General features: G+C 49.4%; 7 protein-coding genes and 1 long non-coding RNA gene across 14 annotated transcripts in view; 3 read left to right on the top strand and 5 right to left on the bottom strand.

Moving 5' to 3' along the window:
* SKIL (SKI like proto-oncogene) overlaps positions 1-11190 on the top strand; it is a 22350-nt gene extending 11160 nt beyond the window's left edge. For all 3 annotated transcript variants that reach the window (XM_083847922.1, XM_083847923.1, XM_083847921.1), the window contains 4 exons: positions 1249-1487; positions 1716-1954; positions 3049-3273; positions 6397-11190. In XM_083847922.1, the coding sequence (XP_083704048.1) occupies positions 1249-1487; positions 1716-1954; positions 3049-3273; positions 6397-6558 (865 nt within the window). In that variant the 3' untranslated portion in view covers positions 6559-11190. The remainder of the gene's footprint in view (positions 1-1248; positions 1488-1715; positions 1955-3048; positions 3274-6396) is intronic.
* A 2600-nt stretch (positions 11191-13790) lies between these two features.
* CLDN11 (claudin 11) lies at positions 13791-24352 on the top strand. The gene is made up of 3 exons (XM_083847943.1): positions 13791-14270; positions 16769-16933; positions 23162-24352. The coding sequence occupies exons 1-3, from the start codon at positions 14045-14047 to the stop codon at positions 23392-23394; spliced, it is 624 nt and encodes a 207-aa protein (XP_083704069.1). The 5' UTR covers positions 13791-14044; the 3' UTR covers positions 23395-24352.
* Positions 24107-51099, bottom strand: SLC7A14 (solute carrier family 7 member 14). The gene is made up of 8 exons (XM_083847920.1): positions 50973-51099; positions 40376-40784; positions 36633-36869; positions 35703-35920; positions 33527-33673; positions 33140-33348; positions 31727-32604; positions 24107-29804 (listed from the first exon to the last, which is right to left on the bottom strand). The coding sequence occupies exons 2-8, from the start codon at positions 40677-40679 to the stop codon at positions 29482-29484; spliced, it is 2316 nt and encodes a 771-aa protein (XP_083704046.1). The 5' UTR covers positions 40680-40784; positions 50973-51099; the 3' UTR covers positions 24107-29481.
* Positions 51100-65753: 14654 nt separating this feature from the next.
* Positions 65754-70578, top strand: LOC310903896. The gene is made up of 3 exons (XR_014587907.1): positions 65754-66182; positions 66309-66412; positions 69337-70578. It is a non-coding gene; the product is annotated as an uncharacterized lncRNA (long non-coding RNA).
* Positions 70579-89985: 19407 nt separating this feature from the next.
* Positions 89986-91876, bottom strand: RPL22L1 (ribosomal protein L22 like 1). Its single transcript, XM_083847912.1, has 4 exons — positions 91813-91876; positions 91633-91725; positions 91176-91297; positions 89986-90238 (listed from the first exon to the last, which is right to left on the bottom strand). The coding sequence occupies exons 1-4, from the start codon at positions 91819-91821 to the stop codon at positions 90094-90096; spliced, it is 369 nt and encodes a 122-aa protein (XP_083704038.1). The 5' UTR covers positions 91822-91876; the 3' UTR covers positions 89986-90093.
* A 470-nt stretch (positions 91877-92346) lies between these two features.
* EIF5A2 (eukaryotic translation initiation factor 5A2) lies at positions 92347-100408 on the bottom strand. Its single transcript, XM_083847913.1, has 5 exons — positions 100255-100408; positions 99724-99897; positions 98540-98644; positions 96892-97023; positions 92347-96265 (listed from the first exon to the last, which is right to left on the bottom strand). The coding sequence occupies exons 2-5, from the start codon at positions 99886-99888 to the stop codon at positions 96206-96208; spliced, it is 462 nt and encodes a 153-aa protein (XP_083704039.1). The 5' UTR covers positions 99889-99897; positions 100255-100408; the 3' UTR covers positions 92347-96205.
* Positions 100409-106199: 5791 nt separating this feature from the next.
* On the bottom strand, positions 106200-115006 carry SLC2A2 (solute carrier family 2 member 2). The gene is made up of 11 exons (XM_083847911.1): positions 114847-115006; positions 114224-114319; positions 113793-114097; positions 112885-113009; positions 112047-112162; positions 111286-111448; positions 110789-110976; positions 110210-110314; positions 108526-108627; positions 107955-108158; positions 106200-107767 (listed from the first exon to the last, which is right to left on the bottom strand). The coding sequence occupies exons 1-11, from the start codon at positions 114877-114879 to the stop codon at positions 107576-107578; spliced, it is 1629 nt and encodes a 542-aa protein (XP_083704037.1). The 5' UTR covers positions 114880-115006; the 3' UTR covers positions 106200-107575.
* Positions 115007-117978: 2972 nt separating this feature from the next.
* TNIK (TRAF2 and NCK interacting kinase) lies at positions 117979-275096 on the bottom strand. Of its 5 annotated transcripts, XM_083847906.1 has the most exons (32): positions 274725-275096; positions 249291-249356; positions 194858-194914; positions 192438-192563; positions 184295-184405; positions 181982-182072; positions 180480-180610; positions 174642-174696; positions 174066-174144; positions 169999-170174; positions 168355-168421; positions 166606-166810; positions 158765-158875; positions 158164-158250; positions 156392-156592; positions 151849-152013; positions 149758-149997; positions 147416-147522; positions 144303-144466; positions 142873-142970; positions 137658-137842; positions 134354-134480; positions 131761-131925; positions 128529-128643; positions 127797-127967; positions 127443-127586; positions 126728-126862; positions 126089-126189; positions 124291-124440; positions 122894-123053; positions 122197-122336; positions 117979-120186 (listed from the first exon to the last, which is right to left on the bottom strand). In XM_083847906.1, the coding sequence occupies exons 1-32, from the start codon at positions 274779-274781 to the stop codon at positions 120103-120105; spliced, it is 4071 nt and encodes a 1356-aa protein (XP_083704032.1). In that variant the 5' UTR covers positions 274782-275096; the 3' UTR covers positions 117979-120102. The 5 variants fall into 5 exon arrangements, with proteins under 5 accessions (XP_083704032.1, XP_083704034.1, XP_083704036.1 ...); XM_083847908.1 differs by lacking the exon at positions 131761-131925; XM_083847910.1 differs by lacking the exon at positions 149758-149997.
* Positions 275097-284477: the final 9381 nt, after the last annotated feature.

Here is a 284477-nt window from a genome sequence, read left to right as displayed (position 1 = left end):
TTCTTAGTGTAAATATTAATGAACTGCTTATGAGTGAATTATTGGTACGGGACTCAAGTTGTGATGTATGAGTGTTCTTCAGTAGGAAATAAAATTGAAATGTAATTACAGTTTCCCTTCTCAGAGTAGAAATGGCAGAAGCTAATTTTTAATCTTTCCTATTATAATGTAACTCATGTCTGTGAAAAACCGCATAGGGCCTATTTACCATGAGTGCAACTTAATTTTCTTTCAAAAAAAACTTGCAAAAAACGTCTGAAGACTTTATCCCACCCTGAAACAATGACTGCAGCTGAATTGTTGGTTGATTAGTTTCCTGGTTTTAGAAACCAAGTGCACGTCCTTCACATAGTGCGCACTTTGTATTCTGCATCAACCACAGAAACAGTCTTTGTTGAAGTACCTCTTACCCTGCATCCCTGCGGGGCAATGCATTTAGTTTGTATGGGTGAGATCAGGCTCTTTTGACTAGCAGCATGCATCAAAGCAACACAAATACACACTAGTTCCATGCAGACACGGGAATGGCAGAACATTTCAGATGGTCCCTGTTTTCTGTTTCTGCCGGTGCCCCCTTCAGAACCAGGAGGAAGGAAAGTGGTGAAGGCAGCAGTGTTGACTCCAACGTCGTGACAGTAATTATCTTGGCACTGCCCTTAACAGATCTGGCAATTTTTCCTTCTGTACTAGACGAAAGCTGAGTGGCTAGGTTAGGGAAATAGAGACAAATTCTCCCAGAAGTCAGGAGCTGTGAAAATCCAGACAGATTTGTAAACTCACGTGGGGAAAAAAGGTCGTCTGATGCTGGTCTCGGGTCCGCCCCAGCACAGCCAGCACACAGCTTTGCTGTTTAAAGAGCAGTTTGCTCATTCCCACTACACTGATCCCTTCCGCCATTCTCCGTTGCTAATACGAGGATTATGAAAATGCTAGAGTCTGGATCTGGTGCCATTCTAATTTCACTCTTTGCATTTAAATGAAGACTTCAAATGATTTTTATATGATTTTTTTAATCTGTCATGTTTGAAAAATCTGTTTTTTGATGGCCGTAAAACTGTATCTAGATAATCTAGTCAGTAAAGATGAAGTAGGTCATTATTTCCTTTTGCGTAGGAAAAATTTTGAAAGGATATGCTTATTTTTCATTGGAACTTTTACTGTTTGAAATCAGATTAAATTAAACTTACTGCTCTCATTCATCATTCATTACACATTTTCATGCTTGGTTGTACTGTTCTACCGTTGCAGTTACTACCTTTATATGTGTGATAAAGTGGTTGCCCCAAATGTATCCCTTGCATCACAATACAAGGACGTTGCGAAAACAGCAGTCAAAGCTTCAGAAGTAATTAAATCTTCACCTGGACAGTCAGAGAAAAAGCTCAGTAGCGGAAAGCACAAAAAAGTTGCCTCCTATCCAGAGCTTTCTCTTGAAGAACAGGAAAAAATTGACTTGAAAGCTGGCATGGAACAGCATAAACGATTAGGTGAGTAGATAAACTGTAAAGAAAATTATGTTGAATTCTCTTCAATTTTTATAGCATGTAATTTTGGAAAGTTCAACACCAACCGAGTATTTTCTGATCATTTCCATGTCACTTCAGTTTTCCAAAAATTCTTTTGACCTTTTCTTAATCTTCAGTTCCCTTTGCATTTTTTTCACTCTAAGCTTAGTTTCGTGTGATTTTTATGCTGTGTTCTTCTTTTATCTATAGATCCACCTGTGTCAACTCATTCTGCAAGAGGTGGAAAATCCGAGCGCATTTCTACCAAAAGCACTAGAGACTCTAAACGTGTTGAAGTAGGTAGCATGAGAACCTTGTCCCCCACTCTCATGAAAGACATCAGCTGTGAAGATGACAAGGGAAGGATCATGGAAGAAGTAATGAAAACCTACATCAAACAGCAAGAAAAACTAAATACTATTTTGCGGAGGAAACAGCAGCTTCAAATGGTACAGTGCCAGTCTGAATACCTTTAATTTTTGTCTACAGAAAACTAATGTTAGATTTTTGGTTCTAGAATCAATCTCACAGGTGACTTTCATGTAGAAACACCAGAACACACAGATAGTTTTCCCCCAGCTTGAATCCAGACACGAAATATTTAATGTCCTATGTGTTTATTAGGTTAGAGTTTACTAATAATTGATGTGTGTTCAGTTTGTAAGTACTGTGTTTGAACTTCTTTTATTTTATCCACAAGAAAACTACCTTAAAATATTTTCCGAACATATAAGTATTTTGGCAAATACAGTTTTAAGTCCTCTAAAAATTTCTCAATTTTTAGGATTTTAAAGATGGAGACATCAATATCCTGGGAACGATGTTATCATTGGCATGTGTAACAAGAATACCACCTTCCTATTTCTATTTGATAAACCTTGTTTTTAGGAGATTTTATTGATCTTTTTAGTAATGGATGGCATTAGAAATCGGTGTTCATTTGTGATTTTGCCTCATTTCTATTTTCTGTACTAACTTAGGTAAATACTGTCTTGGCTGCTTACATTCATAACCCAGACCTATTTTTTTTTTAACATTAAGCTCAGAATTGGTCAGCTCAGATAGGGTCTCAGGGCTGCTACTTTTAAGGTGTTCTGCTTTTGGAGGTAAAGCTTAGAGAGAAGTTTATATATATATATATGTATATTTTGATATTTTTCAAAAGGTCTTAATGTTAACAGAAAAAGAAACCAAACACACTTCTTTTTTCTGATGATGCACCTCTTCCTCTTTAGAGTATGTTTTAGTAAACTAGTGCTACTGCTTTCTGAGGTTCACTGCTGGATGTTGTGGATCTGTTTCGGGAAGCTCCGTGTACTTGAAAGTATAAATGATGTCGTTATATTGAATTAAGTGCTTGCTACAAAATTCCATGCCAGCACTGATAAGTAGATAATTACCATTACCAGGCTATTGTTACCTTAACATAAATATGCTCTTTTTGGCCTCGTTGTTTCTAGATACACATTTAAATTACAAGGCTAGTGTTTTACTTCCCTGGTGTTAGAACCAAGGTGTATGTAATCCTGATCTGTCTCCACAGGAAGTGGAAATGTTAAGCAACTCTAAAGCTATGAAGGAGCTAACTGAAGAACAGCAGAATTTACAAAAAGAACTTGAATCTTTGCAAACTGAGCATGCTCAAAGAATGGAAGAATTTTATTTTGAGCAGAGGGACTTGGAGAAGAAACTGGACCAAGTGATGAAGCAAAAGTGTACCTGTGACACCAATTTAGAAAAAGACAAAGAAGCGGAATATGCTGCACAGGTGAGAAGTGTATCAGTAAATTGCAAAGTTATTGCTCATCCGTTGTAAGATTTCGTCTTCTCCATATCTTCTGATGCCATAGACTAACTCCAAAATAAGCAACAATGACAGCATGTTTATTTCCCTTTCCCTGGACTGAAACTGAGGGAGAATGCAACTTACAGAAACACTTCACCTGTCAGGTGCTGCATGGTTCCCATTTCAGATATTTGTATGATATTGCTGATGAAATAATTAATCTTAAACATGAGGTCTGTAATACTCTCATTTAAAACAAGTCATGTTTTTAATGTATGTAGGCTTGTCCATGTTACAGGATTAAACATTATCATTTTAGTTATAGAAATAAGCTGTTAATCTTTTTCTTCTTTTTACTGGGGGGGGAGGGAGGGGGAAGTACCAAACCTCTCGACTGCCTTTGTGTCAGGTTAGTAGCATACCTTGCTGCTCTGTGTGTTCCTTGGTGGTACCATCTTCTGCACCATCTGATGAAACCCCTTCTGTGCTCTATCAAAGTATTTGATCAAGAATTCTCTTTTGGACATTTTTTGGGGATTTTTGTTTCTCCCTATTCCTGCCTCTTGGGTTCAAATATCATAACTTATGGAGGTATTTTTTTCTTTCACCTTCTTTTTGACTATTATTATTGCTTCTTTATGATGGAGGTCATTCCAATAGGAAAAATCCATTAAACGCCCAAGACAGACTTGGAAGGGCCCTTTTCAAAATTCATTGCTGTTATGATTAAATGTGTATTGAAGTTCTTTGTACTGTCACAGAAAACATAGTCTTTTAAACAAACAAAATCTAAAACTTAAGCTCAGTAAAACTTTGTGGTCATTTGATCATAGTTTTATCTGTTCTTATTGTCTCAAAATAAGAAACAGGCTGTACTTGAGTGACTGGTTTTGGTATTTTTAGGGAGTAGGGCAGTGACTAGCATCATAAATCCTTCTCATGAATTTAATTTCATGACATCCCGCTCCACAGATTCCTAGCCTTTGCTGCCAGAACTAATCCTCTCTGACTAAGGTCTGATTTACCAAACATCTGGTACAAGCCCTATTACTGCAAGTAACAACATGTTCTAATTTATGAAGATAATCGTGCATAGTGTGTTTTGTATGGCTTGTGTAGTTTACGTTCTTTAGAGGATAAAAAACATAGATTGTTCCCCAAGGAGATACATCGATTGTTTCTTTTGATGTTAGAATACTAAATACGTTCTGTCCATGAAAGTATACTTGGTTATTAGTTGTATAACTATCTGGAACATATCATTTGACTCTTTTTTTCCATTTATCACATCTATATTTTGGACCCCAGGTTCCAAGCAATTGTCAGAAGCGTCTGAGTTAAACAGAGGTCCTGGCAATGGTTAATTTCCCAGAGCTGTCTTACACAGCATTGAAAACAGCTTTAAGCTGATGTCTTCTTGAAGCCAGTTGCGCTGTCTCTCTCTGAGAACTGTGGACTGAGAAGAACCCTCTTTGTACTTTAAATGAAATTAATGAAAATAGGGGGGTTGGAATTTGGGTAAATGTTTGCTCTTCTATCTAGCCCTGCCTGAAGATGTGCTAAGTGTTTTCTCCTCCTTTTTTTTACTCCTTTGTTGACTTGTCTAGTTTAATTGCTGCTTTACCCTGTCAATCACAACAGGGCAGTATAACCAGTACTGAAGCCTCTCCTTACAGCTGGAAACCAAAGCTCAGCCAGAGGACCTGCTTATGTAGTACGTGCTGTGACATGCAGGCAGTGGGCTTTACCGTGCTGCACCAGTCCACATAATCAAAGCAGTGGAGTCAGAAGACTTGTGTTAGTAGGCTAGTGCTGTCTAAGAATTACTTATATATTTCTGATTATATTAAGAACCGTTTACATGGTTCTGATCATACAAGTGAAGGTTAATGTCCATTGAGCAGTAGGTTCCTCTAAAATCAGCACAGCAGTTTCTTTGCCCAGGATGTTGTACAGCAATTGGCAAACACCAGTGTTCCTGTATGCTCCTCCTTTTTTCATTCTCATGAGCTGTTTTTTTTTTTTTCAGTGAGATGTACATGTAGCGATTATTTAGATAGATACACATCATCATTAATGCAGATGGAGTTTTTAGATTCAGTGAGGTCTTTTCATAAGAAACACGTAAATCAGTGGAAGAGAAGATAACTGGTTTCTAGTCTCCCTGTTTTAACTGAGGGTAGTATACATGTAAGCAACTTGACATGAACTTTGTCACAGTTGAAAAATTCCTCAGACTTTTCCAGATCTCACTGTAAAGAAGTTTTGATGGGAAAGAACCGACCCCAATAAATTCAAAATAGTTTTTTAATTATTTAAATCTAGGTGCAATATTTATTCGTATATAAACAAAATGTGGTTAATTTTTTAAAATTACTCTGTTTCATATATATATAACAGAAATGCCCTTTTCATCAGTGGCTGGTATCATTTGGTCTACTTAAGCCTTTCTGACAGTCTGGCAAGTTTCACATTTACGGTACTCCAAAGATTAAAAACATATTTAATTTTCTGCATTGAAACACAAAATATTTCACAAGAAATCCTGGATAGACTCGTGTTTATATTTGAACACACATAAATGCGGTTATATTCAGGATTTTCTGCATCTCATTTCTCCTTCATTTATGCTAAAGAATATCAAAAGCAGTGTTGGTAGTTTTCGTGTGTTCTAGAAATGCATTAAGTCTTTGAAAAAAATAGTAATATTTTGTCAGGTAAGAGAAGTTAACATGGAAAGTGGAAAAGTGCTATTTATTTGGGGATTTGTGAAACATCTGATGCAGACATCATCACAGTCTTCCTAACATTATTGATATGGGCTGATGTGGCAGTTCATCTAACTAGAATTTATATGTATTTAAAAATCAACGTCTTCCATTTTTTTGATTATAATATGATGTTTGTGGAACTTTCCTTATTGGTGTCATTTGCTATTGGTGTAGTAGGTGTAGCATAATTCTTGATAACTGTAGAAAATGAGCTGATAAATAATGGTGAAAAATATTTTTATCTGATTCACAGGGTGGTCATCGGTGGGGTCTTGAATAGTTTATGTTTACAAATACGTTTGCTAAAATTAAATGTCTGTCTTCTCTTTTACAGCTAGCAGAATTGAGACAGAGATTGGATCATGCAGAGGCAGATAGACAAGAGCTTCAAGATGAACTGAGGCAAGAACGAGAGGCAAGGGAAAAGTTAGAGATGATGATAAAAGAATTGAAGCTACAGATTTTGAAATCTTCAAAAAATGGAAAAGGAAAATAGAAATTCAAAGAGGAAGCATGACTGTGTCTTTCAAACAGGGTGTTTTGTTTTTTATCGAATTGTAAGCTGTTTCTGTGTGATAAGAGAAAGTATTCTCTACAGATTTCTATTTGCCAGACAAGTCCAGATGAAGATATACATATATATAAATAAATAGATAGGTATACATTTTTAGATTTTCCTAACTAATGAAAATCTGCATTTATTTGTACTGCTGTTTCTCAAACTATGAAAAAAAAGAAACGATTCAGAGTGACCAGTTTCTGTTTATTTCTAATGCAGTCTTGAGGACCCTATACCTTCTAACATTGTCTGTTAAAATATATTTGGTGATCTTTATTTTAGCATCAGTTATAAAAAATAAAAAATTTAAAAATTCTGATTTCTTCAAGGCCAAGAATAGTTTGGGTTTCAGTGAGAATTTTGTGTTTTCTAATTGGAGAAAGTAAAGGCAGCTTTTCATCTGTAAGGTAATACCCAAAATCACCGTGACAATAGATGGATGATTATCAGAGGTGATTTGCCAGCATGAGTTTTTCCCATAATTTTGTTACGTGAAATCAAGCTGATCTTTTCAGTATGTGCTATTTAACAATTCATTCACTCTAAAGCATTTTACAGTAATCATGTGGTTACCATGCTAGAAGAAGAAAACAACAGGCTTTTTTTCGTAAATTAAAAAAATAGAATCAAAAATGAAATCTTCTAAAATATAAAAATCACATTTTCTTTTATTGTTTTCTGTACTGCAGGTAAAGCAGACTGTTTACGAGGGCTTGTAGTGACAAGAGAAAGGGCAATGGTTTAAAACCAAGAGAAAGTAGATTTAGATAGGATATAAGAAAAAAAAAATTTAATGATGAGACACTGGAACACGTTGCCCAGAGAAGTTGTGGGTGTCCCATCATTAGAAACATTCAAAGTTAGGTTAGACGGGGCTTTGGGCAACCTCAGCTAGTGGAAGATGTCCCGGTCCATGGCAGGGGAGTTGGACTAGATGATCTTTGAATGTCCCTTCCAGCCTGAACTTCCATGATTCAGTGGCTTACCTGGTTTTCAGATACTAGTGCTTTCAAGAAAAATAATATTTATATAAAAAAAAAAAAGTATTTATTTTTTTGGTACCCCAAGCCTCCATACTTTGAGCTTCTTGCTAGCTAGTGGATTTTTCTTTCATCACATAAAACAGGCCTTAACTGACATGATGATAATTGCTTAGAAAAATCAAATTTTAAGATATGGCACTTTGAAAATCATTTTGATAGTTTCTACATTTGAATGGCATGGTAATGTTACCATGAATTAAGAAATACAGCATGTTTGTTGAGCTATAACATTTAAAAATGTGTAATTGTACAGAATTTCTGTTTTATGTATATATAACATTTACTTGAGTACTTCAGAAGTCTGATTCCTGGTAGATTCAATGCATGACTACAGATTAAGATGAAGTACTTCTTTGCACTTCTTTCCAAAAAGTTTGATATAGCTGACAGGTGTTAGCTGATTATGTCGATGACTAGAAATGTCTTAGCAGTTTTGTTACTTCACTACATAATTTCAAACTGTGCTTTAGCTCCTGTTACATTTTTAAGGTACTTAGGTTTATAACTCTCTTAATAATTCAGTTAGTACTGGTGAAACCACTAGTGAAAGCCTACTAGCATCGATTTTTATTCTGAACTAGTAAAACTGAAAACTTCTAGTTCTTCCTTATCTCTCTGTTAGTGGTATAATAGGATTGAATATCGTAGAGACAGATAAAATTGCACAAATCTTTAAATTGAATGAAAAATTAGGTGATAAATGTCATGGAGTCATAGAATGATTTTTTTATAGCTGTATATAATTTTGTCTATGGACTCTATGTCACATTTACACTGATAATTAAGGCAGGTTAGGTGAAAAAATATGGAACACTTTTCTTTGACGATGTTAATCAGAAAAGAGGATCCAGATTACATTTTTCCCTTCTTCCTCAGCTCCATCTCCAAATTATTACTTAAAGAAAAAAAAGAAAAGACTGTCTTTACAGCAGAGTGATGGTTTGGAACAAAATGATTATAAATTATTCTTCTTGTATGTTCACCACTTGCTTTAAGATCACTTGAATGTTTTATTTTAATAACCACCAAGAACATGGCTGTAGGGGGAGTGGGCAAGAATGTCGGTAAAAGTGTGATTATTATTAGGCACTGCAGCTTGAAGCTGGATTAGCTAAGTTGATAAATAAGGAAACACCGTCCTGGGGAACCACAAAGTTTCTTCTGGGTGTTATCAGAGGATCAAAAGAGACCGTTTGGAGCTGCTTTTCAGTATCAGTGTTTTGAACCAAACTTGTTCACTTGTCAGTGTAGAGAAGGCCACACGGTAGGGCTGGAGTACGGGATTTACCGCAGTGTTTATAGCTTAGCTGGCGAATGTATGGCATCCTCACGGGATTATTATACCAGAGTACTGTATATTCACTTTTCATTCAGGTCTTGTCTACGTTACGTGACTTCCGCTCCAGTTTCCCATTTTGCCACTGGTTGCAGTGGGGGACCGGTACAGCCGGGGTCCGTGCCTCGGGCAGCGCTTCCACCGCGCGCCAACCAGGCTTGCTGGCTCCTGCTACAGACCAATAAAATGCTGGTGGCCGTAATTTGTACTAATATTTTCACTGCTGCAAAAACTCCAGCAGCTTATAGCAGTTTTAGCAATTCCAGCTGCAGGTAAGGCCTCCTAATACTTCTAAAACATCTGGCTGAAAAAGCTAATTGAGCATTTATTAAAATGACTTAAAAAGTAGCTTTGTAAATATTCCATTTAGTCAATATGAAGTTAGGATGCATTTTAAATTATTGTAATCCTCTTAAAATTCTTAAATATTACTTTCAGGTTCTTTACATAACATAAATAATTTTCATATGTGTAGACTTAATTTTATACTGATTTTAAGTAATAATGTATACATAAATGTGCCATAGATTTTGTGTGTTCAGTCTTTGAAAGATAGTTTTTTAGTAAATTGTAAATAATATGATGCAAGTTCCAGAACAAATATATGTTGACCTTTTTTCACTACCTTATGCTAGTTAATATTGAGTGGTTTATTTTACAACCCAATGTAGGAACTTGGAATCAGAGCTTAAGGGCCTTCACTTAAGTGCACACCTAACGGTAGAAACTAATTCTGTCACTAGGTACTTGCTTTTAGCCATGGCATGCTCATTTTATGTATTATTGTTTGTTCTACCTTCAGGTTTTGGTTGCCAACAATTTAGGCAGGAAGTTGTTTCCTCAGATAGTTGTGACATTAAGTCTTTAGGAAAAAAAAATCCTAGAATTGTTCACAATTTTAAGTCTTGATTATTAAACACCTAGATTGAAATCAAAGTTGCTTAGTGCACCTTTTGGAACAAAGTAGGATTCAGGCTGAAATACCTAAATTGCTCCTAGACTTTTTGAAAAGAACTTTCACAAGCTTTGTGTACTCTAATGAGCAAGAGAATATAAGAATTGAGAGAAATTTTGCAAGTCTGAGAGAACCCTCGTTCACAGAGTAGCCATGTGTCCCTAGACGAAAGAGATTTTATCCAAAATCTCCAAACTTGAGTCCGTCTGTGTTTAGTTTTTGTAAAGCATATCGTTTAGCTTGAGAACTTAGGTGAATGTAGTTAAGTTTCACATCCTTCAACTAATTTTATTCTATATTTAATATATTAATAGCTTAGGTGTAAAACCGTTTGTATATAGTGAAGGCATAATGCAATTAGTGAAGTAGGAAAAGTGGAGGGGGAGCATAAAGCTACCAGTGGCCTGAAAAAATACGGCTTGGTCCATATTTTAGAAGTCACGACTGTTTATTCATACATTCTTGATTTATACTGGGGGTTGGATAGCTATAATGTGTTAAGAAATTTTTGGAAAACTTTCCTAGCATTAGTTGTGAAGTTGGCCTTGAAATGCTGTCACGGTCAGCTTCCTAGAATTCACTTGTTTGTAGAGTATATATTTTGACTGTCAGCAAAGATAACAACTTTGTATTTTTTCTGCACTTAATTCATGTAATTGATCCACACAACAGAGTTTTCTATAATATGGTGAAGTCAACAAACGACGTAATTACACCTACCTGTTAATCTGTGCTTGAACTATATCAGTAGTTTTATTTAAGCTGTCAGCAGCAAGCAGCAAGAAGCTGCAATTTTTGATCTTTTTGCTCATTTGTAGTGGGAGAAGTGTTCATCAGTGTTTTCATTACAGAAAGCTTGTAGAATTTTCTATGTGTTGCAAATCTATTTCAAAAATATCCTTTTTTTTTTTTTAGCTTTTGTGAAAGCACTCATTGCTTACAAATTGCATGACAAGTTCACTGTGTGTCTCTATTATTTAGATTTTTCCATTATTTAGCTTTCTTTTTTTTTTTCCAGAGTTGGTGGTTCAGTTGGGAAATGCTTGAAAAATGAGTTTTAAGCACTTCATCAAGCACAGCAAATGGTTAAAATTTTGTTTTTGGAAAATTGAATATATGTAACAATATCAATTGATATTTTTTTTCTTCGAATATAGATACCTCACTTAAAGGAAAGCACAGTTATACTGTATTTAAAATAATTCTAGGAAATAATAAAAAGTTGGTCTAAAATATTTTGTTGCAGTTACGTTGCTTTCTGTGATGGACAAAATCTGTTTTTGTGTTTTCGTACTTGCTCTCAAAAGTATTTATTGATGTTGACATGCCAATACGATTATCTTAAATTCCAGAAAGTAGTTGCAAAACACCAGCCTGTTTAGCTCAAGGCAACAGGTTGGATGACTATTCCGAAACCATAGTAAAAGCCTGTGAAAACGATCAGTGCATTCAAGGATTTTTAATACTTTGCCAATGATGTACAGTCTTACTGCTAGCGTTGCTGTGGTTGCATTACATGACACACAAAACTGTCCTCTACCTCACGTGAGATTAACGGATATTTTATATGGTTTTAGTAAACAAGAGGCTTCTATCTGGTCACTTAGTTTACAAATTTTGAATTATATTTATTGAAACATGACATACTGTGCTCTTAGCTTATACCTCAATTGTATTTTGTGCTGTTATCCATTTTCATGCCGTGTAAATACATGTACAGATTGTGGACTCAAAAACAAATAAAAAACTGTAATGTCACAACACTTGTCTTTGCAGTGTTTTGTACAAGGAAACACAAATGTGACTTTCTGAAGGTGTTTAACAATGGTGCTGGTTTAGAGAAGACAGTCTGCCTTGCTTTGATTACAATAAATTAAGACCTGATTACACTGAAGCTTTGTTAGCAGAACTCCCACAGCCTGCAGCAGCTCCCTACTTTTATAAAGGGCGTTTTTGGCAAAATCTACAAGATCCCCCTCACAGTGAGTCCATTTCCTAGGCCTCGTAGGGCTCCATGAAGATATCGACAGCAAGATTTCTCTGTATTTCGACACAGAGTTGGTGTTTGTATGTGTAAATATAACCACTTGTGTATTTGGCATGTTCTCCGGTGCACAGCTTTTGTTGCTATTTAACTACTCCAGCAATGTTTGAGTCGTTCACACCTCTCCTTATTAGATTAGTAATGAAGAAAATAACACACATCACCATACAAAATGCTGTGATGTATAACCATTTAAAATCAGAAATGGTAATTATACTTTATGTGCTGAAAAATATTTTTATTTACTGCTGATGGAAGCTCTGCCCTACAGTGACTCTAAGGAGTTCCCAGGTTTTGTAAAACCCACGGGATTATGTGGTTTCAAATCAGGAGATGATGCTGTGATCTGCTGAACACAATCGTGCCTTCCAAGAAGTGGAACAATACTAGTTTCACTCGAGAGATGACGTTTATCTCCTGAATAACAAATGAGCAAATGTATTTTGAGGGAAAGATTAAATCCACCTAGAACCAACCCCTAGACAATGTGGAGATGGCACTCGGACATAAATAACAGCAGTGAGCATCAAGGAAGTCAATGGCAAGACAGCAGGCAGCGTGGCTTCACAAAAATACGGTTAGCCAGGCATAGAAATGAAATGACGAGGAGTGTAGGCAATGATATAATGCAAAAGCAACCATTAAATTTGTGTTTATTATAAAAGCTCCTCTTCAAAGGTGATTTTCAGCCCTGTAGGACTGTTTAGGCAGTAACTGCAGTGTTCAGATGAGGCTGTGATAAAACAAAAGCTGTGGCCTTGTGTCCCTGAATTGTGACGCTCAGGAATGTGAAAAATAAGGCTCTGCATCGTGTTGTTCGTGGTTTTTACTTTGTTTGCTAAGGAACAGGAAAAATACTGTTGGATTGAGAGCAGGATATATTTAATTCACGATTTACTAATCTTGGAGTGTGGCTTCCAATATTTCTGTTTCATTAACAGCCACGGGAATGAATTAAAGTCACTGTTCTGTATTTTTCATGATTTTTCCCCTGCCCGATGCAGTGCTGGAGGCACTCCGCTAGTGGTCTCCCCAGGCACGTTTTTTTTCCGTGTAAACCCAAGCCCTCTGCAAAATCAGAAGCTGTGGTGGACGCACACTGATGAAATGTCACTAGGGATGTGTTGGCGTCCAGTATCATAAATGTGTTTGCAAAAATACGAGTAAAAACGGGAAAAGAGCATGACTGCCTGTTTCTGCAGATACAGAATTGTCTGTGAACTTCTCCTTTTGACATTTGGAAACGGGCTGTTCTTTGTTCCATGAAATAGGCTGAAAGTTACACCCATAATGAGTCTGAGTAAAAAGCCACTTATTCTAAACGTTAGCATTTAAAAATGGAAATAAGGTGCTGCCGAAAGCAAACTTAAGACTCTGAGAGTGTTAATTAAGACTTCTGAAACCTCAGGCACGAGAGAACGCAGAGATGGGTCTTTTATGTTTTGCAGTTACTGAAAAGATCAGAAAAGAAACAGGACCGATTGTGTGCATTTACTGCAGGAGCGCTGGTGGCTTTGGGGAGACGATCAGTTCCATCTCTCGGGTAGCTCTGTCCACCACGTTCCTTGCCTTATTTTTCCGTGAAGAGACAGGAGTGTGATCGTTTGTCTTCAGCTCAAAAACACTGCTTCGGTTTTTATCTCGAGCCTGAATTTTCAGCAGCCAGGCTGCTTGCACGTGAAGAAAGTCGCCTGTTTTGTCGCCTGAGCACCGTCGGAGGCGATTCTGCATCCCCTGTCCGCATCCTCCTCCTCCTCCTCCAGCTCCCTGCGATGAGCTGGCAGAAGTTGGGGCTCCCCCCTCGCTCCTCCCATGCGCCGTGGGGCTGGAGGCAGCTCTGACCCCTCCCAGGGAGGGAGCTGGGCAGAGGCAGATGTGTGTGCTGGGGGACCTCTTCCCACCAAAGTCCAGTCCCTCCCGCTCCCAGCTGGCGGCAGGTCCCAGCAGCACGCATCCTGCCCTGCCCCGCAGAGCTCCGCAGCCGGCTCTGCCAAAGCTTTGCCTCTGCTCTCGGGTCCAGCTCGTGAGACCAGGGCGTCGTCGACATGGTGGCCACCTGCCTGCACCTGGCTGGATTTGTCTGCAGTTTCATAGGGTGGATCGGGGTGGTGGTGGCGACCGCCACCAACGACTGGGTGGTGACGTGCGGCTACACCATTACCACCTGCAGGAAAATGGACGAGCTGGGGTCCAAGGGGCTGTGGGCAGACTGCGTCATGGCGACAGGCCTCTATCACTGCAAGCCCCTCGTGGACATCCTCATCCTGCCAGGTACGTGTCCCCATCCGTGCCCTCGTCCCTCCTGCCCCGAGGCGTTGCTCCGTGCGGTCCTGCCGTGGGGTGAAATGCTGGCGAAGCTCCTTCTACTTCACCAGCCCGGGAGACGGTCCATTAAGTATGCTAAGGAATTTGAGTGATAGCCCTTAACATGATACCCATTAAGTTCTACCTGGTTTTAATCGTGCCTAGGTATGATGTGTTATCTCTGGCTATTCAAATCCACTTAATGCTATCAATCATTGCCCTTAATAAACACTTGCTGTTCCTTTCACGTCTCATTTCCAAGTTGTATCACAAAACATGTATAGTATATTGAGATCTAAGAGAGTATTTTGAGTTTCGCTTTGAGATGATGATGAACTGTTACAAATGTTAAGGATCTATTCCTTGAAATGATTTTGAGTATAATGAATCTTTTGACATCTATTATTAATGCTGCTATGGCTTTTAATCTTCTGAAAGGTTGTCATTGGTCTTGACGGTCTTGTCCTTTGGGTATCTTCTAACACAAGACAGAGCTTTTACACAGTAGAGATATAACTACACTTAATTTGTCATGATACTTTCTAATCATATAGTAATTTTCATCTAGTTTACTGCAAAGCAAGCATTAAGCAAGGTGTTTCATCAGTGTTACTACATCTTTTGAGCTAACTAAACCCGTCTTTGTGTGATCTTGTCCCTGTAAGTTCAGTTAATTATTTTACCTAATGATTTTACCTATTTAAATTACTGTTAACTCTGTGGTGTTTCTTTGTTCTGCTACATTTTAGATTACACCTCATCAAGAATTTCAGAGGTGCCCCTTCCAAATCTGACAAGGCAGAAATAACCATTCCTTGTAGCTTGCATTCATTTTTCCTTATTTATTTGTTTAAACTGTTGTGGAAATAATTTCACAGCTGTTAGAAAAATTATTTCTGAAATACTCTCTGATACAATGCCTAGTCAGTATTACACTGTGTTCAGCAATTCTAAATCTCTCAGACCAGCTCCTATTCTTCCTTTCCGTGCATGCATACTTATATTTTAGTAGATTTACTTTCCTTATAGCTACTATTGTTCTGCATGATACAGCACAGAATAGAGAGAAAAAGCTTGCCCAGAAGAAACAGTATTGAATGAAATTTAATAAATAAGTGAATAAGTCTTTCATCAACAGAAAGCAATGTTTCTTTTCAGCAGAAACAGATCACAAAGCAAGATTCTTCTGCTTGTAACTCATCTGAGACCCATAGCTGTCCACGAGAGGAATTCATCCTTGCTCTGCCTGCTCCCTGAATTGTATTTAGAGTCTTTCATTGACTGAGCCAAGTCCTTAAACTGGTGTGTTTGTGTGCATGTTTGATAGAGATCGATTACACAGAAACCACACTGGGCATTGCCATCTTCTTTGTTTTCTCATTTTCTGCCCTTAACCCCTCAGAGAACCTTTTCTGTTCAGTTTCCTGCGGAAAAATCAATGAAATGTTTGTTATACCTGGGCTCTGCCTTTTCAGGAAGAGTGAAATCCTCATTGCCGCTCTCTTATCCATATGTTGGTGGGATTTGCTTGAGGCCCTCGTTTGCTGCTATTCTTTGAGGCATCACAAAACACCGTGTCTGCGTGTGGCAGCTTCATCTTGTTAACAGGAGGGGAAAGAGAGCCAGCACTGTCACTCTGTGGGGGCTGTCCCGAGAGCTGTATGTACTCAGAACTCAGTATGTTCTGACACAGTCCCTTACAGACCAGTAGAAATAGCCTGCCCTGAACAGCCCCTGTTGTCCCTCACGGCCTTGTGCCGTCTGCTGCTGCTGCAGGGGACAGGAAGGGCGCAGTGGTGACTGACGGAAGGCCAGGGGAACCCGCGATGTCCAGAGGGGCCCAGATGAATAGCTTGGCTTTGGCTGTGAGAGCTCAAATAACTCTGCAAAGTGCAGTTATTTCTCTTCCTCTGTCTGTGCCGGTGGTCAGCTGGACTCCCGGTGCGTGACCCTGGTTGCTGTCCCTCCTTTTCCCCGGTCCTCAGCAACCCCTGGTGGCAGTATCTGACAGACCTGCGTGTTTCAGTGCAGGGTCTTCAGCTCTGCAGCCCTCCTCTGCCTGACTGCGGACCTCGTCTGGTGGTAGGAAGCTGATCTCCGAGTCTTTAAATTCTAGTTATTTAATCAAGGCTGAAGAGATTCAGGAAAACTCCTTCCTCCCTGTTTCCTTTGCTGTCCCTTCCCCTATTTCCCAGCTCCATGATGTCTCCACATCTTGCTGGGAAGGCTTTGTGTTTTCTGGGCAGTGCTCCTTACGCCATGGAAAATTTTGAGCATGACCACCCTGTTCGTGCACTAACCACGGTACTGCGGTCTCACTGTCAATATTTATTCACACAATGGCTTGAACCTGTCTCCAACGCTCCATGCACGTGTTCTGAGCTCATCAGGCGGGAACCTTCACCCAAAGTTTTCTTCCTCTTGAGCCGAATAATCAAAATCCCATTTCCTTGCCTCACCAACAGGGTACGTCCAAGCGTGTCGAGCACTGATGATCGCCGCCTCCGTCCTGGGCCTTCCTGCCATCTTCCTGCTGATAACGGTCTTGCCCTGCATCCGCATGGGCCACGAGCCCGGAGCCGCCAAGTACCGCCGCTCCCAGCTGGGAGGAATCCTCATCATCCTCCTGGGTAAGGCGCGCGTGGTGCTGCGTGGTGCCGCCTCCAAGCCTCCAAGCGGGCCGGGTTAGGCCGGGCTGGGCCTCAAGTGCTCCGACCAAAGGCATGAGCAAGGGGAGCACCGGGCAAAGTTGGCTGAGCCTTGTGGGAGGAGAAGCCCACGAGTCAGGGGGTGCTTTTCTGTGGGGACATCAGGGGGGAGAGCACGGAGGTGTCCCCCTGCCTCCTGCCAGCCTTGCCCCCGACCTCCGAGTTCCCCAGGGAATTTCTTCCCGTCCTCGGGGCCCGCGGAGGACATTGTTTTGAGCAGCTCAGACTGTGGAGCTCATTGTCCTCCACGCAACACCTGCATGTTCTTGAGGCCTCGTCATCTCAGCAACAGGCTGCGGTGCCTTGTTTTTACCCGTTTGTTTGGCAGAGGAGGAGGGGAGAGGGAAAGTGGCCTCTTTGTGCGGCTCTGCTGCTCGCTGGCAGCCAGCGCTGACATCATCCTCGTCTTTTCTTCTTCTTCTCCTTATTTTTTTCAAGTGGGCACCGCATATAGCTGCCATGAAAGAGGTATTCGGTGCTGCAGCTTGGGGAGCTGCTGCCTGCATGTACCCGGCTGGGGAAGAGCCCATGAGGCAGGCAGTGGTGGGAAGCATTTAGGACGAGTCAGTATGTCTGAAACCTAAGGGAAAGCACAGTGAGAGTGAAACCAATGTGCCATTTCACTTGCCACAGTTGGAAATCCTACCACCAGCTCGACAGGGCCTGTTCAGGACATCCCGGTCAGGAGCAGCCACGCAGGAGAGCTGTGGGAGCATGGCCCTGATCGTTGGCCTGAAACGTTGAGTCACAGATTTGGTCTTGGCAGAGAAATAAAGTGTTTTTTCTTGTTGTGGATGAAATTTTAGAGATGGAGGAGTCTGCTCTGCCTGATATCTTAGTCCTGGGAAGTGGGGGAGTGCCAGCAGAGCTGCATTTTGTAGCAGACAACTGCGAATTTTTGGTTTCGGTCAAGGAGAACTGTGCTGTAGATCAGCCCCATTTAGCATGGCTGCAGATGTGGAGCTGAGAGCATTGCCCCAAAATCTGCTTTGCTGAAGGGCAGCAACAGGGTTACAGCAGAAGGGCAACAGGTTTACAGGACCAGCAGATGTGGCAAACAAATTGCTGTGCCAATATTGAGTTATACAGGAACGAGTGGTGGTGGACCAGGGGTTTTGGGATCTGGTGTGCCACCTCCTGCCCTGCTCCTGCTGTGGTGTAATGCCGGTGGGGAGAACAGATGTAAGAGCATGAAAGAGAGGAGCTGCAGTGCCCCACAAGCTGGAGGAGCAGAAGTGAGGCCACCAGCACGCCAGGCTCAGCCGCACGGCTCCTCTCCGCCTCAGAACGGGCTTTCCCACTAAGCAGATCCTGTGAGAATGGCAAGTGGGTATTTACAGAGACCCTGGCAGACAGATGCCCTTTGGGTCAGATTTGGTCTTCTCACTGTTTTCACCCCTGTGAGTTGTGGAGCATCTGCAGCAGAAGGGATTTGCTCACACCACTGGTGTCCTGCGTGAGCTGGGCAGGGGCAGCCCCAGGTCCTGGGAGCTGGGCACCACACCACCCTAACTGCACCACCCAAAGGTGTTTTAGTCACAGTTACAGTAATGCTCTCTTTGTCAGATTACAGATAAAGAATTAATGTGTTCCTTTTGCTCTTAAACTTTTCAGAAAATATAACCAGCCCAAACCCATATTTATTTTTACAAACACTTATTTTTTTTCCAGTCTGATTAGCGAGACTGTGTCTTTGGAAGGAGAGTAATGTAGAGAGCTCGGGGGACTTTGACATTATTTAAGCTGATCAATGATCTGTTGTTTGAAAAATGAGGTGTTACCATTCCAGAGCATTTAATAAGTATGAGTATCAGGCCTCAAAATGCAGAATACTGACTTAAAAGTCACTAAGTCCTAGACTGTTCTTATTTATTCTCTGGCCACTGAACCCTCACTTGTGGTTTTCAGTGTTTGCTATCCAACCTGAAGGGCTCCATCCTCCTCCTCTAAGTCAAACCCAGATCCCAGAGGTCTGGCTAAAAGAAATCAAATCCTAAAACACTCACAAACATAGCAGATATATTGAGAGTGGGGATGTGACCGTGGAAGTTGGCCCCACGGTAAAACACCGCTTGTTGCTCAGGGAGGGGATGGCAGTTTATCACTGTAACCATTAAAAAGGAAAGAAGGGGTTGAAACACAGCGTGGAACCAAAAAAAAAAAAAAATAGTTGAAAACTTGCCAGGAAAACAATGGGCTCAGATATTCCATTGATTTTTCTGTCCACTGATAATAGCAGGCTGCAGAGTGCAACATGTGTGCACACCCTCCTATCCTGCCTGCTGATGTATTTATGTCTTTGCTTGATCCTATCTGACCAAGAGAATTGATTTATTGCTGAAAACAACCATCAGCAGTGGTTTGCTCTGAGCTGGTATGAAAACATTTCGTACGCTAGTGTTGATGGAAAAACCCGGGCCCATCCTGTGTTGTTGATACTAATTCAGGGGACCCCTTGCTGGTACCCAAGCGGTGATTTTCCTAGGGGAAGTGAGGGACCTGAGAGACTGAAAACCAGATGGAAAATATGTGAGTTATTGGGAATTACCACAACAAAGTGACCATATTAACTATTGTGTACTAAATAAATGATATTAATAGTGGTTTTTGTTTTTTTTTTTTTTTTTCTGGAAATGGCTTTCTCTCAGAGAACTCTACCCCAGGAAAGCCAAGGTTTGAAAGTGTTTTTTTTTTTTCTTTTTTTTTTTTTTTTTGTCTTTTGGGAAGCTTAAAAGACCTTTGTAAACCACATTGTTCCCCCTAGAAGAAATCACAGAATCATTGAACCACTTAGGCTGGAAAAGACCTTCAAGATCATCAAGTCCTACCAATAAATCGCTTTACACTGCAACACGCAAACAGTGGCTTGAGCCTCAAAACGTACTGCGTTCCCAGGTGGGCAGGCGGCTCAGGTAGAAGCGAAAGCCGGCATCAGAGCAAATACATAGACCTGCATGTGGTCCACTGAACAACTGCTGTGCTGTGCACAGGGCTTTGCGCTTTTGGAGGCCAGACCATGAACTCCAACACTCTCAGTGGATACCGTGCTGTTCTGTGATGTTATTTAGCTGGAATGACTTCATGAGATTTATTTGTACAACCATAGATATCAAGATAAAAAGCCTGCCTTTAAAAGAGAAACAAAAAGTTGCATATCCGTTATTTCATTCTGCAAGACCAACTGCTTTGAAAAAGAAATCTTGACTTCGAGTTGGCAACTCAGGATAATTAAATTCAGCCATGAAAGAGAAGCATTCTTTCTTCTGCAGATAACTTGTAACTTACTGTCAGGGAATTTGGCAGGGACTCACAGTCCCTTGAGCCGGGGCTCTAGTGCTCTATCCTCCCCACCTTCTGTCCATGTGTGCTTCCACCGGCTAATTAAACCATGCCTATAATGCCCGATATTAAGAGATTCAGCTCAATGGATTGAGCAAGAGCATTGCCAAAAAGGACTCGGGCCTGCTGATGGCCCCGTGGGCTGATGGCGATGGGTGACCCCAGTAGGTAGAGGCTTTCATGAGGCTCGAGCTCCAAAAAGCAGGCGAGCTTTCCAGTATGCACGTGCCCCAACACATGCCTCTTTTTCCAGCTAACCTAGCTGGCCTAATAAGAAGCATTTCTTCTGCTTGCAGGCCTTCTCTTATTTTCTGCTGGACTGTGTTGACAACAACAGCTGTGCTATCTGTACTCCTTCTCTTTTAGGGAGAGGCAGAGGCTCTCAGCATTAGCACAAAAGAGAAGTAGCAACAGCTCCTACTCAAACAGCTCCTCCTTGTAGGGAGCCTATCATAAAATGCACTGGAACATGCCCTATTCTTTTGGGTTCCTTGGCAAAACAGCTTTTCTTCAGTTTTTCTCTGTGATGCTAGTCCGAAATTTGTGCGCAGCACCTGAATGAAATATCGCAGTTCCAGACCATCCTTTGCACACCTCGGAGGAGGATTTACCGTGCCCAATCCACGCGGAGCGATGAAACCCAGCGCTGTCTCGGGGCAATCCTCCTCCTGGCAACTGGGACTGCTGGTAACTGACAGCAGCTGGTAGCCTCCAGAGGCAGAGAGGCCAAACCCACCCCTGCAGAGCCCTTGGCTGGTGTTTCAGCTTCCTACTATTGTCAGCATTAAAATAACGTGCTTTCACATGTGGCTGATCCATATGCACAAGAGCTGCTATTGTCCGAGCATCCCTGAGAGCTCTTCTCAGCCCAGCGCAAGTGTTTTCTTCGGTCCCGTCTCGGGGGGAGGGCTGGAAAAGATAAGGCTCTTTGGACGTAAATATATATATATATTTACTGCTGACAGAGAAAGAAAAGATGATTGTGTCGTTTTGGACAACAAAGGCGCTTTTTGTCTGGAGCCCATCAGAATGCTTTGCAGATTCTCATCTGATACATTTTTGTTTTAAAGCACTGGAGGCTCACGAGCTGGGAGCAGGACTGATCCCCACGCAGAACGGCTCTTCTCCCCTCCCTGCCTTCTCCAAAAATTCCTTCCAAAGCCACAGGGTCCTTGCTTTGAGAAGGCCCAAAATTATTGCTGGCTTTATTAGCATCCTCCAATGTTCTCCTCTTTTCCATAAGAAAATATTTTTTCTCATAATAACTGCAGCTATTGGGGATGGGTTATCTGCTATACCGGCCAGGAGCTATGGTTTATTCTCTGCTCTAACTAAACAATTTTATTTTTTCTCTCACCCCTTTTTTTTCCCCTCTTGCAACCTTAACTTTTTGACACCGCCCCCAGCTATCTTTTAACGCGGTCGGTGGAAATCTGTACCGCTGCCACAGTCCTGTTATTGTTTTGCTCTGATTCTCTGATAGCCACAAGGATGGAGTCCTGCACAGCTTGTCCCGGAGGCAAGTAAATATTGACGGATTAATTCTTGTCAGATGTACCGGCCATAAAGGAGTATTGTTTTAAGACCTGCTCCTGTGAGCTGGTTGACACAGCCGCTCCTGTTGCACGCGGGGGCTTTGCAGGATGGAGGAAGGACCCTCGCTGAGGGCGAGGAGCGGAGTGACACGAGCAGGATGCAGGGCACGTATTTTCTCTGTGCTCTGAGCACACCACGCACGGAAAGCGCTGTGCTCTCCGGCCTGGCTGCCTGCGAAGTCCTGAATTCGAGCACTTCACTGTCCGGAGGGCATCTACCTCACACGCCACCTGCCCAGCAGCCTTCCTGCTTCTCACGGAAAAATCTGAGCAAAACTTGAAGTCCTCAGTCATTTTTTGACCTGCTTTGTAGACTGTGGGTTGAATACCATGTTCCCTCCGGATAAGGCCCCATTTCTATTCATTTCAACAGGTTTCTGGGAAGCCTTGCTGGGTTTGTCAGACCACTTGACAAGAGAAATTCTCCATAGGGAAGAGGAATTTGCTTTCCAGATTTGGGAGATGTTTCCTACTCCATAAAACAAGCCAGCACCCTGCACTGATGCTCCTTTTACTCCTGCCCATTTTCTGCCTGTATTTTGTGAACCCTGCTCTGTCTTGCTAAGCACTGGGATATTTCGTAAATGTTTGTGGCCATTCAGTTAGAACAACTGCAGCGATGCTGACTGACGTGGGCTGAAGCTGTAGCACGTGAGCTCATGCAGAAATAGTGATTTAGAGGAGTTAACTCTGAGACCCACGTTTTACTCTCTTATCGGTGTGTTTGGCTTTTTGTGGTCCTAAATCTGCAGCTCTCCAGAGCGTCCCCGTCAGGGCTGACTTTCACTCCTCACCCTGTTCCCTTGTTCTAGGGAAGAAATCCATTTCCCGTGTAAGGTACCAGGTTGTGTCAAGCAGCAGTGGTTTTTCTTGTTTGTTGGTGTCGGGGGGAGACTGCTGTTCCCTCTCGACCTCTGCCCAGCTCAGGCCTCCCCACGCCGCCTCCTGCTCTGGGAGCACCCAAACCAGGAGCGATGCTGAGTCCCACCGTGGGGACTGCGCAGGCCCGGGGACAGGCTTCCTCTCTGTGCTCTGGGGCCAAAACGAGCTGCAGGAGGTTAAAGCCAAGCTGCACACAGTTATCAGAGCAACAGCTGCACCTTGTGGGTCTGTCTCGGGATGCCAGGGGCCGACGGATGCTTTCTGGGCGCCCCTGGTGTGCCCGCGGTCAGCGTGGGGCCGGGCCTGCGGTGACTCTCCCCTCCTGTCTCCCCAGCCATGTGCGGCGTCGTTGCCACCATCTGGTTCCCCGTCTGCGCCCACCGCGAGACCACCATCATGAGCTTCGGCTACTCGCTGTACACGGGCTGGATCGGCTCTGCCCTCTGCCTCTTCGGTGGCTGCGTCATCGTCTGCTGCTCGGGGGACGCCCAGACCTTCGGCGAAAACCGCTTCTACTACGCCTCGGGCTCCAGCTCCCCGACCCACGCTAAGAGCGCCCACGTGTGAGGGTCCCCGGCACCTCCACGGCCGCCGCCGGGCGCGTTGGCTGCTGGCACTGCACGCACTGCGCTCGCTTCTCCTGGCAGGCGCCGCTGCCAGGCCCCCGGGGGAAGACCTTAGAAAAGCAGCCCCACTGCCCGGCGGTTCCAAGCGTTCCCGTCCCCACCTGCGTTGTCCCAGCCCTTCTCTAGAAAGGACGCCCCGGCCAGCCCAACCCCTCCCTCCTGCCTGTTTCGTCCTCGCCACCTGCCCCATCTTCCCGCAGCCGGCATGGCTCGGATGGTTCGGGGCCTTCAGGTGGGGTTTAGGGGTTTTCTTTTACTGCCTAGCTCACCTGGTTATAGGAGAGTTTAAAGCAACAAAACAGACACGAGAGAGACGCTTCCCTGCTGTTGAGAGGCCTCCAGCAGCTCTTTGCTTTCCCCTGTTCAAGGTCACTGCAATTTGGCAAGGTGCGGGTGGGAGGGCAGGGAGGAAGGCTGCAACCCTCCAACCAGGCAAATGTTTCTCTTTCGGAAGAGTAGGGAAGTTTTTCTGCCTTTCTCTGTAAATACTTTTGTACGGATTTGATCATTTTAGTAACAGTATTTCCTGCGCTCCCCCGGTCATCAGTATGAAGGAAGCAGAACCCAAAGTCCTAACCACACGGTAAATAACAGTGCCTCTGTACATAGTTTCAAATGACTTTGAGGGCTCTAATCTCTGCATTCTCATGGTGTTTTGTTTTTTTTTTTCCTTCTCTTTTTTCTTTCCTTTGTACAGATCACTTACTAAAAAGGTATTTTTACATTTTTAAAAAATCTTTGCTTTTCTCCCACAAGTTTATGTTCTGTCCTGCATCATTAAAGTAGCACGTTTTTAACTCAACGTAATGCACCTGTTACAGCACAATTCTGGTGAGTACTGATGATGCCTTTGTACTTTAAGTGAAATACTGTACAATAAATAACAGAGTATCTGCAAACGCTGCCTTCTCTTTTTCCTTCCTTCCTGTGTGTTTCCATAGCTGGCTTTTCCATGACAAAGATTTCCCAATGATTTTGAAGTGTTTTTTTTTTTTTTTTTTAAAGCAATTCAGGACAAGAGATTTTGCTGTGGAGTTCAGTGTGCCTCTTGTTTTGGGGGAACATTTAAAACCCGAGTAAACTCCTGTATGGTTCTTTCAATGTTCCTGATTGTGGCTTGCACCAGGGTAGGGGTTCATGGTACTCCCTACATCTGGGAGAGTTAGAAACCCACTGGGACAGTGGAAGTACAGCCCCAGCACTGCCTGGGCGTGCTGAAGTCCACAAGGCATCATGCTCTGAGCTAAAAAAAGAGTCTGATCTGTGGTCGTCACTCTCTTTGATTAAAACTATAAGATGGAGATCTAGCTCTGTCCTTACTAGAGGCTGTAGCAATTTAATTACGTTGATACCGAATCCCATCTGTTCCCAGGGACGTTAGCTCAGTTCAGATAACTGGTGTGAGCTGGGCTTCAGGCCCAGGGAAAGAGCAATGGCCAGGGGCTGCTGCGTGGAGCGGGAGAGGAGGAGAGCTCCGACCTAGCGCTTTGGGGTGGTGGGGAAGAATTTGAAAACAAGGCTGCAGGTCAAGTTGTGGTGGGTTGGGGTCTGTCTGCTCGTCTCGGTCTGCTTCTGTTGGACAATCCCACCACTGCCAAGGATGCTGTAGCTCCACGCCTCACCGTGCCAGGACGGGAGCATTTAAAAGGAGAGGAGGAGGAGGACAGCCATGGAAGCATCTGCCTTTGAGCCTGGGCAGCCCTGAGCACGGCTTCTCCTGCCCGCCGTGCCCTGCAGCACACACAATGTGTGTGCCAGCCGTGGGACACTTGTGGCCATTACATCAGGGGCAGGGCACAGTCGGTTGTTGTGTGCGCCGCGGGGACGCCGTCAGTGCTGCCATTGATGTGCGGGTGCCGCGGGCCGGGGCAGCGCGGGGACGTGCCAGCTTGTGCAGGCGGCCGGGATTGTGGATTGTGCGCCCGTTAACCCCGGGGCTGGCGGCGAGGGAGCCCTCGGAGCAGGATCCCGCTGCGACACTGCCCTGCAAATGGAGGGGAAGGCTCGGAAAACACTGTCAGTGCAGCAGGAGGAGGGAGGATGGCCTGAGTGGTGTCAGAGGGCTTGTTTTCCAGCACGGTGTTGGTGCTGCGATGAAGCTGTGCTGGTGCAGGACTCTAAGGGGAGTGAGCCCTTCCAGGCATCACTTGTTTGTTTGTTTTTTTTGCTGTTTTGGGCTGCAGCTTGGCACCTTTAGGCATGCAGGGCTGGGGATGCACTGCCATGCAGAAGGGACTCAGTGGGGCTGGAAGTGGCACTCGTCTCCCTGCCCTCCCCGTGCTCTGCCCAGGGTCACTGGGTACCCGCTGCTGACCCCAGATCCGGTCCCTGAAGGGCTCCAGGCAAGCTGCTCGGAGGAAGGAAGATGCTTTATTTCAGGGAGGGGAGGAAAAAAAGCAAAGCAAAACAATCCCAGAGCAGCCGCAGCGAAGACGTAAAATTGCAACCCGCAGTGTGCGGAGAGAGGAGGTGCCAAGTGTGGGACTGGATCGGTGCTGGCGTGGCAGAGGGGAGATTTTGGAGTAAGCACAAAGAACACTAAACTCCTCAGGTTTTTAAAGGATCATGGCTGGGATACCTGCTTCCACCCTTCTGAAATACCCCGCTGCCCCAGGGTCTCTCCAGATCACAAGTGGGACTGGGCTGGGCTGGCTGCAGCACGGCTGTCTCCCTATGGCTTTGGGTGCTCGTTGCACCCAAGAGCCCAAATCGAGTCAGATATCACCCGAATTCGGAGACCTGCTCCGTGCCATGCCCTGTGGTCACCCTGGCTCGGGGCTGGTGCTCCCCGAGCTCCCAGTGGAGCCCTCCCTGGGTCAGCACCCACCGCCTCCACCAGGGCCGGGGCGAGTCCCCGTCACCGTCTGGGCAGCACCGTCCCCAAATATCAGGATGGAGCCCACGGGGGACGCTGTGCACCCAGGGGTGAGGTGGCCGTGCCCCTGGGGCCATGCAGGGGTGGCAGTGGTGCCGTGATGTCCTGGGGTCCCCGGGTGAAGGCGAGTGCCGGCGGCACTGCGAGCAGTTGGGATAATGCTGGTGCTCCCGGGCCGAAGGAGCCCCGTGGGGTTTCGCGCTGCTGTAGTCAACCTGTGGTCATTGGCTCTCAGTTTTTTTCTTTTTTGTGTTTTTTTTTCTTTTTTTTTTTTATTGTGTAAACGAATAACCATTATTTTCTTTCACAACAGTGCAAGTAAATACCAAAGTCAGCCCGTTGAAGTGGATTTTCTACAAAGGAAATTTTGAAGCATTTAAGGCAAGATTTGTTCACCTATAATTTCAATTTAGCATTGAGAATATATTGGACCCTCAGATGCTGATCAGCTTAACAAAATTTATAAGGGAAAATTCCTTTTTTTTTTTTTGGTTTAGTCTTTCATTTAAAAGATTTACATTACTACGGAAGTTGATACTAAGATACATTTGCCTCTGACTTCCTTTAAAAATCCATTAGTTCATCTTTGTTTGTTTTAATGTAAAGGCACACAATAAAGCTTTATGCATTTATTAAAATATACAGATCTTGGTAAATTTAGATTTTTTTCTTAGTATCTCGATAATATATATATATATATAATATGTATATTTGTCAACAACACAATCATCTGAAAATAAAAATCACTCCATAACATATCTGCATATTTTTTTTCTTTCTCATGACACATTACAAGACCCCATTGTACAGTGCACCAATGGGCTGCTGGAAACCACAAAAATAAATAAATAAATAAAAAATAACAAACTCCTTTAACAAATACACCGATTTTATACCAGAACTGCGGAGAACTGTTACACCAGAAAGTACCATCTGCAAGAAAGCAAGATCTACACCAGAAAGACCGAACAAAAACGAGAGGAGTGAGGACCATTTACAAGCCGGATCCGTGATGCCCGAGCGGGCTCGGGGCGTGATTCCTCTGCGGCGCGGAGGCTGCTGGCGTGCTGGGCCGCGGCGTGAGAAGGTCTCTGGTGGGACCGAGGGGCTGACCAGCCGGTGTGGGAGGCGTGAGGTATTTCTGCTCCACCTGCCCCAGGCCCCAGGCAGGGCGGCCGGGTGCTGAGCGGGGCCGTGGCGGTGCTGGCGCTGCTCTGCCCGTGCTTTCCTACTGCGTATACACCCCCTGGGTGCCCACCCGCGCCTCGGGCACCACGCGTCCTTTCCTGGTGGTCCTGGGGATGCGGTGCAGCCGTCCTGCCCAGCTTCCCAGGGAGGGATGGGGACATGGAAGGGGTGGGGAAGGGTGAAGGGCTGCAGAAGGACTCCAGCAGCCCCCCTCAACGCGTTGATCCAATGGAGAGGTGCCTACAGACACCAGGAGCAAGGATCAGGCCCTTGCCAAATGACACCCGGGGAGACACGACGACAGACACTGGTACTGGAAACTGCTCTGTAGCAGGAGATTAAGGCTGCAAAAGGAACAAGAGGCTTTGACTCGACAGGGTACTTGGGCACGTGTTTGTGGGCCGGCAGATGCCTAAATGCCGTGGGGAAGCGGGGCGAGGACAACCACCCCAGGGTTTGGTAGGAGAGCTGGTAGGAAATTAGCATCAGTCGTTCTCCCAGCAGAGATAAAGCCAGACCTGTGAGGGGCTGTCCCCCTTGGGCATCTCTAAGGCATCCTTGAGGAGAGCAGCGGAGCACAAGCGACCTTTGTGAGGGCTCAGCACCGACAGGGACTGAGCACAGGGCAGTTTCCCAAGAGGGTTAGCAGAGCTTACGTGCATCACGACAGCTTTCGGGTGGGAGCCGCTTGGGGTTTCTGCTTGTAGAAGCCTGGCAGGGGCGGGCAGCGGCAGGGGATGCCAGAACAATGCTTACAGGTCCTTTACCAAATCCTTGCTCCCATCCTGAAGCCCTCCCGTGGTTACAAACTTCAGAAGTGGAGGTTGTTCCTCACTGGGAAAGGGGCTATGGCTGGCAGCCACCTGGGACGGGAGCTGCAGGTGGGAAACTTTTACATCCACAGCCAGAGCCTCTCCTGGCAGCGCCGCAGGGGGGCAGGAGCAGGATGGGGCCATGCTGTGGCTGTACCGGGGGGTTTAATGGTGAGAAATGTCCGTCTGCTGAGCGCCTCTGCCCCGCGGGCCACCGCCTCCTTCTGTTTTGTGGGGCAGGAGCAGCCGTGGGGCATGGACGTGCCCTGAAGCCCAGGGCCAGAATGAGTGTTGAGTGGTGCCCAGCACTGATAGGGAAGGGAACGACGGGTCGGTCATTTTGTGAAAGACACCAAGTGGTGGGCACAGCGTCCAGCCTCGGTGACACGGCCTGTGGGGCTCGATGACCGCTTGCACAAGGTGGGCTAAGGCAGGAGCGGGTCACAGCCCGCGGTGCGACCAGAAATAGGACCAAGCTCAGACATGGGATGTTGGGCCCTGCTGGGATTTCAAGATTTGTTGGAGGCTGTCTAGAGAGGAGCAAGATATGGATTAACTTTGAATCCCAGTATTTGGGACCTTTGGGTTCGGGGTCTGGGGATGGACACAGGGGCAGCCCTGCTGCATGCACTGAGCGCCTTAGCTCCAGCACGGGCCATGTGTTGGGGGCGACATCTCGCTCCAAGCTACCCCTTGGGAGAGGCTTGTCCGTCTCTGCTTCCCAGCCGCCTGCCCCTCTAGCTAAGCTATCACTGCTGGGCGGTTCAAGGAAAAAAAGGAAAACCACACGTGCGAAGAAAGTGCCAAATACGCAAGAGCAGCATCGCATTGCTGCGGCTGTAGGGTGAGTGTTCCCTGGGGAAAACCCCATCTCGTCCCCCCGCGCGGCTCCTTCCACCCCTCAGAGCCCTCCCGGTTTGGCACATCTCCCCTCAGCACCGCCCGGGGCTCGGTGGGTACCGGGGCTCCCGCGTTCCCCGGAGCACGGCCCGGGACACCCTTGGGTGGGCTTGGTTCGGGGTCGGCGGCGGTCGCAGAGCGTGTCCCGAGGACCGGAGGTGACGGGGCAGCGGCGGGGGACGGGATGGGGCAGGGGAGCCGCGGGGCCCCTTCCTGGCCGGCCGGGCGGCGCGGCGTGCCCCTGCCCGTCCCACTACTCGGGCGAGTAGTCCAGCTCGTCGTTAGCGATCAGGGCCTCCGAGGGCGGTTTGTGCCTGCCTTTGCTTTTCGATTTGCTATTGGTCCGATGGCTTTCCTTTGCTCCCGCCATTTGCTGGTACGAGAAGCCCTTGTCCTCGGCGGGGCCCCAGCCCGGGTAGCTCTCGCCCTCGGCGGCGTAGGAGAAGCCGTCGTCCGCGGAGAAGGGGTCGACGTCCACGTCGTAGCGCTGGTAGGTGCTCTGGTGCAGGGCCTCCTCGCGGGCGCTGATCTCCAGCGTGCTGTTCCACATCCCGTAGCCGAAGTAAATGAGCAGACCTGGGGTGGGCGAGAGCGAGAGGCTGGAGGGGAGGCTGGCCCCATGCCGTGCCCTCGCTCCTCTCCCAGCCCAGGCCCCACAAAGCTGCTCCTGACCCCAAAGCCCATGCCAGAGTCCAGCCCCACTCACCACAAGCCTAGCACCAGGTTGGCTCCAGCCGACGAGAGCTAAACCTAAGTAAATGCTCCTGTATTCTTAAGCTTGTGTGTGTTTTCATGGATGTCTGGTCTTTGAAACCACGGAGCGTGTGTTGTCCTGCTCTCAGCTGTGACCGGAGAGCTGTGTGCTTTAAACATCAGCTGGGACGGCTGCTTCGCCATGTGCTCGTGCCATCTGCAGCCTTGGTGGGAAAGCAGCTCCCGGCAGGCTTGCCCCAGCCTCCTGCGTGCTGAAAGCCAGCGTTTCCCTCCTGTCATCCTCCGGACCGTCCTTTTCCCTGTGGATTTTTGCTATGCTCTCAGTCTCTCTCCTGGTGGTACCTGCAGCACCGCGTGCCCCAGGGTGGTCGGGCTCAGAACATCTGGTACTCAAACAGCTCCAAAATCCTGTCCTCCCCTTCCCAGAGTCATTTCACATTATCCCTCTGGCCCTGCCTCGTCTCACCTTCCTGCTTCCTACAGGAAGGCTGGCGGGGTCCTTCACGCGTCAGCCGTGTGGCTTAATTGACTCGCTGCCACCGCTGACAGCTGGAGAGGTGTTGGATGTGCCCACAGGGGAAGGGATTAATCACAGCGGATTAACTCGATGCTTTGAAGTGAAAGGGACAGGCGGAAGGGCTTTCCCTTGCTCTGCAGCTTCACCTATTGCCTGGGAGGGCCAAAAAAGCACTGAGTGTGTCCAGCCCAAAGGCTGCTTGTGGCAGCTACTGCCTGCGGCTCAGCTTGGGGCCAGGGGTTGCTCAGAGATGGAGCTTCGCTGTGGGACCTCAGGAAGGAGGCCGCCTGCCTTCCCTGTCCTCCTTCTGCAGCAAAAGGCGGAATGGCAAAGTGGAGGAAAAAAGGGGGTAGCAACCTCCCCCCGAAGGGTGGGAACCCTGAGACTGCTCTAAACTCTCTGAGATCCACAGGGAGGTCCAAGGCCTGTTCATGTTATTGTCTGGCGATCCCTGCCTTTATGGGAGACAGCAGCTGCCTCCGACCTCAGTGGGTGCTCATACGGCTACTATTTCTCCCTAAAAAGCCTTCGACTTTGATATTTCCTCCTTGCTTCAGTTCTCTGTAGTCCAGACGTGAGAGCCTTCAGGAGAAGCTATGAGAGCCGCTCTTTTTCTCATGGGTTTTTGGAGGATGTGAATTGAAATGTAAAGCAAAGGAAGCTATGGACATGCCAGGCTGCTGGCTACCTGCCAGGAAGCCTAAATTTGTCCAAAAAGGTCCACAAGAAAGCCTTGCATGTCCTGAGAGCCCCCTGCCACAAAGTGAGGGGCTCAGACCAAGCCCAGGAGCTGGAGCCCACCATCTTGTGGCCCTGCCATTCCCAGGGCTGTTGGGGTTGGGCGGCTCTGGGTTTTGGAAACACAATGCTGAGATTTTAGTGTGGGCTGCTGAAAGAGCTCAAGTGGGTGAAATAACAAGAAAGCAGGCAGATTTCTGTAGGAAACCTGCCTGGGAGGCAATTTCCAGAACCCACCTACTTTGCATCAGAATGCTCATCAAAATAGTCACCTTTGCATGAAGCAGTTTACTTCCATCAAACTGACATTTTTCTGGAGGTGTAATTTTCCAGTTAGCTGTAGTCTGGGGGCTTGATTAACTGAGGTTTCTAAGATCTTCAGGTGTTACATGGGGCAAACGCAAAGGACTGGGTAACCCAGCTGAAAGGCATCAGCCTAAGCACTGATTGGCAAAGTTGCTATTAACACCCTTTCAAAACAGACTCAGTTAAAAATAAACAAAATAAAATAAACAAATCTGGGACTCACCCACAAAACACCAGACGGCAAATCGGATCCATGTGACTGTGGAGAGCTTCAGCATGAGATAGATATTCACCAGCATGGCGAAGGCGGGGACAAATGGGAGGCAAGGCGCCATGTAGGGCAGCTTCTTGGGGTTTTCTGGCTGCTGCAGGATCACAAACACCAGCACGACAATGAGCAGGATCATCAGCACGACGAGGAGGACAGCCCACCAGCTCTGCTCGTAGATGTAGTCAGCCCCGAAAATGATGAAGGAGCAGAAGATGAACATCAGGACGAAAAGCAGGAGCACGCAGGTAGTGACCGTGTGGCCGGTGGCCGCCGTGGGGCGATCCATCTTCCCCGGCAGCCCCAGGTGGATCCGCATGGTGTAGTAGCGAGGGCCGATCAGCTTCTTCAGCTTGATGAGGTAGATGTTCTCAGACTCGTCTGCCTCGATCCCCGAGGTCATGTCGACCGTGCCGTAATTGGGGTGATTCACGCTGTAGGTGGATTTATCGGATTTCCCGATGAGCATCTCGTTGTCCCCCAGCGATGGAAGGTTTTTTGCCCCACACGTGTTGGTCGGTGGGCCTGCGAATTCTTCTCCTTCGCTCCCCGGGGAGCAGGCCTCCTTCTCGCAGTCGGCCAGGATGCCCTCCTTCTTCTTGGTGTGCTCCTCCGAGAGGAATTTGACGAAGCCGTCGATGTCGCTCTCGGGCTGGTATCGGAGGAGCAGGACGCAGACGGAGACCAGCGTGTAGGCGAGCAGCGTGCCGATGGACATCATTTCTATCAGGTCCCGCAGGCTGACCAGCAAGGAGAGCAGCGCCGCGAGGAACCCAGAGACGATACAAGCCACCACCGGAGTTTCTGTGTAGGAGCTGACGTGGGACAAAAACCTGGAGCACAAAAACAGTTGCAGAAGGTTAAAATTGCTTACTGTCGTGGCTCCCTGTCACAATAACCTGTACCTGGCTGGGAAGACACGGGGGTACGCTCTGAGCTGCAATCACTTCAGCTCTTTTTGGAGCTTGGACTCTGGACAGCCAAGGACTGGGAATACTGTGGAGGCTGAGGCTGGAATTAGATCTAGCTTCAACTGACCTTACAATCTGAAATTGGCACTTGCAAATGCAAATAAATGCCAAGTTTTTGTGAAAATAGGCTGCTCCCCTTTGCAAGCAACTCAAATTAAATGCTCATCCTCACATGAGCTCAATCTCTAGGCACCAACAACAAACGAGCAACTTTTGTATAGACCTCTCCTGATTTTAGTTTGGTGCATGCCCTGCTCCCCAAGCCCTGAGCCTGTGCATGCTTCTGTGCTTCCTGCGATGACAGCTCCAGGCTGTCAGGGCACAGGACAGCCCCTGTCCCCCCAGCACACCTCCCCTCCAGGTCCCACAAATAAATGCCAGTGCGGGTGTGACTGACCTGAAGAGCAGCCCATCGCCGGCCATGGCGTAAATGACTCTCGGCATCGGGAAGAGGGAGCCCAACAAGCTGACGGTCAGCCCAGCCACGGACCCGATGGCAACGATGAACTTGGCTGCATAGAAGCCACGGGCCACGAACATTTCCATCAGCGGGGACTCGGTGTCGATGGCATCGTACGGCACCATCAGCGTGAGGATGATGCTCACCTGGGGAAGGCGAGAGGAGCAGATGTCTCAGATCCCACCAAAGAAAGGGCCCTTGTTTGAGGCTTGAACGGGCACACCGACTCAAGGGGAGAGGAGCTGAGCAGGTGCTCATAGCATGTCCAGCAGGGACATGCTATGTGTGTATATACATATATATGCGCATATAGCTAGTACTTACGGACACGTATGCTGTCAAGCATGCGACGAGCGAGGCCGTGATGGCATACGGGATGGAGGTGTTGGGACTCTTTGCTTCTTCTCCTGTGGTAGCGATGATGTCGAAGCCGATGAAGGCATAGAAACATGTCGCGGCCCCTTTGAGCACCTGCGTGGAAGACCCGGGGGCTTGAGCAAAACCAATGGTTGGGCAAAACCGTTCTGTACACATTCTGCCTGTGCTGATCTGGCAAGAACTGGGGAGTGGAGTTAGGGATGTGTGAGGGCACTGAACATGCTGTGGACCACCAGGTCCTGCCACTTTCTGGGAGCCCAGAGGCCCTCTATGAAAACCAGGACTAGGATTAGCCATGGTGTCTCTTCTCAAACTGGGTGCTTTAACAAAGAAGCTTGGTTTGGGGGGTGCATACTTACAGCCGGGTGTCTCCATTGGGGGAATGACCCTGGTAGCAGCCATAACCCAGTGGTCTGATCTAGGAAATGGATTTCATTGTGTATCCCGAGTCACTTGAAGCATCTGCAGCCCACTCATAGTGCCCCACAGACTTGTGCCTGCACAGTGCCCAAATCTGCTGGGACATCCTGGCAGTGACAGGCAAGGAGACTGACCAATTCCCAATATTCCACCCAAATCCTTTTATATTAGTGGGGATTTGTACCATGTTGACATGCTCCTTCTTAGCAAGGCTCCTCATGGGGTAGCAAGATCTGCTAGCAGAGGAAGCAGAACAGAGCACGAACAGTCAGATGCGCGCTGCTCTCCAAACAACCTCTGCTTTGCTTGGAAGCTGCAGACAGGTTGGAACACTTGGATAAGGAATTATTTGTACTGTTTAGTTATTTTATTTTATTATCTTTTTTTAATGTACAGTATTAGCAAGGACATTTATAGGAAACAAAAGAAGCAGGCTAAGGACTGTGAAGCTGTAAGGAGAGAGCTACTTTACAGTTCCAAAACCCCTACATGCATCTGGCTAGCCGGATACTGTGTGCCCATCACCTCTCTATCTCAGTTGTTTAGTGATGGAGCACACAGGAAAATTCACCTCTTGCGGGGGACTACCTCTAATTAACTTTTTAAAGTATCCCTGTGCTCCTGGGGATCTCATGCTTGCACTGTGGTGGATTACCTTCTGCAACCGATTTTGGAGAGAGACAGCCACCTGAAAATCATGGGAAGACCCTATTGATTTTGATAGGGTTTTGGATGTATCTTTTAAATGAGTGTATCTTTTAAAAATATGTATTTTTGCCAGGAGATATTTGGTGTGTTGAATTAGAGCAAAACAGCTATTGTCTGTTTTCTTTTTTTGATTCCTATTGTATGGCACACAATGCCAAGCACAATCCAAAGGTAAATTCAACCTCTGCTCTCAGATGGGCCTCAGTGCTCTTCTCCTCACGGCCATGCTCTGGCAGAGAAATACTGACTTATCGAAGGGCAGTGAAGGGACTGCATGGCAGCCTGGGACCCTTTCATTAATCGAGATTCTTGGTTTACTTTATTTTCTTGCTTATTTTTCTGCACAAAACCCCAATGGAGTCGAGCAGTGTAAATCTGAGAAATTATCTTGGGCTTGGGCCAGCTGAGATATTTTCAGTCTCTGTTCATCCTTGGATAAAAACCAGTGCAAGCAAGCTAAAAAAGCCAAATATGTCCAAATTCTCAGTAAGCTCTGAGGGAACATCCATAAAATAAGCACTGGCAGGTGGCATTATGAAGTGCTCAAAACAAATGCTCAAGAACATTGTTGTTGAAAACCAGCCAACGTAAGTATCTCCCCCTCCGCAGAGGCTGGGCTAGCTCCTCCTGAGTGCCCTTCCTTGACCGGCCACCGCATCGTGCTGTAGTGAGCCTGAGGATCAGTGGCATTTCCTGGGCTACACTGTCACATGCAATTTGGGGGAAGAGCAGGGTTAATTCTAAGGGATTCTAGGAGACACGGGCAAAGCATCGCAGTGTCCCTTGGGTCTGGTGGAGTGAGGAGGGCTCCAAGCCTGCAGGGCTGGCAGCTGGAGGTCTCTGGCCGAAGCACAGGTGGGTTTAGCGGGGCCAAGACCTGGGGAGTGAGGTGGAAGCAGGGTCCGTGCACCACAAGCAACGCTGAGCATGTGGGGGGGGGGGGTAGCACCACGCAGGTGCCACGTGCCCCACCGTCTGCATGCACAGGACTTACCCCTGGCCATCCAAATGGCAGAAATTGCCCTTCAGACCAGTTGTCAGCTTTGACGAAGAAGAGTCCGGCTATCATGATGAAGATCCAGACTGCCAGGTTAATGACGTTGAGCACATTGTTCAGCCCCACCGAGTTCTTTACTCCCATGGCCACGATGATGGTGACAATGACAGCGATGACCAGAGCAAGAAGGTCAGGGTAAGACTCCTCTCCTTTCCCTGGGTAAGAGAAAAGAGGTGCGTAACTCTTCATCTGTAGCTGCAGAAAGCAACTCCAGAAAATCGGGGGGGTCTTTAGAAATGTTTTTCAGACCCTGAGGTTTTGCAGAACTCCTTGATCTCACTGCGAAGGTGGTCTCCAGGTGCCCCTGCCTCTGTGAAGTAGAGCTCTTTTATTAAGTTGATAAATCCTGATACCTCAACACACTGTTAGGAGTTTGGGGAGTGCAGCAAACAAATGATCAGGTCCCAGTTTGCACAACGTCTATCTGCCAAGTACTAATTAAAAATCGGTCAAAGACTAAATTTTCATGACAGGATTATGGGAGAGCTAGCTGTTGTTACTGGTAGGAGCTGTGGACTGTTACTGGTTGTATGGGACTGTCACAGCACCGAGCTTCTACAGATCAACTCGATTGGCACTTTCTAAGAGGCTCTGTGTGTGCTTTAACAGGATTTTTCTGGGTGTTTATTCTGCTAAATGCTGGCTCGGTTCAAAGAGGCTCAAAGCACTGGGATCACGTATCTCTGGCCCCCAAAACCCAGCCCGTGAACCAGATGTAAATGCAAAGTACCAGAGGCAGACAGATGGTAAATAATGAATGAGACCTAATATCTATGTCTGTCTTCTGACGTGCTTCCAATTACTTTTCGGGCCCTAATTAACGGAAGAAGCACGGCAAGACACGCGTGCCTCCGGCCTGGTTCTCACCCAGCCCGTTCAACGTCCCGACGCTGTTGATCATCCATCGGCTGATGGTGTGGTTGGCCAGCGAGTCGAACATGCTGCTGAGGGCACTGGCGCCCGCGGCCGTGCCGATCAGGTACTCCAGGATGAGGTTCCAGCCGATGAAGAACGCTACGAATTCGCCCACCGTCACGTAGCTGTAGGTGTAGGCAGAGCCCGTGGTCTTGGGGACCCGCACACCGAACTCAGCGTAGCAAACACCTGTTTAGAAAAAAGATATAAAATGAAGTAACATAAGGGAAACGTGATGGGGAAAAGGAAAGAGACCGATGTGTCTGGAGGTGCCGGGAGGTATCCAGGGCTGCAGTCAGCGTCAGAGCCCAGAGACATTGCAGTGCACCATGGTGACTCCCCCTCCCCAGTCTCTGGGCTTCCAGAGCATCCCATTTCCCATTAAAATTAAGTTACAGTGGATTTTTTTTGAGAACAGAGTTCAAACCACCCAAAGATTTACAGCCTGTTACAGAAGAGCCCTCTCACAGGTCCGTGCCTCATTTTTGCATCAGTGTCTGCAGTGCTCTGGGGAGAGCTTTGTCTTTTCCCCCACAGCCCTGCCTGCAGCAAGACCTCACTGCTGCATGTTCCCCCGGCACAGGCAGCTGCAGCCCCTTGCAGGCACACCGTGATGTTGGGGGAAATTCATCCCCAGGGAGCAGAACTGGGCAGTGCTGGTGGTGTTATCCTGGTGGCCCTGTTTTCATACAGTAGCTACGCTGGTGACAGACTTCTCTTCTTCCTCATCCCATCGTGGCACCGTACGATGATTTTTTTTGCCATTTTATTCCTGAGACTTTTTCCCAACAATGGGTCTTTCAGATGTATTATTTGTGGTACAAATATACCAACAAGATCCCAGCACTTGAAGCTGCAGGAGCCACCATAGCCCTGCGGCTCACGGGATAATGGAAGCTGCAGTGAGACCTGCTGGAGGATGGACTATGAGCATCTTCAGAGTAGTGCGGGGTACTTAACTGGAACAGTTTGGGAGAAGATTTCGGTGGACTTCAGTACTCACCAAACTCCTTGTGTACTTACTATGTCAGGATACTTTTCAGTAAAAACCTGACCCTGACACACTGCTGTCTTAAAACAACCAGCAAATTTTATTTAGAAGTCATGGATGGACTTAGTCAGAAATTCCCAGAATATTAGTCAGGATAAGTGCTGGGAGGGCACACCGCCTGTCCCCATCCCTGCGACCCCAGCTCAGCCTTGCTGCCCCTGCCTCCCTGCTCAGCAGTGTCACACGCCTTAACGGCTTCGGGATGTAATTATCATTGTGTAAACACGTACTAATTACTGAGTTCTCTCTCAACCACCGTTCTCTGTTCTGAAGATAATAATTGCTTCAAGTTTGCAATCAGTTCAGTAGATAAAGAGGAATGAATAATTTATAAAAAGTTTGTGAGCTCGCTGCTCTTGCTGTACGTGCAATTATTACACAGCACAGACACAAAATTATTGGATCCCTAAGCTTAATTTGGGTGTGTTTCTTATCCTGTTATTGTGGCTTTGTACATTCCATTCTCTGTTTAGCTTGCATGCACGATGCTGGCTGTGCTTTTCAATGGGACTCTTCAAAAGCTGATTTCTGTAAAGCTGGCCCAACTGCAGGAGCAACAAGATGTACTGATCAACCCGCCCCACACAGTCATTATTCAAAGCTGATTAAAAATGCATGCACTCTGCAAAGGTAAGACATTCACAGATAGCTGCAGGCCTAAATGATTTATGAAACAGGTGCTCTGATGGGGACAAGTATCTAGTTTCTTTTTTTGATGGCCTTAAAATCATATAATCTTTCTTAGTGGCAGCTCTACTTTTAGCCAATGACAAGATAAAGCCTAAAGAGGATTGTTATTGATGCAGAAAGATAGCGGCAAAGCAGAGACATTAACATGTATAAAATGTTTCAGTCTTCAATTACACTACAAGGATCCCACAATAGAAGAGTAATCTTTTTCTGTGCATTGGGTACCGCAACATGTTGGCTATATCTGCATTAGGTATCAGCATACATTAAGAAAATAAACTAATTTTTATCACAGCATGTGGTACCAGCCCAGGGGACACAAGATGCAAGCTCTGCCTTCCATCCCACTGCCACTGACCGTGCCAGCTGGCATTAATCAAACCACTTTGTGATGCTACAGGTCCTCCAGCAGAAGAGAGGTTCACAGCATTTCCCTCTCTGTGTACTGCTTAAAAAAGGAGATAATATAGTAATTTATTAGGGAGCAGATTTTATCTCAGTAATCCCTGCTCTATCTATAGTGTAATGGTGATATTAAAACTGTAATATTAAATGTGAATCCATGAGTAGGGCTGTAATGAACCTGTCCTCTACCTGAGAGAGTAAAGGGATGCAAGGGCAGAGACCAAACCCTTCCAGCGTGAGGAGCTGTGCTTGGTCCCTGCGGGAAACTGGCCTCCAAGAAAGCAGCAATTGTGCAAAGAGCCTGCAAATGCTGCCTTAAGTAACGCCATCAAATTCAGTGGCAATCCCGTTCACAAAAATGATCCCCAAATCTTCGTGGAACTGAGGCCTCGCAACACCGCTGGGAAGCTCCGAACTCCGGCTCCGAGCCCTTGCTGGGTTTCACTTGCCAAAAACACGCTGCTGTTACAAACAACAGCAGAGCCAATGATGAGGCGAGGAAGCGGCCAAGGAGACTATGAAAACACCGCATCCTTGGGAAAACACTTTCCCAGGGCTACACAAGCAAGGGGAGATGAAAGCGGAGCCGGGAGAGGCGCAGCCATGGGCTGCGGGGGCAGCAGGAGCCCCCTGCCATGGGGCAGGACCCACGGCTTGGGGGAAAAAGCCCCATTTTGGAGGGCGGTGTGTTTGCTCAGAGGATACCTGCCCAGGCTCACTGGGTTGCTCTGCTTGCACTTGGTTTGCATCACGAAATGGGTGGCGGAGGATGATAAAGGCACAACAGTCTTGAAAAGCAGAGCTGGGTCATTCCCGTCTGGTGTCCAAGTCCTCTGCCACTGACTCAGGGTTTCCTGCTCAGCCCGCGCGCAGAAGCAGGACGCCAGACTGACACAGCAGGCAGAGCCCTGCTAGCAGGGAGAGCGGGGACATCACCTCATCACGTTAGCGCTGATCTGGAAAGGACAAACGCCAGCAGGACTGGCTTCATGTGGAAACTGCAGCTCGGGCCATATGCTCAGCTGGGGTCACAGGAGGCGATGGAATTCACTGACTTTTCACTAAAATATATAATTCCTCCCTCTCTGCAAATTGCTCTGTTTGTTTGTCTTTTTGGAAATTCAAAGAGTGATCCTGAGTGAATAGGAGCCAACAAAATCAGCTCCAAAACTAGCTGAGGGGTTGTTTAAACGCCAGTAATGTCCACAACAAGAGAAGGCGGCCCCGGTGCTGCAGAAACCACCGGCGTCCTTCCCATTAAAGCAGAGCTCCCACGAGCTCCAGCCCTGTCCCGTGGCCGTGCTCTGCCCTGACCACACACAGCAAAGCTCTCTCTGGTGGCTTTAAGCGCATTAAGCGCAGGATACATCTTGCGGGGAGCCGTCAGTGGGTCATTACTCCTCTGCAGGTCGTGGGTGTCCCCAAGGTGATGAGACCCAGCATCAGCCGCCGGCCCATGGCAGCGCATGAAGGAGCCTCCGTCCCCCTGGAGCAGCCACCAGGTGCTCAGGGCAGCGCCCCACGCAGAAAACCCGCCCGCACCACTCACCTGACAAGATGGAGGCGACGGCGGCGATGATGAAGGAAACGATGACCCCGGGCCCCGCCATCTCCTTGGCCACCAGGCCGGACACCACGTACATACCGGTGCCCACGCAGCTGCCGACGCCGAGGGAGATGAGGTCGAGGGTGGTGAGGACCTTGGCCAGACGGGCTCCCTGGCCGGCAGCCGTCCCTGTGCCCTCCAGCATCGACTCCACGGGCTTGGTGCGCAGGACGCGGGCGCGCAGGGCATGGCCCGCGGCCCCCCAGGGCACCCGCCGCGGGTCCAGGCGCGAGACCAGGCCGCTCATGGCTGCAGCTGGGCCTGGGCTCGGCGCAGGTGCTCCCGGGTGGATCCGTGCTCAGGGCTGCGGCCGCATCCCAGCGCCCTGGTTCCTCCCGCTCTGGCGGCCCGGCTGCAAGAGAGAGAAAAGGCCCTCGTAATGTGGTTTTTGGCTGAAAAACCGAAGGAAGAGGGGTTGTGCCAAGGTGGGGATGGACAAAAAAGGGGCCCTGAGCCAATTGCTGACTGGGCTCCAGCCCCAGGGGAGCTTTGCGAAGAGAAGAGGTGGACTTTTGGAGTAGCAGCAAGAAGCTTTGGGGTCTTGCTTCTGCACAGCTGAAGAAAACCCAGAGAAAAGCTCAGCAGCAGCACCGCGGCCGCTGCAGTCATCTTTTAATACTTTAGCATTATGCTGCCTGAGCCCGTCTGCTCTAAGTGGCCATTATGCCTTCCAAATCATAAGATCGTCTTCTAAATCATGAATTATCTTGTGCTTTTTCATCTTCAGTCATATTCTCAAGCACTGTTCAGACACTGCCCTTTCTCTGCCCTCTCTGTCTCTTGTTTTTTAACAAACTGCATAGTTCTCAGGCAAGCAGAAATGACTTCCCAGTGACATGTGATGACTTCTTGACTTTGAGCAAAATAATCAGAATTGACATCTCTGCATACTAAAATGAGGAAAAAGGAAAAATAGTTTATTTAAGTTGAATTCTAGCCTGGCAGTTTCCTTCCTGTTGATGCAGAAATCTTTTTTTATTCTTATTACCTCAAAGACAAAACAATTATTTTTTCCATCTTTACATCCAAAACAAATTACATTGTGTCTACCGGGCAGCCTTGTCTTGCTGGAGTTTATTAAATAAAGCACAGCATTCGTTTCATGTTTTGGTTGATCACGGTTCAAATGGTGCTGATTCCTACTTCGAGTTACCACAAGCTGAAAGGGTCCATGTTCTAGCTAAGAATAATAGTAATGAAAAGTAGATACCACTCTTGGTCAAATGTGCATCTCTGGGATGAGAATAAAAAGTGGGTTTAGCTGCTTCAGGGCCATGTGCCCACCTCTGGGGCTGTATTTTAGGCATGGGGGAATGAACTCCTATAACCAGAGTGATCTCCACCTCAAATCCGTCCTTCTTTTCTCCAGAGCTGTCACACAGCATCTCTAAAGTATGGGCTGGCAAAGAGGTGTTTTTGCACTTCACTTGACCGCTTCCCACCCTTGTTTATTTCTTTTCCTTAGTGTGTCTTTATGGATGCTCCTAGCTGAATTAGAAAGACTCAGGTCACTATGCTTAGGTTTGCACCAAATGGACATGAACTAGCCGGCGAATCGGGCAAAAGTTTCTGGTTTTTGAACTGCTGCAATCCAGATGCCCTGATCTCTGTGCAATTTCCTCCTTTGTAGTTTGTATGGGAAAAAAAAACATCCTTTTCTGGCCGGGGTTGTTGGACGTGCCCCAGCTGAGACCCTGGCACATACAGGTCCTCTTGAGCCACTGGGGGAAAGACCTCAACACCAGCTGAAATGAAATCACTTCGTAATTGCAGCTACATTTGATCAAAGCGATCACTGGAATCTATTCCAGGTGTTTAAGCGAGATCAGCGTATTGCTGCTTGGGAACATCCTCTCACCCCACCTGCAGCCATAAAACACATCTCATGGATGGGCAACATTTACCTGGGGCAGAGACAGCTCATTTCTGCCCTGCCCCGCTGACACCTCGAAAGACAGAGCGAAGCAGCCAGCAGCCAGGGAGAGCTTTTTGGCGAGGCTGATGCGCGGGCGCTGCTCGGCGATTGCAGTCATCCATTCCACGGCTATGCAAATTGTGAAGCCTTGAGACTGGTTTAAATCCACAGCCAGGAGGAGAGAGCGCTTTTTCCTTGTGGCTGCCGTCTGCTCTCCTCGTCACGCGCACGGAGGCTGAGGGGAGGCCGAGGGGAGGCTGAGGGGAGGCTGCGGCAGCGCTGGCGCAGCAGCGAGGGCCGGCCTGGCTCCACTCGCACTGCTGCCACCGCGCGCTTGTTAGCAACCACTGTTTGTACCACAACACTCTTCTTCATTAGGGTAAATTAACTAAAACAGCAATCAAGTCAGAAGGAGAGGCCTTGCAGTTTACAGGCGTGCATCCTTCTCAGCGTCTGGTTCGGCGCCGAAGTTTTCCTGACCTAAACCTGCCGTCCTCATTACCCCCAGCTCATCCCTCAGGATGGTTCATCTCACCCTTCTGTTAATTAATCCCCTCTGCCCAGGGGGTCCCCAGGGTGTCCCTAAGCAAGGTCCTCTGCTAAATAATGTCAGGAATACAAGGAGCACCATGTCGATGATGATGAATTAGAAACCAGAGCTCCTGTTGGCGTATCGGTGGGGAGCCAGTCAGGGGCACTCATTAAGATGAATGTCAGAGCCAGAGCAAAGTTACCTCTTCGCCCTGGGCATGGAGGTGCCTTGGTGCTCGGTCAGACCAGGGAAAGAAATGTGGAGAGAGTCAGGAACACCCCGATGCCCCCTCCGATGACAGCGCTCCTGCCCTCGGCCCCCTGCCCACCCCATGCAGGGGCTGCGTGCTGCAGCATCACCCGCAGGGACGGCAGTGCAGGAGGCTGCTGCTGGCAGCAAACCGCTGCAACACGAGATGCAGAAGAGAAAGTGAGAGAGAAAAAGCCTTGCTATCCTCGCTTCCCTGCCCCCTTGGTTGTTTCTCTTTCTTCTTTCTTTCTTCTAATTACCAGGCTGGTATCTGTGAGGCGGAGTGGTGGGAGCAGACACGAGATGCTCGTTCCCATTTCAGCCCCTACAGCAGGGAGAGAAATGACGTCAGTGTCGGGCGGCCGCGGACCGGAGGGATGCGTCTGCCGGGCTGCTCGTCAGGCTGCTGTTTTCATCGCCAGCGCAGTCGGATTTGGAGTTTCGTGAGCTTGTTTTTACAGCCTCGGGCCCCAACCGGGCTGCCCCTGCCACAACTGGTGCAGCCGCTGCTCGCAGCCCGCTGCCATGGCCGGGGAGAGCCCAGCACGGAGCCAAGCGCTCGGGCTGCTCCCCGCCACCGCTCACATCATCCAGCTTCAGCATCTGCCCCTCTGCCTTTGCAGATAATTTGCGGTTTGTTTTGTTGTTTAACTCTCTCCGTTTTTTGCCTCTATTTGAGCAACTCAAGTGGAGCGGTGGTTATTTAAAACTAAAATTCTCACTAAATAAAAATAGCGATATATTTTAGGTTTAAGAGCAAAACTGTGTTGTACCTACTAAAAAAGAGGTTCAGTTATTTATTTATTTATTTTCTGTGTGTCTTCAGAGCGAAATGGAATTGGAGGGGTCAAACCACATTTTTCTGTGCTACTTTCATCTGTGTTATTTTAGGTGCTTTACCAAAGTTAATGTTGCTGCAAGATGGCCAAAGCCCATTATCTTCTTTTGAGAAGTAAGCGCAATAAAAGGGGAGTTATTTAACTTGGCCAAAGCCATAACGCAAGGGTGCCACACGTCCAGAAGCAGACCCAGGAGTCCTTAAATTTTGTATTCCTCTCTCCAGTACAAGTAAGAGTCAAATTAGAATAGCCTCCTTCATGGCTTGCAGCCAGCGGGTCCCACTTCCAAAGCTAATTAGCTAGTTAGGTATTTGGGCACCTATGCCGGCATTCTGGTTTTGCACTTTTCCACCCTTTTTGTACAGGTAGCAGTGACTCTGCATGGTGCAGAGCGGCGTAGGACCAAGAGCAGGACGCTTATGGCAGACACAGCCATCTGTGATGCAGTGCTGTAAGTAATGCAATATGCATGAAGGGCTCCATTTGTGTTTGCAAAAAGCTATTTAACCAACAGGAGGAAAAAAAAAAGAGAGAGAGAATTATGGAGAAAGAGGTATAATCAGTTTGCACATTTCTAAAAAGGTCTGGTTTGTCATTGTTGTCTTGAGATGGCAAAGTAAAAGCCTTAAAAAACATAATGATGCTGCTAATGCAGGGAAATGACAAATCAATAGATGGGTGAGCTGAGCAGAAGATGGGGAACCAGGAACTTCTTGGAACTACACTGGCAGGCTCCCTCTATGAGCACGATGAGACCACATGAAATAACTAAATTTGTTTCTCCCTCAGTAAAACGCAGAAAGCAGCTCCCTTCCAGAAGTGCACGAGTGGTTAATTCAGTTGGGTTTTCTAAGGAAGCTGCAGAGAAAACACACTGAAACCGACTAGTGCTCCTCTAGCCAGACCTTGTTGAAAGCAATGTTGTGTTTGTGCGTTGCATGCGCACAGGGTGATCTGCAAAAGGACGCCTGCGGTGCCATGCACATTTAAAGCCCCGTTCGCTGCGGCTGCCTGACTTTGCATTCAAAGCCCAAAAGCTCGAGGCTCTCAGACACAGCCTCCCCCATCAGAGCCAGGGGACAGTCAAAGAAATTAGACCTCTGAAGGAAGCTGTTCTTGCAGGCTGGGGGGCACAGCCTGAGGCTGTCCCACAGGGACCGACATGCTGCCTTCCAAAATTTAAGAATTAAAACTCTGCAAAGGGGGTGCCCAGGACCAGAGGCACCCATCTCTAACACCAGCACGTACTTTGCAGCCCGTTCTGGCCACAGCTGCTCCTGACGGCTGTGGGGGCGCCTTCTGGGGACCACAGCGAGCAGCCCAGTCTCGGTGCCGCAGGGATATTGCCTCGTGTTTGCAGCTCCATGCTTTCTCCTGCTTTGGGGTCATACTTTCAGTAATTACTGCCTGGGCAAGATACATGCTTTCTGTAACACATCCCACTGCCATAGAGGACCAGGGCTGCCTTTCTATCAGCGAAATGTTTAGACCTGGGTTACCAGACAGGCTTTTCTAGAACAACATTCATTTAAAAATGTCTTTGCTTTAATAACATGCAGGAGAAAGCCACTGTAATTACTTGGTTACACTTTCTTTTTCTTCCTCTGCAGATCCATACTTTTGTGCCATAGAATGAAAGTCATTAAAGTTTGCTCCAGGCCGGCCATGAGAGCTTTCTTCATTTGACATAATTCACAGACTGAGTTACTTATTAATGTGTGAGCCTCTCTAAACAAAATGGATTTTTACTGTTGCAAAGGCTGGCTGATGCATCATCATGACAACTTATTTCATTTCAGGATATCGTTTTGAATTTCAGTGGCAAAAATACAAATTTCATTTTTCACTAAAGTACTGATGTAACACTAAGGTTTGTTGTCCAAACCAGAGAAAAATAATGACCTGTATATCATATGCGGGATCTGAAAATCCACTATTTTTAAGTCTCTACTTCTATTTTGAAGATTGCTGTTTTTATAGAGATTCCTTTATTCCCTACTAAGAAACTGTTTTTTCCTCCCGACTCTCACCAGCAGTCTTCGTGGCTTTCTGCAAAGCCCTTCCATGCAATAAATCAGCAGGACTCTGAACCGGTCTTCTGTGCTGTAAACACATCAGGCTTACATGCATGGTGCAGCTCTTGCTGGCTTTCAAATGCATTTCTCTTTTGTATGTGCACAGGGTCTCATTAATTAGTTATCGTGTTCCATCTGCAGTTATACCAGTGTAATTGATTATGCCTCACTGCCCTGTTTCCATGATTTTGTCTATTAGCTAATTAATGCAGGAGAGGTTCTCAGAGAAATACATTCCTCAGAAGGAGCTGGAAAGAGGCATTCTTCAGTCCAGAGCCTCCTGAAGCCTCCAGAAGCAGCAGCAGCTGTAGTATATGCAAATCAGCAGGCTTTTTCCGTATGGAAAAGGCAGCCGAGAGCTTGCAGGGCGATTTGGGTGGTTGTAGCCCGTGTCACTAAATTCCTCAACAGAAGTGTGAGGTAGATTCAACGCACTTCTAAGGAAGTGAATAGCAGCTCCTGCTGCTTCTATTACATATTTGGCTGCTTATTATTATTATTTGCTAGGACAAAAAATCCCAGCCTTACATGAGTAATCCTCCTGCATTTCAACAGAGCTGATTACATGAGTAATGTGAACACAAGTTGATCAAAGAAGATGATTTATAAGAGATTTTCTGTGTTTAGTCATTTATCATCATAAGTCAGGCAAACGCACTGCAACACCTAAGCAGTGTGTGGTGTGAGTAATACCTTGTGCTGTAGCATGAGTGCTTTTTGACATTTCCCAACAAGTGAGTTATGAATGTGCAGCTAAGACTACATCAGCATATAGGATGTTACTTATGGAGCAGGATTAAATGAAGAATGATGTGTTCTTAAAAATGCTAATAGCTCAAAAATTAGGGTGTTATAGTACTCCTGTGTAATGCACACTAACTGCCTGGAGATGTCCTTGAGTAGCAAGGGAATCAACATGAGCAAACATGGTTATCTATAGCTTAAAATTTGGTTGCCATTGAAGCCCTGTTAGCTAACCACGTACTTTGTCTCAGCCTCCCTTAAAACTGAATTGAATAGAGTTGCTGAAATATTATTGCTGTGGTCATTAAGACCTGGTTCAATAATACTCTTGGGCACACGCTTAAAGCAAAGATTTAATCATGCTGCTGCTGGTGGAACGTGCCCAGATGTGCAAGCAGCCTCTAAACACAAGGGGGTGGCTCCAGCCTCAGGTTTAAGTGTGTGCCGAAGGACTTTGCTGAGAAAAACCCAGCCAGCACCCGGGGAGCTGGGGACTCACAGGAGGAGCTGACAAAAGCACCAACTTACATCACAGTAGCTGACAAGCGTGGGCAGCAAGAGTTGGTGGCTACTGAGGGCCAGCACCCAAACCCTGTTCACTTGTGGATCAAGCATTTTTTTTTATGTGTTTACATAAAGTTTCGACACACATCCCCCTGTAGACACTTGTGGCATAACAGCAGAAACTCTTCCAGCAATAATCCTTCTCCCTGTAAGCAGCAAACTGCTTGACCCTCTAACTCTGTATTCCCAAAATTACGATGCAGCATTTGAAAAACCTGCTCTCTGTTTGCTCACCTGCCAGGTAGGTTCAATTTGTTGTATGATGCCTTTCAGTAAATTATTGATACAGCCATCATGCAGAGGAACAGAAACAATAGAATCACGTGTGGTGTGGCTCCACCCCACTGTTTTTGTTTCCTAAGTGCCTGGGCTTCTCTCTGACAGTTTTATTGCAGGGAAAGAATAGTTTTCTCCTAGGGATGTTCCAGTGAGGTGACAGCAAGGAATCGGCTGCGGTGGCAGCCTCAGCACCAGCTGGAGCACCCAGCCCCGGCTGAGCCCCGTGACGATGACCGTGGAGTCTAGAGCTGCTATCTGACGAGCCACAGGAGACATATACAAGAAGAAAAATTGCTTAGTACTCGAAGGCAGTTTCCAGTAGACAACCATAACTTTGCTACATCTCATTGCTTTCAAATGAAAAAGAAAAAAAAAAAGTGATGAGTTTCTGTGGCTCACGGATCTAAGCTGGAATCTGCTCCAATTACATAGTGGGTGGTTTAATGACTTCAGCAGCTACCCTAGGTTGAGGCAGGACTGTGGCCAGGATTTCATCTGTAGGAATCAGCTTGAAATGCTTCCTATATTTCTTGACAGGACCCTTTTGCACCCTAGATCTAATATCTCTCACAAAAATTACAGGTTTGGGCGCAACCATATCATTATGCTTTACAGAGAGAGCCAAACAACAACGTGCTGGTTCAACATACACATTATGAGGGTCTTAATAGCTTAGGTGCTCTGAAGGCAAAGTTTTAACTATTTGGTAGCTAAGAAGTCTGAGGGACTAAGCATATCCTAGTACAGACTACTCTGTTACCATCATAACCATTTTTTCCCATGAAGAGCCTAGGACTGTATTTACTTCTCTATAAGCTCATGCCATCCCATGTTTGAAAGCTACAGGTCTTCACAGGACAGATATTAATTTACTCAGTGAAAGGTTGTCCTATTCTCATTGAATTTTCTAGAAAAACTCCTGAGTCCTTCAAGGGAAGATGGATGAAATCTTATATTATATGTACATGATCTCAGAACTGAGCAAACCGACCGTCTTGTGCTTCAAAAGGGAAGCAGTGTCAAGTTAGCCTATACATATAGCCTTTAAAATATTTTGGATTGGGCTCCTTGTTGATACGATCCCATCTGAGACTCTGAAATTTCATAAGCAATGAATTTTCATCATTTTCACATGATCCTAAAAAAATTATCTAGAGAAGACTAAGTTATGTCTTCACTTAGGAGTCATGACTGACTCCCCAAGGAAAATGATTTATGTTTTAAATTGCTTCACTTTACTGCAAAGTGCACAAAGAAAGGGATTCCCTTTAGGGAGAGTTAATTAATGAAGCAAGTTGAAAAAATAAATAAATAAATTGAAGTGTTCAAAATACAAGTTGGTCACTCATTTGTTCTGCTCTCAGTACATGGCCAAAACTCCCCCTGAGAACGTTGTGCTTGTCGAGAGGGGAGGTGGGCCACCTGGGAGCAGAGCTGTACGCCCCGTGCCTGACTGCGGGAATGAGGGATCAAAGGCACCATTAAGTCCACCGAGTTCATTTTGTCTGAATTAGCCATTAGCTTCCGTGCAATTAATCCTGCAGGGAGCCAAATGACTTGCTTTGGCTAAGTTGCATCATTTGGGAGAACGTCAAGTCTTGACATAAACAGATGGAGAGTCCAGCAGGTTTTCTGATAGCTCCTTCATCAGGTCATCAGCCCTCCACTGTTCAAAAATGTGAGCCCTCACTTAAATCAGAATGTTTTGGCTTTAGCGTCTCAGCACTAATTCATGCCGTGCCTTTCTTTGACAGATGGAGAAGTAACTCAGTGCCTGGTAATTTCTTTCTGTAAAGGTTCTTAGATTTGTGAATCAAGTCACCTCCCACCCTCTTTTTTAATGAATCAAATTGACCAGGTGCTGTAGTTCTTCCATTATAAGGCCTTTGTTTCAATCCTTTCAAGCTTTGGCTTTTCTTCCTTTTTTTTGAACTCCAATTTTAATGTCATTTTTGTTAACATGTACTGCATCCTAGCAGTCTCAATTGCCAAAGGCAGAGGTAAAATTTCCTTGCCATATCTCTCCTTGCCGAACAGCAGTTTTACGAGGCCTTTTTGGCCTCAGTTCTGCTCAACTGCTCGTACTTTTTTTTTTTTTAACTTTAACTAAATCAATATATATTGAACATATTGCCTCCTTCCTATCTTTTCAGATATTTACTGTACATTTGACTTTACTTTGAGCGGACCCAAGCTGCTTCATCTGCATCATTTACCCCTCATCACTCTCCGTTTTGCTGGCAAAGTTCAGCACCTTCGACAGGTGAAAATGGGGAACAGCGCTCGGGCCTCGCATCCCCGCAAGAACCCCTTACTTCCCTGCTGTCACACAGCACAGATTCCCCACGGAGCTTAATGTTTTAAGAACAGCCAATTAGTCGGTTTAATCTAGGTAACTGCTCGCTCTAGTATTGCTTTTGGCTTGTTTGGTTTTTTGTTTGTTTACAGCGTGTTGTTCAACTATGGTAAGTCATATGCCTGGTGTGTACCGATAAAACGAGTGTATGTAAATATCTGTAGCAATCAGACTTTCAATCTCATGACAGCTTTTGGGCAATTAAACAAACGCCTTGGCATGCTAAAATGTACTTACCTACTACTTAGGGGCTCTGGGAGGATTAATTAGTTAATATGCTAGATTAAATCAGACGCGGCCCTTTTGAGCTGAGAGTCTTCTCTGGGGTTGACAGGAGGAACGCTGCTTCCCAGCCCTCCCCAGAGCCCGTGTTGGTTTCGGAAGCCCTATATTAGGGCTCCGTATGCACGGGCTGTCGCGGGAAGGCACTAAGTCGGTCTGTCTAAACTAGCATTTAATAGGCCACAAAACCCGAGCAGGGAAGCGACTCTGAGAAGGGCGATCGGGCTTTTCCGTGAGGCGATGCACAAGCGCACCCAACGGGGGCTGTTGGGTGCCTCCAAACCCCCCTGTGCCATGGACGAGCAGCGGCCGGGGGGGTTGGGGTACGAAGGATGCCCAAGTCCAGCACCGGCCCCCGACTCGGAGCCACTTCTGCCGGCGGGGCTCCAGCACCGGGGACAGCGCCCGGTCCCCACGCCTGGCCCCGGGGCTCCGCATCCCCCCGGGCCGCCCCGGGGCTGTTCAGCCCCCTCTCTCCCTTTCTTTTCCCACCGTTCCCCACCAGCCCCATACCATCAGCCCCCCGGCCCATTGATGCCCCAGCATCTCCGGGGCGCGCTCCGCACCTCGGGGGCTCTGCGGAGGAGCCGGGACCGCAAGAGGAGCCCCCCCCGGCGGGGGGCAGCGCTTTGCCCCTTCCCTCTTTCCCCCCCCAGCACTTTCCATCCCCTATCCCTGTCTCCCCCCGGCCTTGCGGGCACTCACCGGAGGCTCCGGGGGCCGGCGGGGGCGGCTGCGCTGCTGCAGGCGGCGGGGGGGGCGCTGGGCACCGGCGGCTCCGGCTCCCGGCCGCGCACGCAGGGCGGAGGGAGGGATGGAGGAGGGATGGAGGAGGGATGGGGGGAGGAGGGTGGAATGGAGGAGGGATGGGGGGAGGAGGGAGGGATGGAGGAGGGATGGGGGGAGGAGGGAGGGATGGAGGAGGGATGCAGGAGGAGGGAGGGATGGAGGAGGGATGGAGGAGGAGGGAGGGATGGATGGAGGAGGGCGCTGCAGCTCCTCAATTATTCAGCGCTTCCCCCTCTCCGCTCTCTCCCCGCCCCGGCAATACCACCGAGGCGGGTCGAAGAGACCTTCCCCCCCCCCTTGCTGCTCCCCTGCCCAGGTGTCCCGAAGGCTGCCCTTGGCCTTCCCCGAGTGGCCCTGCTGTTGTTTTTTTACCCCCCCCGGAGGACGGGTTTTGGCACCCCGTGGGGAAGCTGCCCCTCGCTTTCCCCTGGAGCCGCACGCCGAGATTTGGGTGCTGATGCTGTCACCCCAGAACGGGCAGAATTAGGGCTGAAAGAAAATGCCTCATGCCTTGCAGCCTGCCGCGTCCAGCCCTCTGCCTGGGAGGAGTTAGCAGGTGCAGGGCATGTTTTATATCCCTGGCTGCTTTGGAGGATAGCTGCGCTTCGTGTTCACGATTATTTCCTATCTTCCCATTGCATTTTTATTTCTCGACTCTTGCTATTTGTTTCCCTCTCGAAGTGCTCCCTCTCTGCCTCCATATTCTTACTGCTCCGACATCAAATCCAAAATGTTTTTCTCTCCGGTGCTGTCTGTGGAGGATCAGATTTCAATCTCCATTACAGCGTCATGCTATAACATCTAGCGTGACCCATCCCCAGGTGCACAGTGTGCCTTGAAGCTATTCGCTCTTTTAGCACTGAAATAAATATCTGCTGGTAAAAATTAGGAGTGATCCTTCAGCTTCTGTCCAGCTTGGACCAGTGCCTGCCTAACGTGAGAGACCCTAACAGGAACCGCATCAATGTGGGGACCTTGTGGGGGCCTGCAGAGAAACACTGCACAGATAAACCTTGCCAGGACGTGCACGATCCTGGCTTCGGGCAGGATGGTGGATCATGTGTCACCTCCCATTTCCGTGGTACTTTCTGTGGCTTTCCAGACGAGTGCCATCATTTTCCCAGTTTCTTACCAGGCTCCTTCCTCTCTTCAGCTTGGCTTTGCCTCCCTTCCTGCAAAGCAGTCCTCCTGCAGCCACTCTCTTCCCCGAGGAGAGCAGAAACAAGCTGCTCCCTTGCTATCCCGGCCAGCAGGAGCTGTCACTACAGAACCACCGATGCTCTGCTCCCCTCATGCTGCTCCAGCCAGCACAGGTCAGAAAAAGCCTCGCTGGAGCCCAGTGCAGCCACCCCCGTTACCATCCTCACAACCAGCAGCTTTGAAAACCCCAGATTTGTTCTTTTCCTTCTTCTTCGATTGCCCATAAGCAACACTCGGAGCTGCAGCTGCTCTCCCCTCTGTTCCCCGTGCTTCCCATTTGGTTGTTGTCCCTCTTCTCATTCACTTGCTTCCCCCAGGTGCTTTTGCTCAGTTTGTGGGCACCAAATGCAGCCGTGGGTGTCCGACCTTAGGAGCATCCCTGCCTTCCACCTTCCCTCATGCTCTGGCAGACTTTGCTGTATATAGTCTTCCTGTCCCCGTTACAGCCCAGCCTTGGTCTATTTTTTATATGTCTGCTTCTCTTTTATCCCGTGGTACTTACAGTCAGCTACCCGAAACAACCTGCCATCACCTTGAGCAATAAAGGGACTAAATGTCTTGTCTGAGGCTCACTTAAGCTCTTTCTCATTATTCCTTGCCCTGTTCTCATGAATTTTGTAACTTCCAGTCTTGCAGGAAGATGAATTTCTACAGCTGCCTCTCTAATGGTGCTCTTCCGTTTGATTAAATGTGTCTGTCAGCTGGATAACAACTGGGGGAGGCCACAGGACCCTCCGGAGAAGCCCCACCAGTGAGAGCAACCTCCCATTTGGGTGAAATTTCCCACAACAGCCAAGCACGTGGCAATACCCCTGTGGCAGAATTTCCTCTGTCCGCAGGCACCGAGTAGTTTCTATTCCAAAAAAAAAAAAATTCTGCTCATTTTCCCCAAACAACAAGTGGCTGTCTGACCAGTCATTTAAAACCTTAACCCTATTTTAAACTTGACTCAGGCTTTGGCCCCAGTAACGCCCTATAGCAAGGACCCCCCAGCTGCTAGCTCATTATCTCAGCAGCACAAAAAGCGGCCTTTCCAATTTTGTGGGACATAACTTGCTTTTCCTGTGACTCTGAATAAACACAGGCAGAAGCCACCCTATCGATTTTCTTTCTTCCTTTTACTAAAATGTTTATTTACCTCTCTCCTAATCCCCTCATACTTGTCTCCCCCGTGGCTAATTAATTAAGTTTTTTAAATACCACATTTCCTGCAGTTTTCTGGGCTGTTTCTTTGTTTACGGATCTTTTTAACTTTTGGACAATCAACAGACTCTTGGCCTGCTGGCCTCCAAGTCCCCCCTGGGCTCTCAGCATCCTGACCTCACAGACCTGCTTTCCCTTCGTGAAACCTCCTCAGAGAGGACAGGCTCATCTCTGATCCCTTTATTTTTCTCAGTCTTCCGCGGTGTTGTTTCTGACAATATTTTGCCGTCATCACAAATGACTGATGATCTCAGGAGAGATGGCTTGGGTTCCCCTCGGGTTTACAGCGTGCGCCCAACCCGTGCGCTTGGTCACCCCGTCACATTTTGACAGTAATCTTACACCATGTCTGGAGGAAATGTTTGCCCTGGAGTGAATGCAGGTCCCGTTGGAGCCTTCTATGATGCTCAGCACATGCTGTAACCACTGCGGGTCGTGGCATGGGGTCACCTGCACGTGGCCGGGGTCTGCAGGGCGGCCTTAGGGTAGGAAGAGTGCGGGTCCTGGGTGACCTTATAGGGCCGAGCAGCTCAGTGCTGCCTTGGTTCTTTGGTCTGTCTTCAACATTGAAGTAGAAGACCCCGTCCCAGGGGTGCCCTTTGGAAGCTCCTGCTCCTTCTTTCCCTTGTCTGTAAAATGGGAATTACAGAGATGCTCCTGGAAATCTGCCTCAAAACAGTTTCTGCCGAAAAAGGCTGTTTTCACAGAACTGTTGTTTGTGGGCTCACAAAGGCCAGCTGATTTGGGTTATCCTTGCGAAGAAGAAGCTCTTTGAACTGAACTTGTAGAACTATTTTGAAATAAGATCACACGCCAATCAGAAATTGCATCTGGAATCAGTCTGAGACTTTAAAATTACGATGTATTTTCAAACGTTCACTCCTGAGCATCTCCAGGCGCTGGCTGGGTGAGGCTGCGGCTTCTTCCCCTCGACGTCCCCGTGCCCCTGGGCTCTGGCCACAGCCCCTCCGGCAGCTCGACGACGAGCAGGCTGAGGGCACGGCCTCCATCACACGCTGATCATTTAACAAAGGCAGCTGGCGAGCCTCAGCCGGCCCTCGGGGAAGGCTGATGGTCTGCAGCAAAGAGCGGCGTCTGCTTGCCAGCAGCAGGCTGCGCACCGGGACAGCCCACGGACGCGGTGCTGGGAGGTGCTGGGACCTCCACCCGCTCGCTCTGCACCCCCAGTAACTCCTGTCCGTGCTCTGCTTTGCTCTGTGGCGTGACGAGACGTCTCGCCGAGCAGCAGGACCTCCCGGGCACCCGCCGCAAGGCTCAGCTGGCGTGCCTCTGAGCGGCGACCAGATGGAGCCCTGCAGCAACGCCGGTATTTTTAGAAACGTGGCCAGGACGCTTGGCCCCTTTTTTCCCTTGCTTTCGCATCACTAGAAAACTCAACGAGTCCCCTGCAGGGGTCAAAGTGATTCGGGCATTACTGTGGGAGGATAAGAAGAGGGGATTAATCCTGCTGTCTCGTCTCCTGCGGATGGCTGGGGGTATGCGAGCAGCAGCGTGAGGAAGGGCAGTCCTGTACTAAAGCCCTGACCTGAGACTAGGAGACCTCGCTGGGGTTACTGGCCCTGCCACAGGTTTCCTGGGTGAACTTCCTCGATCCTTGCAGTCCCAAGGCTGGAAAATGACGGTGAAAATACTGCCTGGTCCCAGCTTGTGTCTTGTGTGCCCAGACGGTGATTTCTTTGGGTCGGGGACTGTCCCTGGGTGCTTGATGGTGCTGAAGCTGGTCAGATCCTGACCTCACTGGGCCCTTTCAGCTGGGCAAATGTAGGTGAGCCCCGTGGGAGCAGGCTGAGCCTGCCTCCTCCCCGACCCCACCAAGTGTCCCCCAGACACCCAGGGATGCAGGTGGACAGGGAGAGAGCACAGCACCCGCGGGGTGCTGTTCGAGTTACCCGTCTGCAGCTGGGCTGGGCAGAGGCTAGATTTCTGCTTAGAGCCGTGGAAAGTCAATCCGTCCTTCTAGGAGGCATCCTGGACAGGTTAAAAGAAAACCACAGCACGGACGTTTCTCCTACACCCGCACCCGGGTGCTTCCCCACGGCGTGGGGATGGATCTTGGTTTCACCCCGCCGAGATTTATCCCCTCCGAGTGGAGGAGATGGGCGACGCACCCACCGGACACGATACCAGTTCGGGTAGAGCTGGGGTGGCTGAGCATGAAAGAAATCACTGCCAGAGCCGTATGTGATCGTACAGCCCCAGCCCGGCCCCGGTGTTATCCGTGGCCCCTCCTGTCGCCGCAGGGTGCCGGCGGGGCGTGCAGGAGGAGCGATGCTTTCGGCTGTGCCACCACGTCCCCAGCGGTGACCCACCGGCACCCAGCGTCTCCCACCGGCACCAAAACATCTGCGTTAACCTCGGCCGTGGGGGACAAAGGCCGATGTGATGGGGGCTGCACGGGGACGGGGACAGCAGCGGGGACCTCGGGATGGGGAGCGGGAGGGAAGCGGCTCCTGGTGGCGCTCCCCTTCCCGCTGCAGATGTGCCCTGGGGAGGCTGGATAAAGCCGCCAGCGAGAGGGATTAAATGATTCAGTGTTTGCTGGCTGCTGTGCTATTTAAAGGACCACACGCTATTTTTTTTTTTTTCCTATCCAGAGAAGAAGGCTTTGAACAACAAAACCAGGCAGAAGCATCTGCTGCCCTCCAATTTCCTTCAGCCTGCGGTTTGATGCTAATGCTCCGGGCGTTGCGTAGCTGATAGCAGCACCATGTCCCGCCGGGGCACACCGTGAGGAGCTGGAGACATCACGGAGCACCGGTTCCCACTGGCCTTCAGGCACGTTTAGCTCTTCTGGATTTCAGAACTGCAGGTGATGGCAGGACTTGGTCCTAATTTTCTGATTTTTCAGATTTTTAGACTAATCAGAGCTGTCACCGTTTATAGATCTTGCATCTTATTATGTAGCCAGGACAATAATTCATTTTTGATAGCATTAATTTGGACCCTCTCCAAACAGGCCTCTCACAATCCACTCTGGATTCACTGCCTGGTCTTCTCTATGGGGGCAGCCACGCCAAGAGGCAGACAAATAGATGGTCAGCCTGGCAGCGCCTTGGGCAAGCAGTTCTACACTTTAGAAAACTGCTTTCTTGGGGTTTATTGTTTTTTTTTTGGCACTTCTGGCAGTCGAGGGCTGTCGAGAGCCCCTGTCACTCTCACCTGTGCTCCAGCTGCGGTCCACAGCATTTGTTTTGGGGTTGCACACGAGTAGCTTGCTCCCTACTGCTGGGAGTGCCAGGATACAAGCAGTGGGGTATTTTAGCATTTACCTGCCATGTTTCACCCAGAGACTGAGCCAGTTCTGCTTGAATTTAAAAAAAAAAAAAAGTGCATGCTTCCTCACAAACCGGCTGCTTGATTTATCCATCTTGTTATTAACGGCGGACAGGGTTTTGCCCACACCAGGATTTGCAGAGGCTGATGTTTGCACCAATGTTTTGCTTTGCATGCAGATGAGAGGGTTCATTGTCTGCTGTCTGTTTTGCACGAGAGGTGTAAAACCCTCGAGCAGGCAGAGAAAAGCTGCGTGCCCAGCATAGCAGCTGCTGGGGCAGGCAGGGAGGGACAGGTCCGTGGGTACCCCTCTGACTGGCACTCAGCACCATTAAATGTTCAGCAGGAGAGTGCTCAGGAGCTGGTGGCTCTGCAGGAAAGAGAGGAGTGTATTGATCTGATCGTTTGTTGTCATCGACGTTCCCATTGATCCACTTTTCCCCGATGATTTCGTACTGCTGAAGGCAAAGGGCAGTGCTCGGGAAGGGCCAGCACCGCGGGTGAACGCGTTATCCGCAGGAAACCACGGTTTTCTTTGGGCTAAGTGCAATTTCTCCAGCAGATGAAGCTCAGCCAAGGTATTTCGGATAGGTCATTCCAGGTCTGTTCCAGCTTCAGATTCTGATTTTGTAGCTCGGCTGAAGGACAATGGGCCAAAGCCTGCCCCTCTCAAATCCCCGCGGATTTAATGTCGTAATGCAGCCTTGGCTGAGCGCTGCCCCAAAGAGAAGCGAGGCACCTATTGAATTACCTGCACACATTACTCCAAATCTCCTGCTCAGGAACAGGCAGGGCCTGCTGCAGCTCAGCTTTCAGGAGAGCCTGATAAGATCGTAGCCCATGGTAGCACAGTATCAGGTTTTAATTTGGTATTCATCACATCATTGTCAGCGATCGGGGAGCCGGCTCACTTACAAGCTGCTGCCGGGATCTGGAGCCCTGCAGCTCCCCGAGCCTGGGGCAGGAGCTCCAACTGGCGACTGGAAACACTTTTCAGTCCCCTGCCAGCCCGATGCATCTATTTTCCAGATGTGTTGCTGCTGTGCCCAATCCGAGCATCTTCCTGGTGCTGCAGAGTACCTCCCCATCCCATCCCACGGGCAGGAAGGTTCATCCCGTAGGAGGTGCTGGCCCTGGGTTAGCGGGTGGCACGCTGGGGTCTGAGCTGAACCCGCATCTCGGGGGGGCATCTTTCGATGAGAGTAGCCCAAAGAGGCTTTAAAAGTCACGCAAGGTGGGCCAGATGGCTTAAAATTGGGATTGGGTTTTAGGTTAGTTTGTGTATCTTCTAGTGACTTAAAATAGCCTCCTTTTGGTGTGTAGAGGCAAATGAGACAAGACATTAATATGCGCATCGTGGAGTAAATAGGTTTCAAGCAAGCTTCTGCAGCACTGGGGGAGGATATTAGGACGGGGTGTTTTTCATCCCTGATGTGCCAGCTAGCATGCAAAAAGCTCCTGTTCTTACAATAGAGGGAAAGGGTTGGAAAACTGAGGAACAAATAACTTCTTCCATTACTGCATAGACAGAAAAAAAAGTTAATCCAGAGTGTAAACCAGATAAAAGTATTGCTCAAATTCAGTTAGATTTAATGCTAAAAATTGCACATTTGGGGTAACAGTTTTTGAAGTGACCCAAGTATAGACATGATGTAGATCTTGAACTCTTGTGGACAGTACACAAATGAAATGCTCTTTACATTGACTCATCTTGTATTTCTTTTTACTGTTATTTTCCTGGCCCTTAACTTTGCACAGTTATGAAGACTGGCTTTTAGAAATTACATTGCCTGGAAAAATCCACTGGGCTTTTCTGCAGAGGAGTTAATGGCTTTTATGAAAAGGTTTACCTAATCTGAGCTGATGTTTTCAGTCTCATGAAACCAGCGCTGAGCAGAGCTGGAAGCGAGTGTTAAAGATGCGGCCGGTGCCGTCTCCTTCCTGCAAAGCACACGGGAAAATGAGGGGTTTTACTCTGCTTCTGGGTACAGCAAAAGTAGATTTCGATTAAAAACCAGGAGTGAGTGAGTAATTTCTTAATGTGTCCAGACAGCAAGAGAGAAATGAACACCTCAGTTGGACAAGCCGGATTAATCTCAGGTGTGTCCTCACTGCTGACACGAGGCATCGTCAGCCCGACTTCTGTTCAAACATACCCTGATAAAAACTAGGCAATATCCGGTGTGTATTTACCTTCTTGATTTACAAGAACAGAGATTAAAAAGGCCCCTGAAGCAGACGATTCAACCTTTTTCCTCCCGGCTTACCCAACTGCTGGCCAGGCAGGGGAGGAGAGGGAAAGCCCCCCTCACCGGTGGGGCTGTACGCCTGCAGAAACCCCGTGCTGGAGATGGCGTTCGTGGCCTGGATCCACCTCATCTGGTCGCCCTCATCTACAGCCTTCTTGTTCAGGTGTTGCCTTTGGTGTGGCACGCAGAACATACAACATTTGAGCTGCATTTCAGCGTCCTGCAGAGCCACTGGAGGGATGGGCGAGGAGGGTCAGCTGGAGGTCCCCGAGTCTCCCGTGGGGACAACAAGGACAGCAGGCACCCCAGCCAGGCTCAGGGCACTTCTGGGGCAAACAACACATGCTGGGGGATTGGTGGGGGGCACAAAGCTAACAGTGGGCACGTTTTACCGTACAGGAGCATGAGCAAGCAAGCAAGCCGACCTAAACATCGGAGGAGTTGTGTTATACTACAAAGAGAAGGAGGAAAATCCCTCTGCTTCGTCTTTGTCAGCATCTCCACCATATGCAGCATCACGAGCAATTAAAATATGCTAATTCTTCATTATTTTCACACCAGCCTAATACAAACGGGTTTAATGCCAGTCTCTTGTTGCCGTCCTTTTGCACAGGCTGACACAGAGCCAGCGGGGGCTGCCCTGCAGCGGGGCTGTTCCGCAGCCTGCATAACCAGGGCTGTGCCACCACGTCCCCGCTCCTGGGAACCTTCCTGGTGGCAAGCATCAAGCTGAGGGGCTGGGGAAAGTGTCTTTGTGCTTCCTGGAAATGGCACAGTTAGTGGCTGACCCGTGAGCTGCTCCTGGTGTCACCCCAAGGGACAGCAGGGACCTGCCCAGCTTTTGCTGCTACCCAGTGCCCGGGGGGGGAAGATCTTGCAGGGGAGAAAGTAGCACTGATGGCAGCTGGAGGGGTTAAAAGCAACCTAATTTTGGTAGCAGATCTGTGGTTTAAGGAGAAATTAAAACTGGTTGTCCATTAACGAGTTTATCGTGCTGATACAGGATTATTTGGAGTTCAAGATCTGAATGCAGACTTGGCTGCTAATGTTAGCATTACTGGATTTCCTGGAGTATTTTTATTACACAGATAGGAGCAGGGAGAGTTGTGCATCATGCACATTTGCTGTAGGATAGCACACATCACGGTGTGTAAATTATTTAACCTCCCAGTCCTCCGTCCCAGGCAAAACCAGGACAAGCCTGGAGAAGGGGACGCAGGAGGATGCTGTGCACTGTTTCACTCCTTGCACTTTCTGCTCTGGAAATGGCTGTGTTTATCAGAGGAGTGCCCCTTTCCTGACAGGCACTGGTCTGGAGGTGCATTCTGCTTTGACACAGCTCATGAGGAGCACGGCTGGCTGCCTGTTGGTGGCTCGTCCCATGTCACTGGCATTGGCTTGACAACGTGTGTTTTCCTTTTTGTTTTCTTTCTTTTTATTTTTTTTTAAGCAAGAAGCGCCACGGTTTTGTTGATGCAGAACAAGTAACAGTTCATTCGCAGCTCCCCAGATGAAGCTAAATTACTCTGAATAAATTGAACATTAAAGCAGCGTCTGAACAAACCCAGTTTTCTGCTGGATTGCTAATTCCTGCTTGGAGACGCAGACCTTCATTGTAACAGGTTTCTTAAAGGTAACAGCATGTGGCTCCTGCCCACCCTAAAAAGGCCCCATTTATAGTGCTTATCTAAGTCAATCTTCAATTTTTTCGGGGCTTTATATGATTTATAAGGTATTATTTCCTGCTGGCAGCGAGTTGCCTGCAGGTTTGCATGGAAGATATTTGGGAAAAGCCCGTGTCCCTTCCCAAGCGGAGTAACGCCAGTCGGTCTCACAGTGCAGTGGCTCGGGTCTGAACGAATGAAAACAAACGAGCACTTAAATTGAAGGGTGATTTGTCATCGTGCAGTTAGAGGAGATGTTCTCTTATGGTAATTAATGATCTGAAGGCAGGCGGCAGGGGACGGGCAGGAGGCGCAGCGACGGCTGGGACCTCACCGGCGGCCCTGCGCAGGGGAAGAAGCGTGGATACCCCTGGGGAGGGAGGAAATTTGTACCCAACGCTAGCACAGAAAGCCAGAGCTGTACCATCCCTAGGGAAATGCATAATTGTGTCTTCTCAGCAGGGAGGGCTGCCGGGTCATATGTATCTGTCTGCGGGTGCCACGTGGCCAAGTCTGGCAGCGGAGCCGCACGCGCTTAAATCAGGGCTGGGTTTGCCCTGCTTGCTCTGCTTTATTGCTGCCCTTTTCTGACATTGCTCCCCACTGATGTTGTAATTTTCAATCTGAATGTAACTACAGGGCTGTGCATTGCAATCCCGTGTAATTGCAGCCCTCGCCCCCTCGGCCATCCCGTGCAGCCCACCTTCACACCCCCTTGCCCCTGCAGAGCGCACTGACGTGCCGTCACACGAGGCAGCTGCGAGGGGACCTCGTGCTCCTCCTGCCCATCCTCCTGCTATTATTTTTATCACTCCACCTCGAGGTCCATAGCTGCAGGGATGGCCTCTGCCCCGGCACTCCCTCCCGAGGCGGGCAGGGGGGTCCTGAGGGCCGCCCCCCTCCCACCATCGCAGCAGAAGTGACTCAGCCCTGCATTTTCGGGGCTCTTGCTGCAGGCTGGAGGAGGATGAGTCACGGGAGGCGCAGGCAGAGGCTCAGCTGGCAGCAATCACCGGACGGTTCAGCCGTGCCGAAGGTCCACGGCCTCCTACAGCAATCCCTCCCACCCGCGGCGTTGGCTGCGCTGGGTAAATGCCGCACGCGGCAGCTGAGCCGAGAGGTCCAAATTATCGTCAGGTTGATTGCGGTTGAGAATAATAAGAAAAAAAATATCTTCTTGCCTAATTAAAAGGACTGGGGAAAATGGTTCTCTGTTAACACAGCCCTTGTCAGCCTTCTGCTGCAAAGGCATGGGGGTGTTTGCAGAAAGCGCTGGGGACAGGCAAGCCCCCTGTGTCCCAGCACTCAGCCATTTCGCAAATGAAGCCGGTGAAATGGGATTTGGCCTGATCAATGCTTGTAGGAGACACTGTTTATTTATTTTTTCCCCAGCATCACTGTTGGTTCCCAGTTCATGCAGTGTACTGAGTCTACTCGCTCCTTGCTCGCTCAGCAGGGTGCTGTGCTCTCCTTCACATCCTCTTCATCACACCAGGTTGGTGGATCCCAGACATGGTGCAACTCAGTGCCAATAACCCTCTCCTGGACAGATTGCTGCTACAGAGGCCCTATCAAGCAAAAGACACCTGGGGATTGCTTTGTTTTCCTTTGTGTTTGGCTCATTGAACCTTTCTGTACGGGAGATGGGCTGTGACTCAGAAGGCAACCCCTGGATGAGCTGCCCGTAAACCATCAGTGATGAAAACCGATTTTTGTACACTAATAGAGAAGCAGAGTTGTCATCAGACTTGTATTAGGTTTATTTACAAACAGATGCTTGGCTGCTGATAGGGATTGGTGTCAGTCCTGTGCCCATGCTGAACTGAGCACCAAGGGACTCCGGTGTGGAGGAGCACAGGATGGAGCAGAATTACTGAATACCGGTGTTGTACACCTAACAGGCCCATAAAAAAAAATAGGTTACTTTGGTCCCCTGATAAACACCTGCTATGGGGTTGGGCAGGCAGAAGACATGCAGGAAAACCCTCCTTTTTCATGACAACAGTGCTGAAAGACAGGTGCCTACGTGGAAGCGATGCTGGCTGGGAGCCCGCGAGGTGGCCGAGGCGTTCTCCTGCTTTTCACCTTGGCCAACCCTAGCAAAGACCGAGAGAGAAACGCACGTGGGCTCCTGCCCCGAAGCCCTGGCTGCGGGCAGGGGGAGGAAGCCCAGGTTGTACAGGTGGATGTAAATGAACCTGGTGGGTTTTTCCCGAGCAGGATCGGGATGAGACCCCCTCACTCTGAGCTGAGGTGGGCTTCGGCTCAGAAGAGCCCAAGGGAGCATTTCCATGAACTCCGCCAGGCTTTGACTAGGGCCCCTCTTCGTGTCTCTGTTCTTGTAGCTCACAGGTAAGTGGTTCCTGTTTGTACAGCGTTCATTTCCTGCAGCTTCTTGAGCAGAAAGCCTGTTGTGCTTGTAGATATCTTCCCCGTAACATCTTTACTCCTATGGAAAAGATAGTTTTAGAAAAAACATTTTAGATGTTACTCAGGTTTTGACTGAAGACTTCGCTGTAGCCATTACAGACAGTACAAAGGAATGTTGCAAGCGTAATCACTGGCATTTTGAGCAAGGGTAAAAGTTTAAAATACATGGCAGAGAGTGAATAAAAACAAACCACAAGCAGTCCTGCTGTCAGGTGTGCGGTGTGCGCAGGACAGAGGCGAGAGCCGTGGTGGATGCAGCGTGTCGCTGGCAGCTTTCTCTTGCTGGGTCCGTAAATTCTTGTCCAAAGCCCAGAAAAATCCAGGGGCTCCTACTGAGTTCCTTGACCTTGGGATTAAACAGGATGTAAAACAGGAGGACGTGGACAGTAATAACATGTTTTGGAAAAGTTATGCAAATGATGTTAAAGTATGCAGTTTAAAATATTAGCTCTGGCAGAGGAAGACCGCTGAAGTTTCAGTCGAGCGGAACGGATACTCAATAAATTAAAAACTCAGGAGTTGGCTTTAAAGCAAGTGCTTTGTAAGCGAATGTTCCCTTTTGTGGTCCGCATGAAATGTGCTCGGGGAAGCGATACGGCTCGGCTGCGTTCTCTGGGGGTACACATTGCCATCACCAAATCCACCTGAAGAAATGGCTCACACTTGCACTTCTGTTGGCATCCAGAGGCTTGACAGAGGTTCAACAGCTCCTCCCATCCTTCTCCATATTGCAGGGATCTTCCCAGAACAGAGCTGTGACCCATTTGTAACTGTGGAAGAAAAACTGCATCGCTGCTCTCAGGTCAGAGCCCCTCAGCGCCAGCCTAGCACCCACCACGAGCGAGGGCTGACTCACATTTTGAAATTAAAAGCCTAGTCCAAGATTTATTTTTTTTTTAAAAAAAGCTTACTATTTTTTTTTTAATGCTGTAAATATGCATGTCTTTGATGCTTTCAAGGCAAAATCTAGATCACATAACACTATTTTCTGTGATGATTTCAATTATCTAGTAAATCTGCAGTGCTTTTATCCACCATGGCTTCCTTTCCCTGGGAGAAACGAGGTCACAGACTACAAGGAGGAGTTGGCAAAGAGAAGTCATTTTTTGGCAGAAGAAGTAACATCTAATGGCAAGGAGCAAATATATAAAATTAAATTAATAAATTGTGACCAGTCAGTGCTAAATTGCTTCTGGGCAGGGGAACAACTCCGATCCAGTTTTTGTTCCCCTCCCAGCTGCAGCATTTCCAGCAGCTCCCACAGCTTCATTTTTTTTTTCTTAATTTGTAATGGGTGCCATCCTTGTGCTCCCACCCCAGCACCCACTGGAGGAGCTAAGGGAAAGGTAGGTCCACAGCATGCACTAGGAATTGCCCCTAAAACTGCTCTCCTTGTATGAAACCTCCCAAAGCTTGTGGCTAGACAAAGTCTTAACTCATGTTTGCTCCAGCAGCAAAATCAACGGGCACATTGCATCAATGTCAGCGAGGAACTGATGGCCAGCACCTGGGGATACACCACTCTTCAGCCTGGACTTCGGCACCTATTTCACCATCCCTGTAACTCCCCACCCTTGTAACTAATCTCCAGCTCTGGTGCTCCCAAGGGGCTTTTGGGGTTAAACTCAATGATGCTTGTGGAGAGACTGATGCATCGGGACCCTCTGGTCTTTAAAACACCTACGAGAAAAGCAAAATGAGTGTTAAAGGTTTCGCTTTTGTTTATAAATGGTTGAAATGATGTTGGAGCAGGATGCTGGAGCCTTATATTGCTGAAGAAAACTGAATTTTGGTTCGTCCCTGCTCTGCTTTTCTTTTGGCTTGGAAAACAAAATCACACACACACAAAATAAAACCAACAACACTTCTCTTGCAGAAACAATTTATTTGCACTGCATAACAGCAGAGCACTGGGACGTGTTTTGTTCCATTTTCAGGTTTTATGTTACGAAGTACCAATTTCATGTGGCTTCTCCTTGCCTGGATCCTTAACACTCGCCTTTTTCTGTGATTTTTGCCAGCAGGGTTTTTCAGCCAGCCTTTTTGCATCAGAAAGGGGTCACCATCCTTCCGCTTCCATGGCAGAGTGACATCTCCGGCAGTGACTCTAGAGCTTTAACAGGGGGTGGACATGAACTCGTGGCTCGTCCACCACAGCTCCCCAGAGCGAAGGAAAATGATACAGAACTTCTAGAGACACTGCTGAGCTGTTAGCCCACCTCTCCTCCCCTCCTTGCAGTTACTCTTCTGTTGAGAGCTCCAACACAGAAATTGTTCCTGCCTTCCTTGTCTAGTGACACTGCTCGACCTCCCGTCCCTGCTCCGCTCTGTGCTTGATGAACCCCTGAAGGGCTGTGCCACGGCAGAACACGATTGATAAATAAAGCACTTCAGTTCCTTCAGTTTTATCTGCCACAGCCCCTGGCTGCTTGCTGCAACCCGTGGGTGTGAGCTTTGCCAAAGGCTGCGTTGGGCAGACCGCAGCGTGCGGCTGCGCGGAGAGCAAATGCAACGCGGCCAGAAGACAGCAACGTGCAGGTCCTGAGGAAGCCCATACACCACACGAGTCCCTAAACTGGCATCAGCAAGAAGCCGAATAACAGTGGTTTGAGTCCCCCGGCCTTGGCCGTCCTCTCTCTGTACAGACTCCCTGTACAGACTGAAACACGAACCTCTGCCACTGCATAAGGGACACTGAGCCGCATTAAGGAAATTGAGCGCGGCATTACTCATCCCTACCCACACGCAGGAGGCCAGTCCTGGTGCTGCTCGGCTCCAGGAGCCATCTCCCCGTGCTTTTGGGCCATGCCAGCAGCAGTCCCTGGTCTTGCAGGCATCAGCGTGGGTCAGAGACCCTGCCCCTTCGTTCTGCAGGTGGAGGGAGTTAATGGCTACGGGCACGGCTCATCCCCTGCCAGCTGGCCACCACCCAAGGAAAGAGTCCCAGGCACTTTTAATTGATTAGCAGAGAGGTAGCCTGATTGACTTGGCCGTTTGCTTACTGGGAGCTGAGACTTCTGTCAAGATCTGGTCTTTTGGAGGCGGTGAATCTTTGCCTCAGTGAGGACTTCTGGATCTGACCCAAAGTAAGTTAGTTGAGATGAGTTGAAAAGCAAAGCAAAAAGGCCCAGAGGGCCTCATACAAACCCTGAGTTGTGTATGAAGGGCTATGAAGGCAGCCTCTTTATCGTCCTTTTCTTTTGGTGTTCCAGGGGATACATTGGGCAAATACCATGGGAATAAAGGAAATACTTCTGTCAACAGAAAATCCACGGATAGTCTCCAAAGGGCAACCCTGCTAACGAATTTGTTGATGGTATGTTCTGCCTTGGGCAGAAACTGCTGAGCATTATGTACAATGCTTAAACCTGATTACTTCGTGTTGTGCAACTATAATCACTTTTGAGTGTTAATGTAGGCGAATTAGGAACAGGATTAAAATTATTTTGGGGAGTGAAATGCAGTCCTTCTGATGAGGTATAAAATTAGCTGTGTCTCAGCAAAGGCCCAGCTGAACTGTTGTTTACAGGGGCTTCTTTCAGAGCTGTGATGTTGATGGAATGAGTCCCGCTTTAATAAAAAATAAAATAAAATAAAATAAAATAAAATAAATAGAAGATATTAATGATATGTTCAGAACCTTTACGTGGTGCTTTGCTTGTGTTGCTTGCTACAAGATAGGGTTTCTTTTCCACTGCTACTTAATGTGTAACAGAGGCATGAAAGGCTACCTAAATTTTTTAGTTAGGAACTGGTGTCCCTTGTTGAGAGAGGTGAAAAATACAGGAATTGAAAGCTGATTTGAATAAGGCAGCTGATGCGCAGGCACTCCAGGAGGAGAGCACGAAGGCACACAAACCCTGGGCACGAGACGTGGGATAATGGGAATAAAGCAGTCATGTCTAACCTCGAGGGAAATGCTAAGGCAGAGCAGGAACCTCCTCGGTTTTAACTCCCTGCTTCTGACCGATGTACTTGTATGGATAAATAAGCCGGGCTTTGCTTCAGAGAAGCTGTGCGATGTCATTGCATTATCAGAAAACAAACACACACCAAATTTGTAGGAAAGTGTCAAAGCCAGTAACCATCAGGAGAAAGATGCCTGATTTCATTCAAAACGACCTTCACATTAACTTTCACCAGATAGGGTACGGCCAGAATAATGAATCGAGAGCTGAGTCACTACACACTTGTGCTTGGGTGCCTGAATCATCCCCTGAGTCATGTCTAATCCGGGGTGTTTCTGCGGGAATACCTGCAGCTCACGCCAGCGCAGGGCATTTGGCTGGGGCTGCTGAGAGGCCGTGCCTTTGGGATGTGCTGCTGTCCCCTGCCAGCCCCAGGAACCTTCCTGCGGCCACAGGCAGCCCCATGCCGCTGTGCTATGACATGAAGCCACCCTACATCCACCCCTCACCCCCCACACCGAGGGACAGGGCTGGGAGCAACAACAGGGACAAGGTGTACTGACACCCACCCTGCTGACCGAGGTGCTGCTGCAGGACCACAGGGACGTCCTCTTCCAAATACTCAGAGAATGGCACGTTTTATGTCCACCCTTCTCAGCAAGTTCCCAGCTGAGCATGTTTCTCGCCGGCAGCAGCTCTGTTAATTCCTGCTTTTGTGGCGGTGTCACAGCTTGGCGTGGGACGAGGAGGTGTAGCCTCGGAGGAACGTGTGCCAGCAGCATTAGAGCGCGCTGCTCGGCTGTTGTAGGGAACGGGTAGCTTTCATAATGGGGTTTGCAGTTTTATACTGAAGTTTAATGTCTGGAAAATGAACGGTTTGCAGTTTTAATCCAAGTATCTCCGAGCAGGTAAGGTTTGCATTGTAAATGCCGGTAAGGCTGAGCCCTGAGGTAAATAATGCTTTAGGAACAACTGGAAGAGGCTCACGAGGTACAGCTCAGAGCCTGATCGGGGTCCCTTGGTGGGGGCGGCTGCCTCCACAGCCAGGTCACCACAGCCTTGTGGGCGCATGCAGGTCCTTGCTGCTGGTTAATTTCCCCACCAGAGCAGGGATCAGATGCTTCTTGTGAGTCTGAGTGGGCCTGCCCTGTGCCCACGGGCTGTAGGAGGGTGTTCGCTTGTTTTGTGGTCGCTGCAGGTCGGAGCTACCAGGCATCAGGCTTGGGTAATGCCTTCTGTAGCAGCATGAAAAGTCGTCAGAGCCCACTCAGAGGATTTACGGATGAGCCAAAGGTCTTAGGGCAGTGAGGAACGGAACACGCAGTTCCTGGCATCCTCCTCCTCCTCCAAACACATAGCTTATCGTATTTCTTTCTGGTCATGTAGAAATGTTTTATATTCAGGTGGACATTTGATCCCGTAGGCTGCCACCTTTTCATGTGAGTCATTTGCTTTGAGGTTTAGCCTGCAGCTCAGGCTGCAGTGAGGAACAGACACCCTGACCGCCAGGAGCAAAGCCCCTGCCCTGGCAGGGGGCAGTGAGCAGCCCAGAGCCTGGCGTGCGGTCCCCCCTCATCACAGCTCACAGTAGCACCTACACCTGCTCCAAATCAGCATGTTTGTCAGATGAGAAAAGGGTGTTGGCTGCAGTTATAGCTTTGTTTTATGGATGTTGTCTTGTCTCCCAGTTCTTTGCTGGTGTTTCTTTTTTTTTTTTTAATCAAGAGATAACCAGCTAATTCAAAGGCTGAGGAAACCTGCCAGACATAGCACGGTTGGTTTGCTTTCCTTCTGTGTAATCACTTCTCTACTCCTTTTTCATTAAAATGTATTTCCATTTCATCTTCCTAAAAACAAATGCATCTCTTTAAAGATATGCCAAGAAAATGAAAAGATCACTGCAAGGCCACGGCGATGTCAGACATGGACTCCACTGGCTATTTACACTGGGACCCTGGGACAGCACTGTCCAGGGGCCGAGCTGGGCTTCCAGGGGCTGGCACGCTTTTGGTGGCACCTCACCAGCCCTATCTGTCTCCTGTGTGCCCAGGTTTTAATTGCTGTGCCACCTCACACCTAGTTGGCCACGGTGTTTAATACCAAATAATGGAGGTTAGCTCGCTGCTAACTTTAGAAAAATGTTCGCAGTTATAAAGTCTGGCAAAGAAGCTTGCAATGTGGCTCCGTGTGGTGGGTCTGCCTGGATCGAGTCTCACCTCTGAGGGGTGGGCTGCTCTGCTTGGCTGCTCCAAGGGAAACTGCTACAAAGCTCAGAGAAAAGGCTGAGCACAGCCATATCTGCATCTAAATGCTCTTTTGCTTTATCTACCAGGGGTCTATGTGGTGGTAGCTCGCCAAATGTTGGAGAATAAATGCTAAAACTGCTGCTGGAACGCTGCGTCTCAAAACAGGGATGAAGAAGTTGCCTCGTATGCAGTAAGACTGAAGTCCTCGCTCCTCCAGTCGCTAACTGTGGAGCTGACAAGAAGTGGAGCGATCAGGCACACGGTTCACAACAACATTGGATTTAATATTCCCGATATTTCCAAACAAGAACGCTTCCCCCAGCAGCCACTCAAGTTGTGCACTAATTAGAAAGAAAGATTCTAAAACGCACCAAGGCCGTATTTAATTGGAGAAGGGCTTTCCCACTCCAGTGTGTTGGAAGCCACACAAAAAAGCTGCGGTGCTGCAGCGAGCCTCACCGCGGGGCGGCCTGAAATTCAGCTGTCTGAATCACCCCGTCTTTGCTGTTACCATCACGAAGGGGAAGGGTGTTTAATCCAGCCCTCTCGCCTTGTCACGAGGAATGGTTTTTGCCCAGCACACCGGAGCAGTGCTGCCTGCAAGGCCGAGGTGACCGCCGGTGTCCGGCTGCGGTCACCTGGGAACCCTCCCCTCGGTGCCGTGCTGAGGGGGACGCCGGGGGTAAGGCTCTTACCCAGTGCATTATGTCTTCTCTTGAAAGCTGCCTCTCTAGAACACAAACCGGGCCTTTCATGCCAGCCCTCTGGCACCGGCTCTGGATGCAAATCCCAGCTTGCCCAGCTTGCCCTTCTCTGCGCTGCGTGCGCCGAACTGGGAGGCGTTGTGTGCGCGAGGCCTGCGGCCGCGGACAAGCCCCCACTTTGTGCGAGACAAACACTGACAGCTTTATTCCTTGTTTGCTCGCTCTCAGAGACCCTCAGCGTCCTGGTTTGAATCGCGTATTGTGGCTCCTCGCCGGCAGAAATGTAAATAACAGAGAAATTTCATGTATTTTAATTACCTGAAGGCGGCTGTTTTAATCTGGTGGGTCCTCTTATGTGGTAAAAGTGACGTTGCTATAGAAACTGTGTCTACAGGAGAGGTACCGCCAGCCTGCCTGCAAGCAGCCAGGGAAGGGGGGCAGCGAAGGGACTTTTCAGCCACCTGGCACAGGCCTGGGTTCCCAGTGGAAGTTTAGCCCAGCGTTGTGTTGCTCTGTGTGTGTTGTACGAGGAGATTTAACCACAAGCATCCCCTTCAAGTGCACGTAAATATTTCTTCCCTGTACTCACCCAAGTGCATCCCGCCAGCAGAAGCAGCATGTTTATATGCCCTGACTCTCTCACCAGTATTTATTAAGGTATTTATTAAGGTATTTATTAAGGGCAGCGTTGATTTTTAAGGTTTTTACTAAGGGCAGTGCTGCATCCCCGCTGGCGGGTCCCCGGCAGGACGGGCTTCCCCTGGCCTGCCCGCGGCTCTGCGCTCCCATCCCAGGGCTGTGTCGAGGAAGGGTTGATTCATTTACCAAGGGGAAGTGCTGATAAGAGCCATGTGGTAACTGGCAATAAAGCAATAACGACAATATGTTTCAATATATCAGCAAATTTTCCATTATATAAACCTTCTCCCCTTTTCCGTCCTGTAGATTAAAAGGCTATAAGGATATTTCTCATTTTAGTTTACTTAAGCACATAACGTTTGGCAGATGTCTGTTGTGTTCTAGGATGGACTTGTTTTGCAAGGGTCTGGCTGTCCTTGGAGGCACCACTCGTGCCCTGTGCATTGGTCCAGACCACTATCAAGGAAGGAGCTCCCGTTATAAGTCTCAACATGATCCTGAGCAGCTCTGAAGTCTGGGAAGCAAAGGAAGGGAAAAAGATGAAATCTTGAGTTCATTAAATGCTTCTAAATTCATTACATTCATTAAATTCATTGCATGTTAAATAGAGTCCATCGTTTGCCAAAAAAAACCTGCACAGTGATCACTGAAAAACAAGCGCATTTTGATTCATAGCTGAGAAACAGCTATTTACTCCGTGTGCTCTTCATCCACATGTTGACAAGCAGCAATAGGTAACATATCTCTGTCATATCACATGGCAAAAGTATGATTTCCATGAACAATATTTCCATGAGGAATTGTAAATTTTTGCCAACAAAATATTTTGTGTGCAAAGAAAATCCCTGCAGGGATAACCATAAGACATATGTGCTGCATAAATACATTTGTTTTACAAATTATTTCAGCCAACACTGTCAATGTGCTGACATAACTTGACTGTAATAATTCCCTTTAATATAGGGCAAGGCCTGTTATAATCGAATAGAAATGCTTGATGTTGTCCGACAAGCTTGACTGCCAGGAAGGGGACATTCAGCAAGAAACTCCAACATCCAAAGCAACACTTGAAGTTTTTTCGGAGACAATATGGAGTTCCCTGTGGGGGCACCATGTGGACCAGCCCTTATCCCAATATAACATTTCAGTGGTCTTACAGATTTCATCCAGCCTCATCCATTAGATGATCATACTGTAACAAAACGAGTCTTAAAGAATCTTAATCCAGTTCATGGAAAATAATCTCACTGTCCCGGCTACCTCAGTTTGAACCTGCCTCACTGCAAACAGCGTTAGGGATAATTAAACGCCGTCCACGCTGTGCAGGTAATTCCCAAATGCCCTTGTCTGAGACAGTGATTTAGGGAGAGGGGTGGCAGGGGAGTGCCAGCACACGGGGAGTATCTGATTCCTGGGCACAGAAATATTGCAAACCACGTCTGGGTACTGCACTATTAGGTTAAATTAAAGTCCTGTTCCTGACATAGCTTCTGCCCAGCTAGATATGAATCATTAGTCTAAAAAACAATTTCCTAATTATCTTTCCATTGCAGGATAATGCAATGAATTTTGTAAAGCTGTAATTTTATCCTGGTTGATCTCCATGTCCTCTGTTTTCTCCAGGGACGTGCTCTGCTCTCCTCTGAGGTTTTCTGTGACGTGGTCGTTGGCAGCAGGAAGGGTGGTGGTGAGCGCAGGAATTGAGGAAGCTGCTCTTCCCCCCTCACGGGGAAGTCTCACCGGGAATCTGTGAGCCTGTATGGGTGTTTGATGTCCTCTAGCGAAGCAAATAGTCTCTCTTAACGGTTGAATTGACCATTGTGGCAGATAATAGGAATGTTTTGGTAACTGACCTGCTGTATCGTAGCATACATAGTTTTGGGTGGTTTGTATTAAAGAGGTAAAACAAAAAACAAAGGATCAAGTTATGAGGAGGTTCTGTGACTGTGCCTGAAAAGTGCCTGTGTTCATAGACATTTATTTCAGTACCTCTAGATTTATTATTATTATTATTATTGTTGTTGTTTTTGTTGTTGTTATTTTTTAAATGGAATTTTTTAATTAAAGCTAAAGCAGGAAAGTGTTAAAGCAGGAAACTCTGGCACTCCTCACCCTCTGAAAGTGAGGATGTTCACAGGCACAGGGCTAAATGGATCGTGTTCAGAAACACATCCTCCGTTCAGAAAAAGGGGGAATAACCCAAACCGATGCCCTTCACGTGGTGATGGAAAGCAAGCAACATACCATCATCCTTGTCTTCCCATGTTGCCTGGCCTCAGCACCCATAACCAGGTCTCCACCGCCGTGTCCCCAAGGCTGGGAGCCTCCCGATGGCTCTGCCACTTCGTCCTGGGAGGAAAATCCATGTCGTGCACGGGAGGGGAAGCATGGCAGAGTCCCCAGCTCCACTTAGTGGGCAAAGCACAAACAACACGTCGCAGCCCTGCAACGACAGCTGAAGAGAGCTGAGCAGCACATCTACGGTGCTCGGTTGAGCCTCTTGTAGGACAAGGCTTGCTTTTGCTCCAGAAGTTTGTCCTGAAGCCCTGGCTCCCTGGAGGAGGCCACAGGAGGTGGTCAGAGCCCAGGGGAAAAGAGAAATGAGAGATTTTGAGCAACCTTCTTCTCTGCTTGAAGGTATCTCAGTAGCTCTGTCGGTGAGTTAAGGACAGTCGGTGGAGTAATGCCACTGGTTACACTGCGCACACCTCTCCTGAATCACTTGCTTCATCATCTCGTGCTCCACCTTCTGGTATTTCATCAAGGTTGGCCATTTAGGGACATGGCTTAATTAAAAGCCTCCCCCAGCCTGGCTGCAGCTCACCCCTGAAACGCTCCGCAAGCACCAGCACTGCGGTAACCATTAGCGCCCTTCCTCCCCTCTCCTGAGCACCAGGTCCAGTTAAGAAGAAAAAAACAGCAAATTAGCATCCGTCTTACAAAGATGGCACATTTCAAGGGGCCTTTTGCCAACTGCACATCTCCCTGTACCCCACAGGGGTTTGGAGCTTCTTTCAGTCTTGTTGCTGTCCCTTACATCAGAAATAAACCCCCTACAAAAAATGAGAGCATCAGATACTGTTTTTTTTTAGTTATTTGTCTCTAAGAAACAGAGTTACGGAGGAACCAGAAAAAGTGGAAGTGCCTCCCCTGCATTTGGAGAGGCTGCAAAGAGCAGATAGCGCTTGGTGCTTTGGGTGGCCCTCCATTTGGGATATCCTATTATTATATATGTGGATTACCCAATTATCCAATATATGTACTTAGATTGCATTCCCTCCTGTGAAATCCAGCCTAGAGAACCAGGTTTGCCCCCCAGGCTGTTAGTGTTTCCAACAGTGGCTGGATTTTTTTTTCCACCCTCCCCATACCCTGCTGCGGCTCCCCCCTGCCAAAATCACCCTGTGAAGCTGAAGCTGATGAGCACCGAGGTAGCTGCACAGCAGATGTTGGCTCCTCGCTATAATTTTTGGCAGTTAATTAGCAGCTCCGTTACTCGCATCAAAAAATGGAAAGCTTTAATTAAACTCGCAAAGGGACTGTGAAGAACCAGCCAGCAAGTAGCCCCTTGGAGCTCGGGCGTGCGGGCTGCCAGCAGAGCACCAGCACCGCAGCGCTCAGAAAACAGGTTTATTAGAGAAAAAGGACAGCAGGGGGGGCAGAGCTGATGCTGACCTCATCCAGGTGTCTGTAGCTGAGTGAGCTGTTTGCAGTCAGACGTGCTTTTTTTTTTTTTTTTCCCCCTTCTTTAATTTGGTGCACCGAACTGGCTCCAAATGTGGTTTGTGTGTCCCTGCTCTGTACTCACTGCCAGTGAGTGTCTGCTCTTTTTTACAAGGGATGTATCTCTCCATCCTCTCCAGTGATCTTTTCTCCTTTCATTCCCTCTCGGAATATTGACAGCTTTCAGGTTTCCTTTCTCATTTCGTGCCTGACCCGTGCGTGACTGCTTTGAAGCTCCTGCGGGGCTCTGCAAAGCTGAGTCTGTGGTGACAATCTCCCTGCAGCCCATATTAACAATTCCCCTTTGGCAAAGCGAGCTCCGTTTGCACGGTGAGGATCTAAAACGCCTTTCCTTTTTGGTACAGACAAGTTGGTTTGAGCTCAAAATGGAAATGCAGAGCACGAGGAGGAACATATTTGTAATTCTGCGAAGGCAGCCGGCTGGAGGCAGAAGTGAAACCCATCAGTCCCGCGCCGTGATGGGCCCCGTTAAATTGCAGACACCGGAGAGTGGTTGTGGGGAAGATACAGGAGGTCTCAGCAGTGGTTTGAGTAGTCTTAGGCTCTGTGCTAGTGCCAACGTCTGTTGTAGATAGGTTTTGTTCCGAGACTGGAAAAGATGTGTTGCTTTGGGAATCCAGACTAGTACGCGGCCTTATAGGCTGCATTTAAAGCATTTTAATGCTGCGCTGTATGATATAATTAGCTAACGCATTTAACATATTCAGACAACTCAGTTCTAATATTTTCAGTCTGTCTAAGACAGTTTTTCTTGCCTTAGAGCCCCAGGCAATCCTGTGGCCTTAAACCCAACGAGAGAAGCGCTGTCCCGAGGTGCCCTGGCTGGCGGGGGACCGACGGCGACCACACGTATTTATATCTCCTGCCCCCGTTACCTCCGGGCTGAACCCTCGCAGCCGGGCATTGCCAACACGTCTCAACATTTTGGAAAGCAGAGCGAAGCTGAGGAGGGGGCTGGGAGCAACCCCAGCAGCAGGATGAATTTTTTTTTTGCCTCTCGCCAAAGGTGGTAGCCTATTTTTGGATCAGTCGTTAAGAGGATTATAATTTTGTTGGCCGAAATAACCACAGAGTGCATTTGCTCACCAAATGACGGCAGCTTTCTGCCCACAATTTGGTCTCTGTCTAGGGGGGGGAACAGAAGCAGGCTGCCCTGTGGCTCTCAGCAGTCGGGTCACTACTTAAGACTGTGATGCTCCACAGTTGTTTTTTTTTTAATATTCTGCATGAAAAATAGTAATTAAAAAGAAAAAAAAAAGATGTTATTTAAAGAATAAGGGGGTAGTGGCTTTATTTCAGTGATTTTCCTCTGTTTTCTTCTCTCTGGATGCCAACCGCACCTCAGTATTGATGGGAGGTGATTGGGGGTACTGATTTTAGTGCCACTAAAGGGAAATCTGTGACTGCAGTCCTGCAGGACACACAGTGCTGGGCTCCGTGGGGGCTCCCGGCTGTTATTTTATCAGCCACGCGCCACTGCTACGCTAAAGAATCGGGTTTTGTGTAGCCTGACACGGGCTCCCACGTGGTGCCGAGGCAGCCAGCCTGGGGCAGGCCCTTCAACTCCGATTTCTCTTCCCCACGCGGGAGGGAGCCGAGGCTGGCACTGCTCAGCCCCCTCTCGCAGGACCGTGTTCCCACCTGCATAGCGGTGTGTGAGGTAGGGGAGGCTCTGGGCTCCCTGCAAATGTTCTGCAGCTACGCAGACAGGGACGTGGGAAGCCTGAGGGGTCTGGCAGGAGGCTGCAAGCCGTGAGAAGAGGCTCGTCATTGCAGTGGTGATGAGGAGATGGAAGAGAGATTGATGCAGTGGCTGCAAGGTTCCTCTGGCACGAGGACACCTGGGACGTTTGAGACCTCTGAACACCAGACTGCAGGTTGAGTGGCTCTGTGCAGTTAATGACCCGACCAGAGCACACTTTGGCTGAATAAATGCACGTAATTAGAGACATCTCCCACTTTTCTTCTGTTTTGGCTGACAGTCTCTCCTCACACGGTTCTCCAGCATATTTTGCATGAGCACATTAATTAATGCCTGCTGTAGCATGGAGAAATACAGGAGCCCATGTGGTGGTCTGTACTGCAGAGCTTTCCCCGAGGTGGAAGTCCTGCTGCAGACACTGCATGCACTGCACACCCAGCGCCTTGGGCCGGGTGGGGAGGTGAGACCGAGCAAGTATTTCTGGCACTCCTTGGGCCCTATCAAGATGCAATGCCTGGTTTTCCTCTGTCTCCCCGGTGTGCCTGCCTCCAGCCACCAGGTGCAGCCCCTGGGCCATGGCCCTGCTGTGAGGTGGCTGGAAGCTGAGACCGCTCAGAAACCGTGCAAGGATTTTGTGTCCAGAGCTAGCCCTCAGCACAGGCCAAGCTGCAAAGTTGTTCAGCAGCAGCAGCTGTGCAAGGAAAATTGAAACTCTCCTTCTCCTGGCATTTGTCCGCGGCATCTATTCGCAGCCCCTGAGCACAGACACCAGCCCTGTAGCTAAATGCTCAGGAATCACTCCATGATATCGCCGTGCTTGGCTCCTCTCTCGCCGTGCTGTCCTTGGAGCCTCAGCCCCGATAAGCCCCGCAGGAAAGCCCGGCCCCCGCAGCATCGTATCAAAGGGTCAGGGACACGGGCCACAACCAGCAGCTCCCGCAAACCCGAGCCTCCTCCCGCCAGCAGATTTCCCTGCAAAACAGAGGCACCGTGTCCGTGTTATCTCGGGCCGGAATAGCCTCTCCGAGGCACTCCGGCTTTGTCCAAAATAGACTAGACTAATTGGAGGCAAGAATTAATGTTTTTATGGAGATTTTCTCTAATGGTATGAACCTTCTTCTCATTTCCATCCTAAATTATTTATGGCCAGCTCATTCCCATTAGTTCTTCTTGGCTTAATTATTTTATTTTCCTGCTGTTATTCCTTATATACTTATAAACAGCAGGAACATCTTTCCTCAGCCTTCTACTCTTTGAGCTGAATATACACAAAGACCCGATCTGGATCCTGATCACCCACCCGGGTTCTCTCCCCTCCGTGGGTGAAACACCATTACATGGTGGCAAAGAGAGAAGCTTAAATACATAAACTGCTTTCTAAATGTGGGTTTATGTGTGTATACCCACAGCCAGCCATTAGTTAACCCACTTAATTATCTGCGTAACCGCTGCAAAGAAGAACCCTCTGCATGGCTGACATGTGAGCCTGGCATTCAGAGGTTACAGAGGTCTTCCAGGTAGTATTTCTGTTTCGTCCTCACTGATTGCATTGATTTACACTAAGCTGTAGTGCAGAAAATTGAGTGATTCTTGTGAGAGCTAGTTCTACAGCCTTTCACAGACAGCATTTCCATGTGAATAGTTGAGGGTTCTCCTTATTATCTCCATCACCAGCCCCCGTCACCCAACCTTTGCTGTGTGCTGAGATCTGCCTTCAGCGTGCTGCAAAATGCAGTGCCTGCACGTCTCTCCCTGAGGCTCAGAGCAGAGTTCTGTTGGCATCAGCAGCACGGCGGTGCTTAGGAACTGTCTCATGAAATTTCATCCAGTTTTGGATTCTCTTGATCTCTTCCCAGATTTATCACTTCACATTCGGAGCTATAAATGGATCATTTCAGAAAAGAAAATGCAACTTAAACCCCAGGAAAGCACGTGTTTGGCATCCATTCCACAATTCCATCCATCCCCAACACGCTAGGTCCATGCAAAATCAGAGGATCACAGCATCGTGGGATCATTTAGGTTGGAAAAGACCTCTGAGATCGTCGAGTCCAAGCATTAACCTAGCACAGCTGCTGCTTTTCTCTGAGGCACCGAGACAACGGCCTCATTTTCTGCAGCACCCAGCAGCACCCACTGAGTGCTTCTGAGATCTGATTTATTTTGTTCTGAAAATCCGATGGGATGCTGGAAAAACCTGGCTATGAATGGCTTTGAAAAATGATGCCAGACAGCCTTATTTGCTTTCTGAAAGCCCCAGTTGACTGGAAACTAACTGCAACCCTAGCAGAAGGATTAATTCAACTATTTTCTTAAGGAAAGATAATTACTATGAATCTTTCCAAGCTTACACAGAGTCAGCAGTAAGGCCTTCCCCCGCGCTGTCAGCTGTGACTGCGGATCTGGCTGCGATGCTGTAAAATCCATCATTCCCCTCCGGCGGGGCCAGCCAGAAGGAGGAGGCACCACCAGCCTGGCATCTGCAGGCACAAAGCTGCTGCCCAGACCTCCCCTTCGCTACCTATACGGGGGTGCAGCATCTGCTGTGGCTGCTGGCTGTGAATGTTATGAGGGAGATGGGTTTTGTTTAAAAGATGCTGGTCCTGCCCTCCTGGAGGTGCATGGTGCACGCCGGCAGGATGCCTGAGGGTGAGTTGTTGTGGGATCCCAGGCTCAGCCCTGGTGCTGGTGGTCCCTGGTGCCCTGTGATGGGGAAAAGGGAAAAAGAACAAGGGAAAGGGAAAGGGAAAGGGAAAGGGAAAGGGAAAGGGAAAGGGAAAGGGAAAGGGAAAGGGAAAGGGAAAGGGAAAGGGAAAGGGAAAGAAAGGAAAAGGAAAAGGAAAAGGACAAGGACAAGGACAAGGACAAGGACAAGGACAAGGACAAGGACAAGGGAAAGGGAAAGGGAAAGGGAAAGGGAAAGGGAAAGGGAAAGGGAAAGGGAAAGGGAAAGGGAAAGGGAAAGGGAAAGGGAAAGGAAAAGGAAAAGGAAAAGGAAAAGGAAAAGGAAAAGGAAAAGGAAAAGGAAAAGGAAAAGGAAAAGGAAAAGGAAAAGGAAAAGGAAAAGGAAAAGGAAAAGGAAAAGGAAAAGGAAAAGGAAAAGAAAAAGCCTCTCTGAAGGGCAGTTCAGAAGGGAGGGAAGGCAGCAGAGCTGGAGCAGGCAGCTGAGCACCACAGTGATGCCCATGGCCTACTCCAGCACGGGTGGGATAGCTTCTCAGCAGGAACTGACTTTCTTGAGTTGCTTTCACACTTAAAGAGATTTTTCACAGGAAAATGTCAGGTTAAAAAAAAAAAAAAAGAAAGAAAAAAAAAGTCATTTTTATTGTTTTCTGCTGTCAGCTTTTCCTTTAGGATCCCTCTTTCCTCACGGTAAGCTCTCCAGGCAGGGATTTATTTACCATTTTCAAAAGATTGGCATGAAGGTACCATGCCAGCAGAAATAAATACCCATCATGATATGAATATTCATCTTATGTTGGTATCTTCCTTTTGAAAAGAGCTGAAAAACCTTAAAAACCAAAATGCAAATTGTTTCTGGATTAACTTGAAACTTCTTTGTAATTAGTTGGCTTCAAAGATTTTTTGGAGGCAGAAGTGCTTTTTTTCTACCAAAAGACAAATTTTTCTACCCAAAGGATTTTTCATGAGACATGAAACATGGCCACATAAACTTTATCAGCTCTCCACATGGCAAAGATTTGCCAGACAAAAAGATCAAGTGAGGTGGAAGTCCCTCTTTTGCCCAGGGCAATTGCATCTTTAACAGCTTTGAAGATCTTTACGGCTTTGAAGACAAACTCACAGGTTTCTTCCTAATTTTCAGCTCATGGCTTCTTGCCTGTTGAGGGATGTTAAACACCTGGAGCTTTTTGGCCTCTAAACTTCAATCGAAATCCAGGAGAAAGGGGATTGCAGCTTGTCTTTTGGGTACCTGTGAAATGTCACTCCTCCAACCATGTTACCCCTCCAAGCTGTTGTTCAAAGCCCTTGAAAACAAATTGTTCTGCAAGTTGAAGAGTTGTGGTCTACCTGGTCCCTGGGTCGTGTGCCTTGCTCCGTCACCTCTCCCGCCCCAGGTCCCTGTGGGTCCCTGTAGGCCTCTTTGGGTCTCCATGGGTCCGGCACCCAACACCACAGCAGATTCGCTCTCCACATCTCCACTTAGAGTCTGCAAATGGAAATAAAAAGCCTCTGAAAGAAACTGTAAAAGTCGTTTCTAATGATCCTTTCCGGGACATTTTAAAAAATGAAAAAACCCTCTGCTCCGTCTAGTTAAACAAGGTGCTTTGGAGCCAGGAGACTACTGAATATTTAAAGAACAACATTATTTGCAGCAGTTCATAGCTAATGAATTCTCGATTCATATTTCACAGTAGGTGAAGAAGAAAAGAAAAATCCATTCCCATCACAGCTGCAATATATTTTCCAGCCGCTTGTGGAACAGATTGTGCTCAGCGCTGCAGCCTGAACCACTGGCACGGCTGGCACGGGCACAGAGGTGGTGAGCCTGGGCTAAAGATGCTCTCCGTCCTCTGGCACTGTCTGGCGTGCCCAGACTGTTGCATATGTTGTCTTTTTAGTATGTTTTTGTAGCTCATCTCACTCCAATAAGTGTTGGGTGGTGGTGGAGGTGCTGGAGGTATCTCCGGCATGTGGCTGGCAAGGAGGCTGCTCTGGGACCCTCTCTTCCTGGGATATTGCGGTGCAATAGGGATGGGAAGGGCCGTAGGGGTGGTTGGGAATGGTGGGGCAGCCTGGCCATGCCTTGCAGGGTGTCGGGACCCCGCTGGCTGCAGATCCACCACCACGTTCCCCTGGGGGCCACCAGTGAGCTCCACTGTGACCAGGCACAGTTTGCCGCTGGCAGCGAGGGCATGCGTCTTTGCTCTGTGCTTTTTCATGGCACACCCTGGCTGGGAGGAGAGATAAGGAGTGCAGACACCCCAGTACGTCTTTCAAAGTGTAAAAAAAAACAGAGCTGGAGTTTGGCCACATCAGGTCCCAGGTTTGTCATCCACCCCGTGCTCTAATTGCGTTAAAAATGCGCATCTCAGGGGCTGCCAGAGACTCCATTTTCGTATTGCTTTGGCTGGGTGCTCTCCCTTTTACTTCCAGTTCTGCTTTTGCTAAGTGCCTGCAAAACAAATTAGAGCAAATATTCCCTCATCAGGGCAATGCTTTTTAATTCACTGTGCCTATTTGTTTGTACATGTTAATGCTGCCACCTACGTTGTGCTGCTGGGGACCTTGAGGGAAGGCACAAGGCACAAGGGTCATTAGGAAATTTAATTTGCTGGGTTATCAGCCGTCTTTCATTCGTCCTGGTCCCTTGGATTCAGGATCAGAGGAGAGTGGCATGAACTTATGTTCAGCACAATATTTTAAATATCCCTGTTGTAAACAAGAGCTGGTGTTTACCTCTTTCCCAGCTCAAAGTAAAAGTCAATGTACAATTCCTGTGCGTTATCCTGGTGTGGTGCTTGAGGCTGGAGGAATCCTAGGATGCAGAAAGACTTGGATCAGCCTCTCCAGATCACCGGATTCCTCTTTTCTCCTCCTTGTCCAGAAGAAGCTGCTCCTGGGTCTGCTGGGCACTTAAAATTTTAGGAAAAATATTAATCTCTAACCAGTGAGACAAACTGCCCAGAGAAACAGATCTGGGAGGAAATTTCAATGGTTCGTGTAAACACTTTGTCAAAATTGGAGTTTCAGAGGAAGGTTTTCATTTTGGTTAATGAGTCAAGAAATTGCCTGTCAGCACAATTCCCCAGCTTGAGGTCCTGGAGATCCATCATTTGCTGCTGGGTTGTGCTAGCACTCTTTCCCATAAAGGCAGAATTTGGGGGCAGCTACTTCAGCAAGCAAGCTGGAGCATCCTGCTGGCTTCCGCTTCTGTAGTGAAGTAAAATCCAAGTGCAGACTCTTTAATAGGTGGGTCCTGAAGCATTTAAGCTTCAGTATTTGGGCCTCAGGGTATTGTGAATAATATCTACAGGGTGACATCAATGCCCTTCCTTAAAAATAATAGCAAAAGAGGAATTTGAACGTACAAGTGGATGTGCATGCACATACCGACACCTTCATTCTTAGAGTCAGTTAAGAAAAATACCTAGGGAAATGTAAACCAGTTATGGAAAAAGCACTCAGCTGAGAAAGTACATTGTGCACAGCTGGACCAGCGTGCACCAGCTGGGCAAGTCACGCTTTCCGTAATTGTGCATTCACCTTACCGTTTTTAATGAGTTTCCCCCCAACACTGCACAGGGACACTTGCAAGGTGTTCATCATGTTGTTCTTTGCTGGAGACCTGGATGCTTTCCCTGCCTTTTCAGCTGGCGGTGAGCAGTCCAGAGCAGTCAGTTACAAGGGATGTGTAAAAGCTGAGCGAGCTGCTGCGCCTGCAATAAGCAGAGCAGCTGGCACAGCCGTGCCACGGTGGCTGCCCAGCGAGGAGCTGGTCCCCCTCTGGCCCTTGGTCAAGTTGATCTGAGCACATTTTAGGTCCATCAGGTCCTGTTATTGTATTACTGAGACATCAAATCCACCGGTTACCTGAGAACAATGAATTTAGTTGTAGTTGCTCTGGACCAGCGCAGGGAGCTCAGTGACAACCATGCTGTTATTACGAGGGACATTTCACCGCTGGGCACACCTCTGGTTTTTGTGGTTTCGCTTACCTTGGGCTGGGCTGATCTCTGATTGAACCTGTATGTTTCAAGCCCACCTTTTTTTTTTGGCAGATCTGCTGGCAGAATGAGAGAACAACGGCTCCCAGGCGGGCCTGAGTGCCTTGATCAGCATCTCCTCTCCGTCAGAGTGTGCTGGAACAACATTTTGGCACAGCTGGATGAGGATGAGGTGTCCTGGGTTTGAGCTGCTGCTGGGACGGAGCCTGCACCACCTGCCCAGGGGAGCTGAGGATTTGGGTCATGTCCTGCCTGTGCCAGGGGGTCCTGGGCAGGGCACAGCCGTAGCTCTCTCGGGGAAGACCCGATCTCCTCCCAGTGCAGCAGGGACAGAGCTTGCTGCTTGCTTTACGTGTCAGAAGCAAGCTCTGCCTTTATCACAGCCCAACACGAGGAGTGCATCAGATACGTTGTCAACCCCCCGGGGAAGTTTTGTGAAAAATGAGTGCAGCGCTGCTTAACCCCTGCCTCCAAGCTCAGATAAACCCTCATGCTATGAATTTCAAATTCAAAGATAAACCACAGAGCTCTCCCAAATATCAGGGAAAGCCATGACTTAACTCAGTGCTCTGCCTTGCATGGATTTCCCACTGCATCTCCTTTGTGCGCTGCTCACCCATCCCATGTCAGTCTGATGCTACCCAAGGGCCAGCGTTTGCACTGGGAGGGCTCTCATTATGAGCTCTTCTGGAACAAAAGCTGTTTTTGGTGTTGTTAGTTTGTTTGGTTTTTGCTTGGCTTCTGATTTCATGGGGTTGATTGATTTTTCAGTCACCGGGAGAAGCAGGCTCCCTGCTCCAGGTGAGCACAGAAGCTGCAGCTTTACACCGCAAATTCTGCAGCTTGCTTCCTCAACAGATAATTCTGCACCTGCAAAAACATCAGCCGCTCTGTGCCTCTTTATTGTGTTTGTGGGAGGAAAAACAGATCCCCCTAGAGCTTTCCAGCGTGGGTTTTCAGAGCGGCTGATGGTGTTTTGCCATCACTTCCACAGGATTTCTTTTAGCTTCTGTGCGTCCCCTCAGTCCACAACGAGGCTCCAGACTGCTTTACTTAAAGGCACCAATATTTCAGAAAAACATAGTTATTTTTCCCCCCAGTAACAAGGATGTCAGGGCCCGACCCAGTGCTTGCTGTGCTGCCCCATGAGTGGGGTTCAAGAAGCACAGGGGTGCAGCCGGGGCCGGCCACCCTCAGGCAGATGCGATCTGCAGCAGAGCAGCACTGATCTTTCTGTGGCATAGCTGGTTAATTTGGCTCCATCTTCTGCTGGCTTTGCAGATATACGCCTGCTTTTTAAGAACTGCAAGCCTGGCAATAACTGGTGTTGGGGAAATAATTGGACATGTGTATGGTAGGAAAGGAATTTAGCATGTTAAACACACAGGTACTAACCCTGGCTTGGGGAAATCCTGAGCAGGGGCTGCTGCCAGCCCATGGGTATGGCCGATGTGCTTCCTGCTGTTCCTGACCCTGCTGAGGGGGTCCTGGGGTCAAAGACCCCGCATAAAGCCCAACGCCTTTTTTTTTTAACCATGTGTTTTGCTCAGAGCTTCAGCCCTTGGAATGACATGGTTTCCTGAAACTGCTGCCTGGGTTTAAAATCTGAATTCATTTCTCTCTCTCCTGCCAAGAAGAGTTAGGAAATACTACTCCTTAAATTGTGGAGGAGTGAAAAATATTTCAATATTCAATGGTTTTTAAGCCAATATCATGAATTTTCGTGCCCTTCCGTGGCTCTCGAGCGCTGTGCCTCAGCAGCGCAGCTCGTGAAGAGCTTTCTTGTGGCGAGCCTGGCTGAGGCGCAGAGGACAGCGTGCTGTGCCTCTGGAGGGTCAGCGGTCCCTGCTGTGCTCTACAGCAGCATCCCCATTCCTGAGACTACCCAGAGAAAAGAGGACTTGATCCCTGCCTCTGTCAATGCCTCCAATCCCATACCTCGAGGTGCAGGAAATGGTGGGGCCTGCGGCGTGCTGGTGGCAGCTCCCTCCTGCTTTGGGCGTCCCTCTGACCACCCCCTTTCGGCCAGCCCTTTCTGATCACCCACAGCTCTGCACATCGTTTCTGCCAGCCCCACACCATGCCCAAAGCCAGGTGCCATTGGGGGGCTCGTGCCCTCCCCAGGGCCCCAGCACCCCAGGCTGGGACGGGGAACGGGTGATGGGGAAAGGCCTGGAAGCTCTGCAGCTCCCGGCCCACTGCGTCAGCAAAAACCATCGCTATCTTCGAGCTCATTATCTGCCAGCAGTGTAAATATTTTCTAAACGAGCTGGAAGGAGGAGGGCTGATGAATACATTTTTGCAGGAAAATGTTACAGAGCTGGGAACAGGGACTTCTGAGCACCCCCTTATCTCTGCTGGCCGAGAGGAGCAGGCAGGGGCTGCAGGCTGGAGAAGTGCGCCTTGCCCTTCTGTACCAAAACGAAGGATTTCAGCCACCTGCTCCCGATTCCAAAATTGGCACACCTTGTATGTATTATTCAGTGCTGCCTCCTCATCCTGTCCCAAGTAATGCTGTTGTTGGCTTTGGCACCAGGAGGGGCGGCTGGTGTGCAGGGCACTGGAGCTTCTCAGTGCTCCAATGTGCGCACCATAGGACCAGGAAAAAACAAACAAACAAACAAAAAAAACCACATGATCCCGTTTAAAATCACCACCAAAACCCTAACATAAAGGCAAGAGCACTGTAACACAACCGAGACTTGTATCACACGTGGTACTTGCTGTTGTGGGGAGGGAGTGTTTAAACTGTCTTGCCAAGTTAAACTACTCAATTGAAAAAGATTTGTTAACAGAGTATTAAAGCATTTCTCTGTTAATTGCTTATTTAAATGCAGCTTGGATGGACAGCGACTACAAATCCTTCCCAGCTGGTGGCTCCTCGGTGCTTTGTGAGCTTAAGAGTCCCTGGAGCACAGGGATTCGGGTGCCAAGAGGCACTGGTGCAGATTTAAGGCTGGAGGGGGCCTGGAGGCAGCACCCTACCCTCTGCCTGGGGGTGTCACCTGCCTTGGGGCTGTTCCAGGGCACGTTTCTGACACTTTTGCCCCCTTTATCACTCCTCTCACCTCTGCTTTGTGCTCTGCAGCAGCATTTCTCTCAAGAAACGGCTCTAGCAGGTAGCTAGGGCTCAGGTATCTGCTGCGGTGCCAGCACAAACCTAGAAGTGGTTTTGTGCGAGCATCCTGCCCAAAACGTGCGTGCCCCAGGGGAAGCGTGTGCTGGGAAGCCGTATCGATAGGGACAGAGGCGATGTGGAAGCGGTTTCCAAACGCAGCAGATGCTCACCACCACCTCCCTGGCGGTCCCCAGTTCCCTCCACCACGGGATGCAGGGCGCTGTGCCTGGGCACCCCCTGGAAAACCATCCCTTCCTTGGGGCGAGCACTTCTCCAGCCCGTATTTGTGTGCTGCTGTGAGGGCAGAGCCCAGGGCTGCCAGAGGAAACCCAACGCGGCAGCGCGAGGAGGCTTTCGGCCCATCTGATCCCCGCGATGCGATATCTTCCTTTTGTTTTGGTCCTTAAAAAGAAACATTTTATCCGTGTTTTTGTCTGTATTCGGCGTAATCAGATCACCCCCTCCACCGAGGCTCATTTCCTGCTGCTGGGTACATTGAAGCTATTATTATTTGTTTTTCCATGGGCCTCTCTGTTTCTAATTACTTTTCGCTGATGTTACGTGAATATGTTGAGCCTGTGCCACCGTTAGTACCTGCCAAATGCTGGCTGTACTATACGCAGTAGTGCCCCAGCACATTTCCAGACATTTCCTGCTATTAGTTACCTCCATTTCTGACCTTACTACTTTAGGATGTATGATTAAAGATAATTTCTGATGGGCCAAAAGGGCAAGTGGGCAGAAAGCATACAGGAATGCAAGGACATCTAGAAGTAACTTTTACTAATAGTAGTTAGGTTTGGTGATTGTTTTTTTCTCCTTTTTTTTTTTGTTTAATGGAAGTCAATGAGAGTTTTGCTGCACTAGAGATAATAGTGCAGAAAAAAATTCTCTATATGTTCACATATAAATAACTTACATGGAGCTGCTACCGCTGCTCTGGCAACAGCTGCTTAGCTCTTTCTCTTAGAAATCTCCACTCCACTTTTTTATTTGCCAAACACTGAAATTTTCCACGTGCGGGAGGTCTCTCCTAAACCGGTTTTATTTGGAAGAGCCCAGCAGAAACATTTTTTGAGAAATGAAAGGGGGAAATGTTTATCTTGAAGGAACGGGGGTGAAAATTACGTATGTAACATTCGTATAATTTCATCTAAATTAAAGCCATTTAAGACTTACGGTGCAATTGCACTCCCAAGCTGCAGGCCGAGGGCTTTTCAAGCTGCTCCGGATCCTCTCCCTTTCACAACAAAGACCAGAATTGGCCATTTAGCAGCAGGGTCCAGCTGGAAACAACACCTGGCAGCTCCCCGGCCGCTGAGCCAGTGCAGCAGAGCTGCCATGCTCAGACTTGTGTGCTGTCAGGGGACAGACATTAAAATGTGGATTTTTTTTTATATTGTGTTTTTTATTTTTTTAAAGCTAGATGTGATTCTTATCTGGATTATTTTAATGAGCTTCCTTATGTGAACAACAACAGGCTCTGCTTCCTGGCCTGCCACCTGCATCATACCTGGCCTCTTCAGCTGTGAAACGGGTGAAATTATGAAAAAAAATCATCAATTTCCAGGTTTTTCTAAGGTTGTCTTCTTGTCTGTGCAATTCAGTTTTTTTTTTGTTTGTTTGTTTTGTGTTTTGTTTGTTTTTCCCCATGAAACCCCAAGGAAGAAAAGGAGTTCCCAGACTCCATCCTCACTGCAGGTAAGCTCGGTGACTAATACAACTCTCACAAGCACTTTGGCGGTTTTCCTCAAAAGCTAGCCATGAAATAAATTGCCTTGCTCCAAATCCCAGGTGTTGTTTTCCTGTCTTTTGTCTAATGATAATGTGTGTCTGTTGGGCTGCGTAACTACACACTGCTTTAAAAGGACGGAAAGATAACAAGGCAGCATGATCCTATTAGCTTTGATTTTGTTTGTGGTTGTTACATTTAATCAGAACAGTTTTGTTGTGTCAGCCCACTTTAAAGGGTGTACTGTCACATAAAAGCACAACTCTGAAAAAACAGGTGGAGATGTATTTTGAAATACAACTGTTAGTCACGGTATTTGTTGCTTAACTAACTTACTGCAGCAAAGAAAACAAACCGTGGTTGTGTTTTTTTTTTTCTCAAATATTTGCAGCTTGACTATAAAAAAAAAAAACAATGCTGCTGCTTCAGCATAGCTTCCAATCCTATAACCACTTTTAAAAAGCATTAGCAGCCTTTGGGATTTCCAGTAAAGAAAGCACATGGCCACCTTCAGGTGCTTCAAAATCAACAGAGAGGATTATGTGCCTAATGTGAAGCGGTTCACGGCTATTTGCTTTGCAGGAAGCAAAGGAGCAGTATGTATTTAAAGGGCAGTGATAAACAGTATTCTAGACTCCTCCAGTTTTAAGTCTACGTTTATTCAACACAGAAGCCTCGAGAGAACAGTGCCTGGAAGCTGGCAGTCTTCAGCCTCAGCACCTGGAACAGCCATCGGTGCTGGAAAGGTAAGCTTTGTGCTCAAAGCATCAGCAGCAACACTTCCCTCGGAGCAGCAGACACCCCAGGTGACACGCTTGCTGCTGGCTTGTGCCATTTTCTCCGAAAAGAAATTCCAAAGCAGCACTCTGGTATGATCCAGTTCCCTAGATCAGGGGCAGGACTTCAGGTGTTTTTTTCAGGTGTTTCCACTGAAGTAAAGCTCTGCATGCACGAGCAATGAAATAATTAGCACTGCAGCCAGCGGCATACCCTGCTCCCTTATTTCTGCTGGTTCTAAAACAGAAAAATGAATAGAAGAAACAACAAAATAGTGATTACCCAAGTAGCTGTGGTTCAGCTGCTGCATTCTCTTATCTCCCTTGGCCCTGCTTCAGGAACAGCTGTTCAAGCAAATTGAAAAATGACAAACGAGACCCCAAGGCCTTTGATGACATTTATCTCCCCTTCTGTACTTTTCATTTACATTTAGGTAGCACCAGAGGGTGTCGTGCGGCTGTTAATACATTGCTTTGTGCTTTGGCAACTCTCTAGTCTGCCTTAAAGGTTTGCCTGCAAAAAGAATGCTGGAATAATCAAAAATTCATGAGGAAATTAAACAATTCAGTAGGCAGGCTTCAGCTTAAACTAGCAAACTTGTTCAAGCAGAAAGTTTGGTATTACAGCCCATATGCATCCCTATCTTACACTAAACAAATGTGGCGTTACTAATTCCACAGTGAACTCTACCTAGCCCCCCCTTTTCTGCCTTTAGGTGTTTGAAAGCCCACTCTACGTGGCTGACCCAAAGGAATTGGCTGCCTCCTAACAGCCTGTGAGTAAATTCAACATTGCACTGGAACCCAATTAATCATTCTAATTACCACCACAAGAAGCCTACTCCCAGCTTCATAGAAATGAACATGCAACTGCAGGCTCACAAGCACTTTTTTTGGTAGTGAAAAATAATCAAATTTCTCTTTATGTAACATGAACCGATGAACTAGTTCCTAAAATCTGGAGTGATTTAGTTCCAGTGCAGAAGCTACTTATACTAGGATTAAACAAATAGTCCCAGAATTCAAATATAAGAACCATAAAACACGTGATCATCAAAGTAGAAATACCTATATGGATTTAATGGTGTCACTCACTGACATTAAAGAACATTTCATTGCTTCCTTTAATATTTGTTTTAGGTAGGTGCTGGTTAATGAGATTTGTCTCTTATCTCCTTACATGTCAGTTACAAGATTTGTTAGCAAGATTTGTATTTGTTTGTTATATTCCCGCTTTACTTGTGGTTAGACATAGGAATATGACAACCAATTAATGATTTAGATAAATCACATCGAAATAAAGTCTTGCTCTGTTAAAACATGCAAGTTTTTTTTAATAATTAAAAATATACTTTTATTAAATATTGCATCGACTCCACATTAAGTTTAACAAACAGCTGGTACTTTTACTCACAAAAAGCTCTAGCATGTTTTGTACAAGTATGATTAAACAACGATGTCCTACATTTTGACTGGGTGAAGGGCTCAGGTCTGCTTTTCCACCTGGACTTCCACTGATGCCATGCTGAACAGCCCTCACTTCTAGCAATAGAAATAAAACTGCAAATCAAATGATTCCCCCTGCTGTCCCGTAATTATAATTTAAGAAAAAGGCTTGAAAACTATCCACGCTCTGTCCAACAGAGTACAAAATCTTTATTCACGAATAAGTTAAGTGTTCTCATAAATAGATGTTCTATCTTTTTTGTACACTGTAGTAAGTATAAAGGTAAGCTACATCATTCCTCAGATTCTGATCCTTCTTCATCTTGACTAATTTGGAAGTAGCGTAGCTCATACGTCTCCTTGTCAGATGCAACCACACGAAGCCAGTCACGGAGGTTGTTCTTCTTGAGGTACTTCTTTGTGAGGTATTTCAGGTACCTTAGAAACATTAATTATACGTTAGAACTTTGTCATTTCGCAATCCTGACTGCAATTTGAACTCCACCCAAGACATGGTCTATCGGGGCAACAACGAAACTTTTACATGCTGAATTTTTCAGAGAGTAACTCAACACACTAATTGTATCAAGAAATCAAAAATTATCACGTGTAATAGATAATAAACCTACATCTTCATTCCTGATAATATAAAAACTTATTATTTGTTGCATTTTGACCAAATAGCTCAATGCCAGTAACTCCAGACTACTAAGAAATAGCTCTAAACCATGTTTAATGCAATAGATACTGGGGCATCGGTATCAGAAGAAAAGAAATGAGGGTGTGGGGAAGGAACTGTACCCCTAAATCAATGTAGTGATCTACTGCGTGCCCTAGCACACTAAGCAGATCAAGGCCTCATTTGACTTCAGGGGTTCTCTTGCCACAACACATACTGTGCACACATACCTTTTAGAATCGTTATGGCACAGGCAGGGCCCCCTCCCACCAGCCCGGGCTGCCCAAAGCCCATCCAACCCGAACACCTTCAGGAATGGAGCATCCACAGCTTCTCTGGGCAGCCTGGGCCAGTGTCTCACCATCCATACAACTAATTAATTAATAAACAGGCACCCATCACATGAATTCAGCTATGATTTTTAAAGCATATCTTTCCTCGTTACACTGTTAACAAGCTATATAGAGCCTCTCCATACCATTAAGTCTGTATTAGAGAAACACTGATTTGCAGTGAAGCCCTAAACTTTAAGAAACGTGTTTTAATACCTGATCTTGTAAGTCCATTGGAACCGTCTTTCACTAATACCAACGTGTGTTACAAAGATCTAAGCTAACACCTTCTCTGTACACATTAAAAATGCGTCAGATCCAACAGATCACTGTTCAAAACCCACAGACAGTAGTTGAGGCAGACCTTTTAGAAAACTGCTTCTCAGATGTCACCGTGATCTTGTTCTTCAAACGCTCAATGTGAACGGTGTTTCCCAAGTTTCCCGTTTTTCCATTGACCTTAACCTTCTCCTTTAGGAACTGTTCCTGTTTCAACAGCAGAGAAGAAACAGAACACTAGGGAATGGCACCCTAGGTATGAACTAGGGAAGGGACCCTAGCCATGGAGCAACGTTAAAAATGACCATAGTAAACGTCTATAACGCAGTAAAATTTATTTATTTATTTTGAATTGCACACTGTAAAAACACCCACATGAAGAAAGGGTTCAATTTAAAATCAATGGATAGGTTAAAAAAAAAAGTCTATAAACTAAGCTTAAGCCCAGGAACCTTTCGAAACCCGCCGATTAATTAAAGAAACGTTGATTTGCGACTCCCCAGCCCCCAGCCGCCCCGCAGGCCCAGGCCTTCGCCACTTACAAAGTTCCCGGAATCGAAGATCCCATCTTCGACAGGGTGGGTCAAGTCGAGGCAGAATTTCCACGTCGCCTTCTTAGCCTTCCTGTCCTTTTGCTAAAAAACAATAAAAAAATAAAAACTCAGTAACGACGTCAGCGAGCACGCCGCGACCCTCAGCCCCCCCCCACCCCCAGCGCTCACCGCCCCCATGCTGCCGCCGCCGCGGCCTGCCGCTGAAAGGCCGGCGCCGCTTCCGCTCCCGCCTTTTATAGCCGGCCCGACGTCGTGACGTAGCACGCAGCTCGGCACGGCGCGTCTGCGCGGCCGGGGGATGCTGGGAGGGCGGGGCTGGGCGCGGCCCCTCAGGTGGTGTCCCCGCACCCCCCCCCCCCCCCATACCCCCCTCACAGAGGAGTCAGAGGCTGAGCGCAGCGAGTCACCTCTTTATTGTCAGTAATTGTCAGTAGGAACAGGAACGACAGCGTTTCTTCCTCTCGTACAATTCTAGGCCGAGCTGCTCGAGCGTTAAAAAAAACAGTGTTCGTCACCCGGCAAGCACAGGGGCCGGCCAGCAGCGACAAGGAGGGCGCCGAGCGGGCGCCTGACAGAAAAGCTGCAAACACCACGGAACCACCACCCAAACCTCACCCAAACCAACAGACCCTGCCCAACAGACCCCATAACCATAAGCTCCCCACCTCACACACCGCCCCATAAGGGCAAGCACGGCTCAGCTCCCCCACAACACCGAGATCTTTTATTATTTCTGGAGCAAAACAGACACCGACATTTTTCACCTCGTTGGTGCGGTATAAAACAACGCATCTGCTAAAACAAACACGCGTGGAGCCGGCACCACAGGGACCAACGTTCCCTCGGGTGATGGCTCTGACAGGGCTTGGGTCCCCTGCAACCAGGGGACGCCTCCCCAGGCTCGCGCCGGGGCACGGTTACAACACACAGCACAAGGACCGAGAACAGGGGTTTCAGTGATACACAGCAAACATTTAGATCAGCTCAGCGGCTCGAAGCTCACATGGCGAGTTACTCCCAGAGCCAGACACCATAGGGCCGGACCGCAGGCGGCGAAGAGGCTCCGAGGATCCCGGCGCGCCGAGCCGCTGCACGCTCCTCCGCGCTCCACGACACCCGCAGGAGCCCGCGCCTTCGGTGGCTTCCCAGCGTGAGATGCATGACATATCCTTTACGAGGTCTTTTTATCCTGAAGTTTAATTCTACTGTAACAAACTACATTCTAATTAACCAAAAAAAGTGGGATTTTATTGAATTTTGAATTCTGTGAGACTGACCTGCAGTAACCATAAGAGTTTCAACTGTCAACAAATTTGACTTCTTTACAGATTCTGTAAAATTACCTGTATTGTGAAGCTACAGACTGTGCACCGTTTCTTGGTACATTATGGGTTAGAAAAACCTGCAAGAGGCTTGAAAGCAGTTACATTAAAACAATGAAGTTCAGCTAACTCCTTAAAAAAAAACAGCCCTGAGAACATGGCTCAACTAGCAAGAGCCTAGTTGAAAAACCACCATTATAAGCAAAAAAGTAGAAGGATCTATTGAAATCTTGAAATATTATGTGCCAACATTTGAGGCAGGAAACACTGCAGTCTTTCCAATTCTGTAAAGTAGCATGAGAAACTCAATGGATTGGAGCCATAAAAAAATGCATCATTATTTGGAGTGGAAATACTTTGCTTTGCTTCCTAGTCTTCTCAACCTTTATTTTAAGCAATTGCAGCAGCTTATAGCTTTCCGTTTTGACATAATTTGTTTTAAGATGTTAAAGACAGTACTACAAAACAAGTAGATGGATAACGTTTGTTTTAAAGTAAAGCTATGAAAGAGGAGTTTCCCTAAGCATTTGGTTAGGAATCTTACAAATACACATCTAGATGGACTACTGATCACAAGCAAACTTTGTTGCAAATTATTCTGACAGCAGACAGACACCTTGGAAAAAAAAAGTCTCAAAGATTTGTTCTAATTTAGAAGCAACGTTCAACCTTACTGAAACTTGGAGATTATACTTAAGACTCATGCTTATGTATTATTACTTATGAGAAACTTCATGCATGACAAACCAATGCTACGCACTTCCGTAGTGTTTGAAGTGCTTCACAAAAGACAACTAAGTATATAAGAACAAACCTATACTGAAGTACTGAATCATTTAAGTCTTGCAGAACTGAAGGTTGCAATAGGACATCCTTAAGTCCCAAGGAGGGCTCTTCCAGCAAGCTGGAGGTCATAAAACCTTGATCTTTAGATTGCTGCAGTACCTGAAAACTCCATTCAGACCAGAAGCCCACTTGTAGAAACAGGTTAAGAAACAGCCCAGAAAACTTACAGTCTAATTAAATACCTAGACTGTGGGCCAGTGGTATCAAATACCTGTCTTCCAAGAAGGTTTCCGGGGACTGACCGGCACCTGAAAGTGGACTAAAGCCCCACCAGAATGAGAGCAAATCCAAGTCTTGTAGACTTCAAGCATTTTTAGAAGCATTTATAGCACAGCAACAGCATTAGAGCTTGCCTTAGTATGACACAGCAACCTCTGACTTCCCGTGTGACAGCTGATCACAGAGATCAGCCTGCTATTAAGACCACAATCAATGGTTTAGTCTCCTCCAAACCATACAAAGCCTGTCCCTCAGATACCAGTATGATGGAGAGGCAGAAAGGAACATAGCGCAGACTACCTTCAACTCTTAAGCATGTCCTTAGAAACCACCATGAATTCCTTTCAATCTCTTGCTTCCACAGCTTTTTTTTAAAAAAACTCTTATCACTTCAGTCAAGGCGCTATTTGTAGAGTTCACCTGCAACGTGCATTGTGCTAGGCAAGAGCATGCGGCAGTATCCTACTTCTGCCAGGTGTCCCAGGTAACTGTGCTTTATTACCGGAGTATGTTTGTTTATTGCTGTCTTTACCTTCATTGAACTGCTCTCCCTGTCGTAAGAGGTCTATGACCTGACATGTTTTTGCCACCTATGTTAGGCTTCCGAGGCTTGCTAAGCCCTATCACACTACGTACAAGGGCTGTTCAGGACAGTTGCCATGAGCCCTTCAGGGATTAGAGTACATACTATTAAACCAAAAACATTTTAAGCGGTTAACAGCAGTGTGAAGTCTGACTCTCACCGCCAATAGAGTTTGAATCACGCAGGCTGCCCAGGGCAGCAGCAGTGTGTTTACAAGTTCTCCTCCATCTGCTAATAGCTGCTGAAGCTTAAGGCAAGTCCATGAAACGGTTTACCCACTGTGAGGGGAGGTTTGAGCCATGGGCTAAGAAGTTTCCCACTCCTGAAGAGTCAGTAAGTCTTAGAATTGAAGTCGAATGCCATAAACAGGAGTAGGCTAGTTATCCTTCCGTGACTAGTTCTGAAAAGCTTTACGTTTGCCTATTAAGCTACTAAATAGTTAGAGGCATGCATGTGTTTTAATGACTCAGCTCCTATGGATAGGAGCTTTCTAAACTATGTAGCAATTTACTTTTATAGTTAAGCCACGGTTGTTCAGTATTGTCTGTCAAGTCTATATTTTGAAAATACAATAATTCTACTCTTTTTTTTTAAAAAAGAATCACATGCGTTTAGTTTAGGCTCGATGCTACAATTTGTCCCACTTTTTGAAAAACATGTGGTCCTTGTGCTACAAAAATATGGTCTGAACCTGAAGATTAAAACCTAAAGCTGGAAGCACTGCAACAGATTCCCACGGAGTTTGTCACCCTTTTATAGTTTAAGATAAATACAATAAAGGAAAGCAATTGAACTGCATTTTTCTATTTTTTTTCAAGTCTGACAAAGGCCTCGAGTGAAAGTCTATAGCTTTAGCATCCATTCTCACCTTTGTGTCCCCTTGACCTATCTATGTCTTATCTACCCTATACTCCAACTGCCTGCCTAAACCACAGGTAGGCTTTGACACCATTTTAACATTACAATAAGCCAACGAGTTGGCAAAGAAGAATACAGAGGTAATACAGTTAAGTTGCACATGGCCACTGGGGCTTGGTCAAGCCAGCTGGCATTTTTGATCACTTGAGTTTCTTGGTCTAAAATTTGTGATTGGCACCTACAGTTCTGCAAGAGTCCCAATCCACAAAATACTTAAGCTTAAAAAAAAAATTGCTACTTTTATTGTCAGTTCTATCTAAACATGTCAAGAAAAATACTATTTGTGCTCTAGGTCACTTTATAATCCTAGATACCTACTAGCTTATCTAAAAGCCCCTGAATACTGGATTTTGTCTGTTCATACAGACAAACACTGTTTTGCTCAAGCAAATAAAAATATATCCACTAGTAACACCTGATTGGTTTCTTAGATCCATAGCCGAAACCCACAGGAATGTTAAAATAGTTACAATTAGGAAATTAAAGTCTCAGTGATTTTGAAAACTGCCAGTTAGCCTGCAACACTAATCCAGAATCCAGCACTGCTTTTTAACAATTCAAAAAAGAAATGAGGTTGCTTGTGAAGGCCAGAGCTTTGGTGACAATCAGAACCAAATTTAAAGATCTGTGGTTTGTCCAGACCTGAGCAGTTGCCCGGGGCTGGCGATCCTCTTTATTTGCAAGGCTTTATGGCTACAGCACATTCTTCATTCATTGCACTTATGACGGATATCTGGAAGAAAAAGACAAGCAGGTGAATTCCAACCCTTGACAGAAGAGCTGCTCCTAAAAGTTACAGACATTCACACTATCATCTATCCCATCTCTCATTTGAGAAGAAAGGATGCTGAAGCTGGCAAAGTTAGCAGATGAGACTATTGTAGCCTTATAATCAAAACAAAGTTGCTTTCAGCAAAAGAGCCAGCATTAAAGCTTTTGACATCTGAAGGGTACTAAACTAATTCCCTACTAATTTCCTTCCAAACAAGCTAGACCTTTCTAGTGCAAGACCTAAGCACATCAAGGCTTGTTTTTCAGCTTTAAGCTGTTTCTATAGCCCAGATTACATCGAAGCTTTATACAAGGAGTGGAAGCTCCAATTTATACTGCGTGGACAGCACTGTTAGGATTTATCTAGACATTCAAAACCCCCATATCACTTCACTGTCAACTCAGACGGGTTTCGGTGCCTTATCGACTGCTCCAACACAGAAGTCCTTCTGCATCTCAAAGGACCGATTCCCATACTTCTAACCCTCTCTTCATGAAGAGATACAAACAGTTGATATTAGAATACGAGTTCTTCATTGTACAGTCAAGTGCAATTAACCACAGCTCGTCGTCTGCTTTGTTCTCTACCTGCACATCTTCATTGGCATTGAACTTTCCTTCGATTTCTTTGCCCAGATCACCTTCTGGCAACTTTAGATCCTCACGAACTTCACCACTTTCTGTCAGCAGGGAGAGATAGCCATCCTGAATACCTATCAGCTGTGAAGAGAAGTTCATTTTTAGAAAGTTTAACATTAGTGCTCACTAGCAAGCAACAGCCAAAGATAAGCAGAAGGCACAGCTAACTGTTACAATCTCAGTACTAAAGAATTAGTATAACAGTTAAAAAAAATAATTCAAGTCAATTTAAACAACAGATTAAATCACCAGAACCCTGCTGGTTATTTCCTAGTATGTAGGGCACTGCAAAACTCTTCCTTGTGATTTACAAGATGCCTGCTTCCAGGTCACCGGATCAGCTTTTTACATTTGCGAATTAGAAGCAATAACTGGAACGGTGTTCTCTGAACAGCATTGCTTTTAGAAGGTGTAGCAAGTACCTAATTGTTGAACTGTAAACTCCAATACCTTCATTTGTACAATGAGATACTATCATTTATTTTAGAGGCTAAGGAATAAATAAGGGAACATCCCCCAGACTCCAGACCACTGTTATAATGCTGTTTTCAACCAAATTTAAAGCCTGAGCTAAAGGAAGAGCTCTTTTGACAGAGCAGGTTAGGGTACCTGTAACACATTACGGTAAATCCAAAAGGCAACCCTAACAAGTCTGAAAACCAGCAAGAATTTCAGTAGCACTAAGGGCCCAAGAACATGAGAGAAAGACCACCAAGATCACACAAACAACCCCTTGGAAGCTCTGAGCCCCAAGACAGGCTCATCGTGTTTTAACAGAATCAACTGTTCTGAAGAGCTGCTAACACTCTGAACTTTGGCTTTGTTGAGCAACTGCAGCTTTCCCACCGATCGGGATGTACCAGCTCCCGACCAGAACTACCCCACTACTCCCAAGACAATGGGAAGATGGCTGAGACATGACAACTCAACCTGAATTAAGCCGCTTTTAAGAGCGTACTGTCTGTATCACAGGAAGTGTTACAGAAGCCTGTCAAATTCCCTCCATACATATGCATTTCAGAGATTACCGAAAGTACTTGAGCTCAGCTAAAGCCAGCTCCTGCACAAGAAGCAGATAGCACCACAGCAAGTTAGTACTGGCATCAGACATGGCTTAAGAGTGTTTTGTTGATTCGCCTATGTAAGGGTGAAATTGTGAATGCTAATATATGCTTAAATTCACATTTATGTGAAATACTAGTCATCCTTTAGATAGCAATAGTACCTAATAGTAGGGGAACCTCTCTCTAAAGGACGCCAGTATCTCAAAGAATAAAAAAGTGACCTTACAATATCAACTAGAAGAAATGCTGTTCCAAATTACAGCTGTTACCTATCATTTCTAAAGACTGCTGCATGAGGCTGGTGGTACAGGGAGCAGCTCTCCCATCCAGTGAGCTCCAACAGTTCGGTAAATGCTACTGGCGCAGCAATGCCCCACTGAGACAGCCAAGTGTGCCAAACCATTAGTTCTCTATCTTCTGGCAACAGTACCTTACTAATTGACAGACAATTTGGGGGTGAAGATAGTTTACTTGTGGTATTGGGAGTTTTACGCTTTTCAACGTGTGGGAGGACACAGTGACTATTAACTCACTTGGTAATCATTCCTCTTGATGTTTGGAACATCCATGTTATGAGTCGATGGGCAAATATCTTCGTATTTCTTACCATTGAAGATATCGATACCAACCAAGTGGACCTACAAGAAAACAGAAATGAGATCGGTCACCTTTTGTCCTAGAGAAGCAAGATTGCACTGCCATCAGTACCACTTGTCCCACGCACGTTTCTTTTTTTAATTTTTATTTTTTTAAAGAGATCACATGAAACAGACAAAATTCTGCCTAAACCCGCTGCTTGCTGTATGAGAGCAGCCCAGGCCCTGAGAGAAGGCCTCTCAGATATCCCTTCGCAGCCCGTTACAGAAGATCACTCAGTGTATTATCTTGCACAGCCACGGCCTACCCAAGTCCTACGATACAAGCTAAAGTGCAGCGTGGTACAGGACTGTTAAAAGAATATTTCTTTCAGGCTCTAGCTGTTCAGAGAAACAGAACAGAGACAACGTGAGGGGTAAGGAGAACAGAAGAGGAGGCCATGCACTGAGATTAAAGCAGCTCCCACTCCCCTGGCAGTCCGCTACAGCTCGCACTTGGATTACTGGGTTATCGGCTCCTCTCCCCAGCTCCTTTCACTTTTGCAACGGTTTCAATATCTAAGAATACAGGAGAGCCTAATAAAACGAGCCAAAAAAGGCAAAGGGAGGGAGAAAGCGCAAAAAAATGGTAAGCGCTTGGTAGTGAGAGCTCCAGCTTTTGACTTTTAACAAGCCTGGTTCTTTTTGAACTCTCGATCCCCGCCACGAAGTCACGCTGCTGCACAGGCCCGCAGCCCTCACGTCCCCGCCGGGAGGGACGCGGGAGGGGGGACGTGCTCCGCGCCGAGGAAAGGGAAGCAGCGGTGGCACGGCAGGGTGGCAAAACAGGGCCGTGGAGGCCCGGCGAGGCAGCGGCTGCGTGCCTGGCGTTATGTAAGGGAGCGGGGGCACCTCCCGCGGGCGTGCTGCTCGGCTCTGCGGGCCTGCCTCCGGCACCGCGGGGCTCTGCCGGGGCTGGGGCAGAGCAGCACGACCCCGCCACGTCTCACCAGCCCGCTAACTCATTTCAGGGAGCTGGCACGGAGGGAACGAGCCCAAGCCCTATTACGCCCAACGGTGCTGCCCCGTCCCCAAAGCCCTGCGGTTTTTGGGGGGGGGGTGTGCGCCGGGGAAGCGCTCACCTTGGCGTGGCCGTGCTTGCCCGTCTTGGAGGTGGACATCTCGACGATCTTGCATGGGCGCCCCTTGAGCACCACGAAGCCGTTCTTGCGCAGCGCCGAGCACTGCATGGGGTAGGTGGACGAGGCGCCGGCGTCGCCCGTGGTGAAGTCCAGCTCGTCGGCCATGGCGGCGGGCTGCGGGGAAGGGGGGGGGGGGGGGGGGGAACGGGGGGCGTCGGCACCGAACGGGGGCACCGGGACCGCCGGGTGGGGGGGGGGCAGCGCCATGGCGGCGCCACGTGCCCCGGTGGGGCGGCGCCACGTGCCCGCACCCCCCCCCGCACCCCTCTGTACCCCCCCCCCGCACCCCCCTCGCTAACCCCCGGCACCCCCCCGTTATCCCCTCCCGGTCCTCCCCCGCCACGGCCCAACCGCCCGCCGGCCGCAGCCGTTAGCCCCGGGAGGGCGATGGGGAAGGGGACGGGCAGAGGGGGGGGGGTCATGTGGGGGGGTTATAAGGGGGGCGGGGGGGTTACAGGGGGCGTCCGTTACCTGTCGGGGCCGGGGCCGGGGCCGGGCGGGGGCAGGGCGCCGCGCACACGCGCCCGAGCACTGCGGCGGGAAGGGCGGCGGGCAGCGCGCGCACCTCGCCCCGCCCCCCCCCGCCCGCTTCCGCCCCGCTTCCGCCCCGCTTCCGCCCGCCCCGCGCCCGATGGAGGGGGCGTGGCTTCGCCCTCAGGCCCCGCCCACACGGGCGGGGCCTGAGGGCGAAGCCACGCCCCCCCCTTGCCGCCCCGGCGGCCTGACGGGGCGCTGAGGCGCCGCCGCGTGCTGCCGTGAGGCGGGTTACGGGCGGCGGTGTTAGCCGTAAACGCGGCGCTGCTTAATTAAATACATCGCTGTAACCGAACGTGATACTGGCTGAATTAAATATATCGCTGTAATTGAACGTGATACTGGCTTAATTAAACGTACCGCTGGTACCCAACGTGATGTTGGTGTGAAATGTGTTGGTATTGCGTGGGTGGTGTGGCCGTCGTGCGTTGTGTGGGGTTGCTGCTGCTCTGTGTATTGTTAATTGCATTAGGACTATTACACAGGAATAGTATAGGAAGTTGTAATATAATATAGTATCATATAATTACATTTATATAATTTAAATAATTAGCATTGTAACACATAATGTTATACACTAATAATACAGGCTGAATATAATATATACTAGTAATAAAGGCCGAATATCATAGAATCACAGAATCCCAGAACCATTAAGGTTGGAAAAGCCCTCCAAGACCCCCTGCTCCAACCGCCCCCCTCCCACCACCATCAACCACTGAACCGTGTCCCCAAGCACCACGTCCAACCTCGCCTTGAACACCCCCAGGGATGGGGACTCCCCCACCTCCCTGGGCAACCCGTCCCAACGCCTGGCTGCTCTTCCTGAGAAGAAATGGCTCCTCGTTTCCAAGCTGAACCTCCCCTGGCGCCACGTGAGGCCGTTCCCCCTGTAATGAAGGCTGCTTTCAAAATAAAACAAAACAAAACAGGTTTAAGTGCAAGGGTGTGGTACCAGGCCTAGCAGGGCCATCTGGGGGTGTTCATTCCTGTCACCCTGTATCTGATCCAGTCAGCTCAGGCTTTTCTGCCACCATCTTCCTGCTGCAGGGCTCTCGGGCAGCCCCTGGGGCACACAATGAGGCTTTAGCAAGCCAGGGAAGGAACGGGTGTTCCCAAAGTCTGCTCGAGAAATGTGTTTAACAGCCGATGCAAAGGTCATTTGTCAGTTTAACGTTTCTCCTTTACTGTCAGAAAATAATCAGAAACAAAAGCATTTTGCAAGCACTGTGTAGTCAGTCAAAAGGACTTGAAACTGTCTAAGAGCAATGATGAAAGCTTGTTTTAATTAACATAAGGCTCAGATGGCTCTGTGCAAGGTGTCCTGCCCATCATCTACAGCATTAATAGCACAGCCCTCGTTAGCCTCTGACATCAATCCTGCTCTGCTGTCAGGGGAGAGACGTTCCCAAGTACGGCGACGAACACAGCCACACAGAGACAGATGGATCCCGAGCAAAACAAGGCCAAATGGTTATTAAAAAAATTAAACACACACACACACAAACTCCAAGTCATATTCTGTAATACTTTTAGCTATTTGACTAAATTCACCCAAAGACCTTTCTGTGGAGTTGCTGTTGGAAGAGCGGTGTGGGGCCCAGTCCTGCCTGGGGCAACACGGATACCTTACTTCAAACACCACACAAACAGAACAGTGAAAAACCCAGAAAAACGGTGATATGTGTGGGTGGTAGCATTGTCAGAGCTGGTCCCTGCAGCTGGCACCGTCAGCTAGTTTGCTGCTCTGCTCTTTCTGCCACAAGATCCCGAGTTTATCCCCTCTGTTCAAATGGGACTGCAAGAGGGATGCGTTTTAACTCCACGTTTTTAACCAGTTCCTCAGCAGTTTCTGAAGTGTTTTTTATTTAATTGATGACAACCCGTGAATAGATCCCACTTCAATTTGTACGGTGTGTACCCAAGGAGATAAGTGTGACTCTTATTTACACGGGCCTCCTAGCACGTTGGGGCGCGGGCTCTCTTCTGTTACCAGGGCGGGCAGTGGATGCTGTCTCATGCAGCCTAGCTCTGGAGATGATACACATTACCCCGGGGAACTGCCCATTTTTCTTCTGTGTCAGTTGATAAGCAGTGTCTGAGCTGTTGCGTTAAGTGTTTTTACATTCACGGTGTGTGTATGCTTACCTACAAGCGTACGACTAGTTGCACGTGCTCGAGGGCATTTTATCTTGTGATAAAATACTTTATGAGAGACCTCCCAACTCTTTTGAGCCCGTTTTGGAGCAGACTGGGGCTAAGCACTAACAATAATTTATTTTCTCAACGGTTCATGGCATAAATTTGGTTGATTTTCTGCAATTTACAGATTCATTTTAGGTGATCTGAGAGATCTTCTGTACTAAGCCTAGTTTTTTTTGCTGAGGTGCAACTGTAGTTGATACATATTTTTGAGACACAAAACAAACATTCCAAGGCAGTCTTTATCAGAGATTCAGTTAAAGAAAACTGGAAATCAGATGCACCAGTCATTGCTTGCAGATATCTCTCCTTTGTTCGGATCAACAGTTATTAGAAAATAAAGAGTTTCTTGATTGTTCTAATGTGATTATCCCATTTTCCGTGCAACAATAGCAATTGGATTTCAAAGCATATTTGTAAATATCATGCCTTTCATGTTTAAACGTATTTCCTTTCCTTTTGTGCATGTGTGCTTAGAACACTGCACAGCTGGACCACATCTTTTCTTTTGAGTAGGCTCGGTATGTTACCAATCTTCGTCTCCTCTGTCCACGTCTTTATATAAATTGCACAGCAGAAATTATCAAAGAGCTTTTGGAAAGGTTAAAATGAGCGAGGTGTATCTTTTCTCAGTTATGTAAACTTCATGGTGAAGCAGCGAGAGGCTCGCTCAGCAAGACTTAGGTCATGCTGCAAGATGAGAAGTAACAGGTCGCGAGCAAAGCAATGTAAACACAACCCTACTGCAACTTTAGCAAGCGTCTCTGGTTCTGACTGCTGAGCTGTCTTACCTGGGATCGCACAGTCATGTCCTGGCTGCTGGGGATGATGATTCATGTTGGCTTCTGGGGGCAGCCGGCACTAGGAGGACAAAAAAGGGGCTGGGGACTGATGATCCTCCCCTGTAGAGGGTGATGCCAGGCTCAGCAGCCCCTCTGTGTTCCTAAATACAATCTCTCCGTGCAGCCTGAACCAGATGAAAGAGCCTCTGCAGTGACCTTGCCATAGGCATCCCGCTCTGCTCCAGGCACGGCTTTAATCCCATGTTCACCTTCTGCTTCCTACAAAGATCGAACCAGTGACTCATCCCACTTTGCATTGGCCTTGAGAACGGGATTCTGGGATGCTAGACGGTTCCTACAGCTATTAGGGGCTGCAGGCCATGGGATGCGTAAAAACTACCGCAGCAGTGCCTCTGCCCGCTCTGTGCTCGCTCCTGACTTGTGCAGCCTCCAGCGCAGCTGCACGGTGTGATCAGGCGAGGTGTGTGTGTGCAGCCGCCGGCTGAATCACCCCGGGCACGCGCTGCAGATAAGAGCCGAGCGGTGTGACAGTGCCAGGGACACCGAGCTGGCTGGAACCAGCTGTAACTTGCACCAGGAAGGGGGAAAAGGCGCTGCAAGTCCAGCTGTTCCCTCCTCCCGCGGCTGACGCAGCACTGCCACGGGATAGCCGACCCATGACCGGGGAGCCCTGCTGCATTGCGTAGTCCCCAGAGCGAGTAAAGGGGGCAATGCAAGGCACTGCACAAATGCCTGGTCTGTAGTTATGCCTACAGCCTGTAAGATTTAAAACCCGCTGAGTTACAGCCAGGATTTATTGCCATCCTGCGGGGGAGGACAGTTCTCTTCCAGCACTGCTGCTCACGGGTGCCTCTGGGCAAAACCTGCCAGCGGTGCTTTAGTGAAACTCTCGAGCACGTCACTTAAATTAAATTTCATCTCTACGTGTGCTGCTGGAGCCAGACCTCCTGTCCTGCCTCGTGGTTCCTCAGCACCGATAGGTCTCAGCAAAAGAGAAAGACACAGAGCACCTCAGAAAATACATCGGACCCTAAAGCCCGGTGCCCTGAACATGTAGCTCTTGGTTCAGCTTCATCATCCTCAGCCGTTCGGCTCAGCAGGGGGAGGGTGCCTCTGCTCAGCGGTGAAAAACAAGCTGAAGTGAGGCAGAAAAATCTGTGATAAATTAGCGTGGAAAGTGTTAATGGAGCCAAATGTCCTGAGCTTATTGGATTAAGGAAGTCAAACTAATTTTTAAATTACGCCTAGAGAGTGGGAAAGTAGATATTGTTAGCCATTTATCTGACACAACAGAAAAGTCTTAATGGCTGTCATCTTAGCACATTAGGAAAACACTGTCAAAGCTCTTGCTGACAAGATGCTTTCTCAGGGGCTATTAATTATATTTCATTATTAGCTAACTACAGGATGGGAACATACTTTGCATGTTAACTAAAGTGCAATGACCATTTAGCTAATAAGTATGACTTGGTCTTTTAAACCTTAATGATTAGCAGCTTAATAAAACTGTAACAGAGATAAAAATAATGATTGAACAAGCTGTGTCATCAGAGCAAGTTTCAGCTGGAACTCGCATGTAAGCAAGGGTAGATAAAATGCTAATTACAGCCTGATGGGACAAGACAGACGTAGACACGGCTGCAGAACTGAACAAACTCCTCTGACCCTTCCCTGCATTGCCATGCATGGTAAAAGCACAGTGTGACAGCTCAGGCCAGTGTATCAGCTTCATCCGTCCCCAGCAGCCCTGGTGAGGACAGGGATTGCCGAAGCATTTAGCAGCACCCAGCTCTGTGCACCCTCTCCCAGGCTGCTGCCTGCCCCACGGACAACACAACCATTAGCAGAATTAATTTGAAACATCCCAGGTCGAGCAAAGCATTGTCTCTAGGGGGCTATACAGGTGAATGAATGAGAACAGCAAAACGCACCAAGGCACATTGTCCAGTTGCGGCCTGAGAAGGTGAGAGAGGATGCCCTGTGGGGGTTCCAGCCTGGAAGAAGACTCGTTTCCCTTCCTCGTGGCTGAAACTCAGCACGACCGAGCGAGGGAGCGTCCCGTTAGCCTGCAGGAGGACCAGCACACCGGCAGCGGGCCATGGAAAAGCAGCTGGGCGGGAGGAACTTGCTGGCGTGTGGTGCCTGCTAGTGCTGAGGCTCCTGTGGCAAGCTACCCGGTCTGGGCTGTACCTCAGCCAAAAGCTCAGAGTGCAGGCTAAAATGAGGAGAGAAAGCCTGTATGTGCAACATAACAATAGGCAAATCAGGCTTTCTGCTGGCATTCATTTAGTGATACGCAGGAAAACGCAGCCTGCCCGGCTCAGAGCGTTGCTCAGTTAATGAGCCCACACTGCTGGGTTATTAGTTCTGAATCCAACCCATCGCTGACTGGTGCTCCTCAGGCATCAGGACAAAGCTCAGCAGAAGTGTACCAAAACATGTTTGGCCAGCCATTCTCACACCAAACTACCTGTACAGCCATGGCTTGAGCCGTTTGCCCTCTAGGAAGGCTGCTTCTACTTGTAGGGACTGGCAGGCTGAGGAGGGCTGAGCGGGGACGTTTGGGGGTGGTGGGTGCCATGTGGGGCCTTCCCTGCCGCTGCTGCCCCTTCCACCTGCCCTAATGGTGAGGCAAACACACCTCGAGCCCCATCCCTCCCACAGGCTCCCCCTGCAGAGGCACAGCACCTGCTGTGAAGCTGCCCCAGGCTCCGTGCAAGCAGAGCGGTGTTTTACAGCAGAGGGCTTGCGCAGCAATTGCTGCCTGTGGAGCAAACGCACCCTGCCAGCAAAACACCTCCCATCTGGAGCTGGACATACGGCTGGGATGTACGGACGGGAAAAAAAACAACAGCACAAGCCAACAGATGCCACAGATGTTGTTCATTGCCGCCTTTATGTAACAGACATAGAAAACTGCTGTTATTGCAGGCATCCCAGGAAAGCCTCCGGTGAAATCTCCTTGCTCCAGTATGCACACAGGGCCAGCTGCTGGGCCAGGGGAACCTCGTGCCCGCACTCCAGTTGCTCAGAAGGAACCAAAACTTGCCTTAGGGTCTTAATGCCAAGAGGGCAAGGTATACACAGGAAGGAAGTTCAGGCCCATGAACCTTCTTGCCTGAAACCAAAGCCACGGCGGCCAGCTGTGGTCCTCCTTGGCCCATCTCTTCTCACGTCTTTCTTCATCTTTGATCTTCTGTTACACCATGGCCACCGCGGCACTCGCAGTTGCTGTGAGCTCACGGTGACCCAGCAGTGCTGGTGCCTTCTCTTTAAATAAATACTGGGTGTCTGTCCTGAGGAGCTTGCTAGGAAGTAGCCGGGTATCACAACAGGGAACGTGCAAACCTTAAAAGCTCGAGCAGAGAGCAGGCTTCTACCCTGATTCCAACATATCCCCCCAAAAGGAAGGAAAATCCTCGCAGTTTGATTTTTGTCACCTAGAATTCTCTCACACAGAAGCAAAATGAGCACGAACAAGGCTACAGGAACACAGCAAGCTCCCTCTCACACGCTGTCTTTGGTGAAGCACAGCCAGCCAGCGAGACCCCGGTGGTGCCAAGCAGGGGGCACGTCAGGGGGCACCTCCCAGTTAGTGCGGCAGGAGCCATTTACCCTTCGGGGTCCCGTTAGCGGTTACGGTTGGCCTGAGCACCGTACGTTATGACAGGAAGATGGGTGCAGAGGGTGGGGAAGGAGGGCAGCGAGGGAGGGGAGGCCCAGCCCCAGGCTGCCCAGAGCAGCCATGGCTGCCCCGGCCCCACAGGGCCTGCGTCCCTCAGCACCGTGGGCACTGTGCCGCCAGCACCGCTGCCTCACAGGTGGTTTCTCAAGGCTTCAGCTCACTCGGCAGGAGGAAACGGCAAGCATGAGAAGAAAAGGTGAAGGCACGACATTTCAGCATCACCCCACCCCTCTTCCCTTCGTTCCAGCCGGGCGAGGGCCCTGCTCGATGCAGTGCTTTCCCAGTTAGTGAGGCCATCGCCTCAGCACGCGGCGGGGCGTGGGGACGCACGTGTAACGTGTTCCTCCCGTGCTTTCCCCGGCTCTTCCTGAGCCCAGCTGCGCCGATGGTTTCAGAGCAAAGCGCCAGGTTGGCACCTGTGGCTGGAGGGTGCAGGCGGCAGCAGTCAGAAGTCCCCCCGGGCTGCCGCCTGCGAGGTTTGTGTGAAATGAGACTTTTGCCCAGCGTTTCCCACTGCGCCTGAAGGAAGCCCAGGCTCCGTCCCTCCTTCCTGCCTGCGTGGCCGTGCCTACGCCACCTCGCCGCCTCGCAACTCTTCCAGCTCGGTCATGGACTTGGCCGGGAGCTTCTTGCGGCGGAACACGGCCGCGATCTCCTCAAACGACTTGCCCTTCGTCTCAGGTACTTTGAGGAAGGCAAACAGGAGGAAGACCAGAAGCAGGACGGCGAAGATGACAAACACGTACGGTCCACACAGGTCCTGCAGTGGGGCAAGTGAGAGCAGGGACACGGCCATCAGCACCATGGGTGGCTTCTTGTCACCCCACCCCAGAGGACTTGGAGACCTGGGGGACACGTGCACAACCCGCTAGCCTGCCCTTGGGCCCTCATCCAGCAGCAGACTCGTGCCCAGCATGTATTTGTACCATTTTACCGGGGTTTCTTACCGCAATGTACTGGAAGCACATCCCCACGATGAAGTTGCAGGCCCAGTTGCAGAAGCCGGCGATGGCGATGGCGGCAGGGCGCGGGCCTTGGCTGAACAGCTCGGCTACGATAAACCAGGGGATGGGCCCAGGCCCCACCTCGAAGAAGATGACGAAGAGGAAGATGGCGATCATGCTGACGTAGCTCATCCAGGCGAACTGGCTCTGCAAGAGGATGCGCTCGGTGTTAACGGCCCCAGCACGACTCTCATTAGTTATCGCTAATTTATTAACTTTATTTTTCGGAAATTTCCCCCTATTCAGACAAGCACGGGCGGGATATGTGTCATTGAGACTATAAACATTTGTGCTCCTGCTGACTGCGTGTGTGGTGGGACTGCAGGGGACAAAGTGCGATGCCCCCAGGCACTGCCCTCATCAGAGACAGCTCCAGCTATGGCCACGTTGTCCCTTCTGAGGACAAATGTCTTCCAAGCTTCTATGAGAAGAAGCTTCAAAGCTTTCCCCTTGAGGGCTGGTTTGTCTTCTCTTGTTTGCAAGCCACAGAGATAAAGTGAGGAGCGAGCCTTACCAGGAGCGCGAGTCCAACCGTCATGGCCACGGCGCTCATCAGCATGCCCATCAGGCCAGCCAGGAACAGGGAGCGCCTGCCCGCCTTCTCCACCAGGAACACCTGGAGAAACACACGCAGCCGGTCAGCCTCCAGCAGCCCTGCTCTTGGGAGCTTCCACCAGGTCCGTTAGCAGCAAACAGCCTGTTACGACCACCACCATGCAGTCCTGCTCTTTTAGCTCACGTACAGATTTTTGTGCTGGTTTCCAAGCTCCAGAACCTCTGCTGGTGGCTGGTAGGGAGCCAGACTGAGCAGTCACCCTGCCCAGGACAAGGTGAAAGCCTGTATACACACAGCTCAGGGGTTTCCACTGCGCCTACACATGTATTGCTGGCTATGGACTTGTTTTTTTCCCTGCATCTATACCCATCACTTCACCCAATGGGGAGATGCAGGTAGCTCCAAAGGACAAGGAATCTGGCCTGTCCTAAAATACCCTACATCAGGAGGCTGCCTGCTCCTTCCCCTCCACTCTGAAGGACACCTTTGGCCATTAACTCAACCTCAGACATCTCCTTTTTGGGCAGTTACAGCAGATGCTCCCAGGGGATGGTCTCACTGCCGGAGGCAGATCATCCTGCCAACTCGTGAAACTGCAGCGGGCGAGCCTCCACCTCCCTTCTTCCCTTGCCAAGACCTGCATGGCTGTCAGTGGTTCTGCCTTTTGGTCGGGGTCTGTCATTCATTGACAGATGCAGGTAATTTTTAAAGTGCTTATGGCCAAAAGAAGCAAAGAGCACATGTCCCCAGGGTGGATCTGGGACTGCAGGAGACTGCCGGAGCTGGAGGCAGCCCTTCTCCAGCTGCACAGCCTCCGTGCCTTGTTTCACCATAACCACTCATGGTTTCTCCTCTGCATGGGACCTGCAATGGACTTTCTCTAAAGAAGTTGCACCCCAATGCCGTCTGTAGGGTGGGCTAAGATCCTTTAGGACTGTATTTCTACAGTGCATCTAGTCCCACTTCACTGTGTGCAAAGGTCCTTTGCTCCGTACTGCTCTCTAGGAATACGAGGGAAATGGCGTTTCCTGCTCTTCCTATATTAATGGCCATATTAAAAAATAATTATCTCCTGATTGGAATTGTGTTAATCCTCTCAAGAGAGAGACAAGTGGAGGGAAAGGCAAAGAAAACTGGAGCCACCCTTTTATTGCTACAGAGTAGTGCCCAGAGCTGATGAGAATTGCTCTATTATTTTATTACTGTGGAATAACCTTCAGATATCAATCATGCAGATGCTGTGTGCATAGGCATGAGAAATTGAAAGAAAACAGATAAGAGAGACTGCGAGCTGCTGGCTTTACTCCAGCCCCTGCCTGCTCCTCGGGGAGATCGGGCCCGCAGAATGTGTCTCGAAGGCACTTTGGTTTTGGGGCAGCACTGAGCTACCCGAGCTTCCCCGAGCAAGGCAATGCAGCTTTCATTCACGAGGCATTCAGCAGTGCTGTTTGGCAGCAACGAGCCATGGGTCAAGGCTTGATTTTCCAGATGAGGGAATGCCCAGGGAATGAATTTTCCCATAGGGTGTGCAGGGTCGGCCCTGCAAAACTGCGACCCCCCCAGCCGCAGGATAAAATCATGTTTCAAAATCAAATTGCTGCTCACCCGTTTTTTGTAATCTAGGGCAGAAATATTTACTTACAGAGATAACAGTGAAGACTGTGTTCACCACTCCAACGCCAATGGTTGCATAAACGGGTTGGTCAACTCCGGCTCTCTCAAAAATGTTTGTGGAGTAGTAAAAGATCTATCAAAACACATTAGGACGAAGGATTAGGTAACAGGGCTGGTGGAACTTTTTGTTCTCCCGAGGGAAGAACTGTTCTTGCTTGGCTGAGATTTGAAGCAATTTAATTGCAATCAATCTTTCAAATTTTAAGGGTTCGGTGCAATAACTAAGGCTGAAACTTTCAAAGAAACATGGGGGAGTTAAAAATCCCATTGAAATTCCCCTCCTGAACTATGGCATTTGCACATTTAAAACTTTTCCTCCATGCGGTCTTGTGTTTAATCTTGAAAGCCAGATCGCCAGCACGACGTGCTGGAGGCAAACACCTTGATGGGACTGAGCTTTAAAAGGATTTTAAAAGACTCTTGCTACGTTGGAGTGACTCTGGTCTCTCCCTCCTCTCAAAGAATAAGGTGATTCCTGTCTTGTGGACGTTAAGGACGGGAGGTAAATGTGGATTTCTTTAAAGATAAATGGTTTTGGGATGCTCACCGCATTGATTCCTGAGAACTGCTGGGATATCTGGACCATCAGTGCCACGATGACAGCCTGCCGGTACTTCGAGGAGGTGAAAAGCTGCCCGATGGAGACTTTCTTCTCACTCGCCGCTTCTTGTTTTTCTTTCTCCATCTCGGCAATCTCTTTCATCGGGTCACAGTTTCCTCTGAGCCTTTTCAGACCTTAAGAGAAAAAAAAGATTAGCCATTTATTATGGACCAGCCACGGCCACGCTGCGAGATGTGTGAGCTGCTGCAGGAACCGCTCTGGGTTTGCTGTGTGATTACAGTCACGGGGATTTCCAACAGAAGTGTGGAAACAGAAAACTCTGCACCTGCTAGATGCAGCCCCTCGGGTGGAGGGGAGTAGCATGGTAAGGAGCAGCTGCACCCAGGGACACCTGTGAGTGCTCAGCCAGGCTCTCCCCTGGGTGTTTAATACCACGGACGGCGTGAAAACAGCCCCAGACAAGCCCAGAGGTTGTGTCTTACTCTTTTTGGCCTCCTCCACCTTCCCCAGTTTGATGTAAAGGTATCTGGGGCTCTCAGGGCACAGCAGGAGCAGGAAGAACTGCAGCAGGGCGGCCACGCCGGACAGCCCCAGGAGCAGGGGCCACATCTCGTCGTTGCCGAGGAGGAAGTCCAGCCCGAGCACCTGGAATAATCGAGGTGGGTTTGAGAGGAGCTGAGAGCTTCCCGAGCAAAGCCTGCACAACTTTTTCCTTCCACTATTTGCAAAGCCATTTCTGCATCCCCAGTGCAGCAGGCAGGACCTACATTGCTAGCTTTTTCACAAGGTTTTTCCAGAAAAGACTGGGAAGCCACGCTCTTCGGCTAAGTTAGCTTAGATGAGGTTTGTGGCTGTGCCGTTTTCTGGGGGTGCTGTTCCCTGGCACATTTACGTGCTGTGCTGCCACGTGGCGGGGACACCTGCCGTGGTGGTGTCCTGCTTCCCTGATAAAGCCATTTCTGAGCTCCCAAATACCAGGGATCTCGGGTTCAGGATCCAGCCTGACTCTGGGCAGATGTGTACCAAAGTTTCCTAGCAGAGGACAGATGTACTTGTTGTTTCATGAGAAGATCCGCACCTCTGGCTCGGGGCTGCAGTTTAACCCTGTTAGGGCAAACAGCTTCACTCGCCTTCAGTTTTGGGGTGAAATTATGAGAGATTTCTCAAAGGTTCCCCTGCGTATCGCTGGGGTATCCCTAACCCGTGCAATACCCTCACTGTTCCTCTGCCTTCTCCTCCTTACCTGGCTGATGAGGATACCCGTGACTATCGCCAGCTGATGCAGCGTCCCCAGCGCTCCCCGGAGGGCGGTGGGAGAGACCTCGCTAACGTACATGGGCACGAGGCCGGAGGAGAGTCCTGCAGGAAGCACACGAGGTGTCACCGCCCCGGGATGGCAGCTCCACGGTCAGCAGAAACCTCTCCCCGAACCGGGAGGGAGGACGGAGCCTGCGTCCCACAGCCCGCGTCCCACAGCCCACCTCCCGCCCTGCCTGCCTCCCGCGGGGCCAGGAGGGCTGTGCACGTGAACGCAGGCAGCCCAGCATGGAGCAGAGATCTGCTGGGAGCAGTTATTACGGAGCAAAGAGCTCTCTCCCGTCTTTCCTTGACCCGTCAGAGTGCAGGACTGCCTTTACACGCCAGCAACAGCGATAGCGAGCTGTATTTCTGAGCTAATTCCGATATAATCCCCTATTATCTGCACGATATCTTCTCCTCCCTACCCGCGGAGCTCCTGTACTAAGTGCAGCCCAGCTGTAGATAGTGCTGTTGTCCGGGGAACCTTTCAAACAGCGTGACTAACAGCACGCTGCGCGACAGCCACCACCAAGACCCAGCCTTGACATTAAGGCGCTGCTCCCAGCTCCCTTCTGGCACGAGGTACACCGAGCCGATTTTGCGACCGAGCCGACTCAGGTGCTCCTGGGGAACGTCCCGGGTTGAGGAGGACGGGCACGGGGCGAAGAGGCAAAGTGCCACCTGCCAAACCCCTCGTGAACTCAAAAAAATATTTAAAAAAAAAAAAAAAGCTACAAAAGGTGAGAAACCCTCGCGTCACAGCCTGCCCTGCGGGCACTCACCGCAGTACAGCCCCGTGATCGCTCTCCCGGCGATGATGAGGATGTGCGACGGCCCGAATTTGGCCAGCCCCATGAGGAGGTTGCCCACGATGGAGAGGACGTTCACCACCAGCATGGCCTTCACCCTGCAAGGAGGCGGCACCGCTCGTCCCTGCGCCCCCCGGCCTGCCGGCACCGCCGCAGGAAGGCAGAGCCAGCGGGACGGCCGGCGCCAACGGGGAAAGGACAACGGGAACACGCAGCAGGGGGGCGGTCGGGGTGCCTAAAGCACGCTATAGGGCCGGGGGGAAATCCTATCCAAATACCTTCCTCTTGCTTTTTGCCACAGAGAGAAGGGTGGGATTAGGCAGTCGGTAAAGGCAGCTCGTTGATTTCTGCTCTGGGCGCTAAGCGTTGCAATAAAACATCTGACCGGTAATTTAGGGTTTTAGTAAGCCAGAGCTCTGGGGTGTTTGGAGTGGTATTTTGGAGGTTTGAGGGTTTTTTTCATTGTATTAGGAAGAATAATATGAATGGTATTTCTATAAGAAGGAAACCATCTTCTGGAGAAAAACAAACAGACAAACAAAAAGGCTTCGACTCTACCTAAAGTCTGAAATTCCTAGCGAGGGGTTTGAGTGCTGCGACTTGCCTGGGGAGAGCTCGGGAGCAGGGAGGACAGGTGCCGACTTCCAGCCCCGGGCTCTGCGTTCACAGAGAGCCATAAATACCAGAGGAAACGAAGCCGGTGCCTCCCAGCCCTCCAACCCCCCCCCGGCGCCCCATGGAGACCCCCTCAGGTGCGTGGGGCAATGCTGCAGCCTCCTTTTTAGAGGGCAAACCGGAGCCTCGTGGCCGGCACGCAGGAAAAATTGGGGTTGAAAAATGCCCTTTGTGCCTCAAACCGGGGGGGGTGGGCTGCTTCTCACCTCCCCAGCCGGTCGCCGATCCAGCCCACGGTGAAGGAGGAGACCATGCCGCCGATGGCGAACACGGACACGGAGAGGGACCAGTACATGGTGAGGACATGCGGGGAGGCGGCGAGGTCCTCGGGGGGCGCGAGCGTCCCCTCGGCGCTGCCCCCAGCCTCTGTGCCTGGGACGGTGCCGGGGATGGTGCTGGGGATGGTGCTGGGGATGGTGCTGGGGATGACGCCGTCCTCCCCGGAGGTGTTGGTGGCCTGCCTGTCCAGGGGGACGATGCCCAGCACGCGCGCATAGTGGGCTTCTATCACCTGCAAAGAGGAAAAAACGCCGTCGGCTCACGTCTATAACCCCCCCCCCGGCTGTGTTTTGGGGTGTTTTCGTGACACCCTGGGGCTCCCCAGGCCCCCAGCCCTGCAGCCCGGCTCGGCGCTTACCTTCTGGGGCGCGTTGATGACGCCCAGGCTGTAGCCGTACTGGAAGAAGCCCAGCACCGCGGTGAAGACGGAGAGGACCAGCGTTCCCGTGAGGTGCTGCCGAGGGAGCAGAGAACAGCCTCAGCCCCTGCCCTGCCCCAGGACCCCCCCCCCGGGATCCCGGTGAGCCCTCGGGGTCACTCCAGCTGGCTCCCAAAGAGAAGGGAGAGCCCCGGGGGCAGGCAGGACGCGGTGCTGCCCCACATACAGCGACCCGTGCCCACCGCCCTGCTGGTCCCCGGGGGCTTTCTGGGGGCCGGCAGCAGGAAGGGGCACAGCAGCGCTGCTGGAGCAGAGCAGCTAGGAAAAAAAACAGCCAAGACTTTGTTTTTCAGCAGTCCCGTTTCAAATACCTTCTCCCTCCGTCGCGGTTGAAATTATCCCGTAAGGTGACAAAGTTCTTAAAAATAACAGAAAATAATCCCTTGGCCCCTTTGCCCCTGCTCTGTACACAAACATCACAGGCCAGATAACTAAGGGGGAAAATTTTGTTGGTTTTGGTCTTAGCGGGCAATAAATACCACCCCCGGGTGCTGGTTTCCCTCAGAAATTCCAGTGCACAGACGGTGCTGAGCCGTGGTTACCTTCTCTGCTTGCATTTTGCTTTTCTTGTCCATCCCTCGGCTCCTCCGCTGCCCTCCCGGCTCTGTCCTGGGCTGCGGAGCGGGGCGAGGGCTCGGTGCAGGAGGAGGGACAGCGGGAGCAGCAAAGCGGTTTGTGCCGCGGGAGATGGGGCTATATCACCTCCGGGGTTAATGAGAAACCCGTCTTCCCAACACTTATATCCTCCGTCTGACCAGCCCAGAGCCGTCACTGCCAATCCCCTGAAATTTTGGGGGAGGACAAAGGAAAGAACGGGACACCCCCCGAAGACAGGGGGTGAGACCTGGGAAATCCAGCCGGCAGGCTGAGTTTTGATTTCTGGCCGTCCCTGCGGCACCGGGATGTGGCGTGCGGGGGGCTTGGGGACGTGCCGCAGCCGGGCTCTGGGTGTGCTGCACCCGTCTTGGCTTCCACGGGGGATTCGTTTGCCGAACCCCCAAACTCCTCGCTGAACTTTAGCCAGAAGGAACCTTTCCAGCACGTGTGGCAAAGATGCTAGAAAACGAGTGCTTTATTTAAACATCACGTGGCACCTGCTCTGAAATAGCTTTGTGTGCGTGCATAACGTGCACACAGAGGATACGCAAACCCAGATGCGTGCGGGTCTCTCGCCGCAGGCACCGACCTGCAGCCACCGCCGTGCCCTGCTGGTGCGCAGCCGTACACCCGCAGCCCGGGCAGCTGGGGAAGGAGAGCGCCGTAGGCGTGCATGGAGACACAACACAGCAAAGCGGCCCAGAAACCATCACAACGCCATCCCTTTTCGTGCGCCGTGCTGCCGATGCTGTCGGGTATCGCCGCCCCGCCGCGGGCACTTGCCGAACTTTGCACGTCGATGCAAAAATCTGGTCTGAGCTGGTCTCGGGTGCGGGCACTGCCATCATCCGCTGGCAATGGATGCAGCATCCAGCGGAGGCACGCCAAGGCCTGACTCAGCCCTGGAGGTGATTAATTCCACTGCCTCCCAGGTGAGCTTTCGCAGCTGCCAGCCAAGGAAAGGCGAGTGAGTCACCGACGGCACTCAGGCAGCCTTCACATGGGCGCTACATGCACCTTCTACGGAGGAAGAGGAAAAAAAAAAAAAAAACGAGGAGAAAAAGACCACTAATCTTTGCTCTGGTCTCAGAGTAAAACTTTAACCCGGGGCAAAGTGTTCGCTGCATTCCTGTGCGCATTGATCGCAGCCCCACCGGCTGCAGGGGCCGAGCTTTTGTGGGACCCGGGAAACTGCAGGGCTGAGCCCCCTCCCACGTCCCTGCTTGGGGTGCCTGAGGTGAGGAAAGCGATAGGGTCACCGGTGGGGTGTGGATGACAGGAAACACCAAAAAAAAGAGAGCGGGGCGGTGCTGGGGTACCCAGCGCTGTGGTGCCCGCCGCCAGAGACTTGCCCCTGGGCAAAGCTTTAATTAAATCCATTAGCGCACGTGTTTAGCTCCTGGTGACGCTGTCACAGCCCAGCCCGTGTGTTTTTCTGAACTGGGCTCTGGATGTGGCCGTGTCGCCTTGCGCGGGTTAGCAGAGGGCAGCTCAAGGCTGGCTTGCAGGTGGGAAAGGTTGGTTGGTGTGCAAACCCAGGGCCGGTGTGTAAACCCAGGGCTGTTGTATAAATCCAGAGCTGGTGTGTAGACCCGGGGCCGGTGTGTAAAGCGCAGGGCAGCGCACAAACCCACGGGGCTGTCAGCTCAGCGCCTGCCAGCGCACAGCGCTCCCGCTACCGGCGCAAGGTGCCCAAGCCCAGCCCGCCCGTGCTGGAAGAAAGGCGGCCCCAGGAGCTGCAGGAGCAGGAGGAAAACGAGCTGCACCTCCGAGCGCTGAAGTAACGGCGTCGGCTGATGCCGGAGAACGAGGGCACTGGGCCCGCGAAATGCACAGATAAAAGCTCGTGTGTCCGCTCGCAGCACGCTGGGCACACGCAGCGTTATTTGCCAACAGCAGCACTCCCACCGCTGCTCAGCGCATTGCTTATTAATAAGGTGCAAGAACCACGTCTGATAACACGCCACTTCGTCGTCCCCGCTGCCTACTATGTCGTGCCTACTGTAATTAGTGGTGCTGCCAAACACGATGGGATGTGATAAAAGCCCTGGGTTAAAGTTTGTGTCAGGCTGAACAGCTGAGCGTGCTCTCACATCAGTGAAAGCAATTCACAGCACGGACTGCGAGGCTTTCTCTGCGGCTGGGGTGGCCGACACACCCTTGCTGTGGTCTTTGGCTTATTCCGAGGCAGCTTTCACGTGAAAAGCAAACCAAACAAAGCAGAAAAAATAAACCAGGAAGACGCAGCTCCTAAGGCTGTGGATTTCCAGATAAAAGCACGATGGGGAGAGGCGCACCGGAGGTTTGCACAAGAGCGTTATGCGCTGGAGGATTTCAGGCACATCCAGATAACATCACCTGCGGCTGTGGCAGTTTGCAAGGCGAGCGCTTGGGCTGGGTCTGGAGGTGGAGGAGTGTCAGAGCACCGCAGGGGGACGTGGGCAGCCAGCAGACACCTCCGGGATGCGGCAGCGGTGGCAGCAGCATCCTGCTCCCTGAGCAGCCACCTCATTTCTGAACCAACAAAACTCTGCCGGGTCTCGCAGTGAGGCAGCGAGTGCTGCCCGCACGGTGCCTCCTGCCGGCCTCACCATGCTCGCGCTGCCCCCGTTACGCAGCCCCGGTGCCCAAATCGCCGCACCAGCTGCATGGGGCCGAGAGGCCAGGGCTGAGCTCAAGAACTGCAGCCCCACAACCTCAGCCAGCCACCAGCCCGGCTCCAGGGGCACATTTAGGGCCACCTCGAGCGTTCCCTTTCCGTCCCCACATGCGTGATATCAACCCCCAAACCACCTCGCAATGAGAAACGTGCCTTGTGTTGTGCTCTGACACAGGTTTGGAAACGCTTTAAACCTGCAACAGGCTCAAATGCATCTCACATTACACTGACTTTATTTCTCATTATTCCAGGATGCCCCGGCCCCTGTGTACTCATCCTGCCCCAAAACGCTGCTTCCTGAGCCCCTCCAGGAAAGCAGCACCGCTGCTCAGAGCCCTGAGAAGCCACTGGAGCCCGGTGACTTGCTACCAGCTAACACCCCGCTTGTTGTTCACAGAAATCTAAAAGGCATGGCTTCGTGTTGAAGGTTCGTGCTTTATTGTAGTTGGCACCAGAAACGCTTTTGATCTGTTATGTCCATGTACACAGTGTAAACAAGACCGTGTTAATATTGGCTTCTTATGACTGTTTCAAGTGACTCCATGGTTTCAAAAAAATACATTCACCAACTACTGTATGTTTAAACACAACGATTCCTTTTTATTTCATAACTGTACTCAAAACCCCACAATTAAAAAAAAATAATTTAAAGCCGTGTATTCTGAACCAGTCACATCAAGGAGGAGAGCAAAATAAAGAGGAAAGGAGAGTTATCAGTTCGCGACATAATTTAATAAACCCCTCTGGTTTAAGGTAGCGACCACAGTGAAAATACAAAGAGCTGGTGGCAATCAGTGTCTGCGACGGGGTTAGTTCCAGCACCGCGGTATTAGGGCCGTCACTGCAGCTCGTGGGGCTGCGCTGGACCAGAGGCACGTGGCCGGCAGCAGGAGGGTGCCCGGTGCCCACGAGGCTGCCCCGGAGGCTGCCCCCGCCAGGACGACGTCCACACTGAGCCGTGCCGTGCTGCCCGCGGGGCTGCGGGCGTCCTGTCCCGTCCCGACCCGACCCGTCCCGTCCCCGCCGCTGCACCCCCCCGGCAAGCAAACGCTTTTGCCCTGGATAAAGATTCAAGTTTGACCAGGTCCTGTTGATTTAATCATTTTTTAATAAAGCCATCGTTACTGAGTACACCAAGATTGCCAGTTAAGCTCTCTATATGTCGCTGGAGGTAACAGTGCTGTGATCAACAGCAAAACAACAAAACGAAACAAAACAAAAAAACCCAACCAAAAAAAAAAAAAAGAGAACAAAACCAAAAACAAAACGAGGTAGGTTAAAAACCAGCAACACAGACCTTGTTATGCGACACCCCAATACCACAGGCGGCCATGCTTGCAGCTACTGAGAAAGAAAACCCCAGATACGCACTGAAAATGTAAATCAACTGAGCAGAGTTTATAAGGACACGATTCAACCTGAACTAAACACACACACATTTCGGCACAGATGTTGTCTTCCACTGTATGTTGGGTAATTCGTAGGGAGCGGAGGGGGCAGAAAACGAGTATAGATTCAGACCCTTGGCCGAAGAAACCACACACATATATATAGGTTTAAGCTCTTTACAAGCCCAATGCAGCGACGCGCAGGGTGGGCGGCTCGGTTCGTCCCCATCGCCTCCAGGGACGAGCACCCGCAGCTCGCGACGCCTTCGGCATCGGGTCCGGTGCCCGCGGCACCCCGGGAGCCGTCTGCGGCCGCGGCCCCCCCGCGGCGCCCGGTCCCCTCCATCCCCGTCCCGGTGCCCGCAGGCGAGCCCCCGCGGCGGGCGGCCGTCCTCTCCCGCCAGCATCCGGAGCAACAGCAAACGGCACCACTGTCCCTATCACGACACAGCACTGGGTGAAGATCCATATAGAAATATGGATTGACAGACTTGACAAAAATGGTAGCTGATTTTTATTAGTCTAAGGCTAGTAGCTTAGCCATTTAAAATCCATTTCCCAAAAGAGGGGAAAAAAAACTATTATTTTTCTCTTCTTTAAAAATCCGTTAAGCCGTTGCTGCCAAAAGCAACATGTAAATGTTGGTGAAGGCAAAAGATTTCTAAAATTACCCAGCTATACGGTTATGGCCTTCATCACAAAGATAAAAGGTACATTTATTGTGCTGTCTCTCACCAGATTTAATTGGTAACTTTACAACATACTATATATTTGATGCTAGCAGGCAGACAGAATTAAAAACAGACTTTTTGACACTTGTTTCTTTCCCCGTTCTTACAAAGTAGGGGACAAAGAAAAAGTAAAATTAAAAAAAAAAAAAAAAGAAGAAGAAAACTCATAACCCACTATAACACAGCGTAATCAGGAGACCTCGGGAGGCGGTTTCCCTATTCCAAGCGCGAGCGCCCGTCCCTGCCGCGCATGCCCGAGCCCCCCAGAGCCGCTCCCTGGGGCAGCGCTGCGCCGGCGGGGGGAGCGTGGGGAGCGGTGATCCTCAGGGCCCTCCGCATCAGCCTCTACAGTGTTAGTCCACGTGTTTAATGTCCTTTAAATTAGAAATAATGCCACGGAGGTAAGTGCCAAGTGCTCCTCTGTTACCAGTTCATCATGGAGTTTCTGTTGAGGGTCATGAAAAACACTTGGCTGCTTCCTCCGGATCTCACCGACGCGAAAAATACCTGGTTGGAGACAAAAACGCCCTGTATTAAATACTGGTAATTTTTATTAGGGTACAAAAGGAGTTTATTAATTGTCTTGTGAACAAGGAAAGCAAGAGCTGAGCCACAGCCCGTGCAGTCCGCTCCATCCAAACCCAACTCTCTGCTGTTTTCTCCAGATGACAGCAGAAACGTGGGCAGAGATGTGGGAGCTGCCGGACCCGAGGGGCGCTCGCTGTGCGTGGAGCCCAGCCCGGGGAAGCGGCTGCCAGCGAAAGCAGCGTGGCCCAGGAAGGAGCCAGCCCAGCGAGCCCAAGCAAGGCTCGGCTCAAATCCCAACTGCTTATTAGTAAACACCGCAATAAAACCTCCCTCGCTATCACCACTGCAGAGAGCAAGGTTTGGAAAGCCTTAAAAATACCAAGTTTATCACATAGCACTGCCATGGCATCATTTATTATGCAACATTAATATGACTGCTTCCAGGGCTTTATATCCTGCTAAACGTTAACCATTTGGGTCAATACTCTGCACGGTAGTTATCTGCCTGGGTTTGAAACGTTCTTCTTTGCAGAAGTTAGTTACATTACTTCAGCTACTTCTGAATGCTACGTCAGGGAAAACTCAACCTTTCCTTCAGTATTTTCAAGGCACAGAAAGCTATCAGGGCTGTCTATGAAAATATGCCTTTTGGTGCTTCTGTCTGGATCCACCAACATTTGACCACAGTGGAAGTCTTAAAAAATAAGTAATTTGCAAGTATTTTAAGGGGACACTTCTTCAGCTGCTGCAGCTAAAGTATCTGAAGACTTAGTCCTTTTTGAAAACAAAAAAATCATTCAGTCTTCGCAAGACTTTCATTATTAGCCACTTGCCCAGAAAGAGAAACGTCTGTTTTAAGCATTTCAAATGCACTAGTGATCAGCTGGTTACAGTATTTTAGAGAAATGTAGGTGCTTTTTTTTCCCCCCAGTGTTCTTAAAAAAGGAAAAAATCAATAGGAACAAAACAGAAAAAGACCAATTTAAATAACCAATATAAAACCTACAGAGTCAAGTTCTCAAAAGTTAAGGGGAAAAGAAAAAAACTAAAGATATTTGGACACGACTAAAATTCAGCTTCGTGGACAACTTTGCACGATATACTTCAATTAAAAGATAAGGATACACTTTTTCCACAGAGTTCCAATTTAACTTCACGCAACAGGTAGGCCAATTAAATAAACTAATTGCGGCCTCAAATCTTGTTTATTGCATGTTATTAAACCCTGCTCTGGCGACACAGCAATCACTTTCTTCACGTGTTCTGTGCTTGTGCTCTTTACAGAAGAATTCCCTGCTCCATGGCCCTGGTTTATCTTGGTGAAATCTTGTGACGTGAGGAAATACCACCAGCAGAAATCACTGCAGAAACCAGATCTCAGCATTCAACCACCTCTTCCACGAGATACTCTTTTTCCTTCAGGCATTTCTTCTTCCCTCATTCCCTGCACACCTTCCTCCTTCAGCAACACCCAAGCCAAGGGTAATCTGCACAACCATGCAACTTGACATGCAGCTCTGGTGCCCCTCCAGAACAATATTTATCAACGTTGTCCATACAAAAAGATGGGGGTCCATGGAGAAAATAGCTTATCATCACAGAACTAAAAATGCATCACGATGTCTCTACACCCAAGTTCAAATTAGGGTTACTTACACAACCTTAGCACTACCATTTCTCAACTTTTGCAGTTTATTTGGTGGCCTCAACAATTAATGTTCTGATGCAACACTTGAAAGAAATTCAAGCCAAGTCAACGGAGACCTCAGTTAGAGGTGGAAGAGTTCTTGTTGATTCTTGCTGATTCCCACCACAGGCTGAGATCCACATCCACTGAAGAGAATTAATTGGGACTGGGTTTATGGGTACTGTTTATTAAACAGGACCTTCAGCTTAATTACTTATTAACCCCAAGATAAACTAGACCCGAAGTCTAAAAGTAGTTGGTTGTAGCTTAAAGCACGGATACAAGCTTTGAAGTGGACTTACCTTATCATTTCTTTCACATAGAAACTTTAACCTTTGAGCTCGCTTGTGCATAAATACTCCATCCAAATGTCCTGTCTCCACTGACCGGATTTCAATAGCTTTCTCTCCCCAGCCCATTATTTGATTGGAATGAATGTAGGCTGTCAAAAGGAAGTGTTTGGCAGATGTTACAACGGGTGTTAAGCTAAATATTACACGATGGGCAGAAAAACTCTCATCAGCTGTTACTCAAAGTCTACGCAGATGAATCACAGAGCTCTGCTAAATAGCCTTTAAGTAGCACTTTTAATCCAGAAGTCGCTGAGTGCTTTAAAGAGAAGATGTTACACTTCTGCTTTCTGCAGGCGAGGAGCTGGACAGTGACCTGCCTGCACAGCCTGTGGAGCTCAGCAGTAGCACAGCCAGAAGGGCAACTCAGGCTCTCATGGCTCTGCACCCAGCACCTCTTCCAGTCAACACAGCATCCCACCAATGTAACAGCTTATACTTACAATAAAACACAGCGAAAATCTTCAAGAAGTCGCCTGCTTTTTCTGTGCAGGACCAAACTGTAGGAATTTAGCAAGTGCACCTCTTAACTGGCTGAGAGAAATCTCCTTTGATAAACAAAATCCCAAATGACTCTAACTCAGCATCCTTGACTCCGCATCTTACATCGTATGTGTTTTATGAAGGTGAAGAGGAAGGGTTGACCTACCCACAGAAGTAGGCATCTCTCCCCACTGGAGCACCACATCTTTAGTTATCCGTCCATAGGTGTTCACATACACGCCTTCATCCTCGTAGCACACAAGCATCTCCATCCCGTCTGTTTTAGGCAGGATGACAATGGCGTGAGGAGTAATATTGCCCTGAATCTGCAGTTAAAATAAACCCTACGGGTCAGAATTACATTGAATGGAGAAAGTGGTAGGGGGAAGGGAGCAGAGCCTTAGAAAAACAAAACCCAAAACCACACCAAGAACAAACCCTCACTCCGTTCAACAAACAGGCATCAGCTTTTAGAGATAAGCTTGAAGGGGAATAAACTGTCATGTTTACCCTACCATCAAAGCTGTCTTAGACATCAAGGATAAACAGGTTCAGCAATTATAGAGAGATCACAACATATACGCCCCCAAGAATGACGGCTGACACTTGGCAGTAACACAAATCAGCAACTGTTGGCTGATGAATCCATCTTCTATTCAAATTAAGGCAAATAAACCCAGAATTTTACAGGTAGCTCTAGGGAGGAAATATTCCCCTTTCCTGAGGGTAGTAACAGTAACTTTCCACCCCCATCTGACCTTCCATGGGTAAGAAAACAAAACCGTCCCAAACTGCCCCTGTATTTCTCCTAGGTTTCGTGCCAGCTCTTGCAGAAGCTCTATTGCTCTACTCAGCAGTTCCTGGATTTGATTAATAACACCATTTCTCCTAGGCCACTTTCTCATGCCGGTTGGTACAACAGCATGGATGGAGCTTAAATAAGCCAACAAGAAAATCCTTATCTACAATATCTTTTGGAGCACTGGTTCTTTCTTGAAATAGCCTAATGGGCCTGAGAGAGAACCTGTGGTGAGTCTGCGCTGCCTGGGAGTCGGGGACTTCAACCTACAATCTTATTGAGATTTGGGCTACCCTAATCCTGCAACCCTTGCTTGGGCAAACTCACTGCCTCAGCAGGAAGGAGTGCTGGTGTGCACACCTGCTACACCATGCAGGGGACAGTGCACTGCGCATCCAGTCCTTGGTGGGTCTGTGTTGTCCAGTAACCAAGAACTTGGTTTCATGGCATCTCGCCCTACAAAGAGCTCCTCTACTGCTCCACGCAGCGTAAGGATTAAGATTCTCCTTTCTGTGAGACCTGGCAACCTTACACCTGACTGCTTGGGCACAAGGACAGCAGTGGCCTGTGTGAATAATGGACATAAGTAGGTGATACCTCTGCGTCCTCTTTAAGCAAGTTATCAGTGAGGATGGCACTGGAGAACGTCATACCCACGGCAGGATGTCCCCTGACTGGTCGGCATTTCTGAGACACCGAAAGCCCGGCCAAACCTTGCTGGTGACCTGCGTTAGTCATGCAGCAGCACTCCCCCATGTACTCACGTGAGATGGTATATAGATATCATAAGAGTTCCCAGAATCTACATCAATCACATGGAAACCAGTGTGTGATCCGAAGATAACCTTGAGTCTCTGACCCTCTTCTACAGTGAGATCGACAAGCAACGGTTTGTGCTGGAGATCTGCAAAAGACTTTTATAATCCTTTCAGTGAGTATCACAGAAAACCAACAAATTCCTACAGCAGACTGGTACAGTTTTGAAATTGTATTTGTTTGAACGTGTTTCCTATTAAACATGTCATTATTTATATTCCTGCCTCTGTTCCTACGTCATACACGTCAGGGGTATTACCCACTCACTCCAGCCATCCGAGCAGGTAGGTGCTCACCCTTGCCAAGCACAGCTTTTCCCCAGGAGCACGAGGCCAGCCCAACAGTTTGGTCTCCGAAGGAAGGCGACAGAGACGCAGTTTTACATCAGCATGCAGCTCAGCCAGCAGGCAGGGACCCCCCCAGTTCTGGTGCTGCTCAGCTTAACGAGCAAAGTCTGCAAACGGCTGTGAGCACCCACCTCCCCTCTCGGTGGGTATCACCGCTCCAGTTTGGGCAGCTAGAACAAGTAAAATTAAACGTCCTTTATCCTGTTCAAGCTAACCTGCTGGGTACACGCTGGGATCAGCTCCCTGGCATGGACCAAGCTGGGACTGAGTACATCCTTCCATGGCTTAGGTCTTCAACAGGAGGGTGAAAAACCCACAGGGAGAGAAAAGGGTGAATTGCTCCCTGCACAAGTACCCCTCTGACTCCTGACAGGGAAAATTAGCGAGTGGCATTTCCTGCTGTCCCAACAGATCCCTGCCTACAAGGCAAAGTTCAGCCCCCAGACTGGAAAAGCAGCAGCAGGAGCGCTAACCAGCATCCTAGCTGCAGCCATGGAGGCTGGATCCCAGGCTGCTTAACTGCTGCTGAGCTCTTCGTATCACCGAGCCCATTTATTCTGGCTTTTGTTCAGAGAAAGCAAATGTGACCTAATACTGAATAAGCCCATTTGTGCTGGAAGGATGCAAAATGAGATTACTCAGCATGAAAGTCTCCAGAAGGCACTGCCCCTTGTGACTTGCTGCTGCACAGAGCTTAGAAGGAAAAGTGCTTTAAAGAACTAAGTACAAAATACCCGTTGGCAGGTTATGTAGGAGAAAGGTCTCACTGAAGGAAACTGAGGTAGATGAAAAGGGAGAGAAAGAGAGAGGGAGAGAAAGAGTGGGTCATTCTCCTGGAATTTCTGTCTTGAAACAGAATCCACATTGCAGGAGGGGAGAGGACCTTGCAAAATAAAAATGGAAAATAATGCCAGCCCGTTTTCACATTACACGTGGAAAATTAGTCAGAAGTTAAAGCAAGCAAACAAACACAAAAGAAAAGCAACCCAAAACCCCAACTTAATTTTACTCAAGGACATTTGGCGAGCTTTCTGCAAACTTCCCCTGTGAAGCCTCCCAGGAAAAGCTAGAATTAATGCCTAATTGTTAGCCATAAACGGTGTGTATCACATCTCTTCAGCCACGAGTTTCAGAACTCTCTGCCAGGGGAAGTACAATGATGATAACGTTTCTGAGGAGTGCTTTTGTTTGCGTCCTTGAGATCTGAAAGGCCTGGCACCTCGCAGCAAGTCTGTCAGGAATCGCTGCGGGTGCTTCTCTTCATCGGCCCTCAGGAGGCTGCACCCAGGTCCCAGGTCCCTGAGGACTACATAAGCAAGACACTTTTCTGTTCTGCATAGTACAGAAATCTCGAGTATTTGCAACTACAGAGTGTATTTTGGTAACCAGATAAACATACCTTAAATGCCATAAACTTGTGATATGGTTTAGGAGCCCAAGCATAGATCTCTACAGCATTCTTTAAGGCAATCACCAAGAACTTGATTCTTTCATATTTCACTAAAATTAAAATAAAACCAAAGTTTAAATCATTGACTTTTGCTTTGAGACTGAAGAATTTATCTCTAGAAACAGCTTCTAAGGCTCTCTCTCTGTTGGTTCCCATGTGGTAAAGTATCCACCTAACACATATAGATTAATATCAAAATTATTTGTGGCTGTGGTCTGCCCATACTTTTAAGAGGAATCATCAGATCAGATCTAAGACTATAGAATAAAATCTCCAAAGACTCCAAGTATCTTTTGCCTGTAACATACGCAGTATGTGACTGATCAGATAAACTGGAAGATTTTTAACAACAAGCCATTTTATCACATCGGCTACAACAGAAGAACTCCCAATGTCCAGTGCTGTGGAGCAGGCAACCAGCCCTCTGCAGTCCAGTTAGCATCACCCTCTCCAGACTCAGAGCTATGGACACAACGCACCATCTGAGTGCGAGAGCAAACCACCCAGATGCTTGTTTCACAGCTACAGTGGACACAGAAAATGCCTCCAGACATTTTCCCACTGAAGCCGGTGGCCCCAGCCGCTCACCAACTTTGTAGTGGATGCAGCCTTCCAGGTCCCCAACCGTGATCCAGCCCTGCTTCTTCTCAACTTCGGGGTCGTTGTGTAAAATCCTGTTTCTCAGCCAGGACAGGTAGTACACGCGCAGCTTGTTCTTCTTTCCTGTTGGCAAAGGAAACCCGGCCATAAGAGGCAGCAAGAAGTAACAGGGCGGCACGCGGCCCTGGGGACAGCCCCAGGCTCCTGCTCTCTCTGTATGCCACAATGGGTGCGCAGAACATGCTTGCACGGAAAACCTTGAGATTTCAGTGCTTATTTTCACCAATATATCTTACTAAGATAAAATTTAAGTTCTTTTCGAAAGGAAGTTGAAATAGCAATATAGTTGGTTTTGTATTTTTGCTTGTGCCTTGGTCTCCCACACTGCTGGTTGATGCGGTACGATCTGGGTGCTGTTTACTGCAGGCTGGAAACCCCAGCTTGCACAAATCGGTGCTCACAGAGAGAGAACCAGGCACTGCAGGGCCAGGAACGCAGCTCTTACACCTCAGATATGGCTACACAAAATGAACCTTTCAACTCCGGCATGGAAGGCTCTCCCTTTGGAGAGTGAAACCTGGGAACAGCGCTCTGCTCACCCAGCTCTGCCTACAGCCTCGCTGGGGAGCAGCGAATGCAGCTGAATTGTGAGTATCAACTGGGGAATATGGACGAGAAGTTAACGATGGGCTGAGAGGTGTACCTGATATTGTTACAAGGACGTTCAGGCCCTCGAGTACGTCCATCTGTTGGAACCGCCGTCTGTTGATGAGGTTGTACACCTTCCCTTGCCCGCTTCGGTCCAGCAGCATCAGGCCATTTTCTGTGCCCACCAGCAGATTTACACCTGAAACGGGGAGAGCAACGGGCACGTGGAGCCACAGCTGCTGCCCACCAGAGGACTGCACCCCCAGCTCATTCTTCACCACCACCCCATGACAATCACAACTAAGGGCAGCATTCCCACAGACGAGGAGCATCACTTTTACACCAAAGGGACTCAGGGACACATGCCCCCAGAAGCTCTGCCGAGGGCACAGTGGGACCAGGAGCTCACCCCACAAAGCAGCACAGAGTATCTCCGAGTTGAAGCGCTTCTTGTACTTCCTTATCTCTGGGGTGTCACTGTGGGGGCGGATGTTGGTAGGGTTCACGTTCACCACGGAGATCTTCCTGGCTTCGTTCAGCTTGGCCTGCTCCTGTCTGAGCAGCTCGCTGGTGAACAGTGCTGACAAGGAAACAACAAAACAAGGAGGTGTGACTGATTAGAGGAAGAAAATTCTTGTTTTATCTTCTGACGGGGAAGTTATCACTATGTTACAAGCCATTAGTTCTGAGAGGTAACATCAGTAGTTTCTCATGGGTTGGAACCAACACCAAAGCCCTAAGAGGTGATGTCCCTTGACCTCCTGCCCTGCCCACTGAGATAACCAGCCCTATCCTCTGCCTGCCTGCCCTCATCCATCCGTTTTCAATGAATTCTGAACAAGTGCAAGCTTTCTGAAGCAACTGCCACCTCCTGACTCTGCTAGGAACATTTCTGCCAGGTGCCTGGGCAGAAAGGGGTGGGTGGATTTCTGCTGTTCCCTGTCTTCTCTCTGACCTTTCTGATGGGATTTCACCGGGGAGCAAAGGAGTTGGATGGAAATTGGAGAACACGAGGGTACAAATTCAAATGATCTTTGGACAAGGGTAAGTGAAATCTGAGAGGTTCTAAGGGGTTATTCAGGCCCCACGGCCTGGTTCCCATGAGGCCCTCCCCTCTCAAACTGGTGACATTGCCTCCTACCAGTAGCAGATGACTCTTCATCCTCATCTTCATCCTCATCGGTAGGTGAGGTCTGATACACTCTAGTGTCCACAAAGGGGGTAAAAGAGGCTTTGGTGCTACTTCCCATACCATACTGCAAAACAAACAGCAGAGAGCGAGCTCAGCGCACAGAAATACCAGTAACACTGTGTGCGTGTGACTTCCTGGTGAGCGCACAGTGCCGGACCCTGCAGCGCCCCTTACGAGCTCTCTGAGCATTTGGATCCTCCTCCCCCAGAAGTGACCAGTGAAAACATGACACCAGATTTGTGAATGCCTCTGGAGCAGCAGCAACCAAGAAGTGCAGGGCACGGGGAGCAGTGCCCGGCCCCGGTGCCGCGGGCCCAGCTCGCGGGTGGAAGCACAGCACAGCCGGAGACTGGTTAGCGGGGAAGCCGCAGTGTCAGAGGCAAAAGTGAAGGCAGGTAAAACGATTTCTATGCTCGCAGCCCATTTGCCTTGAACGCCCAGGCTGGGATGTCAGGCAGGCAAGGGGTTGTTTTTCCTGTCAATGTGACCGCCCCAAAAGAGATTTGTAGGACGGCTCTGGGGAAAACCCCACTGTGCTCTTCCTCCAGCACGGGACAGGGAGCACGGATGTGGGAAGCGGCACTCCCACATGGCTCCATCCCCCCCAGCTCTGGTGTCCACCACACGTCACGTGTACGTCTTTCATGGGTTACTTGCAAACCCAATAAAGGATTTCAAATTGCCTACAACACTTGAGGTGTAACTGCAGAAAAGGCTACTTCTACGGCAGCAAAACTGACCCCGAACGTATCATAGGGGATGCCAGAGCCAATGCTTTGCTAAGGGAAGCTGGGAAGGAACAAACTCCAATGCCACACTGCTGTCTTTGCTTTTGCCATCGCTTTGTTAAGGCAGAAAACAAGGCTAAGACCTTCTCCCAAGCAAAATGAAATCCTTCTCTTGGGAGTCAAAGTGCCACGATCTCCTCCCCTCGCTGAGCAGCTTCTTTTTCTTACTGCAGTGTTTACTCAGGGTGTCCCTTGTTTTAAGGAATGTAGGAAGGACCTACATTAAGAGCTCTAACAGCAGCAAAAATCAAATCTTACTGCAGCAGCCGCAGGACTTTCACATTTTGATTCCTCAGGACATTTTCCTTCCCTAAAATACACCTTGTTCAGCTTCCAAGCCGCCAGGTCACCAGACAAGGAAGAGAGAAACCCCCCGACTCCTTGCTGAAGCGTCACAAGGGGCACACAGACAAAATAGCCCCAAACGGCCTCTCCTGGTCCTTCCCCAGCGGCACCGAGAACATTTTGGGTGAGCCAGCATCCCCGCACTGCGCCTGCCACCGCGGCGCTGCGCCTCCTGCTTCCCTCCCGATCCGCATCCCATGGCCTGGCAACAGCCCCTGTGTTGCCATGGAAACAGGACGATTTCCAAAAAGTAAATGCTAACGGAGACCCATGCAAGGAGTTAGCAGCCTGAGGCAGAGATGGCTGCAGGAACAGATACCATATTTACTTATACTGTATGGCCAAAATATTTGTATGTGCACACAAGATATACTCGCTACTCTGTGCTTCTTTCATATCCAGTAAATACACATTTTTTTCCTGTGCTGGGTATCTTTTCCATAAAACACCAACAATTCAAAGAGGGAGCAACTTCAGTGTTTGCAGGGATGCCTTCCAGCTGAGAGCTAGGTGCTTTCCAACAAATGAATTACGAAGAAATCCCTCATTCCAATGCCCCAAGAATTTTTTCTTCTTTGCTCAGACTCAGCAGCTCTTCTCCTAAGAAGCTGGCATTTTAAGAACTTCCAAGCCCGTTATTTAAATATTAAGACCTCATCTTCCTCCAGGTTCTGTTCAGCTGACTCTAAACCTCTGTCTTGGCTTACAGAAACAGCACCAAGCTGCAGGGTGCGATAGTGCTCGGTCCCTTCCACCCTCCTCAGTCCCGACACATCGCAGGCGCTCCGGCAGCGATACCCGTGAGGGTACCCCACCAGAAATGGGAACGCCCTGTACAAGCAGCACAAGGGATAACTCCCCAGCAAGACGCTTACGCTGCTGCCAGCCAGGCTGCGAGTTTTGCTCGCGGCGCCGTGAGTCACCTAAAGAACCCAATCCAAACCTCCCCACTTCCACCCACTCCTTGCTCAGACAGCCCTAAAAATGCAGTTTCAGAAATGGAAAAGATTTTCTCGGTCGGTATCCCATAAATGAGTATATTTAAACCCAGGCCCTGCAAACTGCTCGTGTTTAAGCAGTTCCAGGGTGGCTCTGGAAGGTGTCACTTCAGGACCAACTGTCTCAGCGCTGCTTTTGAAGGCAGCAAGGAAATGGGTAAAACCTGGAGGTCAAGTCAGGCACCATCTGTTCTTACACTGCATCAACGCACAGTCCCAAGCCATTCCTGTTTTTATGCTGCTAGTAAAAGTAAACCGTAAAGTGAGCACATCATCTCCGTGAAAGAGGATAAGGTGACAGAAATATTATCGTATATCCAACAAGACAAAAAGAAAAAACAAATAAAATAGCTTATTCAGCACCAACTGGATTGATTTTTCATGGGAAAACAAAGAAATATGTGCCTGTTTCCCAGAACTGGTTCTGGTAAGCAAGACACACCAATTCCCTTGTCTTATGTGAAACATCTTGTGATTTTTAGGACTTTTTAGACCTTGTACAACCTTTATCTTCAATCAAGTCCACCTAAAAAAGCTATGTGGGAAAAATACTGTGACAGGAAACAGTCACGGTAAAAATTCAAGGTGTGTCAAAGTTTTCTAGTCTGAAGAACTACATGGATTTTTTTTGGCTTTGTTTTTTGTTAACCTTTTGGATCATGTTAAGCCTCAAATATTGCCTAAGCAGAAACTGGGCCCGGGTGAAGTTAATGGCATCACTGGCTCTCCTATTTTGCTTCATTTCCATGTACCAGAAGATGAGGACTTTCACATCAGCTTGCAGCGCTCAAGCCATCGTCACCTGAACTCCAGCTGGTGGGCGTCAGGTAAGGCCTGATTTACAATCCTACCGCCAGGCACAGACCCGTATCCCAATAACCCATCAGATTCCCTTGGATTTCCACTACACTCACCCACACGGACTGGAAACAAAGAGAGAGAAGAGCAAAGAAAGCCAGGGAAGGAAGCAGGAAGGGTCCTCGATGGGACAGAGATGTTAATACTTGTTTAAAGCAGCGCAGAGGAGAAGGAGGAGCCCCCACCACCTACTTCAGGCACCGAGTCCATGTCTTGCGCATGCGTGGAGACTCGCCCCAGGGCCTCGGTCGGTGTGCCCGCAGGCGAGTGGCTTTGCTGCACCAGATCAGGGAGATTGATGTGGCCTGCAAAGCCATTGCTGGCTGCGTGGCCAGAACGCTTTTTTTCACCAGAGGTCTGCAGAGACACAAAGCATGAGGAAGAAAAGAGAAGGGGAGAAAAAAAAAGAGAAGAAGAGAAAAAAAACAAAACCGAGTTTTTTTTGCAGTCCCCCAGTTCCCTGAGCAAGCACAGGACAAGGACCCTCTCTGCTGTTTCCATCCCCATGCAATCTGGCAAGCAGCAAACCAACCCCCGCCCCAGGAGAAATAAAGACGGGATTAATCACAAAGTCAATACAGAGTAATTAGCCACATTACAGCAAAAGGAGAAGCCTGATCGTTGTCATTTCTAGGAAAGGAATGTCGGGCAGATTCCACCCATGCCACGATGGTGCAAGCCCCATGGCCAACTCCGCTCCCACGCTGCCACCAGCCACGGTGACAGCAGAATCTGACCCCTTGATCAGCAGTAGCCTTAACGGCTCTCACAGCTACACCGGCGAGTAGCCTGACTGCAAATGCCAACACAGTCCTCCTTGCATGTTTCTGTAACCCAAAACAGCAGTGAACAGCGGCAGCGTTACCCTCGCCTGCAGCAGCTGAGCTATTCACATCTTGCTCTGAGCACAAAGTTCCCCGCAGCACCAGCAGCAGTTACCTGTCTGCAGAGAAAAGCTTCCTCCAGGGGCGTTTTTGGGTGAATACTGAGTGCAGCTGCCTACACACCAAGCAAGCGCTCGGCCACGCTAACACATTCGCCCTTTCTCTCCATCCCCACCTTGTACGAGACAGGTGATAGGTAACTTCTCCCATCCCTGCCTACTGTTTTGAGGCATTTGCCATCTGATGAATCCACGTACCCAGAGCACGCCAATGAAATTGTTAGAGACTTGTCCATCTGCAGGGATTAGTGGAAAAATCCCTCTGATACAGGCCTGGCAACTCACTGAGCAGCTCTGACAACATCTATCTTTCGATCATCCGTTACCACAACCTTCAAACACCTTGTCACCCTGCCAGGGCAGCACGGCAGACGAGCCATTGCCTGAAGCCCACAGAGGTCAGTGAGTCCTTCCTCTGGCTGCTATGGCTGCGGTCAGGAACAAAGAGCAAACATCCCACACAAGGCTGCAGCTTGGGTTTCCTATCACACTCCCTCCTGCCAAAAGAGATTTCCCTGCTGTTTTTCTTTCCTGTGACTTTTAAATCCTTCTGCAACACTGTTTTATCAGAGTACTTCGCTGGTGTGGCACGTATCTTACAGCTGCAACACAATCCAAGCTCACTTCAGAAACGCCTGCCTGTTAGAACAGTGACTTGTATTCCTACTCAACCTCCTCACTGTTTCTGCTACCGGGATGTGCACAGGGCTGACCAAGTTTCAGGGGTCTCTGCTCCAAACAGGTAAAGGACAGTGAGGGAACAGGTGAGCTGTGCATGTCCCATCAGCTCCAGAAGTCACGGAGGAAGACAGCAAACACTGTGCGACTTCTTTGCTAACTTTTCTTTCTTGCAAAGTTACACTGATTTTTTTTTCCTATGTATGTATTTTATACAAATAGAATTAAGAAATAAAAAGCCAAGTAAGCCTACTTTGCAGCTGATCTAAAGGTTCCTCCTTTATGATTGCCCTCTCCAAACTCCCCTCCCTTTTTATCCTCTCCCATCCACCTCCTTTTAATGCCAGCAGAGGATGACTCCCCTGTTTTACTACCTTGCAGAGCCTCCTGCCCTTTCCAGGAGACCTGCTACATTTCCAACAGCATCACCAGCATGTTACAGGAAAAGAAAATAAGAAACACTGGGGGAGAATTTCCACTGCCAACTGAACATGCTTTCCCCTGCCTCTTTTCTTCAGTACCATTGTTCAGAAATGCCCAAGCCATGCTGCTTTGTCAGCTCTGTGCTCCCTGAGCACCTGGGAGCTGGGCAGGTTGGGACAACCTGGGGGAGATTTGGTCTCTGAGAATTTGGCAAATGCACTGGATCAAGACTTTTGACTGGAAAAGCAGCAGCAGCAGCGTCTGCAATGTCCAGGGGTCAACAGCGGCCGTACTTTGCCTCCCCGAACAGAACCAGCTGCCTGTAACCCCGGGCTTCAGGTAAAAGCCTCAAAAAGAACCACATCTGCTGAATGCCTCTGACATTTGTATGATGGTAAAGGTTGGGAAGCACTGGGGAAACTTTGGGCCAGACTCCAAATAAGTGCTCTAAACTGAAGACAACTTCTGTTGCTCGGAGCTATTTTGGGATTACAGCAGAGTCGTTTATATGAACATCCACCCCACCATGCCCCAGCATTACTATTCACTGCTGTTTGTAGTTCTGAGAAACATTTGCACTTGTCACATTTGCTCAGAGTGTAAATTGCATTACGAGAGCACTAATGAGCACAATTTACTCAGTCATTTTGTGTTCCGGATACACAGCACTGTTAGTTGTTGTGCTTACATGGGGAAAACCTCCTGAAGATGCTCCATGGAAATATTTGTTTTACAACTTACCTCCCTCACCATTAAAGTCCCTTCCCTTGAAATATTGCTAAACGTATCTGCATGGGAAGTTTCTAGACCGTGGGTTGTCACCATTCCCAGGTTGTACGGCTCATTGCTTCCAGAAATTCCTGTTGGTCTGAGGACAGAATGGAAAAGCATTAGTGACAGGCATTTCCTTAGCTGTACTAGACAAAAAATCCTCCAATACAGTATTATTTATAGACAGGGCAAGGCTTTGTATCTCACGGGAAGGAAAGCTAGAAAATATATCTACTTAAATGTATGGGGACATTATTTATGTGGCCAGAAACAAAGCATCAGGCTCAGGTTGATGCATTACCCCACTACTACCAACTCAACCCCTGAAAGACAGGCTGTGTCTGGGAGTACCCAACCCACCAGAGAACAACTCTCACAAACACAGGGTGGGTTTTTGCCACCTGCTTTGAAGACGAGATCAGAAGCTTAATGAGGGCTTGCTTTGGCTTTTCAGGTTACAGGGTCCAAATTCCACATCCCAGCTCTGTTCAGCACACAGGGGCACTACCTAGGGGTAGGGGTCCCACCCCACCAGGCATTGCCTGGGCAGAGCTGAGGGCTCCCTGGGGCACAACGCGACAGTGAAGTGGATGGAGCTTGGAGGAGGTGCGGGCAGGCATACAAATTCTGTTCTGTAGCTTTCCACCATTACGCAGGTGAAAATGTAGCCATAAAACCCATGATTTAGCCTTTAAGTAATGAGAGACAGAGAGGTAGAAAATAATTACAGGTTCCTTGTGTTAAAAAGACCCACTCGGAGAAAGAGATCATCATCCCAAGGCTGTGCCCGCTCTGGCAAGGAATGTACACTGTCATTTTCAGAGAAGATTTCGGGAAACAAGAATAATTCTTCCAGTGACAGGCAGACCTGGTTGTGGTTCTCCTAAAAATCCACTTTACAGCTGGCGATATACCAGCATTAATGAGGGTGCCTCTGTCACTCAAGCTAATACTGAGAAGCAATCAGGCTTTGGCTTTCTCCTTGCCGAATGGGTTTTTGCCTGGGGCACGTCCTGCCAGCCACCAGGGAAGCAATTCCCCATCTGTGGCTGATACTGAGTGATGCCCCTGAACCGCCTCCTCCTCCAGCCTACCCACACGTGGCCAAGCTGAACTCGGGGCAGATGTGCTCCCAGGCAGGGACACAGCCTGACCCAGCCCTGCTACGCCTTGTCAAACAGCAACCCTGTCTTCCTATAGCAACCACCAGAGAGGCTGGTTTTTACAGTAACATCACAGCAAATTGTCTGGAGAAGCAATTCACAGCGTGGGCTTGATATCAGTCCACTCGAGGGTTTAACTGGCTGTTTGATGCACACCTTCTATATGGAAACATTGCGAGTCTCCTCCCCGGGACCCAGTCCCCAGAGATACTGGAGTGCTGGGAGGTGCTGACTTTATTTCTGTGCTCATATGTCAGGAGAGAGACTGGGTTTTATTCTCAAACATATTAAATTTTAGGATTGCTTCTGAGTGCATGTCGCAAGTGGTGAGCTCCCACCATGACTTTATTATGTTACATTACGAACAGGGGAGCTGCTTAAATATAATTCAAATAAAACCAAAAGCAAATGACAAAGCACGCCTGGATTACCCGTCCTGCCTGTGTGCCAGAAAATGTTGACAGCTGTTACGAAGTTGTTGCTGACACACCTGTTTCTTTGCATTTAAGAGTCATACACACTGGTTGTTCTCCATCACTACGAATTCACTCTGTAGCACATCCTTGCCCGAATGGTCAAACATATGACCAATCGAACAACAGCACACCATACTTCTGCAGCACTTTTCATGCAATGAGCTTGCACCTCCTTCCTATCATTGGCACTTAAACACCACCAAAGAATGCGAAAGTAACATAATTATTCCAGTTTTAGAAAAAAAAAAAAAAGAAAATTGAGGAAAAAGAAGTTATTTCTGAGACCAATTCTGAGACCACACAATGAGTGAATGAACAGTTACTGCAGCCCCAAATCCTAGCGGCATGCAGTTTGCAAGTGACCCTGCAAGAAATCCCATGACATGAGCAAAAGCTGGCTTGTCTAGCCCAGAGAAAAGGGATCTTAAGGGAACCATCAGAGTCTTCAAATACAGAAAAGGTATCTGCAGAGACGAAAGGCGTAAACTGTCCCTCATTAACCACTTCTCATTAAACTCCTCTTCTGCGAGTAGCCGTAGGCCCCGTTCATGCATGTGTGACGGCTCATCTGACTGCTGCATGTTCATGACCATCTCTCTCCCTGTTGACTTTCCCTGACAAAACTCAAGAGCTCTGGTTTTTCTTCTTCTACTGGGAGGAAGCTCCAACCCTGGAGCTTGGCACTCTGCATGACATGGACCTGGATGTCTCCCTGCTGCTCCTAGCCCTACCAAGTCATGGATGAAGTCAGGTACATCCCCACTGACCAATAATCTACCTCATTTAGCACAAAGAATGGAAATTAAGTCATTAACATGCTAAAAATCCCCTAAAGCCTTCCTGCAACCCCTCTGTGAATTCAGAAGTGCAGGGAGTCAAACCCTGCTACCACACAGAGCCACGAGAAATGCCTCCAGTGAGCTGGTTCAGCAAAACACTGGGAGAGGTGCCTCAGTGAGCTCACTCTGCATGAAGATAGTTGTTTTGTGTATGTTGATGCTACGCTTCCCTCCTTCCTCATCTACTGAGATATTCAAAAGCCCAAGGTCTGATGACCTCTAACGGGGAGACAAATGCACTATTATAGTCTGCTGACTTCTTAGTTTCAACATTTTAGCCTGCACAGTGACTGAGACAAAGACAGAAAGCAATGACAAAAATTCCAGATTATTATGTGCTAAACCTGGCTCTAACAGTTGGCATGGGTCAGGTTACCAAACGCTGCACTTCATTATGGCTTGATTTGGGACAAGACCAAGCTAAAGAGCAGACAGAGCTTCAACAAACCAGCCCACGGGTCTGTGGGCAGGACCCATGGTGTGAATGAAGTCAGGTATGTCCGCTCTGGCTACAAACCCGCCTCACTTACCAGCAGGAACGGGTCCATTAACTTGGAACACAAATTCACTGAATGCGTGGTTACATAATTCAGCTTTCCTCATTACACATTTCTAATTCTGATCATGAAAAAGACACATCTGAGCAAATTATCCTGTTCAACCACGACACCATTGCCAGTGCCAGCCACTGAACAACGACATGCTTTGGACATGCCCCACACCACAGCTACTGCTCCTCCAGATAAACAAACGATACAGTTTCACGGTTTTCCCTGAAAAAAAAAGAGCTTCTTACATAAGCCTCGGGATGTCACTGACAGGCACGGTCCCATCATGCGTCTCGTTTTCCCCGTCCTCCTCCTCTTCTTCACTGCTTTCCGACTCCTCGCTGGAGGAAGAGTAGTCTGTCACCTTCTTCAGAGGGCGGTTGGTTTCTTCAATGCGCAGCTCCCTCAATTCTTTGGCTAAGGCCGTCAGATCCTAAAGGGGATGGGGGCAACAAAACAAGAAATCGATGGCTATTATATCTAAAGTGAGGAGAACGTCACACACATCTCTTCAAAAGCCAATGCTAACAGCACGAGCAACGAGAAATAGCTTTACAGAGTCATTACAAACATGAGACAAATGTAAGACAATGTTTGTAGCATGTAGCATTTATTAAACAAAACAAAACTGATTTATGCTCACTGAAAAATCAATAGCCAACCTGTTCTTTTTCTGTTTGGAATGCGTATGTGCATATATATACACACACTTATATGTATATACACGACAAAATTATATTTGTTGGAAAAGGTGAAGTTCAGTCACCATCATAGTAAACTGGAAAACAACATCATTTCAAAGATTGGCTTGGAGAATTTCTCCTGCAGGGTTTTCTCCTCTTTCAAACTTCTCAAAGAGAGCCCAGAATTGTATTTATTCTGTAATAAATGCATTTGGGAAGGAAGCAATGACAGCATCTCCCATGGAGTGGTGCAATCCCCAAGTCAAGAGCTGCTTCAGTGAGGAGTCTCCGCTGTCAGGTGGCTGCCGAGAGGCGGTGAGGAGCACCCAGGAGAGGTGCCTGGCTCACTGCAGCGCCCTGCTCAGCGAGACTTCTGAGTCATTGCTCTGAGTCAGCCACGCGATCGAAAAAATAAAATAAAAATGAAATCGTTAAAAGAAAAAAAAAAATCCCTCAGCGGGAACCATTAAGCACTTTATGTGAAATGTGACAGCCTACAAGCTAGGGGGAAAAAGCCTTGAAACAAGAAAAAGATCGGAGCAGTCCCAAAACCTAGCAATAATTTTTCAGTTTACCATGACTTTGATGAGGCCTTAGACCCGACAGTCATAGAAAATAGACACTGCTATTTAAAAACAAGGAACATTGCAGGCACCGTGTAGAAAATAGACTTTTTGTTATCTTACATGCTTTTATAGCAATGCAGGGGGAAGCAGTAGGGCAAAAAAGCATGAGAGCTCTAATTAGAATGGGTTAGAGTACTCTGTTGCACAAAACATGCACATGACGAACAAAGCATCGCAATTGTCAGTCTTACCATTTCTCCCTATATTAGTGACCGAGGTAGCCATCAGTGCATTCGGTCAGAGATAAAGGATTAGGGAGAAAGAAACTCATTGAAAAACGCTAAATTCCACAATCGTCTTATGGCCACACTCTCTCTTTACTGCACGCCACGCATTTCCAGTTTACCGTTCCAGCAGGGCGATTACGGCAACATTAATTACGGTTGCAAAGTCAGTTCTTAAAATCTATCCCGTCGACACGTGAAGAAAATGATGAAAAATGCTACTGCTGAGATGGAAACCTAGCATATTTTTAGCCATGAATCGGTAATATTTTGCAAGCAATTTGTACTGTGGTTATTGGCTAATCTCGAGGACATAACAAGCTCGTTGTGTCATTCGGATTAGACTCTAAAATGAAGCGCTTGTTGCTTCAAGTGGAGTAATCATTTATCCCCAGTTCCACACAAATCAAACAAAATACTTTATTGACATTTACATCTGCCCTCAAGCCGCACCGAGTTGGGTCTGCGGAAATGAGGAGCGCTCAGAACCGATCCGTCACATCAACGACACGGCACCGCAGGGGGGTCCCCGCTGCCGGCGCTGTGCCGGCGCTGTGCCGGAGCGCCGCACCTTCTGCTCCCAGCTCTGCCCTGACCTGCTCTGGGCACTCATGGCCACGAGGCCCCGGGAACCCAGAGCAGGTTTTGGCCGTTTTAAGAATATTAATTATAAAATTATAAAATTAAGGTGTGCTTCAAAGTCCACTGATATAGAGACTCCCATGAACGTCAGAAAGCTTTGCAATTGTGACTGCAAATATTAGCATGTGAAAAGAGGCTAGTTAAAAAATTAGGAATAACCTATGCTTCAGAGCAGATGCCCGTGAAAGATATTACATATCCCTCTCCAAATCCAAACGCTCTCTGTAACTCTAAGGAAAGGCTCTTTATCATGATTAAAGAGAGAATGTGGTGCGTACAGAGTTTATTATTATGCCAACATGTTGGGATTGAAATACAGTCAAACCTGCAGGTAGGACAACTAATTACTTTAATTAATGCTGTAGCAGTTTCTAGGATATGATTGTCTCTTTTCTTAAGTAAGAATCAGTGAAAATTTCAACAGCTTAACAGTGCTCTCTGCTTAGAGTACAAAATATGCTCTCATATATTGAGCACTTCCCTTTGATTTGGATTAAAGCCTTCACCAGTTTAAAAAGGACTTTAAGGGAAGACTGCGTAAGAGCCTCTTAAAATTGCAATTGAACCTGTGGCGTTACAGGACTAGCATAAAATCCTTCCTAGTCACAGGGATGGACCATGAAAACTACCTTGTTTTTGCACCTTCCATTGCTAACGTGTTTGAAGGCACGATGTGCATAGAGGCAGCTCTCCCTGCCCATGCAAGGGACGGTGGTGCACCCCAAAAATGTCTGCAAACCACCTCGGGCTGCTCACAAGGCCTGGGCATGGCAGAGCGTGGATTCAGGGATGTCCTCCAGATGTCTCTGCCCAATGCAGAGCTTGCCACTAAACTGAGTGAGATTGCTCGGAGAGAAAGGCTCCAATTCGGCAGCACTGTGACGACTGCAGTGCCTCACACCAAGCCTGCCACTTCTGCGGGGCTGAAAAACATGGGCGTGCTGAAATCCTGCCACCAGGGTGACGAACGACCATATCCTATCAGCCCAACTTGGTCATCGCTAGGAGATAGCCAAATATTTTAAAAATCAGCTTAATTAGTTTTTAATAACTAATTTGGAAGTTATAATAGCAACAGTACTCCCAGACGATATCATCAGATAACTCACGGCTCCTAGTTAAGGCTTTGCCGCAGGACGGTTAATGCTTTGATGCTATCATGTTCCCGGATAATGAGCACTTTGTAGGATTAAACGGCTCGACTGTGTTGCTCTTGGACCAAAAACCATCTGACAACCAGAAAGCACTATGTAGCTCCACACGTGTTTGGAATGTTGTTATTGAAGGTGGCATAATTCGTAAGTTAAAAGTATCAGTGCTCTTTAATTATGTTTAATTGCCAAGATGTCTTTAGATTTAATATTTGCTGGAATCAAGTTAGATTGGTTTCCAAAATCACATAGCTCATTTAGCTTGAATTTAGCATGCATGTTGCCTCTCTTCAGACACTGATTTACGTGCTTTTTTCTTAACAAAGCACCTCATTAAACACAAAGCATCGGTCATGTTGTATCCAAAAGAACAAGTTAACTAACCAGCACGCTGCCTCTCCCCTTTCCTATCTTCTATTTACTCTTTTTAAAGGAAAGAGCAGGCCGCTGCTACCAGTGCTTTCAAGGGCACCCCTCCACCTCCTACCAGTATTTTTAAACACAAAGAAGAGAACCTCGACATGGTAAAAATGAAGAAAATGCCCCAAACACTGCCCAGGGGCTGGCGAGCGCCCTGTGCAGGCGGTACCAGCTTGCTCTGCGTTCAGTCTCGCTGAACGTGGTGGAGGAGAGAGGAGGAGCGAGCTGAGCGAACCCGGCAGGAGCTGGTCCCAGCAAACAAGGCAGCAATTTGGGGTAGCGAAGTGTGTTGCTGTGTGCAGCCTGGGTAATTATGAATGTCCTTGCCTATCCTGTTTTTAGTAAACACATTCACCTACAGTGGCTGGATACCACCTACGCTGCAGGGAGAGATTCCCAGCCGGTATAAACCAAGGCAGCTCTGCTGGCTCTCTCGATAGAGCTGATGGTCTGCCTTGTAACAATGAATTAATCACTGTATTCACTGCTCTGTTTTCCTCTACTTGCCAAGTGCCCTAAATTGCGTTTCAAATCTAGCTCGATCTGCCCACTGAAATCAATGGGCTCCTGTGGGCTGCAGCTGGGAGCAGAATCTGATGTGCAGTTCAGTCTGTCTGGATCACCTCCGCTGACCCAAGAAAACTCTGCTCTTGGTCTTTCTCTTTAAAAACGCGGAACAACAGTAGCAGGAGTTGCTCTGCGTGTGAATGTTAATGCACATCTTGCCAGGGCCCCCACACGTGGTCTGTCAGTGGGTTTCACGCAGCCCGTGGGCAAGCCGAAGGTACCGCCAGCTCCACTTCCCTCCCCGCAGGCAGGCTCACTGTGCCGAAACACAATCTCCAATCTGACCCGGGATTGCATTATCACCTTTTTCAATGGCAGCACCAATAAAACCCAGTTTGATATTAAGCGCTAGCTAGTCAACCTCACATTGGCATGACCCGCTGAGAAAAGGTATCACTAACCTCATCTATAGCTTTCTTATAGCTCTGTGGGTAAGGGAAGATTAATCAGCATCAGAGGAAACAGATCAGGACAGGAAAAAGCCAGAGGAAGGGCAAGCAGGTTAGAAATAAAATTAGAATTGTTAGCTCAACGCTGTGGAGTGTAAAGAGAAAACAACATCAACAAAATATTAATACAGATTAAAAAAGAGAAGCAGTGGAAATTCATTTCGTTATTAGGTTGACTCTGCAGTTTTAAAGTACAAGTATCAACAACGTTAAATCAGAAAGAAACACTTCGGATGAGATTTTGTTGGGCCTTTGCTAACAGTAGTAACACAGGAGTGTACAGACACCACCACCCAGCTGGTGTGCAGGCTGTGAAGGCTCTCAGGGCTGGTCACCCAGCCTTCCCGACCAGGAGCATCCCTGCGGGCCGCTGCAGGGGCACCATGCAGTACGGAACACAACAATGTGCCACGGGCAAACACCGGGCCCAGTCTAGCAAAGCGCTTAAGCATCTGCTGTATTTGAAATCACAGGCTTAAGTGCTTTCCCCTAGACCTGGGCTCCTGATCAAACTCATGCACTCTCTTAAGCATTCAAACCTCCCACAGGCTCTTGTCATACCGCCACTTCTGAGTCTCTCAGCTGGAGGAGCAGTGGTACTAGCCTCTTTTTTGGGGTCCCCACGGCTGTGCTACTGCACCGGATGGACACCTGGCCCACCCGGCTGGCAACATTCCCGCAGGAAATAATTTAAGACTCACAGCAGGTCGGCTTGGTCGCGTCACGTCTCTGTTGTCTTCTTGCTTGATCTTAGGGGGCTCGTGGGAGAGCACGGGTGACCCTTCGGGTTTGACGTTCCCTGGGCAAAAGGGAAACAGAGAGAGGGGGAAATTAAAACTCTGTCAAGGATACGAAGGGTGTGCACCGTCCACAGCCATCTCTGCCAAGCGCGGGTTGGCTTGGGGAAGTGCCTGCTACCAGCACCGCTACCAGCACCACTCCCAGCCCCTCGTGATGGGTGGGCAGAGGGAGCTTCATCACCCTCCTGCCCGCACAAGCAATGCCCGTTACAAGCAGGAAGACCCTGGCAAAACTAGTAAAGGATGTCTAGAGCCTGCATGCCTTGCAAATTGGCACTTTGTGTCTAACTAATAAGGTTTCGCTATGTTTTGCTTCTGTTGTCTTGAAAAATCCTCCTGCTGCTCTCTGCCTGGCTGTCACTGCAACAAGTCTCCCTCCATACAGCAAGGGAAGCTACAGCCCAGCCCAGCCCAGCCTGCTCCCAGCATTCCTGCCTTTCTTCTTTCTACAAAGAAAACAAATTCACTCTGCAAAAAACAGGGCGTGTTATAAATTATAAACTCTGCAGCACCTGACATTGCTAGGACATTATTTGTCACAGGATTCCTCATTAGTAAAAGCAAAAACAAACAGAAAAAGACAATTGGTGATAAATTACTTTTCCTGACTACCTAAAGAAGTGATTATTTCAACAACAGACATGTCATCTTACAGTCAAGTCATAAAAAATTCAAAGCATGGATGCCACATTTGTTTTAATGTGTTTCAGTTCTGTGAATTTATATTCCCAAGCTGTGACAAAAATGCAGATAAACGGGCTGTCTGGGCTTTAGCAACTCCAGCTGCGATTAAACCAGGGAACAGAAAATCTTGAAGAATGGCTCTGTGATGATAGGAAACAACCCAGCTAGGAGCATAAACTCAGTGTAAACCTGGTTCCCCTTTGAAAGCATTTTTGAGAAAGCTGCTTACAGGCTAATTCATTCCTCTGCTCCCATCTTGTGCTTTGCACAAAAATGAAGATTAAAAAAAAAAAAAAACACAACAAAACCAGAAAGATACACCCACCCAGGGTGGAAGCACAATCCCAAGAAACTGGCATAGATGTCAGCTTGGGTCAGTGAAGACAGAAAGCTGGTATTCTTGTTTTTCATCCTGCAGCATAACCCCTGTCTCCTTTTGTACACATTACTTGGCACTGCAGTATTTCAGCAGAGCACAGGAGCCGACTGTGCTGCCAGGGGCATGCAGCAGAGCCTTCAGCAGGCTCCAGGCAGAAGGCAGTGCTGGCATCTCTGTTTTCCAGGGGGCAAGTCGGTCACACAAGTACATCAGAAGTGATGAATCCTTTGCTTTATAAAGGGACATCTTACAGCAAAAGCCACCTCACCTCTGACTCTGTTGCGCTCGCTGGAGCCAGCCTGGGAGCCTGGCTGGGAGCCGCCCTGGGAGCTGGGCTGGGAGCTGGGGGTGCTGGAGCTGGAGGAGCTGCCGCTGCTGGTCCTCTGCAGCGGGCTCTCGATGATGGGCTCCGTCCTCCTCAGGTCCGGGTTGCTGCGGGAGCACAAAGAGAACCACCATCAGCTGAGGCCACAGGGGCTTCAGGGCTTTCCCAACTGACGGACAGTTGCACGGTAAGAAGACACCTCTTCTGATGGGGAAGACAGGGCTGAAGTCTTCTCCTCAGAAGCCACTGATCCTGCAAGCCTTACTGAAATCCAGGGGAGCTGAGAGACTATGCAGAATTAGGCATCCAACATTTTCATGGAGCTGGACAACAGCCATGAAGAAAAGATGGCTAGAGCAATTTTATTCTCTTCTTTTGCCAGATTTGGCAAAAATGAAAAGATTCTTTGCTCGGAACTCCCTTTCAGCCTGCAGACGTACAATGCTGGAGTTATCTGAATTAACCACCAATATTCATTATAACATCAGGAAGCTGCAAATTGCTGCTAGCCAGAGAAATATTTATTGTGAAGAACGTATCTCAAATTTGCAACAAGGCTGCAGATTACTTTTGCCACTTATTCACACTTGCCAATTTTCATGGCTTCACTTCAAACTTGCATAAGTTATCCACTTCAGGCATTTTGCTCCTTGATTTCTTTCCCCCCTGTGAACACACAGAAGTCTAGAATAAAAAGCGTCCTTGATACACAAAGAGTGACTAATATCTCTCAGGGTATCAGATGCCCTTAGGAAGCTAATTCTTACTTGGCACTGAGATGACATCAGAAGACATGCTCACGCAGAGTTATGCAACTTGTTTTTCTATAGTATTTCTGTTAAGTGATCTTATAATCCAAAGTCCTGTTAAAGATGTATAGAAAATGTTCTCCAGCAAGCCTAATTAGGACCACGTGTACATAAAGATCACACTGTATTGCTGCCACAATGCATAATGCCTTTGCAATCAGAGGCACCGAACGTTAAGGACAAGGTGTGCGCTGTGTGCACAGTGCATCACTCAGACCTGTTCAGAGAATGACCAGAATGGGGCAAATTTGTGCAATGCCCCGTTGCCATTACTGGGTTGTTGGCAAAATTGTTTGGACGTTGTCTGGCATTAATATTATATAAAATCACTACCTAGTGTTATCTTCCATTGACACAGGCAGGTACTAAAATGATTAGAGCAAGGCAGTAGCGATCCGTGCCTGGAAATATCCCCCCAGTTGTTCCAATTGGGTAACATATAAAGAATATTTTTAATACATTTACATTTGTGCATGGGAGGAATTAAGCGCAAATAGAAGAGGTATTTTAAAAAGAAAATTGGAGAAATGGTACATTAGTGTGAGAGAAATGAAATGTGAAATCATTTCACCGACTACTTAGTTTAATGGAGAGGGCAGCATCCTAATCATTTTCAATTTTCATCAAACTGAAGGCTTCCAGCTCATGCTGTACAGCTGACGTGTCCTTAGCTAAATTAACTCATGAAAAAATGTATTTTAAAACTTTGGCAACTAATGTATTTACCTGTACTGACTAGGACTGGGAGATTGAGGGAAACATTAGGTGACCTTCAGCTTGAATCCCGCAGTCTCGCGCTATCCCTTTTACTTTCAATACCATTACATACTAGGACTGTGCAGGCCAGTATCACGCCACATTTTAAATTGTCCTTCAGGCTGCAGCTAATTAAAAGAACAACATTTTCAAGAATTCAAAATGCTTCAGCCTTGAGCAATAGATGATGAACAAAAATCCGTGACATGAATGTTTTTTTCTTTATTTTAAGAAAAGAACAACAAAAAAGATGCTTTCTCCTTCTGTTAGCCCTGCCAGCTACGTTAAGTTGATGCCTGCTGTACCCAAGTTTGCTGAGGCACAATGTGGGTTTTGAGCTGGAAAGAAAGACATATGCTGAGAACTGGTTACAGTGAACAGCATATGGCAACAGCCATCCCCGTGTCTGCTTCCTGACCTCACCCTAACAGGACAAGACAGGAAGAAGAAATCAAAGAGCTCCATCACGCAAGGCTACATGCAACACGTTTATCCTGAGATTCTCCTGTTTGATGTTTAGAGATTTGCCTACGCCACTTTGCAAATCACAGACAAGCTCTTGCATGACTAAGCCATGTTTTTTCGATCCCATTCTGAGCAGAGCCTCTTAACTTCCCTGCTCATTTTCAACATGTCAGGGACAGCTCTGCCACGGGCTTCCCTAACGCACAGGGAAGAGGTCAGGCTGCTGCTGCAGTGCAGCATCCTGCCTCAAACTGTGAGTGTGACCCCAGGGAATGCACTCACACACAAAAACATACCTGAGCTAAACCTGGTGATGGTAAGAGGAAGAGGGGAAGAAGCTTCAGTGTCATTACTTCTCTCTCATTCCCAGTCACATTTTAACATCACTAGCATGGGAAATGGGAAAGGCCTTGGTCCCAGGAGGCCAAAAGGAATTTAGTCCTTGATACACACCTAGGGAAGAACTGGCTCTCACCAAGCTGTACCAGTGCCTGTCCCCCTGCACACTCCTTGGAAAATTTTCCTATCTGGAAAAGGTGAGTAGGAGGAAATTTGTGGTACGTACCACTGAGATCTCCCCACTAGCTTACAACTGCACAAGTCTCTTTACAAGCAAAAGGTGATTTCTGGAGAGCCCGGACCTGCTTTCACTGAAGAGAATGGCCAAATTCCTGTTTGACCCCACAGCAACAGACACAGCATCCAGCTACAAACCCTACAACGCCTAGGAACATCTTAAGGCCAGCTCAAAGGGAGCGATATCTCTGGGACTCCAAGCACTCACAGACTCTGGTGCTGACACAAAATACTAATGAATGCAAACCCAGCTCTCCACGGCTACAACAAAAGCATTGCAGAACTCTTGTTTTACACTAGCTGGCAAAGGGAAAGCTGAAACCCAGCCATGCTGCAGGCACCCTACCAGCCCAGTGGGACCTGCTCAGGCTCCCAGCCAGGTGATGCCAGGAGGAACGCAGGCAGTTTTATGCCAGGATCACTGCTGCCCACCACACGTGGTGTTCCTACCTTGCCCGGATGGGCTGCGAGCCCAGCCTGGGTCCCAGGGCGCTGCCGTTGCCCGGGGAGTTCTTCCTCGCCAGCGCCGGGGATATGGAAGTGGTTCGTTGAGGCACCTGGAAGGAACGGAGACGTTCACCATCACCCACACATCTGAGAGACCGGCCTTTGGCAGTTCCATAAGCTCTGATTTATAACCGATTTCCCGCTGAGAGATGCAATGTTTACGGCAATTATAAAATACCAAGCTCTCGGCTTTGACAAGGCACAGGCTGAGCCAGAAGGGAGCAATGAGCACCGCAGCCCTGCTGCCCCCCGTCAACTGACTTCTCTAAATGTTGAACATACGTGTGCACATCTAACAAAACCCAGAAATGGCACTTTTAAGGTAAAACTCAGAACGAAGTGCATCTCAGAAGCCATGGTGGAGGTTTTAGAGTCTCTAGTTCAGACATGACACACACCATCAGAGAGAAAGTGTTGGCTGCTGGACAAACAAGAGGATTGGTAGCAGAAAGGTCCAAACAGAGCCACCTGAGGCTCTCATTCAAACCATGTAACCTGTTTTGAGCTGAGCCAAGCCTGCTGGTTGCCAGATGCTCCAGGCAGGACAGCTCACAGCAAATGAACCTTCCAGAAACCCAAACCACAGCCTACATTTGCTACAGCATGTAAACCCAGGCACATGGGGCCAGGCCACCAATCCCCACGCCTGGAAGCTCAGACATCGCTGCAGCACCACGTGGAAAATCAGCCAGCACCGGAGGCTGGCGTGGGAGGCACGGCAATACTCACCGTGCAACACCAGCCATCAACGAGGCCAAGGGCTCGGCAAAAAGGATTAGGCATTTTTTTGGAGGACAGACACACAGTAACGTTAGACAAGGTTAAAAGGTTTAGGGAGAGAGGAGCTTTGTATTGTGCAGCACAGCCAGCTGCAGTTGATCCCACTAAAAAGCCATCTCCCCTCTGGGCAGGTTACTCGACAGTCAGGACCCCCGCAGTTTCCGTTACCTTCCTCTGAAGCATCCAGTCCCAAACACTGGCAGAAACAAGACCCCAGACCACAGAGAAAGCTGGCCCCATCTCACACGGCAATCCTTTTGTTCCCGGTTAGAAACGCATCGACGTTGTTTCAGTCAGTAAAACGTGAAGTCAGACTCCTCGTGTGCACGACTGCCAACACGCCAGCCCTAAGCGTGAAACACCCCTCGAGGTGGTGACCTTCCCACAGCCCGTACCTTCCTCAGCTCAGGGGGAAATTCCGTGTGGTGTCAGAAACACCCTCCTCGCGAGGACCAGGTGCTGCGGCCCCACTCACTAACACATTACTTTTAATTAGAAGAGATGCCGTTCTTGGAAGACTCAGTGCAAAAGCAGCACCACACACTGCTGTTTTCGATCTAGGCAGTCTTAAACTGCAAGAGACTTTTCAAAATTAGGTTAAAGACCTCAGCCACCTTTCTGCACTACTGAGGAGCAAAGCATGCAAACAACTCCTGGAGCTGTCAGCTTGCTTCTCTGAGCTCAGCACTGATGCACCTTAACCCTTGGTGGCAGACAGAATGGGAATATCACTACCATCAAGCGACACACCACAATGGGTCCCCTGCACAGAGAGCCTTACCTGGTAGCTGGTATTTTTCTCTTAAAAAATGCAAGCCGCTTGCTTGTTAACGCACAGAAAAACTGCCTCTCAATAGCAGACAAATATTATCTGCCTCACTGTAACTAATCAATTTGTAATAATTTTTGTCTCTCGAAAAATCCTCCCAGGCTGAGAGCTGATTAACTATGAGGGGCATTTTAATGGCCAAGTTATAATTCATCCAAACTGGAGGTGTATAAACAATGCAATTGAAATACTGGTCCAGGAGAGTCTTAATTAAAGAGGTACTGCCAGATGCTGCCATAATGTCAATGAAGGTATAGAGCTGCTGGAGCCCTTGCAAGTCTTCCATCAAATATTGATTGCAACTGGAGGCACGAAACTGAACTAAAAGAACACGTCTTATTATGACAAATTTTATGTTCCTATAATTCTATTTAAACAGAAGGTTGTTTTTTTTTTTTTCCTAAGGAAAGGAGAAATTGATTTGTTTTGGCCTCTGTCCGGCCTCGAGAACCTTCTTTGCTGGAGGGCAACACTGTTTTGCAGCGCTGCGCATGCACCCAGAAGCTGCTCCCAGGGTTGGTACTCGCCATGGAGCCATGGGGACACGCTTGGCCAGAGGTGCTGAGCGCAGAGCAGGAGGAGAGAAGCAAAGAGGACTGGTGTCGGCCCCGTCCTACGGGGACCAGCTCTGGGGTTGCCTCTTTGACGTGCTGAAAGCGAGGAGCGATAGTGTTACCTTTGGTGGAATGTCTTCCTCCTGCCGTAACCAAGAACTTCGGTCAAACTTTTCAATGCGAGGGGGCAGAGGAGGGTTTTCTGATGTGGGGTCCGAGTTCTGCCTTGGCATCTCAGTGCGGTGAGAGGTCACCGTCAGAGCCTCCTGAAACCCAGCCATCCCCTTTGCAGGCTGTTCATGCAGTGACTGAGACCCAGACAAGGAGCTTCCTTGGGATTTCACAGTGACCAGATGTGGAATCTAAGCACCAAGTCAAAACAGAACTATCAGTACAAAATGGAAAAAAGTGAATCAAAAAAAATTTTAAAAATTTGATTTTTAGAAAAAAAAACTGATTAGCACTTTGGATGCATTAAAAGCCCCCTTGTTTTGAGATCAGCACTGCCTTGGTTTCAGGAACTTCTGACTTGTATCACTTCAATGCAAGATCGATTAAAAATCATGCTCACACAGCTCAGAACTTTAAAATCAAGCAATGCCGCAGTCAGAGCCATGTTTCAAGTTCTGACCATCTCTACACAGGCACTGTGATACGGCATTTACTCACAGCAACACCGAAGGAGTGAGGGCAGGGTGCCCCCTGGCCAGCTCACGCACGCACCCCGTGCACCCGAGGCTGTGCCCGCCATGCGCTCAATGTCAAGCTCCTATACCTGTAACTCTACGGTTGTGCTGATGATGTTTGGCATGGAATTTCCTTGTTAAAAATAATAATTAAAAAAAAGAAACAATAATAAATAATAATTAAAAAAAATCTTCAGCAATTCTGAGGCATAGATGGCTTAAAAAATATCTTGAAGCATGAGTTTCTACAGGTCTAGGAACCCTTAGATCAGTTCTACAGATCTAAGGCTTATGAGTGAAAGGAATGCTGACATTTCCTTTGGACAATCTGAAAAATCCACAAAATTGGAGTTCATGAAATCAGAGCTTCTTCTGAGAACCCTACAGTGACTCTCTCCTTGATACAGCAGTTGTAATTTTTACTTCAGAGAAGACATTACATTTCTACGTATATTTCTATTTATACGTGGGCGTGCATACACGTATATATTTACATGCCTGAGTTTCAAGCAGCTTTTTCATTAGTATTTTATTGTCAAACAAAAGCCTTTATAGCTGTTGACAATATAGGTCACCAAAAAGGCCGTTGAAAAAAAAAATTCAGACTTAAAAAGAACTCAGGAAATGTTTGGTCCATCAGAGACATTACTGCGATGTCTGTGAAGTGGGGTTTTATCCACTTCCCAATGGCTATGATGCACACACAGTGCACATACATTGGGAAAAAAGAGCTGTAAGGGCTCTCCAGTAGGTATTTTGTTTAAAGTTGGTGTTGTCCTGCTCACCTACAGGGGCACATACCACACGTGGATGGCACTTAATGGACACATTTTCCTATAGAAAGCCCACCTGGATGTGGAGCAAAGGCTCTGTACTTCCTGAAATGCCTGCTTGAGTCTGCAGATCTGCAGGAGCACTTCCAGTGGCTGACCCAGAGCCAGCACTGATGCTCCAAAAACATTCTGTGGAAGCCTACTTACAGACCTTGTGACTGGGGGTCACTTTTAAATAACGATTCCCCTCCTCTGTGACGGTCATGGTGATCTATGCCTTCTCCAGATGTGTTTGTGACTGATGTTAACTCAATGGAAAACCAAAACAAAACCTTGAATTAAAGTGACAAAGAAAGCAAAACCTCTTTCTGATGATCCCCAGCATCAAAGTGTCCCAGGTCTTTTGTCCCAGACACTGGGGTTTTAGTCCTTTAATAAAACAGATCCTAAGAGGAGGAGAGCGACTGCTGCACTGGACCAGACCAGCGGTTCCTCTCGGTCCTCCAGCTTGTTTCTGGCAGTAACTAGTACCTGATGCTTCAAAGGAAGGTATAAACCAGCATGATGTTTCTAACACATGGAGGTGATAGGAGGAACCCACTCATGAATGTAGATGCTACTCTTACAGATATGCTTAAGGCTGAGAAACCACGGAGCAAGACACTATTTTAATCCAATGCTTTTCCTTTTACCTGTCCAGCACCCCCAGCATCCTGGGTGCTGTGCGGACGCCTGCTGGGGGAAGCACCATTACCTGTGGGTCCACGGGTCTGAGCAGGGGTGGGGTCCGGGCTGGCTGCACGCTGCTAATACTAAAGGACTCTGATCGAGGAGGCAGGTTGGGGTCAGAAATCCTGTTGGCCACCTTGTGTGGCATCGCCGGGGAGCTCTGACGGTTGAGTCGGGAGCGCTCCTCCACCTGCGGCACGAGAGGAGGAGAGTGGGTCACCCTGCAGAGCCACCCGCCCTCGCTTCCAGGGAGAGGATGCTTTCCTGCTTATTTGCTGAATTCTGGTTTCATGGTTTATATGAAAACCCCAGCTTTGATTTGAACAGCATGGCTGTACAGGGTACTGCGAGTTTTGAACGGGCACAAGAGGGGTCCCTGCAGCCCTGCCACATTCACCAGAAGCTGAACGCAGCTCAGCTTCCAGAGACCTCTGCTGTAAGCAAACAATACCATTAGGAAACCTACAAGGAACCTCCAGCTTCTAAAGGATAAGAAAGCCCCGTAAAGAGACATTTCTAATTGAAAACCAAGGTATGCAAACATACAGGGAGCTCTTTTCTCTTCAGATGTTTCAGGGTGTTGTATGACTAGGGAATCCTCGTTACCCAGCATTGTGCAATAAATGCGTTTTAAAGACTCCAGCAGGACTACTTTTATTTTTTAAGTGCATAATTCATTTCAGAATATGAAATGGAAAAATAAAGCTCCAAGAAAAGGCAGCATGCCTCAGAGAGGTGTCTCTAGGAGATCATTTTAGAGAAGAAGCTCTTGCTTCTTCACAAATGTGTCTTTAAGCAAGGGGACCCTTTTCCCTCACCACCATAAACACCACAAGGAGTGCTTTTGTTTGATCTGAATAAAAGAATAAACATGGCAGCCAGGAAATGGCTGCCTTTGATCTAGATTTAGTGAGTCTGGCATCTTGTCATGTACAGAAGGAAAAAAACAACCCTCTATTACTGATACAGAAATAAAAACAAAGCCCACTGCCTTCAGTTAATCTTGATGGAAATTGAGTGGTTTCAGGTAGCCCAGATATACACGCAATCTGGGCACCACTGCAATTAGACTGTATGCATTGGTATTCATACAGCATACACTATGCAGAATTTTTTGATATCTCAACTAGAAATCTGACATATATTTTCATTTACATGTCATTAATGTGTTAAATACCCTTAGCAGGTCTTAGTTCTCCTAGTTACAATGTCATGCTGAAAAGCAAGCCATGAAACAAGTTAGCTTGGAAAGAATCACAGCTCATTGTTAAGTAAGTATTCATGAAACAAAAGAGCCATTATATTAATAAAAATGAATCCTCTCCTCTATCGGATGCCAAGCAGGAGCCAGAGAAAAATTTAGGTAAGAGATTTGTGTTATGGACTCTTTCTTTTCTAGCCCACTGTGACCAGCTGGGCAACTCTGTGTACCAAGAGGACTTCATAGCTTCCCCCGGGCACTGCCCACTGGCAGTCAGAGGCTGTGCAGAACTCAGTTCAGATGCCCACAGGAGTGGATGCAAGGACAAGCAGAAGATCAAGGCGGGAAGGAGAACTCCCTATGAACAAGGAAGCAGCTGCATGAACGCTAGGTTGCAGGCTCGGTCCAGTAATCTGCTTATCAGCCCAGCCTTGGCACGGACACCAACAGCCAAAGATGATGCCACTGACAAGGAGCAGGAGCTCCCTGGCAGGCTGCCAGGCCATAATGCGCGGCTGATTACGGAGGACTTCAAAGCCTGCGTCGGGGAGGCAGCAGGAGAGTAACGAAACGGGGATGTCTGCGTACTGGGAAGGAGAAAGGCACTTGGTTTTCCCACTGCCAGCATCTCCTCGCTAGCACTTGGTTTCACCAGCACAGCAGACGATGCTCTTGGGACTCTCCGGTTGTGCTTCATGGAGCTTTACCAATTTCACCATTAAGCAGAGAGGGGAAAGAGCAACACTGTGCAGCGCAGAGCTCTGTAGGAATCCATCACTCCAGCCCCAGCCATCTCGTGTATAACTCAAGATTCCCCTCAAATGGAAAACATCCCTAGCAGCTCTTGCGCAGGTCCCAGTGGAAAGCTGCTAACGTTTTAACACATAACTTCAAAGCAAAAGAATTATAAAAGCCACGGGGACTGATGAAGGAGCTCACGTGTGCTGGCTGCTGCAGGGAACAGCCAGGCCTGTGAGGCACTGCCGAGCCCCCAGAGTGCTTTCCTGTGCTGCAGGGAACGTGTCCCCCCCCTGCTCCTTTACACATGGCCATGCATGGCACATATCTGCCCCAAACTGTCCTTCAGCTGAACGAGCTGCCAGTACTTTGTCACTGAGAAGCTGGGCCTGGTTATCTGCATCACTTTGATCAGCAAATGCTGGTCCGCAACAGAAGAGGCAGTAATGGAGAGAGCTGCTAAATATAGTACCGCTTACAGTGCTAACGAGATGTCCCTGGCTGGATCATCAGAGGGTCCCAACACGACGTCTGGAATGGCACAGCTAGTCCTTCATTATGAGAAGGGATTCGTGTGGGTAAACAGACCGGACCTGGGGCAGCACTCAAGCTACACCCCAAGTTAACTTGCAGTGGGTAAGCCTTCCCACTCACAAGAAGGGACAGCAGATGAGGATGCGCATCCACACATGTTGGCGGGGACTATTTTGATCAGACTGTTTTGTGTGGCATAAAAAGAGAAACCCTAGAATGTGCTCCTGGGAAGCTCCGAATGATGACCTGCAGCCCAGCCCCTAACCCAGAGCTCTGCCTTCATTAGCAGGCCAGTCCCTTAACGAGGATATGGTGAGGCACGACGGCAACGTGAGTAGCCACAGTGTCACCTTCATGCTTCATCCCATGTCTGCAGGGTCTTGGAGTCATCAAAGCCAAGTTCAGACCCGTGAGGTCCCGTGAAGACCCGTGAGGTGGATAAATAAGTTTATAAAAGAGAAGTATGAAAAATGGAGAGGGTCAGAGCGGAAGGAGAGCTCGGATTTGGTGATCAAGCAAAGTAGCTAAATTGTGCTAAAAATGGGACCGTGTGAAGTAGATAAAGCAGGGTATGGAGGAGAGAGGAGTAGTGTGGGGGAGTTCCCAAGGGTGCTTTGTCAAGTACATCAAACTACTGCTCCCAAGAGCATAAAGATGGCACAATCATTTCTTTGAACGTTTTGTTAGAAACTGGACAGAATGGCACAGGTGAAGAATAAATGGTTTGGACAGCTAATCGGCGGAGGCTGGAGACGTTCCAGAACAACAGGAAGCCTTGTCTTTCCTAGGATTTCAGCAAAGGGTAGGAGGCTACCTTCTGACACTCTTATTTGCATTGTACAGTTCCCAACGCCCCTCTTCAAGTGGTACATCAAAAAAAGACAACTCTGCCACAGAATAAAAGAAGAGGGCCTTTGTGTTTGAAATTGAAAGCCAAACCCAGCACTTTGCTCCTTCATCCTAAATAAAGAATAAGATTCCTTTTTATAAATCTTTGTTATAGTTTCAATGACAGTGCCAGAGGTACTTCAGCAATGTTCTAGATGATTTATTTAAAACTAAGCAATGAAAGGCAGAGTTTACTCCCATTTCCCTGCCTGCTACTTACTCTTAACACTACTGCAGATACACGAGAGACCCAGTTTTACAAAAAGCCGTACAGGCACCACCCAGGTGGAAGCCTCTCCTACCAGAGGCAGCCCAGTGCTGTGTTGTGTGGCACATCTGGCCTCAGGCAGGAACATCTTGTCCACCAACCAAGCCTCTTCTTCCACATGAAAGGCTGGAGAATGATCCCGCAGCTCTGTGGAAATATGTTTGGTTGCCACCAAAAGACTCTGAAGACTAAATCAGAAGGGAATGAAGGAGGAACCAAAGGGAGAATAAAGAGGTGCTAAGAGTTTACCACCTCTGCCAGGACCAAAGGGTTCCCGACACTTGGCAGCAGAGCAGTGGTCCTGCCCAGTAAGAAGAATGGGCGGGTTATTAAATGATCTTTTGGCCCAGGAGTAGGGTTACAAAATTAAACCAACTAAACCCAAAGAACTTCAGAAAAATTAATAACAAGAGTGGGCACCAGTCTTACTGGAACCACCACAAAGAGATTAAGGACAAAGAAAGTGTTTTCAACATGATCCTGAAACTGCACTGCAGACAATGCACATCTTCATCTTTTCAAGACTATTCAGTCAGGCAATAATTAATATTCAAGATCTCACAATTGTTATAACAATTCTTTCTTTTTGTTGGGGAGAAAAAGAGAATCAGCAGTGTGGCTTGCACTCCTGAAAATCATGAAAGAAAAGCAATCCCTATAGATAAAAAGTCCTTGGCATGGGAGAAAAAGATGCCTGGTCCCTGTTTGATTATGGAAAGCTGAATTAGCACTCAGCAAGGAACCCCTGCACAACTACCTCTCCGCATTGGCAGGCAGCTGCCCCCTCTGCGGCAAGCAGAGCAAGGACAGGAATTTCCTGGGCTCCTTCTTGGCATGTCCGTAAGTACCTTGCTATGGCTGAATCTCTCCAAGAGACTTCCCCTCCTTGCAAGCCCTCATGGAAACACACGCACCACCGTGCTCCTTGCTCTTGCCTACCTCCTTGGCCCATGCTGGTTTCTCACTGGCATTTATCCCTTCTTTGTAATGGTAGAGTGGTTTCTTCTCCGCTGGCCTCTGGTCCTGCCGCTGCTGCTGCTGCTGCTGCTGCAGGGACACCAGGTAGTCCCGCTCCTGCTGGAGCTGCCGCTGCAGCCGCTCCGCTTGCCGCTGCTCCTCCAGCTGCTTGCGCTTATACTCCTACCCAGAAGAAAGCACAGTGACACGGGTGCACGGTGCCTGGCGAGCATGTAAACGCAGGACAGCAAACCGCAGGTTTATCTGCTGGGATGGAAAATTGGGCCCAAGTATCTGACAAGCTGTTTTCTGGTAAAGCTCATTAATTCTAAAGACTCTGGAGACTAAGCTGTAAAGCATCCCAGAGGAGAGGCAGCTGGGAGGACGTAGCCAACAAATTCAGAGCTTTAATCCCAGCTCTGGCACTTTGCAGCTGGTAGATTTCTGTCTCCATTTTCCACATAGGAGTGGAGGGTGGTAGCGCTGCCTCACCAGAAAAACAACTTGCTGATGGCTCAGACATCTGCACAAAAACCTGTGCAAGCCGTTGCCACAGAGCAGCCATGCAGGGGAAGAGCTCACCAAGCAGCCCAGCCTGCTCTGAGGCCTGGGGAACCTCCTGCCCTTCCTTTGTGGGAGGGTGGCAGGGACACGCTTTGCGAATGTGGCCACCGAAGTCCCTTGGTGGCTGTGGTGCTCCCCAGGAAAGGTGGGAGGCACCTTGGGGTTTTTGGCTTTTGAGAGTCTGCAGATGAGGCACGTGGAAATTTGGTCTGCAGAGGGACATCACTGCTAAGCTGCCGGGGGAGACTTCAAATCCACGTCTGAACCAGAAGGTCAGCATTGACATCCCTCGGCCAGGGCCAAACAGAAGCCAATTAGATAAAATAATGTTCTCACGGGGCTTGTAAGTTGCTATTGATTTCGCCCAGATTTTTCTGGATGAGAAGAACAAAGGATCAATGCAATGAGGTACCAAACACCATCAGTTCATGTAAAACTCAGCCAAAGCCCAGTTTGTGGAGCACTTTGTAGGGTTAATTTGTTGTTTGTGGCAACGGCTGCAGAGCAGAGCCAACTGTATGATCTCCCTGAATCCCTATGGCTCTGTGAGGTTTAATTACTAAATCACTAACACTTTTTGAAAGGGCCTTTTTAAAAAGCAAGGGCTTGTGTGAGGGTTTTGCTTTTCCCTAAATAAATTCAATAGGAAGAGAGACAAATAATAATCCCTGTGGATTAAAAGAAAACACAGTGAGAGTAACAGCTAGCAGAATTAAAAAAACGATCATTCAGAAAATAATTAAATTAAAAAAAAAAAACAACTAAATAGAAAGCATCTAGAATGCAAACAGCATAAGCATTCCTGTGAGGGAATTAAAACACAAACCTTCACGCAAACCATTAAAACCCGCATCGCGGCATGGGTTTGCCCGGCCATTGCAGCTCCATCCCACTCCAGCATGCTGCGAACAGCCACAGAAGTGGCATGGCAATGAACAGGGACGGACCGTGGCCTCTAATGGAGGCCGAAGCACACCGCTGCCGCAGGCACGGGCACACGGGGAGGCGTGCATGGCACGGGGACGCGGGGGCTTGGCATGCTGGCGGCAGGGCTGGGGTGGCAGCAGCGTCCCTGTCGCAGCCCACTGGCACACACGAGCCATCTGCCATTTGGCATGGCAGGAGGCATGCGGGGGGCACGGGCGCATGCGGGCGGGAAGCAGCAAGTGAGGACAGGGCCTCCCATTTACCAGAAGTAGCGCTTGCTCCTGCAACAACTGCTGCTGCAGGATCTCTAACTGTCTCTGCTCCTCCTCTAACTGTCGCCTGATGTACTCCTGGAGGCATGGCAGCAAGGATCAAAGGAAAAAGAGAGAGAAGGTGAAAGAGACAGTGTTTCTCAAGAGGAAGAGCCTGTCGGGGGCACGAGGTGGGCACCCAGATCCATCCCACCCGGGAGCTGGCACTGATCCATCAGCCTGGGCACCCTCCAACCCTGCCCGAAGAGCCCAGGGCGTCCACCGCTCTACAAGGGGCTTCTGAGGGAAAAGAGCTAAAACTGCTGGGAAACAGCAAACATTAACTGGGAGCAGCACGGAACCCCACCCCAGGGATGGGAGGAAGGGAAAAACCTGCATCGAGTGCCTCCAACCTGTGGGCAACAAGTGGATCCACACAGAAATCAATTAGGACAGTGGGAAGTGACACACGCAGCGCTGACAATTAAGCAATTTACTCTCAAGTGGTGAAAGCGGCAAAGAAATATAAGTGTTTATGAGAAGATGGGCCTTTTATCTTATTAGACTGAGAGGTGTGCACGTTGAGGCCGACGGCCCCGGGTCGCCGCGTTACCTGCTCGTGCTCCGCGCGCCGCCGCTCCTCCTCCCGCCGCATCTGCTCCTCGTAGTGCCGCCGCTGCTCCCGCTCCTGCTGCTTGCGCAGCTCCTTCTCTCGCCTCTGCTGCTGCAGGGGGGACAGGCACAGGTCAGCTGCCACACGGCGCCAGCAGGAGCGTCCCCTCGTCTTGCAGCCCAAAACCACCCGAGAGGCCTGAGGGGGGCTGTTGGGAGAGCTACAGCCCACGGGGACGGCAACACGTCCCTCTTTTATTTGCTGAGGCCAAAACCTAACACAGAAGACCCAAAATCCAAGGGTTTTCCCTTTTCTTGATTCTTACCTGTCAGTCATGTTATCTGCTAAGAAAAATAAGGCTCTCAGTCAAGTTGTTTGAAGATCAAACTGCTTTTTATGAGAAGGGCTCACACATTTACAGCCTCTTCCCCGGCAATCGATACAGCTTTGTAAGGACGTGCTGCTCCGATCCCCCTGCAACTCTGCTCACTGACATGGGAGAATACATGCTCGCCACGTGCCCTACTGAAAATAATGAGCTATTAACAGGCTGAGCCTCCTGTAAACACAAAACAAGCAGGATGGGGACTCCTGGTCTGCGGGCCACAGAGGTGGTGAAGGGCCTAGAGGGCACGATGCATGAGGAGCGGCTGAGTCCCTTGGTTTGTTCGGCCCAGAGCAGAGCAGGCCGAGGGGAGGCCTCATGGCGGCCTGCAGCTCCCTCACGAGGGGAGCGGAGGGGCAGGCGCTGAGCTCTGCTCTCTGGGGACAGCGACAGGACCCGAGGGAACGGCATGGAGCTGGGACAGGGGAGGGTCAGGCTGGGGGTTGGGGAAAGGTTCTGCACCCAGAGTGGTCAGGCACTGGGACAGGCTCCCCAGGGACGTGGTCAAGGCATGGAGCCTGTCAGAGCTCAAGCAGCATTTGGACAACGTGCTCAGACACATGGGCTGATTTTTGGGTGGTCCTGTGTGGAGCCAGGAGTCGGACTCGATGATCCTTGTGGGTCCCTTACAGCTCATGATATTCTATGATTTTATGTGTCCCTGCTTGCTCAGCTCTGTAATGCCTTTGTGAACAGCAGTCTGGGGTGTTTTGCGGTGGCGATCATCTACTACCTGCTCTGGGGTGACCCACGCTTCCGATGTGGATTACATGAGGGAGACAGACCTTCCTTCTTTCTTTGTGAAGATACAAAGAATGGGACTCACGATTTTTCTCCCCTGATAAGCATCTTCTCCAAGGCAGGGACCTGCAGACACCCGAAGTGCTCTGGCATCTCCTGCTTAGGAGCAGGGGTTTGGGAGCGAGCCATGGGCACTGCCCTAGGGATGAAACCCACGGGGCAGCAGGCTGCTCCGCACCGCCACAGCCGGCTCATCAGCAGAGGGCACTCAAATGCAAATATCTGCCAGCAGGGACTGCAACCGCCTAACTCATCTGGTAACTCATCCGCTGGGTGCAGTAACGCACATGCAGCACTCACTGGGAGGCAGCCCACTGAAGCATAAATCACAGCCTTTTTCCCCCCTCCCCATTTTTTTTTTTTCCATCCGGACATTTTTGCCACTGCCGACATGCCGCAGCTGAGCAGACTGCCAGGGCAAGGAAGGAACTGGAGGGATTTAAATGCCGCACGGTAGTTCGATCACACGGAGGTCTGGAACAGGCAGCTGACTACAGAGGCTCTGCCCAAGGAGCTGGCTGAGCTATCTGGAGGTGAAAACGCATGTACTTTAAACTGGTGCTGTGCAGTAAACCTGCACTGTGTACATAGATGAATTTGGTATCTGTTATCTACAGAGACATCTATCTGCAGATATGTCTCTATATAGATATGTAGCTATGTATTTATAGATAGCTATCTATACATAGATGAGTATTTTAACAAAAATGCCCCCACATTGCAATATATGAAGGAGTCACCGCCTGTCTCACACCTCTCCATCCACAGGTTACATCCACAGGGATCCTGCACAGTGTCTGGTGATTTCCTCCAGATTAACACTAGGGCTGCAGCACAGCTTTAGTGCCATCCACAGCCATATTTATCAGCGCTGCTTAACTCGCCTCAGGGAAGGAAAATCGCACTAAACCTGAAATAACCTGCCAGCTACAGACTCTGTCGTGTCCCACGCCACGCGCGCTGTCACACTACCCACGGGATGCATGTGTTACTCTGCGCGTACGCATGTCCTTGTCGAGCGCAGCAACGTATGGCTGTTTTTATGCTTTGAGCTCTATTCTAGACAGGAGATGCACCGGGACCTAACAGTGACACGGGATTTCCCAGCTTCACCAGCTCCTGCCTGACCTCCTCAGATGAATGCTGTGGAGGTCACTGCTGCCATGCGTTCAGACGGCCCCGAGGAGCACGGGTTGAATATACCCTAACCCAAGCTCACAACTGCAGTTGCATCACACTGGTTTGGCTTGGGAGGGAGGAGGGGCATTTTTTTTTGTATTTTTTATGTTTTTGCTAAAAAAGCATGCTGCTGAATAAAACGCATAATGGTTGTGTAGGTTGGGCTTGGCTGGCAGGAGGCAGGGGACTGAATGCCACAGCTATTTCTCCGATAAAAATCACCCGATTGGTCTTTATCCAGGAGGCACACAAAGCCAACTCCCTCCAAGAGAGAACAGAAAATGCCGTTCCCAGGAGGGAGCTGAGCACTGCCATCCTTCCAGCCAAACGCACACCCCGCCGCCCGGTGAGCCGGCCCCGTTTCTGGCCGCTCCTGAAAGGCACACACCTCACCGCCAGCCCCCTGCACACCTCAAAGCCTAGACAAAGCCAGGAGCTGGGAACTGAGTCCCCCAGGTGCCGCCGTCTTTTGGAGCTGGGCCAGCTGCTCCTCAGCCCCCAGCGATGCACCCACCTCCCCTCCACCCCTGTCTGCTCCTGTGCCCACCAGCAGCAGGATGACAGGGGACCCTGTCTGAAGTAGGACTTTAAATCTGCAAGATGCAGTTGAAAATTGAAATGAAAGATTCAAAGAGCTCTATTTGCCTCCTTTTCTCCCTGTTTTCTGCCCTCTCCCTCCCACTGTGAGCGCACGCTTCCCACGTTTCTCCAAGCCTGCAACTACTGTGTGTATTTACACTATCCAGATTTATTATTCATGCAAGGCAAGAGCACCAATTAATTAGGGCTGCATTTATATAACTCTGCAGGTAAAGCTATATGTAGATGCTTGTAACCAGAATGGGATCTTATTTGTGCCGCACAGGAAATGACAGGTTTTAAATATTGATGAGGGAAGACAAACGAAGGCAAAGCCCCCAGTGGGAAGGCCCTTGGGGGTCCGGCATGGAACAAGGACTTCAAAGGAGCAAGCTCTCTTTGCTGTACAGGACGCGTTTAAGGAAGAGCAGCAACGGGAGAGCTGTTCAGGGTTAAAGCCTCCCCACGAACCACGCGGGCTCTGCGAGGCACTAACACCCGCAAGATGCAGCTCTCAGAAACCTCAGTGGCTGCTCCCAAGCAGAGCATGAGGCAGCAAAGCAGTGGAAGGGGAATTCCAAGTAACAAATGCAAACAAATATTCTAGGTGGTTGTGTTGTTGTGACAGGCTCATTTATCTAAGCCACCAGGGAAAGAGTGACTGTGCCTGGAACATCATCTTCCCTGACACACCAAGCACTGGAGCACAGAGAGGTGTTTTCCACTGGTAGAAAAACTGGGTCAGAACTTCCTACCACCGCAAATGGGGATGGGATACGCTCTGAACCACTGCAGGTTTTGTTTGGGTTCATCGTGAAGGAACATGACTGAGACTGTGTGCAGGAAGAGGCTCGTGCTTCAGAAACTATGAGGTCTGCAGGCTTTATAAACAAAAAACTAAAGAAATGTAAGGCTTAGTGCACACCTGTAGTATAGGAGATGCTGTAATACAGCTTCCCTTGTATACGGGCATGCTGGCTGCTGCCAGGATCATTGCAGTGCTACCACGAACCCTGTTACTATGAGAATGTTGTCCTAATGAAAACGTTCCTACAAGCTGTACGACACCTGCATATGCACCAGAAAACAATAAACAGAATTGTAGCTAGCCTAAGTTTACCTGTAATTAATTTCTGGAAACCTTTTGCATTGCTTTGTAAGCACTTGCAGTAGATGGGTAACATCTAGCAGAGCTGCAGCAAGTTTTTATCCACTGAACCTCCAGCTCTGTAGCTGCGCTGGCTGAAATGTCACATGTAAACAGCAAGGTGCTTAGATTTGCCTTGTGCGTTCCCTGTAAAGATCTGACCTTTGTTTTCTGCCTTAAAAGGAAAAAAAAATCCACAACACGACACAAAAATGAGGTTATGAAACCTCCCCTGACAACATTTGCCCACTGTTGCTACGGGGTCTGCAGAGAGATTTGTCCCGCAGTATCCCCAGTGCTCCCGCCCAGGAGATGTGTTATTCCTCGAGCTCAGCTGGCATTTCGGTGGTAAACCTGGTGCAGCAAGGCTCGTTCTGTGCCAGCAACACCTGGAGAGTCTATTAGGGGACTATATATATACGGAAAGACTAAAATACATTCAAGCCAACTCGCCATTCTGCATTACACAAATACTGCTTTCCTGAGTGCTCTCTGATCTATCGATACTCTTCAGTTCCCTAATTTTTGTGTTCTTGCAGTTAGTTCTGATGCACAGTTTGAATTCATCACACAACAAACTTTCTGCATGAGGGATGACAGAGCTGCAATCCTACTCCCTGTGATCCAGGGAAGATGAGCCTCAGCACATCTCCCTTTTGCCTACAGCCCTGCTTGCTTTCCTTCTAGAAGGAAAGCAAGGGCCTTTGGGCCCAACACTTTGGATCAACACATTTCTGATCTAAACCGGAAAATGGCTTGGGAATTGCACCGTAATTCAGAGCAACTGCCTCTCCCCCAGTCTGCACAAGCGAGCAGCTGGGGAGCACCTGTAACCTTGGCCCTGCAGCCCCGCGGAGCCCTGCCTGCACCCTTACCACACACCCCTGGCCCCGGGGCATCCACTGACTTTCTGCCAATCTCCAGCACAAGTCAGCTCTGAGCATTTTTGAGCTTCACCTCCTTCTAAGTCAAAGCTTTTGGTACTGCACTTGGGGCCAGCTGACGCACGCAGTCAGCCTGACCACGTCCGTGGTGTTTTACTACGAGTCGGAGCTCTTCCTATAAACATGGTACCATGTCTGGCAGCATTAAACAGGCTGACCTAGGTACCCCAAAAGCCACCAGCTCCAAGTGTTTATTTGTCCCAGCTGCTTTATTGGGTTTTAAAGGTCAGCTTTTTTTTGAAAATGTAGTAATCTGAGTCTTCCACTGGTCCCTCTTCCCAGAGATCTGTGGGTACGGCGCTGCCCGTTAGAGGTATGGGCACTGACCACACCGCATCTTAGTCAGACCGTGAAGTATCACAGAAGAAACCCTGGTCCCATTAACCAGAATAAATCCAGAGCCGAGACTCAACAGCTAAAGTTAGTGCAAAGCTACTGTGAGAAGAGCCAGAGAGGCCAAAAGGAAACCGCCTGGCTGCTGCCGAAGCGTTCGGGTACCGCTGTGATGAGCCCGAGCCGGACCAGCGCTGCTCTCTGGAGCAGAAATGCAGCAAGAGAGCAGCAGTGCGCTGGGTGCCTCCGGGCACTGACCTCGATACCGAATTCGGCACAGCTGTGACAGCCACCGTCTGGTAGCCTCTGCCCGGCCACCAGGCCCACACCGCCCCGAAATGTCTGGGGAGAACATAAATACCAAACTACAACCATCGCTGGTGCCAGAATTAGCGGCAGGAGCAGTCTGACCAAGGACAGGCTGCCCTGGGACGTGAGTGCCACTGGGTGGAGGGGACGCCCACGCTGCTGGGGACACCGCAGCTGCCAGCACACAGCCCCCTGCTCCGTCCTAATCCTAACTGATCGTGCTGGTGGCTCTGTGCTGGGCCGGACAGAGGATGCCTTTCAGTTACCATCCCACTGTCCTTCCCAGTTGTCCAACACAGCAGGAGAGCAAAAATACCTTTTCTCTCGTGGCCTGCTTTGCTCCAGCTGAAATCTCCCTTTCAATTTAGATCTGAACACTGTAAGGCAGCTGGAAAGAAGGTAATGGGCAAAGAGCCCAGGGGGCTGTTAGAGTCATTGGAAACAGAGGCATTGATTTTAAATACTGGCCATGGTGGCTTTAGCTTGCAATGACATGGGGGAAAGGGCAGAGCAGGCTGGGGCTGTGCCTCGGCAGCCTGGGGCAGAGCTGCCAGCTTAGCGAGGGGATTAGTCCTCCATCAAAACCTGCCTGAGGAGCGCAGGCAAAGAGAGAGAACAATTTTCTTCTATGTGAAGAGAACATATTAATACAGGGGCAAGTATTGTATTCATTACAGGATTTCAGCTAATCTGGTGTCTGCTTTTATCCTGCTGTTGTTCCACTTCTGTACTGCTTCCAGCAAGCACACTCTGACAATAGCAGATCCAGGCTTCCTTACGATAGTCCTTAGATAAACATTTATCGGTGCAGAGGATTTCGGGGTGCGTGCATGTGCAAACCTTGTCATCTCACCAGCTTTGTGAACCGTGCAGGAAGCAAGAAAAGCCTAACTTGCAACGTATTGAACACAGAACGCTCTGCACACTGACAACATGACAGACCTACATATTTACCAGACTGAAAAACACTCAGCCTGTGCTTAGCCAGTGCTGGTTTTCGCCTCAAAGAGAGCCACAGCAGGACCACCTTGACAGAGGGCCACACATTGCTCACACATCACGTGCAGTCAGCTGCCTGAAATTCCTTCTCATCTAAGCTTCCAGCCCAGGGGCATTACCCGGCCCACAGGAACCCAGTCTAGGGAGACCCAGGGTAAACAAAACAGATGCTGTGGCTCAGTCAAACTAAGGGGGTGGGTGCTCTGTTGGCCCATTTACTGCAAGACTTTTTTCAGACATATTGGTGACCTCTTCAGAAAGCTAATTTAATCACCCTTAACACATAAAGCCTTCAATCAGATGTTTGGGACGAGCTTGTGTGAGTCAATGGGTCTCTTTGACCAAAACCACATCAATAAACTACAAGCAAAAGAAAACCCCTTATTCTTTTGTGGACTTTTACAACCCAGGAACAGTGAGTAAAGCCAAAAGCGAGCACTTCCTTACAGAGCCAGGCCGTGCCACTCACCAACACCCAGGGACACCCAGTGAAATACTGCAGCTGGATTTTAAATGGGGTGGATAATTTTATGACCAATCGTATTTGTAGCTGGTATGTTAAGACAAGGGTAATGAAATCTTATGCTTCGGGGCACAGGGATCGTTGCTCAAGTCAGGCAGGCATCTGCTCCTCCCCCAAAAGAGAAACTGTAATTGGCAGGGCTAAAAGGACCAAGGCTGAAATTAGGGATTAAATGGGACATAAGTGGTGCATGGATGTGGGGAAAGGGTGAATGGAGTTTTTCAGCTTCTTCCCAAGTACCCCGGTCCACAGCAAAAAATAAAGACAATGAATGTGACAGACATCTGTCCTGAGTTTTGCCCATGTGTACTGAGTACAGCTATCACACCGATACAGGACTAACTGTGCTCAGCAGTGCCAGGAACCCTTCTGAGGTTGGTATTTAAAGGGTTTCCTCATAGCGAACAAGCTCTGTTACCTCCACAAGGGCTGGCAACACTCGCGTGTGCTGAGGAGAGCAGCTGGAGGTAGGTACACAAAAAGCACGAACAGGGGGTTTTGTTCAGTGTAACAAAACGTCTGAGTTTACCAACCACAAAGGTTAGGAAATGATTGTCAAACAGGCTGAAAGCAGCCACCGGGACCTGCTACCAGAAACCCCGCTGCTCAGCTCCCCGTATCGGCTCAAGGCTGGCCAGTTACCTCCTCTAGCCTTCGCCTCTGCTCCTTCTGCTCCTCGATCCGCTTCTGCCGCTCGGCCAGCAGCTGCCGCTTGTGCTCCTCGTTCTCCCGCTGCTGCTGCTCCAGCTGCTGCCGCCGCAGCGCCTCCGAGCGCTCCTTGTTGGCCAGCTGCAGCCGCAGGAAGTCCCGTCTCAGCGTTGACTCTCCGGGCAGGTTTAGGATGGAGCTGCACGGGAGAAAAGCACCACAGAAGGTCCCATGCACATCCTTAAGGCTTCTTCACATGCATTCATCTGTTGCGACCCTCACTCCCATGGCTGTGCACCCCCAAAGCACCCAGGCATGCCCGGACAGCAGGAATGGAGGGAAGGGGGTGCCACAAGCATCAGGGAAGTGCAGGAGGCACTGTGCCAGGTGGAACATGAGTTTCACAACATCTCAGCACCCTCCCTTCCTTTTTTTTTTCTTTTCTTCTTAAATAGAAGCCCTGAAGAAGACAAGATGTGTGGACGTATGTCCTGGCAGGTCAGCCCAGACCACAGAGCATGCTTGCTCTACTTACAGCTCACTGACAATTTATTTGCTGAAGATTTCTTTTACAGTAAGTTTCTCACCAAAGTCCCTTGTGCTGCAGTGGCACGCACTATATTTAGCTGTTCACAAAGCACATTTAGCATGAATCATTGCCAGCTATTAAAATACTACATTATCTCAGGGAAATAATGGAATAATCTGATACTAATTACAATGAGACTGAAAAATGTCATAAAAGAAAGTTCCAGATCTATTGTGCTTGCAGCGTCACTGGGAAGGTTTCATGGTGAAAAGTTGCATGGAAACAGGGAGGCAGATACACTTGGATATAAGGAAGCACATTTTCAAGAAGCTTCTTTAATTTCACCCCACATTTTTCCACATCTAAATACCCATAGGGGCAGTTCCTTACAGCACAGTTCAGGCGAGCATACCCATCTGTGTGTGAGCAAATGATTCTGCACGTGAAAGCTGAGCTCTGCACATCCAGTTTTATATCCCACAAGCTGATGTGTGCAAGCAAGGCCTTTTGCACATGCAGCCCATGAAGAAAAAGCTGCAGGAGCCTTTCTAGACCCAGACTAGCAAATACAGGGTAAGAAAAAAGAGTGTAATTCCTCATCAATATGACTGTGCTGGCTCTGCTGAATTATGGTCAATATATTTAACGAGGTAATTTCTGCAGCAGTTGGGAAAACATCGTATGAGAAAGAAAACAGCACTACGGCAAACCAGAGTGGTACAGGACTGGTGTAAACGGGGGGCACCTGCAGTCCATGCTACGTTTCACAGCAGGAAGGGATGATGCTGATGCATCCCGGATGATCTGCATCCCATGGGCACCCTGCCCTGGTACCCACGCCATCCCACCCTGCCTGCCCATGTCACCCCTGAGAGCACAGCAGCTCTAATGGCACGGAGCAGGGCTGCCTACCAGGGCGCAGCATACCAAGGGGACCTGCCGCATTCCTGTGACAGTACCGGGCTGCACTGCAGTCCCACAGCAAATGAGGTATCCGGGTCTTCTTCCCAGGCTTTCAGCCAAGGTGATCTGCAGCATCAGCTTAATTCCCACCCACCACCTAACAGGGGGAATATACTTTGTTCTGCCAGGGAATGGGACTCAGTGATCAAACTGTCCTTTTTCCATTTCTAGTTCATATGAGCCTGTAATGCAAGCCAACTTCACACAGAGTTAAAGAGACACAAGGGTAGAAACAAAATGTTAATTTTTACCTGGGCTCTCCAGAGTCATTCTCCTCCTCCTCCTCCTCGCTTCCACTGTACTCGTACTCTGTCTCATCTAGGAACATAATTGCTTATCAGTGCCCTTCACTGGACTCATCTGTTTTTCTGATGGCTGAAAACCCCAGAGCTCTGAGGGAGAACAGAAAACTCATTTTTTCTGGCACGAAAAAGAATACCCAGCATTGTTTCTGTCCACTTGCTGATGTTAGGGGGGCTGCAAGGCCGGGAAAGCTTTATTGGTCTCCCTGGCGCCTTTCATGCTCGGCATGCCAGAAAGAGGGCTGCAGTCCTGGCTGCAGTGGGCGACAGCCTCCAGCAATCAAGAACTCAAAGCAAAGACGAAAAGTAACCATAAAATAAAGATATACCCCAATGCAGCAAAAACCCTCTTCAGAAGAGTTCTTGCAAGCGAGGTGCACCACAGGCAATGGAAGGTGGGGTTTAACTATTGCTCTGAAGGTGAGAACTTCTCTCTCCCTAAATATATGCTCTTCCTATGCAAACACGTATATTTTCCAGGCAATGAAGACATCTACATAAAAGCCCAACTGCAATGTTGTGCTACACACTGTGATTTCTATTGGGATATCATCTTTATCAGATGAAGGGGATGATAGTAAAAGAAAGGCTTGCGTTTATCCAATTACTCTCCATCTCTAGGGTACAACCTTCATTTGCCAGACTAAACACATTTAATACTTCACTAAGATCCAGCTTTATTGTTTTGATTATAGTGAAATCTATTACAAGGGGCTGGAAGGTACACATGAAAAATTAATATTGCTACCAATAAGAAGGGAAATAGCAATATATATTAATTTGTTGAATTCTACAAATGAGCTCTCAAATTAAAATTCAGCTCACAAGCAACAGAGTACTTTAACAAGTTTCTTCAGCTATCTGATCTTCCTTTCAGAGGACTTTGATAGGGCCTGGAGAGTTCACTGAAAACATTCAGTTTAATAGGTTACTGCTAGTCAATGGAATTGCTTTGGGGCAAGGGTCTTATCTGGATGTTCATTTGCACAACTCTGCTCGTCGCTGGTGCAGCAAAAATGTCACGCAGATCAACAGAGTTAAAGTAAGGGACCTGGGAAAATTCAGCTTAGCAGTTTCTCCCTCCCACACGTTTATATGTAGGTACACACACGTACATTTTATACAGACTTTTGAATGAATCAAAGCTTAAATGTTCCACGTGGAAATTACCACCTGGACAAAAAAGACACTATTTTTCGTCAGAGAAAAAAGATTTAAAAACACCAATTAGCTCTAATGACAATCACCTGTAGCCTTTATGAACATCACCTGTTTTGTTACAGATACTTATTTTCATTTCAGCTCTGGTTATGACTGAGAGGAATCAAACCAAACAAAATAATTGGACCTTACAACCGTAACAAGAGGGTTCACACAGGACGACCATGCCTACTTAACTCAACCTGTTTGGGAAGAAATTTAGCCACCTGAGTAAGGGAAACTGACACCGAGACTGCAAGCAGCCTGGTCCTTTTTTACCTTTCTCTTTCTACCACCATGCTTCTCCTGCACTGATAGACCTTGGTCTACATGAGGGATCTCCAAGGACATGCAAAAGTCAGTGACTGCCCGGAGAGAGGCTTCTCCACTAACCTTTCTCGCCTCGCTTCTTTTTAGTCCTGTCGATGTGGTCCTTGAGCTGGATGCGGACCTGCCTTTCATTGGGCTGGTCTCTGATGAAGGGGTGCTTCATCAGCTGCTCCGTGGTTGGTCTCTGGCTGTGGTTCTTCACCAGGCAGCTCTCAATGAAGGACTGAAACTTTTTAGACCTGGCCCAGGACAGAAAAGGAAGATAAGGGGAAAAAAAAAAAACAAACAACAATTAACAACATCGATTCTTGTATTACAAAGTGAGAAACCTGTGGGTATTTGAGAACACTGCTCAGATACTACGTTACTCTTGCTCAGATGCAGCCTTCTGAGAGGATTCAGGCAACTTCCCCGTTGACACTTAGCACGGTCTCAAAGCTGCACCATCACAAGTGACGTTCATCATTCTGTCCTCTCCTACTCTTCCCATGCATGCTGTTATCTACAGTTTTGCAGGTGTGATTAGGGGAAAACACCATTCTGCTGATCCTGGGAACCATCCGTATAACTGGGGAATGACCAAAGCCAAATGGCATCACTGGCAACCAACAAAATGCATGGAAATGTTCCTCCTCCCTTCCCTTTGACCTCTGAAGTGCAGATAAGAATCAAGAGACCACACATACAGACATAAATACCATTCCTTAAAGGATTGTTACTCAGACTTTTGTGGCCCTGGGCTGCATTACAAGAAACGTAACTTTCTGAAAACCAGTGGGACAAGCCAGGTTGAGCATTTTTATTTATTATTTAAGATTTGACCATTCAATATCACATCGCTTCTTAAAGCTCAGGGCCCACAGAACCTCTGAGCGATGCTGGATGAGCCCTAACGGTGTTACTGCTCCACAGTGACCCACCAACTCTTGGGGTCCACCATACCCCAGTGTCCCCAAGGCGAATGGGACGTGCCCTTCCCACAGCACGGCTCGGTGAGACCCCTCCTCACCAGCAAACAGTTAGATTCGATCTCAGCCAAAACAATTTCAGCCAAATCTTTAATAAACAAATTTCTCTTAGTCTCAAGTTTTTACATATTGAAAGTTTTGCTGGAACTAATTTCGCCACATAATAAACCCAAGAGAACAGGGATTTACAAGAGGGATGTTGACAGGCCACTACGCTGTATGTTGCTTCAGCAAATGGGAAAATGAGTGCAAATTAATGTCAGAAGCCAACAGATACTACAGAATTGCATTGAGAAATAAAACAATAAGCTTTCAGGGATTTTACTTTTAAGCTGTCAGACTAAAAGTGATTTATCTTTTAAGTGCTAATCCACACAAATTGAGATGCAAAAACAAAATACACTACTGGATCCAATTAAATCCTCCCTCCAGCTTTATTAATGAGCCAATCTTCCTTCTGCACCTTGCCTCAAGAAACCCAGTGTCTCTGTGTATTCCACAAGGGCATGTCCATGTGATGCTCTAAAAACACACCTCTAAAAAATGATTCTCCTCTCAGTCTGAACCTAGAGAGGCTCCAGTTATGGGCGCACAGCCCAGTGTGCCCTCAGATGTGGTCGAGATGAAGTAGTTTAAAAATTATCCTTCAGCAAACGATGGGTTTGTCCATCTCCTAGGGCTCCGATGCAGTATTTGCAGAGGGATGCAGGACACAGCTCTGTGCCCAGCCTGGCTCTGTCGGCAGCTGGCTAAGCCAAGAACCAACCTTGTGCCTCACCAAGCTGCTGTGACAAGTTTCCATCTGCAGCAGCTAGAATCAAACCCAACTCAGCATTACACAAAATGCCCCGGGAGCCTGCAGGTGCTCGGCACTCTTTCCCAAAAAGGCAGCAGACAAGAGGTTTCTTTCTCCCTGGCTCCGATTCAGGGTGACACCTTCACACGGCTCATCGCCTCCCCCGGCACAAGCCAGCCTATCTGCACAGCCACACGCACTGCCGCTCCTCCAGCTCCTGGGGTTTGCAAAGCTTAAATCAATGTTTGCAAAGGCTTTCCAGCTTCTTGGATGAAAAGTGCTATTGCAGTGCAAATATCACTTCATTAACAAAGAGGTTTTGTCATTTCCTATAAAGCAGGGTTAGGAAGTGTTTATGGTAATGGCATCAGTAAAGTTCACGTAGATTTTACCTGTGAAATGCAGGAAAAAGGAAATAGAGCTTCATTGCTGGCTGGTTTTAATTGGAAGAGAAAAGGATACCAAAGAGTCTTTAAATTCACAGGAGCACAGCAATGCTTTAAAAGCAAGTTCAAGGATCTAGCAAGCAATAAAAATATTTTCCTCTCTAGGATTTTCAATTGGGCAGCTCCTGTGCTGCTGCTACCTGTCAGCTGCTTTCATCGTATTATCCTCAGAGGTGCTGCAGTCCGTTAACTGTCTCTTTTACATAAAAAAGATGATCTTCCTACCTTGGGTACTCTCATGTGTTGCCGCACACAGAAGCAAAAACAAGCCCAGACCCAAAGAAAAAAGGAAGGATGCAGAAAGGAGGAGCTGGCAGGCAGGCTGTGTGATCTGAACCTTTCTCCATTTTGTTTTTCTCTTGAGATTTGTTTTTCTGAAAAACAGCCCACTGGCAGCTAGAGAGCCACTGTGAGAGCCTGGTCAAGCATCTCCTCTCCTGATGCGTCTTGCAGAGCTCTGGGCCCCAACCTGGCCAGGCCCAACACCTCTGGCTGAGAAATGAGTCAAGGACAGCACAGGAGCAAAGCCCGAGCTCAAACAGCCAACTGCTCGGGCTGCTCAGGGCTGAGCTGTGCAACCAAGGAGAAGCAAAGCTTAGGACACAGAAATCTGAGAGCGAGCCACCTGCCACACACACAGGAGGGGAAGGTGGTGTCGAGCAATACCCTGGCTGCTGCAAAACGCATCAAAGCATCTCAGGCACTTACTGAGGGGGAAATAAAACATAACGACCACCCCGGTTCAGTTTTTACCTTAAGAAGATGGGGAAAATAGTCTGCTCAAAGCCTGCTTTTGTCAGCTGCCTTCTGTCTGGAGGCTGAGAAAGCCTTTGCTGAATAAACAGCATATTTGTATGAAAAATAAACTCTGAAGTCTTACAATCCATTTTGTGCTGTAGCAGTGTAGCATAATGGAGCAGGAGACTGGTGATCTGGCAGAAAACAAGTGCCTAAGCTGTTTTCTCAGCTCTCTATCTAATGGCATACTAAAAACACTGTGCAAGGAGGGAGCACCTTCGATACCCTCTGGCAGAGGTAGCAAGGAAAGGCCCCTCTTGTCCTGGTTTTGCACTGGAATATCTGAGGATGGGGCTGACAAAACGAAGTCATCTCTTGCTAAAGCCTGGGTGAGTTTTTAGGGGTCTGACCCCAAAACTCCCCCACCATGCCTCTCCCCTCCCAGCAACAGCACACCTCCTGCTTTGGCACCAAGTCTATTCAGTTCCTGCCAACTACTCTGCTCCCTTTTTCTTTACGTTTTCGAAAAGATAACATGCATCATTTCAAGGAATAAAGCAAAACTCTCCTCGTTGATCTCAGCCTATCTGGGAGGAAGGGGCAGCGTTGTTTCTCTAACGCCTGGCAGATCCCTCCTGACAAAACTGCTGCTGAACCTGAGGCAGGCAGAGTGCAAACCAAGGATGAGTGTTTTTAAGGACTCCAGCTCCATCGGTACAGAACATACAGTAACAAAACAACATCTGCTGGGCTTCAGGAATATTTTTCCTAAGGGTTTTTATTGGCATACCCTGCTTTTTTACAAAACTGTGATGCACTTTTTCCTCCAAAATTTTAAAATAAAGCCCAAACTAAGTACAAATCTCCGCATTCCTGGGCCTTCAAGATAAACTATCGTTTTTCTGGCACGGGTACATGTTTCCACTTGCAAACGGAACCTTACTGGAAAGAAAGGGGAGCCAAGCGAGGTGTCATCTGGTTTCAGCTGTACAAAGCGCCCTGGAAAAGCCGTCTCGGTGCTGGGAAGGGCAGTGTGAGAGGCATTTCCCTCGCTACCTCCCCAGCTATCTTCTCCTCACCTCACAGCCGTGACTCGTGCAGACCAAAACACCTCTCCATGGGAGACCCAGGCCCAAACCTGCCCCCGTTTTACCACCGTTGAAGACCGAGAAAGAGACTCACCACTTCTTCGATTTCAACCTCGGGGCTGGGTTGCGGGGGATGAGGAAGAGGGCTCTCATGGGGTGCATGTCACAGAGAGCTGCAAAGAGCAAGAAGAGGCATTAAACAGGGCCTGGTGTCTCCCAGACCCTGTGGGCTTCCCAAGGAGAGAGCTGGCACTCCAAAATTACGGCAGTATGAATGGTGTGGATATGCCAGCTAAACCCAGTGTGCCACACTGGTGGCCAGTAGCATACCAGTGATGAGGAGCAGCCTTTTAACTGCTTTCCTTCACCTTCTTCATTATCTGCATTTTTCTGGGAGGAAACTGAGTCACAAAAAGCTCAGGTGACGTTGCAGGAGCCACACGGGGGTTGTGTGTCTTTGCTCACTGCTCCAATTCCCCGGGCCACGCTGACCTGGCAGCTTTCTCCTAGCATGCCTTGGACCCCGCAAACTCCATTTCACCCAGCCCAGGCTGCTCAGCAAACTCCCTGCACAGTGTTTCTCGCACAGATCCCTGTGCCGGCTGCCACTCAGCTAATGCCAGCAAGTTACGAGAGGCGTTAATTAAAGCAGAGCCTGGCATCTACTTACGGGGAGCGCCTTCCGCCATCTCGATGGCCGTTATCCCCAAAGACCACAAGTCACTCTGTAAAACAAAGCAAAGGGAAATGCGTGATGCCGTGGAGCACTGTCACGACAGTGAGCACCGAGCGAGCCCCAGAGCTCTGTCCCATTGAGCTGGGTCTCTGTTTTCTCTGCCAGATCCCAGACCCGCAGCACAGGAGCTCATCTTTTATGCTCTGCCCGTTTGTTAGGGCTTTAGAGGAGACTCCCAGCCCTGCTGTTTATCCCCAGCTTTATTTCAATGTCTTTGCAGAGTTTTTGGTGGATGCCACACCAGTTCAGGCGTGGGACGCGGCCAACCCCTGCAGCCACCTTGCTGGGCGCTGCTCCCAGTGGCCACGGTGGGGACGCTGCCTGGGGAGATGCTGGTGCCCCAAAGGTCCCAGTATGCCCTCGTGGCTGTGACACCCCAATGAATGAAACCCCAAATCCCCAGTGAACCAGCAACAAACCACCTTCCTGCTTCATGGATAGAGAGAGTGGCAAGGGGCAGGAGGGGAGACCAGCCCCAAGTGACCCTGCTTCTGAGCAGCGAGCACTGGGCATCACGGCTGCTTCTGCTGATGGCCATGGAGTGTAAGCGGTGAAACTTCTCTCCGAAGCAGCACGGGAGTACTTGGCTCAGTGTCACCTGCATGGTTTGGCATGAAATCCTTACGCTGGTTTCCTGTGTGAGGTCTTTGTTGTGTAACAGGTCAAAACCACAACTTTCAGTAAGTATTTTGGTGACAGTTTTATGTACAACTAGCCCTCAGCACCTTGCCACCATCTGGAGGTGCTTCTTGGTGCCAGAAAGGTGCCTGGATGTTTAACCCAGACTGCAGCCAGCAGTGCCCCCATGCAGACAGGGATGGGGACATCTTGCCTGCACTGACCAGGACTGCCTCCCCCTTCCCGAGAGGCTGAGCTGAAACACAGCATCCCGTGCACAAATTCCAGCTGCTTTCCTGAGCCTTTGGCAGAGCCAAGGCCGAAGCTCGGAATTTCATGCCCTGTGACCTGACCATCCAGCTACAAGGACGCAGTGCAGCGGCCAGGCTTTAATCCCCATTACAGCCATGTCCTGATCCCGGGGGTGTTTTTAGTCCACGGCATCAATCTGGGTCCTGGACAAGCGGGGCTGTCGGCTCCCTGCTCAAAGCTGGATGATACAGAAATGGATTTGTTACAGCGCCACCGAAAACAGGCTGTCGGGAATAGATTAGAAACATGAAGTATCTTGGGATACCTCAGGACACTCTCTTGAATCATGCACTGCTCGTTAAATACAAGCTTGAAAAGCAGCATTTCGCCAGTGGGAGGAGAAGCGGGCACTTTCATTTACTCTGTTCCCAGCCTTCCTCAGCCCACATGGTTGGTTGAGTCTCCTGAATGATCAGTGCACAGAGACCGCAGCTATTTGGAAAACTCCTTTGATTGCACGATTGTATCCCTTTTCCTTCGGTTTTCTCACTTGCAAACAGGAATATTTATATCCCCAGCCCCCTGCCAGAAAGCCCTGGCGAGCTCCACTCCTCACCAGGCCATGCCGTAGGAAAGCCCAGGTGAGAAAAAGAAACCCTACAGCTACACCTCTCGGTCCTGTAAGGAGCCCCGAAGGATGGCTCAGCCCTCGCAGGCAGGAGAGGAGGAAGAGACAGCGTGTGCTTGGGCAAGGGAAAACGAGAACCTTCCTTAACGGCACTGCTGCGACTTGTTTTTTGTTGGCAGAAGGTGGCTAATTCATTATTTTGGACACCATGTATAGGGCTGCCTAATGATTCATAACTCAGCACCCGATGCGTCGGGAACAGAACCCAGACTAATTTTGGTGCCTTCATCTGAAGCACAGTCCCTGACACATCTCCAGGCCTGGGGGTGGAGGAGGTGCCAGCTGGCACCACACACTCGGCTAACGCGAAGCCAAGGAGCTTTCTCCTTCCTCTCTCCCCTCTCTGCCACGGACCACGAGCACGGGGCCGCTCTCCCAGCAGGTCCGGTAGCGATGGCTTTGTCCCCAGTCCTCGCCTGGCCACAGGTCTCACCAAGCAGGTCGGCTCCCCAAAATGAGCCATGATGAAGCCACGGCTTCTCTGGGAGCCCGGTGTGAAAGCTGTAAGGCCGAAGCCGGGGTCAGTGCCGTGCTGAATGAGGCGGCTTTGCCACACCAGAACAAGACAAGATGGGACAGGGGCAATGGCCAGGGCAGAAGCTGCGGTCCCCCAGGGAAGCCCCATGCACACAGCTGATGTGGCTAAGCTTAAAGAGGTCTCTTGAAGACTGGCCAAACTACGCAGAAAAACGAGCACCCACTGAACAGGTACTTGTCCGAGTGCAGGACAGACCCTGCCCTCCACTCTCCCTCTGCTGTCTCCAGTCCTCACCTCCTGTTCTGCCTTCGCCCTGCTTCCTGCCATGTCCCTGCAGTCCCTCTTCGATCTTCTCTCCATTTCAAAAGCCGCCCTTCCCAGAGAGCCTCGAGCCTCTAATCCTGCAAATTGGTACGCCCAAGAAAGGCTGTTTTTCCCAGCACAAAGCACCGAGAGCTCAGCCAGAGCCAGAGCGACCTGCAGGGCAGGAACCCCTGGGGACCACAAGCACCTCCTCATATGCACCCTCCCAGGGAGACAACCTGGATTTGCAGTTTCAAGGCATTTTTCCTCCTTTTTGACTCAAGTTTTCCCATAGCGAACGCCGTCCCAGTAGTTCTTGCTACGCATCTTTGTACCTGCCTGAAAATTCTCTCTCCAATCTCATTTGCAGCACTTTCGCAGGACAGTCACATCCATTCTTTGTCTCTGCTCAGCTGGGATTTGTGCTGCATACTTAATTATCTCAGTCTTTCCACATGATTCAGTACGCATGACCCCTTCCTTTTGGTTGCCGCTGAACTCCTTCCAAATTCCTAGTGTGTCTTTCCATATTGAGGTGCCCAGTATTATATGCAAGATGCCAAGTGATCTTAAAACTGGAGCAGCGCAGAAAGGGATTATCACCTCTCTAAGTCTCCGAGAGAAAGCAGAAAACTCAGTGGGAAGCACGCATTTTATGCTGATCTGGAATTCAATTTTTTTTTTTCTCTTTGAGTCTGAAAAGCTTTTCAGTCCACCCAGCAAAAAGCCACAGCGCTAATATATTTGTATTGTCTTGACTTGGGAAGGGAAGCAAGTTTGTTTTTTTTTTTTGATTCTAAGCTTATTGACAAGATATCTCTAAAGAAAAAGGAAGACTGTCTGGGGCAAAAACCAACAAATAAATTCAGCAACATGGGGTTTCTATCTATTGTTTTTTAAAGTGGTTTATTTTTGTGAGGAGGCATTTACTGCATCCTTCCATAGATTACACAGGCATCTCTTTCTGGCTGAGAAAGCAGTGAGATCAGAGGCTTTTTGTCCAACAGCTTAAGCCTGTGAGGATTCCTTTTTTCACCCAATAAGTCTCATCTTTTGTATTCACTATTTTAAGCCAGTTGGCCAAATCTGAGCATCTGATTTGCATCCCTTTAAAAAAATCCCCATTTACATTTTTTTCCCCCCACTTCAAAGCAAGAGCATCAGGTGCAGGGACACGATCTGGGGAACAGACTAATGTCCAGCGGCTCCCACATTGCCGCGAGCTCCGAAAACACCCTGCAGTAAGTGTGTCGGCAGCAATCAGCCTTCTGTTTCATATCCCCAGTCAAGGAAAAAACCGTAAATGCCAACTTCAGAGACAAAAGCAGCCAGCCCACTACGAGCATTTGATCCTCAGGGACAACAGAGGCATTCTGGTCCCGGCCTTGTGCATCAGTCAATGGCATACTAAGTGCCCCCTTGTTCTGGAAAGAGGAAAAACCTCAGGGATCTGTGAGGGTAAAAAGTTGCCTATGAAGTTATCACCCTTCCTTGTAAAACAAAAGGACCACAAACCCACATCCCTCCAAACGACGGGACGTGCAGCTCTCTTTTCCACGACTGGAGCAAGGGCTTCGGCCCTGCTACAGAGCACAGCAATCAGGGGAGTTGAGGAAATGCCTGTTTTAATTGGTTAATCAAAGAAAATTAAATAATTGCAGGTTAAACTATTTCTACATGTCCTTATCATTAACAGTTTATGTAACCCTGAGTCTGAACTGACACTGGAGAGCTGCTCTCAGGAAAATCATCAGTTCAAAAGTTGACTGATACGCTGAAATGGCTGCAATGCTCCTACGAAGACAGGCTGAGAGAGTTGGGATTGTTCAGTCCAAAGAGAAAAGGATCCGGGGACACCTTACAGCGGCCTGCCAGTGCCTAAAGGGGGCCTGCAGGGAAGCTGGGGAGGGACTCGTGGTCAGGGAGTGAAGTGGCAGGACCAGGGGTAACAGCTTTAAACTAAAAGAGGGTAGGTTTAGATTAGATGTTAGGAAGAAATTCTTTATTATGAGGGTGGTGAGGCACTAGAACAGGTTTCCCAGAGAAGCTGGGGCTGCCCCATCCCCGGCAGTGCTCAAGGCCGGGCTGGGTGGGATTTGGGCAGCCTGAGCTGGTGGGAGGGGGCCCTGCCCATGGCAGGGGGTTGAGACTGGAGGAGCTTTGAGGTCCCTTGTAACCGAAACCAGTCTGGGGTTCTATGAAATACCAAAGCACCTTTTGGTTACTTTAGAATTCTCTGAGAGGCCAGTAATTGACCTCTAAATTGTACCACCATGGTGGGCTGTTGTGCTATTACACGGCAACATCCTACTGTTAAAAAGCAGCTACCTAGCCCCATACCGAACGGTCACCAAGACCTTTATAAACATTACTTTGTAAAGCGACCTCTCAGCATGTGCACAAACAGTGGTACAGCAAGCTGTATGTATCTTTCAGCTTCTCCTCCAAAAGCTCCAAAAGTTTTAGTGTTTTTCTCTACTCTCTGGGAACGTGCAATGAACCTTAGGCTGTTTGCAGTTAGAAAACCAAGTTCTGGACACTTCGAAAAAACAGGGGACAAAAATCAAGGGACATGCCTACAGATGTGTGTCCAGAAACCTGCAGTAAGGCAGAACTGGGATAAAACATAGTAAGTTTTTCTTGCTTTAAACACCAGCCTTCACTGGGGTTTGAATGGGCAGGTGGGAATCATCTCCCTCCTGCCGACCTGCTATGTGGCACATACCTCTCTGCCACGTTTGAATTCAGCAGCAATGTTGTGATGCCACTGATCCAAAAATAAACTTTAAACAGGCAACAGAGACATGTGAAAAGTAGGTCAGACCCCCGAACGTCTGATTGTGTGGCAACCTTCAGATCTCCCCGTGAATACCTGCCTGCAGGCCAAAAGATGTGATTTTGCCCTTTCTAAACCTGACCTGACTTCTCTGCAGAATAAACTGAGCAAACACAGCATGTTTGATGGTAGTATTTAAACATTCAGCACTGAAAAACAGAATAGCAGGTAGGAAGCCTCAGTCTGACACCTTTCTCAGCATGGGGAAATACTTCCTCGCAGTAAATTTTGAGACGTGAACAGCACAACAAAGATTTGCGTTGGACCTGAATTCACTTCTCAAAATCTAACAGCCAGAAAGCAGGAGGAGACTACGCTGCCTGTCAATGTACTTTGCAAAGCTGCGAGAATATACTGACTTCCTGACTGCTCTAGTTTATGGTACTAGGGCATAAAATCTGAGATCATACCAAGGTGTTTATGATCACAAACTCTAATTTCAAGCACTGCTAAGTCAGACAGCACACAGAGAAAACTCCTTCTGAGTCTCTCAGCTGCTTTAATCCCTTGAGTACCTTAGTAGCGAATGTGCTAGACTTTGCACAGACTACGTCTGTAATGATGTACAAAAGAGTACGAAGATGCTTGTTTCAGTACCTTAAAGTCGTAAGTGGCATCAGGATTTTCATCACAAGCAATGACCTCAGGGGCCATCCAGTAAGGCGTTCCAATGAAGGTGTTTCTCCTGCCCACCGTTCTGTCCAGCTGAGCGCTGACACCAAAATCCACTGTGGATCAGAAAGACAACAGGGCACCATGAGGTCAGAGACAAACCTGAGCAACGTTCTTCTGGTGAATGTAAAACATTAAAGTACATTAGTGCATAGTCAGGAGAGAAAAATATGGCTGGAGACATTCCTGTTTCATCTCTGCTGAGGTCAACAGATCAACAGAGGTCATCCAAAGATGAATCTGATCATCTGATCTCCAGGTTTCGTAAGAAACCCTATGCCTCTTCCTCCTTGCCAGGAGGCAATGAAAAGAAATCACAACTCCTCATACTAATGAGAAACAGGGTTAGAAACATGAATAAGCAGCAGCCTTTGTTCTATGCTTTTTCATTTGAATTAAAACCTGCCAAATGTTTGTAGAAGCCTCATTTTTCTACCTAAATTCTTGCTGCAAACGGCAGAAATGCACAAGGCTTAAGGAACTGAGGGCTAAGGACAAAGGCCCATAGGGAAATGTCAAGCATAGAGCTGCAAAATGAAGCAAAAACTGATGAAATCAAATCAATGAGAGAATACTCTATGGTCCACTAAGTTCACTTTGCACAACATAATGGTTGGAGATTTTCCCTGGAGAATTTCCCCTTGGAGGGGAATCTTCACCAGCATAAAGCCAAACGAGCTGGTGGTGCCATCTGTTAAGCTGGGTTTTTATTCTGCTGTGAAGAGAGAGGAGAGACATGGTAAAACAAGGTTTCCACCTCACTTTCCCAGTGTAAGAGATCTTTCATCACTAGCATAAATTAAAACGCACAAAGACAGCTTTAATAACATGGGTGCTGGACAACTGAGGATATCAGCACATCATCTGTGCTGATCTGCTGTCATCCGTATGATCTCCATGTGGATGATGGGTCGTCTCAAGGGTGACTAACACTGCATACAAAATTGGGAGTAGTTCTTGCAAATGAAGCTCTCTCCCACAGGTTGCCTTGGAAAACAAATCTGGATTATGTCACACTAAATTGATTTGATTACTGTCCTGTAGGACACTACTACAAAGCAATGGGGAAACAGGCTTTGAGACCGTCCAGGGATGCACATAGGCAAATTTTCAACCTGGGGCATGAAAAAATGGTCATGATTGCTCAACCCGTATCTGATGGCAGAGTTGCTCAAGCCACCTCTATAACAGAAATGCCACCGAAGAAAGATCTTTGCATGCAGAACTTGGTCATCAATCACTGACAGTTTATTGCATGGCACTTGATCAACACCCAAGGTCATGTTATTGAGGCTGGCACAAGAAAAAACACACAGTAGCTCTTAGGATCCATCCCATTTCTCCAAGTCATTTACAGGCTCTACCAATTTTTTGCTTCTCTCCAGCAAGCCTACTTGCAATTTCCAAGAGCTCTAACCCACTCTTACCTAGTTTAACTTCTGCATTTTCTGTCAGCAATACATTCTGTCCCTTAATGTCTCGATGAATTACTTTGTGCTGGTGTAGATGACTCAAGCCCTAGAGAATTCAGAAAAAGGTTAGAGGAATCCAAGTTCAAAGCATGTTATTTTCTGACATTCCTCCTCGACCAATTATGGTCCAGAAACGAAAGACTCACAGCTGGAGTTAAGCACCTGAGAACACTTGTTTATCATGTGTTGAAAATACTGCCCTGTGTTACACGCTGGGAGGACATCCCCAGCAAGCGCTGTGCCCACGGGCTGCCTCTGTGTGCTGCAGTGGGTGCTCTCTGTCGCAGGGGACAGGGACTGTCAGTTCTACAGGGATTAAAACCAACCTTTCAGTTTCTGCAGGAGCCCACATTAACCCAAATTCCTCCGTATTTCTAGGCGTAATTTTCCCCGTGTGCTTTCTTGCCCTAGGGAGCCATTTGAGCAGCAGAAATAATAGAATGTTTTTGTCTCCTTTCTATATTTCCGTCATCCAGAAACCAAAAAACCAATTCTCTTTGTTATATCGGTCCAATAAATGGGGCTCCAATATACAGGAAAGCTTGTACTGAAAAAGCTACCATGCAAATACAAGTATTATAACTTGCACATATCCCTAATAGAGATATAGCTCAAATTAAAAGCCCGTCTCAAAGGCTAAAGGTAAACGAGCTTTTCTGTTGTGCTTTTTTATTAGCTCATTAATTTCTTTTTGCAACCTACATTTTTATTTCATTCATTTATTATTTCAGTTTCAAAGCAACATCCACCTATATTGCCAGCTGAATAAAATATGGATTTCTTTAGAAACTAATTTGGCATTAGGTTTACATTTCACATTAAACATTCATATTTGAGGAAGAAAATAATTTCTGCTATCACTGCTGGTAGTTATAAGTCATTTTTTGCTTGTTACCTTGGGACAACACTGTGGAACAGATTAGATCTGTAGAGGAGCCCTGCTGCATTCAATTTTTAGCCACATTATACCCAGTTAGAGGCTCCTTTGTGCACTGGAGGCAAAGCAAAAATTTCACTCAATTTCAACAAATCCTTCCACAGGGCAGGACCAAGTCTCACGCATCAGAATTATGACAGACCCCCAACTTCTGAAACAAGAACGAGCCACGTGGATTGCAGCAAAGGTGGGAATCTTTTACGCCCTGAAACACTATTTTTATGATCTGAAACCCTCCACAGACCTCCCAGCCTGCAGGTCGCCAACCAACTGACTCAACGCGTGGCCACAGCGGAGCGGAGCTTGCACTTTGCGGGCCCAAATGTGAGCGGTGACACTTGATGGTGGACCTGGGACGTGACTCAGTGGTTAGGTTCTGACTCACTAACAGAGACTATTTTAAGAAGTAGGCCCACAGAGCTCATACATTTAAAATAAGCCCGTGCAACTGTGGTTTCCTGACACTGGAAGAAATGTCCGTGCAACAACTGATTAGCTACAGCGCCAGCTCCTTCTGCACATCAGACTGGTAGTGTCGGCGCTGATGGTGGCATCCAGGGTCAAAAGGGAAATGCTGCGTCACCCCTGGACAGCAGCAGGAGCCTCGGAAACCGTGTCAGAGACGGCCTGATGAGAGCTGTCAGAGCAGTCATTTCGTCTCATTTTCTTTGAATGGCTCTTCTACCGTTTTCTTCACGTGTCTGATATTTCTGTCTTCTCCTGAACAAAACCTCAGTTCGTGGAGCTCTAGATTTTAATGTCGGGGCAGCCATTACAATCACATAATCTGACCTCATTTGCAGAAAATGAAAGCAAGCCTTTGCTGAAGGTGCCACCTCCCAGTATGTGAAACTCCAGCGTGGCCCATTTTAAGACATTCCAATCAAACATTTATCTTGCAGGTATAAAAGCTGCAGCATCCTCATTAAAGCCAGAGACATGTGGATTTAATAAAGCACACGGTGCTTTTTAATCATGCAGACTCCTTCCACCGATTTTATTAGTCCTCACCTTTCCGTTAATTGAAAATATAATTCTACTGTAAATAAATCTTTGCCCTATTAATATTAAAGGAAATTATGTTTTTGTTGAAGGAGAAAAGAGGGTTAAAAGTCAGGGAACTAAGAGAGCTAAAGGGCATTAACTAGCGCTTATTCATTATGCATCATACAAGCACATGAATCATTCATGCCTACCGGCACCGAAGCAGCTCTAGTCCATGGCAGCGTGGCAGCCACGGAGCCTCAAGAGCCAAGGGCTTCACGTGTCCCCCGAGAACCAAGTGCAACACTCCACCAGCACAAGGCATTTAGCTCCCTCCGGACACATACCCGTAAAATCTCTCTGCAGATGTAGGCAATCCACTCCTCCTTCAAAGTGTTCCCCTTCGTGTTCTTGATGAGGTCGGTGACGGAGCCCGCGCCGCAGAACTCCATCACCAGCTGCCAAAAGAAGGAGAAGGGCAATTAGCACAATTAGCCTGAGAGCATCCTCTGGGCTCCTGACCCAAGGGTAAAACCCTGCCATCACAGCTGTGGGGCCGTGGCGGTGCTATGCAGAGCCACCACCACGTAATCCCGACCCTATCAACTTTTAATCCACGTGGCTTTGGTTAAGAAAGGGAACAATAGAAGGCTGGAAGGCTGGAAAGGCACGGTGCTCTCCACTAGGATGGGAACAAGAAGCAGCAGTCACTTCGATGCTGAAAAGCAGCAGAGGCGACCGGAAACCTTGAAATCTCAGCTCCTGCTCTTGCATGCCCTACTTTATACTTACGATCTATCACCAGTCTCTAGTATAAACAGCAAGACGAGCAAGACTCTGCCTCCTGCATTTAAACTTTTCAACCCTGAAAATGTGAAAGCAACGTGATATGTTTGAAAGCTTCCCGCAACCTTAAAAAACAGGTGTATTTTTCAACTTTTTCTAGCAGCAGATCTCTGCCTTTGACCACCTTTTCAGCAGGCGCCTTTCTGGAGGCAAAGCTGGCTGTGCAGGCTCCCCAGGGACAGCCGGAGGCCTACTGCATGCGCTGCTTCAGATTAGGCTGGGCACCACCATCTGTACCACTGACAAAGTTTCCTAATATCAAATACAGAAATACAAGAATCTAACCCAGGCCCAAACCTAATCTTGTCATTGAGCAACTGGGAAATAAAACATACAAAAATAGCCCGGGATGTGAGTCTGCCTTCCAAGGCCATCACAGATTCCCAGCGTGTGCAGGAGACATCACTGGGCCTGGGAACACGAGCCCAGCCCGAACATACAGCAAACCTCCTCCAAGACCTGATGATGTGCTTCTCTCAAAGTGAAACCACGTCTTCCAATCAGATCAGCTTGTCTTCTAACAGATACTTGCTCTCCTTACAAGTCATGCCTCGCCAGGTTCTTCCTTGTGCATGTTTCAGGTTTCTTATCGCATGCAGCTTACATGGTATTGAACGTTTTCCCAGCAAGTGACATCACGTCATTAAAAGCATGGGCCAAGAGAAAGGAACAACAAAAGGTTTACTCCCAACCAAATTGCTCAAACACAGCGATTAAGAAGACTGTCATAAATAAACAATCCCAAAATTCAGGCTGAGCACTGCTACAAACCTCCACTATAAACAAAACGCTTGAGCAGAAAATATCCTAGCTGGCTGAGAGACCGCTTCGACCACGCTCCTATCTTTAGTTTTGATATTAAATTTCTCTTCTCTTCCTAAAACGAGAGCTGAAAAATTCCTTGCATATCCCTGTTACGTCAGGAAACTGGCTTCAAGAAGCAGAGGCGTGACTGGCCAGGCTCTGCCCCGTGCACAGGCAAGGCGCCTGCAGCCTTCCCACCCCAGCCGTGTGAGAGCAGCAGTCAGGCTGGATCACCCGACTTGGCTTCGGTCCTGGCTTACTAATTACTCCCTGAATGGGGATTAATGGAACAACTCGTTCCAACGTCGCTTTTCCTGTCTTTTTTCCTTTTGGCTGATTGACACCCGGGGAATATCAGTACCTGCACGTGGTTCTGATTACACGAACATTTGGGATACCGCTGCGGCGAATCCTGAAAGGAAATCCCCGGATAGCTGACCCAGCCAAAAACTCCTTCCAACCCAAAAGGCTGACCTCTCCCTGCAACACCCGATGGTCCCCTACCATGGGAATTCATCCACAGGTTCTCACTGGGGCTTGCAGCAAGAGGCCTTGCTGTCTGGAAAGGACGGGGGAGGTTGGGTAAGAATTTTGTTTAAGAAGCACTGCACCTTTGTCTTCTCCCTCTGCAGCCAGACGGGCTCACTCACGTCGTACCTGCTTGTCAGAGCTAAGGAAGAGGAAGGGCATGGCACGCTGCGTATTGCAATCACAACACTTAAAGGAAGATGGAACAAACACCATTAAAGTAGCCAGTGCATCCATTAATCTGCCAGATTATCTTTATGGAGCTGGCAACTCACTCGGTCCTCCGTCCTCTCCCTCATTTCCACAGAGCTAAGATGAATTTTGCACCACGAGGTGAATAATGCAGCTGCCTGCTGATGTATCTGAAATCTGCAATTGTGAAATCTCTGAGAGATTAAAATAAGAGACAAAGGGAAAAAGAATCCCAAGGGAAGGGTTTCCAACTCAGCTTTTTAAGAGCTGCGCGGTCCCACAACGTCCCTAGGAACGCATCCAGAGCCAGCAGGCAGCGCCGGCACCTCCTGGTCCAGTCGGGCAGGGCCCAGGGGGCTCAGCACGAGTTGCTCACAGCAAGGCACTTCGGTAAGCCCTGCTCCAAGAGACAGAGCTGCAGAAAGACAATGAGGCTGTCAGCGTACTCCTGTCTGCAGCGGCAAGCTGACAGACACCGGACTGAAAAAACACCGCTTCCAGAAGTTTTGTACGGAATGAGAGGGAAGCTGGAAGCGTGCTGCTGCGGCGGTTCGTGGCAACGTGATCCCCTTGCACTGCTGGGTCACCGCTGGGGACCCACGAGCTGGACTCAATGATCCCTGTGGGCCCCTTGCAACTCAGGATGTTCTGTGATTTTATGATTCTAGAATTTCTGCTGATCATCAGAAGGACGGATGCTACTGAAGACCCAGTTATGGTTCATACTACACAGCCTCCAAAGACAGAAAATACAGAAGATGAATAAGGAGTCACACCATTAGGCAAGGTGAGACTTTGCCCACAAGAACAATAAATGTTCACTAGAGCAGATACGGACAGGACTAATAAGATGATCGGGTCATCTTCAGAATGACTTAAGAATTATTTAAGCAACAAGGCAGATAGTGGCATAGGATCATTACACAAACACCTTATGGGTGTATGCAGGTAGGAAACCCACAAACAGCCTTCCAGGAGAAAAGGGAACAAAAGTTCCAGCTCATTTTAGGACAGAGACTAGTACACACGCAGGGAAGGCTTCAAATGGTGCTTCTACTCAGGTACTGTCTCACCAGCCCCATGCCTCCAGGTGAGAGCTTTGCCCAGCAAACACTTGCATCATTGCTGATCTTCTTAAAGGATGGAGTCATGATGGGGTAAGACAATAAACTTGAAATGCAGATTGAATTTTTATTAACCATAATTAAAAATTATCATCAAGATGGGATAAAGGTAATATCATCTTCTGAAATTTAATCTGCAAGCCGTTTATGGAGGAAGTATTTTTAAACACAGTTCATTTAGCATCTACTTGGCTCTTCACATCAGAGTGACAGCAAAATTCATAGGCGAGGCAGAATCAGAAGCAGCAGCTGTAAATCTCTGTCGTATCGCTCAGGGAGCCTTCACAGCTTCGAACCCAACCACCACCATCTCCCTACTGGGAATGTCCACGAAGACCTCTGCTCCCATTGCCACTACACATCACCCCAAAGGGCTCAAACACGAGCTTCTCCAGTACATAAAGCCCAGTCCAGCTAATGTCAGACGGCTCCAGCCTCTCCAGAGGGACCCACAGAAGTCAACCCAATCCTTTGCTCTGCAAGCCCATTCCTTTTGTGTTCTTTCTCACCCCACCGACAATCTGGATTCCCTTTTTTTTTTTTTAAGTCAATGAAAAGAATCCCACAAGTCCCCCAGGCTAAACGCTGCTGGAAACCCTTCCCTCTGCTGGGTGCAGAAGCAGAAACCGGGTGCGATGCAGTCTTTTGTGCCCCAGCCACAAAAATTTCCCACCTCACCCCACAAGTAGGCTCCTCTGTAAAAGGTTCTCCTATCCCACACCTCGTGGCAATGACAGATCCAACGCCGGAGCATTAAAATGCAAAAACCCTCACCTCGTCGCTCAGCAGAAAACCCGATGCCCGTTTCGGAAACAGAGACATCGACTGAATTTGTATTTAGCGCGGATTAAAATACTCCATAGAAAAAAAACCTCCCCCGTTACGCACGCTGAACTAAGATAAGCGCAGGCTTTAATCGCCTGTGCAGGCACCGCAGCAGGAGCGGGCTGCGCACCCAGCACAGCCCCACCGTGCCGCCGTGCTCTCCCTGTGGCGGCAGCGGCTGCTCCGCGGCCGGCTCTCGCCCGTCTCCGTGTGATAACGTGCCTGGCTCGGCACCGCCCGCGCAGCCCTGCGCTTTGAGGCCGGACAAGCAAATCTCGTCCCTTGGGGAGCCGGAGGGCAGCCGGGTGTCCTGAGTCAGCTGAACGCTCCGGGATGGCAGGGAAATGAGCTGGGCTCGTAGTCTTACGGCGTTTGCAACGTCTGCACAGACTGTGAGTGCGAGTGGAAATGGGAGAGAGGCTTTCTTCTGGCCGCTGTGCTCTCAGCTGGGGTCTGGAGATGTCCCAGTCCCTTTGCCCCATGCGTTCGCTGGCTGCAGAGTTTGGAGGGACTAAAGAGAATTACAGCTCAACCAAAAACTGCCTCCTGTCAAACGTGGAATGATTTAATTCCCGTGACGCAAGGTATCATCAACGACCCCAAAATATTCTGCAGTGCCCATAAGCAGATGAAGATCAATCTCACCCAGTGGATTCGATGGACTAGCATACATGCTTGTGCCATTTAACAGCCCCCTCTGGAGCCTCACCGTCCCCAGGTTTTCTCCCCAGATCCCCAGCGTGACCCCATTCGCATCACCCCACAGCAATCCAACGGGCCCCTGCAGCTTCACACGGTGAAAAAGAGCGTTGCAACTATGCAACAGCCCTGCGTGTTGCGTGGCTGCAGTCAGGACATCCTGACTTGGTATTCAGCCCTAAATCACCCCAATTCCTTCTCCTGAGGGAGCTGCCCCAGATCAACCACTACAGAAGATGCCCTGGGAGGCTGTCCTCCTGCACGGGTGGCTGCAGGGCTCCCAGTGCCACCAGCAGCTACGCTGAAGCCTGCCCGGTAGCAGCTTTTTTTTTCCCTTTTCATGACAAATCCGCCTCCCGGTGCCAGCGAGGTTGCCATGGAAGCGACCCACCGGCAGCAGCACCGCTGGCCCTGGGGACCGCCGGGCTCTGCCCTCGGCTGCCACCAGCAGCAGCAGAGCCCGACAGGGCTGTGCACGCGTGGCAGGGCTACGGCACGCTGCGCAGGGCAAGGAGGGAGGGCAAACATCCTGCACAGCGGCACCCATTTTGCCCTGCAGATGCACGGGGTGTGTTAGCACACGGGGACGAAGCAGCTTCTGCCATCCCTAAGGAGCCTTTTTGGCCGCTGCCTCCAGGCACGTCCCTGTTGGGTGCCCTCTGGCACCGAGGGAGGAGCAGCTGGCCCCCAGGGAGGAAGGCAGGGCAAAAGAGGGAAGGTTGGGTCCTGCACAGCCTGGCAGCCGACACCTTACACATCTGAGATGAGCAAGGGCAAGGTAACAAGCTCGTCGCCATCCCCTGGGCTATTTCCTCCGTTTCTGCAGCCCACCCTCCCCTTGCACTGCCAAGCAACACCTTACCCACGATAGGAACAAGGTCTTGGGTTTGTTTTTAATGTTCCATAAAGGCTGTCCCTACGACCTTTACCTCCCCTTTTTTTTTTTTTTTTTAACTAACGTATCAGATTTGTGATACACATCTCTATTGTTGTCTGGTAAAATATGCCCTGTGCGGCTCTCTGATTTCAGGAAAACTCACTCGGTTACTGAGCTCGTCTTTCAGGGCGAGTGGCTGCTCCTGAATGGAGCAGCAGCACCAAGAGACCTGTTCATCACCAAGGCATGCGGCAGAAGCGATGACAATACTTTATGTCAGGAGCCTGCTGCGTTTCTGAGAGATCTTAATCTCCGCTGAAAGAGCGCTCTGTTTTTTATTTCCGTATCAGCCTCCTGAATGTCGATAAAAAGAATTACTTGGGCATTATCAGAAACCGTTTTATTTCAACAAAGGGCCAATGAAAAATAAACAAGCCTTTATCTGCTCCGCAAGACTGATAGAGTTCGCACAAGTCCTAATTCAATCAGATGCTGAAACAACAGCTATTTAACACAGCGACACCAGCGCTCCTCTGCTCCGCAGCCAGGGAGCTTCCTCGTGAACGCCTCCACCAGCCCAGCACCAGGCACGGGCTGAAACCTCGCATGCCAGCACTCCTCAAAGCAAGGAGAGCAGCTTTTGCAACAGTTTTCTTTGTTAGCCCCCTAAGCAAGGCTGCAGAATTTGAGCTGACAGGTAGCTGGTCGAAAAGAAAATCCGGATTCTCTCATCCGGGCAAATCATTTTAAAAAGATTATTTTTACTAACATTTGCATACGCCAAGAACTCTCTGAACCGGGGCTGAATGAAAAAACCCACTTCCCCGCTCAGGCTGCGTTAACCCCAGACCCAGGCAGCAGGAAGGCGCTGCACCGCTGCCTGCACGCAGGGGCTGAGCGCAGCCCGGGGAGTGCCTGTCTGTCTGTTCGGGCTTTTGGCACGCACTCGGCGCTTTTTTTTTCCTCCAGGCACTCCAGCAGCACAAGGGGAAATGCTGTGGGTTGGTTTTCTTTTTTTTTTTTTTTTCTTCTTTTCATTCTTTTTCTTTTTTTTTTTTTTTTTTGACACCGATTATAAAACAGCTAAAGCCAAATGGAATTTCACGGGATGAAAAGGCATTTCTCAGCTTGACAGCTTTCTCTTCGCTGAATTCCAGGCCCACTGCAAAGAACATGTTTTTCAAGAGTTCCCACAACAACAGCAAAAAAAAAAAAAAACACACAACGAACCCAAGTAATAAAAGCCCCTGCAGCCCAGGCCCCCAAGCCTCCTCAATAACCGTGTACACCAGCATGTCTCGGGTATCAAAGTGGCACCGAACCCCGCTGGTGACGTTTTTGCCCCAGGCGCCATTTTTGTCCTCCATGACCCTCCCTGGCACCCACAGCCCCCTGCCATGTGGGCGCAGGGGCAATCAACTGCAGCCACTGCACTGCAAACCTTCTCCTGTAACAAAGCCTGGGTTATATGGAAACTAATGAAAACAACAATCTGCGCTAACTCTGTCATGACGCAGAGAAAGATGTTGGGAACAGTTTCTTAAACGGATGAAAACTGAGGTTTTGGATGCTGACACTAATTCATAACTTTTTAATACACTCAACATAGGGATCGTCTCTTCAGTACGTCTGCTGCCTCCCAGCTGAACCATGGGTATCTGTTACTCCCGCAGACTTGGGCTCCAGCAGTCTTCTTTGGACACAGAAAGACTTTGGACGCCAAAATAAGCTTTCTCCTTAGGATTCCTCCTTCAAACCGAAGAGGACATTGCTGCCTTCTCAGAACCGAAGGGAAAACACGTACAGCACTGGGCAAACCTGAGAAAAGGCTGGCACCGGTTCCTCTGGCCTGAACACGCTCAGCTACAGCCAGCTCCACCACCTGCAGCACTCTGCGCAATGAAAATCCTGCACAGCGCACCTGTAACCCCTGGCAATAGATGGCAGATTTCTGCGCCGTCCTCCAAGGACTACCAATGCTGAGTTAATAACTGAGAAGCCACTAGCAAGGGAAGCAGCAGGATGAGGCAGGCAAGGATTTATGGGGAGGCAAAGCAGCTTCTATCCCTTCAGCAAGACAAGGCGATCATCTCTGAAACGGCTGAGCAGCCCCAGACCTTTCTGCCTTCCCTGCTCCATCCCCCTTCTCTTCATGTCCCTGCGCTGCCTCTGTGCAACGTGGAGCACAAGAAGCAATGCCGAGAGCTGGCAGGAATCAGGAGCGGCAGCATCCCCCCCCCAGCCTCTCAGCCTCCATCTTCCCAGCAAAGCTCCCTTCTCCTTCCAACTGTTTTTGATGCATTTGTTTATTTTCGTAAGATACAGTAGGTCTCAATTGATTATTATAACAAAGGTGCTGTTAATGACAATCCAGAACAAAAATGTTTTTAATCATCAGTCTGCAAAGACTTTACAAGCAAAACGGAGAAGCATTTTCCGGCGCAGGAACAGACTTTTCAAAGTCATGACTTCAAAAAAAAAAAAAAAAAACCACAAAATAAGGTATTTTGTGTAATACAGTTGGTGGTAAGTAGGTAACAGAGAAAATGGTTTTGCTAAAACCCAGCTATTTTCAAGGAAAAGAAAGCAACTTACCCAGAGCTGATCATCCATTCCCGGTGGGTTCTTTTTAATAAAAGCACCATAATATGTAGCGATATTTCGGTGGTGAGAATACTTCTTTAACATGTTAATTTCTTGTTTGATCTCTTCTTCTTCATCCTAGGATGGGAGTGGGGGGGGAAAGAAAAAAACAAAACAAAACAGTGACACTAAGAGACAGCACTTCACAGGCTCCAATTTCTCTTTGCTACACTGCTGAACTTCCACACACCCCATTTCTCCCATTTCTGACCATCCTCTCTCCTAAGTTTCCTTTTTTTATTTTTTTTTTTTATTTTTTTTTACAGTCACTTTTTGTAGTATGTCATTGACACCAGAGGCCTGGGAACACAAAATCTGGACTGGAGACTTTGGCCTCACAAATTACATCTTTTCAGCCCACCATTTCTAAACTGAAATTTTAATTCATGTCACAATTTACATTTGTACCACATTGCTCTGAAGCTTAACCACACTTGCATTATTCCGGTAATGCACCAGCACAACCTCTTAGACCTGTCGGGAGGCCCACGAGGACGTTTTTCTAGAAAACATTGCACAGCTGTAATTTCACAGGCTGTGGAGCAGTAGTTAGCACCTTGGTGTTGATGAGTGTTATTATAAAAGGACCGGGAGGACTGTCACTTCTTTCTCTCCATACGTCCCCTCTGTCCCCCACTTGCTTCATCCTGCCTTCAGTTTTACAAACCAGCAGATGACGAGACGACCTGGCGATCAGCTGAACGGCAGATGCAGCTCCTCTTAAAGACCAGTGCTCCCTGACCAGATGTCACACAACAAAGCCAGAAACACAGATTTCTTCCCAAATACCATGTAAAATGACTTAATGATTACAGTTCTTCAGAGAGAATTCAGGGAAGAAGAGTGAAGAGGAAGAAAAAAAAATAAAAGGAGTGGAGCTTGTATAAATGACCTCCAATTATATCCTTGACAAGAACGTGGAGACTATAAGCACCACAGAGGGTGAGGAACTGACCCAAGGGTTACAAGAAACACCTGGGGACTATTCTGAAAGAGCATTAGCACCTCTTTCCTTCAAGCACTCAAGATGTTTGTCTTCATTTGCCTGGGGAACCAGGGAATGTACTGGTTTATCAGGCCCCAGAGGTTTTCTTTTTACTGAAGTTCTTTGGTTCAGAAAAGCAACTGGATGCTCAGCCATGCTGGAGGCACTGAGGAGCTGTCAGTGCCAAAAACCACCAGCTCCCTGGGTACCACTGACCAGGTCTTCTCATCCCCCTGTGGTGTCAGTCTCTCTAGAGAAAACAGCGAGTTTTCTCCTGCAGTGGCTGGAGAACACGGCCCTAGATCTGACCTCAGCATGACAGCGATGAAGCGCAGTCAGTCCTCTAGCACGCCACAGGCTTGCTCAGTTTTCCCTGTGGTCATTGCCAGCCCTGCCCAAGCCCGGTCCTACCCTGAGCCGCTTTCTGGCAGTGACTAGGGGCTAGCGGCATTCCTTCAGAGGCCCTGGAGGTCCCACCTCTGAAGTGACAATAGTTTAAAACTACTTAACTAAGTGCTGACTCAAATTTAAGCCCCTCTTTGGCCCCAATGTAGATTCTGATTTTTCAGCTTAAATTTGTTGTAAATTCACACTTTACCTCATGGGACTCTCACAGTCATTCGTGCCAAAGCGCTATGCTTGATGGGTCTGCCTATTCCCTTATAGCTTGCTTCCTACAAAAACTAGATGAATGGTACTTCTTATTAAAATCTTATTCAAGAAAGAACATTTTCATGTGACCTTCCTATATGCATCTGTTTAGGCTTTTCGGGATCATAGCAATTCTACTTATTTTTTCTTCTGTGGCGGTAGGGAAGTGGTAAAACCATTTTTTCCCCTAAATCCTGTTATTTGTTTACTAATTTTTAAATGCTTGGTTCTCTTAATCTGATGTAAATTGCAAAAGAGATACTTTTCTGAAACCAGGCTGCTGCATTTTTTTCTCTGTATCAATAGGATACAAAAGAAGTACTTTAACTTGCATAATAAAGTTATTCAAAATAATACCTGCACATAGTTTTGGTGAATTGAAGGTTTTTGGTGAAAAACTTGGATTTCAAAAAAAAACAACACATTTTATGAATCCAGAATCGTGCGGCTACAATTTTCTTTAGATTTTATTAATCCATTCAAAAGAGCCACTGCTGGAACAGGATGCTTCATTGTTCCAGCACAAAAATACTTAATCTCAAAACTCTTCCAGATTTGTTTTCCTCTCCCACATTTATTAAAAACACAAACTCTTAATGGCACATCCCAAATCATCTCAAAGTGTATTTGCTTCCCAGGAATACAAGCCTTCCACAACCCCCCACGTTATCACATGCAGTCCCCTTTCCCCTCTTATCTGGCAATTTAACGATGCAGGAGGAGGAAGATACATTACCCCGGTGACGTCCATAACCTTAATAGCAGCAAGCTGTCCTGTTTTAACATGACGACCCTGCAAAAGAAAAGAGAAAAGTTTGTTTATTTTGCTTGCCTGGCAATGTTTCATTCACAGCAAACAATATCCTTAAACAATCTCTTGGCTCTGGCAGCTTTCACACTTTTTTTTGCCTTTTCAAGAGCATCCTCACAGCAGCCATGATGGGAAAGCAATTCCCTCCCATTCCTCCTGCCATTACAATTAATTAGTAAAGGGCCTTCATTGCTTGTTGTATTTTCCTGGCAAACAACTGCTGGAAATATCCTTCAATGCTCAGCCATGCAAACGAGCTCCAGGCCTCTCCTGAGCACAGCCCGTGACTCGGCTGTAAATGGCCTAGTGGAGTTGTGATTACAGAAATACACTGAAGTACTTCTACGACCCTGACTGCAGTCCCCTCGTGTCCTTGGCTGAGCCACAGCTCTCACAGACCTGGGGAAACACAACAGCCAGCACCCAGCTGGAGGCACGAGGGACTTCCAACCGGAGCCTGACAGCTGCGTGCACCCACAGGACAAATCCTTGAAAACCTCCAAACAGAAACAACAAGTCTTGGGAAAATCCTCCTGAATTTTCTTTCACCGACAGTATAGTTAACTGTAGAGACAGCAGCTTGGTGCTGAAGAACACCCTGTGTGTGGAGGCCTTTGGAAGGCAGACGTGGCCATGGGCGCCACCAACCATGGAGGAACCAACTGCAGGCACCACCATGGTGCCTGACCAACCCCAACACCAGGCAAGGCTCCAGGCAAGTCACCACTTCACACCAAGAGAGGACGTCAAATCATTATATACGTTGTCCATTAATATTTATTTTTGTAAATGCCTCAGTGCACAGAAGTCTTTAGGTTCAGATTTGCTCCTTTGCCACTGCAGTGACCCCAAGCATGCAGGGCCCATCTACAGGAGATGCTGGAGATCCAGCACGGAGCAGAAGCCTCGTGTGGGGACACAAAGTCTTGCTTTTTTTAAACAACTGAAAAATTGGCAAAGCATGGAAGAAACTGTTCAACTACATTAATCCTCGTGGAAAAATGACTGGAAGTGAGGTGGCAGAGTGAAGCGACCTTGTGTTCCCAGCCACTCCTCACCACAGGGGTGCCCCAAGGCCTCGCCATGTGAGACACTGCACAGAGGATGCAAGGGACAGCAACTCCTGCCCCACGACAGTTATAATTAATGCACGAAGGACACCACGGGGAGAGGACAAGCCACGGAGCTGTCCAATGGCAGAAACATCTGAGAAAAAAATGAGCATTTCCTAAATGTCAACCCTAACGGCAGGCCCCTCCGGCCAGGCTGCCCCTCACACGGGGACCCGGCCCGCCCAGCGCAGGCCCAGGCGCAGCTGCAGAACCATTTTGGGGAGCAGCACAGCGTCACTTGCTCCAGATTTATGCCTTCGCCAAGAAGTCAATTCACCCAGCAGGGCTCCTTACTCATTTAATAACGCAATTTATATGGCCTGAGCAACCGCACGTCCTAACAACAGGAGAAGAGCTTTATTTTAAAACGTGCAACATAAAACAAAATGCAGCCCAGCAGCGTATCCAGGCCTGAGCACGCCTCCTTGAGCCTCCTCACCCAGGGCCACGGCTGAAGCATCCCTTTGACACAGCTATGGGAAGGAGAGACAACACCTATTTAGACAGCGTGATCTGCAAAAACAAATCCTCCCTAAATCCGTCCTTGTTTGCTCAGCCAGGAAGCGCCCACACTTACTGAATCTTTAATTAAAGCCAACGGAGCAGCAGCAGGGGATAGGGGAACACAATCACAGAACATCGACTCCTCAATAAAATGGAGGAAGGAGAAGGTGAAGCAACTCATGGCATTTCAAGTCATGTATTCGCTAGTCACACCTGGCCTCATTTGACATACCGACACTTCATTCTGCCTATCTGTGCAGCCAGAAGAAAGAGATATTAGTGTTGCCATGATGCATCTCACAGAACCTCTTTAAGCACAGCATGTGATCATACAGTATCCCTATGCAGCAATTCATGAGACAGCGTTAAGGTCAACGGTTCTGAAATCCAGGGTTGAATTCAAATGGGTGCTACAGGGTCTTAATGGCTTCTGCATGAGCCAAACAAAGGGAAAAATCTGTATAAGGTTCAACAGTCCAAGGATTTCTTTGTTATATATTTTAAACTCAGGGCTACCTCATATCTTTGCACAAAACCAGGCTTTGTTCAAGCTGCCTGTATTCTTTTATGTTCCCAGTTAACCCTGCTTGTGCTCTTCACAATCTGCGGTGCAGCGAAAAGCGGGCTGCCGGCAGCAGGACCTGTTGCACTGGGAGCCGCAGCACAGCACTGGGGCTGCAGCTGCAAGCACTGGTTCTCCACTGGGTTTTCTCCTTCCAGGTGGAGGCTCCCTGGTGCAGGCCACCACGTGGCTCCAGCACACACCCGGGGGGTGACACTGACTGCAACTCCCTCCTGTCTGCGATGACTGACAGCACAGCATCTCTTTCCTTTCGCAGCGGGATAGCAGCAAGGTTGTAGCTATAGGGCTGACACTGCCTGCTAAACCCAAATTCAAGACGAACCAGCGTCTGCTAGTGACTTTGCAGGGTGAGTTTAAATCTTAAAAAAGAACTGGAAGTGAAGGTAAATAAAAATAACATGGAAGAGAGCAGCAGAGAAGTCACTGAAAAAGCTGCCCAGGCCATCTAGGCCCTTGCTGAAGACCCAGCAGGGGCTGACCTTACGGCACCCCCTTGGGCAGTGCGGGTGTTTTGGGTGCAGATGCTCCTCCCTGCCAGGGTACCCCAGCAGAAATCCCACCGCCGCGGGTGCCCACACCATCCTTCTCCCGGAGATCCTACACAGGCTTTTATAAACATTAATAAGCTCAGTTTTGCAAGCAGCCCTGCAAGTAGAGCAGGTGCCATCCTTTTTATTTCACAGATTGGTAAATGCTGAAGCTGTGAAACTGCGAGGCTCGAGCACACGGGGTCACCCAGCCAGTCAGCGGCAGCGCTCAGAATAGACACGGGGATGCCCCAACTCCCAGCCCCGTCCCTCTACCAACGCCCCATACACCTCCCAAATATTTACAGATGAAGGTAAGAACTTAATATTGTGCAAACATTTACTAAAACAAAATAAAACACTTTGAAATTTATGTTAATGTAAACCATGAGGGACACTTAGTCATGCAAAACTCAGGCAAAGTGGAACGCATTTAGCCTGGGAACTGGTAACAAAGATTTGCTTTTTCATGTAGTTTGTCTGCAGGGATGGGTTGTTTAGCTCCATCTCTGCAGGGCGTTTCTCGTTGCAGCTGCACATGCTGACGGTGACTCCGCGATGACCCCGCAGGAGAAGAACAGACTGCGGGGCCAGGCCTGAGCTCCTCTTCCACCTTCCCCTGCCGCATTCTGCACAGCGTGAGCACTTGTCCCTTCATTACCAATTAATCTTTGCCTTCAATTTGAAATATACGGTGTTCAGCATCGACACTTTCTTACTACATAGGATGGTTTCACTGAATTTAGAAAAACGGTTCATTTTCATACTACTGTAGGCATTCTCTGGTTTTATAATTCGGATGCAAACAGCATAGACAGGCTAGAGAGAGACGCTGAAAATGAAAGCGATAGATACAATAGGGGAATAAAATTAGCATGAGAACTGTACATATTAAAAGATTTCATGCCAGCAACAAGCCCTTTTGACAGCATTAATCACCAACCACATCCAGCGCGTTGGCCATGCAGAAGTAGGCACACGTGCCCAAAAGGCAGCAACACGAGCCCCAGCACCCCTACCCCGGCAGGATTGGGGCTTGCTGCCGCCGCGCTTTGTTTCCAAAGTAACCGGGCTGGAGCAGGCAGCTGAGCGGAGCTGCCGGGCTGCTCGTCAGCAACGCGTGCCATTGCTCCCGAAGCCAAAGGCAGGTTGAAATTCATAATTAACGTGTGGCAAGTTCTAAATTGGCCAGCGTGAACTCTGCACTGCTGTAATGAAGCTGCGAACGGGAACTGGGATAGCAAGGTTGACCAAGAAAGGCGCCAGAAAGCTTCTGTAATAATGTGGTTTTTACCTCTCCAGCCACTGATCAAAACTTACTGACGTTTTCGTTTAAAGCAATGCCGGAGCAGAGACCCCCCTTAAAAACCACCCAAGTGAGCCCAACTGCACGACACCCATGTGCTCCTGAGGTTGGCTCTGCTCCCCCAAAAGCAAGGACAGGGGTTAAAACAGCTAAGCCTGCAGATGCTGGCGTTGAAGAGAAACTCTTTCAATTTTGAAAATTTGTCCGTGATTTTGGCGCCTCCGTGCTTGGGAGCTCCCCCTGGGGACACAGGAGAGCGCGCAGCTGCCCAGAGGCACAGCCTTTAGGACAACCAGCATCCTCCTCAGCAGGGGTACCCAAACCCACCCATCACTCCGAGCACTCGGACCACACCACCTCCGACATTTTGGGGTGACAGGAGGAAATGAAGCCCAGGGAGAGGGGTTCGGCAATTGCTGCAGCCGCCTGTCCTCCCCGCTCCCTCCCCACCTCCTGCCTGCTCCATCACGTACGCTAGCGGCCCTCCGTCAGCCGTCTGCGCGCGGACGGGAGGTGATCTGCTCCTCAGCAATCTGTAACGCTTTGCTTCTTGCCTCCTTTGTCTTCCTGCATTGTTCTGGATTTTTCCGCAGCATTATCTCCTGGAATATTATTTATCGTAGGCTTTATACTCAAACGCTTCCAGATGACCCTCCCACCCCCGCTTGGTTGAAGCTTTTTAATTCTGCATACGAGTGTCTACAGTGGCTCATCACGCCTCTGGAGGGTCATCCGGAGCGGATAGATGTTGGAGCTGGTACAAAAACGCCTTTTCCTTTCTACCTTTCAAAAAAATAAAAAAGAAGAAGAAGGAACTAGCTTTTCTGGGGCTGAAAATGCAAGTTTCTCAGTGAGATACAAAGCTGAGGTTGGGATTTCCTCTGGCAGGAGAGCGAAGGAGCTGGCAGCAGCAGGGAGCACGCTGATGGAACAGGCAGCACCCGGCCGGCCCCACGGCTGTCTGTGCCCAAACCTGAGGCTGGGGACACGGTGGGGTGGCTTGTGACAATTCCCAGCAGCCACTTGCTGGTGCCAGGTGAGCTGCCCCAAGCTGCTCATACGCAGCAGAACGAGATGCAAGAGGACCGTCACCCTCCTAAAGCCCAGCATCTGAGCCGTGGCACCGCCAGCCGCGTCCTGCCGCATGGCTCAAGCTCCTGCGTGTCTTCTCCTCTGGACATCAGCACAGGCTTACCAACCTCCAACTCCTCTCACACAGGGCAGCAACTGAGCCCCCAGAAGTTCAAAAGGAGGAAGGAGAATAAATCCCAGGAGGCAGTTCCACTGCCTCATGTTGCCAGCTTACAGTAAGCACCGCTGGCACCCCAAGGTTTGAAGGACAGCTGCTGGTGCCACCCGCAGTACAGCACCCAGAGGTTCTCCCAACACCTCCCTGCTCCTTTCCCCAGAAATTCAGCACTGTGTTACACTGGGATGACTGGGATGCTGTAAAACAAATGAGAGGAAATACGAGCTACTAAAGCGTTTTTCACCTCTCTGGATTTGCTGCCAAGGTTCACTTGGGTATAAACCCACATTTCATCCTCAAGATTATTCAAGTGTGAACTTCAAAGCTGCAATGGTTTTTAATTAAAATCCATCTGAGCATAAATTCGTGCTCCTAATTGCTTTCAAAATGTTATATCAACTACCACTAACTTGATAGTGTCAAGTATTAAGACTAATTTCTGTGAACGAAGCAGGCACCAGAAGTACTTCATCAAAGGTTGTGGCCCTCACACTCCATAAAACGTAATGGACCAGCATGTTACGAGAACATTGCTAAATGCCTTTAAACACCCCTCTGATGCACTCAGGCTTCTATTTACTAACTAGCAATATTCACTTGAGAGCACTAAATCAGGCAGGGGTTGCTCCAAGCCCACGGGAGAGGTCTACCTGGGTGCGGGCAAACAGCAGAGGCCACTTCGAGTGCTGGGGCTCCAGGAGGGGCTCAGCCTCAACCCAACAGAGGAAGACCACTTGCTGTGACACAGGGGGTGGTGCCTTTTGTCCTCAAGCATTCGGGATGCCTGCACAACATGGCAGAGGCGCTCCCCAGGCCGCCTCGATGCGATAGTGCCCAACGGCGGTCTCGCACGCGCGGCAGGAGGGAGCCTCCCGAGCCAGCCCAGTTTTCCAAAGGGAAAAAAGGAGGCACCAAAGCTGCCAAGGCGGACTCAGCGGGTTAGCTCCCTGGCCTAAATAACAGCCTTTGCACGCAGTAACTGCCTATCCTGGCCCAAAATTCAAGTCCATAACTTTAAGGACAGAAAGAGGATGGTTTTTGCAGTTTGCTCGCACAAGCATGAATTTCACCTGCGGTTCCGTACCCAGAGATTTATCCCACTCTATTTATGTAACTTCTACTGTCTGCTCCTATTTGTCCAACAAAATATACGAACCTCCACCTGCTGAAACCGGTGGGACACATAGAGAATTGTCATTCTCTCGTGAAAGGCGAAGTTCCTGCTTCCTCCTGCTTGAGATGTCCTCCCTGGCTGCTTCCCCCCCCCGCCTCCAAACCCCCCACGCATGCATAATCCCCGCAGCAGGCATTTAATGGAGTAACCGTGCTGCAGGTTTAATGCTCTGAAGACAAAGACTTCCTATCCAGCCATTTTACAATGCCATTAGTCCCGTTACATGGAAACATGAAAATAAGTGGGATTAGGGTGCTCTTACGGGGCGCTTCGGAAATTCTGATGTTGACAGCCTTGCTGGGAACGGACCACGGAGTCACCCCTTGCAGCTGAGGAAGGACAACCCAGGAACACTCTGTTTTGTACAGTCTCAGCAAAATGACACTCCTACAACTGTGACGGTGTGGGACACCTGAGTTTTTGCCAGGTGAGAGACCACCAGTTAACTTTCCTACGCTCCCACGCCGTTTACCACCTGTGACAACCCTTCGTTAGCCCTGTTTCCACAGGCACACTGCGAAGGGGTTTGCTGGTACAGCCCCGCGAGGGCACTCGCAGCTTTCCAGGCTCCGTTCCTGCATTCAAGCCCTTCTGCAGAGGAGCATTCCTGTGATGGGCCAGAACTTCACAAGGGTCTCTGCTCCCACTCCTACCAATTTTTTAGTTTTCCCATAGTTCAAGGCAATTTCGGGACTCAGTCCAAGACTTTTAGCATGAAGGCCCTTTAGCACCAACACACCCAAAATTGCATGCCTTTTTTTTCGGGGAGAAGTGCTATCACAGGAAGCACGTGTACCTTAGTGACAAGCCTGGGAAGGACTAGGAGGCTGCTACCCAACAATTTTATGACCTGTTGCTACTTCTCAGGCCTCCGGCTGGCAATCGCAGCACGCACACGTACGCTGCCCTCGGGACTGAAACCTCGGTTTCGCCTCCTCCGGATGCCCAAAGATAAGCGAGGCAGACGGCGCGTGCCAGGCCCACCACGGCCTCTCTTCTGCTCCAGTTGCACGGCAATCGCGAGGAAGCGGGGAGAACCTTGCCTTCCAACAGAGATTCCTCCGGCAGCTCACGCAGATCCCGCGGGGCCGGGCGCATCACACCGTACGGCGCCCCAGCGCCGCCTGACCCTGGGCAGGGAGGCAGGGAGCAAGGCAGCAGTTTTACAGGGAACTTGCAGAGCTCCCCAGCTAAGTATAAAGGGGAAATTTAGAGAGCGGGCTCTCCGTTTATGGGATGATATCTGAAAGAATCATCGCTTCTGTTTTATAGCACTGTGGGTCTATATTCAGTAAATTCACTTAAGCGTCAGAACCGCTAAAATACACCCGTGTTGACAAACACTAGAGTATGCTTCACAATGAAATTACAAAGCGCTGGATGTGCATCCGAACTGTCATCCTGCATTAAATTAGACCATTTTATAGCACCCAGCGTGACTCGCACTTGGCTTTTACAGAGCAGAGGCACGCTTATATACTTCTCAGTTTCCCATTGAAAAGGATCTTGAGGGTGCACAGAAAAAAAAACCACCAACGACAAAAAACTCCATATAGTTTAAAGGGGTTAAAATATTTATGTATGGAAAAACGGGCTTTTCCCAGTATGAAAATTCATCACTCTCTAAAAGAAGCTGTTTTTAAAAACTATGTATTCAGCTTTGCACTTGGCTTACACATCTCTTAAAACTTATCTGAAATAAATCCACGTCTTTGAGAAAGTAATTAAAACATCAGATACTCTAAATATCAGGTCAGCGTAAGAGAAATGAGTCATCTAATAGGATGGGAAGTGTTTATTTTAACAGAAGTAAAATATCTGTTTAATTAATCAGAGCAATCACGGGCCAAACCCTATTGCTCTTGCTTGCACTTTAACCTCAGCTACTTGCAGGGGAATTTCAGGCCAGGGTGGGCTCACAACCACCCTGTGGATTTGGGAGCAGCTCTTGCACCCATGCCAGAATGCGGTTTGGTTTCACTACCTTGTGACAAAACACCCCAGGAAAACTTCTGCCATTTTCAGTGGGAGCTCGTGCTGCCCTTTTTGAGAGAAACAGCGTGACCATGACACAGGCAGCCACAATGACACTGCATTTCCCTTCGATTTCATGGATTTCCACCTCTCCATTATCGCTCAGTTTCGCAAACAGCTTTCAGAGCAACCCTGTCGACCCAAGGCATTAAAGGTCACAACTAATTCAACGCAATTCCTTTGAACGTGGGGGAAATTCAACCTCTTGAAATTGCTTTCATGAATCCGAGCTGCAGACTAGAAGTAACAAATCTCAAACATTTTGACAACAATATGGAAAAAGCATGAAAAAGATGAAAAAGTGCTTGTAACCACTATACATGTTATTTTCTGGCAAAGGGGCCTTCTAGAGCTCTTCCTCCATTGCCCAGGCACCTCCTGCAGCAAGCTGGTGGCTCGCTTGAGCATGAATCCTTCCCTCCAGCCAAGCTGCTGCCATCCCCACGGGGTGCTTTCAGAGAGCAGAAGACTTTCACTGAGCAGGACAAGCACAAGTTTTACTCATATCCGATCCTCCCTCACATTTGTCATCTTTTCCAACCTTTTAAGTAGTAAAATCCTGGAAAACGTTCAAAAAAAATCAAAGAGAAACAAAAACATCGTGGATTATTTTTTTTGTTCCCTTACGCTGGGCATTTTTATTAATACTTCAGATTGGATCGAACAACCAGAGTTTTCCCTTGGAGAGGCATAAATCCTCTCCTGGCCCAGACGTCTTTAATTGCACAAGGCCAAGCCAATGCTCTGTGTTGACCGAACAAAGCCGACCTTTGGACTGAAGTATTTCTAATCCACTGTATCAATTCAAGCTCTGATCGGGGCCGTGCAGCTGGGAGAGCTGCAATTCCATTACGGCAGTTCCACAATAGGGCTGACGTTAAGTAAAGAAGGCAGGATTATTAGATTACCGAGCTAAATTGTTAAATTAGCATATTATTCACCTCTAAAAATAACACTCTCCAGCACATAGGTGAGCAAGACGATAACGAAACACATCCCTTAGCCCAAAGTTTGCATTTGTGCCATCCCTTCTCTCCTGGTTCAAGCAAAGGAGACTGGAAACACCAGCCCCTCCTGTGGCTCAGGAAGAACTGAGACATTTCCCTCCTCCACGGATAGAGCCATGACCACAGGAGGTCCTACATCAGCTCAGAGATCCCGAATTCTTTCAGAACGGCAAGTTTCTGTAGATGGCTCTTCTAGACGTGGTTTCACCCCTTTTAATACCCACGCTGGGAAAGCAGCTGCTCAGAGCGCTCTCACTCCTTTGTGGCGCTGCAAACTGGCAAGCAGTACGGGGCTGTGTACCTGCTTCACCACCCACACAAGGGACGCCAGGCAGAAATTTTGTCCACAAGTGCTTGAAGCTGCAGGGTTTGAAGAGCTGCACTTCGTGGTCAAAGGAAACCTTGCAGCAGACCAGACTGCAGGACGTTCCTGCATCTTGCAGGGCTTTGCCAGGGCCCAGGAACAAACCCCACTCACCTAAAGGACAGCAAAGCCTGCACAAGAGCAGGTCTGGGCTGGAAGATGAGGTGCCTGAGAGTAACAGCGTGGAGCAGACGGGAGCAGAGATGATTGCTTTGAGAGAGCAGAGATGTTGCTTTGTTCAGCAACAAAGAAGCAAATACACAGAAATCAGGTTTCAGGAGTAGCCTATGGAAAACTGAGGCAATCTAGCCGACGGAGTAAGGAGAGATGTTCCTAACAAAGAGCAATACAGAAAAAAAGAGTGAAAAGAAAGCAGCCACAGAGCTGGCCCCTCGCAGGAGGCAGCAGGAGGTTTTCCAGCGAGCCCAAGGAGCATCCGGGGAACGGAGGAGGGCAGGGATGGATTCGGCTATCGCTGGAGCCCTCGCAGCCTCCCCAGGCCTTCACCTCCCCGCGCCACACAGCCTGCCCGCCCCTCGCCCCCCGCTCCTGCGCCTCTCCCCGTGCTGGGAGCACACATTTTTGCGGCTAGAAGAAGGCAGTACAGCCTGTTCCCAGCAATATTAGTTCATGACAGCCATGTTATTACCACCCTTTAACACCCCCACTGTGCTTCTGTTTCATATCACTGCCTATTCAGCGCTGCGGTATTCATAACTAAAATTAAATCTCCATTTAAGAGACCCGCAAGGCACCCTTGCGCGCAGGCCACGTCTCCGATAGCAGCACCGGATTGCTCCTTCCAGCTGGGAAATGCTGAACCATGGAAGGAAGAGGGCTTCCCACAGGGCTCCGGCGTGTGCCGGGACCACCTGGATCCCCTCAGGATCCCGAGCTCTGGAGGGCAGCCCGGGAAGGACGCGGCCTCCTCCGAAGGCCTCATGGCCTGACGAGTAGCGGGGCACCACGACATGCCCGGGCTGTAGCAAGCAGGGATGGATATCCCTGGGCAGCCGGCAGCTTTCTGTGCCCTTTCCTGTAATTAACAGGCTGCTCGTTAGTTACCCGGGGTGCCGGCAGCACAGCCCGTGCTATTCCCACCTCCTGGGAGCCACCGGAGGGAGGTATTTCCACAGGGCCCAAAAGCACCCAAGTGTCCAGAATGTTAATGCGGAAAGCAATTTAAAGCTTCAGGTAAACACACACATATATTCTTAAAAAAACATTAAACCTGCCACAGCTTATTGCAAATCCTAACGGGAGCTTCATCTTTGCTGTTTCCCGTGATGGAAACACAAGTGGATTAAAAAGGATGAGGTGTGGGTTTTTTTTGGGGCGGGTGGAGCACTGCATCCACTGGGACATCAGCAAGGTTTCTGCCACGAAACGTGCTTCAGCAACCCTGCTGCTGTTTCTTCTGCGTTTGAAGAAAAAAAAAGCAGTCCCTTCCAAACTGATGGCTCCTAACAGGCTCCCTGCTGCGGGGCAGACAGGCCTTAATTCCTGCAACAGCACACTGCTGCCTCCCAGGGCTTGCAATTCCTCCCAAACTCCGGGCACACATAGGTACCCATTAGTCTCTTCAGGCTTTTGATTTCCCATTTATCTTTACCGAGCATTTAACAGCACTGCGTTTGTTTTACCTGCTCTTTAGTCCAGGCCCCAGATCAGTAATGCTCTTGCAAACCATGGCTGAGGAAAAAAAAATGGCCCTTGCAGAGAAAACCCCACACATGCCGATGGAAATGTGGTTTCTTGAAACACCTCTTCAGTGCCATCTGCTTGGCTCCGGTTCTAGTTTCATAGTAGCAAGATCCAATTTTGGAGGTGGCATGTAAAGTGCAAGGTGGTTTGTCAACCAACAACAACGGCGGGGAGAAGCACCCCTGCGAGCCTGAGCGCTCGTGGGGACGGACAGACGGGCCTGTAGCAGGGGACACAGGGGAGCCAGGTAACGCTCAGGTATCAGCTATGAAAGCTGACTGACATCCCTACGATTTTTTATTTATTTTTTTTTAAGTTAATGATACTGCAGGCAGTGGCAATTATGTTCAGACAGACCTTCATGCACATAACTAATTCTCATGCTCCCAATTCCTCTGCATCCAACAGAGATGAGAGAGGGAAGGATGACAGCTCTCAGCAAGTAGCTGGAGGAGAGTACTGTAAAATATTCTGCCGCTGCTCCGGCTCTGCTAAAGGATGTCTCTTTGGACTGTGACCCACGAGTGATTTCACAGCTGGCCGGTGCTGACGGCTCAGCCTGGGAGGCAGAATGCCGAAAACCCATACAGAAAAGAGCCGGGCACCCTGCACACAGCGAGAGGCCCAGGCTCTCCGAGCACCAGGAGCATCTGATGTCCCCCCACGCACAGGCACCGTGACAGAGCGGTGCAGGCACCAGTGGGAAACTCCTCACACAACCCCGATCGTACCTTTTAGCTGTCCCTCTGCAAGGAAAACTGCCTCGGAAGGAAAGCCCAAACCTATTCTTGACGATTGCCCCTGACCATTTAATCCAGGAAGTTTAACTCTATGGCGGTGGATGGTTTTCCATGAAGGGCTTCCACTGCACTTCACGTTTGAGTTGCCGATGGCATAAAATGGCCGTGTCCACGTCCACGTGAATTACCCAAGCTGCCTGAGCAGCCCAGCGTGCTTTCCCACCCCCTCTGTTACTTCGTATTTCCTTTAAAACCTCACAGTAGCACAGCATAGCTGCCTGTGCTGCCCCCACAGCCCTACATTTCTCCGCAGGCACGGTGACCCAGGATGAGCTCCTGTGTCCCACCCTGGATCTCACCGGGTCTGATAGCCACGTGCCCCAGCAGGGCAGCAAGGCAGCTAAACGAGGCTCTCACCGATTTCACCCCCTCCTGCTCCACGTCTCACCCAGCCCGCACAGCTCACCTTTTGCTTTGAAAGGTGCCTGAGCTCGTACCCATCACGTTCTCCTGTGCACCAACACTAACAGCCCAAAGCCGGGAGAAATTGGGGACGAATTTCTGAGGTCCAGTCCCATTGTTGGTACAGGCTAATTGCGCACGGCAGAAGCCGAGACACTAGCTGCTACCTCACACGAAGCTCTAGTCAAGCCATTGACTAGAAAAATTTGAGTCTCTCCAGTCCCAGTAGCACTTGGATCAGCTACGGTCTCATCGCCTTGATTCCTGGCCACGTGGCAAGGCTGACTGGCTTCTAAACCGATTCGTACACGAAGGCTTCGTACATTCGTTAATCATAAGCACGGCTCCAAGTCCCTGTCTGGGAGTGCCCAGTGCCAGAGGTGAGCAGCAGAAATAACGGGAGCGAGTTGGTAAAGGTACTTCGGTTTCATAGGGCTTAGGGTAAAATGCCCCAGCTGCCAGGAGCTTTCATGTATCTCTCTTGGGGTGACTTTAGATCTCAGCGTTACGAAAATATGTGGAAGAATGACAGAAGGAACCCACATCTACTGCTGTCAAGGGCCGAGGTGCTCTCCTAATCCCAAGGACTCTGTAACCCAAGATGCTGCAGACCCCATGTTGCACATTTCTCTCCGTGTCAGCTCAAATATCAATTTTAGACCTCAAACACTTAAAGGCAGATGGGCATCACACTCCCTTTTATCCAGAGTTGCCTCCAGGGCTTTTGTCTGCCCTGAGCAGCTGTGACAACTTACAGTCCATCCTAGTCTACTCCCGGTCACTTACTGCCAGCAGTCAATAAACTTTTTGCGGTGCCTATGCCATGATTTAAGAGACCCAGCCACGGCTAAAGCAACAGCAGGTGATATCCATACTGACACCTCTGCACGGGGCTGCAGCGAGAGCTCTGTGCCGTCTGGCTGCTTCAAGCAAGTCAGGGATTGGGGAGGAAAATTTAGAACATCTTACTGGAAAAGGGAGCCCACGAAATGCCATTGAGACCCTTCATCCCCTTACTTCCTTCATGTATGTCACACATGCATTCACTGCTTTGCTTGGGATAACGAAGGGATTTCTGCCTCTGCTGCCAAACAGCCCCGCTGTGGCTTACCTTCTGAGCCAGCCTGCAGGTTAGGATCAACAGAGCTGATCAGCAGATTAAACTGCACTGCTTTTCTAGCTTCTCTTTCCAAGCCTCACTTTTCCCTCTCCAGCAGGAATTTCCTACCTTTGCACCGCTAGGCAAAGCTCTTCTCTTACAAAATATTACAGACAGACCACGGCCTTTTCCTGCCTTCCCAGACAGACCCACGAAACGAACTCCTCCCTGCACAGCCGCTGCTCAGCGGTCCCCGTTTCTCTGCAAAAAGCAGCAAGAGCAGCTCTGCAACAGGGAGAGAGCGGCGTGTGAGGGGTTCGCTAGGAAAGGAGCTGCCAACAGAGGACCCCGCAAAGCAAAGAGACCCCGGGGCACACGCACCCGTCTCCAGCAGAGGTTTGATAGCAAGGAGAGCAGGAGGACCTGGGATTAGCACTGGAGGGTTAAGCCCATACTGGGGATTGTACGGGGATAAAACAGCTCAGGAAGGAGTGGGAGGAAGCCAGAAAGACCCGAGTGCCCCTGCGGCCTTCGGTGCTGAGCGGTCAGCACTGGCACAGCACTTTGTTATTTGGTAATTAAGGGACTTCAGGCATTGCAGCCTCTGCCCACATGTGGCTATCAAAGCAGGAGGGCTCTCCAGCTATTAAGCATCCTATTTACAAAGAAATAACACCGATGGACACAACCAGTACCGCGCCGTTGAAAAGAACCACCTGCAGGCCAGGGATTTTTCTCGCTGTTACTCGCAAAGCGAACCAAGGCAGAGAGACAGCTCCTGCAGCTCCCGAGCACCGGCAGGCGGTGATGGCCCGTTACTGGGCTGGAGAAAGATCTGGGTGGAAATCTGAACGCACTTGCGTGGACCCTCACCCACAGCTCATCCAAACCGTGCGCAGATCACGCCGTGCTGTGGGCGGATCAGGAAGGAGCCAAGTCCACGCGCGGCACCGAACCGAAGCACCGGCCGGCCGGTTCAGCTGTGCTGAGGCAAAGAGAGCAAAAAAATAACGCTGTATAAGCTCCTCCAGGTCCCGGCCCCTGCCCACACACCCAGGACCACACGCCGCCCCTCCAGCAGCCGCTGCAAGCTTTTAACCCTTCTCCAGCAGGATCGATGCCGGCTGAGCACTAAGAGCAGCCAGTATGTTAGAGGCAGACTCGGATTAAAAATTCAGGGCCTTTCCCAGCAGTGAGAGCTGGCTGCAGGACAAGACCGCGGTTTGTTTTGCCGCTTGGTGCCGGGCCTGGGGCATCCGTAACCAAGCGGGCCACAGCGCTCCCTAAAAGCCAACCCATGGCAGGAGTGGGGAGAGACCTCCCCGCGTGCTTCCACAGAAATAAACCGCTGCCAGTCTGGCCGCTCCTCCCAACAGCCGCAGCCGGGGGGAGTTCTGGCGCGCTTGACAGGCTGTATAAATGCCCTTCGTATTACAGCCTGAAGTTAAGGTGTATTTTAACACACCACAGGGCCATACGGAACGAGGGGAAACATGCCCTGAGGTGCTCCGGGGGGCGTTGAGCCCATGCCAAGCAGCTGGGCACTAAAATCCCAGAACCATTAAGGTTGGAAAAGCCCTCCAAGACCCCCTGCTCCAACCGCCCCCCTCCCACCACCATCACCCACTGAACCATGTCCCCAAGCACCACATCCAACCTCGCCTTGAACACCCCCAGGGACGGTGACTCCCCCACCTCCCTGGGCAACCCGTCCCAACGCCTGGCTGCCCTTCCTGAGAAGAAATGGCTCCTCATTTCCAACTGAACCTCCCTATTCCCAGCTCCCCTCCAACTGGGCTCAACCTTGGGACTTCCCGTGGCCACGTTTCATCCCACAGTGACAGGGGAACACCGCGCTGCAGCCACCCCCTGAGCACGATGCAATCAAAGGTTGCAAAAAGCTTCCCAAACCTGGCCCAAGAGACAGCGTGCAAGCACATTTGGGGATAAAAGTGGTTCCCCCTCATGCGGCAGCACTCTGCTCCGATCCACGCTCTCAAACAACGGCACGGGACAAATTCTGGAATTTCTTCCATAGCACAGCCTCTGGTTTTCCCAACAGCCTTACGACGAAGGAAAACAATTCCTTTACGTTTGTGATTCAAATGCTCCTACACAGCATTTCCACGAGACTGCTTAAAAAGTGCGCTGGAAATTGTAATTAAAAACTGCTCTTGTGCAGGGGATGACTCACGCTTCTGCAGGCTTCGGACCTGGCCTCACAGACATACGCCGGCGGAGCACTGTTTACTAATTTCGCATGGGGGGCTGCCAACGTTTGTCAGAGATCACAGAACGCTTGCAGAAATACGAAGGGCAAAAGATGAAGTTATTTCTGTTCACACAAAGGACCAGTCTCGTCACTCTGCCGGGGCCCTCTCCGTGTGCCCACGACACATGAGACACTTCTCCTCCGGAGCAGACCTCTGAGCTCCGGTCACCCCCTCCGTGGGCACGGAGAAGGGCGGCAGCAGAGGCTGGCCCCGGCCACCCCTCCGGATTTGGGCTCAGGACGCCCCTGCAAGCGACCAGGCCTGGCCACGCTGTGCCGCCTGCTTTGCCAAGCGGCTTTCAGCTCCTATTTTCATTTCTCTCGCTCCTGCTCAAAACAGCCCGGCCTGATTAAAACCAGAGAGCGGTCAAATCTCCTCGTGCCGTTTTAAACCACTTACAGGAGGGACACGTCAGGAGGAAACGGGCGGCACTCGCAGTATTTCCGTGATTTCTGAGGACATGTGGCAGGACCCCGCGGCGTATCCTAATTCCTGTGGAGCATCCGAAGGGAACGGAGCAGCCTACAAAGAGCACGGGACTGAGCCCCTCTCTGGGGCTCGAGCAGGTGGCTCTGCACACAGAGAGACTGTGTTTTTGCAGATGTTTTTCTCAGAGAAGCCTTACAGAGAGAGAGGATTTTCGCGCAGGAGCTGGCGAGGACCACATGAAAACCCTGCGTGCGAACGGCCCGCGGTCCCAGCGCCGGCTGCCAGCGCCGAGGTGAACCGAAGCCACTTGGCTCCCCCCGCCTCAGTCACAAGGATGATGCGCGGCGTCTCCAAAGAAACCACCTTCCAAGTGCCTCCGCCTGCAAAAGGGGTTAGGAAAGCAGAGCTGAAGGCACAGAGACGGGGACCGGGGAGGGACAGCCGCGGGGAACCGTCACTGCCAGGCCCCTTCCCCAGCCCCAGCCCCAGCCCCGCTCCCACCTCCAGCCATGCCGGGTGCTCGCAGCTCTTGACCTTCTGATGCTCCCGGGTCTCGAGGCAGTTTGGCTCCAAACCCACAGAAGAGTTACTCTTCAAGCCCCGCTCCGAACCCACCCCACCTCCTGCCCCCCCTTCTTGCAGGACACAAGTTTCTGCTGGCAAAAGCTGTTTCAGAAGCTCCCCAGCACGGGGCGCAGAGACGAGCCCAGACAGAGATGTAGAGGGCTCGGGAGACGACAGGCTCTTGTCCACGGGATCAAAGGCAGCACTGCCATGCAGAGATCAAGGAAAGCTCCTTTCCTCCCAGCCAGCTCCTCTCACCCCTTGCAACCCGACCTGTAACCAAGACATCCAGTTACTATTCATCTATTCCAGGGGAAGCCGATGACGCAGGGGGCGAGCTGCACCAAAAATGCCTATAGAAATGATAAAGAGCCTTAACGCACGTTTTTCTGCATAAAAGCCATCATAAATGCAACCTGCCCCTCTGCCCCCGGAGCAGAACCTGCCCTGTCACACTGCCTGCTATTCTTCACCCCAGCTGCGGCTCGGCACCACGTGCTGGCCACAGGAATAGTACCCGGGGCTTTATTTTCATTTCTGATATTTCCATGAGCTGGCAAAGGCAGCTGGGAGACTACAGCAGGCTAACCACAGGCCCCGGCTGCTTCTGCTCGGCTCCGTGAGAAGCAGAGGATGCTCGCAGCTCGTGGGAGGCTGTGAACTTGAACCTCTGGCCACGTCTCTACATCGGGTCCTCCTCCTCCTCCCGTTCTCCACTGGTTCAACCTTGGCCCTCGTGAAAGGCGTTTGTCCCCTCGCATCACAAAATAGCACGCAGGTCCCTTTGAACACAACAGCTCCTCTACAAGACGTTTATTTTGTGTCACAAAGATGGGTTCATAATGAACAGGAATACACATTTTTAACATGCAAAGCACAGCACCGGCAAATGGGGAGAGAGAGAGACGGATTCCTACCACGTTACAAGTCCTGCCGAGCTGTGCACGAACACAGGCAGACCCGAGTGCCCTCTTAATATCAGACCGTGCACGAGAGAATCGGTGTTTGGGGTACAGTGCGGAGGACCAACGCACCTCTGAAGTTCCCCTGCCGTCCACTTACTCATACAAACCAGGTCAGCCAGCGGAGGGCACGTACAACACAAATCTGGCAGGTCGCTTTTGCTCCCTCCCAACGCCCGACTTGTCTGCATTCTGACCATCGCCCTCACAGAGGCAGAAACCGGGAGGGAGACTTCTCCGTCAAATGGAGACAACGGCAAAAGGACTAGATTAACACCGCGGCAAACTTGGGGCCACTCTGTGGGTATCCTAACAGTATTCTCACCCGCAGGTGTTTGTGACACTGTGCCACCAACACTGTTCCTAAAAGAACCGGCTTTCAAAGCCCCCCCAGGACAGGCGTAAGGGCTCCTCACCACGTGGCTCGGGACACACCGCTCTGGTCTCTAACCCTCCTCCTCCCTCTCCTGCCCAGCTCTTTGGGGATTAAAAATCGCACAAGCCAATTCTCACAGGAGAAACGCTAAAGTGAGGAGAGAAAGCATTAAGCTGGGGGAAAGCGCACGCGGGATGGACGTCTTCTGGCCCTCCCCTGCAGCCCCTGCCCCTGCCTTCCGGACAGGCAGGCGTGCTGACCCAGGCGTAACTCCGGGTGCCTCCAGCCAGGCCCACCACAATGCCATCGCAAACCCGTCCCGGCTACTTAATTCCAAGGGAATCGTTGTGGCTAATACTCGCAGCCGCGGCGTGACCGAGGAGCGCGGTCACCGGCAGCATCGGCGGCACAAGTGACTGCACAGGAGGCGAGTGCAGAAGTAACGGCCCATCAGCGCTGCCTACAAGCTGTGAGCGCCGCCACGTCGAACAAAGGAGGCACATGAGCAATTTCAGACAAAAGAACGAGCCCTCATCAAAACTTCTGAAACACAAATCTCTGAATTGGATTAGGTACAGGTGCTGTAAGTCTCTTTTTTTTTTCTTCTTCTCTTTTTTGAGCTTTTCACATTTTGTTTCCCTCCTCCAGATTCCCAAATTCCTGCATTCAGAGATGAGCTGAAGTATTCCCTGAAGGCTGCGGCTCCCGTTATCTTTTGGATCAAGAAGAACCAGAGATTTCAATAACTCGAGCTACTATCTGTCCTACACGCACCCCCCAAAATTCCTGCTGCAGTGTCTTTCCTGGTCCCTTCAGGATCTCAAAGCACAAACGTGAACAGACCAGAAAGGCACGGGATGCAGCAAACAAATCCCTGAAAATAAATGGCAACAGAGGGGGAACAAAGCGTCTCCGTGCCGACGCAGAGCTGCCTGGAGAGATCAGCCCCTGCTGCTGAGCTCACCTGAATGACAGCCAAGCCAGGCTGCCTCCTGCAGGAAAGGCTGACGGGGAGGTGGCTTTTGTGGTCGTGGAAGAGAGGTGTTGGGAGTTAAGAGCTTGCAGCAGCGTTTACAGACTGGGGAAAGCTCCTTACCCGTGCTTGGGACGTGCCATTTGTAGCAGCCTCCTATGTTTCTTAGCTGTTCTGAAATGATGGACCCATCCCTCCCGAAAAGGCTTATGTTGATGATAAATGGGAGCCATCCTCGCAGTCCTGTGTCACATACAGGTGGGGGACAGGGGAAGAGCCTTCTGTAAGTGCTTCTAAAACCTGCCTCGACAAAACATCGGCAAAGCGCAGTGCTGTGCTTTAACGTAAACGTGTCCCAGTTCTGCTACAAATGACGTCAGGAAGCAGAAATGAAAAACACCTGATATGACAACAGAAAAGCAGATCTTTGTCTCCCCTGAAACTCTTGGACAGCCCGAAACCACTTCGAGGAAACGTGAAACCATTTCTCCCTCCGAAAGCTTAATGAATAGGTCAAAAACGCAGCCGTCGTCCTTTCTAACAAGGGAAGCACCACGTTTTCCTGAACAAGTTCATGCAAACCAAGTTAACCAGCGGTTACACTCCTGTTCTGTGCTGAGAGATGAGTGCCTCTTAAAGTGTAAACATTTACTCAGAAACCTACAGGACAACCTTCCTGCAGAAAGCAAACCTGGCCCCGCGTCACCAGCCTGCTGATTTGGAGAACCGCTGCTGAACAAATGAGTGAACAAAGCAGTTCTCCAGGAGACAGGCCGGGCCCTCCTCCACCGCCAGCAGCCCAGGGTGGCTCCCTGGGACAGATGGCACCCCAAGACACCCAGGTGGCACCCCAGGACACCCAGTTGGCACCCCAAGACATGCGGCTGGCACGACGGGGCCGGGGCTGCGAGCGCCTCTTCCCCGCTCAGCACGTCGTGAGGCTGGGAGGAAGAAAAACAGAAGCGAAACAAAGACTCGCGGAGCAGACGGTAGGAAGAGCAGTCGTTTCTCTCCCTCCTCCCCCAGACCCATTATTTATATAAAGTCCCTAAAAATACAAGTTCGGGCTTCCTGCAGCGTTGCACTGACAGCTGCTTTTCTTCGGCTCTCGAAGCCCCGCGAGCCCCTGCTTCCTCCCATTCCTTGCTGCCTTCCTGCTCCGTCCCCATTTTTTTCTCCTAGTTTCCCCTCTCCTGTTTATTTTCATTCTTTCCATCTTCCTCCCCTTCTTGCGCTCAGCTTTTCCCGTTTCCTCTCCCCTGCAGCTCCCAGCCGGCACCGTGGGCTGGGCTGCGGGGTCCCACGGATGAGATGGACGTGCCCCAAGGACAGGCACGGGGAGCTCTGCGAGGCTGCCCCCGGCCAGAGCACGAAACCCTCACAGAGCAAATTCCTCCTCTCCCCGACCCTGCTTCTCCTGTTGTGGCACCTGGGCACGAAGGAAATGAAAATTAGAACAGCAAAAACCAGCTAAAAGCATGCACAGAAACATGGGACGATTCAGAAAGGCAACAGCACGTCTGATGTAGTGAACGGCAAAGGGACAGACGGCAACTCCAAGGCTGCAAATCATCCTGTCCTGGGAGAGAATAGGTACGCTGCTAAGAAAGGGCCAAAAGGTGGGCTGAGAACATCTGTGTATGCAATAACTTGTGCGGGGCCTGGCCTTGCTGGCACACCAGTGTTAAACAGCTCCCTCCTCTCACCATATACGCAAATGTAGATTCCCATTCTTTCAGGGAACTCACTTGTTACTGCAGTCCTAAGGTGTTCGAACCCTTGTGTTCTGGTTCACTTTTTTATTTTTTTTATAGACTGAGCATTGCAGTGGTCTCCTAGCTGGACTGCGACACTCGCATGGTACCAGCCACACAAGGCCTCAATTTTCCTGGCTTTGCTAAACCTCCGAGCCTGACCCAGCGTTTCAGGCTGAAGATCGGTTTCTAGCAAGACTTACAATCTCTTCAGGATTTGGCATTTTGCTAACATACTGAATAAGCTCTCATTACACCCGTCGACCTACTAACTTGTTTTCTCAGCCCTGTTACGGGACAGAGCCCGCCCAGTCTGCCATCAGACACACTCGTACTGAAAGCTCTCGTAAAGCAGGGAAAATAAATCCAGTGTTTCAGGCAGAAAAAATTTAGCAGTGCCATTAGTCCGCTTGTGGCTTTTCATGCCGTTAGCTGGCTTCAAAGGCATCACAGAGAATTACGTCCCACCAGCTCCGCGGCGACAGGCAGCCGGGTGGCGAACGAAGCCGGGCTCGGCCATTCTCCAGTTTAGCTCCCAGTTTTTAACCCCGCTGGCCAGTGCCTCCAGTCAGTTACCGCAGCCTGGGTGCTGCCAGGAAAGTAATCCGAGGGAGAGAGTCTAGGTATAAGCAGACGTGATAGAATCTTAATTTATTAGGGGAGTACTCAATCAACCAAGGGACATAAATAAAAAGAAAACCAGGTGTGTTAGTGCTGGCGCTTGTAGAAATGCCCACTTGCCTCCTAAGTGCTGGGGGAGAAAAATATAAGTAATCTCAATAGCACGGTCCCGGTTTGCTCTTCCAAAAAAAGGCAGGGACCAAATAACTGCAACTCAAGAGCTTCTAGAAACAGCTCCTGGGATGGCTCAGGAGCTGAGTTTGTTGGGGGGGAGCCTGGTTCCGATGCAACTACGGCTAAAAATGATGAATCAGCCCTTGGCCAGCCTCAAGGGAAGAACTTTCTGACCCCAATTCTGCTCTCAGGTCAGATTTACAGCAACCATGTCTCATTTTCACCCACGTATGAGGAGAGTCAGGATTGCCACGTGTAAAAGTGCACTTTTTGGGAGGTGGCTCAGGACGTGGTCAGAGACCCAAATCCAGCAACCTCTGCTCTACTTCACCCTCCTAAGTCCACAAACGTCGCCAACCCAAGCCTCTACCATCAGATGTTAGAGGTGAGGGACAAGACAAGAGCAGCTGGCTCATAAAAATGCTGCTCCTTCCACATTTGGGGTTTCCAGGATCAGAGCTGGCTTAGCAAAGCAGCCGGCATATTTAATATTCACGCTTTAATGCCTGGATAAAGGTTTGGCCGAGAGTTTAATAGCGCAAAGTGACTAACAAGGAGCAGGGGAACTATTTGGAGATTAACTAACTGATTTAGTGCTATGAAAGGGCAGGTTGTAATTTTAGGATTAGAAATCCATATTTTGGATGTCAAAAACTTGCATAAGGAAAGGGCCAGGAACAGTAGTACAACGCAAGGAACCAGCAGGCAAGTGAAGAATTAGAGCCCTGTGCCAAGAAACTTTAAAAAAAAAAAACATTTGGAAAAAAATAAATCCTGCCAGAAATACCACCTCCTGTGTTCTCCTGCAAGAAAGGGCCCTAAAGGGCAGGCTGACACGCTGCGCACCATCCCGCTGCACCGTCTTCGATACACGCTGGGATTTCGGGGCAGTTCTTCCCTCTGCAGAAAACCCAAACCCCAGCCTTTAGAGAAGCAAACGTGGAGCTCCTCTATATGGCTATCTGTAGACACCCTTCGATATACAGACACACACTTTACATATAAGAGCTGAATCAGCACGGCACATACTACCTTGTTTCCATCATTCCTATTGCAGATGCTGGCTCATCAGGATAACCCCCAGAGGGGTCACGGGGTGAACTTTGCTGAAACTATAGCTATTTAAGCAGAAAAATGGTCCTCTTGCTGTGTGCAGTATCCAGGGCATTCTCTGAAGCTACGTTAAACACAATATTTATCTTACCAGGCTCTCAGTGCTCTGTGTTTTGAGATTTTTTAGCATCCAGTTAGAGAGGATTTTGCAGGCCCATAAAAAGAAAAAAAATCCACAGTGAAGTGGAAATAATTTATGGGCATACTTTGCATTTAATTTGCTTCATTTTTCCTCCTTCCTTCCTCTTTCGATCCAGTTATTCGTCTTACCCCTGCCCAGCCTCACCCCTTCCAGGTTAGGTTACTTCAAATTTGCAAAGTTTGAAACAAACACACTCAGACTGAAAATACACAGTAAAGTCTTCAATGCTGCAGAGGTTAAAAATAGGCTTTAAACCAGCTAATGTCAGCATCAGCATAAAAGAAAGGACACCCTGACAGCTCTAATTATTACATTCTCTTGTTTTGCACTTCTGAAGAGCAGCAATTAAATCTCGGCTTGGGCTTATAAGGAAAAAGTAAGTGCTCTGCACCTGCAAAACTGATTCTATTACATCGGAGGATTTCAGCTCCCCAAAGCACATTATCCAGGGCAGCCTGCAGAACAAAACGCGGTCGGTGGAAGAGCTTGCTGCTACCTCCCTGCTCTAGCAACCGAGTTATTTTGCAGCCAGTTCAGGGGAAAGAACACTAATAATGGAAACATCTCCTCTTGCGCTTTGCTGTATGTATTTATTTAAGAGAAAGCTCACCATTTCTGGACAAAACGCTCACAGACCACGTATGTCTGCAATGCCTGAAACTGCCATATGGCGATAAGAGCATTTCGCTCATAACCGTTTTTATTGCAGCAGCCTCTGGGGACCTGAACTAGGTCACTTTCCCATCAAGGCTCACTACAAACCGTTAAATAAGTGGTGCAAGCAGGGCCCTTTAAGCATCTTTTATAAAAGAGCTATTTTGTTGATTAGAAAGGTAAAAAAAGAGGCAAGCACCACGGTTTATGAAACCTATTTTCTGTGACTCATAAATATTAATTCTTTGATGTTCAATAATCTAATTGAGTTTAGTGTTTGCAGCTGTTCCCTCATCAGCAACGGTAACGAGGGTCTCATTTATTCTGATTACCTGGCTTTGGAAAATCTGCTGGAAGTACCCACCCTGAGACCTCTGCTCTTTGTCACATGTGGCTGGGCTCAGCCAGGAGATCTCTGTGCGCTGGGGCAGGGGAGGGTCTCACCGATCGACCTGGAGGGTGCGGCAGCCTCACTTCCTTGGGAAATTCACCTTCATGCTCAATTCCAGCCTTGTACTGAGCAAAGATGGGTTGAAAAAAAAAAAAAAAACACCCCACAAACGTTCCTGTAGATCCACTTCCAGCAACAACAAAAGGTAAAAAGGTAAATCCTGAAGCACTTCACTAAAAAACCCTGGGCAGTGAGGTTGGGGAGCCCAGGCCGGGTGCACCCAGCCCGTGGGGACAGGGGTCAGCCGGGTGGCACCTGTGTGCCCTGGGTTCAAGAGGCACACACTCCAAGCAACCGAGAGCAAAGCCAGGCCTCTCCATGGAAAACAAACTTTTAATCTGCATGAAAGCATATTCGTTTTTTTTCTAATGTAAACCAGTTCTGACCAAGAGCGCTTGACCAGCCTCTGGGTGACTAAGTGGGAATTCAGTTCGCGCAGCAAGGGCAGGCACCATCTGGGGAGCCAGGAGAAGAAAGGCGCAGTGTTTCCATAAAGCCAGTGGAAAAAAAAATATAGCTGGGAACATTTTTCTGGCAGAAAGCATTCACTCCTGGAAGCGAAACGCTGATAGCCAAGGAGAAAGCCGAGCTCACAGAGCCAGCACTCCCCTCCCAGGGCCACCTGCAAGTCGTCCTGTGCGGGAGCAGCGCGGGGACACCAGCACCACTGTCCCCACACTGTCCCCGCACCCACCAACACCTTCCCAGCGATCTCGGTGGTGACCCAAGGCCTCAGATCTCGTTACGGAGGTAGATGAATTCCGTCAGTCCTGCCCCGAGGCGCGGGATGCAGCAGAAGGGGAGCGTTCCCCCTTACAGCCCCGCTGCCCCGGCACGCCGGCGCAGAGCCTGTCTGAGGCAGGCAGCACTCTGCTGGAAGCATTTTCTACCCTGCTTCAAGTATTTTCCTCATCTTTTTCAGGACTGAGGAAAGGACCGAGCGTGCCCTAGTGCCCAGGAGGCTCTCTCAGCTCTACGAGCTGTTGTAGCAGGAGACATTCCCTCTCTCCAAACCTGGCTTTTCTTCTGCCCACGCTTCATCATGGCTACAACAAGTACAACTTCCAAGTACTGTGCTTACTATGTACACACAAATATTACATAGGAAAGCTACCTCTATTCCAGGCATTTTAAATTTACTACTAATTTTACAGGTCTTTAAAACTTTCAGTGCCACTTATCAGTCTGGGAAAGAACGAATCATCTCCCACTAAGCCCACTGTGCAGTACAAAAATGCTGCATCCCGACACAGCCCTCGGTTGCTGCCTCATAACGGAGCAAAATGATGTGATAATGCCCTTGTAGGGTACTTCATCACGGCAATAATGTCACACCAGATAACTCTCGGGTGTGCTTCTGGTGTCTGTCTTTACTCCGAGCCGTGAGTTTATCTGCTGGTTGCAAGGGCCGAGCACAGAGCGGCATAGCTGGGGGTGTGCGTCACGCACGGCCCCGCTCCTGGGAAAGCCTCGCATTCCTCACGGCGAGCCAACTATTTGCCATCGCTGCTCCGACCTGCTGCTGGGCTGCAGGGGCGAGTGGACACACTGCGAGCAGAGACACCAGGAGCTGCTTTGGGCACGCCGCCGCGCGCTCGGCTGGCACACCGCTGCAGGGAGCGGTTTAGAGCACTTCGTCCCCCCCCAGACACAAATTCAAGGAATGAGCTGGCCGTGGCTCCTGAAGATGCCCTTTCCATGCTTACACACTGCCCCATCCCAGCCAGAAAAGGAAGTCAGATCAGGTAGGTTTAGCTCGTGAAACGGAGTGAAGCCCACACACCAGAACCCAGGAAGGTGAGAGCAGCAGCTCTGCCTGCCCTCGCACCACGATCCCAGCTTTGGGCGCTGCTCTCATCCAGAGATTTGCTGCTGCCCAGCAAAGTGCTAAGCACCCCAATGCAAACACAGCTGGCGTAATTTGGTCCCGAACAATGCGAAGTAGCTCTGACTTGCACATTTTTCTGGGTGTAAAATATCTGCTTTATTTTTTAAGCCTGGTGTTTGCTCAGACAGAGCTCCTCTAATACTCCTGAAATATCTTTCATACCCACTGGCTGTGTTACAAGAGCCTTATGTGCCCTATGCACTTACAATTCCAGGTAGATCGCTTGTGTGTTGAGACAGGGCTGGAAGCTACAGCAAGTCCTGAAGGATGTTCTTTTTTTGGCAGGGCTTAGGAGCCGGCTCAGCACATTCCCATATTCTGCTTCGTCTAAAAATAATAAACCCTGAAACGAGCGGCCCAGATGATCCGTGCTGAGCGCACCCAGCGTACCGCCGCTGCCTGGCTCCTAAGCAGAGGGGACAGACACTGCCCACAGGGCAGACGCCACCCACATGCCCTGGAAACCCCACTTTGGGGTGGTTTGGGCCTGTCTGGGGCCGAGCATCGCCACCTTTGCCTGGTCTCAGTCCCAGGCACGGCAAGGAGGGGGTGAGAAACCTGCAACCCCCCTGCGAGCCACAGCCAGGAACCGTTTTCCTCCATTTTGGGGTCATGCTGGTTGCCAACACGCACGCTGTGGGTGCTGCCAGTTGTGGGTTTGGGCCCCCGCAGCCGAGGCCTGGAGCTGACTGGAAAGAAGCGTTAAAAGAGCACTTTCTCCACTCAGCCGGTGTTACTCACATCTGCTGACAAAACCACAGCGGCCTAACTTCTAGTTTTTCAGTCCCACACAACGGCAGAGGTCAGAAGGGCCTCCATCCGCTCCAACCCCCCGTGGGCCCACCTCAGGGCACGGCCGCCCGGGGGCTGGAGAGGGCCCACGGAGGGAGCAGGGCTCATCCCAAATCCCGACAGACAGAGCTCAGCCCTGCACTGTCAGAGCCAAAAGACCCTTCAAGCCCTGCTCCCTTTTTAGGTTTCATTTTGGAGAATGGTATCTTTGAATGGGGACCGCCAAAAGTCAGGTGTGACAGGATCCACAGCTTCAACGGCTCCTGCATGCAGCACCGCCACCGAGAGGACATCGTTCCATCATAAGCATCAGCAGAGACCTGGTTACAGCAATCTCATTTTGAACTCTACAGAGAAGCAATGAGCACCAACAAGGTACTGCTGAAGGCGCAGTGGCCCACAAAGTCCCCCCTGTCAGGAGGGAGGCCCTCCTCCTGGCCTTCACGTTTGGACGCCGTCCCTCAGAAAGCCACCCTCGGCACCTCCAGGTCAAACTACAGCTCCCCGAGCCGCCCTGTCTGCCAGAGCACAGCTGTGGGCAGCAAAAGGTGTGCACAGACCGCTGCAGTGAGGAGAGGAGGAACGGCTGGTGGCCTTGCCACCCACCCCGGTGACCCTCCAGCACCTCCGCCAGGTTGCCACCACGCTCTGACAACTGGCTGTAAATTCGGGCTTTCAATAAAAACAAGGGCTATCAAATTTTAACGCTCTGTTATAGAGCGACTGTATCTGAATTCCAGGAGGCATTCTTCAATCTAGGAACCTCATCTGCCCACGACTTTTCAATCTGCAGCTGCAATACAGGTACAGCCTGGCCTCTCTGCTACCACGAGCAGCAAGGAAGGGATTGCTCTCTCCTTCAGGGGGATGTAAGAGCAGCTATCCCACTTGTGGTCCCTTCTGTCCATCTGCTTCTTACAAATCAAAGCCTTTGATCGCCTTCCGCCCGCTGCCGGCAAGGAGCCCACCACAGCACCACGCTAAGGCAGGGGCACCACCGCGTGTGGCAGCGCTGCTGACATCCCCACGGCTGCAGCAGGGAAGGGAAAAAAGCAGAGCAGAGCCTGCCCGAGCCCCGTCTCCACGGAACCACCGCCTCCCTGCAGCGGGGCGGCCGGGATGCACAGCCAGCCACCCGTACAGAAGTCGCTCTGTGAGGACGCAGCCACGTCCCGGGTGCTCGGCCAGACAAACAGCATCTTTCAGAGCTGTGCTGAAAAAGGACTCTGTGTCTCCCGCAGAAAGCAGCCCGCGGTGCCGCAGGTATGAATGGCACGGGGTCGGGGCTGGTGACACGCGTGTGCCAGAAACCGCCCAGCTGGGAGCCCCGCTCTGAATTAGCTCCTTTCTGCGGCCTCAGGCGGCCCGTTAACCTCATTACCTCAAATTCCCCATCTGTGACCGGGGATAACAACGCTCGCTGAGCTGCCTCAGAAGGGGAGGGGGCTTGTGAAGATTATTTAAGATCTGCTGGTTAATTAGCAGGTGAAGCATTGAGCAACACAGCCACGGTATGTCGGGGCTGGGAAGCAAAGCGCTGAGCTGGATGGGGTGACGGTTCCTGTGAAGGATGGAGCTCTGGTGCTAGGAACTGCTCCCAGTCCCCCTGGGTGCCTGGGGACAGCTCTGGCCCCACTGCCTGCATCCCCTGAGGATGTGCCCAAAGCTCCGTGCTGCCCACGGGGCAGCTCCCTAGGGGCACGAGAGGATGGGCTGGAGACGGTGGGTTTGGCACCGATGGTTCCAGAGATGGAGTGAAGTGAGCAACGTGCGGTGTTCATGGTGTTACAGAGAGCCAAGGGCGGCACTGAAAGGCCAGCAGATCATACTGAAAATATGTGCACCGCAGGAACATTCAGCTCTTGAGTCCTAGTCCTGGGCTTTAACCACATCGATCTGCACCTTTTCAAGCTACAGCCCGCTGGGCGTTATCTGACTAATCCCTGCAGCAAGGAAACCCCAAAAGCTCAGTTTTCCACAAACAAAGGCTTCTCAAGACTACAGTTCAATTGCTTAAACGGCAAAAAGAAGTCACAAGGACTCACTACTGAAAGCCCTTTCAGAAAGATGCCCAGCTCGTTACCAAACCACCGCAGCCCAGTCATCCTAAATGCATCAGCATGGCACGAACTGAATCAGCTCAGGAAATGCCAGGAGCTCCTCTGTCACCAGCCACAAAGGCAAGACCAGATTTTGCTCCAGACAGAAGAAAAACATTGGATAATGTGACATGGACCAGACCAGTCACTGGCCATGAGGTAGAAGAAAAATCAAGACAACCTGCCAGATTTGTTCATATCACTGAAACAGAAGCGGAGATGTTGTTCTTTAACGCGCCGCTGTGCAGAAATGTCCCACTTCCCTCCTCACCACTGCTTCACAGAGCGCACACAGAGTGCTCCTCCACAAGTAAATTATTTAGGATCTCACCTCAGCAAGTTACTTACACTTATTTGCGGGGAGCAACGCAGCTCACCCTGGGACTTAAACTAACAGCAAGGAAATGGTGCCTCGCCGACTCCAGCTCCAGCAGACGAGCAGAGGAAGGGCACAGCACACCACGAAACCAGCACCGACACCGCAGGACGCAGCGTACTCTTGGCATGGCTACTTTCATTTAGGGGAAGGTAAATAAATCAGTAAATAAATAAAAAACAGAAACTATACCTTACAGGTATAGGAAAGGGAAGTAAGAAATGTAGCTACTACTTGAGACAAAAGTTGGATATTTGCTTATTTTGGTGTTCTCCTCAAACCACTGCTGTTTTTCTTGCATGCCAACTGCAGAGTAGCTTAAGAGCAGCCTCTAAGAGAGGTAACGAGAGAGAAAAGCACAGGGTCAAAGCACAGCATCTGCTTGCCTGACTGCGCTCTTTTTAAAACTCCAGACCCACAGATAAGACCCTGGCAGAGCCCCCAGCAGCATTGACGGAGGCCCGCGTATCCCTGAAACGTTTATCAAGATGGTTTCAAGTCTCAGGCATGCGAACCCTGCACGGAAAAGCCCGTGCTAGGAGCTGGCAGCCCCAGCAGGCAGCACACACAACCTGATACCCTGACCCCGACTCGGTCTGCCTTGTAAGTGAATCAAAGGGGTGCTGTAATTAATAAGACTACAATGCAATCAGATCAACCCGAGCCTCCTGCGAAACAGAACTTTCACCTCTCCAGACTGCAGGCAAGTCTCTCCATTGCAACCTAACTCACTCAGGGCTATAAAGCACTGAGACGGGGGGAAAAAAATGTGAGAGCTGTCGGTAATTTCAGATCTTCAGCCATCAAAATGAGGCTGTAATTCTTTTCAAGAAATGCTTTCTCAAGAACCCATCTGAGAATTAAAAATAGCTGCCAAGTTCACCTAGCTCCATCCCTTTATCCTTTTATCTTCCTCAGCACTAAATCCAGGCGCGGAGTCCGGCTCAGCAAGCAGTCACTGAAGCTGCCCTCAATCCTCCCAGGCCAGGCAGGGCTGCTGCAGGGGCACGGCTTGTCCTGGGTGCCTCGGCTGAGCGGCCCGCAGGGACTCGCCGCTGCGCTGCTCTCCCCGGGAGGGCCATCTGCAGGAGTGGCTTACTTGAAAGAGGAAGTTCTCTGCAATCCTTTCCAATTTTATGTCTGTCTCAAAGGTGTGTATGTTAAAGAGTTCAAGATTAGATGCATTTTGAGTCCAGAAATATCCATTTTTTCCTTTAAAATAATAATAATTTTAAAAAGGAATCCACTGTTAAAGCCAAAGAACCCTTTGTGTGTGTGCTTTGTTCTCCACCATCGCTGGAGCCTGGTGGCCAACAAACCCATGCTGAAGAGCGCATTTTTAAAACCTGCACTTTGCGAGGTTTTGGCAGCATTTCCCTTTTCATCCAGACCTTACCACAATTATTTTTCTGTTTCTGCTCAAGACCAGCTTATCACAACAGTTTCTATCAGGAGCTAACCCTAAAGACAATCTTTGGAAGTCAAGCGATGCCATGGGCAAACTGCTGCCTCCTGAGAGACAGAATCCTCCCAGAGCTCCGCAAAGCTCACAGTTCGAGCACCAGCTGCATGAATAGGAGTGATACAAAATAAAAAGAATCCCTATGAGGCTGCATGTTCAGATGGTAGCCACCCAGCACCAGAAGCCCTTCTACAACACGTGCAGAAGTTCAGCTCTCAGCTATTACTACAGAGAGTTACACTGGGCCGATTTCCCCGACACCTGGCTGTGTCCACGCACACCCATTACCCTGTTAGGTCCACGATATCTCGAGTCAAGATCTCTCATAACCAGCAGCCAAACACGAGCCAACGCACGGCACAGCCATCAGCCCCAGGCATGGCTGGGACAGCAGAGCTCGAGGTACCATGCCAGGGAGAGCTCCAACCTGCCTGCCAGTGATGCCCACCGTAGCCCTAATGAAGATGTATATTTAAGATAATTCCTTTTTGATCTCCTCTTCTGTTACACGTAACAATCCCCAACTGTTTTAGGACAGTTGGTGCCCATTAGAGCTGAAGGCGCAGGGCAGCCGATCGTGACCTCGCGTTGCTCCAGGCTCCCATCACCTCCCCTTCCCATGACCCAGTTCCACGCGGCGCAACTGGATTACAGCTCCCATTGATCCCCTTGGGGTTTCTTGCTCAGATTTTGCTGGCGAAGCAACGGAAGAGGTCATCCGTCTTTGCTGGGAGTGCTGAGGCAGCTTCGTACCTGCTGAAGAGCGAAGCTTATCTCCTTGGAGCTCACTGCTAGTAGCCAGGAGCCAGACAGCAAAAATACCCTGGAACTGTTAAAAAAGGCAGTGTGACAAACAAGATGTGTTCCTCGATACACGGAGCACCGTCCCAATCTGTGCTCCCAAGGCTCAGAGCAAGGGCTGCCAGTACACACTGCCGACAACATGTTATATTATCTCTACGCTGCAGTCCACGCGAGTATCCATCACCGAGATGCTGATGACGTGCTGAAGGACAGACATTTATTGTCCGCAGCAGATACCCACCACAGCTGAAGCTTCTGTAATTACTGTTTCTTAAGAGAAAATGAAAGATTTATTACTCGCATAATAGTCAATGAAGGTCTTTTCTTGAGCAGGAGAGTGGTTTACTTACAGGCCTTCATCTGTAGGTCACGTTGTATTACCCACGATAAAATAGTTTAAATAGATAAAATTTTTTCAAGCTGTGACTTTGGTAATGTGGGGGTGCTCCAGCTGTAATTAAAAGCACAGAGGCTACTGGTACGCTGCTCTGCCTCCCCAGGCCCCCTGGCACAGAGGTACCAGCGAGGACTCTCACTTCCTACCCAGACAGTTGCAGGCTATATTTCTTCAAATTATGAAACCATAGGTGGAGAGGATTTATATTCTGTTGTTGGCTAAAGGTCCGCAGCTGAGATCAAAGCAGTTAGCTGTAGCTGCAGAGAAGGTTGCAAAACAAATCCTAATTTATCAGTAGGGGTTTTGTTCCCTCGTAAAGTATGTACCATCCACAGCAGGCAGATGAAGCAGGAAGGCAGGACAAAAAAAAAGTCATCAATCATTAGAGAAGCTACCCTTATTCACCGATTTGCCATTAGCTACGTTAGAAATCCTAAACACAGGATAAAATCTCCAGTCTGTGTCATTACGCGCCTTCCTTTAAAAAAAAAAAAAAGTTTTAAATGAAGAGCAGCGCAGGAACACTCTATATCACAGGATCCCACAACATTTCTTCCTTCTCTCCATCCTTCTCTTCCTCCCAGCTTCTTGCTAAAGCTGAGGCCGGACAGTTCCAGCCCGGTAGAAACGCCAGGAGAACACCCAACCCCAGCCAGCAGCAGAACGTGGCAGAGGAGGACCACAAGATCCAATGACCATAGACCGAAGGCAGACAAAGTCTGACGGGAAATAAAGCCCATCAAGTGAGAGCGAGCACCAGCAGGGACTGACGGAAGAGCGGCAGACCTGCTGCTGCTCAAAGGCTTCACACCAAGCGCCGCAGGACACGCGGTGCCATCCTCCTGCTCGTGGTGTGAGCTCCCGCAGCTCTTGTTTTACAGAGCGTGCCCCCAGCCGCAGGATGATGGGCACCGCTCAGAGCAGCCACCTTTGATTACGGCCGGCGGACATTTAGCCCCCAGCTTCCTTTTCCTTCTTTACCACCAGAAAGCCATCCTCCCTACACGCAACAAGTCACGTTGAAAGAAGTTGCTGCAAGCTATAACCAAATGGTCAAACAAGCTTACAGAGCTGTGCCCCCTTGTTTACGCTCCTGAATCCTAATTACTGGATTTAATTCTCGGTTCAGAGGCCCGGGAGGCACCCAGCCACCGCACCAGCAGTGGAGGCGGAGACCTACCTCATCGCCAGCTCCGTAGCAGTACTTCAGGGTTATAACACCCACTGTGTCATTAAAGCCCTCCGTTGTCATTCCTAAAGCGTGGAAATGAATTCTAACCTTACAAAAAGGGATAGAAACGACCAGCACAGCCAGCCCCGAGCACTGCTGGTGATGGCCACCAAGCACAGAGTCTTTGTCCTCGCTGCCCCCATTCATCACCAGCCTTTGCTGCTCCAACCCATCCCTCCTGTTCTCTGAGGTTCGCTGCATGACACCCTGGACGCTGGCCAAGCCTCCTGAAGAATGAGTTACTGTGCTGGGGCTCTCACTCCCCCTCCCAGCACGACCTGAAGACACGCTCCGATTCACGTGCCTGCCGCTGCAGAGCCTCGCCAGACCTCCTGCCTCGGGCCGGGAACGTCTGCCCCCAGCCCTATCTGAGGAGCAACAGCCCCACTGCGATACGCACCGGGACACTGCACATCTCCAGGGTTTGTTTGCCACCAGAGCAGCCCCCTTGTTCACCCCGGTTTTCCCTGCAGGAACGTGGGTGCTCGTTCTGGTGGTGATGTACCCACGGTATTTCTGTGGCACCAGGGGCGTGCGTGTGTACCCTGTTACCTGGCCTTGTGGAAGTCCTTCTGCAGTCATCTAACGTCTGCTGCGCTGACTCATTCCGGGGTCTCACAGCCACACCTGCAGGTGGTTATCCCACCCACGTTACCCGCTGGCCTTGGGCTGCCCTGCTCCACCTCAAACAGACTTGGTAATATGCATTTAGTGTTACAAATAAAACAATTCTTACGATTGTGTGGCTACGAAGCAGAGGGGCTGAGCTCTGTCCTCACTGCAGCTATCGAGTTGGAAGGACTTGCACCAGGCCAAGAAGCCCCAGGCAGCCAGGAGCTGTTACCCCCAGCTCCGGTCCCACACCGTGCATGCCTGTCCACAAGCCGTGGTGTTTGCTGAGTGCTGCAAAGGCCTCCAAACCTAAGCTCTAAGGGAAAAAGCAAAAAACCTGTGTTTGCCTGCACTTACCAAGGGGAGGGGGAATGAAACCACAGCACGGAGGTTATCTAAAGCCTCCAAGGCACAAACCTCCACAGCAGGACTGCACCCAGCCAGGTGTGCCACACCAACGGCCCTGGGACAGCGAGGGCATTCAGCGCGGATCAGCCAAGAACTCCCACGTAACTACCGCCGGCCGTTTCAGTAACATTAATGCAGTGTTGCTCCCACCGTTCCCACATACTTGTCTATTCAGTGCCCAAAGCCACCAGCTTCCCCCTGCCCCATCCTCAGGGGTTTCTGGGAAGCAACACGCTGCTGCGGGAGTCCCACGCTGCCAAAACTAACAAGAAGGGGACAAACTACCGCTAGCTCAATAAATGCAACCCAGGTACAAATAGCAAACGCCAGCCTGACTCCCAGGACTGCAACAGGCTGCTGCATCCGTGCTACAGACTCCACAAATGCCTCGGCACAGCTGGGTCCCTGCTCCTCCTCTGCGTGCAGGAGCCCACGCCTACAAAACGAGCATCCAAATTTTTATTTGTGCTTCTTCCTAGATAATCGAAGTGAATCATATAAATGAGGGGCAATGCAGGGCAATCCACCACCTTGCACAGTCACCACGACACCACTTTGATCCTTCATGGAAGTTTTAAGAAGAATTTAGGTGTTGCATTCATTTTTTGGACTGACCTGAATTCCCACTTGTGAACCTAACATGGGAACTTAGTCATTGCTTAGGCAGTTCTCTAATGAAGAATAAAATAATAAATAAACAGGGCAAAGAGAAAGAGCATCCATCACATCTTTGACAACCTCAATCACGCAGGCTAAAAGTGTGAGAATAAAGAACAGTATTTGCCCTTTTTACCCAAGCCTAGCATTAAAAAGGCAGGATATATTCCTGACTACAAGACTCTATGAATGAAAAACTGGCAGAGTCAATAAAATGTGAAGTAAACCTAATTCATTTTTACTATATGACCTACTTTCAGCAGGTTTTGATTCACATGAGCGGCTAGAGCTTCAAGGTGGTGATTCTGCAAGGTCTGTTCATTAAAGTCATTCTGTTCTTTATGGCTTTCAGCTCCAAGGGATAACAAAACACATTTCTGCTATAGGCATTCTCCAAAAAGGACCCATCGGCACAAATCTTGCAGCAACCTGGGAAGAAAAGGCCATGAATGCAAATGCCGGCCCAGAGCTGAAGGAAGATCCGAATGAAGGAAGTTAATTGCTTTAGGTAATGCAGCCCTGCTTTCTTCCCAGACCTGTTCCGTCCCCCCAGAGCTGGGCAGGGATGGGGGTGATGGTCCCCATCACAATTCAGCGGTCACCCAGCCACCACGCACCCCAGCTGGGTGCAAGGAGGAGAAGCAGGACCCCGGCACGGGGACAGCCCTGCTTGCAGAAATAACCCCTCCGCCTTCCCACGCCATGCTCCCTCCTAGCCGACCACTCTTGGGTAATTTATACAGCCCTGACGGCTTAAAAATGACTTTCCTCCCCCTTCTTGTCTCCAGAGAAAAAGGAATTTGAAATAATCTGCTGGCTTTCTCTTCTCCATCACACTCAGCTAGTCCTGGAGCAGCAATGGGGAGTGAATCTTACACAAAATACTGCGGAATTTTCTGCTTCCCCTCCAGCACCATCTCCCCATCCGCACAGCAGCACCGCTGGCAGGGTCTGCTCCACCACCACCATGCCCAGAACCCACCCAGACCCCACCACCTGCCCAACAGAGGAGGATGCCTTCCTCTCCATATGTTCATCCCTGCCTTATGCACCTATGCAGTCTTGTTAGAGAAAAACCTGTCATTTTGTCTCCTGCCCATGTGGTAGCCAAACAAACCTCCAGTGAAACAAAGGGGAGCATGGCTTGGATGAGGCTTGTAGGCACAAACACTCCCAAAGCGCTCACCCTTAGACACCCAAGCGGCCCCACCTGGTTTCAGAAGGGCTGTCCATACGCTTAGGAGCATGTAAATCACTCACACGGACGACATGGAGCTAGTAGTCATTAAATAGCCACAATACACGTGGCAGAGGTGGTCTCATTCCTGAGGGAATCCCAAGCTGGGTGCCTCATCGCTACCCAGCCCCAAATTCCTTAAAAGTGCAGGGAGCTCAAGTTAACAGTGGCTGCAAGCAGATACCTTGTTCTGTTCAAAAGAAATACCTTTCGATAATCTTGACAGGCCAATCCTAACATCAGGGTAGTGCTCAAGGTAGTGCCCGTACCAGGCTTCTCTCCCAAGGCACAGCAGAGACCTGGCTGAAGACCCAGCCCTTGCATCCATGCTACTCCCTGGCCGCTCTGCAGCAGGGCAGAGGTTGCTTACAGGCCTCTCAGGAAGGAAGAAGAGTCTGCCAAAATAACAGCAGTTAGGAAATAAGCAGCTCATTCCTGTGCTCTCGAGTCGCGGCCTAGCAGACCAGGGCTCGGCCACCTCAGCCGGCCTTGCCCATTAGCAGGCCCCGCAAAGAGGGCTCCCGCATTGCTCATGGAGCACAAACGCTTGGCCTTGGGCCACCACACAGAGGCAGGGAAAGACATTTTGTTGAGAAAGGGGAGACTGGAAGAGCTCTCATTAACTGTCCTCGTGCCAAGGTACAGGAGCCGGCTGGGAAACAAGCAGCTCTTGCTACAGAAAAAACATTACAAACAAAGAAAGCAGAGCCCCAGAACGGAAAACGAAGCACAAGAACAGTGCACACCTCCAAGATTGTTATTGCAAGTATACACACAGCCTGGGACGAGATTAAAACCAAAGCAAACAAAAAATAAATATAAAATAAAATGTTAGGTTCTTTCTGTCAGGATATCAGGAAGCCATCATATTGAATGTGGGGTTATAAGAGCTTTCTTCCCCCATCATCAAAGCAAAGGATCTTGGAGAAAATGTCCTTCCTGCAAATAGGGGAAAAATCATTTCCATGGAAACTTTCAAACCAGGTTGAGCCTGGCGACTGAAGCAGTAAACCCTGGAAAGCTCAGCTGAATAAAATAGCATGCAGTGTTCAGGTGGAGTTGAAACTTGACCTTCAAGCCCCACCTGGCTAGCACCAGCCCTGTCAGACAGGAGATAAAACGAAAGCAGGAAGTCCTGCCTCGTGCCTTGGTGTTGTGATGGACACAAACACCCCTGGGTGCCAGCAGTCAGCACATTTAAGACTTCATAGTGTGCAGCTACACGGATGCGTACCATCCATATTTTGAATGTAGTTGGGGAATTATTCACAAAGAAGTTGCTAGTCACCTCACAGGAAACGTGAAGAGGCCGTGGAACAGGCTGCAGAATACTTCCCCAGCTTCCCTCAAAAATACTTAAATCTACCCGATTTCTCTATTTTAAGGCCTTCTTTGGGACTTTTTCCAAAAGATACAAAAATAATCAGTTACAATGAAAGCACTTCACAAAAGCGGGAAGCGTAAGAGCAGCAAGAACAGCGTCAGTGCTTCTACAAACTGGCAGCAAGGACAGGCGGATGGCAGGAGGATCTGTCCTGCCTGGCTCTGGGCACCTTCCTCAGCACCACCACTGTTACCTCCACACCCCACAGAGGACAACATCTCTGCAAGGGCTCAGACCCAACCAAACGCAGGCGGCGATGCTGCAGCGCTGCGTGCATGTCAGGAGAGGAGCAGCATGAGTCACGGCACTGCGCCAGCGCTGCCCCTGCCCTCCTGCCTCTCATTTATCAAGCCTTCCCTTTTCTTCAGAAAAAAAAAAAATATATTTTTTCTTTCCCCTCCCTTTTTCAGCTTGCGGTTTCTCTGCTAGCTGAAGTATCTTCTGCTCAAGGGGATGGAGAGCGAAAGCTGGCGGGGATGCTGCCCCACGGCCAGCCGGGCTGCAGCCCCAGGATGTCACAAGGCCTCGTTATTTTCCACTCACTTGGTTATAGGAACTCCTTTAAGGAGGCTTGATAGTTCTTGTAGAGCTGCAGTAAAGCAGCAGGTTTTTAGTGTTTGATTCATGACACTGACCCAGGCTCTAAAAGCCTCTAATTTTTCCATTATCTCCCAGCCAAAGCCTGCCTGATGTCTCAAACCTCACTAGTGGGTTCCTTTGTGCACTAACCTCTGGCACGGGTTTAAGACATTCTTTTTCTTGTCATTTCACCTTAATTACTATAGATTTTTTTATTAAATCAAGTTCACAGAGCCAGCAAGACTAAATGCCCCCGCTGTGGGTCTCCAGCTGGTAGCTGTGGGAACACAAACACATCCCGAAGAGGATGCGAGCAGGTTCAAGACATTCCTCCCAAGGCACCACAGCTTCCCCAGATCCTTGTGGCACAAGATCGATCTTCAGGACCAGGTTTGAAGCAGCAGCTTGCTCTGATCACTTCCTAAAAGTACCCCCATGATTCTGTTAAATGTAATTTCATTCCTCAGCTGAGCCCAAACTGAGGGGTTTTGAATCAAAATAACATTTGTTAGCGTCCCCCTACTCTGCATTCAAGTAGGCTTCTCCAGCCTCTGCTGCTGAAGGCAAACCGGTGTCTCTGTGACACCTCAAACCTTGCAGTGACCACAGACAGATCTGCTACCAAAGGGCCTCTCTCCTTGGCGCTACCCCATATTTGCACCACCAAAGGTTCTTTAGAGGGTAGGCCACTGGAAAGCTCTCTCCCCCCAGACAGGGGGAGAAGGCCGTGTCCCCCCAATACTGAACGCTGAACTGAAGATGTGCTGAGTCTTCATTTTTCAGTAGCTGTTTCTCCGCAATACTGACCCTGAAGCCAGCTTCTCCTTCCTTGGGGACTCAAGGTCAACTACATCTTGGGAGAGACGGAAAGTGTCTGTTAAAGGACGGTTTGTGCATGGATGGGACGTGGATCCCAGGTGAATGCAGTCATCTGGATACCTCAGTAAATTAGCGGGTGCTTACCTGAACATACCCTGCAATCCTCACATCCCTTAGCCTGTTTGTTAAATACATCGTTTTCTACTTCAGCACTGCCTCCGCCTTCTCCTCCTGGGGAATCTGCTTTCTTTCATGGTATTTGCTGCACTTCCATTCCTTTCGCTAGAATCGGCAGTACATCTTGTGGTAGCCCCTAATGGTGGGCATCAATAAAACATGACCGGCCTTCCAAGTCCTTTGTTTTCCAGTCAAACATATATTTGCTTTCTCCCTTTCAGTACTGCTCTCCTCTAAGCCCCGGCCCAGCTGGGGGACCTCTCCATTACTGCTGCTCTGCTGACATCATTTAGATGGATGTTGTGGGACCCGTCACCCCAGAGAGCTGCCTCCCTCCTCCATCATCCTGAGGTGCTCATCTATTACAAACATTTTCCTTCACAGCCCGGTGGCTGCTCTAACAAAACATCAACATCCCTATCCAATGCATTATATTTGCTACCCGTTTTTAGGCGCCTCAGCTTCGCATGATTTTATGAGAAGCCTTCGTACCCATTAAGGCCTGAAAGAACGAGTGCCAATGGCCTTTTGCAGGTTAATCCACAAGAGATCAAGAGAGTGCACGACATTCTGTCTATTCAAATTACTCATTTTACAGTATAACAGTATGAATATTAATATTGTCCATTGAAAAAATGTGTTAATTAGGACGCTGGCAGTTTTCTGGACCACTGCCACCCAAAGTATGCACTTGGGGTACGTGACTATTCAAGCAGAGGTCCCAAATCGCTGTCGAACTCCTCCAGCCTGCTAACAACAGCAAAGCATGCAATTCTGCCACGAGAGCCAAACGGCCAAAATAATTAATGAGGGAACAACCTACAGAGGGTTAATGTTACTTATTTTTCCTCTACTAATGTCAGTTATTCCCCTTCCTAGAAAAACAGTATTTAACCAGACCGAAAATAATTTGCATAGCGCACATGTGCTAGCTGCTGGGAGGTTTTTAAGCAAATAGAACAAATGTCTCATTAATAACTAAGTGCCAGGAAATCCAGAAAGAATTTTGCACCAGAATCCTGAAAACCACTGTAGCTTATTTTTCTGCTGCTTGCTTTATGTTATAAACAGCCACTATGCTCCTTTGATAAAACTGGTTTGAGTAGGTCAGCGGCTGGAGAAGGCGAGCTTTGCTACGTACCAGAAGGATGAACACCTGGGAGGTCGTTGTACTCCATATTCCTTATTTTTATGCAGGTAAAGCTTCCACAAGTTCAGCATCAGGCCTGGTCATTGGTACATTAATAGCACACAGATAATCTTTAAAAGATGCAATATTCCCCCCTTCCAGCTTCTGTGTCTATTTTTATCCAACAGCTAGGGTGCACAATCTTAAGCGTAGTCTGCTGAGCTCAAGGTTAATCATCATTTTCTGCTAGCAAAATGAAAGGTCAGCTGTGTACCAGGCACCAGTGAGGTCTCCAGCCACCCGGGTGTTTACAGACCTGAGGACTCCAGCATCAGCACGTGTCTTGCCGCATAGGAACCGAGCCTATGCACGAGCGACCCCAGGATACCACCAGCAGCTCCCCAGAACACTTCGAGATCTGCAAACATATTTGTCTTCCACTATGGAATAAACCCTAGGCTTCTCGGATGTTTTTGCAAGACAGAGCTTTGCATTGAGGAGCCCAATCTGAACGGAAAAGCGCCGGTTTTGTTTGGTTGTGGTGATTTCCCTAGGCAGAGGAGAAGCGCCAGGTCCAAAGGACCTGGTGTGCACACAGCCTCCCCCGCTCTGCTTCAGGGCAGTTATTTTCCTTTGGGGTCACTCTAAGTTGGGAATATGAAGACAAGTTTCCACATCTGAAGCTACTGTTGTGGCTGTAAGGGGTCGAGTCCTTCTCCTCCTTGGAGAGGCTGCCAAAACGTATTTTCACAAACTGGCATTCTCAGCACGGTGGGACTGACAGCACTTCCAGTATCTCCCTCTTCACAATATCAAGAAATGCTACTTTTGGCTCCTATCCACCAGCTAAGAGATCCAGTTCCTCTTAGGATCTCACTGCAGGATCTCCAGCAAAGCTTTCTGCCCCCATTACTGCGGCAGACACTTGCAAACATCTGCCAAGACATGAGGACTTCATTCTCAGAAGCTCTCAGCGCCCTGACCCGCAGGGTATGTCAGCAAAAGGAAGAGGCCTGGCAGCACAGCTGAAGGTCAGCTCCCTTTCTGCCTCTATTTAAACTGGGGCATCTAAAATTAGAGCAGGCTGCGAGCGTGGATGACCAGGGCCCGCAATACGGGGCGGCAGAAGACACCGTGCACACACATGCATGGGGTGAGAGGTGCAAAACCAAACCATTTAGAGCTGCTGAAGATCATCAGCTGGAGGCGGCTACAGAAACCTCTAATAATTCCCCAGGTTACCGAGCTCTTTGGGGCTTAAATCTCTTCCTTGCAAGAGTTATCGTCTGTCACCCACCAAAAGCTAATCCTCTTTTTTCTCACTCTGCCTCTATCTTCTCTCCCCCCACCCCCCCAGCTCCGTATGAGTGCAAAGCACCTTTAATCTTCATTTCAGATGTACTTTTCACGATGTTGCAGATGTGTTATCTGCAGCTGACAGTATTCACCACCTATTTCTCCTTAAAGGACACTGCTTGACCTTGTAACAGCTTCCATGCCTCTAGTTTTAGACGCTGAGCATTTCTATTTGAATGGATCACAAGTAATCACTCTTCTGTATCCATTATTAGCAGAGAACCAGCTACCCAGAGAGCTACTGCTTTGTTTTTTTTTTTTTCCTCCAAATGCAGCATTTTTCCCAGGCAGAGACATATTATGGCAATTCAGACACTGACAACTGTGTAAATCACACCCAGGCAAAAGTTATTGATGACCTCATTCCGGCAAGGTATTATATGATCAGACTGCCCCACGGTATTTTGATCATCTGAGAGCCCTGAAATTGAAAGTTGCGAGCTCCATTTTGCTTGGAAATCTAACAAAAGGTTTTATCTGTGACAAAAGGCACTTGGAACATTTCTCTTAAATTATCTTATTTCACACCAGCAGTAACAAATACTTGTTTGCCTTTATTAATACGCTCTCCCTGCCCATAACCGTTCCCATTTTTCTAATTTTGAATTTAAATGCTTTCGAGTTATTGATCCCTTCTGCTAGAAATCTTTTATTCTGCTTTTATTAGTTCTTGTACACAGCCTAATTTCAGAGAGATGAGCGGTGCATCCAACATAACCACCCTCCTGGCAGACCTGTCTCCCGGGAGCTGACGTGATTAATATTTCCCATGCAACAGAAATCACATTCTTCAGACCCAGCTTCTCCACACTGCCGGCGCTCCCTAAATTGATATTCTCACATCTTTTATTAAATGATATAATTAGCTGATTCCTTCTCGAGTGCCTTCCAAAATAGGTTGTGAATGGTCACCAATAAGGGAACAAAAACCAACACTCAAGGCATTGAGGCACTCAAAGAGGATCCGATTTTCCTCGGCCGTGCCAAGTCCCAGCTAACATAGGCAGATGCAGTGAATAAATAAAAATAAAACCACAAGTTAGCCATAAAGCAGGAAGGCAGCAGCCTAGCTGCACGGCGGTACTCTGCGGGCTGGGCGTGCTAACCCCGGCAAACCCATGTGCGGGGGGCACTCTGCAGCAAACCTAAACTGGAATGATTCAAAAAGGCCGAGCCAGCCTGCCTGATGAGAAACACACCACTTGAAGAAAGCCTCTCCCGGACCCCTGGTGCCCCTCCTCGAGCAAAAACCTGTAACGTGAAACCCCCGTGCCCTGCACAATCCGGCATGCGAGCGTAGCAGCACGCATGGAAATCCATTTAATGCACGGCAGCCGGCGTGCAGAAACACGCCCTCAGTGCCAGCACGGACAGAGCAGACCTCGGGCCCAAATGCTGCTGCTGCTGCTTAACCCTACAGACAAGGTTTCCACAACGACACCACCGGGCCCTCTCCTTCCCACTACAGCCTGGCTGAGCAGCTCATCCAGCTCGGAGTACTCCGAACACACTGCAAATGCTCCAGGTTCTCCATCCCTACAGATTGCTCCTTGTCAATTTAAAAAAAAAAAAAGCAAACAAGGATAAAAAAGCACCACCAGAGCATGTTCAGCTGGCTTTTGAGGGGCCGGCTTGCTGCTTGGCTCCTACAGGACTCGAAGCAGATGCATTTTCTGTGCAACTGGTAGGGCTCGCCTGCGGGATGCTGCCCTTCAGCACCACGGATCACGCTTTCTGCATTTTAGGCAGTTCCGTGACTATGGTAAGGAATATTTGTGCAAAGTCCCGAAGTGCAGTTTTGTGTTCCGTTTCAGAAGCCCGCTCCTCCAACAGAATATTTCAATTTCCTCTTGCAAACTACCCCTTGGGTTCGCCTTATCGGCGTTCAGATACACAATTCACAGCTCATCTGGAACAGGCTATTCACGGAAATTCTGCTGAAGCGGCTGTCTTCCTATTAGTTATGTACAGAAGAAAGGCTTTGGCCTCGATCCTGGCCCTGCTGAATTGAAGTGCAAAAGAGAAGATCTCCGAAGCACGGGACATGAAGGCATTCCCACCCAGCACCCGCGGCCCTGCCGGCTTTGCCTGTAATAACAATCGCTCTAACGAACAGAGGGTAACGGCAAGTCCGGCTGGATTTGCAATTTCTCTTAAACGCTGATTGCTGATTACATGTGAATTCCTACTGCCATAAGACATGAAGATATGTTTCCAGCCTTTCAAGTTGTCCGTAAGAGCTTCAAACTAGAGAGGTTTTCATCTGCCAGGCTGCGAGGGGAGGAGGTCGGCTGGAGACTTCTGAATGCTCAAGTTAGCCACTTAATGAGGCGGCGTATTCCCAACTAATGGCTCTGCTCAGGGACAAATTGCAACACCAAGGAAAGTATTAGCATAAAGACTTATCAAGTGAAAGACGTGCTGGAGCAGAAACATCCCATCTTTTCAAAAGGGGATGCAGGGCACCAAGAGAGCGCGGGCTGGAGGGATTAGTGGCTGCCCATCCGTGCCTCCCCGCTGCCAGCGCGGGGCTGACCCCGGAGCCCCACCAGGAGAGGCGGTGGCACCTCCCCAGCACGTCCCCTCCGCTCGCTGCCACCACCGGAAGGCCACGCCACTGGTGAAGGCTCAGGTCCCCAGCGGGCTTCAGAGGATTTTTTCTTCTTTGTCATTCAGAGGCTGTGAAATATTCGGATTACACCTAGTAGGACTGGACATGGACATCAATGCTGGAAAACATGGAGAGAGACCTGAGCAGTCCACGAAAAAATGGGACTGTGACCATGAACTTCCATTGCAATAAATCACTTTTCCTTTTGCTCCTCGGTGTGATGCAAACCGGCTTAATTCATGGCTGATGTAAGTGCAGGACTGCTCACCCCAACCATTCCTCAGTCCCGACTCTCCACGGACAAATCCATCATGTCGAGTTTAAAGTTAAGAAAAAAAAAAAAAAAGTCTGCTGAAATTTGCTTTCATTGTCATTGAGGTTAGCACGTCCAACCCATCCTCAGCAACAGCCCCTGAAAAACATCACTTTTTTCTTTAAATGCAAACCAGCACTGCCACACGAGGCACCGAGCCAGCAAGGCCCAGCAGCCCTGGGCCCATCACAAGCCCTGTGCAAGGCAGCAGCCACCCGTTGAGGGAACTCACAGCCCCAGGAGTTATGTCCTCACCAAAAAAATCAGTGATAAATACGCAGGGAGAAGGAGAGGCCTTGGAACAAGCTCCGGGCTTTCCTTTCCAGCCCTCCATCTGGCACAGCAACCATTATCTGCCATTACAACAGGGATTCTGGAGGAGGACCTGGATGAGAGCTCAGCATCAGAGGCTCCCATCCCATCCCATCCCATCCCATCCCATCCCATCCCATCCCATCCCATCCCATCCCATCCCATCGCTCCCCGCAGACACCCCGTGGTCGTGCCCAGATGGAGGAACCACCCTGAAGTTCCCGCACCAACTGCGCCACAGCCGTTTCAACGAAAACACAATGGCAACCTGCAAGGAAAGAATCACACCTTTTAACTAATGAGGAGGCATCCACGAGTGAATGTTTTTAACGTAGCAGTCGTACTGTTTAAGCCTGCTCTCATCTGATCTAGACACTACGAAGACAAACAGAAAATACATTTCTTCACGCTGACCCTGTTAATAACCACTTCTCAAGGGAGTAGAAGAACCGTAACGAGCTAACACTATTTGTTTATTTGGAATTCAATAGCTAGACTTATTAAAAGAAATATCCCACCCAGCACTGACTGCAGAAGACATCTGTGGCGATGTGATGGAGCAGGAGCACGGGGCTGGGGCGAAGGCTGAGCTCCGGCACGAGGAGCACGCTGCCGGGGAAAGGTGCTTCTGCCTCCTGGTCTTTAATGCCCACGGAGAGCTAACAAAGCCCGCACAGCTTCCAGAGCGGGGCTGTGGGCAGCTCTGAAAAATTACCTCTGGGAATCTAAAATCCAATTCTCTGCCCTTTATGCAAGTCTCTCCCCCCAGCAGCTCCCGGTTTTGAGCGTGCTGTGCTGGATTAGCTCCCTGCCCTCTCTGCCCCCGCACACACAGGTCACTTCAGCTACCGTTTGCTCTCAAATCCAGTTTTAAAGTGGATTAAAACAATAACAATAATACTATGCAGAAGGTTATTTGTGTTGGAAACTCGCTGCCACGGGTTGCAAGCTCCCCTGTAAAAGAGATGGGGCTGCAGAGGGTGAGGAAGGGTACCCGGCACCCACGCGGGGCACGGCACTGTGGTTACGCTGCGGGGCACAGCCTGCACCAGCGGCACGAAGGACATACCTCTGCCGCGACCCAGTGGGGATCAGAAAGTCTTCGAAAATAAAGCGTGGGACACAAATAACCCCGGGACATCAACATCCACGTCTCTGGTCAAGGCCAGCCGGGCAGGTGACCGGGGCAGGGACCAGCCACAGGCTGTGGGGCTGGCAGGGAGGGCCCAGACACGCTGCCCTAGCTCGGGACGCACAGCACCAGCACGCACGGAGCCCCACGCAGGACTGTAACGAAGGCACAGGTTCCCCAAGACCCCCTCCAGCTAATTGCTTTATCTTTCTTACTTCTCTTTTCTCCTTTGTGAGAACCCCCCACAACGCGCAGCAGGGCTGGAAGCCCTGCCTTTCTCCCCTTCCTCCTCCTCCTCCTCTTCCTCGTCCTCCTCAGCTGCCCACGCCGAGGAGCGGGGTGGGATGGGGACGGGGACAGGAGCGAAGGCAGCGCCTTTGCTGGAGATGTGGGGATGGAGCCAGCTCCCAGCCACACTCTTCCACGAGCAAATTCAAACATAAGAACTTAAAAAGACCTAAACAACAACAAAAAATATTACGCCAATCTGCCATTCTTATGTGAGGGAGGAAAAAAAAAAAAAAAACTCACACCATTTGGAAGCGGGCTATGTTTGCTCGGCACTTCCCATCTTTAGGTAATTAGTGTAAAGGGCTTCCCAGGTAAACCTAAGAATAAACTGCAGATTTCGAGAGCCACGCTTCTCACTGCGGCGAGCTTCCACGGCGCACCCAGGAGATGCTGAGCTCCACCCGGCCCCCCTCCGGCACCGCTCTGCTTCAGGCCTTCAGCGCCAGCTGCAAGTCAGGCTGCGTCCACATCGGAAAAGATGCAAAAAAAGGACAAGCAAGGAACGTCGAAAACAAACACTGGCCACCGTGAAAGCCTCAGATACGCAGCCTGACCCAGCCCCAGGATCCTGCTTTGCATTTTCAGCGCTTCTTTACATCGTGTAGAGGAGTTTTCTTGGCTGTTAACGGAGACGGTGGCACTGTGCATCTTGCCGGCAGCAGCCAAACGGGTGGTCTGGCTGCTTGGCTGGTGCTGGGGCTGCTGCATCAGCTCCCCTTGAACCAGCCTCATGCCTGAGTCTGTGCTTGCAAAACGGTGTTAACAACTGCCCCTGACACAGCAGCTCCCTGTAAGTGGCCTCCGCTGCCCGCAGAGCACCCGCACTGCTCCTGATGCCAGGGGAGGGCTGGGCACAGGCAGGGCAGAGGAGGAGAGAGGTGATTCAGCAAAGGCCAGCGGAGAAGTTAGCAGCCGCAGGACTCAGCACTAGGCTTCCTGTACGCCACACCAGGCTCTAGATCACTAACCTGATACTCATTAAATATCATGAACGAGTCAACAACAACAACCAGCGTGCACCAGCTTCTTCTTCCAGCGAGATCTTCCTCATTCGCCTCCCTGCAGCCCAGGGTTACCATCAGATCAGCATATTCTAACAGGAAATTATTTTATAATCCACCCAGGCCTTGCAGCAACCAAACCTCACCCGCTGGCCGTGGCCATGCTGCTGTAACGAACTGCTCTGCGGTGTCAGTGACCAGAGCTCTGCAAGCCTCAGGCTGGGAAGCTGCACCTCCCGAACAGGAGAGCCAGGCTTGCGCAGGGCACGCCCCCAGCTCGGAAAAGCTGCCTGTTTTCTGAGCATCCCCCCCTGCCCTCGATGCGGGTCGGTGCCTGTAGGGACATCCCCAGGAACAGCCCCAAAGCGAAGGGACTGAGCGAGCCCCAGAGCAGCCCCAAAGCAAGGGCAGTGGACACCTCTCTTACCCCACAGACCGAGGTTCTCCCAGCAGGCGTGGAGACCTCCAGGCAGCACGGTGTCACAGATTTCACTGCCAAACACCGCTACGAGCATCTACACCCTTGCCTTCCCCTGCTGTCCTGCCGAGACAGGTCTGAGCTCCTAGTCTGGTCGTTCCTGTGGCCAAACGGTGCTGGATCGAGAGCTCTGCAGGGCGCCTGCCTGCACAGAGCATCCTCTAACCCCAGCGAGACGAGCAGAGGGCTCTCCCTCCCCTGAACCCACGCCTGGCACCCGATAAGCCCCGCGAGGCCAGCCACCACGTCCTGCGGCGCCGCTGGCTCGGCTCAGCGTCTTCAAAGGGAGCTTTTTTCCCCCGTGCCACTGCGGATGTCTTCTTGCCTTGCGAGGCTGCGCGGCGCTGAGCGAAGCAGAGCGCGCAGCAGCGCGAGGAGAGCGGCCAGCGCCACGGGCACCGCGCCCGCCCTGCCCCGTCACGGACCGCGGAGGGGATGGAGATGAACGGGGAGGGGGGGGGGAACGATAAATTAACGCAGGAACACTCTGAATCACCTTTTGTAAGCGGCCGCAGTGTAAGAAGCACCTTTCCCTTCCCTTATTCAGGCGGCGAGAAGTCACCGTGACATATTGGTGTGTAGGTGTGTGGGGGCTGGCTCCTGCGGGGAGGGCGGGCGGGCGGAGGGTGCTCTGTGCGGTTCACAGAAACGAAGCAGCACAAGATGTACCAGTTGCTCTGGTAACAAAGCCTTTCTTTTTTTCTTTTTTTTTTTTCTTCCCCTAAGTGAAACATCATTTTAAGCATTTTCCAGTTCAGGCTTCCTTGCCCGTGTGGCCAAAAGCAGGCCCCGTTTCAGAAACGCACACACAATTTGAGGCAGCAAGGGAAGGACTTTTTCTTCCAAAGATAATCCGACATCACAGGGAAGCTGATAAATCAAGGTCACTGTTTTTCACCCTCTGATAAAGCCGGCATGCGTTACCACGTATCAGCGTGCCAGCCCAGCCCCTTCCCGCAGCCCAGTAAGAACCGACTGAAGCACAGAAACCATCCCGCAAGCTGGTGGCCCCATAAGAAGGGGTGACCCCGTCGGGCTCCCCGACACAAGCAGCCATCCCAGCAGAAGCAACGGCTCACTACGTAATGCCGTGCTTGTGGTACGGAAGGATTATACAGCGGCTTGTCAGCCGTATGCTCAGTCACACAGCCCTTGTGTGACCTTGAGGGTGCAGAGCTGCCTCGTGGGGCGGGCGTCCCCCGGGGTGACCCCGTACCTGGACACGGGTGTGAAGGGTCCCAGCCACGCCACAACCGCCTTGATACGAGGGAAAGAAGAGCCCTGGATGGGGCACATCTGATCCTTCCTGCTTTATCTGCTCTGCTTTCCGAGCAAGGCACAGGCAAGGAGTTTTCCCGTTTCAGCCCTATGGAGCAGGCCCCAGGTTGTTATACGGAAAGCTGGGGAACGACCCAAGCCAGAGAGTGCTGACACCCTGACACATTTGCCTCATCTGCAGCGACCACCAGAGCGTGCCAAGGGACAGCTACACACACACATGCAGCAAAAGCAGGCTCTGAAGAAGAGGCTGGAACCAAAAAGGGACCGCAAAGGATACGGTGCTAGACAAACACCTCTGGCTCAAGTTTAATGAAATGAACCAGGTGTTACGAGAAGGTGGGAAAAAGCAAATGCTTAATGAGCCCGTTCAAACCCAACAGCTGGCTGCTGTGGGCCAGAGATGCAGGGAGCTCAGGGCTCTGTGTTCCCCAGGACAGCGGGTGCCGGTGCTGCAGGGCACCAGGGACTGCAGGACGGGCGCCCAGAGGAGGGGGACAGCGGCAGCAATCAGCCCAGGAGCAGCGCCTGCAGCTTGCGTGCGTGCAGCACGGCCTCTCGAGCAAGTCCCAGCAGTCGGCCCTCAGCCATAAAAGCTGTGTACACGGCTAGGATTAATTCTTTACAGCAACAATCCGCAGGAAACGATAATTTTGTGCAGCGTGGTAACTTCTTCCACTGGGCTAGAAGCAACAGCGATTAATTATCAAACTATTGACCATCAGTCTTTCAGAAAGAGAGACAATAAAACAACTGATTATTAAAAACAATTAATGTCATTCTCGACTCAAGCTAATTATTTGAACTGCTAGTAATGACCTGGGAACCTGCAGAGTCTCTGTTCCCACCAGGGCTGAGCCAGACCACGGGCAGGCTGAACACGGAGCAAGCCTGCACGTGAGTTCTTCTCTTACACCTCCCCTCCAAAAAGCTTAGAAGAAGAGAAAAAAAAAATCTTTGCCTTTCTTTAGCATATCCACCAGCTACTCATTCAGCAGGGGGACGCACAGCAGTGCCCAGGGAGCACAGAGAGCTGGGGACGCGCTGGGTACCGTGGAAGCACACAACCAGCACCAGGGAGGGCAGGACCACGTTATCCCAGCTCTTTTGGCATCTGCAGACTCAGGGACACCATCACCAGGAGGCAGCCACGTGTGGCTTTTTGAATTTCAAGATACTTCTTTCACTTTCTCATACCCCTGAACCTCAACATCTTCATCTACTGGACCGAACTGGGGGTTCGCCTCCAGATGAATCCGTTCTGGCAAACACAAGTTGGGTAATGAATAAAAGAACTGACAGAAGACCTTGGGATGCGTTTCCTCATCCTTTTGCCCCGTATGGGGCAAACGGCCACCTAGCTTGGGCCTGAAAGCAAAAACCAGGATGAAAACTGGGCTTCAAACCTAAGCTTCCAAAACACTTTTCCTCCCAGCAGATGCTCCCATGTTGGTGCTCAAAGGCACGGCGATGGCTGGCGGGGACAGGGACGCCCTGCGGCCAGGTGATGGCCGGTGGCACCCCGCGGTGTCCCCAGTGCTGCTCTCTGCCACCCGTGACAGCGGAGGAGCGTGCACAGGGACCCTGGCCATGAGTCCCACGTGCCCTGAACGAGAGCACAGAACGAGGCTGTGTAACGGCTTAGCGATTATGTGGCATTTACCAGCTAATTAAACAATCAATAGTTATTGTGCAGTTACGGAGCCAGCCCATAGTGCCGTATCTTGTACCCTTTAAAATAAAATCTTGTACCCTGTAAAATAAAAGCCTCCCTAAAGCTGCGAACGGAGAGCCACATCCCCAGCGCACCCAGCAAAGCCAGCACGCTTGGTGTTAGCACACGTCGCCCTCCTGGTGGGGCTGGGAGGCTGCAGGAGGACGCAGTCCTAGCGTCATTCACCTCCCTGTTCAACGCTGTAAAACCATATGCGAGATGAGAACATTAATGGTTACCATCTGACCTACCTACCGATTTTTATTTTTTGGTTTAATGCTGAGAAGACTGGCATCAGAACCCTGCCGTGGTGATGCTGGGTACCCGAGTGGTGCTGAGCACAAGTTTGCTCCAGGAGTTTGCTCCCACCTTGCTGCACGTTGACAGGGGACTCCCGGAGTGACCAAAACAGCTGCCTAAAAACATGGGGGGATCGCTTTATTTTGTGACATATTCAGCGCACGATAACCAGCCCGCTGAATGTCTTCCTCCAGCCTTGCACCAACCCGCTGGGAGGGTGTTTGTGAGGAATCTGGTGTTATTTCCCTTTCAGCTCACGTGGTCAGTGGTGGTCGGCATGCCAGCAGTTGCAGCCCCGACAGTGTGATTTATTCAGGCAGTGTAAGTATGCTCAGTATGCAAGGCCTTTTTGCTTGCTCTCTAATGCAAAGCAGAGATGAACGGTAGTAATAATATTCTGCAACGCAAAAAGCCTTCCCTCACCCTTCCAATAATGCTCTAAAGCATTATCAAAAGTCTTTGCGACTTCTGCATTTACAGTTTTGTTTCCAGTCATCAGCTACCTGCTAAAAACAGCAAGGCAACGGCTTAATCCCTGAAGTCCAAAGCACTGTGTATCTGTTAGCCATTTCTTTTAAGCGTTCAAAAAAACCCAGGAACACAAAAATCCCATAGCGCAACAATGCCTTGCACTGGAGCTAGCAAGATCTCAGCCCTTTATCAAAGACAATTCACAATCCGTACCATTAGATGCAGGATTATTAGAAAATAAAGAACAGCTTCCAATTCAATTAGAGAGAGAAACCATCACCAGCGCGGTCTCTCACTAAAATAAAACCCAAGCTAGTCACAAGAGCTCGCTGAGCAAGGAACGTTCTCTCTGCAGTTACTGCTGGTTGCGGCCAGAGGGGGGGCAGAAGGACGGGTCCTGATGAGGGCTTCCCCAGCCTTCGGGTCGCACCGATGTACGGCTCTGCGCCCTCTCCCTTGAGCTGTGCACCTCCACACCAGGTCCTTCCAGCACCGGGGACCCCAAACAGCCTTGCTGTTGACCTCTGAGCTGTCCAGGGGATGTGACTGCTTGGAGACCTTTTGCTCCTAGGTAAGGGCAACCTCAAATGTGTTTTTTTAGAAGGGAGCCAGAAGGTCTAAGCGTCTTGAAAACCGATCCATTTGTTTTGCTTTAAGAGATAAATACAGCGGTGGTATCTGGAGGAAAAGAATCGCAGAGATCTTATTTCCATGCTAGGTTTTAGGGTGGGACACCGTAAACAGTTATGTATGCTTTCTATCAAAGTCTTCTTCTGTTTATAAAGTGGATACAACTCCAAGACTTCAATTTAAGAGAATCTGAACTCAGCCTTAGCCTGAATTCCTACCTCAACACTTACTAATTGGGTTTGGACAGCAGCTTTCCCCCTCCCAGTCACCATCCTGCCTGGCACTGCCAGCGAGTGAATCACACCGGGACAATCTGATTGCTCCGGCACATTAAAAACAGCGAAAAGGAGGATTTTCTTTGTACAAGAAGGAGAAAAAGAAACACGGGAGCGTTCAGAATATATTACCTCCCCAAAAGCCTACAGCTGAACGCTTCTGGATGGTTCTTCCCCCCTTTACGATCATACATCGAGGCACCAAACAAACCACTGCAACAGGAAACACGCGCAGTGGAGCTGTGCGGAGAGCAGAGCAAACATTAGATAGTTTATTTCCCTTTTCTGCTTTCCACAAAAACACGACACTTTCAAAAGGCCATTAAAGGTGCATAGTTTCCACTGATTGTTAGAAATGTGCCTAAGTTAAAATTAGGTCAACCCTCTGCCATTATTTTAGTGGCTGAGAAGAAAAACAGGTCCGAGCCCAGCTCCCGGGGCTGGCCTCCGCGCCCGAGAGCGAACAAGGGCACCACGGCCACCACCGTCCTGCGGGGAACACAGCCCCGGGGCGAGCACCGAGGGGAAGGCTCCCGGAATACAGCCTTGGTAAGAAGGGGGCTAGAGGGGGGGCTGTTTTGTTTGGTTTTCAACTTATTCCAGTTCAAAAACTGACACGTTTTCAACCCCAGAAGTTGCGGTTCACCCGCGGTTCACTTCAATCCTTCTGTCATGGAATTGATGGAATTAGCCCGCGGCAGCGGGAGGATGGGGAGACCAGGATCAGAACAAATAGCTCCTGACAGGTGGCTTTCTAAGCACCCTTTTCTCCTCTTCGTTAGGGCCAGCTCGCTGCCTTTCACTGCGTGACAGGCGAGAGTTGTGCCTTCCCGCTGACCAAGGCGGAGCACGTGGATATACTCCTTTCTGTTGTCAAAAGGGAACGTGGGCAAGACAGGCAAACGGGATCTCTGTGTGCACACACGCACAAGTGCAATGTAAATACAGATCTAGTGCCCACACACACAAATCTTTGGAGAATGGGGCCCGTGGGGTTACTATCTGCCAGCAGACCTGAAATATTCAGCAAATTCCATGTGCAACTTGCCAAGAAACATGTTTACAGCATACATTAAGCGCAGATAAGCCCAGACTCCAAAATAATTCAACCCCTGCTAACCCCACAAGAATCATCCACAACAAAAAAAACACCAGGATTACAAATTCTGGAATTCCCTCACGCCAAGAGGTGATCGGGACTGGCGATGTGCTTTAGCAAAGGACGGACACTTTAAACGTTTCAGGAAAGAAGCTCACGGGTTTATAATTTTGTTCTCCACGGTCTCCTTTGTACTCCCATTTGGAGAGCCGCTGCCAGACGTTTGCAGGAGCTTGAAAGCAAACCCACTGAGCGCCGCGGTTGTCCTCCGGCAGCAGGTTTCTGCCGAGCAGCAAGCGGCAGCCAGCCTGCGTGCCATAGCCCCGCGGTCCCGGCAGAGCACCAGCCTGAGCAGGCTCCTGGACCATGATACAGCTCTTCTGAAGAGATTTATCTATGAAACCCCAGACTCCCCGCTCCCTCCCTCAGCACAGGATCCCTAAAAAGCGACTGGGGGAGAGGCAAAGAAAGCAATCCATTTTTTAGCGACAGCTTCCGAAGTAGTACAAATTGCTATGGTAGGAGCCCCACGTGCTGCGCAGAGCTCGAGCACATGACAAAAAGCCAAAGCCCAGCGAGGTTTTTGTCGGGCCTGACACTGCCGGAACCTAACGAGGCTGGTGCAGTGGGATGCCCCATGTTCAGCACACGGCCAAGGCGACCAGGATCACTTCAGACACCGGCGTTAGCCTTACCTTATAGACTTGCCCATACGTGCCATTGCCAACAAGCTCCACCAGCTCAAAGATTCCTGCAGGATCCTAGGAGAAAAGGAAGAAAAAGCATTTAATAAGCTGTACTTCTAATTCTTCAAAAAATAAGCATTCTATAAAGAGAGACCGATGTTTTTCTGACAAACGTTTTGAACATTTTGAAGTTCTCTAACAGCCCAGGGATCAGCAGCATCACAGTAACGTCGAGCAGGGACGTTAACCCACCCCGTGTGGCGAGCCAGCCCCGCACCAGCCCCGCAGGGCCAGGTCCCAGCAGCGTTTGTGTAGCTTGCCCTGAGGCCTGGCGCATCCTGGCCGTTAACCTTCTGGCCTGTCCGACGAGCACAAGAGGACACACAGAGCTGGCAGCTGGCACCGAAGCACACCCAGAAGCCCTGCACACCCCTTCGCCCCACTGGCGAGGCAGCGGTCACACACGTGCACACGTAGCAGAGCACGCACCGGCACTGCCCGAAGCCAACATTCGCTACGAGGTATGAGGGAGGGTGGGGAAAGAGTAAACCGGCGCTGCTATTTTCTCCCCTCGCCGGGTTTTCCCCGTCCAGAAGCTCTATTTATGCTTCTCTGCTCCTCCTCCTCTCCCCACACTCACCGCTCCATCTGGGTCCGTGCGATCCCCCACAAACCAGGTGGGCACGTGGCGGTGCCCGGGGCTCTGCTCCCCTCCAGCCCACCCACGGGTGTCCTCCCTCCCTGCTTGCTTCTCACCCGGCCTCACAGGACATTTGGGCCACCAAAAGCCACCAAGCTGCAGGCGGCACTCGGAGGCTCTGCGGGGTTTTGAATCACTTCTGCTACGAAATGACTCAAAGGCCCAGTGAGCAAAGGTACCTGCGGTCTGACAGCAGGCAGCCGGGCGGGTTAGCTGCCACAGGAGGAGGAAGAGCAGCCTTCGGAAGCATCCCTTGGGAGACAGGCGAGGGAAGCCCTCCATCACCATGCCAGGTTATGGAAAGAGAGGTTGCATTCATTACAAAGCCGGGATCAACTCAGAACGACGTCTGGGCCCTGAAGTCAAACACTGGGTCTTTGTGAGCAGCTGAGAAGCTAGCTTCAACGTCTAGTAGCGCCCCAAGTAAGTTAATCCGAGCCTGACCTGCCTGAGCTGCCTTTCTCCCAGCCCAGGAGATGTCCCATACATGCAGGAACACCACGTCTTGCCTTCACACATCTTCCCCATCGGTGCAGCTTTGTGATTTGCAGGGCTGAAAGCCCTGAGAAGCAGTATGGGCAAAACCAAATGAAAATGGACCCCAAAGCTGCCATCCACCACCTAGAGCAGACCAAGGGCAGCTCTCCCCAAAAGCAGATGGGGAAAGGGAAGCAGTGCACCGAGTTTGAACAAACTGGGTAAGGAGGAGGGGAGGGATGACAGCAGCTGCTGTTTATTTCTTGAATTTCTTTCCTTAGGGTTATTCTCTGCAGTGCTGAAACAACTCTGAAAGAGGCTTTTCAAGTGCTACAAGTATATCTATTTTTGAATATTCACTAGGAGATTAAGAGAGAAGAAAGCTGTGCCTAGGGCAGATGATCAGGAGGCTTGGAGAAGGAAGCAGCTGGCCATTTCTGATAACAAGAACCATTTTGTCTAACACGTTTCCCGACCGCTTCCCAAACCTCAGCCCCAAGAGTCCCCCCTGCTGCCCTCCGGGGCCACCCCTCGTCCACCCAGCTCCGCCAGGTTTCTCCCAGCTCCTTTGAAGCACGGCCGCAGGACCTCGGAGCCAGGCTGCACACGGCAGCCGTGCCTCCCCACCACCACCACCACGCTTCTTTCTTCCCCGCATTTCCACGGGGAAGCATTGTCAAGGTAACGGGGCCGCTCGCGGAGCCACGGCGCAGCTCCTGCTGGCGGGGACGGGCAGGATTTGAGCGCAGCCCTAGCAACACGCCGGGAACGCAGAGGGAGAGGAGGGTGCTCGCTCCTCCCAGTGCTGCTGCTGCTGCTGCTGCTGCTCCTCCTCGCGCGGCTTTCACCCACGCAGCGGGTGCTGGTGGGGACAGCGCTGCTCCCAGACAGCCTCTGCCCGTGCCCAGGAGCAGTGCGTTGCCAACAGCCACCCAAGGAAGCACACCCAGAGGACAGGGCAGGGAGAAATCCTTTCCGCTGAGCTGGCTCACGCCCGGGGATGAGCTCCGCACCTTACGGGCCGCTGGGGGCTGACCCCGGCACCTGGGGGACGCGGCCACCCCTGCGGAGCCCCAGGGGATGGGCACGGAAGGCAGGCAACCGGGGTGGCGTGCTCCACGGGGGCTTCGGACCTAGCCGGGGAAAAGAAACCCAGGGCGCAGAGGCCTGGCTGGGGACCAACCCCGGCCAGGCAGGAGCAATCTCAGACCAAATATAGCCCGGGCTGCAGATATGGGCACTGCGCGGCTGCTGGCAGCGGCCCCGGGGCTCTCTGCTCACGCTGCCCAGGCTGCCTGCCCCTGCCCGCAGAGGTACCGTGGCCTGTTTCCTCCCACTGTCCTCACAAAGGCTATAGATTCCTTCTTTCTTTCATTTGGTTTAAATGTTTCAGTAAAAAAATCAGCTCAGAAATAACAGGGAAAGATAGACATGATGTGGCTGATCATTTAGGGCTACTGGAAGAAGATGCGCTTATTAAAATTGAGGAAGAGAACCAGCGTTTAAGACAAACCCAGGAACAATTTTCAGCCCTACGTGAGGTTCAGGCAGAAAACGGTTTGCATTGCCGTAGCACCGCTGAGAGCCGTGTACAGACAGAGCAGGAGCCGGTCCCTCCTTCCCCCTCCCGGCCCTGGAACAAAGGAGGGGGCAGAAAGGCAGGGGCAAGGCCCAGCACGACTCGGGGCTGTGTTTCAGGGACCCCAGCACGCCGGCATTGCAGTGGGTGGGTGCTCTGCAGGGCTGATTTTGGAGCAGGCTCATTTGAAGCCCTGCAGATGAGAACGGCTGCCTCGCATCGCGCTGCTCCAGCTGCCTGCCCTGGCCCCGTGCTCCTGCCAGCACACGGCAAGAGCCTGGTCCCCAAGCTCTTCCAGAGCAACAAAACACCCAGCAAGATCGCTCAGCTGGGGGCGGGAAAGGAAATATTTAGGTAGCAGCACCCGTGGTGAAGGCTGGGCAGAGCCGGGGATCCTCTGGCCAGGACGGGCCGGCACCGAGCCCTGCTCGCCAGGATCCGACCCCACTGCTGCAGCTGCGCCAGGACAGGCGGAAGCTCGAGGGGGAATTCTTACACTCCTGACCTAACGCCCACGAAAATCGGTGGCATCAAAGTCTGAGTGGCTGAAAACGGTGTGAGACATGGAGCAAGGCAAGAGCAGTCTTCTCCAGTAATGCCATGGAAAAACGCCCCCTGCGTTTCAATAAGCAGTATATTTAAAACCGTTGCGTTGTCAGAAAGGGGACTTCTGTATACAGATGATAAAGCGGAACGCCTCCAAACTCCAGCACCAGCACACGCATCCTTTCGGAAGGGCTTATCGGCGCGAGGCCAGCAGCAGTTGGGCTCACAGCAGGAACATTCGTTAAAATGGCTCCGCTCAGCACAGGCCCCGCAGGACGGCACCGCTGCCGGCACCGCCATGTTTCAGCGAGCCGGAGAAGCGCAGGAGCCACCAGGAGACTTCAAACGGCAGTGACCACGTGCAGGGCTACACCAGCTAAGGACTGAGGGCTGCAGGTGCTCATCTGTGGCAGAGACAGTTAGCGGATCGCTCCTGACCTGTCCCTAAACACGGCCAGGCAGATGCCCACAAACACGAGGGGAAGGATGGAAGCATTTGTCTGCGGGTTGCGTGCCCAGCTCGCCTCTTCTCCTTGCAGGAGCCTAATTTTTCTCCCCTCCAGCACACGAGAAGGTATTTAGCAGAAAGGGTTATGTGAGGAGACAGGGGAGAGATGCTCATGGGGAACCGAGGGGCACACCAATTAAACCACTATTGCTGCGAATGCACAGGAGGGGAAATGAGAGATCAGAGCCTCTGTAATCATTGCGCACTTATTCCCCCAATTCTGAGCAGCTAATGACAACTTCCAGCCAAAAATCATGGAGATAACCAGTCATTAAGCAAATGTTATAACCCTAGAGAAGAAAAACGCTCTGTGACTGAAAGAAATGCACCATTATGGGTTAGTAGCCGACGAGCATCCCCGGGCTCCAGTTAGCTGATGCAACGCCATGGTGCTAGGAGAGGGCTTTTTCATCTCCACTACGAATAAAGCCCTTGCAACTAACGTTTCCAAACACCGCGACTTTACGAGCCACTGCCTTACAGCTCCCTGATAAAACAGCCTCACCGGGAGTTCCCATTAAACTGATCGGGCATTTTCAAGAACCCGAAGCAGGTTTACAGAGCAGTTGACGTGCTGTCCTCAACGCTACACCTGGTGAGCTCCATCTGCATCCAGGTGCCCCTGCTCAGACGAGTCCCCATAGTCACAGGACGGCATTTTGGCACTGGGAAATACCCAAGGGTCATCCTGCCCAAGTGGTCGGCTCTTGTAAGCTAATGGCAGCGTCACAGCACACAGCAGTGTGCGCAGGAGGGCCGTATCCCCACGCCACGGAGCTCAGCGTGACTGCGGTGAGCAGTACTCCCAGCACAAGTGGTTTTAAGACACAGTACCTGCACACAACTGCATGGAGAACATCAAGCCGCCTTACCCTACCAAGCCCCAACCAGGGGAGGAAGCTCATAAAGTTAAAGTATGAGACAAGACCTTCCTAAGAAGGCAGGAGAGACAGAAAAGCCCTTCAGCAATGCAATTCGACACATAAAATTGTCATAAGGCTAATGTGCTTCTGATTATGCAAAACATCCCTGTGAGTAATGAGGGTACGAAACAAAGGAGCAAGCCTTCAGCTCACACACTGAGTACCTGCACAGACTGTATTTCCCAGGACCACACGTCCAAGCTGCGCCGTGCCCTGTGAAGCCACGCTTCACATTAGCAAAGTCAGAAGCTTTGTGGGCAGCCAGGCACATCTCCCCAACAACAGGACCTGAAAAATCTCAGGCTCTAAGAAGTCAACTGGAATTCCCTCTGCAAACTCATTACCGCACTCATTTTGCAGGAACTGAATCGCTCGTATGATCTGACAGAACAAGGTCCCATGCCCCTGGGGAAGCTATCCCAAACGGCATGCAGTTTAGAGCAAAACGGAGGGTTTGGAGGAGTACTTGAGGACAGAGTTTCTTTTTAATAATAAACTAGTCGTCTCCGTCTCCAAGGCTCTTCTAGTTGACAACCTTCTGAGTAATATGACGATGGGCAGAAGCCAGGAGAGGATTGCTTATATAGCTGCAGACGACAGCAAGCAAAGCAGGAAGGCAAAGGCCAAGGCAATAAAATACTGAGTTACTGGGAACTTCCAGAGAAAGAGGTTGGCGATGTTACCTTTTTGAGCTGCAATCATTGCGCTCCCAACACGCGGATGTACCCCTAAGCCCGCCCATTAATAAAAGCAGTGAAAAAAACCTCAACAGGCCGCACAGGTATTTGGGGGGATATTTTGCTTTGGTCATAAGCCAAGTAACGAAGCAGAACCACGCTGGACTACCAGGCGCTATGCAGCGCTCACTGGGACTGCCTAATCTCACGTCTTCTCCCAGCTTCGGTACTTTTCCCCTCCTTCGCCCACCCATCCAGAGACTCACAAGACAAGCCATCATCAATGCCATCTACCTCCTGCCTACTCAAGCGATACAAGCTGCTCTACTTGGATGAGCACTAAGGAGCTTGCTGAGGGTTTTGTTTTCGTTTTGAAGAAGCAGTTTGTCCTCCCTCACCCCCGAACACCCAGCACCACATCTCAAGTGAAGATGTTAGGCGAGAAACAACGCTCCTATAACGAAAACTGTTGTGAAGGCTAAGCTATTAACTGGAGAAGGGTTTCTCCACCTGACAGCTGAGAGAAGCCCATGTACCAACCCATCTGAGCCATTCCTCTCCAGCATCCCACGAGGAGCTGCTCCCTCCAGCCCTCCCGGAGGGTCACCGCCGTGCTTTGCCCACCCAAACCACACACGAGCTCTCCCAGGTGTAGCTACCAGCCAAAAGTGTAGCCAACAACTCTACTGAAGGAAGAACAGGAAAAATCCACCTACACACAGGCACATACCCCTCCGTCCAGTCCCGCGTGGTTCCACTGGGTCCAAATGACCGAAGCTACAATACACTGACCTTTTCCAGATGTCCTGCTTACAGCCTAGCACTTGCACACACAAAATGAGAGTTCTTCTCACCCGATTTCTCCTTCCTACTGTGTCAAAAGGAAAAGCGACCAGTTGGCATACCCTCCCTAAACGCAAACCACGTGGGCACTAAGAACACGTACAGACCTGGAAACAACGAGGTACCAAAGCAAGATAACGCGTTTGTACCACCGTATGTAATGGGTCCCACAGCCCAGGTTGTGCTACAGATGCTACTGAGGGACAACAACGACTACACTGACATGCATGAAGTTAACCTTCCTCCAGGAGGGCACGCTACAATAGCCTAGTCTAGCAAAAAGCCACCCATGAGGTAGATACACATGTACACCAACCAAGACAAGAAGGGTCCAAGCCTCTTCTGCACTCCTACAAAAGCCAGAGCCATGCGTTACCAGCCACAAGGTGCTTCCACCCACTCCTGATGTCCCTTAAGCAACAGTCCGTGGGTTTTGACTTGAAGCAACATCTGACCTCCCTAAGTCTTATCAGGGTAAGATGTTGATGGCGATAGTCAATGACCCTTGACACAAGGCGTTTCCGCTTACTCTTCATTTGAAGCTTGACTCTCCCCAAATCTAAACCAAGCCCGATCCTCTCTCACTTCAAAACCTTTACGGCACGTCCTGTGGATCCTCGGGAAGGCCTCCACAATTGTTGGCAGCCGTACGACAAGCCCTCCCTCCGGCTCACAGAAGCTGTTCATGCAGAAGAGCTGCAAGTCGATCAGTGCAGAGCTGGGCGGAAGCAGCACTGCCGAACGAACCCCGACGTTTTCAGCGCCGCACCGGATGAATGCGGCCCCAGCACAGGCACCAATTCAACAGATGCCTAATTCAAGCACGCAACTTCAGCAGGACAATATATAAAAGGCCTGGCTAAGCTCAGAGTCTCTAAAAAGCTACAGAGCCAATTATAAATCATATCTATAGTCCCCAGAAGATCTGAAGTCACCGCTAGTATTGTGCCACACTTCTTAGGATGCAAGACATCAATTAGAGCCCAGCAGCTGGACACTCTCCACACTGGAAGTCACTCATCTGCAGTTTCAGACCAATAAGATATTATTCCTAAATGTTTAGATCTCATCCCTCTGAGAAATAAAGAGTCTCACCTCAGCCAGCGAATGTTTGCATCAAGCTGAAATTGCTACCTACTAGCAAATGCTGTCAAAGGTTTGGGGGATCTCAGAGGAGCCGGTTTAATTACTTACCAGAGCAGCTGTTTCAGGAACTGCAGCCTCTTAACACGCCGCTCCTAGAGGCACATTTGAAAAGCGAGGTCACCGCCAAGCCCAGCACCAACAGCAGAGAGCCCTCTCTCGCAGGCAGGCCAAAATTCAGCGTTTCCAACAGCCGGTCCCGTTTGTGGGTTTGCCTGGGGATGTCTGCAGGGGTGACAGCTCGGGAGCCAGCCTGCACCTTTCTGAGTCTGGACCTAGCAGCCTCCACAGGAGGCCACCGAGCTCGGACATCTGCGATTGCCTTCGTCAAGGAAAGGCAGCCTTGCTCCTTCCTTGAGGTCAGAAGAAGACCTCAAAATGGGGGAACGTCTCTCTGTCTCTCCCATTTTGTTTCAAAAAAAGGACAAAGCAGGGTGCAAGTCACATCACATTATTTAGCATCCCGCTAGCTGCAGAAGTCTGCAAGATGCAGCCAGCAGACCGTAAAAAACACAACGATGCTCCACAAGCTCCCCAAACACGCATTATGGACACGTCTGTCATAGAATTGTCTTGACAAAACGGCAAAGTTATACAAAAATCAGAAACGTCAAGGATATGTTAAGTCACACGCCGCAAATCCAGAAAGAACTTTCTCACTGAGGAGTTAACAGGGTGCAGGGGAGGGGGAGGAAGGCTTCGCACCCTTTTCCTACGTTTCACAGGCCCCGTTGAGTAACGCCAGACTCACCAGGGAGCCCGAACGTCTGATCTTGACAGACCCTCACTCAAACTGGGGGGAACGAGGTCCCACAGCAAGAGAAGCAAGATCCTGCCTGACGCGTGCCAGAAGAGCTGCCTGACAGCCACAGACCATCCGCACGCGCCGAAATGATTCACAATAATTTTTTGCCAGGTCGTAAAGTATTTCCCATAGCAAAACTTCTGTATTTCGTGGTGGCTCGTGTTGTAAAACGCTCCTGTAGGCTCTGGGAGCTGCTTTTTCTTCTAAATCCCATTACTAAACGGGGCGGGGAGCAGGGACTGCACTGTAGTTCCCGTGCTATGTGTACTACGGCAGTGCTTCAGCCGAGGCGAAGCAGAAGGACCTCTCGCATGTGTCTGAGCTGGTTTTGCTCCACAAGTCGCCGTGGCGCTCAGTGCATCCAAGCACCACTTTCTGCTTTATGGGATCAGTTCGGCTCCCTGCCATCTTACAGCCCCGTGACGTTCCCTGCCCTCGGAGCTCTCTGCTAGCTCTCCTCCCTGGAGCGAGCCGTGGCATTACCTGGCCTCTGCGAGCAGAGTGCTCTTTGCTAGGACTGCAGCTTTATCGGCCCACGCAGGCAGGCCGCAAACATCAGCACAACGCACACGGCAGCAAAGCAAGCCCTGCAAGCACGACCCCAGGTAGCAGCCTGCTGAAGACCTGCACGAAATGGGAAAACAGAGCGGGGAGGTGCGTAACACTTGGGTTTTCAGCAGAGAAATGCCACCCAGCAGCAGCCCAGCCCTCCCGCAGGCGTCCCTGCCCTACAGGGGGCGGCTCTACGAGTCCCCCGTCCCCATCCCGCAGGAGGCAGCTGCACAACCCCGAGCAGGATTGGGCCCATAAGCGGGGAAATTAATCACATGGGTGTAGGGATGTGCAAAGGGGTGGGAAACACTCCCAACTGCTTCTAAATTAATTGCTGTTGTTGTTATTTGATTTGCGAAAACCTCCAGGGCTAAATTTTATTTTAGAAAACTACAAACACATCAGATTAATCAACTTAAAATAAATCAGTTTGATTTATTTATTTCTCCTGTATCTACTCCTCTTTAGGCTTGGCAAGTCGCTGCATTCTTTCCATCCCGTGAAAGAAAAAGACGTCCAGGGGTTTTGGCTTATCGTTATTTTAAAGGAACCTCTGCAAAGCGGAGCAGCTCTGCGAGCCTAAACCACGGCACAGGTACACCGTGGAGGAGGACAAGTGACGGCTGGGGCTGGTCTCCACATGCAGCAGGCACCAGCTCCGTGCCCAGGTGTTCGGGAGAGGAGCAGAGAGAGGAGCTCGATCTCCTCCAGCCAGATTTCGCTGCCTCTGGATCCCTGCAAGTCGCCGGCATCCTTTCCCCCTAATTCCCTGCCCGCAGCTGCAGCAATGCGGCAGTGCCTCTGCCAACGAACTGGGAAGAAAAGCCCTCATATATATTATTCTGAAGAAAATTAATCTTGTGTTCCACAGAATATTAAGTGGATTACGTCTACAGCCTCCAAGGAGGAAAATGTTGATTCCCATGTATCTTGTGCCATTATTCACCTCTATTAACTTTTTTTCACCAGCACAATGTTAGTCATGATGATTTCTTGTAATTCTGTCCAGACTTCAGCCAGACCTCGACACACCAAGCAAGGAGAGCGCATGGCACCTCTCCTCAGCCACGAGGAAAGCTCAGAGACCATCCCGTGGTGGCAGAATCACTGCACAGGACAGCGTTCGAGGTGGTCTCTCAAAGCCAGCTTCGTTTCTTCTGGACAACTCCACGGCAGGATCACGCTTGAGCATCACTTGGCTATCCCCGCCACTGCCTGGTCTTACTGGAGGCCTGCTCTTTCTGCGCAGCGGTGCTAATGACTAAAAAAGCAGCAGGCTCCAATAAGCAGCCTCAATGTCATTTAAATACTTACTGTTAAAAGAAACGGCGAGCCCGCGAGGGCCAGCCTCCCAGAGGGTGGCATACCCTTTGAAGCAGAGCTCGCGGGGAGTGCAAGTTACTCAGCGCGGAGGAAGCAGGACCAAAGCCACGCAGAAAGGATGCAGCCCACCGATGGTGAGGCAAACTCAGCCTGAGCGTTTCTGAATCTTTCACAAGCACATCGATGGTTTAAAGGGCCGAAAGGAGCGTTTTGATAATGTTGCACAAAGTAAGGAACGACAGGAAATCTCAGGAAAATGTGCTTTTTTTTTTCTAGTTGTGATGCACAATCAAGAGCTCAGTCCTGGCTTGACAAATGTAGCGATTCTTCACTCTCCATTTAAATCTCACTGGTCTGTGCAGAAAGAGGAACAACTTCTTACCTGTAATTCCCAGGCTCCGTCCCCTCTTTTATAGTTCCTAGAATAATTTGAATTCTACACAATAAACATCAGAGCTGATAAGAAAACCAGATGAAGTAACTTACAGCTGTCCACGTGGGCAAGATGAAGAATTAATGGCTACAGAACCAGATAAGGGTGCCCATAACCAGAAATCACACCTGTGCAAGAGCAGCAGCAGCAGCACACTCCATCGGGCAGTAGAACAAGCAGTACGACAAATGCTCTGTAGGTTAGCACCCAAGACACCACTTCTGCCCCCTGCACGCAGCTCTCCTCTCCGTGTTATGTCCTCAACGAGTCGATCGGCTGCCCTCTGTGCACTCCAAGCCTTGTTCAACACAGCCGCAAGCCGGTGCTCTGCAGGGCCACCCTAAATCCTAGCAGAGCTGTCTGCTGCACCCACCTGTGTCACTTCACCTGATCCAGCAAACCTGAGCTCCAGTCTGCCTTACAGCCCCTAGCCAGAGCTAGGAAGACAAATTACTATGAAATCAAAATGCCCTGGTAATCCTTTTCTCCTCTGAACACCCGATGTATTGGAAAGGAGTATTTCATCCTGCTGGGAAACCAGTCCAGCCATCCATGCCTGTGCAGACTGCAGGCACTGAAGCCAGGACCAAATTGTCACTCCAGGTCAGGGTAACCACGCTATCACAGTTTACACTGTAAGAAAATCAACTCTGCAACTGGATCCACCAGGACCCCAATACTGAGGCAAAACCCTGTTAACGTCAGCATCTATCTCAGGGCTGCAGCAAACCCCTGCGCCACGTCTCACCACGGTCAGAGCTCTACATTGTCAAGCAATATTAAAACTCGTGGCAGGCTGCTGGCAGCAAGATTGAATCGTGGGTTTCCCACATCACTTACTCTAAAACAGGAAGAGATACAGAGTGCCATCCTCACCACTGAGGGCTGCTCTGAAGCATTTACTGTCAGTAACAGGGCTGCACCTTGGTCCCCCGTAACAGCTGCTCAGGACATAAGAGCTGGCTTCACATCACTCTCGCTCCAAGTCCCAGCACTGGTCTTATGTTTCTCTATATAACTGGTGGCTACCTGTTTTAGTGTGCTAGTCTTGGTCACAAATTCACTTTTGCTGTTTCTTTCAAGAACTCTGACCTGTTGGTTATCTTCCCATCTGATTTCCTCCCTGAAAATTGACACCTGCAAGTTTTTTTCCCTTCCCTAGTGTCCCAAAGCTCATTCTGTGTTGGCAAATCTACAAGAAAAGCATTTATTGAAGGAATTTGCTCATCAACTCTTGCTGGCATTGAAAACACACCTTATCTAATCTTAGGAGAGCATAGTTTAATGACTACAACACAGGATGAGAGGCCAGAAGGTCTGACTTCTACTCCCTGCTCTGCCAGGGCTGCAGCGCCTGTAAGTGAATGTAGACAAGATGCTTGACCCCCCCCCCTCACCTTGATTTCCCCTGGTATAAGACTATCCTCGCATTCCTTTCCTCACAGGGGATCTTATCTGTAAACTCCTCATTAGCATCTGCAAAGAGTTATGAGTCTCCGGATGTGGATGTAAATCCGAGCGGAGCTGCAGCCCTGGCCGCTGAGCCGGGAGACATCCTCCTCAGTGCTCCCAGGCAAATTGAGCAGCGCTGCATTCCCATCTGTGCTTAGGGAAAAATTTTAATTCTTTCCCTCTACAGGAAAAGAAAAAAAAAATCACTGTTATCCTACAACAGCTGGATGTGGAGATAGGGTAAATCCAGACCCGGCACAGATGCTCCCGCAGATGAAGACCAGAGCCCCAGCTCCCGGGGCCTCACACACAAGAGGGCTCCTGCTCTGCCCTGCCTCAGTGCTATGAGGTCTTTGTGGGGCACTAAAATGCAGAAAGGGCTTCTTCTGGTATTAATAGAAACTTCCAGTTGGAAAATAACTGGCTGGGAACAAGCACGGTAATATTTCAGGTCTTCTGAGGAGGAAAGAGTCACCCCATCCCGACCCGCTCGCACTTTTCCCACTCGCCTCAGCTCACACTGTAAGCAGCTCACACCAGCAGCACTAGCGCCAGCCACAGCCACTGCACTAGCTGGGACTGCTCCAGAGCAGCAGGACCTCCTAGACGGATCCACAAACGTCCTATTTCCCCCCAAGTGGCAGACGGTGCGGTGAAGGACAGGAGGTACGTCCGCTCTGGTCTAACCGCAAGGAACAGCAAGGTCTCAGTGGAGCTGCTGGCCCAGGAACTTGGAAAAAATAAAATAAAGGGCTCGGCTCCTTTTAAAAGAGAAAAGAAAAACGTCCTATTGTTCCATCATTAATGGAAAGCAGAAGAGGTTTTATGAACTCATTGAGAAACAGAGGGTGAGTATTAGAAAGCACATTTCACTATTTCATAATCACAAGGTGAGCTGCTTGCATAATACTGAAAAGGAACATAAACGAGGCTATCACAAGGCAGTTATGAAACTTGTGTTTTAAATGCTTGACAACAGTAACAGAGTAATTAAGTTTCCTGAGTGATTTTGTTTTTTCCTATTTAGACACTGCGAAGCAGATGCTGTGACCTCCAGCACGGCCCTGGCGAGGTGCACACGCGATGGATGACCAGGGATGCACCAGGGCCCAGCCCATGCCTCGCTTCCAGCCACATCGCTTCTTCAGAGCCACCCAGGGGAGGCTTTGAGATCACACCAAGAGACAGGCTGTGAACCTGAGAGCGTAAACCTCAATATAACTGCACTCCGAGTTAACTGCTAAACCCTGAACGAGCTCCTGGGCCTTCCTCTCCGATGGTTTTTGCCATGAACACATGCTCACAGGAACTGCTCCAGTGTGACCAGGACATCTGGTCTCCCCAGCAAAACACGTAATATAGAGCAGCAAAATGTCACGAAAACCAAGGGCAAACCAAGACAGAAGACAGTCCCTCCCCCACTACTACTTCTATTTTTAGGCAGCCAGATTAGCTTGGAGCAGTTTTACTCGGGTCTGATAATGAGTAGGGCTCTTGCATCTTCTCTCGAGGACATTTCCTCCGCTGGCCAGTGCTCATGCCAGCACTTTGCTTTAAACCAACAGTATGGAAGAGATCACACGACGTGGCAAAACTAAATTACAACTTCATGGGAAAGGCTCTCAGGAAAGTGACCCTGGCTTCGAACTTGGGCCAGGTCTCCCACGTTCACAACATTGCTTAATTTTTTATTTTTGTTTTATTTTAGAGGGGAGGGGGACACAATAGTCTACCTATCCATAAGGTAGATAACTGACATAAATGACAACTGAATCATCTGTAGTTGACAAGGATGGTATGGGAGGCACGATGACAGCTCCCAAGAGCTGCCACAGCAGCAGGACCACCGGGCTAACGGTGGGGCCTCGTTAAAGAAGGGGACGCCAGTTACCAAAGGAGCAAGACAAAAGGAAGACTTGGGTGCCACTGCACTGGCAGTTTCCTTTCAGGTTCCTCCCTCTATCAGGGAGATCTGTTGCTAAGGCACTAGATAACAATTTTCTGCAACGCAACCACTTGCACATTCAGTGTCCTTCGGATGCTTCCTGAATACTCAGACCGCCTTGACAGCTACTCCTGGGTACAAAGCTTTCCTCCTTCAGGCAGGCCCAGCCCTCCTCGCCTCCTCAGGGCCTCAGCCTTCCTCCACAGCCCCTCACTGAAAGCTTAGAAAAAATCAGACAAAACCACCAGGCTTTTGACAGGCTAGAAACCCTTTCTCAGGAACAAGGTGTCCCCACCACATGAAAAGGACAGGGCAGAGCCTAAGGAAAGGCCTCCCAGGGCCATGGTTTCTTGGTGAGCTCCTGCCCAGGGTCACAACACCTTGCTGCCAGGCTCTCGCTTTCTTCTGGGACTTGTAAAACCTTATTTATTGAGGAAAAGCAAGAGTCCAACACAAGGAATCGTTTAAGTCAGCTAGTAAATGATTAACAGCAAGTACTTCAGATTGCTCGTGGCCATAAACTCATCCTGCACCCATCTGGCAGATGTCAGAGGTGAGGCCACAGGGAGGCTGTACCTGACAAAGCCCTGACTGCAGGCGAGGACGCGACCACTGGTGGCCAGCTCTTGGCCTCTCCTCTCCCCCATTTTGGGTTTTGTTCCTACCATCCCGCTCCACCCTCAGACCTCCAGGCCTTGCCGTCATGCCGCCCTCCAGACCTCCATCCCCGCGCTAAGCCCTTGCCGGGCAGACCTCGCAAAGGCGTCCAAGGCTTTTCGTGCTCATCGCACAAGTGAATGCCCACCCACCTTCCTCCCACCCACAGGCTGCCCTTGGCAGGAAGGCGAGCTACCTGGGCTGCCACCCTTTGGCAACACGGCATTTACGCAGAGGGCAGGGAGGAGAAGTGTGTCATGGGGCTCTTTTAAACAGAGGCCACAGAAGCAGCAGTGTTTCTCCTCAGGGCCTTTTCCGGTTCATGCCAAGGCTCCCCAAGAGCCCAGTGCTTCAAAGCTCTAAGTATCAGCAACTTTTAAACAATATCCTGAAAGCTCTTCTTTGGCCTGGCTTTTATATCACACAATGAAGGAGTTAGGGGGACCTGGCACTTTCTCCTTTAACAGGCCATCATTACAAGTGACTCATACTATATTGCGGGATGAGTCATCTTGGCAGAGGTCACCATCATAAGCAACAGCGACTCTTCAATTATTTCCTTCACGTTGAATTAAAGGTATATTGTTATGCTAATTTTACATTTTCTCCGTCCTATCTTTCCATCTACTCTCAGGAGCAGCTTGGGTTTTCACCCTACAGCCCAAACTATGTCTGGAAGAGCTCTTCCACCGCGGTGTAGTGCCAAAACTTGGGCTTGCAAATGGAAAGTCTTCTGGGTGGGTTTTCTGCTACGGCACCTAACGTCTAAAGCAAGCAGCTCTCCATCCCTCCTCCCAGCACTGCTCCACAGGTGTAACAGGTTGTCATTCCTTCCACATTCCTGCTCTTTCGTACTATGTCACGACAATTTTATAAGAAGCCAGGGCTGGCCCAGTGGCTGGGGTGCCACACATCACTGCCTCAAGGGCAGGGGCAAAGCCCAGCAAATAAAACCACTTTGAACTATGCCCTGCTGCACATGAACACTAAAGAATCTACTACAGGCCGTGAGCAGAACAGGTAGAAGAGGAGCCATTTTCAGACAACGGCTAGCCGGGCAGCCCCATGCTCTAATGCGACTCTTTGTTGAGCTCATGGTACTCAATTTCCAGTACTGAATTTTGACACCTTCAGGTGCCTTCAGGAGATAGGCCCCGCTCTCCTCTTCACAATCAGGAGAGTCTTGGAACCCACGCCTGCAGCCCCCGGACAGCTAGAGCAGCTCATCACGCGGGTCCCACCACCAGGACCCTCAGACACCCCACACACCAGCACTGGCTCTCACCTCACCCTGCAGGGAACCAGCTCAGGGAGTCGGACAGGCAAAACGTTTTGCTCTACAACGTTTTGCTGGATTTTGAATCAGTTCTTCAACTTATAGGAAACTCCAGCCCTTCCCCTCCAGTCCTGCTCCCCCACACCCACCACTTGCCCACCAGAGCTCCCCAACCAGGGCATCAGAAGACAGAGGAGATTCCTCAGCATCCCTGCCAGGGCCGGGCACAGCCACTTCAGGGCACTTGGCTTGGAAAACACAGTTTGTCCATTCGAAAACACAGCCATTACCAGCCTGGTCACCAGTGGAGCACTCCGTGTTGATATTTATAGCAGCAAAACACTCAAACAGGGAGCAGGGATAGTCGCACTGGCTGGGAGATTCACTTTGGAGACCATTTGTAAACCGCTCTCGCTACTGGAATCCCATTTAGCTATTACAGCCTCTTCAAACACACTAATACGCTGATCCCCACAGAATAGCAATAGGAAGGGCAGCGTCATCACGGTATTTACTGAGGCTAATCAATACGTAAAGGCTGAAGATTTATTGCAGCAAAGACAGCCCGTCTGCATAGCCAAAAAGTGCATTTAAAGCCCTTTTAATTTTGTTGCCTTGGCCTCTGGTTTTACTCCAGGAACAGTTTCTTTGCACACCCGTATTTCTTTCCCCCCAAAACAGACGCATTTGCAGACACACAAAGGAAGTCCCCCTAGGAACGCCTGCCATGAATATTTAGCAGGAGGATAAAACAGAAAACACAACGGTTTAAGCGCAGGGCCCTTCCTTTCCAGCCAGGTTTCTCATTTGAGTAGAGGCCCATGGCTAATTAAGCAACACCCAAAGCGACGGGAACAACAACCTTGCCTTAGGAAGAGCAGCACTCCCAGCCCACGTGTCGGACAGGCTCCGTGCTTTCCTCTTCCACGGTAAAAACAGGAAAACTCCCTCACCTCATCCATCTCCAAGCTGTGTGGTGACACCTGTGACCCTAGGGAAACCCGCTAGCCTTGAACATCACCTGGTCTCCGTTGAAGAAAGATTAACAGCTAATTTATTTCACTTGCTCTGCTAGAGACAGGGACTTCTCGGTGCCATTTCTTTTCTCCTCTATAAATCCCCCTTCCTTTTCCCATGCCCCTTCCTTCACCCCAAATCTGGCTGCTTTTAGCCCACAGAACCCAGCTGCATATTCATTTTTGGTCAGCTTATGTAAGCTGGGGTAAAACCGTGCATCCTAAAGGGGACCATGCTTCAGACGCACTAAACATCTACCATTACCAACATCGGCCACCAACGCGTGGCACTTGACATCTGGGGAGCCAGGACTTTTATCTGGGTACCTCGTTTTCAGCGAGGAGCTAGCACAGGCACCCAGGCTGTGCCATTTGCACAGGTCCACAGTGCAATGCTTCTGAAAAACATGGCAGCGAGACAGGAAGGAGATCTGCAACTTCTCTTTCGCTAGTTTATCTCTAAATCATATTAAGCTTTTATGCTTGCATACGAAAGAGAAAGGAAAAGGCAAATGTATTCTGATTTACTGGGAGATTTCTATTGTTGCCTGGACATCAAACAGCACCCAATTAGTCCTGCAAGGATCTGACCCACAAATTATGAAAATAAATGCCTCTGAAGCTTTGATCTCTTGTATTTCTGTAGCATGCTACAGCAGTTATTAGACACATTTTATTAGATTCAAGCTGTGCGATCTCTTCCTCAGCAAAGGCTCTACCGCCTCAAACGCATCCTAAAGCCTCCATCCAGCAGATTAAGGGCATGGTCCCAAACAGTCACTTCTGTCATGCACTGAACACATGACTCAGCTGGCAGGAGGCTTTTTCCTGCTGAGTTTCAAAATTAGGAGCACAGAGAATTTTTAAAAGGCCGGGGAACGGGGGGGAAGTGTCAGCCACCTAAATTAAATTTTGGATTCTTTGTTAGTTTATAAAGGAATATACATCCTTTGCGATATCCTTGGCTTCTAAAAAGCGTTGCTTTCAGAAGAGCTAAACAATTTATTTCTTTTCGTACTCTGAAATGACACTGCTGGAGGAAGCAGGCAAGAACTGTAACAAAAGGTTTCATGCACTCCAGAGCTGAAAACCACACGTGCGTTCACACGAACAGAAACACATCCACCCACCCTTGCTGCAGTGACAGCATGTAAAACAAAGAGGATGTTATACTCAGACTGCTCAGCCTTTACTCAGTAAGTGGCTCACTGCTCACAGGCTGCTGCACAGAGCAGCTCCTGCGCTTGCCAGAGGCCATGGCAGCTTTCAGGACGTACGTAGGAAGGATGGGACCATGCGAATGGCTCAGGTCTCGGCTACAGGCAGGAGGGTGGCGTTTGCACGAAGCCATTAATACTGATAGACTTTTTGTGGCAGGCCTGCTTATCAGCAGCAGAACAAAGTGCGGACCTCCTCCTGAATTCACGGTAACTCAGCTGAGCGCGGGGCAGTAAATGCTGTGTTTGCTCACCTAATGCAGGAGGAGGAAATGCTGGTTCTCGGCTACGCAAGTCGCGTCTGGATACTCCAGTGCTGGCTGCCTGATTACAGTCATCCATAATTTACTACCGATCCAGAACCTTGAACTTCTGGCAAGCACGGCAGAAAATTAACAGGGAAAAGCAACATTCCAGATCAAAGGGAAATGGCTTGCTGTACTCTCAGAGCATTTGCCGTTACAAAATAAAATCAGGCGTGCAGAGGGATGTAACCGAGGTCTGATTAAGCTTCTCACCGATGTTTTCCAACAGTGCTTGCTTTGCCTCTCCTTCTAGCACCAAGCCTTTGGGGGGGGAGCACCCCAGGACTGGCCCCTCCATGCTGAGCATCCTCAGCCCCTGTGGGAAGGGGTCACAGCCCCACACAGGATTCCTCTCGAGACCACCGCAGAGGGGGAACATGGGCAGAGGGGAGTCTCCTTTTTCCCATGGCTGTGTTCGTTAGGCAATCCGCCATTAGAAATCATAAGTGATTTACATGCAGAACATCAAGCCTCGTTTATATAAATTGTTTTCCAGAGAACAGAGCAGGCAGCCCATCGGTTTCCATGTACAGCCACAGTCCAACGTGACGAGAGGGGACGGGGCGGGGGGGAAGGAAATCAACGCTGCTGCTTTACAAATAGTAAATACAACCCCTCATTTAATGGCGCTGGCGATGACTTTGGCCAGTGGTTTTCGACCTGCAGCCTACGGATGGCTTTAATGGCTGCCTGCGAGGTAACTGAGGTGCCTGAGCGTGAGCGAGCCTCGTGTGACGGAGGCCCTGCGGTGCCACCGGGGAACGAGGGGCCCCGCAGAGCAGAGCAGGCTGAAGCCACCCAGGGGGAAGGAAAAGCCACACAAAGCCCCTGGCCCCCAGCCCTGCCGTGCCCAGCTCCTGGTCCCTGCCGAGCCTGGTGGCGAGAGCGGAGGGGAAGGAAAGGGGCATTCATCTCCCACCAGGTGGGAGCTGCGCTGCAGAAGTATTCTTGAACCCTCCCCAACCTCCCCCTTCCCAGACAACAAACCGGAAAGCCAGCACACAACAGCTTTTACCAAACCCACTGCGAATGCAGCAGGAACAGAGCTGGGGGAGGAAGCAGACCCAGCCGAGGCTCGTCCCACCGCCCCTCGCAAACGTCCGCCTGCTCTTGGCTTCTTCCTTGGGGGCAACGCTGGGAAAACCGGCAGGGTTCTCCCCGTTTGTATTTTGGGCAGGAAGGAGTCAGACGGGGATCGATACTCCGTCCTTGCTCTGCAGGTCCGAGGCGGAGGCTCCTGCTGAGGCACATAACCAGGGTTGCAAAGCGGCTGCGGGTGCGTTAGAGGGAGGCAGGCGAGGGTTTGCAGGGAGCAGCTCAGAGTCCAAGCTCAGGGCGCGACAGTAGCTCTTGCATGACCTGGCACCACGTAAATAATGACTTTCAAGTACGCCTCTTCCTCAGTGGGGTGATTAATTTTGGGAGATTTGCATACTGATCCAATGGAAACGGTTTTCCCCCCTCACCCTGTATAAACTGTACCAGTACCCCTACTATGAGTCTGGCAGATAAAAATTACCTTCACATAGCGGGGATGAAAGCCTCCTCTAACCACTCATTTTTGCATGGAACAGAAATCAGGTGCTTTTTATTTTAGACATGCACACACCAATCAAATACCTACCTCTTCATTGCCTCAAACCTTGACTCAACAAAATGCCCGTACTCATACACCAGCCTGCTACGGCACATTTTGCTCTGAATTCATGCTTAAGCAGCCCAAATTATTAGTTTTGGTAACCGACCAGTACACAGACACTCGTGAGAACAGAGACTCTCGGTGCCTTTAGAAACACCAGCCGCTTATCCACTTGCATGTGGGGGAAGAACTCCGAAGACCAGGCAGAGTACCCAACCTGTCACCGTGCCAGTGCTGAACGTGGAGAACTGCAGAAGAGCAACATCTGGGCTGCACAGCTCCACGAGATGGGAAAAAAAAATCAGCCCCGTGCAAGAAGATTAGGCAGAAGCCAGCTTCGGTTTTGTTTTAACTTCCCATGAACACACACGCAAGGAATTGCGTCATGGGCAGAAGACATCGTTTGCACCACTACCAAAATCCTGGCTTGAGGAATGGAAGCGAGATGCAGAAGGGCTTGGAGCTGGACATTTTCACTCCTTATTCAGAGATGGGTATCGTGCAGCCAAGGTCTCACGTTAAAAAAAAGGGGGGAGACTCAAAATTTACAATGAACATGGTCATACCCAAGGTCCATAGCTTACACAGGCACTGATGAAGTTCATGATGGAAGACCTCCAAGAGGGTCTAACCTCAGGCGTCCCAGATATCTATATCTATATCTATATCTATCTATCTATATATATATAAACATTTGTTGAAGATAGGTGCCAAATCTTGCATGGTAGCATACCATGTACAACGCACCACAAACATGCCTTTCTTAATCTCCAGAAGTCATCTCTAGTAAAATTTGTTCCTCTTTCTATTTAGGAAGAAGGTGACCTTTGCAAAAGCTGCTTAAGTTCTGTTGAGCTACATGTTTTAAAAAGGCGTTGGAAGAAGAAATCCAACAAAATGCTGCAAAGATAATGCTCCCGAGTAGTGGCTTGCAGTGCTTACGCCCCATTAGAACTTCTCCTAAATCTTTAATGATTCTGAAATATTCCATAACCCGATGAAGTCCTGGAAACAGGACAATGCCAGCATATTGGGGCTTTTTTTTGTTTGTTTGCTGTTTTTAATATGAGGGCTTTTATCTTCATTGACAATGATCAGCTAATGCAAACAAATGGCCACTGAAAATTCACTTCTATACAAAGCAAAGCTAAAGGAACAGCAGTGACATTTTTGGGCTTCATCCAATTCCTCCCAGCAACAGCTAATACCCACCGGCTCCTTAATTCTGCGCTGTCTCCTCTCCAAGCCTGAGCACTAAAGGCCAGGCCTTTCCAAAACAACTAACGATTTCAGGATCCAGTTTCCCGAGAGTGCATGGTCAGCACTTTGCGGAAGTAAACAACAAAGCCTTGGTTTTTGTTAATGAGTCCAAACCAAAGCAACAACCAGGTACGCGAAGGAAACTATTGCTCCTTCCCCCAAAAAGGGTGCTGGTTGAGTAGGAAACCCTCAGCCAAGCCCAGGTGAGCCGTTCCTAGGCTCTAGCCCCTGGCTGGTCCCACCCCAGGGGGTCATCAGCTCACTGACAAAGGCTCTCCCCTCATCCCCTTACCACCTAAGCCCCTTTTAGGGGGCTGTTCCTGCAGCCTGGCAGACAGAGGGCCAGCTCCAAGCGAGCACCCAAAGGCATCCTCCTGCTGCTGCTGCTGCTGCAGAAGCACCCGCAGCCGTCCCCAGCACGTCAGCCGTCTGCAAGCGGACGTGGTGGAGGAAAAGCTATTGACCTGGATATTTTAGCAGGATCAAGGCCACAGGCTTCGGCAAGAGATGACAGCATTCACCGAGACACGCGCTTAAAAAAATACAACACGGAGAGCCCAAAAGCCCAGCCCCGTCCTTCTGACTGCTCTGCCGTTGTGCTCAGCTGCGCGCTCACCACCAGGGAGCACGGCCCACTGCATCGCCACTCACACCCGTTCCCTTTTTCTTCCAAAGATCTGTTCTCAAACACGGCCATCAACAGCCTGTGCGAATCCCCCTGTTAATCACTATTCTGCTAACAGCAACGCCAGGGCATTCGGCTATTAAACATGCCGAGTGGACTAGCAAAAACACCTCCCAGCCCGGACAAAAGAACATTATAACGCTGTTTATCTTATCCCCTTGTCAGTGTAATATGCAGCACTACCTGTTCAATGGCCTCATCATTTTAAATTACAGTTTTCTGCAACATTAGCAGTGCTCATTACCAGCGCCACCAGCGGAAGACCTCTATTTTAAGAGCATCCTTGTGACGCTGCAGGCTTCGCCCTGCCCTTCCCCGCACGCTCGCTTCTCCACGCTGACCTGGGGACACTCGGGTACCATGGCAATAAGCACGGCAGAAAATGATTGATGGAAACATGTCGCAAAGAAGGCAGGAGCGAGCCAGAAGTGCGCTTACTAGATGCACCAGGCCACGCATTTTAATCAGGATTCAGGGCTTTGTTCCTGGCCGAGCCGGCAGCGCGCGCGCGGAGCAGATGCACTGCTGCGGCGGAGCACGGTTGTATGGCCGAGATAAACTCCGGTGTGGCAGAGGCACGAGTGCGTGCCGGCTTCTGTTACCTCTACAAATCCTGCCCCAGAGCCAAGCCACGCTCAGCTGGGGCTGTGCCGGAGCCCTGGGAACATACCCTGAAAGAGGCAAGGCAGCCGGGGCACGGTACGGGGCGAAGTGGCAGGCAGAGGTCCCCTCTCTGCATCTGCCTTTGCTTGTTGTTCGTAAAAGCCAGCCTCCTGGAACATTTTGGTGACTCAAACTCAGAGATAAGCAGCCCGAGCGTTTCCTTTCCCCGCCGCTCAGAACGAATTTTGAGTCACTACCTGCTCCCGGCAGCTCCAATAGCCAGCTCTCACCCTCAAACACGTAGGCGCAGGAGCAACGTCCCCTCCGTCCAGGCTCACCTACGGCAGCGATGTGACACTTCTCTCATTTTTTAATAAATCAAATTCCGCAAGGCTTGTGGAATTACTCCTCGCTGCCATGTTTTGTGCTCAGGCAGCAAATTTACTATTGATTTCTGATTCAGACCCTGTGGAATGATTCACGCTCCTTGCCCTATCTGCTGGATTTACGACCTTTAACAATTATTCCAAGTGCTAAAAGAGCTTAGTTTAGAAGAAGATCTATTCCTTGGCAAATTAAGCCCCTATTCTTGTCTCACTTATAAACCAACACATCTCTCATAATTCAAAGGAAAGTGCCCTCACAGGTCTCTCCCCATCAGGACGCCACTCCTCTGCGTCTCGGACGCGGCCAACTTTTCCTAACTCTAATTTTATAATGGGAGTCTGAAAAAATCCATTTCCTGCAGAAAGAGCCTCCCCGTGAAGCCCTGCCAGCCTCGGCGGCGGGGCCAGCGAGCTGCTCTGCACAGGGCCAGGCAGGGGAACAACCCGCAGCGGTGCCACCAGCCCCTGCTTCATGTCCCTTGTCCCGGGGCACCCCGAGCAGGCTGGGCGCTGCTGGTGGCTCTCGGGGCTGGAGGGAGAACGTTTCCTTCTGAACCAAAACCAAAACCCAGACCGTGTCTCGAGAACATTGAGATTAAAAAGCCACAAAAACCCACGAACTAAGCATGTGGGGACAGTTTTAAAAAGAGCTAGCGGTCTGCTTCAAGAAGAGTTCCTAACGCAGATGCATTAAAAAATGAAACAAAAACTGATTTTCAGGGGGTGGGGGGGAAGAGGGCCCCCTTCCCTTCCCAAAGGACACTGCTTTCCTGGATTAACCCCACCGCCTTCAGCACCCCTCCTCCTAAAACACCTCCACCTATCAAGGGAAAGGAGAGCTCCAGGTCTGCAGGTTGTGGATGGTCGCCCTGCTCCAGCCTCGCCTGCGCGGTGTACTGCTGAGCAATCATTTACACTATTAATCAACCAGAAACTCACCAGGAAGAAAGTAGGGCAAGTGAATAAAGATAGGCTTTTTTTTTTTTTTTTTTTGCACTGAAGCAAATAATATTTCTAAAAATACACTTGTGCTAGTCTTCAGTGGATTCTGCTTAATTTTATTTATTTATCTATGGCAGCAGGTTGAGAGAAGCAGCCCCGCTGTAGCTCCTCATTCTTCAGATGACTCCCCCTCCTCGATACCAGCTTGCTGCTCTTAACAGCGAAGGGATGAAGAGGAAAGGGGGGAAAGACGGAAGAACTTAGGGGAAAAAAAACGACGGGGGGTAGGGGGGCAACCAGGCCCCAACCCACACGGAGGCTGCCACGTTTGACAAGCCCGACATTTCAAGGGTACATCGGCAGGAGCGCGTTATCTCTGAGGGGGGCCGGGGAGGAGGCAGGGCAGCGGGGCCCGGCGGGTGGATGACGGGGAAAAGCAGGGCGTGGGGAGCAGCCCCGAGCATCCGCGCTCCCGCATCCCGCGGGCACCCGGCTCCATCTGCGCCCGTGTGTCCGCGCGTGCACGCGTGTGACATGATTTATTAATCGAGCGCGGCGAGACGCCGCGCTGCCCAGCCCCGCCGGCGGGGAAGGGGGGCACTGGGGGGGGTCCGGGCTGCCCGGAGCACTGCGGTGCCCCCACCCCAAGCAGCCCCGCGCCCCCATAGCGCCCCGCAGCACCCCACCTGCCCGTGGTCCCCGTTGCCACCCAGCCGGGGGGGACGGGCGGCGCTGGGGGCACCGCACACACACCCCGGGTGTACGCGCAGCCATGCAGCCGTGGGTACGCGTACACACGCTTGCGTACACACATCCAGCCCTACATGTGTGTTCGGATGCACGCACACGCAGGCACACACGTATATACATACCCGTCTGCATGTGCACGTTTATATATGTATTATGTACGTGCAGGGGCATACGCACACATTATGTATGTGCAGGAGATATGCACACGCATTTATGTGCGGGCAGGGGGACAGGCACACACGTTTAGGTACGGGCGGGGGACATGCACACACATTTATATGCATGCAGGGGACGTGCACACACAGTTATGTACGTGTGGGTGCGTACGCACACATTTCTATACGTGCAGGGGCATTTGCACACACGTTTATGTACGTGCCTGTGTGCATGCACACATTTATATATGGGCAGGGGTATAAGCATGCACATTTCTATACGTGCAGGGATACATGGATGCACACACATATACATACAGGGCTTTATGCATGCATATTTCCATACGTGTAGGGTGTACGCAGGCACATATACATACGCAGGGGTATATGCATGTGCATTTATATAGGCGCAGGGGCACACGCATGCACGTTTATGCGCAGGCAGGGGCACACGCACACCCAGCCATGTGCGGGCAGGGCGGTACACACTCGCACACACTCGCACACACTCACACACACGTGTGCACGCTCACACACACTCACACAGCCCGACACCCCCGCAGCCCCACGGCCCCCAGCCCGTGTCGGGGTCTCTCACTCACACTCACACTCACTCACACACACTCACACTCGCCCCGCGCCTCACCCGCAGCGCCGAGAGGTCGATCTCGTCCAGGCTCCGTGCCGGCGAGTCGCTCGCCATGTTTCCTCCGCCGCTGCCTCCGCCGCCGCCGCCGCCGCCGCCGGCGAGGCGGCCCCGCCGCCCCCGAGCTGGCAGTGGCGGCCGCCGCGGCGCTGGCGCTATTTAACGCCTCCCCTCATGCGGGGCGCCGGCGAGGGAGAAGCCGCCCCTCGCCCCTCTCGCCCCTCGCCTTAGGGGCGGCGGCGGCGGCTGCGGGCAGGGCTCGCCGCGGGCTGCGCCGGGATGGCGGCGGCGGCGGCTCCGGCTCCGGTTGCGGCTCCGGTTGCGGCTCCGGCTCCGGCGGCGGCGGCGCACGGCATGGCCGCCTCCCGGCCCAGCGCGCCGCCGGAGCCGCCCCTCAGGCACGGCGAGGCGGCGGCGGCGGCCGGGGGCGGGCAGGGGGCGGGCGAGCCCCGGCCCCGGGTGTGGGGCTGAGGGGGCTGGGTGGGCAGCGGGAGCCGGGAGCGGGGCTGGGGAGGGAGACGGGGGGCGGCCGGTCCGCCGGGAAGGTTTTTTTTTGGGGGGGGGGGGTCACACGTTGTAAGGGATGAGGGAGTTGGGGGGGATCCTGTGAGGGCGCCTCACGGCGCGGCTCCTGGGCAGGTCGTGTCGCGGCCCCACGGGAGATGCGGGGTCGTGTCGCGGCCCCACGGGAGATGCGGGGTCGTGTCGCGGCCCCACGGACGCCTCTGGGGGGCACGGAGCAGCGGCAGACCTGTCAGCCCCTGGCTCAGCACCGGTACCGCGTCTGTACCGCCTTCGGAAGGGGCCAAAACCCCTCCACATGCAGCAGCGGCTAGGTAGCCGGCTTCCTCTGTTTTCCTTGCTTCCCTTTTTCGGATGTGGTTTCTGCCAAACCAGGTGCCATATATAAATATATACGTATAAAAAATCTGTTGCCTTTGAGCGAACCGTATGGAAGCTGTACTTACAACATCAACTCTCACAGGCTTGTGTCAGGATCTTACAATATGCAGATCTGGGAAGCGGAAACCCTACACATGAGTCAACTGGCAGGCGGACGGGGTTTTCTTACGCTTTTGGGTTGGGGATGCGCTCTGTGAATTAAAAAATAACAATAAATCATCCTGCAACCAGCTCTGCTCCACGGGCTGCGAGGGACAGAGGGACAAAAAGGGGCCGAGGCTGCTGCCCTGCCGCTGGCGGTGCAGGAGCTGCATCGACGTCTCGTTATCCTCATTAGTGCTGATGGTGGCACGGCTGATAGGGGCTGGGAGCAGCCCAGAAGCGTTTCAGCTCTCAGGGCTGCGAGGCCTCGGCGGGACGGGGTGGTTTTGGTGGAGAAGCAGTGGGTAGCGGAGGTGCGCAGGGCTGCGCAGCACCAGCAGCATGCCTGGCTTCAGCCCCTTTTTCCAGTCCATAACTCGTGACCCCCCCAATTTCACACACCGCCATTAGTCCTTGCGTTTAAAAAGCCAGATTTGACCAAAATGGTAAACTGAATAAAATAAACGCACATTTAAAAAACAGAGGGCTGTCGCATTGTCTCTGAGCACCCCCGTGAATCTTTGGTGGTGCTGTTTGTTTTTTTTTTGAACCAGATGCTGTCTGTGTCTGTCAGACCTGGATGTTGCAATGCTTTGCTCCTAGTTGTGAAGCTGAAAGCAAAACTGCTTGGGAACTCGTAACAAAGCAGTGTGGGACTTCCTACTGCCTTCATTGTTCTCCTGAAGAGAAATGCAAAGAACAGGATGAGGGAGGACGCTGGCTTTCTCTAATGTGCTTCCCATCCATGAACACAAGGTATAATTTGTGAAACACATAAGGATTTAAAAAAAATAATATATCCTCCAGACCTGCAAATAGACAGATTGGCCTGATCCTGTGCATGCACGTGGAGCCCCAAGCTAAGCTGTGATTTAATTACAATCTATCCTCTGTCTGTCAAGATGGCAAAAACGCAGAGAACCCTTCTGTAACAATAACGTAAGACACACGGTGAGTGATAGCAGGAGGCGAATGGAAAGGCCCAGGGAGGGCCGCGTTCCCAGGCTGCAGGAAGCTTTTTCTGTAGAAAATGGAGTTTCCGAGGTGTTACTTTATCTCACAAGGAGGTGTACGTCTGCCTCTCTCTACACCCTCTTTCTGTCAGGAGCATCTAAACAAAACCTTGCAACTGGAGTCATTACGGTGCGAAACCGAGCACTCGGTTGAATCAGCCTGAAATGTTTTCAGTGTGAGTCAGTGTGACATGAAATCATGTTTCTGCCCGGCAGAGTCCCCCCGGGAGCTGCTGCTGGTCCCTGCTGTGTCTCCTGCACATCTCACGGAGCAGGAGCCGGGGCAGGAGGGCACGCGTCCTGCCTCCTCAGCTCCACCAGCCTCTGTTCCACCACATGCACCGCCTTGCTGGGACGGTTTGGTGGCAAGACATTGTTTTTGCCGTTTTGTCCCCATTCCGAAAAATGGAGCAGTGTGAAAATGTCAGCTTTTCCTGCGGGTGGCGGTCCCCAGCCTTGGTCAGCTCCGGTGAGCAACGAGCACCGTAATGAACCAACGCTGTGCTGTTGGCAGTGGAGGGCTAATGTCAGGCCAGTGGGTTTGATTTGTTCATTAAAGGGCATCGGCTCGTGTATAAACTATCCAGTTCATTTGACCTCTGCATAAAACCAGATTTAATCATCTGGCAGTGCCACCGCTATTAATTGTATCGTGGGGTTACGTGTAAAATTAGTAAATCTAAATGACATGTAAGGCCTTGTCCGATTAGCAGGAGCTCCAAATGCTTCAGGTTTTGGAACCTTCTCTAGAGATTTAGAGGAAAAAAAAAAAAAGAAAAAAAAAAAAAGAAACAAACAAACAGGAAAGCTTGTCTGGAACCTGTTTGGGGCCCCATCGTATGATGTACTGCACCATCCTACATGGGTCATATGTTCCCAATGATTCTGTGACCACTGACAGCATAATTTTTTGATTCCCTAAATCCAAGTTGTGTTACCCCAATGTCTGCCCATGTAAAGCAGTAGTTAGAGGACTCTGCCCAAACCGAATGGAGGATGTTGAAAAATTAATACTGTGAAATGCATAATAATTGGATTTTAAGCTAACTTGATAACATGCAGCTGTGTTATAAGAAACTCAGAAATGAATGGCTACATGTGTCCTACCTTCTGATCTTCCCAAATGCACTTTGACTGATTCATTATCTTACTGATTGCTCGTCCTTCTTCTGCTGATACGGGTTCCTCTGGGGGAGAGAAGCGTTTTTCCATTGCATCCTTGGAGCTGAGCAGGACTTCATGTGTGAACCTTGCTGCCAGGATTTTTCCTATAGCTATATATATATATATAAAAAAAAACCAACTGTAAATTGTTAATCTCTCCCTCACTTAAGCATTGTTCAACTACAAAGCCCTGTAATCACTGCAATGGGGGAGTACATGGAAAAAGAGCAAAGGCTCTATGGAAAAAGCAACAAGAACAACAAAAAAAACTACCTCCAGAGATTCATATCCAGGGAACAGCACTGTGCATTTAAATAGCAAAGTCCTGGGGCACTGCAGATCAAGAGGCAGTAGATGGTACACTTCCAGGAGCTCAGTGCTCTCACAGCACACCCAAGCTGGTGTTCCTCCCCAAAATACGCGGCACTGAGGACCAGCTCAGTCTTTCTTTTATGCCCCTTCCCCTGCAGTTGCCTTTGCTTGCCCTTGAGGGCTGTGCTCACCCAGGAGCAGGAGCCTGACAGCCCCCAGCAGCCAGGCCAGCTGCGTTATCTACAAGAATACTGAAACTTCAACACAAAGGTGAGATTTTTAGGTAGTGCAGAAGTGAAATCCCATTTTTGCACTGCTTGCGGAAAACCTAATGCAGCTTTGCCCCCAGCAAACCGTGTTCCCAGAGTCCCGCAGAGGAATACCAACGTCTCCTTTTTTTGCCGAGATCTCGAGGATAGCATCTGTATGCACAGCCTGCAGCACGAGGCAGCACAGCCCCCTGGCTCAGCAGGGACGTGCTCCGGTGCCCACCTGCGGCAGCAGGAGCACCGCTGCTCCCAGGCACCACGACTGCAGCCTTGCCCACGGGGCGGAACATCTGCTCCGGTTCCAAGACCCTTTTATCAAAATTATTTTGATAAAAATAATCCAAATAACCATAACCTCCCGATATGGTCATTTATGCTGACCAGTCTGGATCTGAGCTACCCTAAGACAAGCGGTATTTAGGCTCTCTCTTTCCTATCTTGGCTTGTCTTGCAGACCAAAGGGAGCCCCAGGCCTGGGAAACACCTGACCTGAAGCCACCCCCATCTGGCATTAAGCACAGATCAGCCGAACAAGAGAAACTGGCTCCATCTTTTGTCAGATGCAAATTGCTGGGAGTTAATTAAGACACATTTCAGGATCAGTGAGGTTTTTTTCTTAATGATAATCTGTCCTGAGGTGTGGGTAGGGTTCGACATCTCAGCAAAGGGGTTACAAAGCTGGAGCTGCGCATCGCAGTCAGTGCAGGCGGAGGTCCCACAGGGCCTCGGCCGCAGCCCAGTGCGCAGGGTGCTCAGGGACCTGACGGCACGTGTGCACCTGCGGGAAGAAGGCAACTGGGGTCCAAGTCCTCCTCGGTGTATTTATTTTTCCAGATTTTCATTCCTTTTTAATGTTTGGTGTCTTCCGCACGGCTTGTGAAAAGTGTTTTGCAAAGGGGGTAGAGCCACAATGGCAATATGCTTCGATATGCTTCTGCTTTTCTGCAGGTATATCAAATACTCAGTGTTTTTCCCCACAAAAAGTAAAAGTCTTTTATATACAAAAAGAAGAAGAAGGAAAAAAAAAAAGAAGAAAAAAAAGAAAAAAGAAAGGTTAAACCACAGAACAGACTTTCCAAGTCTGATATTTCAGGCTTCCCACTCGTAGTCAATAACCAAAGCAGAAACCAGTCAGAAAACAACCGGAGGTACTTAAAACAACTTAAAGTAATCGTCTGAGTAGTGCTTAACGTGGTGGTGTCTGAGTAGGAAGACAGGGTCTGAGCCAATTGCTGTTGCCTTTATGTGGAGTTTTCTCTCAGAAGTGTTTACTTCCTCATGCCTTCATGGAGATGTGGCAGTCTATGAAAGCACTCCTCCTGGAAGTAGATGAAAATGGCTTTAAAAAAAAAAAAAGGTTTCTAGGTCCTGTCATAACAAGGAAAAGCTTAAAAAAGATAACCCAAATGTTCACTACAGGCAAGACATGCTGTGCTTTTATGAAATGGATGGAGAGTTTCAAAGACATCAGACATTCTGACTTGCTGAAACATCACCATCAGGGCTCCCCCAAATACCACCACACCCTGTCAGAAAGGAGCCACCAAAGTCCATCCTTTACGTAAGAAGGTCTTCTGCAAAACAGGAGAGTGTCTTCAGGCTGCTGTCAGGCCCAGGAGATCCCACAGAGTTCAGGTGTTCGGACTGACAGGCCACAAGAGAAAGCTGCAGGCGGCCTTCAACGTCTGCTTTGTGGCCCTGTGAAGGCCTTTCCCAGCCTGCAGTATGGAAGAGCCTTCACTCCTACAAGTCCCGGCTGAAGTCATTAACACCACCTACAGACGGAAAAGTCTCCGAAGGGGTGAAGAACCAGTCAGGAGACCGGCCAGGATGGCCATGGCATCTCCTCACCACCGCCATGTGGCCTAGTGACTAATGCAGTTAATGCAGCCACAAACATGGCATGAAAGGATGGCTAATCCCTCAGGGCCTTGAAGATTACACCACCCCACCAAGAAATACCTCCAGAAAGCCACAAAGAAAGACAAACAGGACTCCAAACAATGACAGCAGGACAAAAAGTCCTTGAAATACAGGTGTCAGGTGATAACAGAGGGCAAAACCAAGACGAAGGTGGAAGGGTTCACCTAGCTATGCAGCAGCCCGCCGGTCAGCGGAGACCTGGAAATGAAGTGACAGCCAGGGTGAGAAAAGCAAGGCCAACACTTGGGTCAGCCCAGAGTTATACAGAACAAAAGAAAACGTGTCTATTTGAACAAGGTGATCTTAGTGTTAGTGCGTGATTTCTGAGAAATGGAACGGTACCAAAACATCAGGCAGGAAATGAGGTGGTTTTGAAAATGAGTGTGTATGAAAGATGTGCTGCACACTCAGTGGAATGACTCCATCTTCAGTTCAGAGAGCAGGAAGGAGCGGGCTTGTCTCCACTGTGACAGGGGGAATCCCTGCACACATCTGAGCTCACAGCCTGGGCCTTACAAATGTGTTACCACAAGGAAGCCATCAGCTGAGAACTAGATAGCAGGAGGAAACTGGGGCACTGAGAAAAAGCCTTCACAAGGAAGGCAGATCAACACCAAACGACAAAGACATGGATGGCCCTATTTCCCCCGTGAATGAGTGCTGGAGTGGGAAGGAAGAGCTGGAATATTTCCTTTGAAATTCTGGCCCCTACAGGCTCAAAGCAGACAGCATATTAAAGGAGAGATTTTTAAAAGTGATGTTATATACTTAATTAATCTCCGGGTTTCAGAAGTTTGTGCTTCTCAGTTTGCAGCTCCTGGCACCGGCGGTACTGCAGTCTTTGAAAGCAGGCGGTGGTGAGTGGGGAGAAGCGCACCACAGATGACAGCAACTGGAGAGAGATTTCTTTGTCCACACAGCCCAGGCACTGCTCCAGCTGTGCCCAGAACAACGCTCTGGAGAAGCGAGGCACCAAGTCATCAGGAGCTTCTCTATTCCTCTGTTTATAGAAAAGGTCAGGTCAAATTTAATCTGCATTACTCAAGTTTCTGCTTTATCTGATACTTCTGCAGCTGATAGCAGAGTCTGGAGGTGGGACCATATCCTTGATACCAGTTATTAGCACGACATTTGTCTATATGCTGCATGGCTACTGGGGCTTTTCCAAACCGGCCTCTGCAACAGGAGCTAGCTGAAAGGCTTGGGGCAGTGGCAGAGGCAGGAGGGATCTTTGTGCCTCTATCTGTTGGATGAGATGAAGCCTGTTCTGATGGTAAGTGTCTCCCTCTCTGGTACCCATCAAAGGGGCCTGTAAAAATCAGTCACCATGAAGAAAGGTTGGAGAGGAGGCTGCAAGAGCATCTGGGGGAAACTGAGGGTATTTCCCCAACTGATTCACTCCCTGCCATCCGTTATACACCACTTGACTTTTAATAGCATATACACAATGCACTGAACACGGAGAAACATATCTGGAAGAGAAAGAGTCCTGAGTGCTGAAAACGTGCAATTTTCCTTACCTGGCATAAATGACAGCCCAGCACAAAATGAAGTCAAAGGTGTTCCTGTAAAACAACTGATACATCAATAAAATAAGCAGGTAACAATCTCCGCATGTGCCTTGACTGATGAAGGGGGAACGGACCAAATCCGCCGTGACGTGCAGGGTGACCGCTGAGGGCACAGATCCAGGCTGTCACAGTGAGGGGACACAGAGACGGATGAGGCAGAGCGAGACACAGCTAATGGTGATGTGAAGCCAAAACGGAGTGCAGTGGAGATACTTGGAAGGTGCCAAGCTGGATTTGCTGGTGAGCAGCAGCATCAGAGGTCTCAGGGCAGGTGGTCAGTAGGTGAGGTGAGCCCACCGGCGAAATCCTCAAGCCTTAAGACAACAGCGAGCTGCATACACCGCCGTGGGGATAAACCCTTCCGATCTACAGCACCCCACCAAGATGCGTGCTCTATGCAAAATATCTCCGGATTACTTCGCTGCTAAAGAAGATTTCAGTGCTTTACACAATAAATTAAGAAGGAAGGTAGACATATTCAAACAGAAAATCCACTATCCTCTACATAGGCAGGTGGTGGATTTGGCGATTTAAGAGCAATCATGCTCTCAGAAGCACCTCAATGACATACACAGCAAAGTATGAGTTTTGCAAGTGGTGTAGCTGACACAGGCTGTTTGCTGAAGGGGAATTAGGCTTCTTCTCTGCAAAAATGAGCATTGAGAGCTAGTCTGCCTGCTAGTCGATGGCACTTTGAATGCTAAAAACCCACATTGCTTTTGGAAAATAGGACTTGGGCTCCTGAAACACGCAGGCTCTCTTTCAGCCTTTGTTTTCTGTCTCTAACATGATCTAGTGTAAGAGTCAAGACACAGCTGACCTAAAATTGCCTATTAAAGATAATGAAAAAACCTGTAAGACAACAGCTTTCTCCAGGCATGCAAAACAGCTGCACTCACCTTTACCAGTATTGCCTGTATGCTGTTTCAGGTTCTGACAGATTAAGGAATCTGGGAACATAACGAGCGCATCAGCCTAATACCAATGTTGAGATTAAACACAGTAAAACCAAGAAAAGCAACAACTGTTTAATCAGAGAGAAAGAAGCTTAGAGGGTGAAAATGGCATTACTTCATGTAGTGCTAGAAAATGTTCGCTTCGGTTTGAAGATGCTGGGCACCTGCTAACCCACCTGGACAGGGAAATGGCTGAAATCAGAAATCTAGCAAAAGGCTGTGTACCATTAAGCCCTACATTAACTTCTTTTTGCAGACTTATAAGGAATGAAAGGAGAACGTGCTGTCCTGTGCAAGAGGCAGGGTTCTTCCAAGTGTGTGTTGCAGTGTTACCATGGCAAGGGGATAGAGCCAGTTCATTTTATTTATCTCACTATATTCAGCATTTTTGCAGATCCTGGATCCACATATCTATACATGACTTTTAGTTCTTATTTAAGAAGAGATAAGCAACTGAAGATCTTTGCCTTAGGGAAGCAAGTCTGAGAATACGATCCTTGGGAGGATTAAAGAAACCAAAGGTAAATTCAGAGGACTTGGAGATGCAGCAGATGTGATCTGCATGGTCGCAGGAGACTTGTGCCTCCACACCTCCCCTCAGTTACAGCCCTTCTGTAGCCCTACCAGCAGTAAAATATTGGAAATGTGGGTGACAGCTTAGATTACACACCGTCAGACACAGCCACTGTAATCCGCTGCCAGCTCCCTAAAAGGAAATCCTTAGCTAACAAATATGCTCCGGTCTTTTGAGCCGGCAGATAATGATCAGTGAATAAAATATATCTGGATCTCAGGTAAGCGTTTGACATCACGCCATGCACCGGACTGATCTCCTGAAAGAGCAGAGCCAAGCGGGATGGCGGTTTGTGCCGGTGACGGTGCCCCAGCTCAGGGAGCAGGAGGCGGGTGGGTGAGTGCCGCACCGCTGTCCCTGGCGCTGCAGCCCCAGCTCTTCCTCTCCAGGAAGGTCAGCACGACCCCTGGGCTCTCTGCTCTTCTGTCTGCTGCTCCAGCCCCAGAATTTCATCTTCTCTGTATGTGAGGCATGTCCTTCATGTGACACGGCAACACACGGCTTTCCTACAGGGATTTGACAGTGGGCAGGAAAGTGATCAGTTTACTTGTATGTAGAAAAAAAATCCTGCACGTGAGATTCTTGCCCATCATGAGGATGAATATCACCTCCATGTTTGCAGTCTGCTCTGCCCTATATAAGGCTGTCAGATTTCCAGGGCAGAGAAATGATGTGCTTCTGGGTCCCTGAGCATCGCAGGGTGCTGGGACCCGGCAAGGTGCTGCGGTGCAACTGCCTAACAGCTCTCCTGCTGCGGCTGCCGTCCCCACCGGTAATGTACTGGGAGCAAGTACTGGTCTGAGACTTGTTTCAGGACAGCAACCATGTGGACACTGACAACCGGATTTTGATTGTACTGGGGAAAAAAAAGTCTCTGAAGCAGCACGTCTCGGCTCGGGGAGACTGCTCCTGCCAAGGCATTTTAAG

Source organism: Anser anser (assembly GCF_964211835.1).
Source record: "Anser anser genome assembly, chromosome: 9".
Classification (NCBI taxonomy): Eukaryota; Metazoa; Chordata; class Aves; order Anseriformes; family Anatidae; genus Anser; species Anser anser.
This window is presented reverse-complemented; position numbering and strand designations above follow the sequence as displayed.

Bases quoted from the DNA above. Each gene is read 5' to 3' on its own strand.
- CLDN11 (XM_083847943.1), top strand. From the start codon at position 14,045: ATGGTGGCCACCTGCCTGCACCTGGCTGGATTTGTCTGCAGTTTCATA. The intron at 14,271-16,768 runs GTACGTGTCCCC...CCTCACCAACAG, and splicing joins GGACATCCTCATCCTGCCAG to GGTACGTCCAAGCGTGTCGA. The intron at 16,934-23,161 runs GTAAGGCGCGCG...CTGTCTCCCCAG, and splicing joins AATCCTCATCATCCTCCTGG to CCATGTGCGGCGTCGTTGCC.
- SLC7A14 (XM_083847920.1), bottom strand. From the start codon at position 40,679: ATGAGCGGCCTGGTCTCGCGCCTGGACCCGCGGCGGGTGCCCTGGGGG. The intron at 33,674-35,702 runs GTAAGTCCTGTG...TCTTCCACGCAG, and splicing joins TGCCATTTGGATGGCCAGGG to GTGCTCAAAGGGGCCGCGAC. The intron at 33,349-33,526 runs GTAAGTACTAGC...CGCCTTCCCCAG, and splicing joins GCTTGACAGCATACGTGTCC to GTGAGCATCATCCTCACGCT.
- RPL22L1 (XM_083847912.1), bottom strand. The intron at 91,298-91,632 runs GTAAGTGGCGAA...CTGTTGAAACAG, and splicing joins TCTTCGATTCCGGGAACTTT to GAACAGTTCCTAAAGGAGAA. The intron at 90,239-91,175 runs GTCTGCCTCAAC...AATGTTTCTAAG, and splicing joins GAGAAGCAGTTTTCTAAAAG to GTACCTGAAATACCTCACAA.
- EIF5A2 (XM_083847913.1), bottom strand. From the start codon at position 99,888: ATGGCCGACGAGCTGGACTTCACCACGGGCGACGCCGGCGCCTCGTCC. The intron at 98,645-99,723 runs GTGAGCGCTTCC...GTTTTCTTGTAG, and splicing joins GCAAGCACGGCCACGCCAAG to GTCCACTTGGTTGGTATCGA. The intron at 96,266-96,891 runs GTAGAGAACAAA...TTTTTCTTCCAG, and splicing joins ATGCCAATGAAGATGTGCAG to ATATCCGTCATAAGTGCAAT.
- SLC2A2 (XM_083847911.1), bottom strand. From the start codon at position 114,879: ATGGACAAGAAAAGCAAAATGCAAGCAGAGAAG. The intron at 108,159-108,525 runs GTAAGGCTCGCT...ATCCTCTTGCAG, and splicing joins CGGTTGGACTCGCGCTCCTG to AGCCAGTTCGCCTGGATGAG. The intron at 107,768-107,954 runs GTAAGAAACCCC...GCCCCACTGCAG, and splicing joins TGTGCTTCCAGTACATTGCG to GACCTGTGTGGACCGTACGT.
- TNIK (XM_083847906.1), bottom strand. From the start codon at position 274,781: ATGGCGAGCGACTCGCCGGCACGGAGCCTGGACGAGATCGACCTCTCG. The intron at 192,564-194,857 runs GTAATGTATCTT...CTCCCATCCTAG, and splicing joins AGGTTATGGACGTCACCGGG to GATGAAGAAGAAGAGATCAA. The intron at 124,441-126,088 runs GTATGTTTATCT...GGATTATAAAAG, and splicing joins ACAAGTTTATGGCATTTAAG to TCTTTTGCAGATCTCCAGCA.